At 30.6% G+C, this 288,358-nt stretch overlaps 10 protein-coding genes and 1 long non-coding RNA gene across 14 annotated transcripts in view; 4 read left to right on the top strand and 7 right to left on the bottom strand.

Annotated features, from left to right (window-relative positions):
• LOC136968257 (PAX3- and PAX7-binding protein 1) overlaps positions 1-98,194 on the bottom strand; it is a 101,377-nt gene extending 3,183 nt beyond the window's left edge. Inside the window, exons 1-19 of the mRNA XM_067262244.1 lie at positions 97,888-98,194; positions 82,939-83,111; positions 73,379-73,490; positions 58,285-58,414; positions 56,977-57,098; positions 55,212-55,300; positions 53,554-53,735; positions 49,307-49,496; positions 42,680-42,803; positions 37,183-37,282; positions 32,976-33,091; positions 20,539-20,738; positions 14,294-14,444; positions 12,661-12,779; positions 9,022-9,098; positions 7,964-8,030; positions 7,726-7,872; positions 7,465-7,589; positions 7,208-7,390 (exon numbers count right to left, since the gene is read on the bottom strand). Of these exons, the coding sequence (XP_067118345.1) occupies positions 7,267-7,390; positions 7,465-7,589; positions 7,726-7,872; positions 7,964-8,030; positions 9,022-9,098; positions 12,661-12,779; positions 14,294-14,444; positions 20,539-20,738; positions 32,976-33,091; positions 37,183-37,282; positions 42,680-42,803; positions 49,307-49,496; positions 53,554-53,735; positions 55,212-55,300; positions 56,977-57,098; positions 58,285-58,414; positions 73,379-73,490; positions 82,939-83,111; positions 97,888-98,110 (2,571 nt within the window). The 5' untranslated portion in view covers positions 98,111-98,194 and the 3' untranslated portion in view covers positions 7,208-7,266. The remainder of the gene's footprint in view (positions 1-7,207; positions 7,391-7,464; positions 7,590-7,725; positions 7,873-7,963; positions 8,031-9,021; positions 9,099-12,660; positions 12,780-14,293; positions 14,445-20,538; positions 20,739-32,975; positions 33,092-37,182; positions 37,283-42,679; positions 42,804-49,306; positions 49,497-53,553; positions 53,736-55,211; positions 55,301-56,976; positions 57,099-58,284; positions 58,415-73,378; positions 73,491-82,938; positions 83,112-97,887) is intronic.
• Positions 98,195-134,589: 36,395 nt separating this feature from the next.
• Ltn1 (E3 ubiquitin-protein ligase listerin) lies at positions 134,590-170,894 on the top strand. Its single transcript, XM_067262242.1, has 31 exons — positions 134,590-134,686; positions 138,230-138,442; positions 138,774-138,872; positions 139,062-139,292; positions 139,367-139,428; positions 143,770-143,950; positions 144,977-145,150; positions 145,549-145,739; positions 150,399-150,540; positions 154,064-154,822; positions 154,916-155,138; positions 155,209-155,357; positions 155,435-155,510; positions 158,580-158,733; positions 159,641-159,806; positions 159,873-160,145; positions 160,213-160,331; positions 160,464-160,574; positions 160,663-160,790; positions 164,237-164,384; positions 166,141-166,285; positions 166,361-166,580; positions 166,665-166,899; positions 167,016-167,075; positions 167,143-167,329; positions 167,399-167,570; positions 167,641-167,770; positions 167,862-167,949; positions 168,022-168,216; positions 170,548-170,715; positions 170,786-170,894. The coding sequence occupies exons 1-31, from the start codon at positions 134,642-134,644 to the stop codon at positions 170,843-170,845; spliced, it is 5,304 nt and encodes a 1,767-aa protein (XP_067118343.1). The 5' UTR covers positions 134,590-134,641; the 3' UTR covers positions 170,846-170,894.
• Positions 170,895-171,550: 656 nt separating this feature from the next.
• On the bottom strand, positions 171,551-185,670 carry LOC136968253 (nuclear pore glycoprotein p62-like). Its single transcript, XM_067262240.1, has 13 exons — positions 185,598-185,670; positions 181,080-181,255; positions 178,115-178,690; positions 176,609-176,698; positions 176,170-176,265; positions 175,029-175,175; positions 174,802-174,957; positions 174,193-174,733; positions 173,879-174,041; positions 172,192-172,376; positions 171,904-172,015; positions 171,773-171,839; positions 171,551-171,703 (listed from the first exon to the last, which is right to left on the bottom strand). Exons 2-13 carry the CDS (start codon positions 181,246-181,248, stop codon positions 171,609-171,611), a joined length of 2,397 nt encoding a protein of 798 aa, XP_067118341.1. The 5' UTR covers positions 181,249-181,255; positions 185,598-185,670; the 3' UTR covers positions 171,551-171,608.
• A 1,469-nt stretch (positions 185,671-187,139) lies between these two features.
• LOC136968266 (alpha-scruin-like) lies at positions 187,140-187,576 on the bottom strand. The gene is made up of 2 exons (XM_067262252.1): positions 187,452-187,576; positions 187,140-187,371 (listed from the first exon to the last, which is right to left on the bottom strand). Exons 1-2 carry the CDS (start codon positions 187,574-187,576, stop codon positions 187,140-187,142), a joined length of 357 nt encoding a protein of 118 aa, XP_067118353.1.
• Positions 187,577-188,253: 677 nt separating this feature from the next.
• On the bottom strand, positions 188,254-192,688 carry LOC136968254 (kelch repeat and BTB domain-containing protein 8-like). The gene is made up of 8 exons (XM_067262241.1): positions 192,465-192,688; positions 189,986-190,279; positions 189,760-189,912; positions 189,492-189,697; positions 188,988-189,188; positions 188,795-188,903; positions 188,496-188,705; positions 188,254-188,391 (listed from the first exon to the last, which is right to left on the bottom strand). Exons 1-7 carry the CDS (start codon positions 192,636-192,638, stop codon positions 188,547-188,549), a joined length of 1,296 nt encoding a protein of 431 aa, XP_067118342.1. The 5' UTR covers positions 192,639-192,688; the 3' UTR covers positions 188,254-188,391; positions 188,496-188,546.
• An 8,944-nt stretch (positions 192,689-201,632) lies between these two features.
• LOC136968272 (uncharacterized) lies at positions 201,633-203,168 on the bottom strand. Its single transcript, XM_067262257.1, has 7 exons — positions 203,129-203,168; positions 203,010-203,073; positions 202,714-202,881; positions 202,458-202,637; positions 201,899-202,208; positions 201,731-201,816; positions 201,633-201,651 (listed from the first exon to the last, which is right to left on the bottom strand). The coding sequence occupies exons 1-5, from the start codon at positions 203,140-203,142 to the stop codon at positions 202,110-202,112; spliced, it is 525 nt and encodes a 174-aa protein (XP_067118358.1). The 5' UTR covers positions 203,143-203,168; the 3' UTR covers positions 201,633-201,651; positions 201,731-201,816; positions 201,899-202,109.
• Positions 203,169-203,240: 72 nt separating this feature from the next.
• On the top strand, positions 203,241-203,483 carry LOC136968271 (uncharacterized). Its single transcript, XR_010879634.1, has 2 exons — positions 203,241-203,312; positions 203,355-203,483. It is a non-coding gene; the product is annotated as an uncharacterized lncRNA (long non-coding RNA).
• A 9,575-nt stretch (positions 203,484-213,058) lies between these two features.
• LOC136968265 (uncharacterized) lies at positions 213,059-219,374 on the top strand. Its single transcript, XM_067262251.1, has 4 exons — positions 213,059-213,067; positions 213,127-213,292; positions 216,156-216,658; positions 219,324-219,374. The coding sequence occupies exons 1-4, from the start codon at positions 213,059-213,061 to the stop codon at positions 219,372-219,374; spliced, it is 729 nt and encodes a 242-aa protein (XP_067118352.1).
• A 78-nt stretch (positions 219,375-219,452) lies between these two features.
• Positions 219,453-229,065, bottom strand: LOC136968270 (uncharacterized). Of its 2 annotated transcripts, none has more exons than XM_067262254.1 (5): positions 228,351-229,065; positions 225,425-225,599; positions 224,096-224,159; positions 221,154-221,290; positions 219,453-220,173 (listed from the first exon to the last, which is right to left on the bottom strand). In XM_067262254.1, exons 1-5 carry the CDS (start codon positions 228,547-228,549, stop codon positions 219,972-219,974), a joined length of 777 nt encoding a protein of 258 aa, XP_067118355.1. In that variant the 5' UTR covers positions 228,550-229,065; the 3' UTR covers positions 219,453-219,971. The 2 variants fall into 2 exon arrangements, with proteins under 2 accessions (XP_067118355.1, XP_067118356.1); XM_067262255.1 differs by having other exon boundaries at positions 224,096-224,156; positions 228,351-229,063.
• Positions 229,066-231,019: 1,954 nt separating this feature from the next.
• On the bottom strand, positions 231,020-253,681 carry Dph2 (Diphthamide biosynthesis 2). 3 transcript variants are annotated; one of them, XM_067262239.1, is made up of 8 exons: positions 253,574-253,627; positions 249,885-250,035; positions 245,766-245,878; positions 245,466-245,686; positions 242,570-243,007; positions 242,345-242,482; positions 242,058-242,240; positions 231,020-231,266 (listed from the first exon to the last, which is right to left on the bottom strand). In XM_067262239.1, the coding sequence occupies exons 2-8, from the start codon at positions 250,032-250,034 to the stop codon at positions 231,130-231,132; spliced, it is 1,380 nt and encodes a 459-aa protein (XP_067118340.1). In that variant the 5' UTR covers position 250,035; positions 253,574-253,627; the 3' UTR covers positions 231,020-231,129. The 3 variants fall into 3 exon arrangements, with proteins under 3 accessions (XP_067118340.1, XP_067118339.1, XP_067118338.1); XM_067262238.1 differs by lacking the exon at positions 253,574-253,627 and adding an exon at positions 253,660-253,681 and having other exon boundaries at positions 242,345-243,007; XM_067262237.1 differs by having other exon boundaries at positions 242,345-243,007; positions 253,574-253,624.
• Positions 253,682-253,880: 199 nt separating this feature from the next.
• Positions 253,881-286,901, top strand: LOC136968250 (F-box DNA helicase 1-like). The gene is made up of 19 exons (XM_067262236.1): positions 253,881-254,730; positions 255,433-255,563; positions 260,433-260,559; positions 260,662-260,849; positions 271,021-271,140; positions 272,239-272,333; positions 273,625-273,703; positions 277,586-277,675; positions 277,750-277,972; positions 278,038-278,200; positions 278,294-278,430; positions 278,689-278,788; positions 278,868-279,010; positions 279,103-279,160; positions 279,296-279,496; positions 280,135-280,248; positions 286,080-286,186; positions 286,262-286,390; positions 286,482-286,901. Exons 1-19 carry the CDS (start codon positions 253,990-253,992, stop codon positions 286,665-286,667), a joined length of 3,132 nt encoding a protein of 1,043 aa, XP_067118337.1. The 5' UTR covers positions 253,881-253,989; the 3' UTR covers positions 286,668-286,901.
• Positions 286,902-288,358: the final 1,457 nt, after the last annotated feature.

Genomic DNA, 288,358 nt, shown 5'->3' with positions numbered 1-288,358 from the left:
TTTTTTTAATTATGTTCTGTATAATACATACATTATGCAGTGATACCTTGTACTTCAAATACTCTAACTTTGAACACCAAATTTAACAAAAATTTACTTTGGAGTTCAAACTATAAAGTTTGAATTGCATGTGCAGTGAAAAAATGCTCTTGAAGTGTAAACACCATCTGTTGTGCATTTAAGTTGTCTCTTGCTCTTGTGTTTTGCTCATATGTTTTTAGTGCTTTTTGTTCTTATTTTGGTGTATTTGGTTTTATAAATATATCTAGTGTGTGTTATTCATTGATTTTTAGCAATTTATTTGTCAAGAACTGTTACATTTTATATCCTTTAGTTCAAAATTTCCTGAACAGAACTCTGAAGACCACATTTAACATGTTCAAAGTTTAGGAGCATCTTCCCCATTCACATTAAAAATTATAATGCTTTATAAACAGCAAATAAATTCTTTCCAAAACTCAAAAAGCATATCAGGCATGTTATGCTTTATCCAATGACATTTTGTCTTGATTTTATTCAAACAAAAAAAGTTTAAAATAAGCTTCTAAACAAAGAATAAATTAAACACATTATTGCTAAGTTGAGATTATAATTGTAACAGCAAAATTTAACATGTATGTTAAGTAACAACGACTATTAAAAATATATTGCACCAAACAAAGTTTTTATGTAACCTTTAATTATTTACCATGGCATTTGAGAAGTGTTTGGAAGCAACAAAGTCTAAAAGGAAGGTTGAAGTGAACTGAAGTGAAAAAAAAGAACTTATTGCCAAACATAAAGCAGCACATGTGGATCTGGTGACCATTTTTAAGATGCAGAAGTTGATGGTGTGCGACCAGTAAATGCAATTTTCATTTTATTATACAGTATTTTTATTTATTGTTTTTGTGTTTTAATTTAGTATTAAGGATTTAATTCTGTTACTTTTACCATAAATTATGTGTATTTAAATGTGTTGAAATGGGCACTGTTTAGGGTCTGGAGAATGGGTTAATTTCCTTTCCATTATTTCTAATGGGACTTCGAACAGCTTCCTAGAATGAATTAAATTCAAAGTATGAAACACCATCATACTATGTTTTCTTGATTGTAATGCACATTTTTTTTGGACTTTTCACATCTCAAAAATTGGGGTGAACATTAGAATTAGGCACAATGCTAAGTTAATGCAGTCTCATTTGCTCTTCACTCCACTCAGCAATTTGCATTTATTACATCATTTGTATAGACATGGCATACACATCCTTCTTGCTACTCAGTTTCAATTTGTTAGTTTTAGAATGATTTAGTAGTATATTGAACTACAACAAGCTGAGGGAATAATGTCTATCAGACAAATCTACTGTAGAGTTGTGTTTAAGTAGAGTTATCCACTATGCCAAAGAACATGTTTACAAGTAATTTATTCCAATGTGATACTATGTATATGATAAATTTTATGCTATGCACATCAATGTGAAATCTCACTGTTAAAATGTTGATTGTACAGTAATTTTGACTGTGATTTTTGTATTGGTCCACAGATGCTCAGTAACTGATAATGGAGTCATAAATAAATACATTCAAAAATGTGGACATTATGAAATGCTATAAACAAGATGAAATTAAATGCTTTTCAAAAAATGAATTTATATTACTTATATATTAACTTTTTGTGGCTGCATTTTCAATATAGGGTGCATATAACATTTTCAAGTTTTAATGTCTCAAAAATCAGGTCACATTAGATTCAATAGTGTATTTGAATCAAGAAAACACAGGATTATATATACAGTAAGTTCTTGTTTTATGTGGAATTGAGATACAGATTTGTGTTTTTGCAAATAGTAAATGGTTAGATTAATGGTTAATCTAACCATTTACTATTTGCAAAAACATTAACCCTTGGATTACAAAGGGTAGTTTGATTATTAACACACACATTACTGAATTTCATAATAAAAAAAGTGTTTAAAATGCTTTACATAATGTTTTTCTGTTAATTGTAAATGGTTGCTTGGTTGCTTGGACACTTAGTCAAACATTTGGGATTAGTTGGAATAGAGCACAAGTTTACATGGTGCTGCTGACATGCAACTCCTGTGTAAAACAAGACCATACAGTATAATATATTTTGTACTTTATATATGTGTACAACAAATTGCATATTTAACTCCTATTAATTATACAAAACGGGTCTAGACACACTGATGAAATAATAAAAATGAAATACTGCAAGATAATAGTATAACTATCAATTGTTGCTCCTTTTCCATAATTATATTATGGAAAAGTGCCATTTGCAACATTTACAAAAAAAAAAAAAAAAAAAATTTCAAAAGGGTAATGGTTTCTTTATTCTTAAGAAATATAAAATTACTTTATATTCCTGACCTTTTAACAGTAAAAAAAATTATTGCTTTTTTTTATTCATTTTAATTCAGAAATATGAAAATAATTTAATCCACTTAAAAGATTTTCAAAAAAAAATTTTAATCTCAAAACTCATCTCATAATTAAGTGTTGCAATAATACATTGTTAGAAAATTTTAACAATCTCAGCTATTCCTGTAATATTTGATCATTTGATTACTTATGAAGATAATCCATTTAAATATTTTTAAAAGTTAAGTTTACTTTAACTCTGTTAAATAAAAAAAGATTTTAATTCAACAATGTATCAGATTTAGAGTATAAAAGTAAAAATAATAAGAATTTCTGAATTATAATTGTCAAAATAATAACCATTTCTAGGAATCAACATACATACTTAATGTAGAACTTTTTGTATCAAAAATATCCATTTATAGTAACTAATGCTTTGATTTATACCAAATTGAAATGAATTGAAAATTTTGATTTTAAAGGTTTTACTATATAAATTAGAACAAATTCAATTCTTAAAGAACAAAATAAATAATGACATACTTAGCAAAGCAGATATTTTTATATAATGTTTGACCTATTTACAACCTATCAAATTGTAACATATAATCAAGAATTTAAAGTAAATCAGTTGTAAAGTAAGTATTCATTCTAACCTGTCTGACCTCAATTGACAAAATATCTATTTCCACTAAAACAATATTACTAACAACAATTATACTTAGTTAAAAAAAAATGAAAACATTTGATAAAAATGAAGTTTCATTACTAGCTATTTTGTGATTTGAATGCCATTTCCAAAGCCATGCTTCTCTCATACAGCTCAATAACTTCATATTCATTTTTCTTCAGCACTTATTCTAATTCATCTGATGTGTTTTAAACACTTTCTGAATGTGTTGTAAATAATGGATTGAAACAATTCATTATACTTTTGACAAAGTTTACAGTCAAAACTGTAAAAAAACCTATAGTATAAAATAAATATAATTTTTATTTTTCTTTCAAAAGAATGCTAGATCTTTTACTTAAAACGTTTTGCACATACTGAATGGCATTCATTATTATATTTTGTTGAGTAAAATTCCTGTTGGTATACAAAAGATACAGTGAAAGTTTTAACAAATGAACTATATTAATAGATGTCTGATGCATAAATGAAATATATACAGCTAAAAATTAAAATTACAATCCTTAGTTTTTATTATTTGCTGATTAAATTTGAATTTGAAAATTACAGTTGAATAATTTAGTTTCAATATTTTTGTTATTTGAATGAAGTCATTATTATTATTGTATTCCCACTAAGAAGATTCTTTAACTATAATATTTTAATAAAAAATGCATGCTTTTTCAAACAAATACATTGTAAAAGAAAGTATTTTGTAATTAAAATGCACATCAGACATTTGTTTACCCACATGAAGTAAACAATCCATCTAAATATATCTTAAAATGATATTCCCTATTTAAAAGACTGAGGAAAACAATTTTGTTTTTGAACTTTATTAAACTGTGAAGTGTTTATCACAAAGTTATGATTTAGCTTATATTATGATTTCTTTGAATTATAATTTATCACTAAGTAAAACCAATCATAAAAATACAGATTAAAAGTCCACTATTCTGTATAAAAGCTCATAATTTAACAGACAAACTAATTTATAATCAAAAATTACTTAAACCTAATTTTCAGCATGATTGATTTAATTTAGAAATTATCTTTAAGTTCTTGTTATTTCAGAGATTTTCAAAACAAACTAATTAAGTTTTAAATGTATTAAAATCTTGTAATAAAAAATTTATAATCAGCAATTTAACTGATTTAGTAAAATCAAAAAACATTAAAATTATTCCACAGAAACTTCTAACAACTTAATAAATTTAAATTTTTTAAAAAGTTAGTGATTGTAATAAAAATACTAATGGAGACATACAAATAATTGAAGATACTCATATAATCAAGAAAGTTAATAACAATAAAAATAATAAAATACATTTAAAAAAGTGAAAATAGTGAATAGATTTACAGAGTCAAAACTTAATGTTTTTTTCTATTTAAAAATCTATATTTTTACTTAGTTTATATAATTCATAAGCAGATTTCAATAACAACAAAAATTAACATAGTAAAGACTGTTAACCAGCACTGTTATTAATATATGATAGAGTACATTAGCTTATCATTGTGGATAAATATTAACAGAAATGAAATGATAAAAAAGAGTTATCAGTCTCACTTACAGAAAAATAATGAAATAAAAGCATAGTTTAGGATGTTAAATTTTATAGACAGATAGTAGATGAAATGGTTTGATCACTTTGGTCAATTATCAAGTTACCATATATTGCCTTGATAGGAAGACAATGAATTTAGAGCAGAGAAAGCCCTTGCAAAAGATAGGTAGCTGGCATTGTCAACATCCTGAGGCAGTAAACACTAACTAACAAGGAACAGCACAGTTGACACATGCTAATAAACTTTAGCTCTTCTTGATATCACAAGGTAAAAGAAAACAGAGAAAAATAAGAAGAGAAAAAATTTATATAACAAAATTTATATATTTTGTATTCATTACGCAATATAAGACTTTTTTAACGACACCAGATAAGTTTTCTGTAATCAATATCATAGAACCCTAATTATCCAGGACAAACCTATGAGTGAGCACACTACTTTTTATACTGTAATTTATAAAAGAAAGTTTAAAATGATAACTTCCATTACAAAATAATTTGTTCTTGTAACTTTTTATCATTTAACTTCAATGTGAAACAAATTACATACATTAAATTATGACAACAATAACACACATTTTTTTTCTTAAACCATTGTAAATAATGCTATTTGTATAATAAAATGATGTAAAAATTTTTGTTGTTATATGTGATTAAATTTACTAAGGTATAAAAGGAGGCTTAAAAGTGATATACCATATAAATCTTTTCTGTTCATAATTTTTAATGTAAAATAACTGTGGCCATCTGTTTTATCTGAGTTTTTGGTCATCTAAGGTAGCATCAGTTCACAATACTTCAGGGTTCTACAGTATAAAGTTATTTGATAGATCTTGAAATATTTCATATATTATAAAATAATTTGTGAATGATGCAAGTTCATACATTAATGATAAGTGACTATAATAACATAAACTAACTGATAATTTAAGCTTTGAAATCTCAGGAAAACAGTATCCATGGAAACTTTAAATACATTGTGTGCTCAAGAGATTAATTAATAAATGATAAAACTATTTGATCAAATAAGTTAATGTAATAATGATAAAATCTTTTACTTATTAGTTTATATCTTATAAAACTGACATATATAAGCAAATAAATTATTATTATATTCTTTGAAAATTAATTATGAATTCATATTTTTCATTAAATAATTAGAATTAATTTTGTTATAATAGTGATTATTGATGATAAATAACTGTAAAATATTTCTGTACCCTTTGTGATTATTTATTCATTGAAAAAACTAAAATCATTATTAATGTTAAAAACTTCAAGTCACAGTGAAAATTGTTTTCAATGAATATAAATGGACTTGAAATATAAGGTGCAAATTTCTTTTCTTCTCAACTCACATCCTTTTTTTGTTTCAACTAACTCTTTTGTTTTAAGATGCTTGTAAAAGGCCAATCTAGCCACAGTGTCTTTTGAAAATAAATAAATAATAAATAAATTTAATTAATTAAGTATTTCCCCTCATTTGATTTCAGTTTTACATATTAGATAAAATTTAAATAAATTCAAAAAATAAATCCCTTTTTTTTTCCTACATATTTTTCTTTACTTCTGTTTATTTTTATCATCATAATTTTAGTTTCAGCAAAATTTTATTCTAATATTAACTATAGAGTTGCTTAGATAAATACTTCTTTGGGTATTTTAAAACAATATAGAATTATTTTTTTATATCCTTTATGAAATTTAGTTCTAATCAGTTACTTAAAAAAAATTGTAATTTGTGTGTACTACAAATGAAAAAAAGTTACAAAAATACTTGTTTTATAGAACATTATTGAATAGCTTTTAATATTTGTTTAAATACCAAAGTATTTTATTTACATAAAAATTTCTTCTTTGAAACCGTGTTTTGTTGATTGTTGGACTATGAACCCAAAGTTGAGTTTTAATTAAACACTTGGCTTTATTTCCATCTTTATTTAGTTGATAGTCAACATTATCATATTTGATCTGCTATGCATACAAGGTTTAAACTCAGACGACACATGTATCTTATTTTTTATAAACAGAGTAATTTCTTTTACACACAATATTTATATCTGTTGTACTGTACATAATCTTTTGCTTATTTTATGATATCCAGTTATCACAATATCTAGAAGATGTAGACTATAGTTGTATTCATATTACGGAATCTCATTATATGTCCGGAATCACTTATTATATTCTGTAATATGAATACAACTATAGTCTACATCTTCTAGATATTGTGATAACTGGATATCATAAAATAAGCAAAAGATTATGTACAGTACAACAGATATAAATATTGTGTGTAAAAGAAATTACTCTGTTTATAAAAAATAAGATACATGTGTCGTCTGAGTTTAAACCTTGTATGCATAGCAGATCAAATATGATAATGTTGACTATCAACTAAATAAAGATGGAAATAAAGCCAAGTGTTTAATTAAAACTCAACTTTGGGTTCATACATAAAAATGATAAATTTAAATATATTTTCAAAATTCAAAATTTTATAAAACTATTATTTCTTTATTTATTTGTATAAATAACTTATAATTATTAATTATACTAACTAAACAGTAATGAATAATTCTATGTAATTAAATAAAATTACCTTTCATATTGTGCTTTGAGTTTATTTCAACTTTTAAATTAAAAAAATTTCTTTTCTTATTATGAAACTTTTCCTTGCAATTGACTTCTTAAATTAATAATTGAGAACTGTTTGGCCAATTCAGTTGCTTCTTCTAATGCTCCAATAGTTATTAACATTTGTGCAAACTCTTTGATGATGTCTCTAATTTATACATTTTAAAACAAATAATTATTTATAAAAACTGAATACTATAATAGGACATTTTAAATACTTACTTAAAATGTACTTCATCTTGACTTTGGGCAAACTGTTTTAAAAGACGAGCAAACATCTGTAATTGAGGTAATGTTTTACTTCCTTTTAACTGAGAAAACCAAGCTCTTGGCAAAGTTGATACAATCTAAAAAAAATTGTAAACAGGTGATATTTTAGTTATTATAATTTTAAAAAAATTAAAATACGTTCATAGATAATTCCAAAAATTAACAGAATTTTATTCTCAATTGAAATGAAATGAAATTAAAAATAAAATATACCGTTCGACACTTGTCAACTGTATCTTTCTGCATCTGTGAATTCTGCAGTGCAAGAAGAAGATATCTATTTAATAAACAGTTGAAAGCCAAATCTTGCAAAGATTGTTCTGATAATATTCCATGCCAACTTAAAATATTTCTTAAAAGCTACAAGAACAAATTTTATAAATATATTTCAGTTTTATAATACTGAATTTAAGTATATTTTTTTAAAATTAAGATATAAAAATTTATTTACTTTTACACATGACCAGAACTGTCGTTGAAAAAATGTCACTGCACCTAATGTTCTATTCTCCAATAATCTACATTTGATAAAAGCATAAAATAAATTTTATTTTAAAGTTAACTTATTACTTAATAATACAAGGTTTGTTCAATAAGTATTGGGACTGTTTTTTCCTGCCAATGGAAAGAGGTGAAAGGCGGTCTTTGTAGGCAGAATAGGTGGTGGGGGATGTAAATGTAAGCTACGAGACCCAGCTCAGTTGTCTCCGAGCCTTTATGTAGATCATGCCTGAAGTAAAAGTATGTTTAGTACTTGCATTGAGAGTCAAGATTCAGCAAATCCTTAAGCAGTGTTTTGCTATCAAATTTTGCATTAAATTGAACAAACTCACTACAGAGACTTTTGATATGATCTGTGAAGCTTATAAGAACGAAGCCCTGTCCAGATTGCATGTTTTTGAGTGGCATAAAAAATTTAAAGATGGCCGGGAAGATGTCGAAGACAAACAACACACTGGATGACCAACAAATCAAGAGTGAAATCAATGGACATTGTCTTCTTTGATGCTACAGGTGTGGGCCACAAGGAGTTTGTGCCTGGCTGGACAAACAGTGAATGGTAAATTTTACACAGAAATGCTCAAACATTTGAGGATTAGGGTCCACTGCATCCAAAGGGAGACTGCCAATACCTGGATACTCCATCATGACAATCACCATGTCCAGATGTGGCTCCCACAACTTTTTTTTGTTCCCTCGGATCAAACTAAGCCTGAAAGGAAATCGTTTTGGGACGATTGAGGCAGTCAAAGTGGCTTCAAGGGAGTGCTTGAACAGCCTTGAGGTTGCCGACTTACAGGGAGTGTATGAAGACTGGAAAAAGCCCTGGCAGCAGTGTGTTGATGCAGGAGAGACATATTTTGAAGATTATTCAGATTATATGACTGACTGTACATATATCTTCAATAAATTTCTTTTTGTGACTTCAGTCCCAATACTTATTGGACAAACCCTGTATAAATTTACATAAGCATGAAAGTTTAAAAATAAATTATAAATTTGACTTACTCTCTTGGGTAAAGTGGTATAAAAACATCTTCATCTAATGTCCTATAAATTCTTGTTATAACAGCATGTAAATATTCCTAGTTTAAAAATTAGTATAAATTATAAATATACACATGCATACATATGTGCATACAAACACACACACAAAATATTCAAATATTTAACACAAAATTCTTTAACATTTAATATTATGCTTTAACTTTGATCTGATATAAAAAGCCTTGCAATTTGTTAATCTTTAAAGAAAAATCAATGAAACATTGCTTTCTATTGTCTGTACAAATGCTCTGAAAATAATCCTTTATACTTTTATGGAATTGGAAAAGCTAAGTTTTTCTATGATTTACATTTGTTTATCATTTATTAGCAATGTTTGCATATGTTGTAGAACTTTTACATATAAATTGGTGAGCAAAGTTCAGTTTTTAATAAAACAATCTAATGTTAATAGATCACAATTGAAAAATATAAGTATAATAAAATAAACTGGCCTTAATTCTAGAAGGTAAATCTATCCTCCTACTCAAGCTTCTAGAACAATTATAACATCTCAGAAAATAAACTTTCAATAATAAATGAACACAATGTATACAGCTTAGACTGAATTTGGGTATGGTTATGGTCCAAGTATTATCTCTCCTCCTTTGTCAACCTCATAAAAACTAAATTCAGTGAATTGTATTTTATTTATTGTTAGTATAGCTTGCCTCTTTCGTTTTGTTTTTACACCCACTTGTTATAATAATTGCAGCAATCTTTAAGCTTATTATAGTTACATTGCCAAAATATGCATATTTTCTTATTAATTTTATTGTAATGCAAAAATACAGAACACCCAAGTTTCTAGCTTTTACATCTATACTTCCTCATATTTGGGTTGCAACAACATGATTTATGTAATTCCATCTGTCTCATTGGTTCTGTATTTTGGAGAACACTTTGTTAAATTAATGTAATCATTTTACTGAAAAATATTTGAACTTTCCATCTCTGGAAGGTTTCTACCTACAGATAAAATTTAAGTGACTATAATGCAAGGCAGATGGAAGATCTGGAGTTGTAGAATAGATTTATGTTTAAATGGTATGCGGCATATATTTTTGGAGAGAATGCACAATGTGTTTTCCTTTAACCTTCAGGTATGTTTGCAGATGAAGTACTGTTTTTCTTTTCATTCAGCATCTTGACAGATGGCAATAAAGTCAGTGATCCCTGTGTTCTCTAACAAAAAAACATGGTGAGTGACTAACTACTGCTTTTATTGGAGTACGTGGTCATTCAGACATTAGCACTTTCAGATTCATTGGTCAAATATCTTTGGAGGTGATCGGTGAGTCTGAGGGTATAGGGTATGAAAGAGAATGTACTGTACATAAGCAACTGTGTTCAGTGGAAGCAAATGCCAGTTACTACAGGACCAAGTGATCGCCAGGGCTGGTTTGCAGCTACTAGTAGTAATTAAATACTAAAATTAATTAAAGTAATTATTGATGGCAGCAGCGGACTAACCAGAATTAAACCTGGTGATTGTCTGGTTTCATCGTAAAGTATCGAGCTTTGAGATGTTTATATAGGCCAGTTACTAGTTTGAAATATGACATTTCACTTGCAAAATACATGGAGGTTCAAACATGTCTGTTGAGCATTGTCTTTGAAACTGTGTGCTGTATATTATTCGAAGATAAGCTTATACAATTCTAGATTTTAAATGCTCCATATCTTTCACAGTCAAGCACAGTCAAGATACCTTTAAATTTAATACTGAAGGTCAAATAAAGGTACAAAGGCTTAACAGCTTTAAGCAATTGATTACATGTTATTGCCTATTACATTATATTTTTGTAATATAATGTAATATATTACATTTATATTCATGTGAGACCGCAGATTTTAGCGGGAAATTTTGTGTAAATGAAAGAAAACTTTCATTCTTTTCTCACAAATTAGTGTAAACAATCCCCGAGAGAAACGGAGCAGAGGTCTCCGGAACTATCAACAATTCGGTGGGAAAGTTGACACTTGGCTGTCAAGAATTTGCAAGTCATCGTCAACAACCGACAGCTTCCCACACTAACTCTATAAAAGCATGCGCCACCGGAAACTTAGGGCGCTCGCATAGGAAGTTATTATTGTACTTGTGTCAGTCTCCATGCCCAGGAACGAAGTCCCGTCGGAGAGGACCTACGAGAAACTCTTCCACATCGTCAGCGACCGCCATACATTGAATTATATCATCCAATCTCACACCAGAGGTATTTTGTTAGGACTTTTGTAAACTCTCTCTCCCGCAACGGCATTAGGCTTAACGCATAGCCGTCTTAGTTGGAATCTGTAAACTTGCATATACTGTAGTTGCATTCAAGTGTATGTTAACCGCATTTAATCTCAGTCTATAGTAGAATAGCCTTGTAACCCATTTTGTAGTAATCTAGTTAATCAATAAATGTTTTATTTGTTAACCTGTCTCCTGTCAATCAAAGACGCCTGTCGACTTACCGACGCACCTCCCCACTCACTTTTTGCCCTCTTAGCCATCCGAAACGACAACAAGATCGGGTTTTGTCAACCCGTGCAGTGTAAGTGGTCAGCGAGGATAAACCCCTGACCCTCTGCTTATCTCACATTCAGGTTCTAGTTTTTGCAGGTTTTTCTGTATAATACAAATTGATTAACTGACAAATTAGTTTTTCAATTAACTTTTATACATTATTTAGTAAATCTAACTTTGCATCTGCTTTTATAATTGAAATTTTTCTTTCAAATTTTAAAAGAAATTTCAAAACTAATAACAGCATTCCAATGGTTATAAGTTATAGTGGAACACAGAAAAAAATTTAAATGATAATTATCAAATACAAATAACATAAAAGTAATATTTTTTCATAAAATGGATAATATACTATTAAAGTAATGCTGATATTCCCTTTGTTTCAATCAAGTGTGATCAATTAGGAAATCTATAAATTACTTTTGTGGATGCATTGTCTTCTGTCTTGTATTTTTATGTTAAAACAATCATTATCAAATGGGAACATGATTTTGCTCATATAAAGATAAAGATGAAAAACATTCAATTCCACAAAATATTTACATACTTAATAAAAATTGGTTTATATTTTAATTCTTTTTGCCTTTATGTCCTTACTTTATTGATTTCTTTTCTATCTTTGTCTACATTGAAATATCATTGTTGGGTATAATATTGTTATCTTTAAAGTAAGTTTTTTAAAAATTTGTTATAGAATAGTATTGTAAACCTGCTGAAGAGGGGCCTTTGGGTCCAAAACACAGAAACAGTGTACAGGTGAAAATAAAGTTATTTTAATTTTTCTGAATAAGATCTCCTCTATTTGCTAAATAGAAACTACACCAGTGTAATAAGTTCTACTAATAGACAAAGTCCAATGAAAACAAAGATACAAAAGAAATTAATAGTTCATATTCTTCCATTTTTATTCTCTATTTGGTTCTACAATGATATAAACTGATAACAACATTACAAAATTAGATTATATTATAGTAGTGAGTCTATTAATTATTCAATTATTATAATAGAAAGATTAATACAAAATATCATTTCCATAGGGATTATTTGACAGGAAATAAAAAATCTCAATTTTTATAAGATAATTAACTTACTTGAGTATTTTTGCTTTTTCCATTAATATTAGGGTAATCTTCAATAATTCGTTTTGTAAGATTAACTAACTGCAATGTCTGACAAGTGGAAACAGGATCCCATATTTCACGTGCTATAACTAAATAAAATATTCAGCATTGTAAGTTCAGAATATTTTTAACAACAAAATTTAAGTTAGTTATTAATTTATTGAATTTTTGAGAGCATAGTGATATCAAAAAATTTTAACTTATTTAAACAAACCCATATTAAATTTCTTTCCAATTTTCAAAATAATAAAAACTTTGAGACAATTACTTTCTTCCAACAGCATTCGTATATGAAAATCCAACATTTATATTTGTTATATAAATAAATGTTAAAACAATGCATTATTGTAGTGATCTGAATATTAACAGAAACACTTATTTTCTAAAATTTACATTTCAGTTATAACAATTATAACAATAAACAAACAAAAATATAATGTAATAGGCAATAACATGTAATTAACTGCAGTTAAAATTTGAGTGAGACAGATTTTGGAACAGTTAGTTATATGAGAATAAATAATAGGTTTTTAATTAAATTAATGAAAAATAATAGTAAAGAATGTGTGTAAATTTTTGGAAATTTAGAATAAGAACACAAGAATTGTTTTCAGAGCATTAAAAAAGTTTTAATATTCATTCTTTTTTTTTTCATATGAACAGTAACTTATTTAATAACACTGTGTTAATAAATTTTTTTGTTTATTTTATAGAGTTTGTCAAATAGTTTTAGTGAAGAACTAGCATGATAGCAAAAAAACTATAACTTTCTAAATAATTCCATAAATATTTCATTAAAATTTAATATTTCAAAGAAAAATTTCTCTTTAGAAGACCTAAAGAAAATGATAATTTCCTCATTGAAAAAAAATGTGATTATTTATACAACTTTGTGGCCACTTTCCTATAAGCCTAGAAGTTTGGCAATGGTTTTTAGAATGTCGAGCATGATTCCATTGACTTTCCAAACGCCATTGCCTAACTTCTAGACTTACAGGACAGCAGCGCTGAATGTCCGACGTACACGTTTTTGCATTGAAAACTTCGGCCTCAACCTCGCTAATAAAATCCATCTTAAAAACTTCCACTACCTTCTTACACACTAAAAACATTAATCATTTCATAAACCTTAATAAATTAACTTTATAGTGTCACATGATTAAGCAATGTGTTTTAGTGTGTAAGGAGAAAGTGGAAGTTTTTAAGATAAATTTTATTGTATAGTTCCATAGTATAAAATGATCATAAGGTATGTTAAAGGGAAGAAGCATCAAAATATTGACATAAAATAATATTGTCAGATAATACACAATAACTAAACATGTCTTTGTTCACTAAAGATGAAATAAAACATTTGTACTTTAAATAAAGGGTCCAGGAAAAACGTATGACTATACATAATAAGAATTTTATGCCTATATATTAAAGCTCAAAAATATTTCTAGTTTTATTCAATATTTTGAAAGTTCAATTCAACTATTATATAAATTGTTCTTAAATAAATTTATAAAATCAAAAGTAAGCAAATTATAGATTGAATCATGTTACATAAAACACATTACATAATTTGCTTAAAATACTAAATTTAAATTTCAAAACTAACCTGTTAATTTAGGAAGAACTACTTTTTCAACAATACTTGGTATAAGATTAAGATCAGGATCATCTGAATCTATATCTTCTAAATTTTCATTATTACAACTGTAGAATATTAAAACTTCATACCATTTCATTTGTTCAAAATCAGCTCCACTCTATAAAATAAAATTGAATATCATCATAATCATCAGTTTTTAACAAATTTTCCAATCAATGGCATTCAAGATAATTTACAAATAAGAAAATTTTTTTATTTAAGAATGTTTTCTTTAAATAAAAAAGTTTATAATCTACATTATAAGGAAAATTAACTAGAAAATGCTTCATTTTGCAAAAGAAAAATAATTAAAATATAATTTTTTTAAATCATCTTTTATCTTAATTTATAATAAACTATATAATTTTTATTTTTAACATTTTATTAACAAAATTATTGTTTTATATTCTTTTATAAAATATAATTAAAAAATTAATCAAAATGTTTAAATGAATGAAATCTTTGGCAACAAATCATATAAACAATATGGTGTAAATTTTTCATATTAGAGTTTATAAGACTGTTATTGTTTTTTATAAGGTATGTCAATTTATCTATCCTACATGACAAATTTAAACTTTTTCTTGAATGTTCAATTTATTGGTAGTATCTTTCTGCTTCACTGGTAGTACTGGGACTCAAAAAAATAATGAATTAGGAACATTCATGCTCCACCATAATGACATTATCATTTTTTGTGAATGGAAAGATTTTTAAATACATTATGAATATTCATTTTTGTTGATTTGCTGAGCAGATCAAATTGCAGTTGCACAATAATTTAATAATGCCATTGTTCATCATTATGACAATGTGATCATAGAATAAATTTTAATTATATCAAAGAAGTAATTAACATTCAGTTATTACAATACATTTTTTCCAATTAGTACAGAATAAACCTATTTATCCAACCATTTCATTTTTGAAGCATCTTTACCAATTGCAGTTAGATGACACAAAATGGCTAAGCAATGAATGCCAATTTTAGCCACAAATTCTTGCAAAGTTTGGTATGAGCTTTCTTCCACCATAAATTTCAAAATGATATTATCTACAGAAATTCTATCCTATGATACATTTTTTGATTGAAAAACCTCAGAATGAAAAGTTTAAAACCATCACCATACTGTTTGTTCATTTATAGTAGTTTCTCCAAATACTCTGTTCATGATGAAGGACTCAAAACAATTTCATTTTAAAAAGTAATCCTAATTCTATTTTCTATCTATTATTAGTAAAAATTAAACTTCAAAACATGTATCTAACGCTTTTCTAAGTATTTCTACTCAAAAATTAAGTAGATTTAAAGTATTTTAAGTATTGGTAGACCTCTTATTTTACATACAAACTGTTTCAACATATAATGTACTGTGCTCAGTGCGTTTTACCTGTCAATGTGTCAGTCATCTTGTTTTTCCAGTGGATTTTAGTAGCGTTTGCGCCAGCAGACTGAGAGGTTATTTGTGAAAAACTGTTCTTTTTATTATGTGAGTAGCATCTTTTATTGTTTTTTAGTTAATTTGTAATTAGTAGGTACTTGAATTTATTGCACTAATGTAGGTTTTTTCTCTTTAAAGGTATTTATGACAGACTATAGTGATTATGTCTCTATCTAAAGAAAGTTTTTTGTCAAACATAAAAAAAAGATAGAGATGCAACATCAGTGTGGAGTCATTTTTTGGTCACTAAACATAGCAAAACAGCACAGTGTAAATACTGCCCAGCTATATTAAAAAACCTTAGGAGGGTGAACCAAATGACTACACACTTATCTTTCAACCAAACATGGAAAAAAAGTTATTACTGTAAGGCTGTCCTCATCAACTAGCCAAAGTGGCAATGGTGAAGAACCACTGCCATTGAAGCAAAAACATAGCTCACTTGAGGACTTTTTTGTTAAAACTGAAACTTTAAATGACATTTTAGCTCCGAATGACAGCCTTAGATGGCTTTTGTTTTAGTGTCTTTGTATCCTCAAAAGATTTGAGAGCATTGCTATTACCACAAGGGTATTCAGATTTAGCAAAAGATGCTTCAACAGTTCGTAACCGTATAGTCAATTATAGCTAAGAATTAGAAAGCATATAAAAGCTGAATTAACCGCTTTAAAAAATGAAGGCCAGTGCTTTAGTTTAAGTTTTGATGAATGGACATCGACTTCTAATAAAAGCTATATGAACATAAATATTCATTCAGAGAAAAAGTTTTGGAGTTTAGGCCTTATTCATATCAATGTATCTTTGAAGGAAGAGATGTGTTGATGTTTTAAAAGAGCACCTTTCTCAATTTGATATTTCACTGGACAGCGAAATTGTGGCAATCATAACCAATGGTCCAAATGTTGTGCTCGAAGTCAGAAAACTTGTCTATGCAGAGCGCCAACTTTGTTTTGCTTGTAGCATTCACTTAGCCATTTGCGATTTACTTTATAAAAAAGTGTGAGCCCGCAGGTTTTGAGGGTGTAAATTTTTGAGGTTAAGGGATTCATGACCCACAAGTTCCCGTGGAAGTCGATCAGATGTTGATTTCCGTGTCAATTACACATCGACAAGATCGGAAGGAAGAAACCCAAGTCAACGCACGTCAGCTAATTAGTCATCGATTGTTTAACCCTTTCCCAGCCAGGGTACCGATCTATTGTTACCCTAATTGTTTAGCAAAACAGCCAGGGTACCGATTGATCATTACCCTGTTAACAATTGATTTTTATAAAATTTATCGACAACAGATGTCAGCGCTTGACAGCATCATCTTGTTTATCGTCTGTTTCACATATTTTTGTCCAGGTGGTGTTTTGTTGACTTAAAAAATTTTAATTATCAGTTTTTTTTTTCTTAATTTTTCATTTTCTGATAATTTTTTATTCCATTTTTAGCATATTCATGCAATAATATTACTATAATAAGTTCATTAATGCTATAATAAGTTTATTCAGCTATAATATGTTAATGCATTACAAATATTCAAGTTATGACCTTCAGTTCTGATATTTTATATATTTTTTTAATTTTTTCTTAAATCTAAAATATCAGCAAATGTTACATCTATTGCTACTGGTAATCATATGTTTATTACAAAAATATATAATCTTGTTTGATATGAAATGAATAAAGTATATTAGTTCATTATATTAGTTGAAAGCAGAATAAAGTTCAGATTTCAAACAAATGTTTGATATAATGTGCGATAATTTCATAACAAATAAATGTACAGTACATGCATAAATGTTATATCAAATTGTACAGAACAATATTCTACGTCCTTCTGGCTCAGTGACAATAAGAATGAAGTAACCAGACAATGTTAATTTTGACAAAAAGTAACAAATTTTCAAGTTTGAATGTCAGTTATCATATATTATTTTTTTTCTCATAAATTTTTCAAACAAACTTTATGGATAAATGTCGTATTTAAAACTAACTATATTGATAAATATATGTGATTTTTTTCATATGAATAAAATAATAATTTAATTTTTGGTAAATTTTTAAAATAATATTGCCTGATTCACCTATTTTGCCCTTGGCCGTTTTACAAAATAAGGGGGCGTGGCAAACGGCAGGCTAAGGGTTAATGACAGGTTGGCTCGGTGCCAACAATGAGCATATATATTAAAAAAAAAAAAAAAAAAAAAAAAAAAACAATTATCTCTGGAAGGAGCGCAATCGTTCCAGGAAGGTCTGAGTCCAGCATCTCCCATCCTGGATTCTGTCTGAGAAAGAAACAGGTAGAAGACATAAGACTGATTCCAGCTTCCATAGTCCAGAAGATCATCGCATACTGTCATTGGATCGCATATTAAGGTATACCCACGTGCAATAACCTTTGTAAACTCTCTCCCTCTAGAAGTTAGGCACGTGACAAACTTACTAGTTAGATCACGGTTGGCAACAGATATATGATATCCATATTTAAGCATTAATCAGCATTAAGCATCAATTACTCTTTATTATATGTGTATTAGCTTTTGTTATATAATAAACTTTATTTTATTTGTCAAACCTGTCTCCTGTCACTCTAAGGACACCTGTCGACTTACTGACACACTTCCCCACTCACTTTTTGCTCTCCTAGCCATTCAACGACCATGAGGTTGGGTTTTACCAACCCGTGCAGATTAAGTGGTCAGTAGGGATCAACCCCTGGCCCCCTGCTTATCTCACAAAATTATACTCTGTATATCAGATGTTTCATAAAATGAGTCCACTGAGCTCCATGATGCAGACTCAGATGATGATGACAAAGATCTTGAATCAGGATTAGCCCTTCAAGAAAGAGAAAATTGCCAAATTTGACGAACGATTTGAAGAACATCAAGGATGTAATAAAAAAAGTTTGCAAAGTAGTTCTTATTTTCAAAAGAGTGTCATTGAAGAATGATACTATTCTTCAAAAATATATGAAGATAGAGCATGTAAAAGGGCTAAGTTTACTGCTTGATTGCAAAACCAGATGGAACAGCCTCTGCAGTACGCTCAAGCGTTTTGCTTTTTTGAAACTTAGCGTCAGAAAAGCACTTATAGATTTGAATAATCCATGCAATTGGAAGAGTCCGAGTTCAAACTCATCGATGAAATCATTAAAGTCTTGGCTCCAGTAAAATTAACTGTAGAAACACTCTGTAGCACTGATGCAAATTTATGCACAGCTGATGCTGACCTTAAGTTTCTTTTTAAGCAGTTAAATGACAATAGCTTTAATTTGGCTTTTAAATTCAAGATACATTTACAAAAGCACCTGAAAGTTTGCCAAAGAAATGAGTTGAGTGACATTTTATGCTATCTACAAAACCTTCATAGTGATAATTTGGCTGACAATGATGAAATAAAGTGTACATTTTCAAGTCCGAGCAAAGTCCTGATAAAAAACCAGATTGTTTCATTAATTGTGAGATTAAATGATAAAAAGAAATGATGTAGAGGAAAAATGAAATATACAAGTTGAGCCTACAAATACAGAAAAAAGTGATTTGATGCTCAAAGAAAAGCTTCAGCTGGAAATAGAAAACAGCATGAAAATGATGTCTCCTGAAGCATTAAATGATGATGAAAACAATTTTGGAAAATGACTTTTCCAAATTTGTTAAGAAAGAAATGAACCTTTATGAGTCTTCAAATCCTACTCGAAACTATAACCTAGAGCAGGCTTACACATATTTACTAATGATTCCTGCAACATCCATCGAACCTAAATGCACTTTCTCAGCAGCTGCATATATGTGGAACAAATTGAGAAGCAGACTTGGTGATGACACACCAGATGCATTGTTATTTCTCAGATCATATTTTCACAATTCAAATTAGAATGTTCCTATTAGATTAGTTTTCTTTATATTTAAGAAAAATGTGACTGATTAATATTATTTATAAAAATTTTTTGCTAAGAAACTTACTTTACTACCTACTTACTAGGTTGTTACATGAAAGTCATCTATTTAGTTGATGTTAAGAGAGATTTTTGTTAATTTTCAACGTTTATCTGCTTAAAGGTTATCCATTACATAAAGGTTTTTTTTCAAAATATCTAAGTTTAAAGAGATCTCAATGATGCTTGAAAAAGAATAACTTTAACATGAAGACTGAGTGATTTTAAGTCTGGTTAGTCTGACTCCAAGTCTGATTAGTTAGAGTGATTAGATTAGGTATGTGTATATCGTAAAATACATTGATTTTTGTCTAAATTTTGATCTGTTGATTAAGGAGCTCATTTCTGTAAGATTTTCTTACTTTTTATTAACCCTCAATACCGAAATAATCCTGGGATCGACTAAGTATAATTCTGAAAACCTGGGATTAGAAATAAGGGCTGAGATCGAATTCCCTACTACTACAACTACAACTAATGTCAATAACTGCTAATTGTTTCATTGTACTGTAAAAACTTTCTTTCTGATTTTAAGTTGGTCAAATTACAATGTTATTATTTTAGTGTACTTGGAAAAATGTTTTCTTTAACAACTAGTTTCGTTAGATCTGATTAATTTTATTTTTTAGTCACAGTTTAACTGGCATGCCAGTAACCCCAGAGTTTCCGGCATGCTGGTCTCCCCTGGTTATGTGGGATGTTGGTCAATCCATGAAAATACAGTATTTATTCAGTACAAGATTTCTTTAAACATTATTGTTTTGTATTTTCAAAGAAAACAGTATCTGACAATTAAAAAAAATTATGAAAATAATGACAATTTAAAATTTGTTTTAGTCACTTACCTCTAAAGGATTCCACTTCACTAATTCTGCACGTACAAAAGGAGATAGTACTTTTGGTAAACAAAGAGAGACATATGCATCTTTATAACTGGTTAACTGTTCATTTTTCCACCTCTCAAAATTAGATTTGACACCTTGAACAGTTCCAAATTCATCTATCACATCTTCAAATATCTCATCTACTTGCTCAAAAAGTGCTTCTAAGGAGAAAAAGAAAAAACTATTAAATGGCATAGCATAACTAATAAATGTTTAAGCCGTAATAAATGTTTGTTCTATTGACTAAAATTATCAGCTTTGTTTAATTTATGAATCCAGTCTAAGGTAGATAAATTGGAATCATCTGAGAATTTTAATATTTAGAATTTCTTACAATAAATAATTAAAAATAGAGCAAAATAATTTCATTTCATTACATTTTTATAACCAAAAGACAGGAAAGTTTAATAAATTAATATGGTTAGGCTTAACTATTAGAGGACTAATGATGACTATGAACCCTATACATGAGAATAATAATAATACAGTAGAACCTTGATTATCCGGATTGTTCAAAATAAACAAAAATTTTACAAATTTGCTGATTTGCACTTGGCGATTGCGACACTGTTTATGTACATGATGGAATGCACGACTTTTTTTGTCCCTACAACGTCTCACCCGGCATAGTGGTCCTAAACTTTTTAATACATTTTGCGTCATAATAAAAATATAACATAACATACATATTTATAAATAATTTATATTCAAATTACATCATTTCTATGGCCAAGGGCAGTGTAAGGCATGGGCGACGTGGGCCACCGCCTATGGCCTTGCGCCTTGAAGGTTTATGCATTACTTAAAAGCCATGAATGTGACGAAAAAATTTTACTCGTCATAAAACGATAAATAGTTTGCATTTTTATGAATAAAAATTTGACAGTTTCAACTGCTTTTTATTTTATAAAATCCGTCTTCTTGTGCCACCAGAGGGCCTTTAAACAATAGGCAGTGTTAGTGCTGGTCATTAGTAGTCCAAATTCAAAACGAACATTTGTTTCTTGAAAATTTGATTACAATTTAAATACAGTACAGTATTATTTTTCGATTATCCAGATTTTTCCTTATCTGGACTACCTTCATCCCAATTGGTCCGGATAATCGAGGTTCTACTGTAATATAATATGGCCTGATGATATAAACCAAGAGATTTGCGACCTGTTTTACTTGTTAACTCCTTTTCAAAATTAGATTTAATTCACCAACATTGTTCTAGCAATACAAAATACAATAATAAAACCATACAATACAAAATAAAAACAAATTAAAAAATTGATAAAACAAAAAAATTAAAAAAACAAATAAGAATATATTTTTTATTTATTTAAACAAATTAAAGTTTAAAATTGCATGTATTATTTAATCAAAATTGATATATCTTTAAATAAAATACAATTTTGTTATTATACATAATTATTTTTATTATACAGTAAAACCTGCCTAAACAGAACCTGAATAAAATGGAAAACTGCCTAAATAGAAAAAAAATTTTTGGAACAAAGTGGTGTTATATGTTAAATTTTACTATAAGCCAGTCTAACTACTCTAACAAGAAAATGAAAGAATGGACACTGGTACAAAGAACATGTCTTAATCTGAATAAAGTAAAAGAATAACCTCCAGATATATCTGGAGATGATTCTTTTACTTTTCCTTATTTGCTCACAAGTGGAGGTGATATTTCCTTATAATGGTCATTGATCGTGACAAAGCATATTCCAAGATTTGAATTTGAATCTTTTCAGAGATAAGAAGCTTGCCTGACAAGAAGACAAACAGACACAATGTCTTTGTTAATATTGATATTTGTTGGAATTAACCAGGAAAGAATCAAATACTTTTAAGGGTCTGAAACTTTCAAGAACTGGATGAATTTCCAAGAACAGAATTTTCATGAACAAGCAATGAATATAGTTTGTTGAAGAAAAGAAAATAAGGTAACCTGTTGCCAATTTTTCTTACATAGACAATGGAGAAGTTAGTAACTAACTACTACTGAGTATTCAAAAACAAACTGATTAATATTGTTGGTAATTAGAGAGATTTAAGTTAATGATTAATTACAGTACAGTCAACTCACATTAATGCAAATTGCTAGGAAAACAGTTGTTAGTTTGCTTTATTGAAAATTTGTAATAATAATTTTCTAGGTGAAGGTCAAGGCTGTATAATTTTTTAAAACTCTTTCGGCCCTGTGGGCACTAATCTCTTTTTAAAACTCTTTCGACCCTGGATCTCTTTCAGCAAGCCCATTATGGGTTCAGCCAGGTCCACAATGGAGCAGCCGAGTATTGACGGATGGGGTCCAACATATCCAGACAGACTATCACCTGAAAAATTCTTGAGGCTTTTTCGACCAGTCTGGATTTGATCCTAGGTCCCCAGAGCGGTAGGCTGCCACCTTGACCACTTGGTCACCGAGCCATTACCTGTATAATTTAGAGTTAAGGCTTAATAGGCAATCAAAATCTCTAAATTATAATATTTTGAATTAATTTACTAAATAAAGTTAAATTTATTTATAAAAAACAAATTAATGTTCTAAATGATTTTCAAATCAAACAAAATGAGGAGGACATAGCATTTGCCATTTAAGCATGAAGCACAAAGCCAAAAGAAATCTGCAATTTTTTCTGTTGGAAACTGTTTGAAAAAGTAGAATATATATATATTTTTTCATTCATGAATGTTATCTTTAGATATTCATCCGTATCCCTTTCAAGCTGCAGATAGCGGTGTATAGTGTCTACTGCATCTGTTGCACCCTTGAAAGAAGGCTTAGATGACTAAACATCACTGTCAATGTTGCTTTCATTTATTTTATCTTTCACTTTCATCAAGTAATATCCTGACTGGTCCTGACACTATTGTTCAGTCTCTGATGTATGAGTTTGTTAATGGCGGCATGCATGCAGCCAAAAAGTAGCCAAATCACCCAACTTCTTTTTCTGGTGCCAGAAGAGTAAAAACGAAGCCAAATTTGGTCCAAAGTAGTCAATGTCCTCCCTGATATGCAAACTAGTATGTTTACATGGGACTAGCATTCCTTAAAGTCCCTAAGGGCCCCATGGAAACTAGCATTCATTTAAATTTAAATTCCTTAAACTTTAACTCCCATTTTCTGAGTATAGTAGAATGTTTGAACCAGATGTTTGAATTGCTTTACAATCAAAGGTCAAACCCATCTTTACTTACTAGAAGAAAATAAATTTTACTGAAAATGGTACACTTTTTATTGTTCACTTCAAAAAGTGTAAAAAGCAACCATAATTGGAAATTGAGTTATTTGTTGGGCATTGTGAAAGTAATTTACAGTTTGGTTTACAAATCCTGGCAAAATTTTCATTTGCTTTATTACATGAAAATTAACATTGTGACAATGACAACATTTGCCTTATTAGTATTCATTTTAAGGTGAGTCGACTGTATTAAAATTCTTTCAGAAGTCAGATCAGAGAATAATTTGGTCTCTGTAATATTGTAATGCAATTTGAATTTCCAACAGTAGAGCAAGTTACTAATGTTTGTTCTTGTTATCGTGTGAGCTCATAAGGATCACATCAAAGAACTTGGTGTTTGAATACCTAACATAAGTTCTCAGGAATGATGAGAACTTTTAAGAATTGAATAGGTCTCAATTCTTGCATTAGAATACTCTATCTATAGTTGGAATCACTTTGGATTAAACCTAGTAACAAAGTTTGGAACTGTGTGATTCCAGTTTACACAAGTTTTACTGTATTTTTAAATATAAAATTTTCACCAACCACCTAAACAACAACTAGTATTTATTGACTCCTCAAGAGTCATTAGTGAGTAGATTAGAAATGTCTGATATACAGCTTCAGCTGAGTACATCAAAGAATTTTATGGTAAACAATTTCTTAATTCATATCTGTAATTATTTATATCAAATTAATTTTATATAAATAATATCTAAATAATATCAATATAATAAAGAATTTTAAATATTTTTATCTTAAAAAAATTATATCAGACAAGATTATTTTTATACAAATATATGCCAAATTTCAAACTAAATTAATGAATTTTTATTAAGTATTTGAACAATCAAAATTATACTGAAATTTTAATAAAATATAACACACAAAATTATGCATGTAATATTTTAATAAAGTTTATCACTAAATTAATTAAATAATCAAGTAATTATAAATATAAAATTAGTAATAATCAAATGAAGTAAAAGTAATGTTAAATATAATAATAATAATTATACAGTATAACGTATGAATAGCTGACATCGTCAGGACCAAGGAGTTTGTCCACTATTCCAAGGTACTGTATATGAGGCAATATTGTATTTTAGCCTGATCATTATAAAGTGAACAGTACAATGGATTACAAAAACATCAAATTTGTATTAAGAAAGTTAAAATACCAATAAGTATACACAGCATATATAATTAAAATATATATACAGTATATTATTTATCTTTTCAGCTATAAAAAAAATCACATTTTAATTGAATTCTAAATAGTAAACAGATTGTACAGGATACTTTAATTAATTATTAATTAATCAAAAACAATCTGAATGAAAGTAACAAAAAAAAAAATGAAACTGTTATTATGAAGAACAGAAGGGTGGACAAAGGTAAGTTTTGGTGACAAGAGTTTGAATTCAAGTTATGAAGGCAATTTGCTAGCCACTTCAAGGAGAAAAAATATAATCAGTATTCTTGCATTTATAACATCATTTATGATCTAAGCAACTAATAAAAATCAATATAGTGATTTGTCTACTTTGTAGTTATCAAGTAGATGTAATTTTTCAAACATTTTGCTTTTTTCAATAAATGATTTACAGTAGAGAGTCGTTAATCTGAACCCCGGTAATCCGAATCGCCGGTTATCCGAACGATTTTCAGTCGGACTGTGTCGTGCTGAATCAAACGTTTTTGATACTAGATTTACTTCTAAAGTATAATTTTCATGTTTTTATATATTCTTCAATATATTTATTTTGTTTGTACATGTACAAAATAAAGAAATAATTTTTAACAATACAATAGCCTCGACTATTATTATAAAAATTTTCGTTAGGCTTAAAATCAACGAAAATTCAACATGAAGCGACACGCAATGGAGAAAAATTTGAACATCGGACAGGTTAATATATTTTTTCGTACATAATCGGTTATCCGAACAAATCACTAATCAGAACAACCCGTCCCCAATTGATTCGAATTAACGACTCTCTACTGTATTAAAAATTACACTTAAGCCACCAGATAGCTGCTACAACCATAAATTGTCATAAATATGAGAAAACTGAAATATCTTCATATACTTTAAAGTAGTCAGCGAATTGCATTTGTAGCACAACCTTTGAACTGTCACCACATAAATACTGTTATTATAACCTTAAAACTGTTTCTTTTTCATTACTACTGTACTACAGTTCTTTTTGAAGGAATGAATAACTTCAGAAAAGTTTCTCAGTGCCATAAGCTTAATTCCAACAATAAGACAGAAGTTTAATAACATTAATATGTATGATGATAAATAGTGATTGAGAACTTAACCAGATTATTGTTTTCTCAGAAATAAAGAATATTGTTCAACTTTTTACAACCTGCTCCTCCCCTATTCCTATTTTAAGCCAGTCTTTATTTGACTCCTATGATTGAAATTCGTCCTCTGAAAGCATATTTGAACTGATTCTTTGTGTTAGTTTTAAAATATTCCATATGTAATTGAAACTTTCAGAATATTGACAGTGAAATTTTGTGTTTTTGTAATGTAGGTTGTGAATGATGATGTATGTTATTTAGAGTGTCTGCTATTTAGAAATGAATATAATAGATGTTCTATTTGAAGGTGGGGATTGTAAAAATGTCCATTGACTAGAGGTGTCCGCTGTTTGGGAGTGTCCATTAATGGAGGTTTCACTGTACCAATAAAATCTAAGAAAATGTTATAAAAAAAAAATGCAATTTTAACATCTATTAATGTCACAACTAAAACACAGTTTTAATTATAATGGCTAATGGTATTTTTTTAAAATTAAAAATTTGAAGAAAGTAAGTTGTCTTCTTTCTATCATGTCCAATCATCAGAAAACAATAACAGTCTTTCTATACAGAGGCCTTATTGTAGGATATGCCTCTGCATAATTATATGAAACAGTTGAAAAATGTTCACTGATGATAAGCCAATTAAAAATAGCCATGTAACGAATATTCGGTTACTACCCGGTATTCGGCCTATTTTTCGCTATTCAACCGAATACTGAATATTTAAATCACTATTCGGCCGAATACCAAATATTTAATCACTATTCGGCCGAATACCAAATACCTAAAACAGGAGTAAGAAATAACAAAAACACAGTAAATTAATCATTTTGGTAACTTTAATTAATGCTGAAATGCTGAACATTAAATTATCATTATTAAGGTTAGAAAGAAATAGCATATAACTCTAGTATTAAATTTTTTCGTAATTAAATAATATTATGGCCTTTATCTCGCCTGATATCTTATGGCATTGATGGCGTGTAGGTTAGAATGTATCGGGCATTAATGTTATTGTTTAGTTAATTATGTTATATTCATATTCGCGTATATTTTAATATTTTTTATGATATTTTAAAATGATTTACGGAAAGTTTTATTGAAACTTATCGTATTTAATGAAAGAATTATTTATTTATTTCTAAAGATGAGTAACTAATATATAACTTATTTTATATATAAAGCAAAGAATGAGCATTTCTCATTATATACAAAAGATAACATTTGAAATCATGTTAATTTTAAAAATATTGACAAAAACAATAGCAACAAAATATCACAAAACTTCACAAATACAAGTAGAAACCCCCCAATAATATAGTTGAACTGCTCCACAATTGGGGAGAAACTAGACCATATGTCCCCACTAAAGTATATCATTAGGGTACTATTCAGTCTATAAATACATAGTAAAAACAAAATTTTAGTGCTTAATTAAAGAGTTAAAAAGATCAATTGCAAATAAAATAACTTATAAGTTATAACTTTCATCTAAATACCAACAACTGCCGAATCATATCGGGCTATTTACGGCTATTACATAAATTATAAACCAATTTGGCACTAGAGGTAGACGTTAGACTCCATCTCATATTAACTTTAATAATAATAATTTAATTAATTAGTTAAAATAATTTAGACCTACTGGAAGAAAAAATCATAGTGACAGCGGGCCAATAGAGAGCAGGGTGCGCGATCCTTGCCATAATATGGCTTGCGTGCCAATTTTCGTACGTGCGTTAATCAAGCCGAATATTCGGCCATTAGGCCATGCTCCTGGTCGAATATACTATTCGTTACATCACTAATTAAAAAATATACTGTATATACAATTTTAATTAAAATGGTTGATGGTATTTTTTAAAAATTAAAAAATTTGTAGAAACTAAGTCATCTTATGTCATTTTAACTAAAATTGTTTTCTGATGATTGGATGTGGTGGAAAGAAGACAACATAGTTTCTTCAAACTTTTAATTTTTAAAACAGTTGTTAATCAGTGGGTGTAATTTTATCGACAAAATGAAAAATTTATTTACGGAAAGCATAATATATTACAATTAATACAAAGTATTAAAAGAATAAGCCAAGGACAATAGCTATGTATATAAAAAAATATTCACATATTTTGAAGAAACATTAAATCATTTTGAAGAAATGCTAAATCACTAATTTTAAACTAAACACTATTTTTATATACATAGTTATTGTCTTTGGCTTATTCTTTTGATACTTTATATTAACTGTAATATATTTTTTAAAAATAACTTAATTGACTGGGTTATCCCATAGGAACTATTTTTTAAATGGTTTTTACATACCAAGGCCTCAATAAAATGGTTGACTCCGACCATGGAGATTTTTTGTTCCTGAAGGTTTGAGAAGGACAAGAAATGAAGACTTAGCTTTTCTTCAAAATAATGATTGTTTTTTTTTTTCAAAATATGTGAATATTTTTATATACATAATTTATTGTAATTCAATAAATTTCTTGTTGAGTGTTGTAATTTGAATTATATTATGTTGAATTATGTTTAAAAAGTAAAAAAAAAAAAAAAAAAAAAAAAAAAAATGTAAAATCATGAATGAATTAATGAAAAATTTTATATAACATATACAATAAAATATCAGTTTGAAATTTTTTTCTGTTTTTATGTTTATAAGAAAAGCCAACTGAAAAGGGACCAGCAGGTCTGAAATGCATTTTGACATAGGTATACATCTCAGCAAATATAAATTGATATGTTAATATAAATTAGGCTGTTAATGTATATGCCCATTACATGAAAGTTTTGTTATTACTTACAATTATACTTCAATGAAATTTATTATTGTTGTTATTATTTTTGAAAATTGTTCTGAAAATCTATCTTAATGTATTAAATACTTAAAAGTTTTTAACTTTTGTCTTTATTTTAAATTGACACAAATTTTGAGAATTACCTCAACAGTTAAAGTGAAATTGATTTATTTGCATTTCATAAAGAGTTACTTGTTGTAAATCCTCACCTAATTACCCATGAGCAATTAGGATAGGATTTACAGTAGTTTAATGTAGTTTAATGCATTTACAGTAGTTCAAAACAAAATCACTGTTTTGAATAGAATTTTTATTAGAAAATGTTTCACTTAATTGTCCATGGGTGATTAAATGGAAGTTTCATCTGTTTCAGTCATATCTATTAGAGAACAACAAAATCAATAAATGATCACACTAGATCAGGGGTGGTGAATCTGTGACATGTAACATATCATAAAACTTTGATTTATCATCTGGCTTTTTCAATCATCCTTTCAATTTATCATCTGATTATCCTTTCTCAATCAGCTTTTTTACATTTATTCTAATTAAAACATATTTGTTTAATTTATTTAAATATTGTTATTTGAACTCTAAAACTTTGGCATGCATAAACATCTTTATAGCTAAGTATGCTCATTATATGGTATGCAAGCTCAAAAATGTTTGCCACCTCTGCACTAGATGTTTTGTACTGTAAGTATTCTGTCCAATAGCAGATGAAATTAAAATTACTAACAATTTCTAATTCTTCCAAAATTTTTGTCTGTATATTGTTTTTGACAAGACTATGTCTTGTTTATAAAATCGTACTGCTTGCTGTGTTACCAGCTTAGAGGAATGAAGGAGTACATGTCAGGAGTTGCAATTTGTAGACAGAGTATTAGGTGCCCAAATCATGCATGCATTAAAAATACCAGACTTGTAGGTAACAGGGGATTGAGAACAAAGTCAAAATAAAATACAAAATGGCGACACTCTCTACAAACAGGCAGTAGTGCGAGATTTGCACATGCGTTGCTCGTTGGGAAGTTGGAAATATGAATATTGTAAATCAAATTTTGACAAACACGTGCATTGGGAAGTTGGAAAAGTGAATGTTGCTAAATTGAGTTTTGACAAATTAATCTTTCAAAAAAACCCATATACCTGTCCCGTGTCCCGTTCACCACATATTTCTGGTTGCCACATGCGAACCTTGACAGATTGACTGGAGATATCTCGTTCCATCATCGGAACGTTTTTGAAACTAGATGGTACGTTGTTATAATTTTAGAATTTTATATTAAAACTAACTTCCAAAATATAATTTGTCTTCTTTTTACATTTATTAATATATACATATATTGTTTGTGCAAAATAATAAAATAATTTTGGACAATACAATAGCCATGATTATTTTTTTCAAAAACGGGAAATTTTCGTTAGCATAGACAAAGATTCAACCTGGAGCAACACACAACAGAGAGAAATTTCGAAATTGGATAGGTTAATTTCACCGAAAATACATCGTGGATGACCTCATGGTCTTGGCTGAGGCTGGTGAAGTTTCAAAGATCATGCTCAAAACTGATACCAAAGATTGGAAAATGAAAACATGACCCACTGTGAGCGTCGAAGTGATCCCACTTAGAAATGCGTAAGACATAGTCTTGTCCCAAATACAGCCTTGTTGTTTTACTTGTTTTTTTTTTTTAATTTTATGATGATATTCTAAGACATCATATAAAAATGGATTTTTTTCTCCATCAGTTGAATATAGTTTTCATTGCATGCCACCATAACTTTTGAAGAGAAAACATTCTTATTGGCTGTTGTTTGGCAAAATGGATTATATAGCATAGTGAAAACTAGTTTTTTTAGTACTAAGGTGTGAAAAGGAAAATGTTTCATTTTTTCATCCATGAGTGTTTAAACAAGCAATGAGCAACTGAATGAGTTTGTTTACATAAACAATTAAATGAGAATTTATGGTATTCTTATTAAAATAAGAATGCCATGATCAAATTAATAAAAATCAAATTTATAACTCAAACTAAATTTTTATTTAGTTTGAGATTTTGTAATTTTTATTCTAATAATAACAATTATATTGGTCTTGAGTGCTTATAGCCATGCAGTGAAGCCTCACACAATTTCACCATTTGTCACTTGTCCCCTTTGTGTATTTTAACTAAATATTAGTGTTGCAATGAACAGTATATTCGGCCTCAGGCTGAATACCAAATATTTGGCCAGGAGCATGGCCAAATAGCCGAATATTCGGCCAAACTATTTGGCTTGATTAACACACATATGAAAATTGGCAAGGACCCTGCTCTCTATTGACCCGCTGTCACTACGCTTTGCCAATCATGTTAATTCTTGACAGTTGTAGCAGACAGACAAGAGCCAAAGTATGTGATAAAGAAAGAGCCAAAGGCAGTATGTGATATGTGATAATATCAAATGTGGATGACAATGAAATGACCTACACGTGTAAATAACGAAAAAAGAACAGAGAAGGACCACGAAGTGAAAATGTGAAAATAAATATGAAATTGAGTTGATAACATAATCGAACAAGTCGAGGCAGCTTACTGGCACAAAATTCGCGACCATCAATGCCAAATAATTGTTTTCATAGACTTCGGAAAGCTAAATGCCTGTAATGAAAATCACTTAGCACGCACAGGCAAAAGCCTGGGGCTGTTCAGGCTACCAAGCTGTCTCAAATCTGTGAAATTATAACTGTGACTTATACCGACGTCCTACCAGTCTCTTTTCTCTGTTATCACCAGGCTATGAGTCAAGTAATTGTAAAATGGGAAATCTACAATGGAACAGTGACGAATTGAAAGTATCGTCTGCGCACGTTATGATGTATGCATAGGCATACATAGACTAGAGTGATAGAGGAAAAAGAAAAGGAAGAGCAAAGATAAGCGCTTAAAAAGAAGGATAGGCAGACCCTCAGATGTGTAACGATTCTCGAATAAACAAGTGTGTATGTGTGCTGATCTTTATAATTATAAATTGTGAATACATGTGACAAATATTATTTTGTTTTTTTATTTTGTGCAGGTTATAAGTTATAAATAAATATAAACAAACAACACTAACCCGATAACATTAAATCTAAATACCAAAATGATTAATTTACTGTGTTTTTGTTATTTCTTATTCCTGTTTTTAGGTATTCGCTATTTAGCGGAATAGTAACCGAATATTCATTGCATCACTACTAAACATTAAAAAATGCTTTGTACTGATTTTGAAAAGTTTTGCAACTTTGTTATTTAAATTACACTGTTATCTTTCATAGGATCCAAGACAAGATAGGTTTTTCACTCATGAAAAGAAGGGATTGAAGGTGCATGACATATAAACCAACAAATATGCCACTAATGATTGATTATCTGTACTCCACTTCAACTGTACTTAGTAATTACATAGCAGAAGTAAGTTATAGCATGATGCAATGTTTGTATCTACACCCTATACACATTATAATACAAAATTTATTATATTTTTAAAGTAATAAACATGTAACACCTGTTACATGTTTATTACTTTTTTTAAGATAAAACCTCTAACAATTATCTATAAACATAACCTATGATTAGATTTAGAATCAGACTGAGGAAGATTATAGCAAATAAAAAAAACATGAAATAATTATTTATGGTAAATTAAATTTAATAAATTACAAATACTTTTTTAGAAGTATTAAAAAATTTTAAAGAATTTTATATTACACAAGAGTTTTTAACTTTTATGTTTTTAAAATAATATCAATTTAAAAAATAAATATATATATTAAAACATATTCTATGACCTTGTTTCTGTACTTATTACTTAAAAATACATTAAAACTATGGAGGCTGAACTTGCACAAACCAATGATCAAGATCTGTTCACATGAACATAGATCTGAAAATTTGCTGGTGCAATATGTAGAAATAATTGGCATCATAGAAAGAAATTCAATATACTGTAATAAATTTGGTATATTAAAGTAAATAAGCTGACAAGAATTTATATGTAAAAATCATTTAAAAATCAGGAATTTATTTACTTTGTTGTTCTTTATGTTTCAAGACATCAATATCTATTTCTTCATCATCTGATGACATACCATCATGATGTTTAACAATTAAATTCTTAATTTCTCTGGCTTTTCTTCTTCTCATCCTAAAATATTTTAAATTTCTAATTAATCTAACTAATATTAGATTTAATAATAAATTTACTAGTAAAACAAAAATTATTTCCTGTTCAACAATTAATATTAGAGTAACAAAAATTTTGAAATTAATAGAAATTAGTTAATTTTAAAAAAATTATCAAATCACATCAGTGATAATATATATTATATAAATAATAACAAAACTATCTACTTGATTTCACCAAATAATAATAGTTTCATAATGATTTTTAGCATTTTACTTCCTGATATCCACAGACATGTGCATGATGTGGCAGTCATACAAAGTTCAAATGCTCACAACTTCTGATAAGTGCATCTTTTGAAATAAATATTTTAGGTAAAAGCAAGTCAGACAACAAGGTGTTGGAAGATATTTCTGTGAGTAGGAACATCAGTGGCATTAAAAATATGAAATTGGCTTAAATATGTCACAGACTGCAGGCAAGTATGTGGAATAAATGTTATCAAAAAGAAGTGTGTGTGGTTAATGCAACAAGTTTACCAAAGACTAAGATCAGGTGTAGAATGAATCCTGTGAACATATTTAGACAACTGCTGTGACAGAAGTCACATTGAGGAGATTATTTTGAAGAACAGAAGAATGAAAGTATATAAAATTGCTGCAATTATCAACAGCCTGGCTAGTGTTGAAACAATCATTCAGAAATATTTTCTGTTCAGAAAAGTGTCTATACAATGGATATCTAAAGCACTGACTTTTGATTGAAAGGCAGTATATGTCAATGTCTGCAAGAGAAACTTGCTCAAGAAAAAGTTCTTTGAAGCAGAAGGAGACTAATTTTTGCAACAGCTGTGAAGTCCTCAGCCATCACTTACAGTCCAAATTTAATTCCAAGCAATTTTTATCTGTTTGGATCTTTAAAAGAACACTTAGAAAAAAATTTGCAACAAAAATCCCTGCAGGATTATATCCTGAATTAACTTCAACAACAAGGAAAAAGTTTTAGCTTTTGAAAAGTTATTAAATGGCATCTTTTAGAATTCAATAAGATAAAACTTTTATTTAAATATGGAAAAATGTGCGTAATTTTTTATATTGTTCATAGCATTATTTTCTGGTGAAAAATACAATTTTAAGACAATAGACAATACTAGAAGTTTTCAAAACTATCAGAGTTGAATCACCATTTAAACTGAAATAAAAATAGAAATTTTTAATATTTTATGAACAATAATAATTAATATTCATATTTCAATAGTTTAATAAATAAATAAAAAACAGAGTCATTAATAAATTTATTTTACTTTATTTTATACTCATCATGATAATAATACTTTAAAAATCTCCAAACCACAATCAAAACCCATAACTGTAAAAAAATTATACTTTAGTAGAGTGAACATTTTGAAATCTTCATTCCAATAAAGCATAACAATTTTTTAAAGCATTTTAAAATCTAATTGATTGATTTATTAATTAAAGCAAAGCAATAACAGTATAAATCAACCACAATTATGCATATTATGTGTGAGTCTGATCTGCAATGGGTTGATCAGTATATGGGTGAGAGATGAAGAATAATGTCCATGCTACTCACAATAAATTGTAACGTATTATAAAAACAGGTTTGAACTTGAATCATCTAGCAATAGGATAACACTTATAGCACAGCTATTTGGCTGACAAATTTTAAAAAAACTCAAGTTTTATCACATTTATGCAATTATTATAATTGTAAATCATGTTTCATATTATATTTTCATAATTACCATATTTTACGGACTATAAGACGCACCTGAATTTTGGAGGCAATTTTTCAAAGAAAAAAGTGCGCTATAAGACGCTACGGACTATAAGACGCACCTGAATTTTGGAGGCAATTTTTCGAAGAAAAAAGTGCATCTTATAGTCCGTAAAATATGGTAATGTTTGATATAAAATTTAGATTATTTAATATTTTACAAATCTGAAAATTTTTTGTTTATTAATTAACATATTACTGTATTTTTGTTATAAGAAAATATATCAGAATTTATAAAACATTTGGAGAAATGAGATATGACTTCATTAATGCAAGTCCAGCATAAATCAACCATTCAAGAAATGTTGTATTTAAGTTTGCATATACTTATCATTATTATTATGAAACTAAAGAAATGAATACATCAAATGGTTTGCTGTAAGATGATGAACATTGGCTTTATTATGTGTAAGCACTGTTTTCATTTGTCTTCTTAATATAGTAATTTACATTCATGTATATTTTATTCTACTTGATCTAGGAATCATTATGTCAACATGAGGGCATTTAGGTTTCATCTACTGCTAACAGATCCAGGCCCCTAGGATTCTACTAACATAACTTTCATCTAATTAAATTCAGGGATCTTTTAAAATAAATTTTTGAAATATATGTCTTATGTCAGATAAGACATAATTAAAGATAAAAATCTGACAGAAGATAAAATTAAAAAAGATAAAATTATAGTAAGTAGAGAATAATTATTTTCAAGATATGCACAGAAATTTTTGATAAACAACCAAAAGGAAAGTTTTCAGAATAAAATTAAAACATTACTTTTCACAACTACTGTATGTATGAATGCAATAGAGAAGAATCTCAAAAATCAACATATGAAGAGAACATCTCTACATTGTTCAATGAATGATGAATCCTTATACTATTAAAGACCCAATGGACTGTAATAATGAATACAACAAATAGAATACTGAAATTATGTTTTTCCTCCCTCATTCAATTATTGTTTAAAAAATATTTATACAAAGATTTATACTATTGTTTCTAATTTTAAAGTTATTTAATAATACAGTCAAACCCTGTTTATTTATTTTTCAGCTGTATGTTTTTTGCAATTATACATTAAATATTTTGTGCACAGTACTTTCTTCATTATAAAACACTTCAGTTGTATGTTTTCAATTTATATAATTTTGCACTTATATGTCATATTTTTCAGTACCATACAGCTTAGTTTACACTGACAGTGAATCACCAGTAAATGGAAAAAGCAAAGCAAATAATAATGTACATTATATGTGGTGCCATTTTCAGGGAATTTTCCCATTTAGAAAATCGTTCTACAGTCCAACATATAAAAATTTTCACTTTCCACATTCTGCAGTGTGAACCAATTTCATTAAGTGAATAAAAATTGCTTTCTGGTTTTTCATTCATTCTCACTATTCACTGTCAATGAGAGCTAACCTTTAGAATGACTCTTCATTCTTTCACAATTAAAGTTAGATGGAAGGCAAGAACGAGTCCATCAAAAAAACAAGAAAGAAAGAAAACTTGATCAATTTTTTTAGAACTACATCACTTAATTTTACACTGTTTTATCTTTCCTTTTATATGTTGTTCAAATGTGTTATATAGCACATATAATAAATTAAAACTTCTTTGTTAAGAATAACATGTACAAATTCAGTTGTACATTGTTAATTTGTGCTGCAACATACTTTAGAAACAACTATATTCATTCTGAAAGTAATTCAAATGTAGTTTCATTTGTATATTTTTCTCAGTTCCTTTGAGTAATGTATAAACAGGGTTAGAATGTACTGTATTTTATAGTGTGCTCAAATTTTATCTAAATTAATATAAAACAGATTTCCACACTAGTTTTAAAAAATGATACAAATAAACAAAAAAGGTAAAAATGTCACTTTTAATTCTGATTTTATTAGCAAAATGATGAGAACTACTGCTATTGCATTTAGACAAGGAAATACTAGACACCAAAAATTTAATCCTACACTATTGTTTTGGTGTCTAGACCCAAACATATATATATATTAATCATCAAAACTCACTTAATAGTGAAGAAAAAAGGATTGTTTATAACTAATATGCATGTAGCATGATAATTATGTGATATCTTATATTTCTCAGTTATTTAAAATTTCTCTTGTAATTTTATGCTACCAAAGCCAAAATACAGTGTTTTTTGATTAAATAAAATAAATTAATTTTAGCAATATAGCTCTCAGATTACAGCTACAACTGAGTATTTTCAGATTATAATTTATTTTAAAAAATACGTAAATTTATGATTTTAAAATCATCAAATACTGTGAATATAAAAAAATTACCTGCGACCTTCTCTTTCAGCCACTCTTCTAAGTTTTACTTCATCCTGGATAACTGATTTACCATCCAACATTTCTAAGTTTGATCCACGGAATCCTTTTGCTAATTATAAAATTTATGTACATGAATACATGAATAAACAATATAATACTCAGTAAAACAATTTTAAAAATTCAGTTATTTTATAACTAAAAAATGTCTAATAACTCAAAAATGGATTACATATATAATTGATAAGTTAATTAATTATATATATTATTTATTTATTTTACAAATAGCATGTAATTAAACAAGAATGATAATATATTAATCTTATGTTTCTATTTCTAACATAAATGTGATCTAATAAATCTAATTATAGTTAAATGTAGCAAATTTACTATTTTTACTGTCAATTAAGTTTTTTTATTTAATGCATATACAAGTATCGCTTGCTTAACCTATTTCATGCTAAAATTTTTTTTCTGTTGCAGGTCTCTCCAGGTTGAATTTTTGTCAATATTAAGCCTTGTGAAAATTCCAAATTTTAGAGAAAATAAACTTGGCTATTGTATTGTCCAAAATTATTTTTTATTTTGCACAAACAAAATAGACATATTAATAAATATAAAAACAAAAAAATTATATTTTTGAAATTAGTTTTAATGTAAAAATTATGCCAACTAGCGACATCTAATTTCAAAAATGTCCCAATGCAGAAAAAAGATATCTTGGGTCCACAGGTCAATGTGTCAATGTCATTATTTTTCAACCTGAGATATTTCAGGAATACCAGGGAATAGGTTAATGCAAGATTTGATTAATGCACAAAATTAATTGCAGCAATTCCTTTATATACATGGCAGATGTTTTAATTTACGGGACTTTACCAGCTGTCTTTATTTAACATATACACCATATTTTGATTAATGCAATTTTGATATACTCAGTAGGATCGAGGGATTAATTATCTGTGTTAATCAAGGGATATATGTATTACATTAAACACTTTCATAAAAAGGTAATCAAATAATTCTGGAAGTAGGCCTACACTTTGTCATGAATTGCATGCTTCCTATTAAAAGCACTTCTACTGCAATGATGAATAATGATACTTTTTCAGAACTTCTTGTTCTTTACCAGAAAATATAGTTTTTAATCAAAATAATTACATCATTGTTATACATATTTAGTTTTAAAAAAGCAATGTGATATTTAAGTCAAATAAAGTTTATATAAAATGTGATATAATATATTACTAAAATGTACTTAATAATTATTAACTAATATTGGTTATTTTCCATTAATTATTAACTAATAATGGTTATTATATAGCCTTGTTCTGCCAGTTCTTGAAGGCTATGCCACTATTAGTTAATAATTATTAACTAATAGTGGCTATTTTCTTTTTGTTGCATCCTTCAGCTGGCAAAGAACTTTGATCTGGGTACACCATATGTATTGTCTGGCCTGGAGAAGCAGGCTCATGGTAGACACACCCTTCATGATAAAAAAACCTACCAATATGGCCTTGACATCATTCTGACTTTGCCATACCTCTTTGATGTAGAAATTCATACATTAAGAAAGCATTAATCTAAATTAATATTCTGAATAAACTGCAAACTAATGACAAAACTTTTGTCAGTGATATATACATGGCTGGTCTGAGCTGTAGGTGCACTAAACAGTCACCTAGGACACAAAAATTTAGGGATGGCATAACCAGCATCAGTTAAGGGTGTCTAGAGCACATCATAAAGGGTATCTAAAGCTACATCATGTACATATGATGTAGAAATTCAAGCAGCATCCATTAGGAAGACTAGTTTTTTTTGTTTCAGGGTTATAAGTATAAGCACATGACTCACATCCAGTGTTTTTCAGAAAAAAGGTTATTGTTAGTGTTTCAGGTCTGAATCTTTTCTAATTCTTGCAGCCTGAATGTATTCCATATTTTCAGGTTTCCCGCTTGTCAAAGGACTTCCAGAACATGGATTGCTTACAATGGATTTCTAATAATCTTTAATGTATCAGTATCACAATTTTATTTGGACTTCACTCATTGAATCATCCCAATAACTTTCTTTATCATTTAAATTTTTGCAGACAAATGCCCAAGTTTGAAGAAAATCTGCAAAACTTGTTGCAGATTTTCTGATCTAATTTTTAGCAACATAGCCAGCATGTTAAAGGGTGCTCTAGATACCCTTAACTGATGCTGGTTATGCCATCCCTAAATTTTTGTGTCCTAGGTGACTGTTTAGTGCACCTACAGCTCAGACCAGCCATGTATATATCACTGACAAAAGTTTTGTCATTAGTTTGCAGTTTATTCACTATATTAATTTAGATTAATGCTTTCTTAAGTATGTTTCTAATCATAACTTGTCTTCAGAATGCAGAATGTGTTAGCATCTTACAAATAAACAGAGTACAGTATAGAGTAAACAATTTGCATTATATTCTGTGCTTAATATATTTACATAATACACTGACACTCCAGTAGTAAAGTTTAATATTTACACTATAAAATGAATATTCATTAGGTTCTAAAGTATTTCAAACATTCTATGCTCAAACTTTAGAACCTGAAGATGGGGGCTTAAGACCACCAAAAACATTCATTCTATAGAGTGAATATTGAACTTTACTGTTGGAGTGTGGGTATATTACAAGATTAGTATTTCTCCAGTTACAATAGTAGTAGTATTTAAAGTGCTTCATTATTTGTAAGATATCATGTTTTGTATAATTTCACAGTGTTTTAAAGACATTATGTTATTTCAAAATTTATGATTAATCTGTTTACCTGACAAATGACAAGTCATCATTATTTTTGCATCTAGTAATGATTAAAGTTCATTAGTAATGAATTAACTGGATTATGTGTAATTTTTTCATTTCTGAAATATTCTGAAAATTTAATGATAAATAAGCTAGTAATCAAATACAGTAAGACCCGCTTAACACATACATACAAGAAAAACATTGGCCGTACACAAAGTGTTTAGCCAACAGAAAAGAGGGTAAGGGTAAGGGGAGGGAAAGAAGGAGGGAGAGGAGATAGACAGTAGAAAAAGGTAGGATCCCTCTGAACAGCATACATAAGGCTACAGTACCTTCTATGTTTGATGTTGGCATGCAGTTTTTAGGTAGCAAGGCCGTTGTCCCCTGAAGGGTCTAAAAGAAAACCTGAGTGTAGCAAACAACAATAATTGAGTGCTGCCACAAATAGATAAGTGTAGAAGTTAGTGCCAAGTGGCTATTAGTAGGAAGACTTATCTATTTAATATATTTAATAAAACTGAATGCGATCATGAATCTTAATACTACTTAACAGCTAGACAGACAGTGCGAAAAGCAAATGAACACAATGACAAACTAGAACAAAGACAAATGAGCAAGACTTCAAATTTTATTATTATTATTTTTTTTTATGTATTTATTTAATTATTATTTTTTTTTTAAACATTAACTTTCTCACTAACTAAACTAACCTACCATAACCTAGAATGAACCTAACCAGACTAGGAATGCATCCCCGCTTAACATGGGATGCATTCCTAGACAACAAAGTGCTAAACAAAACAGCGTTATAGGCCATTTTAACATAGAGTAAATAGGGAAAAGGGAACATGTGACCAAAAATAAACAGAATTTATTCTAATTTTAAGTTATTTTTATATTAATTTGCATATTAATATATGTTAAATAACATAAAAATATGCACTCAGAAATGTAAAGTTCACTTTTTGTAATGAAGGTCCTGACTCTTCTGAAATTTCTTGTTTTTTTTTTTTTTTTGCAATAAAGTTTCATTTGTTGCTTTTTTCTTTCCTTAAGCAAATGTCGGTAGCAAGCAATTGCATCCAAAATGCCTCGTCCTGCTTTTGCACTCCTATCAAAATCTATATCATTTGCTACAATTTGATCAATGATTTCAGTTATCGTTACCAAACTTTTACTAAGGAAATCTATAGAGAAATTCTTCGGTTTCTTTGTTTTCAGAATCAATATTTTCCAGTTCTACATGAATTCCTTGTTCTGCCAGTTCTTGAAGATGGTCGTTGATAAGGCTCTCACCAGAAACCTGGAGTAACTCCTCAATATCCTGGTCATCTACATCTAGTCTTGTTGTATTGATTAGGTTGACAATTTGGTCAACGATAGGCTCTTCTCATTGAGAATTCTTGGATACCCTTGGCCATACCTTCTTCCACACTCCATTCATGCATTTATCAGTTAATTCTTGCCAAACAAAGTCGATATTGCCTATGGCATCCATGTTGTTATATTTTTTCCATAATTGCACCAAACTAACCTAGATTTAAGGAAAGTACAGCACTACAACGAATTGCCACCTTTTGCTGATTGATTTGTGTTTGGGAATAATCATTTTAAATACGAATCAATGAAATGCTGCAATAATTTGAATCAGCATAAATTTTGAGCTTTTTTTGGGCTTTGAGCAGACCGTGTTATATCAAATCAGTGTTAAGCAGGGTCTTACTGTATTTTAACAATTTTAGTAATCAATTATGTAAAAAATTAAACTTTTAATATATTTATATGAAAATGTAACTATTTACTAAAAAATAACTTCATTCAAAGTCTGTCAAGATCCCAAATCAAAATAAACTAGATATGTAAAAGATATCTAAAAAAATATTTTTTTAAATTAAAAAAAAATACCACTTTTCTTATTTTAATACTGTGAAGGCATTTATTTCATCTTTTTATTTAAATCAGCTTTTTTATTTACTTGTGATAATTTCATCCTTACCTTTCCTAATCGTTTCCAGCATTTATTTCAATACCAATTATTCATGATAATTGCTATAATAATAGTCGGTTTAATAATATTTTTATTTTCGTTTAAAATTATATATATTTTTAAAACAATAGACATAATATTACCCCTATGCAGATGCAAATTAGTTTTCCTTGGTATTTTATTATTTTCCTACAACAAATATTTATCAGATATTCACAGTGTGTATTAAATAACAAAAATAAACTATAAGAAATCTAAACAAACACACAAAATTTACATTACTTCAAATACATATGACTTTGTTAACATATCTTTTAGAATTGTAAGTTAAAACTATCTACTAAAATAGTACGTTCACTGAATTTTTAAAAATGATTTCAAATCTAATATATGTACAGTACATTTATTTTATTATCAATAAATGACATTAATGAAAGTTTAAAATGATAAACAAATAAATAAAACATTTAACAATGAAAATTATTATGAATTTCTTTACAAAATAATTTATATACTGTTTCATTGTATTGATATAATATAAACTGAAATATACTGTACTACACCTTATTACTAATACAATTTATTAAGATTTTCAAAATGGCAACTGTAACTTTTCTTCTTTGTAATTATATATAAAAATTATAATCATCATTCTCACAAAATTGTTAGCAGAATAATTATATTTGTTATGTGAAGTAAAATATTAAATATCAATATATTATTATTTTTAGAAAAGGACTTACTAGAAATTATGGAATATTCATCAGCTTGATCTCTAATGTCTTGTTGTCGTCTTTGAACAAATTTTTCTGCTCTGGCCTTCAACAATTCATTCATTTGTTTTTCTATAATTTCAATTTTTGCAACCTAAAAAAAAAACATAATTTGTTATTATTTGTATAAGATATGACAATGATTGTTATTACATAAACTATCATTACTTAAGAATCCCTTTTACAATTGAATTTTTAATCTGCAATTTGTTTTAAGTAAAAACAAAAAATTTTTTTTGTAACAACCAAATTAGCAAATATGAACATTCAACTGATCAACAATATTGAAAAAATATTAATAATTTTTCACTTTCTTTTAATTTTATTTTAGAAATGAAATATAAATTTGCAGATTATTGTCAACTAGATTATTTAATAATTCAAACATTCAACTAAGTTTATATAATTTTATTCTATTTATTATAAAAATGAATAAAACAAGTAATTTCAACTGTTAAAAATTTTGCAAACTACATTTATAAAATTTTTTTTTTTTTTTTTATAGAATTTTATTTATTATTTATAAAAGAAAATACACTCATTGCCATAAAAATTAGCTTACCAAGAAGGAGTTGTCAGAATCGAATGAAATTATGTGTGAGAGTGTAACTGTGATATAAGTAAGTGATTACAAAATGAAAGCAAAAGGATCATTAATTGCAGAAAAAACTACAAATGAAAGGAGGTTCTAGTATCTTGTTAGACCACCTCTAGCATGAATACATGATGTAATACAGGCGAGCCTGGAGGCATACAGATGCCATATGGTATCCTGTGACATCTCAGTCTACAGTTGCTGCAAGTGGTCCTCTAGTTCAGCTAAATTCCTAGGCTGTCCAACTTGGCATCTCAGGTGATCCCAGATATGTTCAATCAGTAACAAACCAGGAAAACCAGGAAAGTGTAACAATATGGTGAAAGCAGTCCTGTGACAACCTTGCTGTGTTTGACCAAGCATTATTCTGTTGGAAAATGGCTCTTGGAAGTCTTGCCATGAGAGGCAACACATATGGCTGCAAGATATCTACTAGAGCTGGCTGACTGTCATATGTGATGGCACCCCCAGACCATCACACCAGCTTGGGGGTAGTGTGCCACTCCAAAGCGTACATAGGATTGAGACATTCATCACAAGCCTCCAGATTCAAACATGGCCATTGTCAGTTTCCAAACTGAATCTAGATTCGTCATTGTAGATGACCCAGTTTCATTCCATTGAATTACAATCCCATTGGGAGCAACATCATTCCAAACGGAGGCAACAGTGGGAGGTGTCAACGGCAGCACACATAATAGCTGCAGCAATATCAAATGTTCCTCACCTAGGTGTCTTGAAATGGTATGGACAGACATAGGAGACACCTGTAATGATGGTGCCACCTGTGTCTCGATGGTAGACAACGATACGATCAATTGTGTGTATGCTTGTCGGAAGACCAAACAATCCTCTTGGTCTGCTGAGGGTGTCCTGACCGTGAGAACTGTGTGTGCGAGCTTTCTCTCATCCACTGGTCCCAACACCTCCTCACAGTGTTGTCAAAATGGTCTAGGTGGCAAGCTATTCAGCAAGATGACCAACTGACTTCTCTCAACCCAATGATCCTTCTCCTCTCAAATTCAGTTAGTTCTTCATATGGTCTTTGCAGCATAAAAGGCATCTCTAGTGATACAGAGTCCCTCTGAAACAGGTAAACTACACACAAGATGCCTTTGCATGCTTTTTTTTTTATAAGCCAAGGAGGACACACCTTAACACTCTCTGCTGGCATTATGCAAGAAGCCATCATGCTATAACTCTAATTATTTCCAGAACTGTTTAAGACTTATTTGCATGCCAAGTTTCACAGCCATATGACAACTCCTTGGTATGTTAAGTTTTATGGTAATGAGTGTAATTTAATTCCTATATTAACGATTTTGTATAAAAATAAAACAGTAATATCCAATCATAATTTAATACATACAAAAATTTAATAATTATTACCACTAATTTTTTTTAAAATTCTTTCTAATGTCATTAAGAGAGCAATTGTGTCACTTATAAAATTTTATTAACTATTGGCTTTCTTATCATAAAGTAATCCTAGAATTTACTTCATTAGTACTAATGCTAATATTTTAACCTTAGATTCAATTTGAATGAATTTTAAGATTAAAATATTTTTATTTCTTTAAAATATTAAATAAAATTTCCCTACAGTTTATTATTAATAAAAATTTAGTGATAAATTTAAATGTAAAAATAAAACATTAAACATTATTATTTTTACATTAAAATTAATCATTCTTGTAGACATAAAATGTGCTTATAAAATTTGATTGTCAACAATTCTAAAATTTTGCAATAAATTAAAATAATTAGACTTTTAGATTTTTATTTCATTTTTTTCATTAAATATAAAACTAAAATTATATATTTATTATATTATGTATTTAAATTTGCTTCTTTTATATCTGAATCATTCTTTATTCCATTCTAAATAATTTTTTATACAAATTTAAAAAAAGAAAAAAAACAAGACTGTAATATTCAAAATACCTATTACTTATTAACGGATGACCTATCTAGTTATATACAAATAATCAATTCAGATAAATGTAATATAGTAAATCTCATAATTCACTGTTTTTTATATTCTAGTGAAATATGTTTAACAAAATTGCATATTTAAATTTATTAATTACAGTTTATAAAATAAAAGAAATAGAATTTACAGTCAAATCTCAGTTTTCAAACACAATTTGTTCCTAAAAGTTGTTCTAAAACTGAAACAAATTTTTCCATAAGAAGCAATAGAAAATAGATTAATCTGTTCCCAACTACCAAAATAAAGCCTTTTTAAAATCTTTTTATCTGTATTTCTGCACAAAAATACAATGTAACATTATATATAATACATTTTTGTTATTTAATTTAACTTAAGCACCTTTAAACACAAATTTGTGGATGCCATTTATATTTTGTGAATGTAAATTAATGCAGTTTTTATTAATTAATTTGATTTAAATTCAACTGCAGTGTGTAACAAAAAACAGAAATATAAACATTGAAATCTAATTTAAATAGCATCATTATCAATAATTCATGATATGACGTCTTATGATGTGCCACTAATTTCTGAATGAGTAGTCCTGTTGTTGATTGATTGGAGTGTTGACTTTTTTAACATAGGAAGTATAGGATTTGACCATCTGTCTCTCTCTAATTTGTGGTTGACTCTTGACAAGTAGCTTGATCAGTAACCGAGTTCTTGTACGAAAACTGGGACAATTAAGTGTTTAAAATTCTGTTCATGAACTAATTTATTTGAAAAGCGAGTTGTTCAAAAACCAAGGAAGTCCTTTCTTTGTACATGCCCTAAATAATACCAATCATATTACTGAATAACTAATAATTAAATAATTTAGAGAGTGAAATGAAAAAAACTAATTGAAAACAGAAAATTAAAAAATTTAAAAGCATCCAGTAATTCAGTAATTTGTCAAATATGTAATTGATTATAATGAACTCCTTAATAATTACCAATATAAAAGCCATCGTTTGTTCTGACGGAAAATATAGGCTACCTTATTTTGTGGAAATATTGGCTATAGAATAAACATTTTATCAATTTCGGATAAGTGATCGCACTTATACTGCAGTGACATCAGTGACCATGTGACCTTCATGCTTGACGAGGAATTTTCTCTTAAGTTGCATTTTTAACTATTTTGGCAAATGCTCTATTTTAAACTTACTTCATTAAATTTAAAATTTAAACTATAAAAACAATAGCTTCATCATGTCACTTCTACAAAGTGTTCCAAAAAAATGTATTCACTCTTTGAGTGACCATTACTAATATATTAAGTTTTGATTTAAGTGTTTATTGACATGGATACAAATGTAATAAGTTAAATTAAAGAAAATTTAATTGAGACAATAGCGAGGTTGAGGCCGAAGGTTTAAATGCGAAAACGTGTATGTCAGATGTTCAGCGCCGCTTTCCTGCTAGCCTAGAAGTTTGACAATTGTGTTTAGAATGTCAAGAATGATTCACTGACTTTCCAAACACCATTGTCAAACTTCTAGGCTTACAGGAAAGCAGCACAGAACGTCCGATGTACACGTTTTCGCGTTTAAAACTTTGGCCTCAACCTCACAATTGCCTTCCAATTTCTTCTTGAACTAATATATGATAAAGAGTGAGTACATTTTTTTGGGAACCCTGTATAACAATTAAAAAAAAAAAAATCTTTCCATAGTGACCACATGACTTTCTATTATTCAATCAAAGTAATGATCTAACAAGCCAGTTATTTAGAGTGTTATCACTCATCTAATTAATATGCTGTGTGTAAAATTCATCATTGTTTTATCAATGTGTTATTAAAATGACTCATTATTTTGTTGAAAAAGATGTGTAGAGGAAAGCATAAGAGTAAAATTGGTCAGGTAAATTCTAGATCTAAAAGAGTAAGAACTGAGACCACTGAAGGCTGTGAAGTCCAACTTGAGCAACATTGGGTAAGAATGGCTTTGTCAAGAGCTGCAGAAATAGCATCACGACATCGAGCTTGATTTGATGCTCTTCTCAATTCTTCAATCTCTACTTTCTCATAAAAATATTCCTTTATGCTTGATGGGAGAATTTCTAGTTTTTATATAGAATAATTATTGAGGACCAATTACATATAAATATATGTATATACATACCTATAACAGTAGTTTTAATGTATCTGGTTTGTATGTAACAACAACACAGTTCATACAAGCTACCAAGTTAGTTAAATAGTTTAATTTCTTCTTTATTTTCCTGTTAATTAGCAATAAATTGATACGACAAGCTTTTTAAAATAAACATCTAAAAATATAACTCATCATCTACAGTAATAAACAAATATTCAGTGCTTTTAAATAAATTCTGATTGGGTTTTTAAAGAAGTAGTCATATTTAAATATACAAAACTTCAATTAAATATGAAACATTTTAATTAATACTAAATTTAATAAAAGCTGAAATTTTAATTTAATTACTGCTTAAATGTTTTCCCAATTTAATTATAACTTTTTCTACATATTTAGATATTTTAATTATATTTATGAAGTTTTAAAATTTATCTGTAATATTGCTAACCAGAAATCAGTTAATAAAAAATGAATTTAGGTTCAAACAATTCTCTCATTATAGAGTATTTGGTCCAATCGGCTATTTTATCTATATGGATTTTTTTAATATAGTAAAAATAAGACTTACTTTCTACAGTTATAGTCAATTACTTTTATAAATTTTTCATACTTTAATTTCTTAAGATCCAAGTAATTTAAGATAAAACTGAATTTTTATAGGCACTATTACTAATAAATTTTAGTTTTTGTTTATACTGTATAAATTATTATCTTCTTACTGATGGCAGCAGTATTCTTTAAAATTTAAAATCACCGTTTTACTAGCAAATTAACTATAAAATCTATTTCCAGAATTTTAAAAACTACATAAATCCAAATTAACAGAATTGGATAATTTTAATAAATAATTTTATGCATACTAATTAACTACTAAAACTAAATATTAATACTAATTTTTAATTTTATAAAAATTTCCATAAAATTTAAAATTTTTTTAATTATAAGAAATCAATTCTAAGTAACAAAAATAAATACAGCAGTTTCATAAATTTATTTATTTATTTTCAAATACAGTAAATTCAAAGAATAATATTATTTTGAAGCTGATTAATTTAAATGTCACATAAATGCAATTTCTAATTAGACTATAATTAAAGTGTTTATTTATTTAAATTTAGTTTATTTGGAGATTGAGATTTTAGATAAAAGATTTAAAAAGTACCAGCAATATGTCTAAAAACTTTAAGCAAGCAGTTAATACATAATAACAACAGAACAATAAAATAAAATAAAGATTCATATAAAAACATTTATCCAAATAACAATTTCCATGAAAACTGATAGTTTACATAGATATCCCACTATTCAACAATAATTTAAATGATAAATATCTATAATATATTTAATCCTACTTCTACAATAAAATGCACAAAAACTTAGTTTTTATTTTTTCATCAAAAACAAAATTTTGATTTTGTGATTTATTTTAACAATTTTTGAAAACAATAACCAATATTTTACATGTTATTCTCAACAACTGTTAAAAACAATTTAACAAATCAAAATATTGTTTATGATGGAAATATTTTATGTACAAACTTGATATTTGAAATAAATTTTCATGATGAAATCATCATCATAAAGTTTAATTTCACAATTACAATTTCCAGTCCAAATGTGGCTTAATATATTAATGTCTAATGTTCACAAATCAATCAATCATAACAATCTAACAGTTTATATTTACTGCCCTCCATGAATTAATATAATTATTGTTTAATCCAAATTTTGAAAAAGTTATTAGAATAATAGCAATTACATTCAGCTATCTTTAATCACTAATTATTTTTGTTTTAATGTCATTAATGTTAATAATTTAAAAGACACCCTCCCAAAACAATAGCAACTAAAATCAGAAGGCAGAAAATGATTGAAGCCCAAACCCAATTAAGTGCCTTTATTTCTCAGCATCATCTATAAAAACCCACCTTTAAGTCGAGACATTCAACCAAGTCTGTGACATACCCTCGCATCTGTTGATATAGAGAAAAGCGGCTGGCAAGCAAAGGACCCTCCTTCTCCAGTTGATTGATTAGATCATACGAGTTGGCCAAACGGGTGTTGCATGAGTCATCTTCTCGCTGATGATTGGCATACATTTCTTCTAAAGCAGATAATCTTAAAATATAAATTTTTTAATGAAATAACTGTACACAAATTTTAATTTTTTTCCTACATTATAAACTCTTGTAAATGAGAGTTCTATGGAATAAGGTATCTAAGTTAAATTTTTATGTTTTCAGGAATTCTCAAAAACTGTTCTTTTTCCATGAGGTTTGTTATGAAGTGAGAAAAGTTTAGATGTTAAATACACTTGATTAAATTGCATATTATAGTAAGAAAGAATAGCAATATCCATAAAATCCTATTTGATGTGCATAATAAAACACTGAAAAAGGCATCTAAGTGAATCTCAGGTACACTTAGATGCCTGAGTCTACAAGTGCACTCAGGTATCTTATTCATAGAACACCTCAATTACTTAAATATCAAAAAGAATTCTCTTATATATAATGTTGTCATTTATATGTGAACAAGATGAGCAATAAATATAATAAACTTGTAAAACAGTAGAAAAAAGTAAATGATGAGAAATGAGCATTTATTTATTATGATATCACCACAATACAATTTTTAATCATCTTTTAATTTAAACATATCACATGAACTTCCAGTCCAGATCAGTAGTTCATGTGTTGTTAATTGGGGTCTCTAGCCTCTAAGCTTTCCATATCTGATCTAGATTTTAGTTGTGTCTTGTGCATATATAGTATATCATACTTATCCTGATAACAATCAAGTCATGCCAGTCATCTATCTAATTCCATTATTGAGAAAATTTTGAATTGAAATCATGTGACTTCTGGTCTAGACCAGAAGTTCATATATAATTAATCAGGGCCTCCAGCAGCTAAGCTTTTCATATCTAGTCTCAACTTACATCTATCTAACATTCTTGAAATTAGCAAAGGACAGATGGACAAATGGATGATAGTGAAAATGTGTAAGCATTCTCACTGTCATTTGAAAATTGCAGCCCAAAAATTATATAACCATTATTCCATTAAACAAATTTAAGCAAAGCTTATAATCTGAAATATAGTCAAAATTATATGTATTTGTTAGATGACTGGCTTTAGATAACAAGTAACAATAAACATTCAGAAATGTAAATCATGTAATTTGATAAAAGAAACAACCAAGCCCATGATTCATCTCTGACAATTCTGTCTACTTTTATTTTTGAATATAATTAATTGGCATTAAAAACAATTCTAGCTGAATGAACTTTTCCTAAATTTCATGGATAACTCACATTTATATAAACATATATATATAACATTTTAAGTATAAAGTTTCAATATACATTGTACAAAAAAAAAATCTAATTTTATAAAAAATTTAGCCAGTTAGATCAAAAGAGAAAAATAAAATTAAAAAAAAATTCAGTAAATTTTTTAAAAGCAAGAAAATAATAAGATGAAAAACACAACAGTTAATTATAGTATTTAAGATAGCAAATGATAATTTTAGCAATCCAGACTGATGAAATATGTGAAATCAATGACCAACTGAGAGATTCAAATTGTCATTCATGGAAAAACAGCCCAATACTCTCATCACTGAAATCAATCTTGCCCAGCAATTGACAATTTTGAAATATTTGTGGGATAGTAATGCTGAAGATCCAAAGTTTTACATAATCCCGCATCTTATCCAATAATGAAAATGAAATCAATTCTGAGTTAAATATTGTTGGATATGCTTATTTGAAGGTTAACAATTCAAAATAATCATGTAGAATTTGATTTCTTTTATTATTCAACAATTTCAATTAATAATTAACATCTCATTAATGGACTATCTTCATATTTCAGATATTATGGAATTTTTATGATCTGTTATTTAAATTCAAATCTTTACTTCATTTATTGCTTTTGGCATTTCAAAATTGTATTACAAGTGAAGTGTAAGGCTTCTATATTATCATACAAATATTCCAAAACTGACAACACCTAGTGGCTAGGATAAAATCGAAAGCAAATTGTTGACAAATTCAAATTCTTCAAAAAGCATTTATTTCAGAGAATCTGAATCTATTATATAGCAGTTAATCTTTAAATGTCTTAATAATTTGGATTGTTAAATGAAATTTGAATTAATAAATCATTATCCACACTTTTATAATTGGAATTTTCAATTATCATCTAAATTTTAATCATCATCCAATAACAAGAAAAAAACAATATTCTAAATAATAATTTTGTAATACTTTTAAAAAATATATTAAAAGTGATCTGTTTGCATGTAAACATTTATTAGATTCTATAATGCATTAAATAATTGTTTACACTTTCTGTTGTGTTTTTCTGTTACATACCTAGAATAAAGCCTTTAACATATAGGATATATCATAATTTTTCATGTCTAATTTTTTAAACAATTTAGTTAATTTACTTTAGCTAAGTTTACTTTTTTTTCTGAATGTTAAAAATGACATTTTTTTATTTAGTAATACTGTATTTTTTTTTTACTTGCCTTTCCAGTCAGATAACTATTTTTTACATAGAGTTTCATATGTCCTACATATATAATTTTTATTATACAACTGTTTGTTAACCCTTTCCCAGCTGGCAATCTACAAAAAATAATTGAGTGGAATTCGTCATGCGGCACATTTTTTGCATTTTTTAGATAATTTTTTAAATTGTGATATTTTGCTTCAGAATTGCACTGTATTTAATCTGTTTTTTTTTTGTGTTTGATTAAAAACATGTCACTGTTTACGATTGTTTAATTTTTAGTTTAATACAAATTTAAAATAATATTAAAATTTGAAGTTTGCAAACAAAAGAAAAAAAATAATTAATTTACAGAGAATTGCTGAACTTTGTACATCTATTAGGTAGACACATCTGTCTTCTTTTAAACAAAGCAAACTGCAGCTTTCTAGCTAGAGCGGGGGAGAAGTTATTCCCATTAGTTACACTATGTCTCTAATTACTTAGCCGGGAGAGGAGTCAATTTTTATCATAAAGCGACACGTTAAAGCTTGCCATCATATATTTCTGCTTGAAATAGTGACTATTTGACACTTTTTAATATTTTTTCAATGCTTTATATAATAATATATTAAAATAAGTGATTAGTTAATTTTTTCCTGTGATTACGCAATATCCAGAAGTAATGAGTTTCCCAGTAAATTTTTCAGCTGGATGCTTTTAATAAGAAATCTTCTTGTCTAAGTAAAGTCAAATAACATGAAAACTAGTAGAATTATGGCTCTAAAATAAAGAATATAGCTATTTTTTAATGTTTGTTTACATTCTGACTTTAATCACGTGGATAGGTTCTCTGTGGGAAAATCCCAACCAGATGGTTCTAAAAAAAACTCTCATTTGTTGAAGTTGATTCAGTAATAATATAAATTACTAATTAGAGCGTAATAGGCGTAGAAAAAAGAAATTTAAAGCCAATTAACATCAAGACGATCTTCCATACACTTACTATAGGGAGGTGGAGTTTCCCACCTAGGGGAAACTAGGTGTAATTAGAGGAGGAGTATTTATTACTAGATAGTTTTAAAAACATATTTACTCGCCTAAATATTGTTGAATTAGCTACTTTAATGTCTAAGTGCATTAAATTAGTTAATTAGAGCTAAAAAATGATTTAAAAAGCGAATTTATTGCAATTGTTTACATTTTACTTCAAAGCTTGAAGACAAAAATTTTTGTGGCAATTTTTTCCTTTCACAAGTCTGTGATTAGTTAAGTAATGTCAACAAAGACAGAAGATACCCAATAAAACTTTAGGTTTCTCTTTGATTGTTTTCAGTCAACTGTGTAGTTAACTGCAAAGATTTACTGTAGAATAGTAGGGGAATGTATTTACCGAAATATTTATGGCCCGGGGGTGGTAACAAAACACTTATTGGCTTAAACAAAGTCAATCGACATACAGAAGGGCGAATCAAAGCTAAAATTGTGGAAAACTCGAATAAAACATGAATTAATTAATTCTTTAATTTATTTATGCCTAAGAGCAAACTCGCATCACCGATTAACAGATAGTCACGTGATATACGCCTAAGGGTGGCTATCAGCTGGGCAAAGTTTTTTAATAACATCTTTAAATATATGTTTCGTTAATCCTAAGATTAAATATATTTTACCTTTCAGAAAGCCTGGATTTAATATCATTAACTGTTAAATCCTTTCTTTCACGTGGAATTGAAAGATTTGCCAATCTACTTGGTGGTTTTGACTCTGTATTTGATGTAACTTTAACTGTTTTGTCATTCTGTTGATTATATCCAAATATCCTATCACTATTTGTTTGAAGCTGTTGTTGTATCTAACAAATATTGAAAACAAGTTAATTTTATTAATTAAAACATCATATATAATTAAACAGTTATATATTTAATTATTTCAAATTAATTATATAAAATAATTTATTATTATAAATGAAATTTGATATAACCCAAACATTCTTTTCTTTTCAAATATCAATAGTTAAAAAATTAAATGCAATTTATATCTGGGTTTTAATGTGTTGAAATCCTTTGTAAAAGAATAAACTGTTACACCCATATGATATAACAAAACATTCTGCACCAAAATTCGTTAAAAATAATCTTTACTTATGAGCTAATTTGCCAATATTGACTTTTTATACAATCAGCAATTATACAAATGAAAATTATAGAAATTTAAAAATCTATGAAAATGTAATCAATCACAGTTGGCATACTTGATTGGTAAAAACTTGAAAAAAAGGAACCTTAATAATCTTTACAATTCAGAAAATTGTAAATCTAAAATTTGTAATTCATTTTAAGATACCACAGACTGCTTTGTCAGGCTTTATAACTTGGTTTTTAAACATATTAGAGATGTTAATCATTTATATAAAATGTTACAAATTATAAAAATTTGTTTAGAAAAATTTATATAATATTTTTTATCAAAGCTCATCAGTTATAATTTCATTAGTTTTGTGGTATTCATCTTGCTATATAAACAAGTAAGTAAAAGAAACTTCCTGAAGAAAGTTTTCAAAATATAGCATAGTAGTGGAATTAAAATGATTTATTATAAAAATAATAACTTCATAAACTACAGCATAGAAAACATTATAAAATGCAATAAAAATCAATTAATATATTTAATTAATTAATAGTAATAGGTAACATTAAATTTTTTAAAAATTATTTAAAATTAGATTGCATCTCAAAAACCAACATCCCAATAAACTGGACAGATACTAAATTATTTTTAAAGAAAAAATATAAAGGAAAACCTGGAAAAGTATATTTAAAATGTGTAATCTTTATCTGCTAGTTTCCATAAAGACAAATTGTATATTTGCAAGATAAAAAATAGTCTAAAAAAAGATGAGTGATTCTGCTTTGTAATCTTGTATCTGGTAATATGAAAAATATGAATTGTGAAGGTATTTGTTTTCTAGTAATATATAATTTTAGTAAATTATGTATTATTTAAGTGTTTTATAACATACAAAGTTTAATAAACTTTTATTTGAAGTCTGATTAGACTTCAATATAAACAAAAATACTAAAGACTAAGCTTTTACCTCTTATATATAAGCATTTAAATGTATAATTTAACATATGATAATATTTTAAGTAAAATAATGTGTATAAATTAATTTTAACTACTTAATCTACAGTAGTTTATATTGTGTAAGTAACATCAAATAACAAATGTTAAAGATTCAATATATTATTGACAATTCTCAAGTTTCAGAAGACTTACAATATGTCACTATTTTTAAATAAATAAATAAAATATCTTCAATTCTTCTCACCTGAGTCATGCTCACACCTTTACGAATCTGTTCACGTTCCCAGCGTTCAAGTTCATCTGCTTCTTCATTTTCCATTTCATTTTCTTCTCCTTTATTGTATGTGATAAAAATAGTCAAATTAATAATTCAAGTTATATTTTGTCACATTAATAATCTACTCAATTTATAGGTCTGTTTTTTAAATATTATTATTATATAAAAACACATTCATAAATGATATAATAATATTTTTGTAATTATTTATATGTAATAAATAAAACATTTTTTTAACAAGATTCAGAATTTTTAGTTTATTTTATATATATATATATTTTTTAAAGAGTCAAGTTCAGTTTCTTTGTTTAAAATAATAGCCAATCTGTTTTAATGTAAATATTAGGCATTCACTTGAAAGTCAAAATTCTATATTCTAAACTGAGTAAAATTTAAGTTCTTAAACTGATGATTCTACTAAGTATTTCAATCCAACCAGGAAAAATTTACAATCTTTAAATATTATTTCACATATAACATCTTCAATTCTTCTCACATGACTGACAGATTTGATGATGATGATGATGATTGAGAAATGAAATTATCACTCTTTACAAATCAATAAGTTTAAAAATTGACAAAGATGTGGATAACCTTACTGGCATTCATGGTGAATTAACAACAGGAGAGCTACAAGAATTAGAGAAAATTATGGAGTATGACAATGGAGAGGAAGAACAAGACATTCAAAAAAATGTGAATTGAAGACTCTTTTTCTTGATGTGAGAATTTAAGAAAAGTGATAGAAACACAACTCAACATCGAAAATACTAATATCCTGATAAGTAAAACTGAATACAACACTGAGTTAAATTTGAATAGTTAAAATTGAACACATTTTCTGCAGCAGTGCATCCAACATGCCAACTAGGCAATATGGCAGGCAGGCAGGCAAGTGTTCATTGTATTGATGAATCCTAATGCTCTGTTGATTGTTAATTTTTATGAATAACCATTACAGTTTTTCAATTTGACTTATTACAATTTGACTTATGTTATCTTAATTTGTTTTTTGTTTCATTTTCTACATTTTTATAAGTTTATACCATGGCTTACATTGATGTGAATCATTAATATATTAAATATGAAAAAATAATTAATTAAAACATTGTCAAAACTTCATATGTGAAGACTAGAGTACACTTCTCTGCCATTCTGATAACAATTTTACTTTTGTCGAAGATATCAATTCATCATCTGAACTTTGTTTAAATGTGTGATTTTAATTATGCCATAAATGAATATTTAAAAAAATATTTATATTCCTTTTGTATCAATTTCATACTGCAATGTTTTATATGATTTTATAAATTCACAAGTTATATTTTTATTAAAAACTTGTAAGCAAACCTGCATGTCAGTCACTCTAAACATCATAATCTATTGTATAAGCAAGCTATTTGAAAATGTTGCTTATCTTAAAAGTTATAAAAGAACTATATATATATTTGTGTGTATGTGTGTGTGTGTGTGTGTGTGTTATAATAATGTTAAAAATAAAAAAATTAAATGTCTAATTACAAAATAAGAAAAAAAAAATCATTTGTTGAAATATATATATATTAAGAATGGCAACATATATGTTAAACTTATTTGTTAACAAATCTTTAAAATCATTTGGGATGTCTGTAATCAGAATAGCTTATTTCAGATAACTCATTAAAATTATTATAAATATTTGTTTTCTTATTAATTGCATCTATTATGTATATTTCATAATTTTCATTCTTACTTTCTTGAGCAGATAAAAATGCTTCTCTTGCTTTCTGTCTTTCAACTGCAGCAACATTAACAGTAAAACTTATTCGTCCTTCTTCACCTTCATCTTCATCACTACGATCATTGTCATCATCTCTGTAAAATAATAATGCATTTAAATATAATAAATATTTTTAAAATCAGATGTGTAATTGAAAAAACTTTAAAAAATTTTTAATAAAAAGTAATCATGTTTAATATATATATAACTATCCAATAATAAACATCAAATTTTGTACTTTCTTTTTTCAACTACAAATTTAATATGATCCAAATTATTTTGATTTGAATTCAGGCAATCACAATGTTTTAAAATTTAAAGTATAAAAAGAGTTTTAATTATTGAAAACAAAAAGTTTTTTGATTGTTTTTTTATTTATTCAGCTCACCTTCTAATATTTTGCCTGTTTTTTTCAGGCTTCTTTAAAGCTTAGTACTGCTAAGATAATAAAATAACCATTAAAGAGTAAAAAAAAATTCACAAAACTATTGTATAACATCTGCTTGTCAAAAGTGGTTAGTTTTTGTGATAGTTTTCTTCTTAAATTTAAATTAAATTTTTAGTTTATTTAAGCTTTCTTCTGACTATTCAATGTTAAGCACTAAATAACATTATGCAAATGCTCATAGATAATTTATTTCCTGAAACAAAATGATTTATACTGTCAATTCAAGATAAAATTACTTTTGTTAATGAAAATCAGATAATGTTATATAACAAATGATATAATATAGCATATCACATCAAATTGAATATTCATTGTTTAAAAAGAGCTTAGCAACAATCATATAACAGAAATTGTTCAGCAAATTGTTCCTCCCTGTGACGGAAGATTAAGAATTAGCCTGAAGAACTTGGCTTCTACTGTACTATTTTAGATGTGATTTTTTGTGAGAAATCAAACTTATTTTTAGACCAATCTAAAAATTCTCTAATGAGTCTTGGAAGAGGAGGACCAATTCTTGCACCTGGTGAAAACAGGTAATATCAGCTATAATCTTTGCTATCATTACTTTTTACCCAAGCAATGCATCTTCTAGTAATTTATAGCCAATCTAAATTTAAAATTCACTAAATTTACAGAATGACAGAAAGGATTTCAAACATTGTTATTGGTGTCTCTAAAATCCTACACTAATTCTATTGTTATCAGGCTTATTTAGAACAACATTGTTCTAAAAATTATAATTTTAAACATTTACAATACTGATGAAAATCTAAAATTAGACATAATTCTTCTTATAACAATTGAGATATCTCTCAAAACATAATAAAATTTACCTAATCAATCTTGATTTTGTTTCTTGAACTCTTTTTGTATCATCTAGAGCAACAAAATCACCCATTTCTCTGGCCATTTGTCTATGCTTTTTTACAGCATATATTGTTGCAGCATCAGGTATAACACCACCTATATCAGAAAATACAAAATCAGGTAATCAAAATTTTAATTGTTGATAATTCTGTTTATTTCTATAGTTTATTATTATAATGTTTTGAATAAATTTTCAAATAAAGAAAATGCAACTTATTGTAACATTAATTTATTGAAATCAAAAACATTTTCAGTGATTCAATTTCTTCACTAGCTTAACTGAAAAGCAAAACTCTAAAAATGGTTTGTCTGTTCTTAAAATTCTATAGTTTGATAAAAACAAATAATCAGAACTGAATTCTTGAATATGTTCTGGTTTTAATTTGATTATTTTAATCTGAGTTAATTAAGGTTTGAAATTGCTACTTATGGGAATAATATCAATCATCCAATCAATCAATCTTTATTATTTGATATAACAAGTGTTATTACAAAGGGGGTTAAATATCATTGCTAGTTTAAATTTGATACATGAATATAAAGTTTATATAATTTATATAATGTTAACGTGGTGAAACTGTCACAAATAAAATTCGATAACAAAATTCATATGGTAGTGTAGCAACTCAGATATCCGAACTAATATTACAAGAATCAAGAAGGTGTTTTCTCATATCCATTACTGTCATTATGGACATAATATTGAATTACAATCAGAATCGACTTTTAAACTTTTTAAAAAATAATTTTCATGTTTTATTAAAAATTAAATATATATTTGATCATACACGATAAGTTTTCAATGATGTTGTTCTATTTATTTATTATTTAGGGTATACTATAGATTACTCCCTATGGAATTTCGTGTGTTTGGGTATATATCTGAACTCGGGGACCGAGACGAGTTCAACGATACTCTACTTTTGGACCAGAGACGAAAAATAAAAAAGTTATCATACTTTTTTCCGGCGATTGCGCGATGATAGGGAGTCGCGTCGCTCTCCGCTAAGTCGGCCTCGCTATCGCAATCGAGAGTTGCGTGCTTGCCGTTAAAATTGCCTTTAGTAGATGTCCCCCCCTTTTTTACTTTGTTCTAGAACTACCGTGAATCGATCACTAGTTTAGCATATGGCGGCGTGTGGTGGCTCCCATATGAGAGGTCAGTCGGGCCGCCATGTTCGCTGCCATAAGTAACATTAACCGAAATAGCGATCGCGCGATGATCGGAAGTCGTGTCGCTCTCTCCGCTCTCGTATCACGTGTTTAACGCTCCGGGAGATGACCGTAGTCCGACGTCGCGGTTTGCAGACTTTACCGCAAGATGGCAATACTAGCAACTACGGTGTCGTCTGCATGAGAGCATTAAAAAAGTATGGTAACTTAAAAAGTGTGATAACTTTTTTATTTTTCGTCTCCGGTCCAAAAATAGGGTACCGTTGAACTCGTCTCGGTCCCCTGAGTTCAAATATATAATCAAAGTCCTGAAATTCCATAGGGAGTAATCTATAGTACACCCATTATTTATAACACAGTGAGTGATCAGTTAACAAACAAATCAGATAATGAACACTTTCGTGAAAGATTTTTATGTTCGGACAACAAACAGATGTTTGGATAATGAACACCTCACAGAACAAACACAAGAAGAAGCAACATAAAATAATGAATATCGATTGGTCTTCCCTTGCCTTCAGGTAACAATTCGAAACTTTTTGGAATGTGGGAGACGTCATATCAACACTCAACCTGGTATATACTGATCAAATAGTATTCCTCCAAACTTTGAAACTCTCCATTGTAATTCCAGCCTTTTATTTTTCTGACAGAAACAATTCTTTAATAGTATTCGTGAGACTGTTGGGTGGGCACTTGTTAAGTTTTGTGTTGGTTTTTATTTTCGAAAGGTGAGAGTATACAGGTAGCCTTCGGTTTACCCCAGTTCAATTTACGCCGATTCACAATAATGCCTCTGAGCAATCCGCCGTTTCATCATGTAATTCCCCGGTTCTCTCTGTGCTAAACTGATTTTCATTTCAGTGTTGACGTATTTACTGAGCTGCAACATCATATATTCGTTAAAACAAAGATTTTTATTGAATATATTTATGTGGAGCACCAGGAGGTGGATGAAGTCTTACCTCCTTTTGTCGGCTAACAGGTCGGTGAGACCTGCCCACGGTCAAGATGGCAGTTCGGGTTTGTTACATGGTACATGTTACGCGAGTGAGAGTGAGGAAGTGGATGGGTCCGACGATAGAGCGGCGCTGATACTCGAATAAAAGACATTAACAATTGATGAAAACAATAACAATTTATTAGGATTAAAAGCTACAGCTACAAATGAGGGCGAGATACCGATCGCCTAAAGTGAGCGTACCCGGAGGGAGAGTTCCCACGAATTCGGGGAGGTCATACCTCTTGGTCCGAGTGGGTCTTGTCACAAGTTTAAGGTATCCTTGGCTCGGGTATCCTTTCGTTCGACATTGGTTTCCGGACTCGGGACTCGGGACGCACACACTGGCTAATGGACACTACGTAACCGACCCCCTTTCCCTCTCTTGTCGCCCTTTTATTGTCTCGGTCACGTTCCTCTTCTCCACCAACCAGCACTATTCGGTTTTTGTTCCTCATGATTCATTTTTTTCTCCGTGGGAACCAAACAATAAAAAAGTTTATTGTTAGTGTTTGGTTCCAGAGGGTTCGAATTTTCCACATTTATTTTTTCTGTTTAATATTGTTGGGTATGTATACATTCACATTAAATTAATATTAAAATACTAAATGTTTAGGTACCCATGTATACAAGAATAAAGGAGGGTTATTATGTCAGATAAAAGAAGTGCACCAGAGCTATCTAAACATGTTAATAAGGCACAGCAATATATCTCCCTAGAAACAAAAATGGAAGTTATTTGACAAATGGAAAGTGGACAAACACACCCCAATGTCTGTAGATCTTTGAACTTACTTCCATCCACTGTTACTACCCATTATGAAAAATGCAGATAAAATTAAACACTCTGATCAACGGTCTATGGCAGTAAATGTAAAACAAGTGAGTTACAGTAGAGGTAAAATTTTTGAAAAAGTGGAAAAATTGTTATCATTATGGATGGATGATGCAAATCAAAAAAACATTCCATTGACTCAAGCTGCTATAACTGAAGAAGCAAAATCAATTTTTGATAATCTCAAATCTAAGGAGACAGATAGAGGTGAAGAAACTTTTTGGGAAGCAAAGGTTGGTTTATCAGATTTAAATCCTGAAGTAATTGTCATAGGTATAAAATTATGTGGTGAAGCAGCAAGTACAGATGTTGCAGCAGCAGCTGCTTTTCCTAAGGAATTTCAGGGATTTGTAGAACTATTCTCCAGACCTAATCTTTAATGCTGATGAGACTGGGCTATATTGAAAAAGTTACCAGCATAAACTTTATTTCCCGTAAAGAACATTCTGCTCTAGGTTTTAAAGTTGCGAAAGATAGATTAACTCTTTTGTTGAGAGCTAATGTTTCAGGAACTTTGAAACTTAAACTGATGTTAATGTATCATTCACAGACACCATGTGCTTTAATTAAAAAGTCTAAATAAAGACATGTTGCCAGTTTATTGGAAATGGAACAAGAAAGCATGAGTAACACAAGATGTTTTCACAGATTGATACACAAGTTATTTTTGCTCTACTGTGCTTTGCTTTTGTGAAGAAAATAAATTATCACCCAAGGCACTTCTCTTGGACAATGCTCCGGAACATTCTCAAAACCTTGATGAAATGAGAACACTGTTGGATGTCAAGGTTGTTTACATGCTTCCCAATACAACATCTCTTTAACAACCGATGGATTAGAGGATTATTGCAACCTTCAAAGCTTAATATCTCAGTTATACATTCACAGAAATGATGAGAGTTTTAGACACTTCAGATAAAACAGTTAAAGACTATTGATGGTCTTTTGATATTTTGAAAGGCATTAGAAACATCAAGTCGGCTTGAGATGAAGTTTCAGCAAAATCCTTAAATGGAGTTTGGTGGAAACTTCTGCTAGCATTCATGCATGATTTTGAAGTAGCAACACTTCAGGAAGATTTAACTGAACACATTACCAGACTTGCATGTGATGTGGGATTGGAAGATGTGACAGAACTTTAAGAAGCCCATGATCAGCCACTCTCAAATGAAGACCTAGAAAAATTATACAAAGATCTAAAGCATATCCTTTCAATTATGGAAAGTTTGACGGATGAACTTTGTGAGTTAGACAATGATTGGGAGCAAAGTGCAAATATAAAAAGGAGCATCATCGCATCCATTTGACCATATTCCAAAATTCTTAATGAGAAAAAACAAAATAGAATAGAAAAAACAGAATAGCTCGCAAGAACAATGTTAAAATGATCTATCGACGTAATCCTACGATTTACAGAATTCTACGGAACGATAAGTTGAAACTAAATCGAAACAACACATCAGGAGTATATTCAATCCCATTAACTGACTGCCGTTTTAATTCAGAGTTAGTTTATGTTGGTGCTACCATGAGGTCTTTAAAACAGAGGTTGCAGGAGCATAAATATTCAATTACTAAACACTTGGACAGTACTGTACTGGCAGCCTTTGCAAAAGAACAAGATATCAATATTTATTGGGATAAAGCTTCCATAATTAAGACTGCCACTAACAAACATTTTATTAAATACATTGAAAAACTCGAGATTTACAAGGCGCGGTTAATGTTACCCTAGGTCACAAAATGGCGGCGGCTGGATTTTTTCCCCATCCTGGCGACCGCAGTGGGGAAAAATTTTTTCCCTAGAGTCGTGACGTCGACGCCTTGGAGAATTTTTCCCTGTTCGGTTTCATACCTGAGTTCGACGTTGGCGAGTGTCCTGTAACCTCAAAACGGCGACTTTCGTGTGTGTAAATTTGGGACGGTAGAGGGAGCTTTTTCATGACGTCGTGCGAGAGTAATATCGGCGGGTAATTCGTAGTGGTTTTACGAACGAATATGCAAATGCTTGATCTGTGACGTGAATTCTGTTCATTTCGATTCAATTTTATGCAAATTGCCTACCAGTTGGAAACGCCTGCTGCTGTGTTACAGTTCGGTTGAACAGTCATATTTCTTTTCATAACGATTTATCGGTTTCGAAATAACTATTAGCGCTTAATATTTGTTATTATTACTTCCTGTATTTGTAAGTATTCCTATTTCTTTTATTGCAATATTTCGCTAAGCGTTAGAAAAACCTGTAATTAGAAATTAAGGAAAGGATTTGTTTTTTTTACCTACATTCCAACCTCCCCTCTTTTAGTTTATTACAAATTGTTCGGAAATGAGTGATTTAGTCGATTTGCTTTCCAATGACGAATTTTGGTCGAAATGCACTTGCCGTGATTTTTACAAGTTGATGGAAGGCGAATTTTTGGAGTTAGGTGTACCTCCTCTTATTGATAGCGCATTTAAATTTGCTGCGAAATTAGGAATACAGCCAACCGAGGCCATTTGCATTTATTGTGATTCCCTATGCAAATTATACTACCGGAGTAATAGAGAAAGCTGTTTCCTGCGATGCACGAAGTGCCGTACAATGACTTCAGCCTTCGAAGGTACATTTAAAAGTAAATTTGGTCGCATTTCCTGGGGTAGCATTCTGTCGTTTATATGGAACTATCTTTGTCTGGAATGTACTGCGACGACCTCTGCGATTGCGGCAGGCATATCTAGAAAGGCGGGTGTCGATTGGTCCAATCACATAAGGTTGGTAATGCTTATTGCTATGAGTAATATGTCATCATTTAAAATCGGAGGGCCAAATAAAACAGTGGAGATTGACGAGACTGTCATATGTAAGAGAAAGTACGAGAGAGGGCGTATATTAAAGAGCACGAAATGGGTGGTTGGCGGAATCTGCCGGGAAGACAAGAATTGCTTCGTATGTCAGGTTAACGACAGATCAGAAAATACTTTGAATTGGATCGTGTATAAATACGTAAATTCAGGCAGCACTATAATAACGGACGAATGGAAAGGATACATGCATATTGACGACATCGAAGGGGTAGCAGTCGAACATAGGACAGTAAATCATTCGAAAAATTTCGTCGATCCCAAAACAGGAGATCATACTCAGAATATCGAACGCCTCTGGGGCTATTTAAAAAACAAGAAACACCTGCCAAAACACTATACTAGTGATCTATCTGACTCGTACATGTACTTGTTTATGTATAAGAAATTCTTGAATTGGCCCTCCAGGAAACCAGGCGAGAGATTTCAAATTTTTGCTCAACACTTACGCAACATCTATCCTGGCAGTGGAAAAGTGCCGATTTGGCGCGAGCCCGAAACCGTTCCTTCGGCGCCCGCGGCGATTACGAAGCAGAAAGGAAACAAGAAACAAGAAGAAGGGAAAGATGCCAAAAAGCAGGAAAGTGCTTCCACATCAAAAGAAGGAAAACGCCAATCGACAAATAAAACAGCGGCCGAAGGAAAAAGAACAGGGAAGAAAAGAAATGCACCGAAAGAAAATCTGGAGGTAAGCGAAACCGGGAAAAACTTGGATCAAACAGGAAAGAAACAAAGGAAGAAGTAGCCAACGTTCATCGGAAAGTGAGTAAAAAATTACTTTTTCGGTTTTTTTAATTTGTTATATTTCAGATAAAATCCGCGTATACTGTCGAGCTATTCAAGATGGCGGCCAGTCACGTGGCCATCTTGAATCGAGGGAAAAAGTTTTTCCCCATCGCAGTCTCCAACGTAGGGAAAAAATCCAGCCGCCACCATTTTGTGACCTAGGGTAACATTAACCCAAGGCGCATAATACCAAAGGTTGCATCAACCATAGAGATGCTGATAGTCTTTCTAGTGCATGGAAATCTTTTTACTACAATTAATTATATTAATACTTTGTTTTATTTTACTGTTTAATTTGTACCATTTTTATGTTACTTTTATTTCATGTTATTTTTATTTTATTTTTTAAATTTAAATGATGTTATTGCTGGCATTCTATTTTTTGTTCTAATTCTGTTTAAAGAAGTGTTCCATTTTCAATTTAAAGAGTAACTGAAGAGGACTATTAAAAATAGTCGAAAACGTTTTTATTTTATTAAATTTTACTTGTTTGCTGGAAATACCAAGGTGTTTTGTTTTCATTCTGTTTATATTCCAGTAAGTGTTTTATTTTATTAAAAAACAAAAATCTAACTTTTTTGTGAAAAATATAAGAGATCCGAAACTTTCAAATATCATTTGTCTTTCTTAAGATTTTCTAATAAAACCATTTCAAAAACATAAAAATAGATTTAATATAAAAAATAAAAAAGACAAAACATACAAAGCCTTCCCATATATCACTAACATTTATGATAATTGTAATAAAATCCTAAAAAAAGAAGAATGTATTGGCCTCATCTTTGACCAATAAAATTTCACATAAAATCCATATTGATAGATTAAAAATACATAAAACTAATATTAATAAATTGAAAAAAACAGGTGTAGTCTATAAAATTAATTGTAATTGTCAAAATCCAAAAGATTATACAGGTAAAACAGGACAAACTTTAGAATTATGGATCAAAGAACATGAGGCAGCTATAAGATTAAAGTATAACAACTCTCCTTGGTTTAACCACATCAAAAATAGTAAATGTAATATTGATAGAAATAATATTAAAATCCTTCATGTAGAGAAAAATATTTATAAACGAAAATTTAAAGAACATATTGAGATTGTAAAATATAATGGCAATAATTTAATAAATATCTCAAATGGCATGCAAATTGAACAACTATGGTACAACATTATAGAGGGCGTGACAATAAACCAGTAAATTGGTATTGTAAAAACCTAAGCACCGTGAGTATGTATAAATTACCATTCATGGATCTTTATAACACATACCTATAGTTTAGAATTAAGAATGGATGGAATATTTTCAGAGAATATATTGGAAATAAAAAAACCTGTATGTAAATTTTTGTAAAATCTTTTTAGAAGTTTTAAATAACTTATGTGTTACTAAGTTTTATGATTGTATTATTATTTATAGCGACATCATTTCTCTGTAATGCGCTTCACACCCTCAAAGATATTTTAACATTGTAAATAGAAGTACCATATGAGTGTAATAATTTGGCCTGGTAAAAATTTTGGTGAAGTTCTTAATGGTATTGTAAAATGTGTTTCCTTGTGTTACTTGTCATTATCTACTCACGTTATTATTTTTGTCAACTCAATGTTTGTAATTTTTACTTTCTGTAGCACTGAAAACGGACTAGAAAAATAAAACTAGCCTGAAATGCATATGTGAACATACAATAAAGGAATTGGAGTTTCTTAACCTGAATTGCTGTAGATAGTCTACCAAGGTAAATTCTTTCAGATTAAAGAGACAACCATTCACTGAAAAAACATTTCACTTTATTTTATCATAAAATACATTTTGAAAATTAAATTTATAATATATGTAGTTTGTATTGTATTAATAACAAAATTATTTGCTTATTTTTCACATATGTAGAACCTAACCCTATACCTCACTGCAAATATGGATTCATTTTATGCCGATTCGATTTGCACCGGCTTTTGTAGGAATGGAACTGTGGTGTAAACTGAGGGCTAACTGTAATAGTAAAGGTAGAGAGTGGGCAGATGATGTCTGATGTTGCTGGGCAGGTCTACAGTAGACCACAGTTCAATCTTATCTAAGAAAGATACTGTATAATCAAGAAGACTCAAGCAGCTTAAGGAGTAACAAAATTCACATTTGAGAAATAAAGAACATTGAAGAGCTCATAATGGAATCTGAAACTGATCTGATGACAGAAGAATGCCAAGAACTCTTGAATGAAGAACACCAAGAAACTCGGCAAGATATGTTTTCTTCTGAAAAAGAGGTTTAATGCCAACATCTGCTATTAAAGATCTTTTGAAGAAGTGAGAGGATGTCAGAACAATGGTTTTAGAATGACATCTAAACCAGGTTGTGGTTAATAAGCTTAGGGATCTCTACAATGACAATGCTATTAATTACTTCCGAAAAATCCTGAAGAGAGAAAAGCAATCGACATTGGACAGATTCTTTAACGTCCCACAAACAAAAAACACGACTGATAAAAATGCAAGATTATGTATATATGTATTTTTATTATTACATATAAATAAACGTAGTAAGAAAGTATATAATATTTTATTTTTTGGGGTCTGCAGAACACATTAATCAAATTCCCATAAAAATCTATCAATAATTGGTTAATGAACAATTCAGATAACAAACACAATCTTGAAACAGGTTATGTTCGTTAACCGATCACCCACTGTATTTAAATTATTAGATCCATAATGATATTAACATAAATAATGATTTGGACAAGACTTTCTTATTCATACTAAAGATGAAAATTTGTATATAAAATGTCTTCAAAATATTGTAAAATGTCATTGTTGACTTGTATTTCAATTTTTTGATCACTCCAAAATAAAACAATTATCAAAGCCTCTTAAAATGTAGAGTCTTATTCTACAAACATTATTTAGTTCATTAAAATTAAATTTAATACAATTTTAAATACAAAAGTTTAAAATACTATGTATGAAATAATTTTTTTCTATGAAATTTGAATTTAATAGTTCTCATAATCTGAATTGATTCAAGAAATTTAAACCAGTTCACTGCAACCAAAGAAAAACTCAAATAAAACACCGATCAGTTTAAAAACCAGACCTAATTTGATGAAATCCCTTTCCACTATCTTAACTCTTTCTTGACAGGGGTACTGATCTGTCACACCACCAATTGTTAAGCAAATAGGCCAAGGTGCCAATTCATCGATACTCTGTTAAAAATCGATTTTTATAAAATTTATCAACAACAGATGTCAGCACTTGATGGCAGCTTCATGTTTATTGTCTGTTTCACATATTTTTGTCCAGCTGGTGTTTTGTTCACTTAAAAAATTTTAATTAATGCTTTATTTTCTTAATTTTTCATTTCCTGATAATTTTTTAATTTCATTTTTAGCATATTCATGCAATAATATTACTATAATAAGTTTATTCAGCTATAATACCTCAACATGTTATAAATATTCAAGTTGTGTCCTTCAGTTCTAATATTTTATATATTTTTTAAATTTTATTTTAATCTAAAATATCAGCAAATGTTACATCTGTTACTACTGGTAATCATATCTTTATTACAAAAATTTATATTCTTGTTTGATATGAAGTGAATAAAGTATATTAGTTCCTTATATTAGTTGGTAGTGGAATAAAGTTTTGATTTCAAACAAATGTTTGATATAATGTCAATAATTTCACAACGAATAAACATACATGCATAATTGTTATATCGAGTTGAACAAAACAATATTCTACATCTTTCTGGCTCAGTGCCAGCAAAAATTAGGTAACTGGACAATGCTAATTTTGAGAAAAAGTTACAAATTATCAAGTTTAAATGTCAGTTCTGATATATATTCTTTTTTTCTTATAAATTTTTCTTATAAAATATATTGAAAAATATCATATTTAAAACTAAAGATGTTAATAAATGTATGTGATTTTTTCATATGAATACAATGATAATTTGATTTTTGGTAAATTTTTAAAATAATATTGCCTGACTGACCTTGACTGACAGACATATTACCTTCGGCCATTTTACAAAATAAAAGTAAACAAGGGGGCATGGCAAATGGTCAAGAAAGAGTTAATCTCTCTTTTTATTTTACATCTCTATGAACAATATTATATTAAAAAGTACATCATATAATCAATGTACGTTGATATCTTCCACATTATTTATTATTCATTTCTATGCAAATCAATCTCTACATATTTTCATAATTTTTTACATATTGATGATCCATTATTTTGTACATAAAACATTTTATCAAAGACATAATAATTGAAAACTTTTTTAAATATGAATTTCTTAAATAACTTCATATTCTATCACTGTTTATAGCCTCAAGAAATGGTTTTTCTTTCATAATGTAATGCCATTCTTAATAAAACTATAGTAATTCATTGTTCTTATATATATTCTCTGAACAATCTTAAGTTTGACATATTATTAAATTATCATATTCTAATATCCTTAAAAATTTAATACTTTATGATTGGGATATTGTTTTTATCAATGAGAGACACATCTCTTCCAACACTTTATAACTTTCTCATAATCCATAAGTTAATATATTAATTTTAAAATATTTTAGTTAAAATAATTTTATTTGTCATCTTTGGAGGTAATGTATATTTTATACATCACCTCAAATTTTCCAACAATTTCATATTATAAAAATTATTCTCATATTTATAGTAAATGAAGTATCAGTATCTTATGTATTTAATGTACTGTACATATTCTCTTCTGTTTATTCTAATGCAATATTTTTCAGTGTGGTCCATGGCTCAGCTATCAGCTCCAAGAAAACTTAAAAATTACTATATAAAACAGCAACAAACGTAATAAATTTGTAATAAAATATGTTTTTAAAATTTTATTATTATTACTCAATTAAAATATCTTATTACATAGTATTATACAACAATCAAGAATATGGCAAGATGCTAGTTATGATGAGAATTGTCATACATGTACAATTTGTTTATATGTTTAAGACAAGTCTTGAGAAAACATGCTGGAAACTATCAATCCCCAGTTGGAAACGACTATTCTAATATTTTATACTGACTTATGAGCTCTTTGGAGTGAGATTAAAGGTAAAATTATAGAATAATTTCTAACAAAACTTGCTTGCAAAGCAATTTACATTAAATTATTCTTTTCTATTTCAATTTTGATTTATCATCATCTGTAAAATTATGTGAACAACAATATTCATTATTAATCTGTTTAGATATATGAAGCGTGCAATGCCATAAGGTTGTAAATGCCATTTTTCTCAAAATTCGTTTTATTGAAGAAATGAATTTTAAATGCAATGTTTTTTCCTACAAAAAAATATTGTGGCGCTCTAAGTGGCTATATTTTGAAGATGATGTTATGTGCAAGCCATAACATTTTAAGCGCCAAAGCGCAAGCCACGTGACTTTTGGCGCGTAAAATGTTACGGTTTACTTTTACATCATTTTGTTATTCCAATTTGTAACGCAGTGAGTTTTTTACGAGTGAAATGAATTCCTTAAAGTATGAAATACCTAAAAGAAGAAAGAAATGTGCAGAAAAATGGAAGAAGAACATTCGAAAGAAACAAAAAAATAGTGGCTTAGAGTACATTTCTCCCATATCACAGAAAGTTAATCCGAGAAAGGATCCACCAACAGGGGTAAGTAAAAGACTTAATACTTCAAAAATATAGACGTAGATTTGAGATTTGCAAGATATGGATAGTTATTGTGTCTATGCATGGGTGAACAACTTGTATATGACTGTTTCCAACAAGTTTGTCAAACTTTTTGTTTATGTTACAGGTGACATGCAAGTGTTCCTTCGCTTGCAAAAACGTAACGTTGGCTTACCGTCAGGAACTCTTCCAACAATTTTATGAACTGGCTGACTACAATAAGCAACAGAGTTATCTTCAAAGACTTGTTCATCCCCAGATGATAAAAAGGAGACGATATGGGAAGTACCACCATCCTTCTGGAAGTAGAAGGCAACACTCTTTCAGTTATCATTTGCTTCTTCCCGGTGGAAGTGAAATAAGAGTTTGTCTTAAGACTTTGTGTAATACATTCGGGGTTACTGCAAGAAGAATTCAGTTGATTAGAGAAAAAATTTTGGAAGGAAAAATGGATGCTACTGATCAAAGAGGAGGCCAGCAAAAATGTACTGAAAAGCAGTTGTGGACGGAAAAAATAATTGAGCACATTAAGAGTTTTCCAAGTGAAGAAAGTCATTATGCTCGAGCCAAAAGTACAGATAAAATGTACTTATCACCTGATCTCAATGTTAGCAGAATGTATAGAGCCTTCCTTGAGAAATATTGTCAACAGTATGCTGGGAGCAAAGCCCCAGTTACTCGACAATGGTACAATGAAATTTTCCTGACCAAATTCAATCTGTCTTTTCAAAGACCTCGCATGGACACTTGCTCAACTTGTGACCGCCTTGATGTACGAATAAAAGCTGGTGATGCATCAGCAAAAACAGAACTGGAATTACATCATTACAGAGCTGAAGTAACCACAAAAGACATGTCTGATGACACAAAAAATGCTAAAACCTCAGATTCGTATGTTATATCTTTTGACTTGCAGCAGCAAATGTATATACCACAATTAACACACACTGAAATGTATTATGCTCAACAATTGGCATGCTACAACCTTGGAATTCATGATTCAATTAAAGAGAAAGGATGCATGTGTTTGTGGAGTGAGAATTTTGGAGGAAGAGGGTCTTTGGAAATATCATCCTGTATATACCATTATATTACTACTGAGGCTGCTATTGGTGACCGAAAGAAGCTGACTTTGTGGACAGACAATTGTGTTGGTCAAAACAAAAATCAATACGTGATAGCCATGTATCTGGTGTTATTGGCCAATAATGTATTTTCAGATATAACACATAAATACCCTGTAAAGGGTCACACATTTCTCAGCTGTGATCGAGACTTTGCTCTAATTGAAAAACGGAGGAAAAAATGCAAAGCCTACACACTAAAGGATCTTGTGGACATCATTAAAAGTGCAGGGACCAAAAACCCTTTTACCTGCATCATATTTGAGAAATTTCATGACTTTAAATCGATTGCCCACGCATTTTTGAATACAAAAGACCTGGGAATCTCAACAGCATCCCAAATTAGACTCTCATCAAATAACTTTGGTAAAGTTATGATTGCTAAAGATGGAGGTAAAGCAGCAAGATGGTGCACTGGGCTTAATGTGCTGAAAGATGGAGTTAGCATTGATGATTTCAAAAATCTTCCACTTCCTCTTGCTCGCTCCCATTTTGGGATTCCTCAAAAGAAGAAACCTGACATTGGTAAAATGATACCATTTTTAAATCCAATAGCACAAACCTATTTCAAGGAGATGCTAGCAGAACCGGATAACTAAATGCCAGTTTATTAATAGTTAACCTGTCACTTTATTATTTGATATTTCAAAATGATATTTGGACTTCCATTAATCTTTCAAATTTGAAGTTTTTAAATACGTTTTAACTTTTATTACACTAAATTAATACCTTATTGATAAAGATTACAGCCCAGTTCAAGTCATTAATAGATTATTGTCAGTTTTTAATGTTAAAATTGATATTGAATTTGTAAATTGTGTTTAATAATTTAAATGTAAGTTTTTGGTATTCAAAACTGTTTTTCAACTGTAGAAACATTAATTTTATGACTGCAATCGTTTTTGGCATTTACAACTTTATGCACTTGCACAATTTTGGCATTTACAACGTTATGACTCTAACCCTGTTTTTAAACTTTTTTTGTTTCCTTACTATTATTCGTAGGTGTTTGAAATTAAACCCAATGTTTTATTCCAAACTATAAATTGTTAAAATAATTTTTCTAGCATTTGATTAAAGTTTGTTCATTAGAAAAAGTGTTTTTTCTCTCTCCTGAAAAATTTGTTTTTTGGCATTTACAACCTTATGGCATTGCACGCTTCATATTATATCTCTAAACATAGACTTTTTAAAACTTTTTACATTGTGAAATATTAAAGAGAATGTCTTTTTCTTTATACTTTATGATTTTTTGTTACTTATTTGAACTTTCTAATAAATTACTTCTTATGTGTTGTTAAAATTTTTTAACTTGTCTTAAAAACATTAAACTGTCATGCCTATGTATGGAAATTTTAATTAAAATATTTTAAGAAGGTTTTCTTAAAAATCTTATTTAGATAAATCTTAACTAGATACAATATTTTGATAATTGTAATTAAGCTGTCTTATTTAACTAAATTATGTTTATAATAATATATTTTGTTTTATATATTTTCATTTAAAAAATTATTTATATTTGTAATTAATAATGCAAATTTAATTAGGAATAAATAAAAATCTCACTATTTTTAATATTAAATTATTTAATTTCAAAATCATTAATTTTATCTTACTTTTTAGAACATTTTTGAAAGGATGGAATAGCTTATTTTTTTCATTGTCTTCATTCTCTGAATCTATTTCCATATCTTCAGCATCTTCACCATTTAATATATCCATAGAATCCTTAAAAACAATACATATAATAAAATAAATGTTTTTTTTTTGTACAGTCAATCATACACAATAATTGCATACAAATAACATTTTAAGCTTGATTATTAACACAGTAATTTACTAGTTAATACAATTCTCAACAACACTGCCAAATATACAACTTCTGTAATTAGAAATATTAAAGAAAAATTATTACTAATGAACATAAAATTATATGTATATTAAAAAAATCCAAATGGCAAATATACATCAGAATATTACATTCAGAATATAATAAAAGATGCTAAATGCTTTTATAATATTTTGCTTTTCATTCTTTTTTTGTAACAATTAAATGATTATATCATTAAAATATTTAAATTTTAAACAAATGTAGCATTTAAAATCTTTATGACTTTCCATCAGACATCAAGTATTTAATTCATATCTTCTTACATAGTTTAGATGAAATGATACAATATATCAGTACAGTGCAACCTAGGTTAACGAGCATAATTCGTTCCAGAGTCTTACTCGTAATGCGAAACACTCGTTAAGCAAAACAGTTTTTCCCGTAGAAATTAATGTAAAATATGATAATGCATTCCGATAACGCCGAAAAAATGCTCAAATGTTTTATGTATAACGTTTATTCAAAAAACATTGTACAATATACTGTTAAGGAGCGTGAATCATCATCATCTTTTCTTCTAGTGCGGAATGAACCATCCTGGAATGAGAAATTGATTTGCAAAAACAAAAAAAAAAAAAAAAAAAAAAAAAAAATCACAGCTAATATATTTGATAAACACTCCAACCGATATGTCAAATTCTTGGGCGACGCAAAGGCTATAATTGAATATTAGAAATGAATTAATCTGACTATAAGCAGGCAATTATGTTTCCATCTCATATTAAATCTAAAAATTATAAATACAGTAGAGTCGAAAATCGGAATCAATCGGGGACTGGGGTTATTCCGATTACCCATTATGTACGAAAAAATACATTAACCTGTCCGATGTTCAAATTTTTCTCTGTTGCGTGTCACTTCGTGATGAATTTTTCTCCGTTGCGTGTCGCTTCGTGATGAATTTTTCTCCATTGCATGTCGCTTCGTGTTGAATTTTCGTTGATTTTAAGCCTAACGAAAATTTTTATAATAATAATCGAGGCTATCGTATCGTTAAAAATTATTTCTGCATTTCGTACAAACAAAATAAATATACTGAAGAATATAAAAACATGAAAATTATATACTTTAGAAGTCAATTTAGTATCAAAAACGTTCAATTCAGCATGACACAGTCCGACTGAAAATTGTGCCGATTACCGGCGATTCCGATTACCAGTGTTCCGATTAACGACTCTCTGCTGTAGTTAACTTTTAATTCAAACATTTCTAAAATTTAATTTGGAATCGGGCATTAAATTTAATGACCCAAGAATTTGGCATTTCGTTTGGTGTGTTTATTATATAACGGGCTTTGGTTGTTGATGTTTATAAATAATATGTGTAAACACAAGCTTGGAAAAACATGTGATCACAAGCGACACTAAGATGCTAGCGGAACGAATGCTAAACACAGACTGATGGAGCATGCCACATGCGCACAATTCAGGACTTCCCCTCTCCTCATCACTCATTATGAGAGGCAAATTTTTACAATTTGTTTTGCTCATTATGCAAAATACTCGTCGTGCAAGGTGCTCGTTAAGTGAGGTTCCACTGTAGTGTCCAAACTTTTCAATCAATGGGAAAATTGCACATAACTCATAGGCAATCAGACTACAAATATTTTAATATAGTCCAAATATATAACAAATAAGTGTCTCATTTAATATATTAATATGTATGTCACTTTAGGTAAAAATGATATGAAACATTCCTCTCCTGAACTTGAAACAACCAAGATATATAAGTTAATTATATAATTTATAAAAATCCTAATTTTTTAAAAATTATTTGATTGATGCTTAAAATATCTTTGCATACTAGAGTAAACTATGTAGAGGGCCAGATCTGACATTATAAGGTTTGACACTGACCATACATGATAAATAGATGATATTATAGAAAAACCAATAATTGACTTATTAATATATTCACATTAATATATCAGCTTATTGATAAGTACCAATTCAAAAATGAGTGCAATATCACTATTAAATTCAAAAGATTTGTAACATATTGAATAGTAATTTACAGGATGGTCCAAAGTTTTCAGACCCTTCATTATTTAAGAATCATAATCTTTAGTGATGTAACGAATAGTATATTCGGCCTCAGCCGAATACCGAATATTCAGCCAGGAGCGTGGCCAAATGGCCGAATATTCGACCAAACTATTCGGCTTGATTAACGCGCATATAAAAATTAGCGCGCAAACCTCATTATGCAAAGATCGCACACCCTGCTCTCTATTGGCCCGATGTCACTACGATTTTTTCTTCCAGTAGGTCTAAATTATTTAAATTTATTAATTAAATTATAATTATTAAAGTTAATATGAGATGGAGCCTAACGTCTACCTCTAGTGCCAAATTGGTTTATAATTTATGTAATAGCCATAAATAGCCCGATATGATTCAGCAGTTGTTGGTATTTAGATGCAAGTTTATAACTTACATCTAAATACGAAGTTATTTTATTTGCAATCGATCTTTTTAACTCTTTAATTAAGCACTAAAATTTTGTTTTTCTACGTATTTGTAGACTGAATAGTACCCTAAGGATATACTTTAGTGGGGACTAATATGGTCTAGTTTCTCCCCAGTTGTGGAACAGTTCAAATATATTATTGGGGTGTTTCTATTTGTGAAGTTTTGTGATATTTTGTTGCTATTGTTTTTGTCAATATTTTTAAAATTAACACGATTTCAAATGTTATCTTTTGTATATAATGAGAAATGCTCATTCTTTGTTTTATATATAAAATAAATTATATAGTAGTTACTCATCTTCTAGAAATAAATAATTCTTTCATTAAATACGATAAGTTTCAATAAAACGTTTCGTAAATCATTTTAAAATATCATAAAAAATATTAAAATATACAAGAATACGAATATAACATAATTAACTAAACAATAACACTAATGCTCGATACATTCTAACCTACACGCCATCAATGCCATAAGATATCGGGCTAGATAAAGGCTATATTATTATTTTAATTACGAAATAATTTACTAGAGTTAGACGCTATTTCTTATTAACTTTAATAATTATAATTTAATGTTTAGCATTAATAAAAGTTTCCAAAATGATTAATTTACTGTGTTTTTGTTATTTCTTACTCCTGTTTTTAGGTATTCGGTATTCGGCCGAATAGTGATTAAATATTCGGTATTCGGCTGAATAGTGATTTAAATATTCGGTATTCGGCCAAATAGCGAAAAATAGGCTGAATAGGCCGAATACCGGGTAGTAACTGAATATTCGTTACATCACTAATAATCTTTCATTTGGACAACTCTATATTTTAATTGTGCACAAACTTCCAAATGATATTGAGCCAATTTTAACAGAATTTTATATGTATGCATAGTGTTAGCATACTATAAACCAGGGGTGTCAAACTCAAACTGCTTAAGTGCCAATTTTTTTGTCTCGAGTATGACAGTGGGCCAGATGTTTTTAGCTTTTGTAGCCAAATTTTCTAAAAGTAGCCCAAAAGTAGCCAACTCAAAAAATTCCTTTTTAATAACCCGAGATTTCACAATAAAATTAAAAAAAAAAAACATTTGTACTTTTCCAGCAATAACTTTAATCATAGAACAAACATTTTCAGCAAATTTACAGGCCTGAAGCAGGCCTATAAACTGATCTGGAAATAAGGATCGCAAGAATCAAAATACAAGCATAAACTGTAATTTACTAATATATAAAAAATACGCATTTTATATGCAAAATAGTGAGAATTATGTAATGATCTTGCCAAGATGGACTTTAATTTGAAATTCAAAAGACGAATTAGAGAAAACATTATGTAAACAAGAAATTAAACACAAAAATAAATCAAATAAAATAAATATCACTAAGTAATAAGAATAAATAAAAATAAAAACAAAAATAATAGAGTTCAGCAATTTTGTTTATTAAATATTATTTGCTTAAATACAAAGTATCACATTTCTTTTTTTGGTATAAAGATAATAAAAAAATAAACAAATAGCATTATTGAATTGATGTTGCAGGCTGCAACTTCTTTTCTCCTGTTTTTATCTACTTTATATAATCTATTAATTTTATTGACTGGCCCGTAGGCCGTATCTTTGACATGCCTGCTATAAACAAATTACTGTTTCTCCACATAGCTAATTGGTCTTTTCTGGATAATACTACTAAAAAAGTAAGAAAAATAATCATGCATTTCTTACTTTTCTGTAGCTCTGTAGTAAAGCCATATTAAAAAAAAAGAAAGGAGTATCTGCTAATTTTGGTTGATATTTCTAGGGTTTCTTAAAAGTAATGATTTCAGCAAGGTATTTAACAAATTAAAATTCAAAATTTGCACCAACAAAAAATTCAGTATTGCCAAAATAATGGAAAATTAGAATGTAGGAAATTATGCTGTATAGAAGTGGATAAGACAAAAGGATGATGACATACAGGACAAGAAAAGTACGAGAAGACTACAAAATTTTTTACAACATCCAAAAATAAGATCCAATAAATGATGAAAGGTAAAGAAAATGGTGTGTAGTCCATTGTATATAAATTCAACTTTTATACAATGGAGCACACACCACAACTTTTTCTTGTTCTTTTCTCCTGTTTTTATCTATTTTATATAATCTATTAATTTTATTGACTGAATTATTATATCTATATAGTCAAATATCTATCATCAAACCTTATCTAAAGCTTAATGCAAAACATGAGAATTTGCACTGCATCTCCAGAAGGTCCTAACTTCTCCCTAAAGACCATGGTAGCTGAGGAATTTCCCAATATGACAAGACAGAATTGCATAGTGTGTAAAAAGAAAAAAAAAAAACAGTTTGTGAATGGTTACTACTATCAAAATGCCATTTTGTCTTTGTATCAGGCATCACTAAAAAACATATATCAGTTCCCAAAGCAGCTGAAAAATATTTTAGAAATATTTTTGGCTTTCTTGAAGCCATCCTCAATTATTGCCTTTCAAGAATGTCTTTAAGAAAGCCAAAAACATGTCTGAAATAAATATTTTTCAGTTTCCTTAAATAAACAGTATAGTCATAGTTAAGATGTTTGTGATACTGAGTTTAATGTAATTTGCAGGTAACTGGTACAGGCCTAGGAGTGCTATTTCCCCTTTGAAAAAGTAGAAAAGTGAGAAATAAATTTTTAAAAATATCTAAGGGTGAAACTTTTAAACTAGTTAGTTTTAAGATGAATTATGTTAAAAATGTAAATTTAAGTTATAGATGTAGAACTTTTAACACAAAAAAAAAAATATTTAAATTCATCTATGTTAAAAAAGTTATTAAAAATTAATCTCTTGAGAATAATAAAAAAGTTTGCATTGGAGAAATAAAAATAATGAAACAAAATATCAGAAAGAAAAAAGTACACTCAAACCTGTTTTTGTGCAATTTTTTATATGTGCAATGTGTTTTGTGCAATTATTTTTGTGCAGTATACCAATTTCATTGAAATTCATATACCGCACACAAAAAATCACACAAAACAAATCGCACAAATAAAAAATCGCACAAAAACAGGTTTGAGTGTAGCTATAATGATAAGAAAAGTATACTACTAGTTTGAAATGTATAATTTATTTCTATTTGGGAATATTTAGAAATATTATTAATATTTCCATATTATTATAATTTATTCTATTTATATTTATTTATAAATCTCAAAAATTATTCATATTGAGAAAAGAATAATTTGATGGAATAGGCGAGTGAATATATAGAATTGGGAATAGACCTAACAAATTTGCTGATAATTTATAACTGAAATTCTTTAAAATTAATATACCATTTACTTTCTTTAATATAAAAAATTTGGAAATAAAAAGTAATTTTATTACTATTGTTAATTTTCCTATATGGAAATACACTGGTATCCAAAATTAAATTAGCAAACACAATTAGCAAAATACGAAGGGCAGTCAAAAAGTTCCTGGAATTGTGATTCTGCACTGTAGTGACACGATATGGTAATGCAAACCTAATCACCTTCAAAGAAGGCCCCTCCCGCACAAACACGTGTTCCATTGATCCTGCCACTGTTGAAAGCAGGCGTGGAATGCTTCCTTTGAAATCTTCTGGAGTTAGGCCATTCAATATGATGTCCTCCCTGCTTGCAAAATGCATCCCTTTGAAGTCCATTTTGAAAGTAGGGAACAGCCAAAAGTCACTGGGAGCAAGATCTGGAGTAAGGTGACTGGGTGATGACAGTAATGTTTTTGTCAGCGAGGAATTGCTGCACAATAAGCAATGTGTGGCTCGGTGCATTGTTGTGATGAAGAAACCACTGTCCACACCACTTGTCAAGCCACTTCCTCGTAAACTTGCTGCAGGGATGACAGCACCTCTGCAGCAGTTTTCCCCAATTTACACATGACCTTGATGTTTGCACACTGCATGAACTGGGACATTGTGCCAAATGATAAGCAGTCAAACCCAACAAAGACACTATAGTAATGACTGTGCAAGTCTAAAGTTGCATGAGCATTATCACACTGCAAACAGACATGCTGAGCTTCCTGCCATAGAAATGCATAATCTTATCTTATATTACATTTTCTAACTGTAGGTAAATTCTGGGAACTTTTTGACTGCTCCTTGTAAATCAAAACAGCTACCAACAACAATTTAAAAGTAAGAAGCAATTATTTATTGTGACATCATCACAATGCTGGGCTGCAATTTTTAATAATTTTTTAATTTAAAATAATATATATGCTCTCCACCTCAAATTACTAGTGGCTTGCCCCTGTACACACTTTTCCTGTAAGCAGTAGAGAAATGCTGATCATCTCTCTAAATTCTTTCAGGAATAAATTTTTGAATGAAATAATATGAAGAAGTTCATATATAGTTAATCAGGGCCTCCTGCCCAAGGTTTCCAAATCTGGTCACATCTTTCATCTATCTAACTCCATTCTTCAGATTAAGGAAAGACAGATGAATGAATGGACAAACAGACAGATGACAGTGGAAATTTATAGGTCTACAATTTTTTCAAATTTCATCTAAATTATTAGGTTGGCACAAAAATAATTACAATTTTCATTATTTTAAATTTTGAGGCTATTATTTTATTTTGGGCTAATAAATTTTATTTAATTATATTAATAAATCATTTTAAAGCACAAAGTACCCTCTTCTGATTTATGTTAATCATTTTGTTTTCATGTTTATCATTGTTTATTTTATATTATCAAATTAAAAAATAGAAAAAAAAAAGCAAATTTAAGCACTTTTATTGTATGAGTTTAAAATGGAATATAAAGCAGTGGAAACTGCAAGCAACATCAACAAAGTATTTGGCTAGGGGACAATCAACATTTGATCCAAAAATTTTGTAACGGAGATGAGATTCTTGAAAATGAGGAAAGTTGTGGACATCCTTCTGCGATTGATGACAACTATTTGAAAGCCATTATTGAAGCTGATCTCCAGAAAACAACTCAAGAGGTTGCAGAAGAACTTAATATTAATCAATAAACAGTAGTTCAACATTTACACCAAATAGGAAAATCAAAGAAGTTTGACAGATGGTTGCCCTATGCTTCTTTTGCACAACAAAAACAATCCTTCTCTCAATCACATTGTGATGTGTGACAAGAAATGGATTCTGTATGATAATCAGTGGCGTTCTGCACAGTGGCTGGATTACAATGAACCATCAAAGCTGCGCCAAAAGAATATGATCAGTTTGGTGGTTGGCAAGTAAAATTATCTATTACAACTTCTCGAATCCTGATGAAATTATCACAGCAGAGAAGTATTGTTAGGAAATCAACAACATGCACCAAAAACTGAAACATTTACGTTTACCATTAGTCAACTGAAAATGACCAATTCTCCATGACAATGCCTAACCACATGTCTCACAAATGACTCTGCAGAAATTGAATGAACTGGGCTAAAAAACTCTATCTCACTCAGCTCACTCACCAGATCTCTCTCAACCAATTATCACTTTTTCGAGAACCTTGATAACTGTCTCAAGAGAAGGTTTTCAACAACCAAGCAGCAGCCCAAAATGCCTTTAAAGAATTTATTGGTTCCAGGTCTTCCAAATTCTATGTTACTGAAATAAATAGATTTGTTTCTTGTTGGAAAAAATGTATAAATTCTAAATGGTTCTTATTTTGATTAATAAATTTTATTCTAAGCTGAAATATAGAAATATACTGTTTTAAAGTTAATGGTGGAAAACCACAACTTTTTTGCACCAACCCAATAAATTAACATATCAATTGAAAGTGACAGCTGAGAAAACATGAAAATTATGAAGCAAAGGAAAAAAGAAATGTCTTTTTTAAAGAAAAAAACATTTTCTTTGCCTTAAGATAACATTGATAAAATGTTGAAAGGCTTGCAATGATGTTATAATAAAAATTGTTTAATGCTGATAGACAGTGGTTACCTTGTTCTTTAACTGGTAACTGTTGACCAATGTTATGGGTTTTTGCAAATGCAAATATGTGTGGCAGTGTTGGTGCCAATGAGAGACTACTCAACAAATACCATATTTACTCGCATATAGGACGAGGTGTGACTTTAAAGATCAAAATAAAGAAAATTATATTTATTAATACAATTCTAATTTTTATATCAAATGCACACATTGTCCCGCAAAAATTACTAGCATTTTAAACTTTAAGGAAAAATCTTGTAAAATCGACAACATAATTTGTTCATGTAAAGCTGGACAATCTGGAACCTTTTTTGCCAATTCTTAACAGTCAAATCCACTCTCGTCGATTACACTTACGAGTTTCTCTGGATTCTGATTTCCAAATAATCATCTGTTTTCACATGGGAATAAATTTAAACTTATATCAAGCTCCCATGTGATTTTAGAATTCAATTCAAAAGCTTTGCTTTTCTTGTTGCTATTCATCTTTAGTCTTGACAATACACAAAAATAATTCTAACAACTCACATAAAATACTTTTGTTTTTAAACACAAGAAGTGAACATCCAATAAAAAATGCAAATACATGGTTCACAAAAATTATTGCAAAAACACAAAGAATCCTTCGCTTGCGCATATAGGATGACCTAGGTTTTTGAAGCAGTGAAAAATGAATAAAAACCTCATCTTATATGCGAGTAAGTATGGTAATTATAAATTACTTAATAATGAAAAACTGTAGCTTTCATAAATTGATACCTCAAACCTTTATAGCAACAAGTGAGTTCTAATTATATAATATACACCCCGGTGTGTATGAGGAAGATAGGAAGATACCTTTATAGCATTTGTGAATTTAACAAAGCTTAAAAATTCAAAAAAATTTACATCTTTATCTGCTTGAACCATCTCCACTTTCTGATCATCAATTTCATCAGTCATAAATTCTTCACTTTTTTTTATTTCTTCATTTTTTTCAAGTTTTTTCTTTCGTTCTTTTTCCAAACGTCTTGCTAACCGCCTACTATAATTTGATTTCTTCACTTTAAATACTTCTCCGTCTATATTAAACAGAAAAATTATAAATTAAATTTAACTTTTAAACAATATGATAATATCAAAGCATATTTTACTTAATAGCTTAAAATAAGGTAACAGTTACTGTAATTTCATATGAATAACTTGTAGCAGTGTTTAACCTGAACCAGCATACACTACACACTTCCAGAATAGCCACAGAAAGCAAGATACTTACTGATATGCAGTTTAGGAAGTAGCTTCTCAAACATTAAAACTTTTTTTTCTGTTTCACCTCCATTAGAAGCCATAGCTTTTTTCATTGTGTATATATATATATATATATATATATAAAATGAAATCTGTATTCAGACTTGGTTGTTATATATACATATAAAAAAACCAAGCATGAATATTCAATAAAATCGAAATCAAATTCAAAGTTCAAACTTGGATATTGGAATTAAATAAATATGTATATTTACCTATAAGAGCAATCCCTTTAGTTTAGGGAATCTGGTAAAAAAAATCTCCAAATGCTGGAAATAGTTTCAGCATCCTTTACATTTATGAACTTGGAGAATTTAGTAGACTTATAAATCTCCTAAGCCACCAACCTTTCTAAATCAGAAATAGTATGAGTAGGACATATTAATAGAGCTCCTCATAAGTCAACTTATACATCCGGCATTATAGACAGTTAAAGTTGTTATCAGTTTGTCTTTTTTTTTTTTTTTAATAATTCATATTGTTTCATTCTTGCTTGAAGTAATCTTAAGGAAAGCACCCATATACTCTACATCCAAACCAAATTGATGATCTCTAAGAATACTATATACTCCAATTTTAGAATGGTCTTCATCTTTTATCATTCCTTAGTTTCTTGTATACACCAGGATTTCTTCTGTAGCATAGCTTAGTATTAGTAACTTAAGCAATCTTTTTATGTATTGCTCTTGCTGTTCATTGTAATTAACAACATTGATTCAGTCCATTTGCCTCGTGTGCTGGTGTGCAGACTTTTGTAGCCGTACTTATTGATTACGTTGCTCACTCATCCACAAGGACTACTCATGTTGCATAGCTATTTCTTTGATGTATTCCATCTCTTAAGAATGCTGGAACTAAGTGTGAATACTTGATGGGTAAGGGCTGTAAATGCAGAAAGAATCTGCTGATATGTGTAGAAAGAATGTTATTCCAGTTTTTTATATTCTCTGGCAGCAATGTGTACATCTCTGTAGTTGATGTATCAGTCCAATAAATATATAGCACTGCTACCTTCCAGTCATAGCAAAAGAAGAAATCCATACAGATTGTTATTTACCTACTCCAAAAATTGATCTATGTTGAGTTGCACCATATAATCAGTCAATGTATCTAGAATATAAAATTACCCAAGGTAAGAACATAGGAAAAACAGAGTGTTTGAATTATCTTAAAATCATCTCACATAACACCATCAAAGAGAGGGCTTCTCATTGGCCCTCTTTTGTTTTGCATCTGTCATTTTAATCAAAAAAGCAGCACACACAGACATAAGATGAGTCAGTTCCAAGATATATATTCCAAGATGATGAGATTGCAAATTCTTGACATTGTTGAACATGAAATCATGCATTTGGTAAAAAGAAGATTGTAGCTCGATGAATGATTATAGTAACTCAAAAACCAATCAATTAAATATTCTTTATTTATTAGAGTAATATCCCATAAGCAAGTAACCATGCATTATGGATAAAATACTATAAAGAAGTACTGATACTTAAGATATTATAATGTAGATGATGAACTTTTGCAGTTGTTTTTCCAACAAAATTCTAGGCAAAGATAACCAGAGAGAGTACAACTAATTGAATGAGATATAGGGTATATGCTAAAGGAGAGACAGTATAAAACACTTGTAGAAAAACTGGAAACAAATATACCAATCACATTACACCTTACACACTTTTCTAGCACTAGTTTAATCAAAACAAATATTTTCAACCCTGTTCAGAGGTCTGGTTAAAAACGTATTAAAAGAGTTCTAATGAGTAGAATTATAACCAATATTTTTAAACTTACAAAATTCGAAAAACAATCATTTGAATTTTTCACACCAATACTTTACAAAATACAATACAAAAAAGTATAAAATAGTATCATTTCCACCAATAGCTTTAGGTATAATAATACTATTTTTATTTGATTACTCCTTATGCACTTTAATATTGTTCCAAAAAAGCCTGTTCTTATGCTTAGTTGAACATATATGTATTCTTAGGGAAGTTTTCCATCAGAAAAATTCTTTATGGACCTCAGCAAAATCAGTTCAGTAATGGGTGTTTCAACATCTAGTAATGTATGTTTCTATCTAATACTATATGAAAGAAGTGAATACATCTCTCAAAACTAGATGGCTTCCTTGAAACATTTTAGGAAGATGATATCACAGTAAATCAAACTGGTACCCAGGTTTTTGTATCTAGTAGAATTTTGCTTTCTGAGAATCCATTCAATTTTCTTAACATGATATCTTCTCATAGATTGTATGATCTTTGCATTGTCATACCTGACATTGATCTCTTACAAAAGGAAATATCTTCACTGAACATCTTACCCTCCAACTAAACAAGCTCATGAAGAAAAGTGAATACAGCAGAGCAGGGGTGACCAACAAGTCGATCGCCAAGCCAATTTTGGTCAATCGCTAGCGATGTCTTGACTTAATGTATTATATTTGTAACTGAACGCAACTGTATGCATGCAGTTATGACTCGACTCATAAGCAGTGAGTGCACTTCGTACTGAAACAGTGTATAAACATAGTATGTATTTCACACTTCCCCCTCTCCACTTAGACTATGCCTATGACAAGTCGATCGCAACACATTTTTACGATAAAAAGTAGATCTTATGTGCACAAAAGTTGGCCACCCCTGCAGTAGAGCATCGATTATCTGACCCTCGATCAACCGTCACATCGGTTAACCGACCGCGTTCTAGTCGGCAAATTCAAATGTCCGCTAGTGATGTGGCGCTACAATATTTGGCTATGTCTTGGCTACTTTAATATTATTTTTGTTAAATTTTTGCATGTTTTAGCTGGCAACACTGACTCGACCATGAAAGGGAGGCCAGTATTTTTAAACCATTTAAGCCATTATTTAATGATGCTATCGAACTGCTGTTTTTAAAACGTGTGCGAGACTTAGCGGCAAAAAAATGAGTGTCAGTTGTGAAGCAAAAGAGAATTTTGGAGTTCTTTTTCTAATGTATAGGCCTACTTTATGTAAAATATGTAACCCGAATATATATATTTTTTTGTTTTGTATTTTTTAATATACAGTACAGTACTGTATTTCTTTTGTGCAAAATAAAGAAATAATTTTTAACGATACAATAGTGACGATTATTATTTAAAAACAAAAAATTTGTTAAGCTTAACATCGATGAAAATTCAACACGAAGCAGGTTAATAGCGATATACTAATATACTAATTACATGGGTTATACTAATATACTATACTAATAATATATTTTTTCATACTTTTCGGTTATCCGTTTTTTCAGTTATCCGACCAACATCAGTCACCAATTGAGTCGGATAATCGATGCTCTACTGTACTTATATCTTCAGACCTTTCAAACAGCTTTCTGTAAGAACAATCATTTCAGCCAGGAGAGTAAAGTCTCATACCCTACCAGGAGCCTTATTCTGTATATAAACATTAGGAAAATCCTAAGCACAAAATATTCAATCTAAAAGTCCAATTTAAAATGAGATCTACATAAGCCTAGTATAATCCTTCTACACATTTTGACTGGGTTCACCATGTACACAGTTAAATAACCAAAACTGGATAGGATAAACAAAAATAAAACATATTTTCTTTTCTTTCAGATTGCTAATAGCATAAACCTGAAATCATGTGTGATGAGTCTGATTATATCAAGGATCCTACTGTATTGTCTAATGCTTGAGATGCTAAACTGCATTCTAATAAGCATCACACTTTAAATGTCTTCTCTGCAGACACATGTTAAATGAAGATTTTATTTCCATTCTAGCAATTTTCTGCATAGTAGTAATTTCTTACTAATAACTAGCTATTTATTGATCGAATAACAAAAAAAACCTTTCTGCAGAGTATATATTATTGCACATTATCTGCATGAAATTACAGTATATATAGTAGTAACATAAAATTGAACTATAAAAATTTTAAATTATGTTAAATATACAAAGAAAATTAAATATATATACATATATATATTTTGACTTCATGTATGTGAAATTTCATTTTAATAAATGGTCATCTCCCAAATACATGAAATTTAAATGAAACAAACATATACAAAATTAAAAATTATAATCAAAAGGAACAAAAAAAAAATAAAAAATTTTAAGATTGACCAATAAAACATTTTACATTATTTAATTATAGAAACAAATTTTATAAATACAGTGTGTTTCAAAAAAAAAGATGGGAAAAACATTAAAGGGCAGAAGACTATACACCAAAACAAATATTTCTCATCATAGAATGCATGGTCAAATAGTAGAGATGCAAACACAGTAATGACTGATGATAGAACATGGAAAAAGAATCTTTCATAATGGATAATTACAAAAATCACTGAAAAGAGTGACCATGATACATGCTTCACAACATTGAAAGTGAATCCATACATTTTAGTAAATACTGGGCATCTCGTGCATGGCTGCAGCAGTAACACTACTTTAGGTAGTCCTGCACTTCAGTGCACTGCAGCAGTGACACTAAATCTGGCAACAAAATCCTTAGGAGTTTCAATCATACATGCTTGTACATGCTTGAGGTGTCCCACAAAAAACTCAGGAGACTGTGGGCCAAGTGATGGGCCATCATGCTCAATCTATTGTGAGAAAATGTAGTGTTTAGGTAGTCCTGCACTTAAGTGCAAAAATTGACTGGCATTCTATTGTGCTGGAACTACATGCATTCTTGGATGCTTGATGGAATGTCCTGCAGCAAATATGGCGAGACCTCTTGCAGAAAAATGCAATACTTTTCCCCAGTGAGGCAGTCTGATAGAAGATATGGCATTACTGTGTTTGTCCAGAACACTTCACATTCAACCACACATTCTACGAGGAAAAATGTTTGTTTGATGTGTTCTTCCACCCCTTAAAAATTGTGCCCGTCTTTTTTGAAATACCCTGTATATTACATAAACAAATGTTTTCAAACATTAGATAAATAATCTGAACCATATAGTTACAATTCTCAATAATATAGTTACAATCTGAACCATGTAATTGAGAAACAGACTTGAGACTATATAACAGGCATGGACAAATGCGGTTCTTTTTGAGTTACATGCGAAAGTGTAACTCAAAAAGAGTTACACTTTCGCATACTCAGTTACTTGCTGAAAGTGCTATACTTCCCAGCCTTACCATACTATCCACCACGAAAGTACAGAACTGCAGCTCCCATGCATTTTGCAAAACCTACATTTTGGCTCCCACTGAACTCTTGCTTGCCCACCTGCTATATAAATTTCCAAAACTTCTATATCTTAGCAAGACATCAATAAGCCTGAACCTGACTTATAACATTCACCCTGTTCACTCTGTTCATAAATAATGTTCTCTAGTTATAAGGCAAAGGCTAAAAAGACTATTGTATCATAATTAGAAAATAGTTTTCCCATACTAGTACCTCCGTATTTTAATTCCGAGAAAACATTTGTACTTTAATTTTTTGCTTTTAATCTAATTTGTTATTCACCTTTGCATAATAAATTTTAACAAAATTAAAATTTACAATATAGAAGTGAACAATAAAATCTTACATTATCATACACTTTAAGACAAAATTAAAACATTCATAAAAATAAAACAAGAATATCTTATTCTGAAAAATAAGCAATCTCACAATAACTTTTTCCAATGAGAAACAAGTTTATAAATTCCCCTCTTATAAAATTCTTTGTCTTAGAAACACACACTCAACTCATTTTCTAATTCCTCTCAATTTTGAAATTGTCAGTTACACATGTGATTGTCAAGTGATAAAAAAAAAAAAAAAAAAAAAAAGTGAAGATCAGATGATGAGAGATCTGGTGAATATGGGAGATGAATAGAATTTTCCAAAGAAAGTTAAAAAGTGTCTTTCAAGTCACTCTTGAAGTGTGAGATTTTGCATTATCTTGAAGAAATACAACACCTTTGCAATTAATCAGTACTGGCTATTTTTGGAAAAGTTTCTCATGCACATTCTGCAGCTGAACACAGTAAACTTTCCATGTGGTTAGTTGGCCAGAGGACAGAACAATATCTGTTATATTCCACCAAACACATTATTAATTATAGAGAAAAAAATTCTAAGAAATCCAGGACAAAATATTTTTTTAAAACAAATTGTAAAAAATACAAAATTTTAAAAACTTATATGAATAACATTATTCTTGTAGTCTTCCTTCTTGTCATTCTTTTCACAACTACAGAATATACGAGGGCTGTTCGGAAAGTTTGCGGCCTCAAATAGAACAACAAACAAAATAATGTTAATACTTTATTTTTCAACGTAACCCTCCTTTGTTAGCAATGCACTTATTCCAGCGATGTTCTAGCTTTTTTATGTCATCACAATAGGTCGATTTGTCAAGGTGTGCAAAATACTCGTTCACTTCAGAGATGATTTCATCATTTGAGTGGAATCTCTTTCCAGCCAAGAAATTTTTTTGGTTTGAAAAAAGGTGGAAGTCACTGGGGGCCAAATCAGGTGAGTATGGTAAATATGGAACTAATTGGAAGCAAAGTTTGTTTATCTTTTGTTCGGTGATTCTGGCGGAATGTGCAGGTGCATTATCGTGGTGGAACAGAACCTTTTTCTTCTTCAAGTGTGGCCTCTTTTCTTTGATTTCTTTCTTCAGTTTTTTCCAAAAGTTCACAGTAATAGACAGCATTGATGGTCTTTCCTCTTTCTAGGTAGTCAATAAAGATGATGCCTTTAGCATCCCAAAAAAACCGAGACCATCACTTTCCCCGCTGATGGAACTGTCTTTACCTTCTTTGGTGGTGGTGAACTGTGGTGTTTCCATTGCTTCGACTGTTCTTTTGTTTCAGGAGTGTAGTAGTGCATCCAAGTTTTGTCAGTAGTCACAAACCGACGCAACAAATCCTGTGGGTTTTTCTGGTAGAAGTCCAAACACTCCTTTGACATCAAAGTGCTAACATGTTTTTGTTCGGCGGTCAGCAGATGTGGCACCCATCTTACTGAGACCTTCGTCATACCCAAATTTTCAGTTAGGATGTGGTGCACTCGGTTGATAGAGATGACTGTTGTCTCAGCTATCTCACATGTTTTCAAACGGCAATCTACTAACACCAAATCATAAACTTTGTCGATATTTTCTTCAGTGACAGCAGTTAACGGCCGTCTGCTGCGAGGGTCATCTTCCACACTCTCTCTGCCAGATTCAAAAACGGCTGTCCATTTTTTCACAGTGGTGTATGAAGGAGCAGACTCTCCCAAAATTTCATCCATGTCAGCTTCGATTTGAAATGGGGTCAACCCTTTTTTCGTCGGGTATTTTATGACTACATGAGTCTCCGTCTTCTCCATTTTTGACAAAGCATGTGCACACTGATTATCTGCTAAGCTGTCGTGGCAAAACTTTACGATAAATCAAGCGGAAATTGGTATTGTATCTTTAGCAAAGATGGCTGAATTATTCCCGACAAAAATTAAATTCATTGCAGCGCTGCATATAGGAAAGGCTGCAAACTTTCCGAACAGCCCTCGTAACATTGTAGAGTCAAAGGTCTTATAGGCTACTTCTCCCACCTACATTTACGTAAATCGGGTAAAAAGTTGTGACTTCAGATATTTTCCATAAAATTTTACATTATAATGAAAAAATTCTAAAAAATCCAGAACAAAATATTTTTTTTAAACAAACTGTAAAAACCCATATGTGGGAAGAATGACAAGGAAGACTAAAAATACTGTTATTCATGTAAGTCTTTAATATTTTGTATTTTTTACAATTTGTTTAAAATATATATATATGTTATGGACAAAGTAATTAATCGGACATTATTCATAATGACCAAAAAGGGCGCACAGGGTGATAAATATTGATTAATTTATCAAATTTGCCGGTCATTATGAATACTGCTATCATCTAGTCGGGCAAACTGATAATACGTTGAGGAGTGATCATTCAACATACACTAGCCAATTGGCACTCTGAGTTGCCAATTGTTCACGTTGAGTGCATATCACATTTAGTACCAAATTTTAAATTGTGCGAAATTAATTAATTTGATTAAAAAAACTCCACTTATTTCATTTAGAAATATTTATTTTTTGTGAATTATTTCAAAGTATTTTAAAAAGAACATCTAATCTTTTAAAACTAAGTACTATTAACTATATTAATTAAATGGTAAAATTTTTCCTATGTGCACCATCATGGTGGTGGTGGAAACTGTCTGTGCTGTTGGCGAATTCCTCCCAGAGGGGAGCCGCCGACAGGCCATCAATTGTTTAACATCACTAGATATTGATACGTGTGTTCAAGAACTACCATGAATAAATAACTAGTGACATTAAACAATCGGTGGCTTTCCCCCCGAGAGGAATCCATTGAGAGCACAAACAGTTGTGACAGCCGCCAAATTCAGTACTAAACGCAATACACATGCGCAACTCAGATGTGAGTGCTGACTGGTTAGAATATGTTGGATGATCACTCCTCAATGTATTATCATCACTTTGCCCGACTAGATGATAGCAGTATTCATAATGACCAGTCAATTTGATAAATTATTGAAATTTATTACAATGCCCGATTTTGTTGGTCATTATTTGTAATGACCCAGCATTATGAATAATGCCCATATTAATCACTTTGTCCATAACATATATAATAAATTCTTCTGGTTATGAAATTCTAGTTTTGATATGAAAGGTTCAAATATTCTCTGGAAGATAGCCAATGACAAGATTACTTAGTGTTGCAGAACATAATCTATTTTTCATCAGTTGTCAGTAATCTATCCAAAAACAGCTCATTCTTATGACAAGAGAGAAACTGGAAATATATGGAATTTGTTTTCTTCTGTGAATTCATATGAAACCCATTCACTTAATTTGAATACTACTTCTAGTCAATGCAAGTGCAGACAAATGATTTCATTACATACCAATCTTTCTGCAAGCTGACTACATGTGTGACTCAAATCTGACTTAACAGCAATCATTTGTTGTCATCAACAACTGTAGCAAACCTTTACAGGATATATCTTAAAGAGATTCTTCATAAAGCAATTTTTTTTCTTTTGAGTTGTAAATTTACTAACCATTGTGACGACCGGGTAAAACTGACCAGTCCGTTTTACATTTTATTGTTCAAACCCCTCGGGAGATAGCGATCAAGATTCAAAGGATGTGCAGTCTTCCGCCGGCAAACTCACTTCCCTCCTCCCTGGATCTAACCTCTGAGTCAAGGAACTCGACTCATCCCCTCCATCGCGATTGGTGATCACAGCGGATGAGACTGGGGTATAAAAGGGGGGAGAACGCCGAGAACGGGGTCGCTGAAGGTCCGCACAAGACACCCGACCCGTAGGATCCGTCCCGAGAAGCGAGGGCCGAGACACGAAGTCACCAAAGCCCGCCGACGACGAACTGCCCGCCTGATCCTCCCGCTTCCCTCCACGACCGGAGAACAGAGACGATTAACCCTACGATTACAGCTAATTCTTCGACTAATCCTAGGAAGAGGTATGATCCCCCCGCATTTGTGAACTCTCTCTCTCGCGGTTAGAAACGGAACACGTTAGATCTTTTGTATCTGTTTACCGTCTAAATAAATCGTTATTTGTTTTCCTCGTGGTTCCGTTACTTCGAATATCGCCTTGAACTTATCGACGAACTTACACACTTCCTCCACTCGACCTGACAATTAATTACCCGCTCCCGACAAGTCGGGATATCTGGAAAATTTAGCCATCCTTGACAGTGGGGTGGGTCTTGCCGACCTGTCCGCCAACAAAAAGAAGGTACGACTCTGTCCTACCTCCCGGCGTTTCCCACACCATCCTTTCTCTGAATGCTTTGCCTATCTTTTGGGAAGCTTGTGCAGCATTTGTCCCAAGTTTAAATTCATGAAGTAAGCATTCTCAAATAATTATATTTGAAGCTGACATTTTAACATTTGTTTTTGCATTTATTGTAAACAACTACACAGTTAAAATTTTTTAGTGTGTACAACAAATAGCTGTAAAAGTGTAAATTTAAAAGAGAAATTACAATAATGTACAGTCTACAATGAAGATTACATAATTAATATTCAAATCAGTAGCTTTTTTAGTTACTTGATATTTTGCTATAAACAGAAACTAAACAACTAATGAAATAAACTAACTTGTCTTCAGAAGTTATACATCAGAAAAAACAACAATTGCTTGGTAGTTCAACTAAGCATTTTTGTTCATCTTTATTACATACATCTTCATGATTAACATTTAGAACATCAAATTATTTTGAATCAGAATTTAAAAAATAAAAATAAACAAATCATAATAATCAAATAAATCACATGAATAAGCTAATTAAAAATAATACTTATATTTCTAGCAAACTAAACTATTTAATGTTTTTATATATATATAAAAAATATTTTTTTTAAGAAAAATATATATTATAAAAATATATATATTTAATGTATATTTTTTTATTTAAAAATTTTAGTCTAAGTGGCATATGTGCCAGCTGTTACTTGGGCATTTGTATAAATTTAACAGATGACAATAGGCTATTTTGTAAAAAGAATCAAGTGAAGAATACATTCTTTAACAAGCACAAGTGAAAAATACGTCCTATCAAGCAGTTTATTTTTGGTTTGAATACAACAGTTTTGTTTTTTGAAACACATGCTAATCAAATACACCAACAACTGCCATAAATGATCGAGCTAAATTTTGGATAAATGATAATAGATTAGAAATAAATTTGGCACTAGAGTTAGGTGTTAGGCACCATCTCTTATTAAAATTATAATATAATTTAATAATTAATAATAATTATTATAATATTAATAAATAATTTAATAATTAATATAATAATTAATAATTATAATATAATTATTAATCAGCTGGTGAGTAAACAATATATATAGCTGATGACTATTTAAAAAACAAGTAGATTGTAAAATATATACAGTATTCTCTTCAAATAGCAGACACCATTGGGACCGAGAAGTTTGTCTACTATTCAAAGGTACATGCTGGTGTCTGTACTATATCTTAACCCTCGTCATCATATAGATGGAGAATATGATGGATTACAAAAACATCAAATTTGCATTAGGAATGTAAATGTACCAAAAAGTATATGTAGCATTTATAATTATATATATATATAAATATATATATACAATATATTATTTATTTTTTCAGCTGTAAAAATCTTGTTTTAATTGAATCTCATTCAAATGTCGACTTACAAAGTGCTATCCACTTCAAGGGTTGGGAAATATATTCAGAACTGTTACATTTATAACATCATTTATGATCTGAGCAACTAATAAAAATCAATACAGAGATTTGTCTGCTTTGTAGTTATCAAGTAGGTTAATTTTTCAAACATTTTTGTTTTTTCAGTAAAAATTGTACTTTAGTCACCACAAAGCCATTAAAGTGGTTATGACAACAGCATTTGTTTGGTAAAAGTTCAAAGGTCATGTCATGAAGGAGATTGTTGACCACTCTGAAGGGTGGAAAGATATTTAGTTTTCTTGCATTTATGATCTTAAGTTTCTTTTTCATTACTACTATACTACAATTCTTGTCAAATGAATATATAACTCTAGAAAAGTTTATGGTTTCTCAGTGCCATAAACTTAATTCCAACAATAAGACAGAAGTTTAACAACATTAATATGAATGATGATAAATAGTGATTGACAACTTAACCAGATTAGAATTTTCTAACAGATAAAGAATATTGTTTGACTTTTTGCAACCCGCCTTCTCCACTATTCTTGTTTTAACCCAGTCTCTATTTCATGCCTACAGTCAAAATTCATCATCTAAAAGAGTATTTGAACCAATTCTTCGTTTTCATTTTAAAATATTTTGCATGTCATTAATTCTTTCAGAATATTGAAGGTGGAACATTGTGTTTTCATAAAGTTGGTTATGAATGACAGCATCCATTATTTGGAGGGTCTATTATTTAGAGGTAAATATAATAGATGTCCTACAACTCCTAGACAAAAAATTAAAACATTCACCTAACTGAAAGTTTAGCGTACATTTTCTCAAATGTTTTTCTGTTACAAATGGAAATGAAATGACAAAAAATTAGAATATTAGCAAAAACAGCCAGACAAACAGCCATAGTAATTAAATTGTAATGCAAATTTGCATACTGCTGGCAGAGTAGTATAACAGTACAACATGGGGTGTAAGTGCAACATCAGTGACAGAACTAAAGATACTATCATAACCTTGCACAAAGCAAGAAGAACACAAAAAGAAATTGCAAATTATGTAAAGTGCTTGCAGCCAACAGTCTCTAGAGTACTGAAACAACAAAACTGTGTCCAAGTTTTAACTAAAAAACATCAGAAATGTGGATATAAACAAGTAACAACTGTGAGAGATAAAAGAAACTTGAGAAGGATTGTCGTGTGAAACCACTTTAAAAGCGTTAAACACTTGCATGCACAATAGAGAACAACTGGAGTGAACGTTACTAGCCGAAGGTTGCGTAACTTGCACTTCAACTTCTGTGTTCCCAAGATGAAGCCATTTCTAACAAAAAAGCAATGACAAGCACATGTCAGATGGTGCAGAGAGAGGCTCATGTGGGGACAAGATGACTGAAATAACATTCTCTTCAGTGACGAATCCCTGTTTTGTCTCTCTTGTGGTAACTAAGGCCCAAGGAACTAGTGACGTGCATTCAACACATTTGAAACTGCATCACCAGAAACAAATGTGAAACATTAATCCACAGCATGCCCGACAGATTGTGATCAGTAATTATGGCAAATGGCGATGCCACAAAATATTAAGTTTATTTTGTTGTATTTCCTATATTTAACCCACATTTAGCTAATGTTCTAATTTTTTGTCATGGTCAAACTGTTATTCTATTTCTTTGTCATTTCATTTCCATTTATAACAAAAACAATTTGAGTTAATTTCTGATTAATGGATATAATAAATATACATAAGCACTGTTTATGTAATGTCAAAAAAAGTTTCACACACTGTGTTGTTCATGAGAAAATGTACACTAAACTTTCAGTTAGGTGAATATTCTAATTTTTTGTCTAAGAGCTGTATTTGAAAGGTCTTGGAATTGTAAAAATGTCTTTTAAGTAGAGATGTCTGTTATTCAGGGAGTTTATTAATGGAGATTTCACTGTATAAAATTAAGAGACATTTAAATATTCAACTCTGAAGTATATAATCCAAAGGTCTCCCAACCTTTTTCTGAAAAGAGCCACATGATCTGCCACATATCTGGGGCCTGGTATTAAAGATATAGTCAAAGACTAAGAGTAAGATTAAGATTTTTTGTTTCTGAACAGCAACAGACATAAATCAATGTGAACTGTTTTTGCAAAAGAATGTTTTCAAAATTGGAAACAATTTTGTGGCACCCAATATTTAAATCTTTACATATTCATTGAACAAAGTGATATTTGATATTTTCATTTTATATAATCTATTTCATTTTCAAAAGGATTATTTGTAAAATCCAAAAAAGAAAAAAAGAAAATATATTTTCCAGGCAAACTTTTTAAGACTTCTAAAAATTTAACAAACTCTTTTCTTTAAATAGGTTTTTATAAAAATAATTTGCAAAATTTATTAATTCAGTTGATTTTTCAAAAGTTTATATGCTCTGAATTAGTTGAAATGTCAACGATAAACATGTGAGTGAAAAAATGCTATATGGGCCAGACATATGCTTTAACAGCTGTAGTTGGAGCCATTGATCTATACTTAGTCTAAGGAGCAAAGTCAATATTTTATTTCGTACTTTTTACATAAATCCCACTACCCCACAATTGGTGACCCTTTGCGTGATATTCGTCTCCGAAGATCAGTTTTTAACATGTATCAGTCTACCCACCATCCTCCTTGCTTTATATGTAGGCGTGCACTCGCACCTTAGTGCCCAGGTGGGGGCGAGTCCTCATACTCCTCTAAAACTATATAACATCAAGCACTCTACAAACAGTCCAGTGGGCTACTCGAAGCTGGCACAGTCATGTGGGCTAAGTTGTTAAACACAATACTGCCATTGGGGCTAACTAGATGAACCATCTACCACAACAGAACATATGCATTCGCCATTATTAATAAATCTGAAGACATTTCTAATTTTTCCAATAATCAATTTAAAATACATTTTTGTACATCACAATTTTCATTTGGGGCAAAATACATATGTTTATAATTTGTGATGGCAGCCATCTTAACTTCTGTCTTCAGTGCTTGTGAACCTCACTACACAGCAGCTAACTTCAAGTGGAAATTGCTTAACTGTCTTTTAATAAAGCATCTTTATTAGGAAATGCATTATTTCTGGGGGCATGGAATTTTACAGTAATCAAACACCTTTAAAATATTTATGTTGCAGCATTTGCAGAAATTATTTTATTCTATATAATCCAATAATAATTATATTGTATTTTGTGTAATCTAATGATAATATAGTCAATTCCAAAATTTCATCATCAGTTATAATTTGTTTACATTCAATAATTAATGTTTTAAAAAAATATTCATATTAAATAAAAAGGAGAATTAATACTGACCATCTTCCTCATCGTGAAAACTAAGTTTAGTTCCAACTCTCTTGCTCTTATCAGTGTTTTCATTTTCTTCTTTACCGAAGTTTGGATTGACTTTAGGCTTAGGTTTTTCTTGATCGTTTATATCATTTTTATCAAGTTTATCTTTATTAATTTCTTCATCTTCCGAATCGCTATGTGTTACTCTTTGTCTGAATTTACGATTTGGCTTCTTAAATAGAGACATTTTATAAAAATTTTAAATTATATTTATTCGTAAACAATTCCCGCTCCTCCTCAATAGCTGAACTATCGCTTGGTTTTTACTTCGTCTAGCGGATTGCCTCATAACTCATTAATAGAAATTAGCCCAAATATCGCAAAATTATTAAATTTTCTACACTGAAAAATAAATTTTAAATTAATAATTACCGTATTGTTATTGTTATCATAATAAAAATATTATGTTGTAATTTATTTACAAAAGTTATATTTTCTTTCTAACTTTATTATTCGTTTAGGGACAGTGTTTTAGGGAATAAAATACAGGTTGTCCCAAAAATGTACTCACTCTGTAACTGACCATTATTAATATATTAAGTTTTGATTTAAGTGTTTATTGACATAGGTACAAGTTCCGCACTGTGAGTACTAAGAGGACCTCTTACCAAACACATTATGGGTCCGGCCAGGCCCACAATGAGGCGACGGGGGTCCCGACATATTCGGACGGACCACCCCGAAAAATTCTTAAAAATTTATCGATCCGTTAGGATTCGAACCCGGGTACCCCAGAGCGGTAGGCTGCTATCTTGACCACTCGGCCATTTGGACGTTTCTTCTATTGGACTGATAAAGAGTGTGTACAGTTTTTTTGGGACACCCTATATTTTGGCATCTAAATTCATCTATTCAATTTTTATTTTAAAAAGGATTTCATCACCATACAGTGAAAAAATACTTCTTTAGATTGATGTCTTAGTTTTAATTATTAAAGAAATATAGAATTTATTTGGCACAGCTGTAAAGTAAGGTCTCCTATTTTTTTTAAAATACAAAGAAACGTTTATTTTCAATAATGTTAATATCATTTTAAAGCTTAAACATTTATCTATTTTTCTACATTATCGCCATTTTGGTCGATGCATTTTTGTATGCGCTGTGGCAATTTTTGTATGCGCATGTCGTACCGGCTTGCCGCCGTGTCGTGTTAAACCGATTGAAATTCATTGCCTATTGACGGAAGTGTATGGCGAGTCATGCATAGATGTCAAAAACGTCCTCGAGTGGTGTAGGGAGTTTGCAGCTGATCGTACTGAAATTCACGACGAAGAAAGAAGCGGGAGACCGTCAATTTCCGACAAGACAGTCGAGAAGGTCGAGCAAACCATGCGTGAAGATCGGCGAATCACACTGGATGATCTCTGTATTTTGGTTCTTGAAGTTTCCCCGAAGCATAATTCATAGGATTTTAACAGAAAAGTTGCAATATCGGAAGGTGTGCGCAAGATGAGTCCCGTGACATGGCGGCGAGCTGGTATGACATGTCACATGGGAATACAAAAATTGCCACACAGCCTACAAAAATGCATTGACCGAAATGGCGATTATGTAGAAAAATAGATAAATGTTCAAGCTTTAAAATGATATGGACATTATTGAAAATAAACGTTTCTTTGTATTTTTTTAAAAATAGAAGATCTTACTTTTGGGATTACCCTCGTATATTGTGTATATTTTTCCATATTTGACTAACTTCTTGTGGACATTAAGAAAGTTGAATTTCACTTTTTGAAAATTTAAATGTACACATTTTATTCGGCGAGAAAAAAATTTAGGACAAAATATATTTACTACATTGAAGACAAAACATATTTTGCATTTGTGAGATAAGCCAGCAGCTATAGGGTGTACCCTATTAACCACTTACCGGCACGGGCTGGTGGGAAGTCTCAGTACTACCAGATCGAGTTGTCGCTACGAAAACTGCCAAGCAGTACTGACAAATTATGAGGCAATTAAATTGACTGGAAAAAGAGATCACTGAGAATCGTGACAAGCACACAGTGATAATATTTAGCGCCTGGATTCCTAAATATTATTACGAAACCAGAGTTCGTCATTTCCTTACACACATTTCACTCAGTTCTCGCTATAGTGAATGTAGTGAGTAAATTTTTCCAGACTCAAAATGGCACTCTTGGTCAGGCTAGTGACCTCATAACAAGTACTATAGATACTTTTGAAGCATGTAGAAATCAGTTCAAAATTTGGACAGACATCGAGCAGTTTTCTGAAAAGCACGAGATTTCACTAGTACCTGTTAGAGTCTCAAAAAAGAAGAGTCAACAAAAAGAATTTTATACAGAGTCGATTGTGGGCAAAAGCAATACATTAGATTTTTCAGCCGATTCACAACCAGTAGATACTGGAAGATCAACATTTACTACCAAGTGGTAGATAATATCATAGAAAATCTGAAACGCCGATTTGAAAATTTACTGTTAGCTCGAGCGGTGGACGCATTTCTTAAATTGGACATGAAGAACGGAGAGGATTTCATCAGCAATTATAAAAAAAAAAATCTTAAAAATTAATACATCAGCCTTGGAAGCTGAAACGATGGTCATGAAGAACATGATTCAATTTAAAAATGTTGAGATGAATGCTGAAAGTTTGAGAGACCACATTTAAAAAAGTGCTACTTTAATTTATATAAACTTTTTCAACAAGCAATAGTACTCCCAGTAAGCTCCATCGAGTGTGAACGAAGTTTTTCTGCTATGAGGCGGATAAAAACGTGGCTTAGAAGCACAATGCTACAAGAACGATTCTCTCACATGTCACTGCTCAACATAGAGAATGCCATTGTCAAGGAAAAAATTACAGCCGAAAAAGTGTTGAGCCGATTTGCAAAAAGAAACAGAAAGCTGAAGCTAATTTAATTGGGTATAGTGTACCCAATGGTGATATTCAGCGGGTTCGCACAGGTTCGGCCGAACCCGTTGTTAAAATTTTCAGTTTTTCCGAACCTTGTTAAACACACGGAACATTTCTCAGTGGTTTTGTTTTTTTTTTTTTTTTTTTAAATATATTAAAATATACGTATTATACTCTGTAATACTACTAAACTAGAGCCTTATACCCCGTTCGTACCGAGCATTTCAATCTAGATTGTGAGCAAGGTCGGGGACTATGTCTTGGTGCGATCTCTCTCGACCGTTTCAATCTCGACCGAAACGAGGTTTAATCGCGATCGATTCAAGAGCGTTCTTGAAACTAGATTCAGTCATAAGAGAAATCCCACAATTTCACGCGCGCAAGATAATACAAGATGGCTGTGGAACACGTGTCGGGCTATGGACAGCGAAATTAAAAGGATAATGTATTTCGAGAGATGATGACATCTGTCTATCATCAGCAGTGCCATTCGGGGTGAAAAATTTCTCTGCCTAAAAAAAAAAAACAAAAAAAGGTAGACTGCACTAATAGACTATTGTTACGTGGTCTTCGCCCAGGGCTTGTTAAGTTCCAAATACGCCACTGATCATTAGATATATCGCAAGAAAAGGTATTGTATTTATTTCTAGCCAAAACTTCCATTTCGTTTGTCGGTGATTGTCAGGGAAAAATTTTCTGCTAGCGAACCCTTTGTTAAATATTTCGAATATCACCACTGAGTGTACCCACTGAAAGTCTAGATCTAGATTAAAGACGGTGAACTATATTAAAGAATGGTAAAAAAAATAATAATAATTAATTGGTTAATTTTTGTTTAAAGCATTGCTATAGTTTGATATTAATGATACGAAAACGTATGATTAAAGGAAGTTGCATATTATATGTGTGTTAATTAAGTTATTGTCGATTCCTATGGAAATTCCATTTTAATTAATAAACAATAATTTGAAATAATTCAATTTTGTGTCAGGCTGGCCTCTACTAGGACCCTATAACGAAACCCTGGCTATGCCATTGGTTAAGTTATAAATCTACTCGCGATTCACATAATGTGGCGAGGGCGGCCAAATATCTAGCGGCTAACAGCTCAGAACCGGTCCTGGGTCAAATCATTGGAAGCGTTATACGATATTTTGGCGTGTAGCATTCACCAGCTAAACCGAGTGAGGTTGATGCTCCGTAAAGCGCATTCGCAAATGCGTATAATATGGCTGCTTTACACGATTCAGATATTTTCTCCGTGGAAGCTGTCTTGTATTCGACAATACAGCACTTCCATTCTGCCACTGATATTCGAATATACAATAGCAATCTTATCGTTTTTTTTTTTTTTTTCACGTGTAGTTTAGAAATTTGTAATAAGATACATAATGCAGTTATAATAAAATATTAATTTTAATTAACTCAAAGTATATTAAAATATGAAAATAATCGCGCAATATGTATTTTCTAAAGGACAGAACGCCACTGATTTAAGACGATCTTAAAATTATGTAAATAGATGTGTAACACGTACAGCTAGAGGTACACAAAGAATACCCTTAAGTATTGAATGAAACAGTCAGTCACTAAAATTTTTAAAAAGACAATATGAAGTTGAAGAGCATGAAAATTATGAATGTGCTCTTTAGCTCGAGCGTAATGCTCAATGCACGCGCTGTTCTGAGCATAACTATGAACTTTTTTATTATCGCATTAACAATAAATGTTAATAATATAATTTTGACCATTGTCAAAAACTATTCAATTATTTTCAAAGCGATTATTCGAAGCTTTTATTATTCGAAAGAGATTTTATTAAAAAATGAATTCTTTAAGTAAGTTCAATCAATTATTTATATATATATTTATAATTAAAGAATTATTTATCGGTATGTGAATGATGTATATTAAAAAACTGTATTAATCGTAATTTTTTAACGGAAGGTTTAAAATAATCAATGAAAATATTATATAGCACATTATGATATAAATTGCAACTACATTTTTTCTTGATTTCTTTCAATTAAAAAGGGAGAACAACTTGCGGGTATTTACAATTAATTCTCAAAAATTAGCGTAGAAATTTAGTTGCGATTGTCTTCAAGATAAACTTTTTAATTGCAACGAATAAGAAACTATACGTATAGGCCACAGTAAATAGAAAAAGAAGAATAAATCAATATTTCTGACTGTCATTAATGATATTTAAATCTGCTTTAATTTTCTGTATACAACATTTTGAACATAGAATAGATTTGTGCAAACATAAATTAATTTTATGATTTTATTTCTCAATGTAATCCTACATATATGAATATTGTTTCCATCTAAGACGTATAAACGACAGCACACGCTTCTACAATTTTTATTCTATAGGTTTTGTAAAACGAATTGAAAATTTGTTATTTTATATTTTGTTAATACATTAGAATAAATTAGTATTTGTAATTCCGTTTACAATAATAATTATGAAATGATTATTTCTAGGCGATGAACAACAATTTGACGGAAGTTGTTTTCCGTATAGAAATAAGATTGAGGTAAGTTTATCAGAAAATTTTATGATGTATGTTTTACTTAAAATAGAGCAAATAATATTCAGATAGGAATAGAAGTCAAATACATAGAGAAATATGTAACGATATTTTGAGATTTCTGTTTATTTAAATATAATTTGAAAGCTGGTAATTTCTTTAAAAACATTCAGACATTTTGTTAACATAACATCATATAAATTTAACTGCCTTTCAGTTTTCCTACGAATATTTTAAAGAAGTAGACGTATCGAGCAGACTGTATTTCTCCAATCCCCTTAACATTCAATTCTCAGTTTCTGGCTTTTTGATCTCGAAGATTGCAATAATATATTCAATATTAGATGGAATTTGTTTCTCATTTAGGCTAAAATACTTAGGTTTTTATTTTTCTTCTCCAGGAAAATTTAATACTCAATCAAGTAAATTGTTGAAATTACATAAAAATGAAAGCGAATTTAATAAAAACTTTATTTATATTATTTGACGCCTTCTTAAAATCAAAATTAACGTGTTTAATCACTGTTTGGAGTCTTGGTCTCCTGGTATAACTTGAACAAATACAGTTAAGGTATTTTAAACGCCTATATAAATTAGAACGATCGATCTCTGGACCGATTTTAAGGCTTGAATTGGGAAATTAATATTACACCAAATATTTTAATATTTTGGTCTAAAACAATAGCTTTACCTTCTGAAGATCTTCGTTGTAGTGTTTACAATTCATTATTAAAGATTGAAAAATTTTTTTAGAAAAACAGGGTTATCTCTTTTCATAAAATATTGAATGAATTGCTTTACATTATTTATTTATGATTAAACAAATGTTCTCGGAGTTGATAGAAAAAGAAAAACATTTTAAGATTCTTTATATTAATCAATCTACAATAAACTCTTGAATTTAGATTTTCTTATTGTTTTATGTTAAATTAAGGATAAAAACAAATTTCGATATTGTATTTTACAGAAAAATCAGGATTTGGAATATTCACGAGAACATATTGCAGTAACGGATCGTGAAGATTATTTTGACAGGCCCTTGAAAAGGGCGTTCATATATTTAGAAAAATATAGTTTGGTAAAAGAAGTAATTAAGGAAGAAGATGGATGTGACGTCGAGAATAATTTATTGGAAAACGACACAAACGTCGTATTTAGTGAAAATCCATTTTCTAACAATGACGCAAATGCAATCGAAGAAATTGATGAAATTAATGTCGACGTCAATTTATCAACATCAACAACAAATACGATTGATAATGGAAATGAAAAATACGATTGCATTAATGATATCTCCGAAACATTACCAAACCAACAAATACCAACAAGTGATAAGGATGGTGATGCAGCACACGATGATGATGACTTGGAAAAATCATTTGGAGTCAAAGAATTTCAAGAAGGTAAGGTTACAAATAGATGACATCTTACGTTATTTTATTTCTTTCACGCAACGTTGGTTAAAATTATTATTTAATTTCAGAATTGTTAACAAATTGCTATTACACGTAAAACACATCGTTAATAATTCTAACATATTTTTCTAAATTATACAGCTTAACATTTATATTTTTACATTCACTTTTTATGTATTTGTTTAATATTATTACCATAAATATTCAAAATAAAAAATAAATCGGGATTTTACTATGACAGGGGTAACAAAATGCAAAAAAAATCTTTTGTTTTTTATAATTGTCACTGTTAAAGCACAGTTTAATTTACATCATATACAGTATGAATTTATTAAACATTGAATAATTACTCCTTGGCAAGAATATTTACATTATTTCAGCAACCAAATTGAATAGTTACAAGAAGTGGTATTATCTTAACGTTTAGATTGTAATTCATTATTTTGTCAAATATTTATTTTCGTATATAATATAAATTTTCATTTGATACGATGATGATAATGTGCACACTATTGATCGTCTATTATAGAATTTTTACACATTTACTATAGACTTAACAGACAGCCATCAAAACAAATGTTGAAAAATTTCATGTGTTCTATACTCTGAATAAAAGTGCGAAATTGCAGTTAACACATAAATATACAATAAACGCTTGTATGATTTTGACATCGACAGTAATATTCGAATTCTTCAGTCAGAAAATTTGCCATTGTCTCAGAAAAATGATTTCGATCTCTGGCATTGACGTCACATATTTGGGGACAGAAGTTATTGTTATAGTTCCGGGAATTATTTGATTAGATGCTTGTTCAATATTTTCGAAACAGAATTCATTTTTAAATGTGTTTGTACACAAACAAAAATTACTTTAATTTTCTGTGTAATGAGTAGTTATAACTTACCAAATTTTGTAAAATTAATAGTATACAAATTGACTTTCAAACACATCTCGTGGATTATATGCTGAAAATTAGAGTTAATTTTTTATATTTGTGTTTAAATTATTATATTTTTTCATTACTCTGATTCTTTCAGTATCGGAAAGATCTTCAGTTTGTATCTATTTTCACATTGTTTAGTCAAATATATTCACTATTATTATGTAGTGCATTTCATCGTTTTCTACAACTCCGTGTTTTTACATTATATTTATTTATTAATATCTGAAATTCAATAAAGCCTGTATGACTCTGCACAATTCTAGTCTTTATTGGATTATTATTTTTCAAGATATTTCTGAAACTCAATGTTATCGGAAATTAAAGAAAAATATTAATATCCTGCTGTATTATATGTTTTTAATCATTTCGTTTCTATTTAATAACAGCATTGTAAATTTAAATTAAGAAAAAATAAGATTTAAAATATAAAATTTATTTTTAGATGAAAAATGTAAACAGAACACCGACGAAAAAGTAATAAAGACGATGAAAAGCATTAATTTCGGAGAAATTGAAAGTCATAGCAATGAAAATTCACTCAGTGATGACGAATATGAAGAGGTTAGTAAATATTTTAAATTTATTCCTTAATTTATATTCATATAAACTGATTTTAAATGTTGTTGTTGTTGGTAATTGAAACATTAAAGTAATTTCATTTACATTTGGAAATGTTTAATAATTAAAGTAATTGTTGACATTTAGTTGTTATTGATAAATATTGGAATAAACAGCAGCTTTTCAAGTCATTAATATTATTAAAACATTTCACTCTTGATTATTCTATATTTGAATTATTTCATTATTGTTTAATTATTTATATTTTGTAAATTTGAATAATTTGAAATTCTACATAGACTCTAAACAGTATAATTTGATGATATATTTACATGTTATTTGAAATTGCTTTTATTATTTTTGATTTATGAAAACATTTACTGTTTGTAGAAAACAACAACTTGCATGGATGTTTTCATCCAGTTTTTTAGAAAACTTCCATCTTACATATTATCCTGTTGCAAGTCATCGACTAAGTAAAACTATTGATAATTATGAAGGTATGTCAAGGATTTTCATGTTTTATACTACATTCACGTGAGAAAAGTTAATTAAGGTTACATTTATCGTGTCGAATAGAATCATTTATAACGAAAAATTAAAAATAATTCTTAAATCGCTTTTAAAAAGCAATAAACTTTTAAACTTTTGAAATTTAAATAATAAATTTCTGCAAATAAATACTTATGCAATTTTATCATTACTTTTTCAGACAAAACTGAATTAATTGATTAAAATTAGTTAATTTATCGTATTTCGAAACCTTGCCGTTAATTTTTGTTGATTCATAAACTCCATAAGGTTTAGGTACACGGACACTTGGCAATGTCAATCAAAAATTTATTTCAGTCGGTACATACACCTGTTTTTGTGTACGTTTAGGGCCACGTAGGCCCCTCTTCCGCCGACTAAAAAATATAATACACACATAAAACATTTTTACATGTGCAAGAGCTTATTTACAACTGTAAACATTAAACAATATGTAAACATTCTTCTTTGATCTCTATCTTACAAGAGATAAAAAATATTTTGAACAAACCAGTAGGGTTTCACGAACTTTATATTCGAATGTTTTAGAGACGTTTCTCTTGACATTTAAAACATTCGAAGAGGAACGTCTCTAAAACATGCGAATGCCCTCTCTCCCTCCCCCATTCTCTCTAATGCCCTTTCTCTCCCTCCCTCCCTCCTTTCCTCCCCCATTCCCTGTAATGCCCTCTCTCTCTTTTTTCCCTCCAATGCCCTCTCTCCCTCTCTCCCCCCTTTCTCCCTCCCTCCCCATTCCCTCTAATGCCCTCTGTCCCTCCCTCCCTCCCTCCCCCATTCCCTCTAATGCCCTCCTTTCTCCCTTCTTCCCCATTCCCTCTAATGTCTTCTCTCCTCCCTCCCTCATTATCTCTAATGCCCTCTCCCTCCCTCTCTTTCTCCCTCCCTCTCTTTCTCTCTCCCTCCCTCCCCCATTACCTCTAATGCCCTCTCTCCCTCTTCCCCCATTTCCTCTAATGCCCTTTCTCCCCCCCCTCCCCCATTCCCTCTAAAACATCCGATTGCCCAGTAGAGTTCGCGAAACCCTACTGGTTTGTTCAAAATATTTTTTGTCTTGTAAGACAGTGGTGGAAGAAGAATGTGTACATATAGTGTCCATAGAGGTATGTATCGACTGTTTAACAGTACGGACTTACCGCAAGAACCGGCAGAGACCGCAGTTATGTGATAATGTAAACTGCATAGATTTCCGAGGAAAATTCTTAAAGATCTGAAGTCTTTTCTGATATTTTTAGTCGGCTGAAGAGGGGCCTATGCTGCCCGAAACCTCCACAAACACAGGTGTACGTACCGACTGAAATAAATTTTTTGATAAACATTATCAAGTATCCGTGTACTTAACCTTATGGAGTTTATGAATCAACAGTTAATTAACAGGAAATTTTAAATGATAAATTATGAAAATCAAGATGATAATTATTCTGAAATTTTATTTACTAAATTAAGAAAGCTTCTTTCTTCATTCTTTGGAACTTTTCGAAATTAAATTGAATTTATTCTGAAAGAAAATAAATCAATATTCGTATAATACAATTAATCACTTCAGCATTAATATCTGAAAAATTGGAAGAATTTATAAAAAACAAAGAAATTTAATGGATTGCTTCCAAATAACAGATTAAAAGATATTTTAAAGAACTTCAATCACAGACAACTATCAAAGTGAACTCCGTAGATTCTGGCTCTCAACTGACCAACGTCTGACAAACGTCACTTCTCCTGAAAGACAGACAATGTCACCCGGTGTCAAAAACTTATTGTAGGGGCTCGAGCCAAAGCCTTTTGGTGCCGTGTGCAAAAGTGTGCCCCGGATAATTCTTACGTTTTAGTTAGTTAAACGAACTAAAGACTCCTTACTAAGCAAAACACCTGGAGCTGAAAATACGCACAAGTAGAAATGTGTTTAATTAAGCGAAGCCGTAAGCTACGAGATGTAAATGGCCTTTTCTTTTCCACTAAATAATAATATCCTTAAAAGCACGAGGCCTTAATTGATCTATAACCTTCGTAGGGTGAGGCGATATACATGAATATCTTTCGCTTTGAATCAAGCTGTATACAGAGGAAAGTTAGAAATTAACTAATGAGTATCGAATCAAATTTTGTCGAAAATGAGTTTTATTCTCCAAATTTAACGTAATTAATGTGTTAAAAGCCCGATTGAAATTATTATTAAACTCAAAAGCCTTAAAATATCATGGAGATATTTTGTATATATAAGAACATTACATAGAATATATTATGAATTTTAAAAAATGTTATTAAAGTATCCGAAAAGTTTTTGTTCATAGATATTGATCTGTATTTATGACGTGAAAATAAATTTTTAAAATTGTTTATTCGATTTCGAAAGTAATTTGCTTCTTTTACAGACACCCATGAATCGAGACTATTTTTATTCATTTTAAAATGCATTCTTTTCTTTGATATTCTTTCTTGTATTGATAAGCCCCTTGCGGCTGAATCCACTTATTTCACTTGTCAGCAGGTGGGATACGGTTGTCTTCCACCTGCCGTTAATGCGCAGCCATGAAATACAAGTTACAAATGAAAATGAAATTTGTCTTATTTAATGTATAAATATAATACATACGTATGTGTATATAAAAATTTATTTAAATATGAATAGTTAAATTAATAACGTCAGTGCGCATCTCTTCGTTTATTTAAATTAAGCAGCAATTTAAAAAATTGTAAACCTAAAATTTCGCACTGTTGTCCGTCCGTTAGTCTGTCCTTCTATAAAACGATTATTGATGCTAATGTGTGAAATTCCATTTGATCGATGCAAGATGTGTGATTACCAGAGCCCCTTCGGCCGCCAATTTAAAGTCTTTTAATCTTTAAAATTGGCGTTTCCACTTCCCGGGACGAGGACCCAGGGGTTGGATTTGTGGGAAGCGAGTGTTCGGATTGTTTCGTTGTGTGGAATTACACAGAACGAGGCGCTTGACGTATAAGTGCGTGAGTGCGAGAATTCGAGTAAAGGTTAAACGGTGTATATCTTCGTGTACAGTGATGTTATGTCCGTGTGTGTGTGTGTATGTGTGTAATCGAAGAACATCTTCGGCATGTCTATAAACAGAAAAACAGTAAATTACAATACGAGAATAAGATGTGTTTAAAAAATTAAACGAAAGAGTTCTTACCATCGAAGATTTCGGAAAATATTCACTTGTCCACTTGGTCCTTTTGGTTATAAAGTTGGGGAGGGAGATTCTGCTCCCTCCCAAATGTTCCTAGAAAACACAAAGGCAGTGAGAAAACGAGAAGTTCATTCATTTATTACCTAAGGTTAATATTATCACCTTTACCAGACAGTCTTTCTTCCCGAACAGTGTTATGAGAAGAGCGAAAGACCTGACCTAGCCTAGTCTAATCTAACCTACCCTAACCGGAAGCTGAATCCTTATAACAGCTGTTTGGGAAGAAAAGTCGACCGAATGTCGCGTCCGGTGAGTAAAAGTGTCACATCCGGGTGGTCACAATCGGGAGTCAAAGAAGTCACGTCCGGGAAAAAGTGTGGAGTCCGGATGAAAAGTGTCGAATCCGGCAAGAAAGTCGCATCCGGGTGAAGAAGAGGAAATCGAAGAAGATCACCGCCTAGGCCAAGGGAACCGCAGCCGTCCGCAGCAACGAAACCACGGACAACACGGTCCCTCAACTTCGGCGGCTCTCTCTTCCGATTCCTCCCCGTTCCGACTTCGGCAAGGCGGTGGCGTCGCCGTCGCGGACGAACGGGCAGAACGCGACCAACCAGGAAATGTCAACTCGGGCGAGCTGTCATTTTCTACATCCGCCACAGCAAGGTCTGTGGTCGGATGACCCCCGAAGACCTTGGCCAAGTGCATACATACATACATTCTTTATTTAGGTACAAAAGTACATGTCTCGGCCCCGCGTATGCATTACCGAGAGGTTTGTGAAATATTAAATAGAATAACAATGGGTACATTGAGTAAATATATATATACATTAATACAATTAAAGTAAGTAGAAGAATAAGTAGGATAAGTACATAAGTATATGTAATAACAATATAGTATTTGTAATAATATAATTCATAGTGTTTAAATGAATAAATTAAACGAACAAAAAAAAAAGCAGCTGAATTGCCACACGTGTGGGCTCTTGAAGCAGCATAACGTATGTGTGAAGGTTTCAAATAGCTGTATAACTTAGCCCAAGTAATTATAGTTGCTGAAAACTGTAGGAACATCCGTGGCAGTCATAGTGTTATTCAGCAATTAAAATGTCAAAATGTTTGTCTGCAGGAAAAAAGCAGAGATCCAAAATGGAGAATGCCTGATGAGTGGTCTACAGGTGATCCAGTATGTCTGTGGTTTAAGACACTTTGCCTTTGACAAGGCACAACTCTCAGACGATGTAGAGTTCACGCACTAAGGGACGACCTAAAAGCAGCACCTCTCAATGCACAACTGAAGCAAACATAAACACATTGGTTTCCACGAAAAAACTGAAATTTCGTACTACAGTTAAAAACACGTCGAATACATCAGGGCACGTTGATTACTTGAAACACGCTGAACACTAAGATATCGAGGCACACAGAGAAAACCCATTGCACAAATTTAGGAGCTTGCCGAAACATATTTGAAGCACACTTGACCCATTGAAAACACCACAATGATATGTTGAGACACACTCAAGCACATTGAACTGATTTAAACATTGAAACACACTAAGCACTAAGCCTATTAGGCACACTAATGCACACGAAGCACATTAAAACACTTATGAACATACTGAAGACACATTGGAGGACGTTGAGGCACTTAAGTGGTAAATTAAGAAAGCTAAACTAAAAGTCTAGAATTCGTTGAAAGATATTATAGACATGTTGATCTCACTAAACCTGCCAAGCGCGTTGAAGGAAATTAATGAACACTGTGAGGCACACGTAAAAAAAAAGGTCGGTCGGTTTGCTCCCGACGAGACCATTGAAGATTACAGTAGTTCACCACACCTATAAGTTCAATATCAAAGGAGCACTTCTCCATCGAAACGTTTTATTAATAACGTAGGTTGTTCGTTAAGCATCTCACCCGTAAGGGTTGACACTGACATAGTAATTTCTCTGTTCCGTCATAAGCTGTTAAAAGTACATTTCTAGCTGGTGAGTATTACACTTCTTAGAGTGTGCTTTATCAGTACACAGATTGCCGTTCTTAGTGTGTGCTCTGTTAGTACTCAAATTAATAAAACAGGCTGCGGTACAAGCTGGTAGTTAGAACTCGCCAGTACAAATGTATTCTGTCAGTACATATAGTTAATACAGTACTTCCTTTCGTAGGGCAATCACTAAGATAGTTAATGTTTAGTTGATTAGGAGAAAGCACCTGGTCATCGCTTCACTCAAAGTATAGACACTTTTATTAAAGAGAAATTGAGTATAGAATATCAATAATGGATGTAGTATGTAAATGGAATTGAATATAAGCAATGATACACCAAGTTATTTTATACTAAAGATATACTAATTATATATGAGTTGATTTGCAATTTTAACAGTTTGTTTGGCAAGTTTTATAAAAGCATTGTAAACATTTTTGTTTATCCAAATATCTGATAAGTTGCATGGCCATCTCACACCAAGCTCCTCCATCAGTACCCTTAGTTCTTGTCTTTCTCTCTCAGTCATTACACAATTATAGAAGTAGTGTTTCGAGCCATCTATGATATGGCAAGTAGGGCATTCATTCGATGTCCTATTAGTGAATCTGGCCAGATAGCTGGCGAACTTCCCATGGCCAGTAAAGAATTGAGTGGTATAATAATCCGGGGTAAACCATTTTAATTTATAAAATTGTTGTATATCCGGTATGTAATCATAAGTTATATGACTTCTGTTTTCGTTCCATCTATCTTGCCAATTGTACATTGTGTCTTCCCATAACATTCGTCGTAAGGTACGCTGACTGAGTTTATTATAGTTTATTATCAAAGAGGTATTCTCTGCAGCCTGCTTGGCCAAGGTGTCAGCTCTTTCATTTCCAGTTGTTCCCTGGTGGGCTCTAACCCAGGTAACAGTATAATTACAGTTAGATAAGCGTATTAATTGTCTAATCTCCTCAGCAATTGGGTGCAATTTAGTACTGTTTATAATATTAAGTGCTGACAGGGAATCCGTATATATATGTATATAAGCATTGTCATATGAATCCTTAGTCCAATTTATTGCCAATTTAATAGCGAGCATTTCTGCTTGAAAAACCGTGCAGCAAGTGTCTAATCTAATTGTCTGATTATAAATTTCATCATTATTAATATACGCAACAAAGCTGCATCCAACCATACCATTTATTCTTGAACCATCGGTAAAAATTTGAATGTCGGTTTTTTGAACATTATTATCGTCACAATATACTAAGATATCTGGGTTAGTTGTTTCGTAAAATGGAAATGCCCATTCGACTTCATCATATGTTATATTTCGGAAGGTTGTTTGAATCGTATTTCCCCATTTAACTTGCTGTAATTTACATCGCTGAATAACAAACATATCGATTGGTGGCCTTCTAGCTATCACTTGAAGGCTTTGATTATTCGCAGAGCGATAGGCTTTAGTAAGTAGGAGTAGGGCACGTCTCTGTGACGATATTAACTTTCGTTTTGTATGAACTTTACTAGTAGCCCATCCCCAAGTCCCACATGCATATGTGATGATGGGGATGTAAATAGCATCATAAATAATGGCCATTGCGTCTGTGGAAAGGCCCCAATTTTTCCTCGCTACCTGTGCGAAAGCTTGAAAAATAAGACCGGTGCGGTTTGTAATAAACTCGATGTGTTTGTCCCAGCTTAGTCGAAAATCTATAAATACTCCCAGATATTTCAATGTTTTTTCCACTTTGATGACATTTCCGTTCATTACGAGATGAGGTGGTCGCCGGTATAGATTACTGCCTCTTGGTTTATTAAAAACTATTCCCTTTGTTTTGATGGGATTGAAATGGAGTTTATGCTCTATCCCCCAGTTGTATACATTTTGAATCAAAAGATTGCCTTTGTTCTCTAAATCCGCTCTTGAGCGACCACCAATCAACATCATGACATCGTCCGCATAAGCAGTAGAGTGGTCCTGTCCAAAGTCTTCTCTAAGGAAGCAGTCAAAGGTTATGTTCCAAAGTAAGGGTCCGCATACTGACCCCTGAGGGCATCCTTTGGAAACTGATTTTCTTACATAATGCTGTCCATATTGTAGAACAGCCGCTCTATTTCGTAGATAATCTTGAATAAGTTGGAAGATATTGCGTGGACATTTAATCTTTCGCAGTTGGAGTTTGATGAGCGGCCACCATGCGCTATCAAAAGCTTTGGTTATGTCTAAACTAATTCCAAGGACATACTTATTATTCTCAAGTAAACATTTTAATTTTTTAACCATATCCTCTACTGCGTCCTCCGCCGATCTTTGTGGTCGAAAACCAAATTGGATGTTACTGAGGCATTTATTTCTTTCAACAAACCAGGAAAGTCTATTTGTGATTAACCTTTCAAGTATTTTGCCAAGCATTGACAGCAATGAAATAGGCCTTGCTTCATCAGGGGACCCCGACTTTGGTACCGGTACGACTCTCGCAATCTTCCAGGCAGATGGAAAGATTGCGTGTTGGATGCATGTATTATAGAGTCGAACAAAGTGCCGTGGTATAAGAAACCATAATTTTTTCGCAATATCAGCTGTGATGTTATCTAGGCCAGGGGCCTTACCCTTTTTTAAATTGCAAAAAGCTTGGCTTATTTCTCCTATAGAAAACGGCGGCATATTTTCTGTGCCATCTATTAGATCTGCTTCTGTACGGATATGCCTTTGCAAGTTCGTATCGTTCTCTGGATCATCCCCCGGGCAATACGTCTCCAACTGGGAGGTCAAGGTTTGAATTAATGTCTTTGGTTCATTTTCAGTGCCCGTGGGAGCTTTAATGATTTTAGTTTGCCTTAGTTTGTTTGTACACATTTTAGTTATGTAGCCCCACGGCTTTTTAGAAGCTTCTGTACAAAAATCTTTCCAGCTGTTTATTTTTTCTTTCTTAATGGCCTGTTTGTACATCCATTGGTTTGTGAGATAATTATTTTTACGTATTCTGCGCATTTGATCGTCTCTGCACCTTTGGTACATTTTTCTGAGTCGTCGTGTTGTTTTTCGAAGGTTTTCGAGTTCAGCAGTCCACCATGAAACCTGTCTTTTTTGGGGTATCTTTTTCGGGATATATAGGTCACAAGCATTTGTTATTGTATTAATATTATTATCTATTTGTTGACAGGTTTCATTGCGATTTTCTGAATATTGACTTATCAGGTGTGCCTCCAAATAATCTTTCATCTCCAACCAATTCGCACGGTTAAGAGCATATTTTAATGGTAGAACATACACTGGATCTTGAGCATCATCTGAGTTTGAGAAATCAAAAGTAATTAAAGCATGTTCCGTAAGGCTGTCGTCAGTCAGAACTCTCCAGTTAGAAATTTTAGTGTAAGTACTATTGCATCCCACAGAAACATCAATCCAACTCTCACCTCTATGTGAAGTGAATGTTGGCGGAGAGAGTGGATTGTTAATAATTAGAAGATCATTGTGTGTAAAAAACTCCTCCAGTAAGCTGCCACGACCATCAAAAACATCACCGCCCCAAGCCGGTGAGTGTGCATTCATATCACCAGCGATCAAGATGTGTGTACCCCTAAATGCATCAACAATTCTCTGAAGTCTATTAATAAAATCCGCAGAATCAGCGTGACCAGGGATATATACGTTCACCACAATAAGTCTAACCTCATTTATATTAATCTCAACAGTAATTATATACTGATTACTAAACTCAGTGTGGTGCATGATAGATATGTAGATATTTGGGACTAGAATTATAGCCCATGGGTACAAATCAGTCCCTCGAAGTATAGGACAGGTGGTAGGAAGGCACTTAGGTGTGTTCCTGAGACAATATGGTTCCTGGACCAACACTATATCATAATCACTTATATTTTTACTTAAAAGGGAAGTTGCAGCTATGCTTCTTCCTACGTTAATCTGCAGAAAACGCATTTTATAAAAGTTATTTCTTTCCATATTCTGTTCGTGAAATAATATACTTTTTAATACGTTGCTTTATGGGGCACGAACTATCCCGAGCATTGTGTTGGTGATTATGTAGATTGTCTCGTTTACAGTGATAGCATATAGGCTCTTTATTCCGGTTTGGGCAATCGTTGTAAAGATGGTTTTCCGTACAATGACTACAAATGATTTCAGAGTATGTACAATCACGTGCCGAATGATTATATCCACAACATTTAAAGCACTGCAGAATCGGATAAAAATCTACAACTCTGCAGCGCGACCATTCAACATTAATCTTCTCCATTACCAAGAGGAGCTTTCTAACGTATGGTGATGTTTCTGCTACCCAGTTTTTATAGGTGTAGGTCTTTTTCCCCAAAGCAAATTTGATTCTAAATTGGTTCATGAAGTCTTCCTCTGTGATGTTTTCGTAAATTGTATGGTTCTGTTGATATATTAACTTTGGGAGTTCTTCCTTCATTATATCAGTGTGAACTGAGTAGACAGCAACATGTGGCCATCTCTTTTTTGGACGACGCGTTACCAGCTCAGGTATCTGGTCTTCTATGGTTTTTTCTAAAATTGCTGCCTCCCTATTGGTTTCCAGTTCGATAGCTAGTCCCCCGCCTCTAATTTTCCTGATTTTGTCTATGCCGATGTGTATGTTGGAGGGCTTGATCTTAATATTCATAATTTTCCTGACGACTTCACTGTTATTATTGTCTTTTTCTCTACTATAAACAAGTATTACTTCTTTTGTAGAATTTATTCTAGAATTATTGCCAGTTCCCATGTTTCTACCGGTCTTCACAATTGAACTGTATAATGGTGATGAAGGAATGCATTCCAATGTTTTGTCTTCAATTTTGTTCAATGCTTCAAGAACAGCTTTTTGAATATCATTATAACCTTCAGTAGGGGTAAATTGGGCTGTTTTATTCTGAATTTCACCAAGTTTGTCAAGAGTAGTTTTCTGGGCCTCAGCAAAATCTTCAACAGTAACATAAGTTGTTGTTTTGTTTTCAATTTTATCTAATTTTTCCAAGATTACTTTCTGGGTGGTAAAAATCCCCTCAAAATTAAAGTTTTGCAGTAAATCCTCTTTCTTAGCTAGAGTGGTAAATTTGTTATCGAGTATTTCTGGTAGTTCGATATTGCGAAGACTAGTTTCAGCTAAAGCAATTACTTTAGTGAATTGATCAGTGATATATTGTGAATGCACAGCAGTACCTAGCTTCCCGTTTGTATTGCGAGAGATATATCTTTTAATTTCTTCTAAAATATCGTGAGCGTTTTTATGAAAAGTTCCTAAAGTTGTATTTTCCATGGTTGGTTCCATGTTATCAAATTTCATAGGTATAAGCAAATCCTTCATATAATAATAAAATTAGCTTAATAGCAGATATATATAGATTCTATAGGATGCCAAGTCCAAAAATATATGACAAAAATATATTACACAATATACTTATAGCTAAAATTCGGCCAGAAAAAGTCTTCATTCGGTTTACACATTTATCAAACTAAGGTAAGTAACCGTAGCCATGGCAACCTTATAGATGATGAAGACGTTGAAAATAGAATATAATATTAGAATGCCCATAATTTAAAAAGTAATCAACGGATTTTAACCAAATTTTAAACACAGGTTGCTTAAGGTGTGTACTTAGAGAGGTTATAATATCAAAGAAAAATCTTCGACCGGAAGTCCACAAAACGCGTTCGATGACCGCCCGGAGGTCAATCAAAAAAGAGAGTTTCTAAGTTAAATATTGACCCCACAACTTATTGGCCAAGTGCACTGGACCCAGAGTGTAGCGTCGCATGATCCCGACTCCGGGAGGATGCCACGCCACGCGCACTTGGGGAAGGTCTTCTTTACCAGCTGCCTCTCGCTGGTCGAGCCCCCGCTCCTCCAACGCCACGGAACGACACTCGTTCCGCGTCGTCCGAGGAATCCCCTCCTTCCGGCGCCACCGCTTGCCTCCGCCGGAACCGCCTCCAAAGCCGTACCAACGTCTCCATTCTGAGGTAAAAAACGGTCTTTTCAAATTTTACGTCTCGAGGCTTGACCATCTCCGAAAATTGCCCGAAATTCGTTTGAATACGTTGATAAATATCTTTTTCGTCCGTTTTCGGCCATCGGATGAAATCAATCAAATTCTTATGATTTCGATTTATTTCGCCCAATATTATTTCGCTTTACGGAAAGATTCATCGGTCGCCGTCGAGGCTGCGGGTTTATCCAGTTTGACGCTGCATTAATACTCTAAAGTTAATATTAAAAATACCGAGAAACCTTTATAATGAACGAAAATGAAGTCCGAGAGAACGGGGAAACCGACAAGGAAGAAAACAGACTGAGCCGGGGAGAAGCCACAATTCTTTCTCCTTGAATTTCTGGCTTTTTAAAGGATCTGTCCCCTAAATTCTTAATTTAATCGGTTAATCAATTTAACACTTCCGCTCGACTTGGTCCGCAAGTGTTGACCCAACTTTGAAACTTTCGCTCGCCATGATATTTTATTTTTTGACGGCTTAGAATTTATTTATTATTATTATTTTTTGCCTTCATTACTTACAACACGACAATTTTGCTTTCTGCAATTTTATTTATTAAATTAAGAAAGCGTCTTTCTTCATTCTTTCGATCTTTTTAAAATTTAATGGGATTTATTCTGAAAAATAAATAAATTTGCTTAAATTTAAAAAACACATTTATATCTATTAAAGATACTTGTGTATTTATAATTGATAAAAGAAATAAATATCTTTTGAAACAGTGTACAGAATTTAATTTGTACTTCTTAATTTCCGATTAGCTGTATACAAACTTACGGCTTCGACCAGAAGTCACGTTATATCAATTCAAATATTTCTCTCTGAACGGAGTTAGATAATTGACCGGCATGACTGGATTGTTAACAGGAAAAGTATGATGTACAGGGGGCGAGATACTACTAAAATTAAGAGTATATATTTTAAATTAAATAAAGTTTAAATATGATTAAAAATTGCAGTCCGGTATTACAATTATATAAAATTACATTTAGGCTAAAATTTATTCTAAGTAAAATGTCGGAATTTCAAATGAAAATACAGAATCTCGTAAACGTCTAAAGAATTGTAAGATTTATTTGTATAAATATAAAATATTCGAAGATTATTTGTGTGACAATGCGCAAAGAGCCCCCTATGCTTCCGCACCACTTGACCGAAGGGTCGACATCGCTTCGGCGATGACTACGTCAGGATAGATGACACCTCGCAGCAACTAAGACTGTTTTTGGTTTAAGTATGCAAAATACAATAGACTAGCGCTTCTCAATTTTTGTGTAAAGGATGTTTTTTTTCATTTTAACCCTTCACTGATTAGTATTTTTTGTGCGCCATACATAATACCACGCTCAACTATATACGATTGTATTGCCACCAAAGGTAGTCATTTTGAATATGTTCTTTAAGAAATCGAATGACATAAGACCTGTGGGTTTTTTTACATTTCGTCATTCTTTTCCGTTTTGACCTTCCGACATTTAATTTAAACAATTTAATTCACCTATTGTCTGCCTCTCACAATCTTATTATATACGAATTAATGAAATTCCGCGAGAATTTAAATCAGCGTAAATTTTGAGCTTTTTAAGGCTTCGAGCAGACTGCTTTATATCGAATCAGAGTTAAGCAAGGGAGCGTTAAGCGTGGTCTTGCTTAACGCTGTACTTCCAAAAAGAAATAACGACTTCTGTACAAACTTCCAGTTTGCACAGAAGCCGTTATTTCAATTCAAAATTTTCCCTGAACTGAGATAGCAATAGTCGTGCCAATCATCTAACAAGAAAAGTATGATGTGCGGAGGTAAGACATTACTAAAAAATTGAGAACATTCACAAAAAAATTGCAACTCAGTATTGTGACAATATCACAATAAATAAATGCTTGTTTGCATATTAATTTTATAATAATTTTGTAGACAATGATCAAAACCTCAAAACATTTTGAAATAATTTATTTTATTACCAGTTAACATTCAGAATTTATAAAGAATTATACAGTTGAAAAATCACCTTATCTGGACATACCTCATTTGAAAAAGTTACTTCTAAAATTTAGCTACAAAAATGTTTCCAAATCTTCAAAATTATTTTCTAAATCTACATATATAATACATATTATATAATATACTGTATATATAAAGTGCAAAGAAAAAAAAAAAAAATATATATATATAAAATAATTTCCAATGGCTTCTCCTCTCTCACCAATAAATATTTTCCTCCCTTATGCAATTTTACCAGGGAATTTCAGACTTAAGTATGAGCACGCCGGAATTTGCTGCAGTCTGACGCATTGTACCACTCTAAACGAGCTCGAATTTGTGATTGATCTGTCATTCATTTGACCAAGACCAATCAAAACAAAGCTTACAGCCTTTACCACAAAATATGAAAAGATGGATCACGATATTCTTCCCCATAACATGTGTGGAAGTAAGAGACTGTAAAATTTACTTATGGGCAAAGGGCTACAAAAGAGAAAAACATTAAACAATGAGGTATGTCCAGTAAGGTGTTTCATTCGTCCTCAACTGGGAGCTTTGGCAAAGAGGGTGTAGGTCAGATCGTAATTCTTGAAGCGGCAAAACTGTAGTTCTGTACGACAGTAGTTACGGAATTCGACACAGTGAAATTCATTGTGTGTGTTGATGGCCAGAGATAACTAAATTAGAAAGAAAGGTTTGTCAATTTAAAAATGAATTATAAAACTAACCCTTAAAGACACATGAACTGCCGAATTATTTGACTATAAGCTTGATGTTTCTATTAAAGCAGCCGAGGCAGACAAATAAAGAATACTAGAGAATAAAAGAAGTACTACAATCTAGAAGACGAACTAGAAATTTTCCAGGCTACAGGTGAAAAAACACATAACATCCGTCTTCTCTTAAAAGCATTAAATGCAGAATAGAGTTATAGGCTATGTTCCATAGACCAGGACCAGATCTGGATCCCTGAGGACAGCCTCGAGTTATGCGTATGACTATGTTATTTTGTGTTGTATAAACACCTGTACTCCTGTTGCTAAGATAGGATTGAACAAGTTTGTAAAGATTCGAGGGCAGTGAGAGCATGTAATGTGTGCAGGACAGAAGGCCACCAGGCGAGATCGAAGACACCTCTAAAGTCAATGGTGATAATTGCGGTATGCTGGTTGTTTTGTTTAGCCTGGTGGATATAGTTAATTAATGACCTGATGAATGGCATCTACTGTACCTTTGTTTTTGGAGAAGCCGAACTGATTCTGATGCAGGCTCTACGCTTGTGTAGATGCCTTGTGATCTTATTAATAATTAGACCGTCTAACACTTTTCCCAGAGTTGGGAGAAGGCAGATCGCCTGTATTTTTTATAAGTGTTATCGCTGTGGGTTTGGGAATCAATCTGAACTAGCCTTTTTCCACTGAGTAGGAAAAAGGCAAGTGTTCAAGCAGATATTGAAGAGAATAACAAACGCTGTAGGATTGGCCTCAACGCGTGTTTTATCATCCTAGTGGTTTTGCCGTTATGCCTGGAGTTTTGTTATCTATGAACGAACAGATGGCATTCGAAACCTCGATGTAGGTGAAGTTGTGGTCATGTCTGTATTAGGTGGAGTAAGTGTAGAACTCCGGATGACTGCTTGTATATTGTCATCAAGAGCCTTTACCCTTGTACTGTACTGTACATCCGAAGGGTAAAGGCTGGTGAGGATGTGCGTGGTAGTTTCTTCCGTGTTGTTGGTGTAGCGATGTGTAGCGACCATCAGGGAGCTGGATAATGGAGGGGTTTTGAGCTGAGCTGGTGTTTCTACTTAAAAGCTAAGCAGTACGGTTCAGACCAGGGGTTGCGACCGTAAGCGTTGGTACAGAAATCCTTTCAAGTGTTAGTCCTTGTTTTATTTATAAGGGTTTTGTAAGCGTTGTGTCTGTACCTGTACTTGTCTCTAAGTATGACTTTAAGGAGGCAATTTAGGAATGAACAGGACCCGGACATTAATCTCCTAACTACTTTTTTCTTGTTTTCTAGCTCAGTCGTCCACCAAGGAACCTTTTTGTGTTTACAATGTTTGACCTCGGAGGCAATAACGTAAGAGTTAGTGATCGGATTTGTAAGCCTGGTGACAATATTGTCTAATGTGTCCTGAGTATAGTGAATGTGGTGAGGGGTACCAGTTCAAATGTTATTGAAGGTGTTGCGGAATAATTGCCAGTTAGTGCGAGTAAAGTGGCTAGAAAATATAGTGTCGAAAGCGCTATATCCCTCTATTATAACCGTTTGGTCCTGCGTCGAGGTTAGTGACGTCACAGAAAAGGTGGCGCTGATGTCAATCGTAGCGCTACTTTCGCTTTGTTTACATAGCATCCTTTCATACAACAACATTGAAAGCGATTAAATTTGTGTTTTTAAAGTAAATATATTCATAGGAAATGTTAATCAAATAATGGCTAAACAAGAACCAAACACCCGAAAATCAAAATCAGGTACGTGTTTTGTTCCATTGTGTAAAACAGGGTACCGATCCTGCAAAGAGAAAAAATCTTTTTTCTTGGCACCAAAAGACGACAATCGTCGAAAAGATTGGGAAAAATTAATCAGACGCAGTGACTTAACTTTGGAGCCCTGGCATAGGGTTTGTGAATTACACTTTGAGGAACATTTTATAATCAGAAATTGGAAACATATTGTGAATGGTGGAGAAGTTATTATCCCCCGTGATGTTCCAATACTGTCTGTTGATGCAGTTCCTACTAAGTTTGAAGGTTACCCAAAGTACTATAGTAATGTTTCACTGCCAAGGAAAAGATCAAACAGAAATTTAAGTAATAATACAAACAAGAAGAAGAAGGTCAACCCTCCTCTTCTCTCTTCAGAGGAACTAGATATCCAGCCAGAATTATCCTCAGCATCTTCCTCATTTTCATCCCTTCAGCTTAAAGATTTTGAAAAATTAAAAGTGCCAGATTTCTGGATAAGGTGCCCTTTAAAAAATGAATCTAATTTAATTGTGTATGCAGAAAACAAGCTAAAGTTAGAGGATAATCATGTTAGTCTAAATGCACTAAAGTTAATAACTTTTGCCCAGTATGAAGATGTATTTTCATGCAAAGTATATATCAAGGGTGTTCAATTTGAAAATATTTCACCAATTTCTTCTTTGCAGCAATTGTTTTAACATATTGCTTGAGTCTGATGTTCCTAACTCTGAAAATGCACTAGCAGAATTTACAAGGAAATTTGATAAAGGTGGTCTATCATATCCCACCAAAGAACTGCAGGTCTTAATGATGAAACTAGAAGATAATTATACTTTTTCATTTAGTGTAAGAGAACTGCACAAGAATTTTGTACAAGATGTTTTGAATGATTTAATTTCAATGAAACGTATCAATTTAGTTGGCTGCAGTGAACACAGAGAAATTGTCACTAAATATATTGTAAAATTTTACTTACTTACTAGATTACATTTTCTCATAAAGGGTCTAAATAAATCTAAAGAATACAATAGAAAACAAAAATTCTACCTAAAACAGAGACGAATCACATAGCCTAATTCTGCAGTTGCAGTATGATAGCTAACAATAAATGATTTCATCCAAGTTTCTGACCTAATTTTAATTTCACTGACTTGTGGTATTTTTAATTTATAGATTTTACTCCACTGTAATTTTTAATTCCTTTCTTTTTCTTGAAAAGGGTGAGAAATCTACATGCCTATTAATCTGTAAATTTTTTAAGAGAAATTTTTCAAGTTTTTATTCAATGTATGAGTAGTAACATGAATTTTGTACCATTTTGAGAAACAGCTGCACATTAATAAGTTTAGTTATTGTGTGTGGATACTTGGCAGTAGGCTAATAATTGTTTATTTGTTACATACTTAATTTTGTAATTTTATATTGGAACAATAAAGTAACATTCTGCCTTTATATTTTATATACTGTGTAGAATTTAATTGTAATTTTAATATTGCTTTATACTGTCACATAATACTGTATGAACAGTATACAGTATTATGTAACTGATAGAATAGAACTTATTAGGCAAATGCTAAGCCCTCACAGTGGAACACGTTCAAAAAGCCATATAAAAGTTACATTTTATTATTAAAAGTAGGATAAATTCTATATTTTTTAGTAAATATAAATAAACCTTGTTGGTAATAACAAGAGTAGAATACTCTTGTACTCTAAATCAGTGTTTCTCAAACTTTTTGGACCGCGACCCCCTTCTGCACTTAAAAATTTCAAAGGACCCCCGAAGAATAAGTATGTGTCAAAAAACATCCTGGAGGGAGGGGGTTAGGCTCGTATTTAAATATTTATATTATTTTTATTATTTATATGTGCAATTTATTTAACTAAAAATTATTTTATATATTTTTTATTTCTATTATTTCTAAACATGAATCCATAGTAAATTTATAAAATATTTGAAAAAATTGATCTGGCATCAATTTTTCAGCGACCCCCAAATATTTTTCACGACCCCCATTTTGAGAATCACTGCTCTAAATAATACTTGTTTGTACAGTACTCAACAGTTCTAATGTAAAAATAGACAATTCAGTATAGGCTATTTGATTTAAAAAGAATCTTAATTAGCATTAATAAAATCTAATTCCTTTATGTATAAATGTTAATAAAATGATACTATACAATAATTGATTGCTTGTGATATGATTTATTATCGATCTAAATTCTTTTACTACTAAAAATCCAACTTAAAACCAATATAAACATAGGATGATACAGCCAACGTAGCACAACGATTGACAGCAGCGCCTCTAGCGGCATCCTCCAATAGAGGGACAGAAAATAAGCTCGATTTCGACACTATATTTTCTAGCCACTTTAGTGCGAGTTAGTGAAAACTATCATTATTAGTATTACTAGTAGTGTTCAGTTGGGTGAAGATATACCTATAAAGATATACCTAAGAAATTAGATACACAGAACATTTCTTTATATTGTGAAGATCGTGATAGAGTGACAGTTAAATAAATAAGCAAATAAATCTAAGAATAATTATCTGCAGATAGAAATGTGCCGAAATTGTATAAAGAAGTTAGAAATAGTGAAAATTATCGAATATTACTCTAAATCTAAAGCAGTAAACAAAAGCTAATAAGGAATAATCCAATTAAATTAAGAATCGTTACGCAAAATGGCAATAAAATAACGTGCATAATGACTTCCTAATGTGTTAAAAAGTTAAATCTCAAGCTCGGTTGAACAAAAAAAAAAAAACTTTTAATCTTCGTTTATATCGATCTCGCGAGGACCATTGCGCAAAAGTAATCAGAGCCATCTCCGATCATAGATAATAAGTGAATTAAACGCATACTAAGATCGGAAATTGTAAGTTACGAATCATCTTTACAACATTTGTTCCAGAATATAAAATAATTCAATAGAAAATAAAGAAAAACAGTCGAAGAGGCTGCTGATGACCGGAACGATCGTGGCACCAGACTGATGCCAAACTAAAATCGATTGGTTGGATGGAAGCAATTAGCGCCATCTCCTATCACGAATGCCAATTAATTTCGTACAATGCAAAAATTGGAAATTGCGAGTTACGATTTCTCATCGGACTAGGTGTTGAGAAATTTTAAACGATTTCATATTCGAGTACAAAGTGAATGAAACGAACAGAAACAGTCAAATGTAGACAATTATAGCTACTCTGAAGATGGTTCTGTCGGCTGGGAGCGGTGGCACGTTCCTGTAATCCAGCTACTTGGAGGCCGGAATCGGAGGACGGCTCGAGGAGGGGGGAAAGCTTTCACGTCGTGCTGTGTCGATCGGATGTCCGCACTGAGGACCGCGTCGATATGGTGGCCAAGGGGGAACCCGGGGTTACCAGGTTGCCTAAGGAGGAGCGAACCAGCCCAGGACGGAAACGTAGCAGGCAAAAGCTCCCGCGTGGTGTAGTAGTGGGACGGCATCCGTGAATAGACGGCGTGTCGGCACCCATCCGATAAGGTCGGACCCGCTTCTGTTATTTTTCTAATTTCTTCGCGCATATTCGTATATTTTATCCAAACGGATAGTTTTGTTACTCTCTGTCAGAGCATCGACCTAGATGGCGATTTCAGATTGTTTAACAAATTCGTTTAGTTATCTCCGACAATAAAGACATACAATTACATGATTATTTTTTAAGAATCTCGAAAATTTCTAATTGTTCGCAAAAATGCGAAGAGTTCTCACTATCCTCTGGTTTGCTGTTTCTTTTACCTTCTTTTATACTTTCAATGTGCAAATCATTCAATTTTTCCTCGTTTCTCTTTAGTTCTTCAGTTACGTCTACGATTGTTTGCTCTTCTGAAATCTACAATATAAATTCTAATATAAGAAACAACTAAATAAAGATAATTTACGGAATTGAATCTAATTTCCAATGAGAAACTTGCATACAAATACATGTTCATAGTAATTTAATTAACAATAATTTATCAAGTTTTAGGACATTTGCTTAAAAAAAAAAAAACTGAATGTTTGAATGTGTTCGTTCGATAAAGTGCGGCGTAGTTAAAAACTGTTTACGCAACATTCTAAATTAAAAATTTAAAATAATTATCGAAAATAAAATATTTAAAAAAGTATTAAGAGAAGATTTAGTAATGTAATAGCGTCTAGTTGTTGACATAAAAAAAGACGTTGAGTCTAGTTTATGTCTAATACTTTCAAGTGCTTAGTCAAAATACATGGATAAACGCTTGAAATTATTAGACATAAATATAGGCTCAACATCTTTGGAAACTGAGGAGAGCCAATTAAATTGGCTGAAAACATTTCAAATTTATGCTCTAACTGACGTTCCAATTAGGATTAATAACCTGAAGAAGGCTATTTAAGATAAATGTTAGTTTTTTTGATTTAATTAAAGAATTTGCTAGAAAAAAAAGGTGTTTTGAAACTTATATACAGAAGTTCTAGCTTATTGCGCATAGAATTGGAAATATTTCTTCGTATGCATATTACAAACAACTTTTCTGAGAGTTGTTGAGAACTTGTCCAGGCTCAGGAGTTAGATATCAGCTGGAATTTAGCGAATGTTTAAAAGAACAAACTAATGCCGATAACGAGATTGTTCTAAATACAGAAAAGAGAAATGTGTGTAGCAGTGTTAAACAAGTAACGAAGAGTCGATTTAAAAGAATCCAGTGACGAGATTTATGTGCGTTATAGAAATTGAAATCGAGTTAGTTCTATTTTGAAATGAAAATAAACTAATGTAATCTATCAAGAAATTTCTCCAATTGATGGAATTTAAATTATGATATGTATTGCAAATGGATTATATTTATGCTAATTGCTGTTTGTTTTCCACCAAATAATATACAAATATTGCTTCTAAGCACTAATCACAGAAAGGTCCTTACCTGTCTTTCATGCAATTCTTTTCGACACCGGAAAATTTTCGTTCGGTTCCACTTAGGAATTTGCTGTTTTCTGTAATTTATTATTTGCATGTCTCGAAGGGTCGGAGGATATTTGATTAGAAGACGAGGGAATCGGTTCATCTGTAAAGAATTTGGTATTGATGAAACAGTTCACAGAACCAAACGCAAAAAAAAAAACAGACTTTTCTCTCACCATATCACGCGGTATGGCTCCAAATTCTCTTCTATATGTTTCTTTCTAAATATATGCTTTTATTAAAATTTAAATAAAATGATTTGAATATGTACCTTTATTTAAAAATAAATATATATATACATATGTTCTTAAGGGGCGGCAATTTGTCTTTTTGTTCACGGCGACGTAACCGTAGAGCGAGCCCTGGTTACGTACAAAGGCGGATCTAGTTTTTTTTTTTAGGGTCTAGGGCTTATTGAAGTCCAATGGGGCTTCATTTTTATCATTTTTACCAAATTTAATTTTACCTAACCTAACCCAACTTATTAACTATTTTTAGCACGATTCACGGTAGTGGTAAAGTGCTTACGTTAGAATCTGTCCGATTTCCACGCGAATGCGCAATGACTTTACTATTGTTACCTCCGTCGATGCATTCAATTCAAATATTCGATTAATACATTCTATTCAAACTTTGGATAATATATTAGGCTTATAACTTAAGCTTAAACTCGGATAGCTAGAAATTTCCAATGTTAGGCTTGGGAGTTATGTTCCGTTCAATCAATTCATTGTGGATGTCCAGGTGCTGCGCAAAAGGAAACATTTTCGTTTACGGTCACTGTAAACTATAGTAAAAACTACCCGGTTAATATATTGTATGAAATTAAATTTTAAAATAGATTTAATATATGTTAATAATATTTGATTCGCTTTTGTGAGGCGTGCTATCAGATAGGCTTGACCAGTCTTGTTAACTATACGATAAGTGTTCATTGTTAATGAAAAAGTATTAAAAATTTATGATAATAATTCAATTTTTATGAGCTCTTGACGCTTGGAAGCCCAGGGCTTAAGCCCTATTAGTCCCTATGTAGATCTGCCCCTGAGTATACAGTTGTTTTCTTATTAGTTAAAATCTATACAGTGATTAATCTCAACAATGTTAACAAAGACATCGTTGGTAAATATGTCATTGTTAATTTTCAACTTATATTTATTCCTCCGTATTTATCAATTCATAAATAAAAAGTATGACAATTTTTACATAAAATACATAATTATATTCTGAGATATTCCATAAATTATTTATTTAAATTGTTATTTGAAAACTAAATAGTTTCTCAGATAATTTATTGTATGTTCGGCATATTCTAATTGTAAGAGTGATTTCAAACTTAACAATATTTCTTTCCTTCTTTAATAAATGATATTTTCCCCCGTATTTTCTATAATTATTCTTGATCAAATTCGGAAACTAAGCTTTTTTCTAACTGATATTATCCTTCTTTATAAATAAATTAACATTTAAAACTTTATGCGTGTAAAGAAATTTGATCAGATTGGATAGAAATGATTAAGTTTAAATTAGAAAAGTATGGAAACAGCTGAGAGAAAAGCGCTCAGATTAGAAGCAAATATAGAAGCTTGATAACATTAAATCCACATTCATCTTTAGCATGGAACAATATCCTGTATTATCACATTTCACTCGCACTTTTCTTTTTCATCATATAAAAACATTTTCACTGTCTGCGGACACAGTCTGACAGAAGGAAATATTAATAGATTCCTTGTATGACCAAGTCGAGCGAAAGTGTCAAATTGATTAACCGATCAAATTAAGAATTTAGGGGCCAAATTCTTTAAAAATCCAGAAATTCAAGGAGAAAGAATGGTGGCTTCTCCCCGGCTCAGTCTGTTTCCCTCCGTGTCGGTTTCCCCGTTGTCTCGGACTTCATTTTCGTTCATTTCGTTCATTATAAAGGTTTTTCGGTATTTTTAATATTAACTTTAATCCAGTTTGACGTCGCATTAATACTCGAAACCCGCAACCCCGACGGCGACCGATGAATCTTTCCGTAAAGCGAAATAATATTGGGCGAAATAAATCGAAATCCTAAGAATTTGATTGATTTCACCCGATGGCCGAAAACGGACGAAAAAGATCTATTTAAAATTTATTTTGTATACTAGTACTTTCTATATATTAACAGGACTTATTATACTGGAAATTATGGATGCAGATATTTAGTCTTACAGAATCTGTAAGACTAAATATCTGCATCCATAATTTCCAGTATAATAAGTCCTGTTAATATATAGAAAGTACTAGTATACAAAATAAATTTTAAATAGAGTTAAAAAGGACACAAAGACATAATAATTAATTGGACGAAAAAGATATTCATCAACGTATTCAAATGAATTTCGGGCAATTTTCGGAGATGGTCAAGCCTCGAGACGTAAAATTTCAAAAGATCGTCTTTTACCTCTCCACGGTGGCCATTCTGCACCATGTAAATGCAGAAGATAATTTATTTATCAAATTCCAAACATAAGAAAATGGTTGAAGCAAAATTTTAAAAAAAATTATAAATTAATTTAAAAAAAATAAAGTTGATTTTTTGGAATTCGAATTTTTACGTAATTCGAACAACGTTGACGGGTCTTTTAACGTTTGTTCGAATTTCGTCACGCGTGACGATTCGCAGTTCGATTGTGTTTCTGGTTGTGGTCGGACGTGCTTTTGTTGTGCTCTTTGATTGCGTGCTGCTTTTTGCGGTTTGAGGACTTTTGCAGAGAAGATTAAAGATTTTTCAGGTAAGTCTTAGTCCATATTGACCCTAGACGTAAGAATTTATTTAATATTCTTGGAGGATCGGTCCCAGAAGACATCTCGGCACATCTTTCGATCGTCGGCCGTTTGCGCTTCGGATTCGAATCTTTTAGATTTAAAAAGGCAGCTGCGGTCAGCATTTTGCTTTTCTCGGAAGAATTTAAGCATTAATTTAAGCTTTTGTTTTCACCGGACTAATTGCAAATTTTCTTTTTTTACAGAATGGAGACGTTGGTGCGGCTTTGGAGGCGGTTCCGGCGGAGGCAGGCGGTGGGGCCGGAGGGAGGGGGTTCCTCGGACGACGCGGAACGAGTCTGTCGTTCCGTGCCGTTGGAGGAGCGGGGGCTCGACGAGCGAGAGGCAGCGGGTGAAGAAGACCCTCCCCAAGTGCGCGTGGCGTGGCATCTTCCCGGAGTCGGGATCATGCGACGCTACGCTCTGGGTCCAGTGCACTTGGCCAAGGTCTTCGGGGGGTCATCCGTGAAAATGACAGCTCGTCCGAGTTGACATTTTCTGGTTGGTCGCGTTCTGTCCGTTCGTCCGCAACGGCGACGCCACCGCCTTGCCGAAGTCGGAACGGGGAGGAATCGCAGGAGAGAGCCGCCGAAGTTGAGGGACCGTGCTGTCCGTGGTTTCGTTGCTGCGGACGGCTGCGGTTCCCTTGGCCTAGGCGGTGATCCCCTTCGATTTCCTCCTCTTCATCCGGATGCGACTTTCTTGCCGGATTCGACACCTTTTCACCCGGACTCGACACCTTTTCCCGGACGTGACACTTTTACTCACCGGTTCTTTTACTCACCCGGTTCTTTGACTCCCGATTGTGACCACCCGGACGTGACACTTTTACTCACCGGACGCGACATTCGTTCGACCTTTCTTCCCAAACAGCTGTTATGAGAATTGAGCTTCCGGTTAGGGTAGGTTGGATTAGGCTAGGCTAGGCTAGGTCAGGCCTTTCGCTCTTCTCATAACACTGTTCGGGAAGAAAGACTATCTGGTAAAGGTAATAATATTAACCTTAGGTAATAAATGAATGAACTTCTCGTTTTCTCACTGCCTTTGTGTTTTCTAGGAACATTTGGGAGGGAGCAGAATCCCCTCCCCAACTTTATAACCGAGAGGACCAAGTGGACAAGTGAATATTTTCCGAAATCTCCGACGGTAAGAACTCTTTTGTTTCATTTTTTAAACACATCTTATTCTCGTATTGTAATTTACTGATTTTCTGTTTATAGACATGCCGAAGATGTTCTTCGATTACACACACACACACACACACGGACATAACATCACTGTACACGAAGATATACACCGTTTAACCTTTACTCGAATTCTCGCACTCACGCACTTATACGTCAAGCGCCTCGTTCTGTGTAATTCCACACAACGAAACAATCCGAACACTCGCTTCCCACAAATCCAACCCCTGGGTCCTCGTCCCGGGAAGTGGAAACGCCAATTTTAAAGATTAAAAGACTTTAAATTGGCGGCCGAAGGGGCTCTGGTAATCACACATCTTGCATGGATCAAACAGAATTTTACACATTAGCATCAATAATCGTTTTGTGATGAATTTTTCTGTTAAATTTAGTGTGGTAAGAAAAAACCCACGATGTGGGCAGCCGAACTGTATGGAACGGGACTTGACAGACCGCGCTGGGTTCTTCAACAGCTCGAATCGATGTCAGAACGGTAGACTGAAGTCTTAACCCCTCAAACATCCTGCCATTACCTTGTTATATTAGGCATAACAAGTAGCGACACTTTCATATAAACAGTTTCTTATTGTACACTAGACACTTGCACATAAATTGTTTTTAGTTGGTCAGCAATGTACCATAATATATTATTTCGGTGAGAAATTGATATTCTATGTACACCGTTTCATTCACGACGCGTTTTAGGAACTTAAGTATGACGTGTATTGAGGACGTTCTGTATTTAATAATAACGGATGAAATTTCGTCCGGATATGTCGGTCCCCGTCCCTCACCACCCGGCCGCCCCATTGTGGGCTTGGCCGAACCCATAATGGGCTTGCTATAAGAGGCCCTCTTAGTGCCCACAGGGCGGAAAGAGTTACAAAAAAAAGAAAAGAAAAAAAATAATGTCAGACTAGTAATATTTATCACGTCTTTCTTAATTATACAGAACTAGCAGAGACCGACATTAAAACAGTTCTCTTTATTTCGCCTATTTAAGAATGCATTTTGGATTGGTAATTTTCTAATCCCTATTCGGGCTCACGGCTTCAGTGTCTCCAACATGACGAACAAAAGGTTAGTTCGCCTTAATATACTTGTGTAATCGACAATGATAAATATAGTGCACAATTTATACACGTCTTAATGATGTAGCTTCTACATATCAGTTTATTGCACTTCTTTGTTTATTTTTGATGGGCAAATGCAACGCTTCTTCCATTTCCCACAATTATTAACTCCTTATTACCTCTTAGAAAGATTCTAACTTCAATATTGTGGTTTATAACGCGACAAAATGTAGTTTGTCATTGTAAATGTTTTCACAAGTTGAAACCAAAGTTTTCACAGACAAACTACACCTACGAGCAATTGTTTATTGTGACGCCGACACAATGCCGGGGATGCAAATTTTAATCATATTTTTAAATTATTTAATTTAAAACATATACTTTCCACCTCAAATTAGTAGTGGCTTGCTCCTGTACCTCATACTTTTTCTTTAACAATAGAGTCGTGCCGGTCATCTATTAACTGCTTTCGGGGAGGTAAAGTTTTGAATTGAAAAAACGTAACATCCGGTTGCATCGGAAGTTCTTATATAGTTAATTGGAGCTCCCGTTCCCAAGGTTCCCATATCTAGTCTCGGATTTCATGTAACTCCGTTCTGGAGATTAAGACAGACAGTGGGAATTTAGAGGTCTACAATTTTTTCCAATTGCAGTCCCCTGAGGTCACGGGTCGACGCGAACTAACGGATTGCAATACCGATGGAAAACATCCAGCTTTGACTCTGACTCTCGTAGACATGACAAAATTTGGAAATAAATGTAGATTCCTTCGAAAGGAAAATTGTCGCGTTGTAAGTAATAAAGGCAAAAAAAAAAAAAAAAAAAAATTCTTAGCCGTCAAAAAATAAAATATCATGGCGAGCGAAAGTTTCAAAGTTGGATCAACACTTGCGGACCAAGTCGAGCGAAAGTGTCAAATTGATTAACCGATCAAATTAAGAATTTAGAGGCCAGATCCTCTAAAAAGCCAGAAATTCAAGGAGAAAGAGTGGTTGCTTCTCCCCGGCTCAGTCTGTTTTCCTCCGTGTCGGTTTCCCCGTCGTGTCGGACTTCATCTTCGTTCATTTCGTTCATTATAAAGGTTTTTCGGTATTTTTAATATTAACTTTATCCAGTTTGACGTTGCATTAATAAACAGATAACTGAAGAAAATTAGATAATTGTGTTTTTATTATTTCTTTGTTCCAAGAATAAATCCGAAATCGCGATCTTTTCGATCCGATTTCGGATCCGAAACTCGACTTTTATCGATCCGAAAAATCCGGGGCTTAAGTGTTATCTGTACATACCAAGACCTAAACAAAACCAAACAATAAAATTGAGAGATTGTGAAAAATAGGAGAATAGCAGGCATTGCGTTAAACCTTTTGCCTGACATATGACACATACCATTTGTTATTACCAATGACTATCATTAATTTGACACATCTCAAAAGAAAAACTTTATCTTTATTCAAAATTTTTAGCCAAACATGTCAGATGGCCAGATGACCGACCGGCTAAGGTGACGCCTACCGCTCTAGGAACACGGGATCGAATCCGAACGGGTCGAATAATCCCCAGGAATTTTTCGGGGGGTGGTCCGTTCGGATATGTCGGGCCCCGTCCCTCACCACCCGGTCGCCCCATTGTGGGCCTGGCCGAACCCATAATGGGCCTACTAAAAGTGGCCCTCTTAGTGCCCACAGGGCGGAAAGAGTTAAAAAAAAAAGGGACACGGGATCAAATCCAGACGGGTCGAAAAACCCCAAGATTTTTTGGGACAGTAATCCGTTTCGGATATGTCGGGCCCGTCTCTTACTACCAGAACACCTCACCGTGGGCCTGGCCAAACCGATAATGGGCTCTATAAAAGTCCTTTTCGATAGTCACAGCGGAACAAAAATAAGAGGGAGTAACAAAAATAAATAAATAAATAATAATAATAATAATAATAAATAAAGCTAAATAGGAGGGAATTTTGCATAGAAAAGTCTTCCTGGGTGTTTTATCCAATGTGAACAAATAAAAACAATTTTTTAACTGATAATTGACGCTAACCAGAGTCCACTATAAAAACAAAATATTATTATATAAGAATAACAATTTCATATTAAAAGTAGATTTTTAAAAGATTATAATTATTTAATATATATCATAAACATTATAACGATTTATTAAAATAATAAGTTTGATATTTTCTCGATAGGTTTCGCTTGTCTCCTCCATTTTGTTTTTTGTACAGACGACGTAAACAGTCATGGGAGGAAAAAAGAAAGCAAACCGAACCAAAGGAAATGTCAGGGTGTGTTTTATTTTATTTACGTCATTTAGCTTAAAAATATAATTTCATATTTATATTTTTTTAGCTTAATTGTTATATTATACTGAATTTTTACATATTGTTTACTACCAGATATTTCCCAAATAACCCCTGAGCTTAATTACGTTGCCAATGACTTCAGTATAAAGTACTGATCACTGACATAAGTTTGGAAACGTATATTAATAAAAAGTTACATCATTTGTTATCAGAAGAAGGGCTGAATTCAAACTCTGAATGAGGTGTTTGGGAGCTGTAGAGCATACCCATAGGAGCAAAAAAGTCAAAGGAACCATACCTCTACAAGTGACCCGTTGCGAGATAAAGACTCCCAAAATCAGGTTGCGTGAAATCGTGAGTTGGATTGTGCCGCTAAGACTATCTCATTTAACTATTTAGCCTATGCAGCTATGCCAGCTTCGAGTGTGGGGTTTGGGGCCCCGCACCCCTCTAAAACTAGAACACCTGGCACTGAGATACAAGCAATAGCGAGCACCAAAGCACACGACTACATGCAGAGCACCAGTTAAGACGTCAAAACTCGCTATCGCTTGCCTTGACTGGTGCTCTGCATGTTGTCGTGTGCTTTGGTGCTCGCTATTGCTTGACACAGAGGATGTAGCATAGGCAGTATACTGATACGTGTTAAAAACTGATCTTTGGAGGCGAATATCTCACAAAGAGTTGTGTGTATGGGTATGCTTTCTTTGACTTTTCTGCTTGTACAAGGGGGTCTACAATTTGGGGTATCAAAAAACCCGTCATTCGGAGCTTCTTACTAGGTTCATCTTACTAGAAGAACCATATTTACCAGTTTCTTTGTCGTCACTCTCCAATATCTCAAAATTATTCTTTTTCCTTCTTTTTGTTTACATTACTTTCCGTTCTTCAAATTTTTTAGATACTCAGTTATCACTCTGGGATTATCAAAGTTGATTCAAGCTTAGCATTAAAAAAATTCACATTAAGCTTAGATTGATGCTGCAGTTCATTTATGCACTTGGTCTGTTCTTTTTACGGCTGTTCTAAAGATTTCAAAACTTCTTTCAATTGATTCTTTATGTTTGCAAGGATGGTGGAAATGAGTGTTAAAACAGTTGTCCAAGTTGGATTATACTGTATTCCTTTGCTATGAATTCTTTGGGAAAGTTGTATAGATTGCATCCTATAGAATTTTGGGGCTTTGAGTATATAACTTAACTCACAGGACCGAGACGAGTTCAACGATACCCTACTTTTGGACTGGAGACAAAAAATAAGAAAGTTATCATATTTACAATTTCTTGCCTTTCACAATACATTCTATGCCATTTTAGAGTTTTTCATTAGGTGGCACTACTTGTAGTTCAGTGCACGTTTTTTTTTTTTCTTTTGTTCAAGAACTATTGTGAATCAATAACTAGTGATGTTAAACACTGGGCGGTCCTCCAGAAGGAGTCTGTCGGGAACATGAACAGTCAAATGCCACCTAGTGGAAAACTTTAAAATGGCATAGAATTCATTGTGAAAGGCAAGAAATTATAAATATGATAACTTTCTTATTTTTTGTTTCTGGTCCAAAAGTAGGGTATTGTTGAACTCGTCTCGGTCCCCTGACTTAAGATGTATATTCAAAGTCCCAAAATTCCATAGGGTGCAATCTATACAACAGCCTTCTTTGGATTGGCAGTCTTATTTTTCTATTGTGACAAATTGTCGTTGGGAAGGAGTATCAGCATCTCCTATTGTTCACTTTAAAGCACTGCTTTATCACTTGTTTTTCCTCCATCGGTTAGAAATTCTCTAAAGCAATCCAAGCAAGCACTCATAAAATTAAATGAACTTATACTTAAAAATACAGAAGATTCTGTTGAGCTGAATGATGTGTTAAGGTCTCAGTAGTTGTTTATATGGTATAATGTGCATCCAAGGAAAATCTGACTACCAATACAAACAGTATGTTAAATGAGAGTTTTGGTTACATCAATTCGTTTGTCCTAAATATGTACTGTACAATAGAACTTACAAATGCCAACACATCCAGTTTTTGGAGTTTTTCATCTCTGAAATGTTTGCATTTAAAGCACGGTTGGTGTTCAAGAATAAGTATATAGGTTTTCAGGTTAACAGAACAGGCACTCACACCTAGTTCTGTTTCTGTGACTAAGTTGTTAAGAAATTGGTCAATAAGGAGCTTAATTGTTTTATTTATTCTTGATAAAGAAATGGTCCAAAGGAAACTTCAATTTGATAACTTTAATGGTAATATTTTAATTTGCATCCCTTACATATTATAGAATTTAAAGATACAATCAGCAAAAATATTAAAATGTTGTACTAAAAAATTAAAGTTTATTCATTTAAAAAAAATCCAGCAATAAGTTGCATAACTTCTTTGGCTGTTAAGAGATTTTATTTAAAAAATCATTTTTATATTATTAACCCATTCTGAGATATTAAATGAAATAGACACCAACAAACACACACACACAATTTTTTCCTTATTATTTGACTTTGAGTTCAGGGGGTCTCAAACATGGAGATTTGCAAAAAAACTGTGTGAGTCAAATTTCACACAGTTTCAATACTTTCCCTTGTTTTGTATACATAACTACTGGAAAGGTAAAAGTCATTCAGATTAATATTTTATTCATCAAATTCTTTAAAGGTAGTAATGGTTCCAGATATTGTCAATGGTCAATATTGTCATCAGAGTTATCAGTAGCCATGGAGGTTTCAGGTAAGGAGATGACTGAAAAGAATGGAAGTACTTGTAGGGGTAGGAGTCCTGGGTATAGTTTTCAAGAAGAATCTTGTTAGTGTGATCTGCTTTGTAAGTTTTCTTTTTTTTTTTCCATGAATTTTATGACAGCATCATAAAAATTCATTTATTTGACATTCCACTTTTGTGAAGCATTCGACATTCAGATCCATAAGATCCATCCCTCTAGTTATAATATATCTGCATTCGGTTTTGAGAACATGCTGATCCCTTTACAGTGAACTACTTTTGTATTTCTATTCTTGCCTCTTCTTCCTTTTCCAAGTGCTGCTATGCTTCCAACTCTGTTGCTCTTCCTTTGATTCTTGGTGTTTCCTCCAGGTGAAGTCATGTTTTTTCTTTTTGCCAATATCTTGTATCATGGGATGCACAATGAAATACAAATTTATAAACAAAATATATAGTCTTGGAGATTGTGAATGCTTTGTGTAGTAAATACTGACAACTACATAAACAAGACTAAGACTATTAAAGAGGAATCCCAATATTCAGACTGAGAAAGTGATTCCCTGCACTGGAGAGCTGTAGTTAAATGAAGAATGGCTGTATGTTCTTATTTAAAAGAACTTCAACTACTAATAAAATTGAAAATTTTATCATGCTTCAAACTTTCTGATAATTAAACAAATGTTAATATTTAAATTAATTTACATTTACAAAAGCATTTTATTTTAATTATTGATGTTTATTGATTAAATTTGATTATTGATATTTTTAAATTAAAAATGGCATATTTATTTAAATTTGAATTTTATCATTTATAGCCTTCAAGTAGTGGAAGAAGTGCTGAATTACTTTGCTCTTCTGGTATAGGAACCACTGGTTTTATTGGTTTCTCTAGTTTAACATCTGATATTCTAAACTATGTACCAGCAACAAGTCAAGTTTGTGAAGATGATATTTCCTCTGCTGTTGATGGAGATTTTCGAATGGTGATGCGAAAAATGACTAAAAGAGATTCTGTTACTAAACTAAAGGTAGTTATTAATTTTATATTGTTAGAATGAATTTTTTCTTTACTTTTGAAATCATGCCTTCCTTCTTGTTTGTTTATTCGACACAATGAAGTGTAATTTACATATGACACAAGTTATTCTTTACATTCTTTATTTCTTTTTTATTGTCGATACATGTTTTGGGTCTATACCACTCTTCTGTTAGCTTTTATTCCTTTGTAAAAAAAGAAATAAAGAATGTAAAGAATGCCTTGTGTAATATGTAAATTATACTTCATTATGTTGAATAAACAAAAAAGAATGAATTTCGTTTAATTAAATAGTAAAATTAAATTTTTTTTGCCATTTATAGGCAATTCAAGAGTTTAGTGAATTATGTAAAACTAAAAATGAAGAACTGTTAAAAGGTGCTCTTCCTTATTGGCCAAGACTTTATAATCAACTAGCAATGGTAAAAGTTTGTTTAATCAAAACAGTTAAAGAATGAATATATAGTATTTAGAGTAATAAAATATTATTTTATAATAATAAATTTAATTACATAATATGTAGTAAATGTGATTTTCATTAAATCAAATTCTTAATTATTTTATAAAATATTCTTGAGTATGATAAAAGGTTTGTTATGGAATCTCTTTAGGATTTTGATCGACGGATTAGGGAAGCTACTCATGAAGCTCATAGTCAATTAGTTAAAAAAGTTGGACGAAATCTAGCACCACATCTTCGAAGTATAATGGGAGTTTGGTTGATCTGCCAGGCAGATCCTTATAGTCCTGCGGCTTCTGCTGCAAAATCTGCCTTTAATGAAGCATTTCCTGAAAGCAAACAAGGAGAAGCATTAATGTATTGTAAAGATGAAATATTTAATGTATGTAAAAAAAAATATAATTAAATTTTTTTTAATAATATTATATATAATAATGTAAATTATTTTATTTATAGTACATACAAGATAATATTTTCAACCTTACACCTCAAAGTCTCCAGCAATTAAATGATAATTCGTAAGTATTTTACTATAGTTTCTTGCAAAAATTTTGTCTTGAGTTTTTAAATGTAGTAGTGTAATTTGAACATTGATCATTCAAACCATCAAATTATCTGAACCATCACCAGTAAAAAGAGTTACAGTACAGCATCGATAAGTGGAACCAATTGGGGACTGGGGTCCTTCCAGTTAATGATTTGTTCCAGTTTCTGACTTTGTACGAAAAAATACATTAACCTGTCCGATGTTCAAATTTTTCTCCGTTGCGTATCGCTTCCTGTTGAATTTTTCTCCGTTGCGTGTCGCTTCGTGTTGAATTTTCGTCGATTTTAAGACTAACGAAAATTTTTATAATAATCATCGAGGCTATCGTATCGTTAAAAATTATTTCTGCATTTTGTACAAACAAAATAAATATATTAAAGAATATAAAAAACATGAAAATTATACTTTAGAAGTAAATTTAGTATCAAAAACATTCGATTCAGCACGACACAGTCCGACTGAAAATCGTTCCACTTTCCGGCCATTCCACTTACCGACGTTCTACTTATCGACGCTCTACTGTACTATGTAATGTTTTACCAAAGTTTACATTTTACTTGTTTCTATCATATAATAATTTGTATTTTTTATGCTTTGTGTGTGGATTTATTGCTGAAGCTATATAAAACAATTAGATAAATTCGAAATAAATTTAGTATACTGGTGGTCAATATTTACATATCATTTTCTAAATTTATCAATTGAAAATTTGATAATTGAAAATTGATAATACTGTTTTGTATTTCAAAATATTAAATGCTTAAAAATATAACCTCATGTACCTTAGTTTAGTTGTGATTATACCTAATAATTTGGTATTCTTTGCTGTGTATGAGGTTGGCTGCTACATCTAGGCAAGTGAAAATTTGAGGTTTTTTTTTCCTTTGGAAATGTTTGTACATCTTCATTGAACAAAAAATAATATCAATATATAAAACAAATTTTACACATCTTTTTAATTTGTTTATCATTGGTAATTTATGTAGGTATAATTTTGAATATTTGAGTTTTCTGAGCAGTAGTTTTTGCAAACTTTTTAATTAGTGCATCTATATCAAAAGTAGAGGTAATTTGATGTTTAGTTGATATTATTATCAAAGAATAGCCAAAGATAAACTTAGATGATTAACAGTTTGGAAATTCAAAGTTGATTCGAAATTTGAAAACCATTAAAGAGGAATAAAAAAGAATAGGACTCATGAAACAAGCTTTCCAATGCAAAAGAAATCTGCTAATGTCAAAACACTTATGTACGGAAGCAAAGAAAACATTTTCTAAGATTTCTCTGGAGCATTTTGCTGTATAGAAATAAATGATGGACACTAGAAAAGCAAGATATGACCTGTCTGGAGGCAGCAGAAATGGAGTAGATGGAGGAGAGTAAACAAAACAAGCTGTACTGGATGGAAAACAAAAACGATTTAAAGAAAGTGGCAAACAAAAGTAGTTAATACAGGAAATAAGGAATAGCTAAATTAAACCGATAGATCACATTATTATGCACAATAATTATCTAAAAACTATCCTTGAAGGAAAATCTTTTTCACCCCTGGGCATTCATCTAGATTTACCTAATGGTAAAACCTGACTTGATTATCCAAAATGTCTGATTAACAAAACTTCATTGTTTTCAATTAGTTTGGTATTTGGATAATCACTACTGCAGCATTTCTCAACCTGGAGATCATGGTGATATTAAAGGGGGGTCGTGAAACAATAATGAAATCATTTCTGATTCACTGGCTCACTTTGTTTTTTCACAAATTTATCCATTGTGCAGTAGAAATTAAAAAAAAAAACAATTAAGTTTCACAGTTGACTGCATACTAAAATAAAAGCACCAGACACATGCTTTGCATTCAAAACTTAACTGAAGTGGTGCAAATGCCAGTGCCTCTTTTATGGTAGTGACAGCACAACTTGTTCAAATGCATCCATATGCATATTTAAACATGCTCTCACAGCGATTATTATAGAAGGAGATCAAATTACAAAGAGCACGTACACATCAAGTTGGAACTTGTAAATTGCTCATGTATGTACAGTACACGTCATACATGCATGTTTATACCCATCACTATAAATACAGTGACATAAAATGATAGGAATAGTTGTATAACATTTTTTATACTGTCTGTATTTTCTTAATATATAAAATTAGTGCAATGCGATTATATAATATTTTAAAAAATTTACATTTATAATTACAGTCAAAATTCAATTAGTAATAGTAAGGCTTACTGTTGTTATTCCTTTGGGTGGAGGGTCGCAAAATATTAATTTTATTTATATTTACTATTTGGGGGGTCGTGGAACTAAGAAGGTTGACAATTGCTGCTCTACTGTATTGCATGTTAGACATCATCATTTTTAACCATTCATCAATTGATAGCATAAAGTTTCTTCAAATATTGGTTAATATTTTCTTTTCTCTTATACAAGATGAACCATTTAAGTTCAGACACCAGAATATTCCAGAGACAAACATGTGAGACAAAAATGTTCTAAACAATGGTGGTTTAATTGTAAAGGGAAAAGGAAATTGCATTATTGATTTTGCTATTGAATTTGGTAGGCATAATGTTTCTTCATCACTGTTTCTGCAAACATTTCTGATATATTGCTCTTCATATTTTTTGGAGTGGTTGATACATTGCCATACACATTCTGTTTGAGCACATTGGCATACATCCCATAAAAAGAAGTCCAGAAATATTGTCTGGCAATTTAGTAGGTAATGAAACTGAACCACCCCAACCTATTTAATGTCCATTGTAATCCAATCTAATGTAGTATGTTTCTTGCTGTGCATAAAAAATGCACTGGGCAATCATGATGCTGAAACACATTAAAAGCCCTCAAAAGCCTGAGCAATGCAGGCATATGCAACTAGTATATTTATAAATAAAAAACTGAAAATTGTTAAAATTACATTAAAAAAACTGCTAGTCTGAATTTTCATTTTTTCAAAAATGATATTCTGATATGTTATAGTTATACTCAGATTCAGTTACTCAATTATATTTTGGTTTTTTAATGTTAAATTAGCATTTATAAAAAAAAATTAATAATTATCAATGTTTTCAATATCTTAATTAACATTTACAATTTAAATTATGTTTGTTTCATCAATAGTTTGATAAATGAATTATTAAATAATTGTATTTATAAATAGTACATTTTAGCTACTATGGTATATTTATAAATTCTTTTATATTGTTACTATTTCTAATACTAAAAATAATTAATAATAAAGTAATTACAAATACAAGTAACCCTTGTACAACTTGGTACTTTTACAACATGGTTTTGCTCTAACACGGTTTGAAAATTGGAAATACAACTTCTGGTTTTGCTCTAACACTCTTTTGGAAATCCTTCGTACAAAATTTCACAATTATTAAGTGTAAACTTTATTATCCGATAATTTTTTTTATTCAAGTAATCATGTGTATTGTTTCAAATTTGCCCACAGATTTTAGAATATTGAAATTTTTAAATTATTTTGTGTTTTTCATCAGGTTTACTTTAATGAAAACAGATAGGACAATATTTTTCTTCTGTGTCCTAGCTTTCATATCAACCAGGTGTTGTTGTTGCTTTCAGATTTTAGCTTTTATGACCCACTGTGTTTTGTTTTTATAGACTAATCTTATTTAGTAAAGTTTATTTAAACATTTTTAGATAAGTGCCATTAAACTTTTTTTAAACTGTAGGTAAGCATTCATAAAATGACAAACAAAAAATATGATAGTATTTAGGTACTTGGAACAATTTGGTATTTGAACACAAATTCTGGAAAAAAGTCATTCAATACTCAACTGAACAAATGCAACCTGCTATTACAAATTTTCAATTAATAACATATTTTTATTTTGTCATCCATACAAATTTTTTATGATAAAAATAAAAAATATGAAAATGTTGCTGATACTTCTCATCAGGATCAACAAAAAAACTGAGATGACGATAATACTTTGTAAAAAAATGCCCTTGTTTAAAATTAATATTAATGCGTAATACAGTGCTTTTAATTGTAATTGTTAATAAATTATTTATTGGAAATAAATTATCAATTACTTTAATAAACATATTTCTCTTAGTAGTGGAAAAGAATAGTATACTTTTACTAACTTCTGGAATGTAATCCTATGTTTCGCATTAGTCCCTTGTTTTGTATAGCATGGATTTGCATAACACTACACTTTTTTGGAATATATCTACTGTGTTATACAAGGGATACCTGTATATTATTAAAGCATGTAAATTTACTGGAAAAAATAAATAATTTGTAATTATATTATGAATATAGCACAAATTTGACAGAAGATATTCAGAATAAATATCATCGTATTTTAAAATGTTCATTTGAAGGCTTAGGGTTATTCATTTTAAATATTTCACCAAATCATTACAAGAGAATTCAAGATTCAATTGATAAAATATTAATTGAAACAAAATTTTGGAAATTTGCAAGACATAAAGAATTGATGGTAAGTTAATTTTAAATAAAATTCAATTTTTTTATTCTCCTGTTTGATTATCTATATATGTAAATGAGGTTATATGGTTTTGATTTGAATGTTTGTTATATTATAGTATTTGATTTATATAACTACAAAGGTTATCTTATATAAGGGTTTACTGCACCGAGTGACCTTGATCAACCCCTTTAATTGCTCTAAGTAATTATACAAAACACTGAATGTTACATTATTTTATTAATTACGTATATAATATACAAAGCAGTGACATAAACTGTTTTTTGGTACTATCGAAAAAAAATAAACAGTTTTCTATGCAACACCTCAGAAACAAAAACAAAAACAAATCATTCTCTTACCCAAGGGTTAAGATCTTAGCATTACATAATGTTTTTTGTAAATGCTCTCCATTTCCTTGTAATGCATCATAATGAATACTTGCATACTCACTGACTGTGTTACATAATTAATCCCACTTCTGCATTATGACCAATCTCAATATAATTATTCAAGTTATTTATATATGCTGCTGCTTATAACATATTTAAATTCATTCCTATTTATTAATCTACCAGAAAAATATTTTAAAATTATATTGTTTAAATTATGATTATGAAATTTAAAAATTTTTATTCAAAAATTTTCATTCCTAATATTTTTAAATTCAAACTTTTGAATATATAACTGGTTTTAACTTACTTGTAATTTTTAATTTAAAATTTAATGTGAATCAAAATAAAATTTTTAAAAGTTGTTACAATTTTAAATTATTACTAATTAATATATTTTATATCTAAATTTTTGAATTTCAAAGTAGGATCAAGAATGAAGAGATTTGAGAAAGATTTTTAATTTAAACATATCTTATTATGTTAGAAATTTTATTTAAATCAAAAATTCTCTGTAGTTATTAATTTATTAATATTTAATAAATTGCATAATAATAATAATAATAATAATGAAGCATTTATTCTATAATGGAAAATTACAGGCTACAAATTGAGTCAAATTTTCTAAGTTCAATTTTTTTGACAGGTTCAAATTTCTTGGTATAATCTAATTTTAACTCTTTGTGAAAAAATGCTTTGTTGTATCAAACCTTATGCCTCTAAGTTGTGTCCATTGACTCTTGGATGTTTGGCTCAAAATGATCCTTTGCTTACATTCTTAACATGGGATTCTGTATTGTATGTATTAAATATTTTCGAGGTAAGTTTGTATGAAAGTTTTATTTAAATTATGTCAAAGAAATGTACTGTATTTACTCACGTTTAAGAGAATGTTTTCATTCATTTTTCACTTCTTCAAAAACCTAGGTCTTCCTATACACACTAGTGAGGGATTCTTTTGGTTTTGCAATAATTTCAAATTATTGCAAAAACAAAAGAATCCCTCACTAGTGTGTATAGGAAGACCTAGGTTTTTGAAGCGGTGAAAAAGTCAAGTTAGATTAGTTTGCATAAATATCACACAATAATGAAAAATGTATTAAAATAAACATTGATTTTTAAAAACATTATTCTGTAATTTTACAGAAATATTCTTTTTAATAATAATATACAAAGCTTTCTTTTGAATAATTTAATTTTAATATATATTTGTTATAGGATTGTTGGCAATATGTTAATGTAAAGAAAGCATTTTTTCCTCAACTTTGGACAATTTTAAAAAGTGGTGGACAAGGAACTGCTGTTACATTATTTCCAAAGCTTTTACCATTATTGAGTAAGATTCCAGAAAATATAATTGAAGATAAGATCACATTTTATCAAAATTTTTTTGGTAATATTAGAGAGAGGTAAGTTTTTATGTTTACTAAATTAAACTTTTAATACATTCAAGTGTATTCATACATTATAATAGTTATATGCATTGAGTATTTTATATTTATTCAGTATTAAAATTTTATTCATTAACTATCATAGATTTTAAATCTGATAATTGTATTCAAAAATTTATTTAAATTAGCAAAAGACTAGTATAAGTGTATAAGTTTAAAGTGAATTTGCATAATTTAAGACATAATTTTATGATCTTTCGTAAAATGACAATATGTAAAATATTTCGTGTGTCTTTTGTAAAAAATACATAAGACTATACGAAGATTTCAATAAAATGATTGATTTGAGAGATTTAATAAATTAAGGTTTTTTCACTATTTTGAATTTTAAAGAAGTTTTTTTTATGTGAAATCAGGAAATGTGTTAATTACAAAGACAATCCAGAAAGTAACTTATGTTCTAGAATAAAAAAAACCCAAGTGAAAGGAAACATTTTTTATTATATACATTTAAAATCTACACTTTTAAACTATTTTTCATCATATTCGTCATTCAAATTGAGACACATCATAACGGTGCACCAGCTTATTAATTCCATCGTCATGGAATTTTGTTGTTTGAGACTTCAACGACTCAATCACATCTGCCTGCAGTTCTGCGTCATCATCAAAGTGCTGCATTGCGAGCCACAACTTTGTGTTTAGAAACAAATAGTAGTCGCTCAGCACAAGATCTGGACTGTATGGCGGATGATCAAAGATCTTCCATCCAAAACCATCCAAGAGCTGTTGAGTGTGATTGGCTGTGTGCAGGTGACATTGTCATGAAAAAACAAAATCTTGGAACTCAATTTTCCCCAATGTTTGTTTTGAATCGCTCTTAACTTTTTTAACATTTCACAATCCCAATATCTCTCAGAGTTTATTATTGAACCATGTTTGAGGAAATCCATTGGAAGCACACCCTTCTTGTCTCAAAAAACAGTTGCCATGATCTTTCTTCTTGACAATGTTTGAAAACATTTCCTAGGCTTTGTGGAAGAACTTGTGTGTGTCTCCATTCTATAGTTTTGTAGTAGACTAGTTTTTTGTCTCACAGTTTGCATGTTTTATCGCAGTCTTGTCCACAGTTACGACAAGATCAAGAAGCGAGTCACCATCTCTGTGATAGGCTTCCAGAAATATCAACAATGCTGCCATGTGCTGTTTTATGTGGTCATCTGACAAGATTTTCAGTATCCATCTGGCACAAAACTTATGGTAGTCTGGTTTGTGTGTTACAACCTCTTGCAACAAGCTCTGTGAAATTTGTGGAAATTCAAACGAGAGCTTTTAATTGTTAAGCAGCAGTTGTCATTAATCTTTCCATTGATCTCCATCACCAGTTCACCAGTCAAAATACCCAGTCAGCCATTTTGCTTTTCATCATGAACATTAGTGCAGCCATGTAAGGAACTGAGTCCGAGCGTTATTTTTATTTTATTATTATTTTTTCGTTTTATTATATTTTGTTTGGGGCTTATGTTTATTTAGGACGAAGGTTCCCCACCACTCTCTTATTAGTAACGAAAAAAAGAAGATAAAAACAACTCACAAAAAAAAATTAAGCGCCGTAGGAAAAATCTCGCACACTTGTGCTGCCCAGCGGAAGTAAACGGTCCACAGAAAAAAAAGTGGAGGGGGGAGTCCCCACACTCACTAGTAAAGAAATCCTCATTAAACCATCTTAACATCCCTGAAAATTATGATAAATACTTTGTAAATGGTTTATAAGCTTTTGTCGGAAAATTAAAGTTGCCAGAAGGAAACTTAGTTTGTTAACATTAAGTATGTAAATAAGGGGAGTAACCCAGCTGAAGTGTGACGTCACCTCACAGTATAAAACCCATACGTTAACCGAAGAAGGGAGAGGTGAATTCCAAATCGAGGTGATTTCGAGAGCGAGGTGAATTCGAAAGCGAAGTGTTTTCTGATAGAAGTCCAGATTGATAATTGGACGATCCAAGGTGTTAAAGAGGAATTCGATTGACGATTTGACGATATCGAAAGGATTGAGGAAATAGGTTCTTCGTATAGTGAGGTGACGGATAGACATGTAATTCGTAAGAGATTTTGTTCATAGTTTCTAAGTATTTGATTTGTTGAATTTTCAAAGGGGAATTAATATTAAGTTAAGCTAAGTAGCTGAGTTTATTGTCGGGTTGACTTGTTGATTTTCGTTAATAAATTTTGTTGGATTATAGACATTTGTACGTAGTAAATTCTAGTTACTAATTAAATATATTTGAACTTTTTGCTTTGACTTGATATTTATCGTTATTATTACTAAATTTTTTGGTGCACGCTTAAAAGCCCAGGCCTGGCAAACTAATCTCGAATCCGCGTAAAGTACCCGTTAGGTTAACGGAAGTTTTACCGACCGCAGTTAGTGTCGGTTTCCTAAGATACTAAAAATAGTACTTTACAGCCATTTTTAAACGTAATGCACCACTCTCTACACCTTCACTCATTACATTGTTTCCGTACACCTCACAAAGTTGCTGATGAATTTCAATTGGTTTGTCACTTTTTGCCAACAAAAACTTAATCACTGACTACACTTCACAACTTGTGGGATTTTCAATTGCAGTACACATTTTAAAAATTCACAATGGATGAAGCAGAAGCAACAGAAACCACCTGCTAACACAGATGAATGCATAATGAGTGAGGAAATGCTCTGACACCAAAATGGTGGCTCAAGTTTAACCCCAAGCCCCTAATGGCTAAAACATAAGTTACTTTTTGGATTGCCCATGTAGTAAGTTACATGTGCTATGCTGTTTTTATTATATGCTTTTTATTAACATACAGTATTTTTTAGTCTATATAGATAAAATATTGTAACTCAATTTTCACCAACTTTACAATTTCTGATTTAGTTGAAACTTTACATATGTTTCTGATGATTTTTTTAGTTTGCAAACAATTTTAGCAAAAAAATGAGCAAAACCTCACAGAGAAATTTACTGTTAAACCAAGAAGAATTTCAGTAATTCAGTGTTACATGTATTAAACTAAAAGAGTAGAAAATAAAAAATATTTTAAATTTTTTAAAGAAATCCTTTTTATTCACATAAATACACTAAAAAGTAAAAAAAAAAATTTTTGAAGTTCCGTCAGATGGTAAAATTTTTTTGTAAAAATAAAATCATTTTTTTTCCGGCTTTCAGAGTATTTTTTGGCATGATACAATGAAAAATGAAAGTGTGGGGATTCATATTTAGAAATATTTTTAGTTACACAATCTACAAATTTTTATGGGCTTCCCATGAGTGCCCCAGACTTATTTTTCATTGCATAATACCAAAAGTACTGTAAAAGTTGAAAAATTATTTGTTAATTTTTAGTGCATTTTTTTGAAGTAAAAGCATTTCTTTAAAATTTTTTAAAATATTTTTTTTTTATTGAATCTACTAATGTCATAACTTTGTGATAATGTGATTAGATAATGTAATGTATGTATGTAATATATATATGTGATGATGTAATGTAAATCAACAATTTCTAGATGATTTGTGTTATCCATATTTAATTAAATTTGTGATGGGAAATATGGAAGTTTTACATGTTACAAGAATAATCTAAGTGTAATGTGACAAAACTTTCAATAATTTGAAATTACTCGAAAGATGTAGAATATCAACACCAGAGAACAGTACAGTTTCACATGTCTAAAAGCCTTTTACCGGTGCGTGTCACTCTAAACCAATTAGTTACAAACGTTTTCGAACCTTAACTTCATATACAAAAACAAATAAAACAAGTTAGAATAAATATAGTATTAAATTATTTTTTGTTTATTCTTCCTGAATTTGCATTTTATGTAGTATCATCATTATCAATTATCAAAAAATGAATTCTGTTTTTTAATTTAAATTAAAAAGCATTAATATAAGGAAAATGGAATAATTCTGAGTTGAATAATACATCATATATTTTGTTCAACTTAATATTTGATTAGTACAGTAGAGTCCCACTAGTCCGAACTAATTGGGACCGAGCCTTGTTCAGATTAACCGAATAATTGAAATAATGCAGAAGTAAGCAGTAAAACAGGTCTGGTTTATATAGATCCAACGCCATCAATGACTTTTGTTTGTTTTTGTGTGTAAGTACAGTATAGATCTGTTGTTTTAATAGGCCATGTCAGTGTTTGACAATTTATTTTTTATTTAATTTTGTAATTTATTTATTTTTGATTTATTAATTTTGTACAGTTTTAATACAGTACTGCAATAAAATACAATTTTTTGTTTGTTGTGGAATTCTAAATCTGTTTGTACCATTAATAACATTTAAATTCAACTGGAAAATACAAAAAATGAATATTTTGCGAGCTAAAAATTTCCTCTCCACCGACTGAAATATGTTCAGAGTAGGTGGACGTTCAAATTAGTGGTGTTTGGACTAGCGGGACTCTACTGTAATTACACAAAAATATTATGGTGATTAAAGGCATTTTTTATTTATGGTTAAATGTATATATTATTTGATAAAATATATTTGAATAAAATATTTACAAATATTTATAAAATTCAAATTTTTTTTATTTAATAAAGAAAAATATTGTAGAAATATTTCTATGAAGAAAAAATAATTATTATTATGTAACTATCAAATGTAAAATATTTTCAGCTTAAATTTAGAGAAAGTTCAAAATTCTTCTAGTGAATTAAATTCCATAATTCAGGCTTTTATGGAATGTATTCAGCATGTTCTCAGTAAATATCAAGCTTCTGAAGATAAAGAATTAAGACATCAAGTTATTCTGAATCAGGTATACATTTTAAAGTTAGAAATTTATTTATTTTTATATTTTATTTATGTAAATACTACTAATTACTGTAAGCCAGTGGTCTCCAAGGTTGAGGGTATGCATATCCCATGGAGTATGCAAAGTGATTCTTGCAGGGTTCCTATGCACCTGGAAAGTCAGGGATTTTCATTAGTGTTTGGAAAAAGTCAGAGAATTTGTCGAAAATTGTCAAAAAGTCAGGGAATTTGTCTCCTTAGCTGGCTCGTTGATTTCATTTGCTGAATATGGCTGACCAAGCGTAGCCATCTGCAGGCAGCAAGAATTAATGCTGCAATCTTTAATAAGAAAATATACCAGAATTTGTTTTGAGTCCAGAATGGCTTTTTTCACTGTTCTGAAGCCATATAATTTTACAATTGTGGATTAATAACAGGATAAACTACTTTTATGTAATAGTGTTTAATTTTTAATTTTAATAATTCAGCAATTATAAAAAGTTGAATTTGTTCATTAGAATAAAAAATAACTAATTAAAAATTAGTTTACAAACTTTTAAAACTTGAAATCATAATTTATTAGAATGTTCACTTGAAAATAGCTAAATAGATCAGTAAAAATCTGTAGTTTAATTGTTTTTCACGTTTAAAACATTACTGCACAACATAAAAAATTATAAATAGCTACCCAACATTTATGGTAAAATGCTGCGCCGACTTGTAGCTTTTTACATTTGTTGTTATTTTTCTTGAAAGTACTGTACTGCAAGCATATTTTTCCCCCTCTCCCATTAATTTCCGCAACTTCGATACATAGTTTAATAATTAGTTTAACAGAAATGACGTTGCGTAACAAATATCACTGATTTTGGCAAATTTAGGGATAATACCTGTAATAGATACACTGTAGTTATAGTTTTGAAAGTCAACTAGGTAATCTGATAGTTTAACCAATGTTAACTTGCTTATAATTAATTATAAATTTAAAAAGCTGGTAAATTTAAAAAAATTAAAATAAATTTGATATCTTTTGTATGAAACAACACCAAAACAGTTTTTATAGTTATGTTGCAAAAGAAAGAGATTTGTAATTAAGATTTTATGCACTGAACTTCTATATTTTATTAACGTGTAATTGTAATTTCGTTTGATGTTTATTTCTGAATTTATTTTATTTTATTTAAATTCTATAAGTTTTAAAAATCCCAATTTTGACATCATAGGAATACAAGTGTGAAGTTCCCGAATTGTCCCTGAACTCACTAAAATAGAAAAACATAAAATAATTTAATTATTAGAGGAAAAAAGAAATGAACAAAAATTTTTTATAGAAACTTGAGAAATAGTCTAGATCAGGGCTTCTTAAACTTTTTTTATTTACGACCCCATTTATGATTGTGATTTTTTTCGCGATCCTCCCAAACATATAAAATCTTATATATATAATTCTCCTGTCACAATTTTTGTTACCGTACTCCTCCGAAACGGCTTTTCCGATTTTTACCAAATTTTGTATGCATACTCGGTAGGTCTGAGAATCGGCTACTATCTATTTTTCATACCCCTACACCATTTCCCCCCTTTCAAAAATATATTTATATATAAATTAAGGCTTTTATGTCCAACAGATGGCGCTAACTTCCGACGACCTAAGTTTGCTTTTCTGTGAGGCATTCTGCTTTTCTGTGAGAATGGACTGAAGCAGATCATTTTCTATCTGTCTATATAAATAAAATATAACGTTTGTTTGTTCCTACCGATTCCTTTGAAATTTTGACACAACGTTGCATTCGAATACGCACGTGTTTTTATATAATATATATGTCGAAATTCTCCATACTGGGGGGAGATGGCGGGATTAAGGCTTACCGTGAAGAACTCGGCTTCTATTATACTATTTTACATGCGGTTTTTTGCGTTTTTAATTGCATCAACAGAATATACACTAAAAAGGGATTTTTCGATATTCCCCAGCGGGAAAAATGACGGGATTAAGGCTTACTGTGAAGAACTCGGCTTTTATTATACTATTTTAGATGCGTTTTTGATTGCGTTTTAATAGGGTACGTCAAGAGAATGTACACTAAGAAGGGATTTTTTGAAATTCCCCCATGGGGGAAGTGTTATACATTTATAATAGATACATTTTGAGCCACAACAACGTGTGGCCGGGTCAGCTAGTAAAGATATATAAACATTTTGTGATGATTTATTGATTAGGTAACAATATACATACATTTGAAAAAATATAGTTTTAGAATTTATTTAAAAACATACAAAAATATAAAATTAAAAATTGCACAAAAAGTTGTAAAATTGTATTTATTATAGTTACAAAAATTATTTTCAATATTTTGCATTAAAATCTCGCAACCCCAAGATTTTGCTAAGCAACCCAAGTGGGGTTGTGACCCATAGTTTAAGAAGCCCTGGTCTGGATAGTGCAGCTCTCAAGATCAATCATTTGGATTGGAGTCAGATTTTCCATCTCAACCATTACTCCAGATATAAATATGCTTTGCAATAAAAAAAAAAGCCTAGTCATTAATGATTTTTTTTGTATTAAATTTTATTTTCATTACTGTGTATTTTTTTATTATTTTGCCCTTATGTTTGTGTGTAATAATTTGTTTTGTATTTACATGTTTCATATAAAGTTTTATTTTGTATTTTTTTTTTTTTTTTAACTTTCTAAACCCTGTTACAATGTGCCTAGCAGTTGTTTAAAATGGATAATATTTAGTTTGGTCGAAGGTCAAATCTAAGAATAATATATTTTATTTTAATTTTTTTTTTATAATTAATGTAATATTCAAAACAAATTTATTTTTATTTTTTTATATAATAAATATAAGAGATGATTTCCTGAGTTATCCCTTACCCCCATACCCTGAAGATCCACCCCAAACCATCATCCCACCCTAAAACCATTGTTTAGTGTTTCTCAAAGAATGGTCTGTGACTATTTCTGTGGGTAGTCCACCCCATGGTTTTTTGTGATAAGTTCCACCTAAACATTTCTTTTACATGAGTAAATAATCAAAGTTTGAAAACACTAAATTGTTAAACACTTAAATACGTTATAACACTTAAATACGTACAAATAAACACTTAAATTGTTATTGTTGTTAAAATGTAGGGTTCCTTTAAGAATATTATAAACTAGAAAAAATCCAAAGGCTGTGGGAGGTTGAAGATCCCTGACTTAAATGTTTGTTTTAACTGTGTTTGCAGTGGTAGGGTGGAGGTGCCTCTTAGACCTTCATAGATATTATTGAGCTTGGCATTACATTTTCATAAAAATCTCAACTTTTCATTTGTTTCAGCATTTAGACCCTTTAGATTTTCAACTTCAATTGAAGATGTTGTAAATGCCCTTTTACAAACTTTATTTTAATTGTTTTATATTCTGTTTTGTATATTCTGTATAATTTTTACATATTAAATATTCTTTAATGAAAAATATTGCTTGTTGTAAAACTGCTTTTTAGACTTACAAATGAAAAATTTAATTAGTGGTATTTAATATTATTATTTTTCATTTACAGCTTCTTTCTTTATTAGAAACATCTATTGTTGAAGAAAAATCTTACTTAGCTTCCTCTTGTTTTTATGTTAAATTAAAAGATTTATTAGATTACATCCAATGTCAAAACTGTAATAATAATCCTTTGAAAGAAAACTTTGAAGACATTTTAACATTGTTCTGGGATAACTTCTTTATTATGTGCAAGAGTTTACTGGATAATGAATCACCAAATCAGGATAAGGAACTGTCACATTTAGCAGAATTTTTTTATTGTTTACATTGTTCAAAAAAGATTAGAAAGTGGAAAGTTAAAAAGAAAGTTAATTTTTTAAGAAAAGAAGAAATTTTTGATGAAAAATCTATTGAAACAGAAAATAACAATTTTTGTAATGATAATTTACCTGTTAAACAGCCTGATTTTATAGCTGCCAATCATCATATCATAATGCCTACACAGAAATTGTGTGCAACAGTTATGGCAAAATTTGAAGCGAGTCATAATATCGTTTATCTTAAATTATTGTGTGAAGTTATGAGTATAGCTGCTTCTCAAGAACTATTTTCTATGTTACTGCAATCATCAAAAGATATATCTATTGACAATAACAATGCTGCGAATGAATATTTTTATAAAGTTGTTAATCCATGGGTAATGTCAATTGACAATATTAGTTCAGATAAAAAACAATATATATACTGTCTTGTAAATATTGTTATGGCTATATGTTCCTGTATTGACTATGAAGCAGCTGAAGATATTTTAAATGATTTCATAAAGGTATATTCTAAGTTATTCTATTATGAATTGTATATAATAGAATCATTTTTATTGTCATATAATGTTTATTTTTTTAATTCTAAATAATTTCAGTCAAAAAATCCAATTATGCTAGAATGTTTGATGACATTTACAAAATTTGATACCTTCAAATTTTTGAAAAAGTGGCTTCATAGTTCAAATATTGGTGAAATCATAGTGATGCATGCTGAAGAATTGTGTCAGTCAACACTTGGTAATGTTGTAAAAGAACCAGATGTTCTAGATTCAATTTGGAATGTACTTCATATTTGTCTAACAACAACTGAACAGTTTGGTAAGTATAATATTAGAATTGAAAATAAACTAAAATTATGAATTTGATTAAAAACTTTTTATTTTTATAGAACCAATCATAGGGATTGAATATATGAGTAGAATTCTAGAAATATTTCATCAATGCCTAATAAATAGTAAAAATAACCAAGAAACAAAGAAAACAGATGTTGTTGAATTTGTGTGTGATCTGATGGTTAGACTTTTTTCCAGTTTTAAGGTACTTTTTTTATTTTTATTTAGATAATAAATATTTTAAAAGGTTTAAAATGATAATTTTATGATAATTTATTGTAGGGATGTTGGCAATTAAATGCTGCAGAAGAGTTGCTATTGTCTCTCTTCCTTCTTAGCTGTGATTTAGATTCCTCAGGTAAAATAAATTTTAAATCTAGTTTTGATACACTGTCAAGTGGGTAATATTTATTCTATAACTAGCTGACCCGGCCACGCATTGCTGTGGCTCAAAATGTATCTATTATAAATGTATAACACTTCCCCCGTGGGGGAATTTCAAAAAATCCCTTCTTAGTGTACATTCTGTTGATGTACCCTATTAAAACGCAATCAAAATTGCATCTAAAATAGTATAATAAAAGCCGAGTTCTTCACAGTAAGCCTTAACCCCGTCACTTTTCCCGCTGGGGAATATCGAAAAATTCCTTTTTAGTGTATATTCTGTTGACGTAACCTATTAAAACGCAATTAAAAACGCAAAAAACCGCATGTAAAATAGTATAATAGAAGCCGAGTTCTTCACGGTAAGGCTTAATCCCGTCCATCTCCCCCAGTGGGGAAGATGGACGGGATTAAGCCTTACTGTGTAGACATGTATCGACATGTTTATTATATAAAAACACGTGCGTATTCGAATGCAACGTTGTGTCAAGATTTCAAAGGAATCGGTAGGAACAAATGAACGTTATATTTTTTATTTATATAGATAGAAGATAGAAAATGATCTGCTTCAGTCCATTCTCACAGAAAAGCAGAATGCCTCACAGAAAAGCAAACTTAGGTCGTCGGAAGGTAGCGCCATCTGTTGGACATAAAAGCCTTAATTTATATATAAATATATTTTTGGGAGGGGGAAATGGTGTAGGGGTATGAAAAATAGATAGTAGCCGATTCTCAGACCTACTGAGTATGCATACAAAATTTGGTAAAAATCGGTAAAGCCGTTTCGGAGGAGTAAGGTAACTAACATTGTGACACGAGAATTTTATATATAAGATTTCAAACTACACATTTTAATATTTTCAAAAAAACATTTTTAAAAAATTTAAAAATTTGAAATGACAACTCATCTGTAAAACCAGAGATTCTGAAAAAGTTTTATATTTGCATAAGAACCATCAGAAATCCAATAAAATTTTCCAATAAATAATTTTAATAAAATTCAAATTTCCTAATAAGCTATTTTATTTATTTCTTATCAAGAATAAGAATGTGAAAAATAAATTGATTGACAAAAAAATTTATGAAACATACCTTTTATAGTGTTTTAGATACTATGCTAAAATACTTATGTAAAAAGGATTATGTTCTGTTTAGTCAAACATCAACCAATTCTCTTAGAGATATACAAATCTTACTTTTATGTAGCAGTTTTAACTGTTTCTTTCCCAAAATTTGATTCAAATAACAAAATTTTATAAACTGAGATAAAATTAAATTATAATTTTAAACTTAATATTTTTTTTCAAAATTAAATATAACATATTTATAAGTTTCTAAGATTTAATAAAATAAAATATTTTGCAAGTATTTGAAATTAACATATTATTATTATTGTGTTTGTGGAATGTTTCCTATACTGGTGCCTGTGCTATGTTAGACCAAAATAAAGGCATAACTACAAAAAAATTTATTATTATTATTATTATTATTATTACTACAGTATTATAAAATTCAGAAGTATTCAAAAGGAAATCTACTTTTGAATACTTCTGAATTTTATAGTACTGTACGTCGATTATAAAAATTATAGACTGATATAATGTGAGGTCATGACATTTAAATTCAGATATCAAAGCAAAGAAACTAAATTTTGAATTTGAGATCGAAAGGTGTAACTGAATGGAGGTCATAAATGTGGGTTTGTAAACTCAGGATAAAGGAAAGTAAAATTTGTATTGTAAAATTCATTTATTGAGAAGCGATGTTCCTTACACTACCTGCAGAATTCACAGTCTGTCACCAGAGTTCACAAATAAACTGGTTTATGTGTGTACATAATCAGTCTGCACAGAGAAGAGTCTGGGGTATAGTCACTGAGAAGAGAGGTAAAATCTATAATCTATGATGTCCACCAAGCTGAGGGAAGGACTGTAGAAGAAGCACATACACATCTCTGTAGAACAAATGAAAAGATCAGTAGAAATAATAATTTGAAGAATACAGAAGTAATTCAGAAGGGCACAGTGGGTCAGATAGAAACAAATGAAAGCAAGCTCCACATTCAGGAAGAAGAGTTTTTATAAATTGGGTCTTGATCTCACATTCTGATTGGTTTTGAATATTCTTCCCCCATGCCTTGATTGATCTCTATGCCGTTTTGTAGATGAAATTAGAGACTATGAGCTATGAAAAAGATCAATGTGAACAATTAATTCAATGGTGGATTTGATCCTGATCTTAGGACTCAAATCAGATGGTATGTGTATATTCTCTCTGACAGTAAGTTGATGCAAAAGTTTGAAGTCATTCAGAATTTCTACAGGATATAAGCAATTCAATAAAGTATTATACTTACATTCTTCTGTAAAGTTTAGGGGAGAGGTGTTAAGATCTCAACAACTACAGGACTTTACATAATCTTTTAACAGAAATATAAATGACATGCAGAACTTAAAAACAAATTTGAAAAACTTTGTATAAATGATATAAAATTTTTATTGTTTAACTAGATGGTGCCATCAATTAAGACAAGCAATTAATCTAAATTCCAATTTCTTAATAAATTTTTTGATTTTTTTAATTTATCATTTTAATTGTTAAACTAGGAGACACTTAGACAATAAACTAAAATATATTTTAGTTTATAAATTAATAAAATTTATTTTTAATATATTTTTAACAAATATTTGTGTATTGTTATATGAAAATTATTTAAGCCTTTAATTGTAGTAGAATTTTTTTTTTTTTCTTTAAACCTAATTGTTAAATTATCTTTAAATAAGCCATTGCAAATCAAATTCTGATTCCCCACAATTTCAGTTTCTGTTCCTGGAAGCAATTTGAACTATATAATACTTCACTAACATGGCCAACAAAAGATAGAGAAATAGCCTTTTAACCATCAATATATTTAATTCTAATAGAACATAAATTATAAAAATCAACAATACAAATTTATTGAATTATATCTAAATTATGAAATTTATCATTAATAACTATTTAGTATTCTTTTTTATATTCAAACATTCTACTTTTTTTACAGAACCAATTTCTGAAAAGTTGTTTCAGAGCTGGCAGCTTGGTGTTAAACATCTACTTGAAGAAAAAGAAGAATTATTTCAAGAGAATGGTTTCTTTTATAAAGTTGGTAATAAGATTCATCATCAGCTATTGAATCAGTCAACTTGTATAAAAAGGTAGTTGAGTCATTATGTTGAATTAATAGTTTATAAATTTATTATATATCCACATTTATCATAATTTAGTGATGTCTATCTTATTGTGGATTGTATAATTATTTTCAAATTCAATACTGATTACCATAGTTAAAAAAAAAATTGGCTATTTGCATTAATTTATTATTTTTATAATTATTTTAAATATAAAATTGAAATTTTTAATTTTCTTTCTTAAATATTAGATAATTTTCAGATTATTAAGATTTTTGTGATAAAACGCATTTTAATTACTAGGTTTACATTAATTCCTTTTATAAAGCTCAATACAATTTAAAAGAATGTGTCTAATTTGCAAAGTGTGTTAATCATTTTTGAAGTTTAACTAAGTTTAACTTTTTCTTATTGAATATCTTTTGTATTTAATTTTTAATCTGAATATTTATTTAAAAATATAAATTTAACATGAATGAATATAATATGTTTTATGTTCATACTTTTAATTAAATATTAAGTAGTAATGTTCTCTACTGTATTAGATTTTAATATTTTTATACCATGCCAAATACAATGTAAACTTATTTGGGAAGAATGCTATTTGAAGACTGTAGAGACATATATTGTAAGATTTCTTATGATTTAGTTAGTTTTTTCATTTTAATCAGTTTTGTATGATACAGGCTAATGTCTTTGTCTATGTTGGTACATATTTCATTATTAAAGATTTTTTCATTTTCAGTCACATAATATAAATTTCTGATTAAAATAATATAAATACAACTATTAAATTTAACTGATAATATTACAAAACTATCATATAAATTAAGTATTTTATCAAATTAAATTATCAAATGTTTATATTTGATAATTTAAAATTAATATATATTGTGTTTTATATTTGAAAAACTTTATTTTAAAAAAATTTCAGTGAAGAAAAGTTATTTGTTTCTACATTTAAGCTGTTAACTACAATGTATAAGGTGCTGCATGAAGAAAGTGAGAAAACATTTTATCATAATATATCTTTGCTCCTGACTAATATCTTTCCTACAGAAGAGGAGTGGGAAACACTTCAAAATACACTAAATTCTCAGGTATTTACATATAAATTTTTCATAAATAAATGATTTTTTTAAAATTTATTGGAAATTATTTTAAAGTTTACAGCTTTTCCAGTCTTAAGTGACAAATTAACAGCAGCTTCTACAGCAATTTGCCCATCTAATGCTATACCTCAGCATTGCCTGGTAACACTTTTTGTATCAGAAATTTTATATAGCCTGATATGTCTCTGGGAGAATGAAAAAGATGATGCCAATAATTATATTTTTGAAGAAAGAAGTCAAGCTGTAATATTGAAACAACTCCCTAACATTGCAATGGCTCTCACATATTGTACCTATGCCAGATATGATTATAAAACTACAAAATATGTAAGAAATTTTATGAAAATTATTTGCTTATTTTTTTCATTTAAAACTTATAAAGTTATCTTTTCAGGTAGTTGATGCTAAAGAAAAGTTACATATTTATCAAAAGTTAAATAATAATTTATCATTTTTGCTTTCTAAATTGGATAATGCATCTTATCTTTCATTAATAAATACATTAAGCAACATGTAAGTGTTACTAATTTAGTAGTTTGTCAAAAATTACACAAACAGTAGTTACAACTTTTATTTATATAAATATTTTATGATGTAATTCATTCATATAAAATTATTATATATATTTCAAAAATTCATTTCCAGGTCACTTAATAATGGAGAACTTTGGTCTTGCACATTTGCATCAACAATATCATTAGAACAAAGAAAACCTATAAAAAAGTTTATAGTAGAATTGTCTAATCAGTTAGAGCTGTGAGTATTTGCATTAATGAAATACTAATGAATATAAAAGTATTAATGCTTTTAATTCTCAAGTAATTGTATTTTTCTTTTTTCTTAGTGAAAATATATTTCATCTACAAACATTAAAAACAGTGATACCATATTTAGACACAGAAAACTTAAAGGAAATTATTATTAGAGTTACAAATTTAATGTTATGTTCTGAAGATTTATTTTCAGTTGAAGGTTAGTATTTTCAATATTATTTTAACATATTATAGTTTATTTGAAAATATTTATTATTTGAATCTTTATTTTACATAATTTTAAATAGAACAGTTTATTATCTTGGGCATGCAATTGCTTTTGCATTATATTTTATGTTTTATTTTAGTCTATAAAATCTACTTTATCTGTTATAGAAATGATTATTATTAAAATATATACTGGATGATCAAATGGAAAGTTGCTTGTAGAGAAATTTTTCAATGCCATAAACCATCCATGCTTGTTAGTGTCCTGCTACACATCATGAGAAACATTTATACTTGAATATTTATGTTTAACTAACTCAAAAGGTAACATTTGAAATTCCTTGCCAACATTGACAAGCCTACTCCTCACAAATAATCTTTTCATTTTATCACCTTGTATTAAAGCTTTTTAAATTTTATTATTCTTTTCATAAGTTTTTTTGTAAGTATTACATTTTCGTAGTTGTCAGTTATAGTCATGAAATCTATTATGTTTTTAATGAGATTTATTAATCTGTATTAAACTTTAAAAACAATTTAATTAATATCTTGAGTGCAACTAGAAAAAGTGTAAAGTGCTAGTTGTAAAATACATGTATAAAAACTTTTTAAATTAAAAATCTCAATGTATTCTTTATTGTCGGAACGTAGTGACGACTAATACTTGACTTTGTGCATTCCTTGTCAACAAAATAACTGGAATGAGTTGTCCGATATTGATGAAATTTTCTTGGACGACTCACCATCACTCAAGGATGAACTGATTAAAATTTCAACTCTCAAAAATGATCTGTTTTTGTAGAACTGGAGATAGGGGTTTTTCTTCAGTATGGATCATTTTTGAGAGTTGAAATTTTAATCAGTTCATCCTTGAGTGATGGTGAGTCATCCTAAAAAATTTCATTGAGATCGGACAACTCATTCTAGAGTTATAATGTTGACAAGGAATGCATGGAGTCAAGTGTTAGTTGCTTCCTGCACGCATGTGTAGAAGCGTCATCTAGTGGTCGGAAAATATGACAAGCATTAAAACAGTACTTTTGAAAGGTAAATGTTATCGCTAACTAGATACACAACAAATATAAAGAATCTTTATAGAATAATAAGTTTAAAAAAGTTTTCTTTTTTTAACTTATTATTCTATAACATGGAGCAGCAGTGATCAATATTGATGGCTTTACGATCCATTCTCTCCTTCGTCTTCCTATCGTTAGTACGAAATTTCGATCTCTAAATGAAGAAGCTGCACAGAGATTCCAGATTGACATGAAGTCACTCAAATTCTTCATCACCAATGAAATGTAAATGATTGGTGCAAGAATGCTTTACATGATCGAGAGAAGATTAAGGGAGATAAACCCCGAGAAAGATGAGCCGTTTGGTGGATTCTTTATCTATTTGTTTGGTGATTTTCGTCAGCTTCCTCCTGTTAAAGATACTCCTCTCTCCTCGAGTGTTTTTTACAATGTAATATACCAACAAGGTAGGGACCCTGTTGGGACATTGCATTACATTTGCATTTGATTCTTTTGAGAAGTTCATTGAACAGTAATTCTCATAGACAAAATAGCACAGATAGTTCCTTCACAGATGTCTTACATCTAGCTTCGAGTGATTTCTCTGATACAGATCTGATCATTCTGACGACAAGAAATCAAGCCTGTTTATCCAGAGATGAACTTGATCAGTTCCAAACGGCAGTAGAGCTATATCCAACAAATGAGCAAGCTAAACAAAGCAACGAAGACTACTTGCAGTCAACTGGATGCCCTCTTGCTTATATAGCATCGGAAAACACTCCAGATATTGCCCTGCCTTTGTCCAAAGATGACTCAGCTCTTGGTCTCGCCAAGTATTTGTATCTCTCAGTTAATGCCAGAATTATGCCGAGAGTCAACTTATGGGTGCAAGGAGGTCTCGTCAATGGTTCACTAGGAACTATACACTACATTATATATGCTCCTAATGTTCGCCCTCCAGCTCTTTCTCTGTTTATTTTAGTGGAATTCGATAGCTATCGTGGACCTTTCATCTATGGTAAACTGTTTCCAATAATCCCCATAACACGCTCTTCGAACGATGGCAGTATATTGTGATCTCGTAGATAGTTTTCCCTTACCTTAGCATACTTGATGACCATATATAAATCACAGGGATTAAGTCTTACAAAAATCGATATAGGGAAAAAAGAGATAGCTATCGGTCTTACCTATGTTACATTGAGTCGAGTAAAAAAATAACTGACTCAATATTTTTAAAGAGTTACAATAAAGATCACTATGAGTCACTCTGTAAGTCCAAGACCCGTAGTGATAGTCAGAATTTCGTGAGACGTTGGCATAGCAATTAATTAATGGCTTATTCTGACCTTATATTTGTACCTTTAAATGATCCGATAGAAATCAAATATATTGTTGAGAACAAATGATTCTTTGTTTCTTTTTTCCCTCATAATCTAGAAAATAAAGGTGCGAGCAGCTTCGTTCTGACTACACGCTGATGCAGCGTTACTTAACTAGTTTAAATTAATTTGAAGATGTAGTCTGTCCCAAGTTGGTAACCACCATTTATTCACTTCCTGTGTTCCAGAATACAAACATTTGACAACTTGACCTATCTTTTTAGGCTGCTTGGTCATCAAGTTTAAAAACATTCCTTTAAACAAAACAGAAAAATATCCATTTAAAATTGGAACAGGCAGATCTTACAGACATCTTTGTTTTTCTTTCCATCCTTACCATTCAAGGATTTTTGAGCCTTATATCTACTGAGGAAAATGCACTGGTAAATGTAGATTTTTGCAGCTTCCCCCTAGTGACAAGTCTTTGCAAAAGTTTCAATTGTAAACTTGACAGCCAAGCAGCCTAAAAAGAAATGTCAGGTCATCAAATGTTTGTATTCTGGAACAGAAGAAGTGAATAAATAGTGGTTACCAATTTGGGACAGACTTTGTTTTCAAATTAATTTTCATAAAATTGCCATCTGATGAAATTCTGCAAGTATTCTTTATTGTTCTTAAGATTTACTTTTAGCCAAATAATAGCTTCAGCATAACTAATTTTCTTTTTATATTTTACTATTAAAATGTCTTTTTTAATAAAATTGCTTTAATGTAAAAAAAGTCTAATTTCTATTATTAAAGATGTGGATAATAACTGAAACTGCTTTAAATATGATTATTGCACATAAACAATTTACAAAAGATTTTTCAAAGTATTATCATTCAGATGTAATTATATGATATTCAATTAATTCATCTTGTGTATTCTTATTGAGTGCTTGAAATATTTATATCATATTTTTGAAATGTTGTACTTAGCTTCTGTACTGTTTGTACAATATCCTATTTGATATTTGTTACTTTCTTCATTTAATTTAGATTCTGTTTAGAACAAAAATTATTTTACTATATGCATCATGCAATGTATTTTATTACAGGTGGAAATAGTCTGTTAGGAATTCTTGTATGCTGCTTAGAAGTTGAATGTATATTGAGTTCTGAAGACATTCAAGATCACATGGAAACAATATTGGAATATTTTCTTGGTCTGAAAGAATTAGAAGTCAATCATTATTTAACATACAGGTAATAATAATATAAGTTATTAAATTTTTTACTGTTTATGATATATAATTGGAAATTAAATGAGTTGCATGTAATTTAATTAAGTATCAGCTTAAATCAGTTCATATTTTTTAAACTTAAACAGATATCAGACTGTTTATTTTAAAAGTTTGCAATCATTATTTCATTTTTATTATATATATATTATTTTGGCTATAGTTACTTAATCAAGGTAATTCTTATTCAAAATATCCTTTTTCTGTTTTACAAAAAATGCTGTAGAATATCTATTCTAATGAGTAAAATATTTTTAAACATATATTATTATTATTTTAGGTGTATAAGTTATTAAGTAAATGTTATTACAACCAAGATGTAGAATTCTGATACAGCTTTGTAAGACAAATTATAATATACCATTATTTTTGCAGAATAACCAGCATGCCAGTTTAATTTTATTTTTTAGTCACAGTTTATCAGATGTAACAAAATTAGTTGTTAACTAAATGTTAACACCTTCCTCTCAAATTTCATATACACTGATTAACATCTGTTTTGTAAGTCAAGATAATTTACTACTAGTTTCTGAAATTTAGTATGCTTATTTTTGCATTTTTATACAAATATAAACATCAACCGAAACCCTATTCATAGCAAATAGACACCCACAATTTCCGTAAATAATCAGGCTATATTTTGGAAATAACGAGTTACAAATAAATTTGGCACTAGAGGGAGGCATTAGGCACCATCTCATATTAAAATTAATAATTATATTATTTAATTAATTAATTTAGAATAAACTGGAAGAAAAGAATTGGCCCAAAATGGGACTTGAACCTGCAACTCCCGCTTACCATGCAGATGTGTTGCCAGTTATGCTACCCAGACATTTGGTCCAATCTCCTCTTCCAGTATATATAAGCCTAATGTATAACCATCAACGGTTAATATGGTGCCGACTGGGGACACACTTGTGTCCACTTAAGGCACTAATGTATTAACCGTCAATGGTTAATACATTAGTATCTTTTTTTCAAAATATAGCCCAATTATTTGTGGCAATTGTGGGTGTCTATTTTGCATTTCTAAATCAAATTACAATAAAATAAATGTGAAAAAAGTACTTTCATCATCCCATGAGTTTTTTACATTGTTAGAAGGAAGACAAAATGAAGAAATTTAACATATAACTGTAGTTTTTGATGTAATGCTGACAATTTCACAGTTTTAGAATAAAAACTCTTTTATTTTTTTTTATGTAATGTAACTTGTTCATTTTTTTAATGCATCTTCTAGAAGGGGTCTATAACCTCACTTAAACTGGTGTTCCAGCATTCCCCAAGATAAACCAGCATGCTGGTTTTTTACTATACAGAAATATCTGATTTCATTGTCCCCTGTATAGACCGGCATGCCGGTCATTCTGTGAAAATATATTATTTTACTATATACTTGGTATTTACATTTTAACAATTAAGATATAATTAAGAATGAAAACATATGTAATTATGATAATTAAATATCTTTTTATTAGTTATTTCTATTTTAGAAATTAAAATTCTTTTTAAATAACTATTTTTATTTCTTGAATCAAAATCTTGATAAAACTTCTGTTAATATGAAAAAATTAATGATCAAACTAAAGTATATTAAGAACCTACTTTAAAATTTAATCTTAAATAAGATAAGATACCAGATAAGGTAACGAGCCCTTTTTGTTCTCTTTATCTTATTATATCTAAAATTCAAAAATCTGTTGTATATTTATTTTCAGTAATTTATCAGAACAAGATGAAGGAAATGTTGATTTCGTATCTAATACGATGTCTCTTCTTGAGAAAATTATAATAATATCTCCCTCCATTTTTGAAGTTAAACATTGGGACTTCACTCTCTGTTCTCTTGTTGGTTGGATTGAGGTAATTTTTTAATTTAGTATCTAAACTATAAAAAAAAAATTGAAAGTATTTAACAAATTATTTTGCTATTTGTAGACTTGTAATCGAACTTATCTCTCTTATGATCACTCACCATCAATATTACGCTTTTATATTCAAACATTCAATCTCTTTACTTCCATCTCTGATTTTATGAAGTGTCTTCAGGATGCAAAAGATACAAGTAAATATCCAGCAAATTTATTGATAGAATGGAATGATCTTTACACTGAGGAATGTTATAATGTGTGTCTTCCATTGTATATAAAAATAGCAGGCAAGGGACTTTATCTACAGATTGATTTTACTGAAAATAATTCATTGCTATTCATTTTAATTTTTTTTTTTTTTTTTTAAATAGAAAATATGAAAGCTGTTGACTTGAATATTGGAGAAGAAATAATAACAGAAAATTTAACAAGAGTACTACAGGATATCCCTCTGAAATATGTGATTAATTGTAAAGTTTCTTTAGTTGAAACTAATGAGGAAATTGAAGAATCAGAAAAAGTATCTTTAATATTAGATCATCTGATGCCTTTATTAACATCAGGAGTACGATCAGTACAGTTGGGAACTCACTTTTTGCTAATGAAGTAAGACTTTTATTAATAATAATGCTATTTACTTATATATATAAGTAAATAGCATTATATATATATATAAATATACATATATATATATTATAAAAGTTTAAAATTAATATTTGTAGGATAATGCCAAAACTAGCAAGTATATTATCAACAAAAGAAAAATCAGATGAAGATAACAGGTAAATCAAATATTTAATTTATATTTTTTCTGTTAACAATCAAAAAATTATCTTTGTTTTATTGAAGATCTATCCCAGATAATTTTATTAAAAATCTTCAAGAAACTGGTCCTGTAGTAGAAACAATGCTGTCGGATTTCCGTATTGGAGACTGTTGTATTTTAGAACCTTATACAGATGCTTACACTTATGGTAGAGCACATCTGTTATGTTGGATTCAGTTACTGGAATTCTTTTCTGCTGCTTCTTCAGAGGTAATTTTTTTTAAAGACTATAATGGTATAGAAGAATTTACCATGTATTAATCAACTGAAAATTTATAGGATCGATCAAAATATGCCAGTTATTTACGTGACTCTGGTTTATTACAAACATTGTTGAATAGTTTGTTTTGTTTAATGCCCCACAACCCAAGTTTATCTTCTAATGAATCTGGAAAATCAAAATTACCCAATAAAACAATGTTTACAGAAAAACCATTAATGCTGATAAATGGTAAGTTAATTAATATTTTATCATAACTTACTTTTTATTTTATATAACAATATATGTTACATTTATTCAGCTAGTGATACATCTTTGGAATTGCAACATTTGGCCTGTTATGTTTATTCAAGTGCCTTACAAAAGCTACCAGCATTAGTGAGACAGTGGTGGACCAATCAAGAAAAAAGAACAGCTGAAATTGTTAACAGGTGAACTATAACTATTAATACTTGTACATTGTTTCTAAACTTTGCTATAAAATACTTTTCAGTAAATTTATAATCTAACATATTCTTATAGATTCACTTCCAGTTTTGTCAGCAGTTTAATTTGTGCTAAAGAAATTCAATCAGTTCATGAAAACGATAAAAAAATTTCAAATATGGTGGTTAGTAGCATTATTTTATTTTATTTGTATTAAAGAAAACTTACCAATTAATTCTGTCAATTCTTTAATTAGGTTAAGGCTCGACCAACAGCTCGAGAAGTGGTTGCCACTTATACTATTGAGGAAGTAACAATTGAGTTATTGATTCAGCTTCCTCCTAATCATCCACTTGGCCCAGTTATAGTTGAAAGTGGACGAAGAGTTGGAGTAGCCCAGACTCAATGGAGAAACTGGATGTTGCAACTGACAACTTTTCTAACTCATCAGGTATCGTCACTTTCATTAATTATAACTATAATTTTTAGTAATATCACTTTCCTGGCTGTTATGTATTTTGGAATTGTGTCAAATTTGACTGTCAAAGTTTTTTGCAAATCTTTTTTGGATATGCATTGGTGTCTTTTTCGTTTAATATCTCAAGATGGGGTAATGACACGAAAACAAAATTTGGCATAGTAGCTTATGTATAAGGGGCATTTATGATGTCACCATGCTCAACCTTTCATATCTTGAGTGGAGTTGGACTTAATGAAGAATTTACTTGTTTTAGCATATAGTTTTATTTTTATAAAACTTGTCTCTACCCTCAAAATTAAGCTTTTTGCCATTTTATAATAATAATAATTTTTTATAACAAAATCTCATAAAAGATGGAGCCACACATAATTTTGTTTAAAAAATAACTTGTGTAACTTTTCTGGCTATTATAAAACTTGTTGCTAGATTAAAAAAAATAATAATAAAATACTAGAAATATTATAATGAGACTTGTAAAGTTCTCTAATTTTAGCTCATATTAAACAAATATTTTTATTTATACATGGTAGTCAAAAATAAACCAAATTTTCACTAAATTGACAATACCGGGTATATTAAAAGTATTTACGGAAGACCATCTTCAAAATAAGCACCTTCTGCAGCAAGAATATTTGTACCACTTTAATGTCTTCAGCAAAAGTGTACCATGTAAGTCTGAAGAAGTGAGGTTTGGTGAGAAAGTAGCCGTGGAACTACAGTAAATATTTGGTAAAATGCACTATTCTAATAAGATATCTAGTAATATGTTGGACATTTGTATCCAGCTTTTTGCTTGTCAACAATGAAACTATGACATAGTAATACAAAAACAGAAGATTTCTTGTTAATCAATGTAATGTCATACACAGAAAACACTACAAATGTTCTGTAGCTTTGTTTTTAATCTTCTCCTTGGATTTGACAGTTTTTTTTGCCTTGGTGACAACATTTTCACCTCATCAACATGGAAACAAGTCTATTTGATCTGCATAGCAAATGTGTTTAAGTCACCATGAAAAGTTTCCAAAATGTCAACTTCATCAAAAAAGTTACTTTAGACAATTTCCGAGTTTTTAAAAAGATCAGCTATTAAAAATCATTTGTGTATTTTTTGCTAACCTTTTTCAATAGAAATGCACCTCTGTTGATTCATGACCACTACCATGTGCTTCTTTAAGCAGATTACAGTTTGACACACAATTTAATAGAGAGGTTGAGGTACATGTATTCAGCCCAAAACATGAACGGCAGACAGAAGAGCACTGCCATCTGGCAATTCTATATGGTCAATAATGGTGAGTAGACGATCGGCTTAAACTTCATGTTTTTGTGTTTGTGGTTAAAATTATGCTATATTTTATTAAAATAATGATTACAATATTATTCATAAATGCTTAAATAAAGAAACAGACGATTTTAATCTAGAAATTATTTAATTACTCAATTTTTTAGCAAGTGATGTGCCTATAGAATTTAAGCTATTATGAAGACAAATATATGTATCTTAAGGTAGGTTTGTTCTTCCACAGCATCTTCTACCATCAATAGTGTAATACGTTCGTAAATTTTCTAAAAATTGATTTTTCGAGCTGCTTTTGAATTTACATAAGCCACTACTTCCCTCGACAAAAGTATGAGGTAGTCCTATCGTACAGTAAGAGACAATGCTAATTAAAAATAATTATTTAGTGTTATTAAACATCATATATATATTTCTAAACAGTTTGTTTATTTACCTTTGCTGGTAACCCTCAAATTAATGTTAAATGTATTTTTTTTCAACAAATTTCCCATGACGCAATGCGCAATGTTCACTAGGTCTTTACTTGGACTTAAAATGTCAAATGTGTACTTCTGCTTGTCATACAAGTTTAATGTTTGTACTTGCACCTCAACCTCTCTATTATTGCTTGTAATGGGTTATTTCAGAATTCAAGTGCAAGCACTGACATGTCTATCAAAATGTACAAATGTAATTACAATCGTTGCTAGGCAACATCAAAAGTTCAATTTAAAAAAAATAATACAGTTAAAGTAATTATATGAAAAAGTATAAAATTGTCACTAAACATTAATGCAGCATGATAAATAACTGATTTCACATCAGTATCTTAGGTTCCATGCTACAATATAAAATTAGATCATTTTGTATTTTATTATTTGAATAATAATTTCACAGTAAAATTTTAAGAAAATTTTGAAAATTGCAAAGTATTAAAAGCATCATCATGAAAATTTTGTTAAATCCAAACTGACCTTCATTGCATTTGCTTGATAAAAAAAATATGTATTTTTTGATAGAATGGATCAATATTAGAAGGTTTGGCTCTCTGGAAACGTAATGTGGACAAGCGGTTCGAAGGCGTAGAAGAATGCATGATATGTTTTTACGTCGTCCACGGTTCCACCTGTCAACTTCCGAGGTTATCCTGTCGAACTTGCAAGAAGAAGTTTCATTCTGCCTGTCTGGTAAATCACTTGTCGATTATAATTTTTTTTAATCATATTTCTTTTCTAATTTTTGTTTGTTATTTTTCAGTACAAATGGTTTAGCACAAGCAATAATTCTACCTGTCCACTGTGCAGAAATTTATTTTAATAAAAACATTGTGTAATTTATGTAAAATAAACTTTTATTAAAATTTAAATTTTAGTAAATTTCTGTTTCAATTATACAATTCTCAATAAAAATAAAGGCAGCAATATTTGATAAACAGATGGTGTAAGAAGTGCATTGCCACTGCAGAACATCATACCAGATAAAAGTACAAATCTGGGTGGGTCCCATTTGCTAGACCTTAGAGCAGCGTTTCTCAAAGTGGGCGGTGAGTTAATCTAGAGGGCGCTGGAGGCAGGGTACTGAACAGTGATCAAAGGTAAAAGTTCCCTTTCCTCTGTCAAACGGATAAGAGGAAACATTGCATTTAATGGTTTCCAGATGTCAAGAACAATGTACGGTAAGGGCACAATGTGCGAGATTCACAGAAAAGTTTTCCTAAGAATATTTCCAATCCTTTCTCACACGGGGGGCGGTGGATTGAAAAAGTTTGAGAATCACTGCCTTAGAGTAAAGGGATGAGATCTGCTTTGCTTTGCTAACTCCTATTCAAACCAATTTTTGCAACTGCAAAAGAACTAATGTACGAGAGAGTTGAATCAATTGTACACATTTTATTGTTTTATTTACATCTTTTGTAATTGGATGGGCTATTTACTAAATTCAAGAATTGAGATAATAATGTCATTGTCTAACAAATATTTTTTTATTCGTTTAAAATTTTCTTTGTAAAATAATATACAAATCTTAGCAGCTAACAATTCTTTATTAATGTAAGTAATACTTTTTCAATAACAAAAAGCAATTATTTTCTATAACCAGCTATGATGCTTTTATCTTTGTCACTTTTTTTAACCTCAATCATTTTTGAAACATCTTCCAATTTTCTTTGGACAACAACTGTAAATTTTGAATAATTTATTTATTTTATTTCAAATAAAGAAAAGAGTAAAGCTGAAATTTTCTTACCTGTATTCTGTTCAATCCATTGCAAAGCATCCATGTGGCTATTCAAAATTTTTGCAATCTGGTGGATCTGCAAATTTTCACAATTATTAGTTAAAAAATCAATTTATAAAATTTTGTAACATAATACTTACTGGATCATTTTCGTCTTTGTTATTATTTCTCGAATTAATATGTTCAATAATTTCTTTGATGTCTTCGGCCATTCGTTTCAATTGCGTGTCAATGTTTTCTGCCAAGTGATATCTACAATTCAAAAATTACAATCGGTATAAAAACTTTAGTTTTTTCTCATACTTGCCCTTAAACTCTAATTTTTATAATATATATCCATTTAAAGATTTTAGTATTTGTATATTACTAATAAATTATGATATTTTGAATAAAAATATCATATCCTCTTGTTAAATTTTACAACTTACGTGTGTTCCCTTTCTAAATCAGCATGCTGCTGCACTGAAAGATTTGGCAATCCTTCCACACTCTTCTCTAAAGGTGTTAAAATCTCTTCTAATTCTCTCTGTTGTGCCACTATGAAATCTAATTCGTGATCTAATCTTTGTTGATTTACTTTAACATATTCAACAGCTTCATATAATGATGTAATCTGAAATTAGTCATTTAAATGGTTAAAATTTTACATTTTAAACTCTATTTATCATGAAAATTTCTGTTTAGACATACAATTATATCAGTAAATCATTTTTATACTAGTAATGAAAAATTAAGTAAAATCAACCTCCAGCTATAACAGTCGTTGCAGAGGCATGACAAATTGTATTCATAGAAATGAAAGTCATATAGGGACAAGAGGACTAATACTAGTCTTTGAATTAGTGAGGGACAGAAGTGAATTTTTGAAAATTGAGAACTTAATTCTAGAAACTCGTTCAATTCTTGAGAACAAGCAACAAACATAAGGTAAACATCAATTTACCTTGTATTGAGTAGCTAGTAGCTATCTAGAACAAACAAGATTATTAAGATATTAACTTCAATCTCTGTAATTATTAACAAGTAATTAGATTATTAAAATTCCTACAGTAGCCAGATCACAGAATAATTTGATCTCTATTACTGTTATGTGATTAGAATTTCAAACATTAGAGCAAAATGTGTTTTTGATACTTGAATTGTCCTGTTTGCTGTCACGTGGGCTCGTAAGGATCAATCTGAGAAGTATATCTAGAACAAGTTCTAGGAAATGAGAACTTTGCAATAGTTCTCAAACCTGGCATTTGAACCCATCTTTAGATGGAATTGCTTTGGATTAAACCTAGTCATAAGATGTTTTTATGTATATGAAAGTGAGTTTGTTTATAAATATAATACATCTCAAAGCCCGATGATATATTAATAAACCAACAAACGCCTAAATAATAGGGCTATTATATGGCTATAATTAAATAATAAATACAAATGAATTTGGTATAGAGGTAGGCATTAGACACCATCTCTTATCTAAATTAATAATTATAATTTTTAATAATTTAATAATTTAATATTAAAAATTTTATTATAAACATTGAACTTATTGTGTGACATTTATCTGGTGTAGTTTATAGATTTAAAAAAAAATTACTAAAGCCTGTTCAAAATAGAAGCCTGATACACCAGAAAAAATTATTTGATACCCATTTGATTCTAATTTACACAGGTTTATTGTATAAGAAAAATAAATATTAATGGACTTGATTTCATTCATAATGTTTTTGTCAGGTTTTTTTAAAATCAAAACTTGTTTACAATTCCTCTATTATAAATTAATAAAAGAGATATAACACACGACTTTCAGTTCACATCTCACATATTCTACATTAAAATATTTTGTAGAAAAATTTGGTAACAATTCCTAGAAAATTGCAATTTTTCAGATCTCATAAGTTTCCAACAAAAGGAAGTTCTACTTCTCACAGATTTAATGGTATTAATACATGTAAAATTCACTTTTCTAGATTTAATATTTCAGAATAAGTCAATTGCTATGGTCTTAACAAGAAAAAATTTTATTTCATTTATATAAAATTTTTTTTTATCATATAAATGCTCCAAATGCTTGGCATTAATATTTTTGCAAAAAGTATATACAATCAAGATAATTAAAAATACCTTTTCTCCATTTGAAATAAGGAGACAATCCCAAGCATTGACTTCTGTTGCTTGATTTAAAAATATACGTTCTTGTTCTTCCAATTCTAGGTTCCATTTGTTGATTGCTTCTTCTAATTGTCTAAAATTCATTACTGGAGTTTGTGTGACTGTAGATGAAGTACTTTAAATAGAAAGCCCCGTTGTTACAATTTTAATAAAGTTACAATTGTTACAATTTTTTTAAAATAATAATTTTAAAAAATAGATAAAATAGATTATATATATATAATCTATTTTTTATTATATGTAAATTTTATTTTTTGAAAACTTACACTGTTGTTGCAGTTGTCAATGAAGCAACAGTTGTTTGAGGAATAGCTGCTGAAGTAGAGGTTATCCCACTGAAAGTCAATCCAGGTGTTGATGTAATACGTGATATTTTTTGAACAGCAGGAAACAAACTAAGTGATGTAGCGGTGGTGGTAGTTGCTGTACTAGTAATAGTAGGTATAGAAAACATTGTAGACGGCATTGTTGTTGCTGTAGGAACTGTAGCTGTTGATGTTACAAATGTCATTGAAGATACGGGTGTTGTTAGAGGTAAAGTAGTAGTAGTTAGAGGTAAAGAAGCAGGAGGAGCTGAAACTATTACAGAAGAAAATAATGATGGAGTTGTGGTTGCAGTTGCAGTTGCTGTTGAAAATGACAGTGTTGTTGGAAATGAAGATACTGTTGTAGTTGCAAACTGTGTTGCAGATGTCATAGGTGTAATTGAAAATGGTGATACTGCTGCTGTTGCTGTTGTTGCACTTGATGCTGGCATGCTAAACATGGATGCTCCACCCATATTAAAAGCAGAGCTACCTAAAGAAACTAACATAAAACTTATTAATTATATTATAGACAAAAGATATAAAAACTAAAACGTAGAAAATATTTACCAGTATTTGTTGCGGCAGCAGCAGCACTACTTGCAGCAGCAACAACTGACTCTGTACTCTTTTGCTGTTGCTGCTGTTGTTGCAAAGATGGTAATACTGTTGCTGTCGTAATTGTTGTTGTTACTGCTGTTGCTGGAACAACCCCAAATGTAAATCCTACATTTACAGAAATATATATTTTTTGTTAAACATTTTAAATTTGTTTATACAAAAAATTGAAAATTGACCTGTAGTCGACGCAGCTGTTGAAGATGATGGCACAGAGAAGAATCCTGTAGTAGAAGTTGTGGTCATCGGAGCAAAACCTGTAATTTTTGGCTGACTCTGAGTATCGGTATTTGGGGTTGATATGGCAATAAAACCACTTCCTTGAGCTGTTGATATAAAATCTATATTAGTAAAATATGATAAATATGTAATTTATAACTGTTATAGAATACATTTTTTTGTACATATCAATATAGCATTTGTATTATAATACTGGTTTCAAATAGTTGTCATAATTAAAAATCACCAAAAAATATTCCAGAGATCCAAGTATTTACAAAGATTAAATTTCAAACAATTGTACATTGATTTAATTAAAACCTATTAATACAAGGATACAAATTTAAATCTATTTTTAATTTCTATTTTTTTATGGATATTAACATTTGGTTACTCTAACATTATGACAAGGTTTTATTTTTGATATTTCATTTAATATATATAATTTCATGGAAATATATAAACTAACATACCATCTGCTTATTCAATTTGCATAAAGAAATATCAAAACAAATAGGAATACAATTTACTGATATGAATCAATTGTTCAAACTATTTTTTCACAATAATTCAACATCAAATGTTCACATTTAGATTAAAAATGAATTACTGTAGAATATAAAATGGTAATGGTTGAAAAATTACTTTTCAGTCCTCTCTTTTTCGAACTTCAAAAAGTTCATTAAAAATTGCCCTAATAAAACAAACTTTCATGGTGTCTACTTCAGACTAGTAGGAAATTCAAACTAAATTTCACACACCTACCAGTTATTTTACAGCCTATGTGAAGTAGGCTTTAAAATAATTGGTATTACAAACATTGTCACTACTGTTTCCATCAGAAATTGCCACTTTTTAAAAAATTTAATACTGCAAAAACATAAAATAATAGTATAAATCATTATAATTTGTCATAAAAATCATTTTTTAGTACAATTTTTAATGAAATTTTTTAAAGTTCAAAAGTTAATAATTGAATTCTTTATTATCTGTGAACATTAAACTAATTTTGTGTGCAGTCAAAATATTTTAAATTAATATTTTACAGAATTATATAAAACAATTTATGTATATTTCTGTAAAAATAATAATAATAATTACCTAATGTAGATTGGGAAGATGCCGAAAGGTCAAATGATACAGATTTTTGTTTGGCTTCAGACGACTGAGTTGTTTGAGGTGATCCAAATCCAAAGACTGTAAATAAAATGTAAACAGTTCTCTAATATTAACAACAATAGTTTAATATTGCCTTAAAAGTAAGCAAGTTTTAACATTTTAATTCTATGACAGAATATTTTAGTTCTCAAAATAAATTTACAATAAAATAGATGAATATATCTGTCTAAATTGGAAAACCTTAACAACTATCTACTATCAATTGTTTTCTGTATGAGCAAATTTTGATTCTCCTAAAGATTTAACTAGTGGTATCATTATTGAAGATCACATCCTATTCTTTCTATATTTATGTATTAAATAATAAGAAAAAATTAAATTAATATTCTATAATTTTTCATAAAGCTTGAATATGAAATACCTGTCTGATTAGTTGTTAACTGAAGTGTACTTGGAGTTCCAAAAATACTATTTGCAGATACACTTGTGGCAGGAGTACCAAAGGATGGAGCTTTAAAATAAAACAATTATGAATATGTTTTAACTACTAAATATAGTACAATTTCAAGAAACTAAATCTTATGTGTTCAAGAATTTCATTTAGTCTAAAACAATACTTGATCAAAACACCAAAATTTAGTGGCCACACAAACACAAAATCATAATTTTCATGACATCAACTTTATGTATTTCCATAACTTTTCCTCAATTAGTAATACATTTTAAAAATTTCTTGGATTTCATTAATTTTATCTATTTCATTTGTGGTTCTTTGTATTATTTTATCTATATACATATAAAAGATATATAAATATAGATAATATTATATTACATTTGTAGACATTTTTATGCATGATATACAGCTAAAAAAATATTTAAAAAATAAATGAATAAAAGGCTTTGTTTTGGAGGTCAGAAACAGATTTATCCATTTTGTATTGTTTCTTATGAAAAATTTATTTCAGTTTTAGAACAAATTGGTTTTCAAGCAACTTTTAGGAACAAATTAGGTTCAAAAACAGAGGTTTGACTATAGAGTCAAACCTCTAAACCAGTAGTTCTCAATCTTTTTGAAGTTAGAGAACACTAAACTTGCACATTGTTTTCCACAAAACACTAAACTTTCACATTTGTTTTCTGCGGAACACTTACAATACATCAGCTTTAAAGCAGGGTGGCAAACCTTTTTGAAATCAAGCGCACTTGGGTCTAGTGGATGACGACACATGGTGTTTGCTAATTACATTCCCATAGAAAAATTATTTTACATTGTATTGATTTTTCTTATGCAACAATTTTTAATTGTATATTTGTTTTTTCGCGGAACACTTGAAGTGGCTTCACGTAGCACCCGTGTTCCACGGATTGAGAATCACTGCTCTAAACGACAGCCAATGGGAAAACATAAAATGGTTATTTATCTAAGATTATTTTATATGCACTTCAAAAAGAAATGGTCATTCCAGAAAAATGGAGTCCGTTTGGAGGTCATCATTATGGAAGGTTTGATTGTATATAGTAATTATGCTATATATTAATTAAAAATTATATTATCATCAATTTAAAACAAATCTTGGACTTTTTGCATTTCTTTGATAGATATTTAACACACAACAATAAATAAATAATTTATTATAGTATAAAACAAATTACATTATAATAATAAAGTTTGTTGTTAAAAATATAAACTGAGTAAACCAAAAAATAATCTCTCTAAAATATCTACTTTAGATAAAAATTTTCATATCAATGCTATCAGTTATACATTGATATGCTATCAGTTAAAGACTTTCTGATTTCCATTATAATATATGCAAGGGAAACAAATAACGTACAAATTAATATAAAAATTTAATTCTTGAAATGTGGTCATTAATTTCAATATTAATTATTATTAAATATAAAATATATTTTTTCCATATATTACCTATTCCAGAAAATGAAAAACTGCTAGTTGTTGTTGTAGGAGTAGCTGATACGGTTGCTGTTGACGGTGTTCCAAATCCAAATGGTTGAATAACGGCAGTGCCTGATGTGGTGCTAGTAGTATCTACCCCTAATGTGAAACCAGTGTTTGGCATAGTTGAAGGTGTTCCTCCAAATGAAAAACCACCACTAGTGGCACCAAATGGTGATGAAATGCTTCTTGGAGTGTTCATTGGAAAATTGCTTCCCACTTGGGATGTATTTCCTAAACCAGTTGTAAAACCTTGTGTACCTATACTGGTACTAATATTTGGAGAACCAAATCCAAATCCAGTAGCTGGTGCACTTGTTGTGGCGGGTAGTGAACCAAAACTAAAATTAGATGATGTGGATGGTGTTCCAAAATTAAATCCTCCCGTAGAACTGGTAGTTGCAATACCTCCAAACATAGCATTACTAGATGTTCCGGTATTTGTAGATGTCATGGATCCAAAACCAAATGTTGAGGTGGTGGTGGTGGCAGCAGGAGTACTACCAAAACTAAATCCTGGAGTTGCAGTTGATCCAAAAGTGAAACCTAATGATAAAATTATATTATATTATTTTCTCTTATTTATTTATTTATCATGAGTATATTAGGAAATGTCTCTAGATGACTATTTCCTCTGCAAAAAACAGGTTTGCAAAATGCAATAATATATCTCAATGGAAGAAATTTAATATTTTGTTAATATGACCTTTAAACATGAGTTTGTTGAGCAGAGAGTTTATTATCCTTTTTTTTTTTTTGGGACTAAACTAGCATTTCTTGCAATAGTTTTTCCAAAGCTGTCAAAGACTGGCTATTTCCAGTCATTCAAAGTAATGGAAGTTAACTACTGGTCTAAAGCAGAGTAAAAGCTAGAAAATTCATTGTTTATGTTCACTTCTTGTTTATCTTCCTCCTCAGCACCTCATTTGTGTGTATGCAGACCTTTGGTCAAGTAGACTTCTACAACTGGATTCTTCCTTCTTGAGCTCTACTGATGTCTCCTGGTTTTCCTTTAGAAATGTGCTATTTTTTTTAAAAAAAAGATCAGATTTCTGAATGTGGGGTACGCAATACATCTTTTAGGTTGAATTGCTCTGTCCCACTTGTATACAATCTACCATCTATATTAGATAAGAAAGATCTTAAAAAAAGTGTTATACTTGAAAAAGTCATCCCAAAAAATTGAATTTTTTGGGATGACTTTTTCAAGTATAACACTTTGATCTTTTTTTCAATAGACTAAAACAAAAATTTTGACATAACAGAACCTGTGAAATACCATTTAAACATTGTGATCAAATGTGTTATTCAGAATTATACATTAAAAAATTACTCAAAAATGATTCCTATTGCTAACAAAGGGATGGCCAGACATTTGGGGCTCTGATTCAAACAAAATTTGGTAAGCCTTAAACACAAACGGCTCATTGACCAAATAATAGGGCTCACTTTTCAAGCATTTTCAAAAATTGGGCCTCTGAAAATTTAGTGTTTAGCTGATAAGTCTTTGGAAGTTACTAGTCCCAGAATAGCAATAGCCAAGTGAATGAGATGCTAAGCACTGGAGCTAGATGATGTAAGTTAGAACCTTCAGAGTTTTAGTTTAGTTTAGCTAATTTTACATTTTATCTTTCAAAGTGAAAATATATATTTTTTTCATTTAAAGTTAAAATAATTCAAATGATCTGATATTCAAATACACATATCCCTCTTTTTACACAATTTTGAAATAATGCAGTTGACAAAATAAAACTAATCCTCTTTTTATGTGATTGATTTTTTTTACATGGAGGAAAAAACAGTTTATTTGAAAATTTTTAATCTTAACTTTTTGTTAAAATTGTGTTATTAAAAGGTACTCTTTTTGTTGAAATTGAATTCATTTATCTTTTTTAAGCACGATACAATACTATATGTACAGTACATCAGAGAATACTGATTGCATGTTGATTTTGTTTCCTATTGCTGACCTCGGGTTTACTATATTTACAATGTTAATGATGGATGTTAGAATAAAAAAGCTCAATTGTGATTTGCTTATTTTTTTCATTCCACTGAAGTTGTTTTATGTAGAGTTCTTTGAGACACATCCACCATGCAAAAAGAGAGATAAGTGTATATTGCACTGATAACTGGAAAAAATTTTGACTCCTAATTGATAATATTTTAACAAAACATATTATTAAATATGTGAAAAATAAATAAAATTTAGAAACTTAGAACATTTAAAAGGCACATTAATCATCAATATCAATATACAAACAATAAGGTATTAATAATTTTCTTCATATAATAGATAAATATACAGTTAGATTTCCATGTTACAAAGTTCTGGAAATAACTTCCATCAGTAAGAAAACATTCTGGATGAAAATTTCGATTATTTAGATAAAGTTAGAATTGTTTATTTAAAATACAATAACTTTTGTTAAAAAAATAAAGTTTAAGTCTACTATTTTTTAACATAAATACATATGAATACTTATTATTTGAAGCATAAAACTCTCAATAAAAATATATCAATAGTAATGTCTTATAATGATTTTTTTCATGCAAAATGCATGCACAATAATTTATTATGTTATTAACACGAGTACAAAGATCTTTTTGTTGATATAAAGTATCATTTCAGTGCACTATTTTCTTTTCACGACTACTACATTTTCCAATTAACAAATTTTCTATATAATGAACTCTATTTCCCAAAAGCAATCCATTATACAGAAGTTTAATTGTATATATAAAAGTTATTTCTAAAAATCCTTTTAAGTATTTTAAACGAGCAAATACAAACTGTTATACTTTTTCCAGACATCAGCAATTTATAAATTATATACAAATTAAATTTCATCATCAATATGCTATTCATTTTAAATAAAAATTCTATTAATTTTTGCAAATATTGATTAAATTGGAACATTTTTTCAATATTTACCAGATGACATTGCTGGTGTTCCAAAGCTAAATCCTTGCGTCTGTGGTTGTTGACTCTGATTTCCTTGCCCAAATGAAAATCCACTCTGCTGTTGTGGTTGCTGTCCAAATCCAAAAGTCGGTTGTGGATTAGACGACTGAGTAGTACTTTTTCCAAATGGAAATGACATAATTTATCTATAAAAGTAAATTTTAACAGTTAAAATAACATTTATTTAGTCCAAAAAAAAATAGTTAAGATTGATGATAAAATTTTATATATACAACATCAATTTTCATTATAAATCAATATCTATGTTCTAAATAAGTCTAATAAACATTTATTCTCTATACCAATGTTCCCAAACTTTTTCAATTCTCAGCACCCTTGCTAAATTCAGGTTTTTCTGAGGTGCCCTATGTCAAATTCTAACAAGTACAATTTGCAAAATAATGAAATAGTGAATAATTTTTTTAATTAAACAGTTAGGACATCAAGTAAAAAATAAATAAAACATGTATTTAAGATGATAAAAAATATAATCGAACAAATTTGATTAATTATAATTAGTGAGATGGATGATCCTGTCGATCACACATTTTCTCAAATCTTGGAATCAAACTGTACACAACTTCCTTCATTTCCTTCTCTACATTGATTTTAGTGCAATACTTAGTTTTTATCACAGCAACAGCCGAAAATCTAGCTTTGCACAAATAAGTTGTAAATGGAATTAAAATTTTCTGAGTTTTACCACTCAGGAGGAGATATCCATCTTTTACTGATATCCAAAATTTAGTTAATTCTATGCTGCTAAATTTTGTTTTCAATGTATTGTCACAAGGCAACTCAATAAGATTCTCTTCTTCTGCAGCAGTAAATTCAGATGGCGCACTGACATTAAATGAATCTTGAATCCATGCAAATTTATCGATATTATCATTTTGATTATATTTCTCAAATCCCAGGTGAAAAGCTGTGATAAATGTTCTTCAAAAATGGATTTCATACCTCAAGAGAAATCAAGTCCATTGGAAGTCAAAAACTATTGCAACAAGGGAAAATATTCTTTTCCTCCACCTTCATTTATTTTTCTTTTCCATGGTTTTAAATTTTTTATAAAAGCTGAAATTTTCTCAATTGATTTTAAAAGGTGCTTGTTATTTCCCTTTAGGGAGAAATTCAGAGCATTCAGCTTTACAAAAGCATTGATTATCGAAAACTAACATACTCACATAAGTATGCTAGTTTTACCAAAAATCTTCATTCACAAAATTTTCAGCATACTTGTGGTCTTCCTCTTTAAGAAAAATATAAATTTCCTGTCACAGTTCGAACATAAGAGACAAAACATTACCACGAGAGAGCCATCACAAAGTGCTGTAGTACAACAAAGATATGTGCTTGGTCCCACACAATTCCTCACACAATTTTTTGAAAAACCTTGCTTTCAATGAATAAGTTTTTATAAAGTTTACTATGTTCATTACATATTCGTCATGTTTCTTTACATAGTGAGAAATTAGAGAAAATGAAGTCACCAGCAGCTATTGCCACACATTGCTGCATTTAGAAACTTTTCTGCTGTGTTTAGAAACACTTTCTGCTCAAGTTAAACATGAATGCTGTAATCTATCCTTTAATTCTAGTTACAGCTGAAAGTAGTATAGAAAGTACTATAGCTGAAGAACTACAACATTTAAATAAAGAGAGATAAAGAATTGAGCATTTCTTTTTCCAAAAATGCGAGCAAAGTAAAGAGATAGGAGATAGATAATTATACTTAAAATATGGTATTTTCTTATTCTTTAGATAACTTTCAGAGTCATTTTATAAAATTTAATCCTTCTTAATCTTTCCATAATATTTTAATCAACAGTCACTTCAACTTTTTTATTAGCAAAATATCACATTACACATATAAGTGCCTATTTTGTTTTACACATGTAGTGGATGCAAAAGCTGCTTTATCTTTGCTGCAGCGACCTCTTGCAGCAAACGTTTAGAAACAGTTCACAACATTACAGCACTTCATTTAGAAACACTGCTGTGTAGCAATCAAGCAGCACTGCATAAAGAACATGACCATTCTAAGGCCTGGTTCAATGTAGGAATCAGATATTCTGATGTGAGAGCTTCCCTGTGAATAACGCAATGGATCAACAGTGCATCAGGGTCTTCGCTTCGAATAAGTGCTTGCAATCCTCCATAACAGCTGGACATAAAACAAGCACCATCAGCACAGATACCAATGCATTTGGTCCACTCCATATTATTTTTGAATATAAAGTATCAAGGATCTCAAACAAGTCTTGAGCCTTAGAACCAGCAGCAATACTTTTACAAAAGAGAATGTTTTCTACAATACTATTACTATCTATAAACTGTACATAGCAAATCAAGTGAGCATCATTATTATCTATTGCTACACATTGCTCATCCAGCTGCAACCCAAATTCCTTCCCTTTTATTTTTTCAATTAACTGATCATTGAGGTCCTCCGCTATGTGCTATATTCGGCAACTGATGGTGTTATTGGACAAAGTCAATTTTGAAAGCTGCTTCCCAGCAGACTCACCGATCACTACATTCACTACATCTACAACAGCTGATAGAATGAGTTCTGTAATGGTATGAAGCTTCTTACATTTTGTGATTTTATATGCCACCTTGTAAGATGCTAACAAAGCATTTCTTGTAGTGATGTAACGAATATTCGGTTACTACCTGGTATTCGGCCTATTCGGCCTATTTTTCACTATTCGGCTGAATACCGAATATTTAATCACTATTCGGCCGAATACCGAATACCTAAAAACAGGAGTAAGATATAACAAAAACACAGTAAATTAATCATTTTGGTAACTTTTATTAATGCTGAACATTAAACTATAATTATTAAAGTTAATAAGAAATAGCATCTAACTCTAGTATTAAATTATTTCATAATTAAATAATAATATAGCCTTTATCTAGTCCGATATCTTATGGCATTGATGACGTGTAGGTTAGAATGTATCGGGCATTAATGTTATTGTTTAGTTAATTATGTTATATTCGTATTCGCGTATATTTTAATATTTTTTACGATATTTTAAAATGATTTACAAAACATTTTATTGAAACTTATCGTATTTAATGAAAGAATTATTTATCTATTTCTAGAAGATGAGTAACTAATATATAATTTATTTTATATATAAAGCAAAGAATGAGCATTTCACATTATATGCAAAAGGTAACATTTGAAATCATGTTAATTTTAAAAATATTGACTAAAACAATAGCAACAAAATATCACAAAACTTCACAAATAGAAACCCCCAATAATATATTTGAACTGTTCCACAACTGGGGAGGAACTAGACCATATGTATCCACTAAAATATATCCTTAGGGTACTATTCAGTCTACAAATACGTAGTAAAAACAAAATTTTAGTGATTAATTAAAGAGTTAAAAAGATCGATTGCAAATAAAATAACTTATAAGTTATAACTTACATCTAAATACCAACAACTACCGAATCATATCGGGCTATTTACGGCTATTACATAACTTATAAACCAATTTGGCACTAGAGGTAGACGTTAGGCTTCATCTCATATCAACTTTAATAATTATAATTTAATTAATTAATTTAAATAATTTAGACCTACTGGAAGAAAAAATCGTAGTGACAGCAGGCCAATAGAGAGCAGGGTGCACGATCCTTGCCATAATGCGGTTTGCGTACCAATTTTCGTACGTGCGTTAATCAAGCCGAATAGTTTGGCCGAATATTCGGCTATTCGGCCACGCTCCTGGCCGAATATTCGGTATTCGGCTGAGGCTGAATATACTATTCGTTACATCACTAATTTCTTGGTATTGATGCCTGCTTATAAAAACTACCTTTTTCTTAATTTAACTCTCTTAACTTTCTAGTAAAGTAGACACAATCACGACCCGACCTAAACTACACATGCGGGTCTGGGTTTCGGGGCAGAATGGGCCCCTTCGGCATCTTAGGAGACCTCTTTAGCCGACATTCTTTTGAACAAAAATAAGTAAATAGAAATACCTTTATAAAGATTTTATTTTCTGTTAGTAAAAGTAATATTAATTTTATAGTGAAGGAATAATGATTGCTATCCCTAATTTTTCTACGATTCTTCTGGCCCTATATATATATATATATATGTTAGATCACAGACGCACGTCACAGTTGAACGTGGTTTCACGTTCAACTGTGACACGGTTGATCAAGCCGCATGTTGATTGAACGTGCGCAATTCTGCACGTTCAACCAACATTTATGCATTTAAATTGCCAGTTTACATTCTATTCATATCACCTGATATTTACGTCATCATTTCATGTAAAACTTTTATTTCGATTAAAACACGACGATTTTCAGATAAATCTTTGCTCATTCTTCTCAATACACTGAAATGCGTTCTTCGACTTTCAATGATTCAAAATTATATTTTATTTATAGGAATGTTCCAATTGCAATAACGAGAAGTAAAAACATTATAGAATAGACTTTTAACTTACTTTTTAACAATTTATGGAAAACAAGGAATCAGAAAGTACACTTTACAAAATCATTTGAATTCTAAAACAAAACTAGCTGTTGAACAGTGCTGCCAGTTTCTCTTAAGCTGTTTATTTAATAATAAATAAAAGTTTTAATATATATTAAATAAATAACAGTATTATTAATATATTTTATTATAAATTTAATAATATTTAATAAAACACTAAAATTAAGATAAATTGAAAATGATAAAATTTATTTTAAGCGATCTTTTGTTGCCTTATTTTTATTTTTATTTTTGAAGATCACGACAGTTCTAATTTCTGATTTAATTTTTAATTCGATCTTAGTGGGTATAATATAGGCGAAATACGGGACAATATCGATTTCGATTATTGTATCTTTAAAAAAATGTCACGAGAGTTGAAGTCGGATACACTATCACAACGAGGATCGTTTACCTCCGCTTGACCATGCATCCGACACTAAAAAGCGCCACTCATTGCACCTTATGAATAAAATTTTCGAAAGGAAATTATTTGTTATTTTGTCAAGTAATCGGGAAACTGAAATGGCAAATCGTGTTTCCGTATTGTTTACAGATTATTGCTTGTAAATACTGGAAATTCTCGAAAACGGTTAAACCGATTTTCAACAGAACCAGCTTTTAAATATTAAATCGATTTCAAAATAGATTAGAATTTGGTAGAATTGATATTTTATTATTGCCTTTTATTAATAATAAAATATTATAATAAATATTAGCCAAGATTTACTAATGAACGTTCGACGGCCGGATGGCCGAGCGGTCAAGGTGGCACCTTACCTCTCTGGGGACCTTGAATCGAACCCGTACGGGTCGAAAAATACCCAGGAACTTTTCGGATATATTAGTCCCCGTCGAACTTGATCCGATCGGATATATTAGTCCCCGTCCGTCACCACCTGGCAACCCCTTTGTGGGTCTGGCCGAACACATAATGGGCTTGCTTAAAGAGACCCTCTTGGTGCCCACAGAGTAGAAAATTATTCTAAAATTAGCCGTCTCATTTTTAACGTTAGCAAATAAAGTGTATTTTGTATGCATTCTTCTCTCTCTCTAGGAGGAAAACAAAAACGATTTGATAATAAAAAAACGATTTTATTGCATTATAACAAAAAATGATCACTTTAGGTCATAACGAAATATATGGTTCAGAATTTCTAAATTTAAATAACTGTTTGTGTTAATCAGAAAAATTCTATTTTTAATTTATTAGAGTATTGATTAATGGAAATTTCAAATACAACAATATTTATTAACGGAAAGATTATTTTTATATCTTTTGTTTAAGTATTTATGTTTATAACGCTGGTAAAGTTACAACACAAAATCCAGAAAGAGGGATCGGCAAAGGCGTGCAGTCAATCCAAGTATTACTGGTTGTGTTATATATACAGCATTCCCTTAGAGGGTCGACTGGCACAGTAGAAACTCCTCCCATAATATATATCTTGTCATCTGTAATGGTAATGTTAAGACAAAGAATATATTCAAATTAATTAAACAAAGAAAATTTTTAACTTATTGCTACAGCTGTAACATTATGTCGTGGATAAAAAAAACTAGTTGAAAGTTTCCATTGATTTTTGATGTCATCGAAAACATGTACGTCATCAATGCTATGTAAGTATGCTTCTTCGGATGAATAAGTTTGAGCTGCTCCGCCCAAAACATATAACAAATTGTGACATTGGATTAATGTTACAAAACTTCCAGGTGTAGGCAACCGCGATATCCCCCACAGCCAACTGAAATTTAATATAAATAATAATAGTAATTGTTATATTGAAATACCGTATACAGTATTTTACAATAACAATTTTCATACCGTTGGCAAAACGGATCAAAACATTCGACGTCCTTATCTATATGAGGCTCAGATTTTTCCATTGGTTGTATTATTCCCCCCACAATCCAAAGAAGATCATTATGAGTGGCAACACCCATGGCCATTCGAGCACAATATAGGGAGGGTTGAAGTTCTATCCAATTATTTGTCTCGGGTTTATAATATTAAACAGAAGAAAGAAGCCTTTTATCAGATGACAAAATAAAAATCAATTAAAATTATTTTAAAAAATATAAGTAATTGAATAATGCTTACTCTCCGTTATCATCTTTTCCTCCTACAACATATATATTTCCATAAATTTCGGCTGCTCCGTGGTATATTCGAGCATGTTTCATATCAGCTATTCTATTCCATTCATCATTCAATATATCATATCGAAAACAACTTCTACTGGGTATTAGATGTCTCAACAAGGTATTTCTGCTATCGTAGCCACCTTATTAATATTAATTAACAGAATTTTAATTAACTCTTTTTATTTGAGAAATATTCACACTGAAAAAATTTAACGATACCTATAATATAAAGGTTTTCTTCAAATAGCACAATGCAATGGTGATGACGATAAATTGGCATCTTATTCCACTGTTCCCAAATATTTTCTTTAGGATTAAAACGAAGAACTGCACTTCCTACAATAGAATTTTGTTTTTAAATTATTCATATTCAAACTTGAACGTATCTTAATTTTTGAAATCTCTTCGTCTATAGAAGGATTGATACCACCTATTGCTACAATAACGGAAGTATCAGGTAATCTAAGAGAATCGTGAATTTTTGGGATATTAATAGAAGTTTTAACAATAGAATTTGAATCAATGCTATGCAATGTAATAGAAGACGGATGTTGTAACAGTAAATGAAGACAAGGATCGCAAAGAAGAGCTTCCATATGACTAATTTTCTCTTCTACAATCTGTGTTATTATGGAAATATTTCATATAGTAAATGAAGAGTTTGATTTTCAAAAAATTAAAGTAATCGACGTTGAGTTTCATTCTTTCATTTCCACATACATACTTCAGGTTTACTCAAAAATGGCTTCCATTTATTTCTGGTCATAGTTCCTCTCTAATAAGCTTGAACTTTAAGAACAAGAAATTCTTTTTGTGCTTTTTCTTCCAATTTTCTTCTAATAGCATAACCACGAAAGACACTTTGAATTTTAATAATAATTCTCCTGATATTTTCATACTTAGATGGAACATATAATTTTCTGTTAGCATTCTTCTGCAAGATAATTTTTATTTTAAAAAACTGTAACTTTAAACTGTGTATAAGAATACCTTTAACAATTATTTATATTTATTTAGATCTACTTTTTCATCATATTTTTGTATAGTAGAATCTCGATAGAGGAAAAAGCGAGGAGAACAGGAAAATTCTTTAAATTTTGTTTCTTTCCCCTTCGTTGAAGCTGCTATAAAGCTAAAATTATATATATATGTTAAAAAATATAATTTCATCATTTGTTCTTTGTGTAATTGTTAATTAATTATATTTAATTCTTACCAAGTAGCTTTTAACAGCATGTTTGCAACTTCTGGAAATTCAACAATTTCTGGTAAAATCGGAGGATTATAACAAGAAAGGATTTCTTCCATTGTCATCAATGGAAATCGTATACAACTCATAACTTTGACAGTATATTTTTCTCTTTCTATAAATCTATGATTGAGCCATTTTAGCGAACACAAGAACACATCTTTCTCACTATAAAAATTTTCGCAACTTTATGGAATGCATTGGAAAGTTAAAACATTTGGTTAATGTTACCTTAGTTGCCAAGATGGCGACTCGTTTCTGATTCTAGCAAGGAAACAGTGGGACACACGTTCTAACCTAACCTAACCTATTCTAATAATTTGGTTGCTAATACTTATAGTAATTTATTAGAATAAGTTAGGTTAGGTTAGAACGTGCATCCCACTGTTTCCTTGCTGGAATCAGAGACGAGCCGCCATCTTGGCACCTAAGGTAACATTAACCAAACAGTTTTAATATATAAAGTTTTACCTGTATGTTCCTATTTTATCTGCGCAAAGTAGTTCACATAGCGAATCTACATCCAAATTGAGAAATTCTCTTTTATTTGATACCTTATCAAAATTTTGTAAGACAATATTAAAGGCCCGTTGATAAGTCTCTTGAATTCCTAACTTCTTAGCGGTAGTGTAAAGAAAAATATTGGTGGAAGTACCGTCGTTTTGATTTGTCAACATCTAGAAATGTTAATTATTTAAAATTTCAGAAGAAACTTAATTTTTAATAAAATTTTATTTACCTTTTTGCAATATTCGGAGATATTTTTCATTTGTAAGATGCGGGCGGCGCGATAAATATCTGATAAGTTTTGGCAAGTGACATTTATTTGACCAGTGTACATGTAATTTAAAAGAATTTTGAAAGAATCGGGATCTACATTCTGTAGTTCGATCTGTAATGATTGAATGATAGTGTAATTGATATTTTTAAAATGCTAATCTGTATAAAGATTTGAATTATATAACCTTTTGAATATTTTGTTTTTCTTTGTCAAGAAGATGTCTTTTCAGGAAAGGACAGTAACAAGTAAGGACTGATTTGTGGGCTGCAAAACGCTCATTTTCTACTTTTACAATGACATCAGTTATATGGTTTTGTTCCCAAAGTTTTTTAAGATGTTCACCTAACCTCTCGTAATGATTTGTCGATATGTTGAAAGTTTTGATACTTATACCTGTAGCTAAAATTTTCTTTTCCTTTTCTTCTTTACAATCTATGCTGTTTTTAGATTGATGGCTTTTTTGTTTCGTATCTTCAAACTATTTGTAAATTGTTTTTAAATATAATATTTCTTTATATTATAAATAATATTAAGTATGCACTATGTGGTAAGATTCATTTTAACTAACAAAGACATCATTAACTATCACTGCTTATGCGTAAAGCCCTGGTCACACTATTCGACTGCAACCGCGACGGCTGTTCCCGTTAACTAATAATCCTCCCTCGAAAACTGGCGTGACTGCAACCGCAACTAGAAACAAAAAGTTTGTTCTACTTGCGCCGATTGCAAACGCGCATCCAATCAGCAAACGCCTTTGTGCACGTCATACGGTAACAACATTGAAAATAGTTCGTCCTCATGGCGGTTAGAGGATTTATACTTTTACAGAATCGAGACTGATTGAGCTTATTCGGGCTCGCAAATACCTGTAGGATTTTAATTCTTCGTTTTATCGAAGATTTTATCTTTTTGTGTATTCTCGCCAACTATATCAAAATAATTGCTTTTTTTTATTTTATTCATTCCAGAAAAGGAACTGCTTACCATTTTAATAAGAAAAGTGGCTAAAATTCCATAAATACTATGAAATAGAACGTAAAATGCCGGTAAACTCACGGAAGTAGTCAAAAACAAGCTACTGTAATTTTATTGGTTTGGCCGCGTTTCTTTATGCAGCGAGAAAGTAGCGAAAATGACGTCACAAGCAGCTATCGCTACACGTCGCTGCATCATAGTTTAGAAACGCTTTCCGCTCGAGCGAAACATGGGACGTCGTAATCTAACCTTTAATTCTAATTACAGCCGAAAATAGTGTTTTAGTTAAAGAACTACAATATTTAAATAAAGAGATATAAAGAATTGAGCATTTCTCTTTCCGAAAATGTGAACGAAGTAAAGAGATAGGAGATGTATAATTATATTTAAAATATAGTATTTTAAATATAATTATACATCTCCTAAAGAGTAAGCTCTTTAGGGAACTTCCGGAATCATTTTATAAAATTTAATTCTTCTTAATCTTTACATAATATTTTTATCAACAGCCACTTCAACTTTTTTATTTTCGCAGCATAATATCGTATTATACACACAAGCGTCCATTTTGCTTTACACGTGTAGCGGACGTAAAAGCTGCTTTATCTTTGCTGCAGCGACCTCTTGCAGCAAACGTTTAGAAACGGTTCGCTACATTGCAGCGCTGCATTTAGAAACGGGTTTCAGAGCGTTCGCTGTAAAGCGCTTCTCGAGCGCTGCATAAAGAAACGCGGCCAGCTGCTTTATCTTTGCTACAGCGATCTCTTACAGCAAATATTTAGAAACGGTTCGCTACATTGCAGCGCTGCATTTAGAAACGGGTTTCAGAGCGTTCGCTGTAAAGCGCTTCTCGAGCGCTGCATAAAGAAACGCGACCTTTATTTTAGGGTCACGTGTTTCCGAGTTGCAACGTCAACGAAGAATGTGTGACCACGAGAAGACGCGCGCGACTCGGGCTTAAGGTTCTTAAGTTTCTTTAAATCATAAATAAACCAATCATAAATAAGTGTTTAGATAATACGATTTTTACAGTAAAAGCGATTTTTGTTATAAAATTTTGAGAAACAACTTTCTATCTTTACTCTGAATTTATTTGTTTTAGTACAGCTAAAACGAGAGAAATTTTTAATTGGAATATATGCTTTCAATCGTATACTTCAAACTTCAAGCTTTGCTAATTACATAATCGATCAAACCCCAATGAGTCAACATAAAGATACGAGGAACACTGTCCGATTTCCCTACAGGCCTAATAAGTTATAAGTATTTGATCGGGTTTGAATTCAGATAAATCGGATAAGAAACTCTTTATTTTATGGACAGTGGAATATAAAGAAGTCATAATAGGGATACAAGTTCAGTGCGGATCAGATCCTCAGAAATTTTCATGGATGGTTCGATCTGAGTAGCCTACATCGGAAATGTCACAATCTTGTCGCTCATTGCAGCCTGATCGGATTCAAAATAGTACAAAGCTCTAAGTAGTCGCATGACAAAAAAATTAGAAAATGATAAGCTTGTAAAAATTTATAACATTAATAGCCCGATTCATTACGATTATTGTTTGGCTTTGTAAAAAATTTTCATTCTATATTCCCATAAGATATTCTGCTAGATTAAATTATATTCACGTATTGGTTTTTTAAAAATAATTTAAGATAATATTTAAAATAGATATATCTCACATCATTCTGTAATAGGGAGTTCAAGTTTGAACTGGAACGCCATTGCTTATTTCGTGCTACGTCAATACACGAAGAATCTCCAGTAGAGAATTCTAAATCTTCTCTTTCTTGAAGCGATTCTTCTTTCGGTTTTTTATTGTAAACAGTATAGATAGAAGCCTCTGAAAAATTCATATGTTCACAGTCTAAGGATCCTATATATAAATAATAATCAATGTCCAAGAATTAAAAAATCAATGTTTTCTAGTTAGAAAATCTGGTTTTCTCGTGTGAATATAATTAACTATTTTCATTATTATCAACAAATAAAATATTGCGTATCCAATAATGATTTACTTATTAAAAAAATTTTAAATTCTTAATTTTAGTATAGGATTGATTTGATTGTACTGTATTTACATATTAATTAATTAATATATACAGTATATATAATATATTCCAATTAATAGGATGCCAGTTAATTCGGACTGTCGTCCAAAATTAATTAGAGACATACATTGAAAGACGAAAACAAAAAAAAGTAATACAATAAAACCTAGTTAACTCGAATCGGCTGGGGGAAAAATTTGGACTACGAGTTAACAAGTTTCGAGTTAGGAGGTTCGGCTAAAAATTAAGGTTTTGTCCATTGGTTTATAGATGACCCATAATAAATTGTCCATACGACATTTCCCTGGGTCTTATTGCGTAGAATTGTTGTATCAATATAAATCTCTCGGTGTTGTCCAGAAACTCGAAAACGCTTAACCGAATGGTTAAATAAGTTACCGAGAAATGCTTTTCCGAATGGTTGATCAGTTCGCTTTTAAGTGTTTAGTAAGCATTTTTAAAATAAATTGCAATATTTCGCGCCTAGAATCGATTCGTTTTGACCGGTCGCCATACTTTCCCTCTGTTATATATTACAGAGGGAAAGTATGGCGACCGGTCAAAAAATGATCCTAAGATTTTTACATTTTTGGAATCGGAAGACCTTAATTTGTCGAGAAATGGGGGAGGAAGGCGAAATGGAGGTAATTTCTGTATATATGGATATTAGTGTGTGTATGAAATACAATATTGTTCGCACCGTTTGAAGCTTAATAACTCTTGTGCTTTTTGTCGGGAATTTGTGAAATTTTGCAGAGAAGTTTACCTGTATTTATTAATAGATGATGCTATTAAATTTTGTAATAAAGGTTGAGATAGTGGGAATATAAAGGGAGTATTGTGTATATCCAGTAAGGTCGAACTTTATGACAATTTTACTCGTTACTAGCATTTACAATTTTTTGTAAAACCCATTTCTACCCTCAAAATTAAGCTTTTTACCATTTTGTAATAATTAAGAAAGACGTGATAAATATTATTAGTCTCACTATTGGAAGAATAACCCTTCACTTATAAATTTTTATACGCCGTCCAGCCTGACGAAATAGTCTTTCTCCTCGAAGTTAACTACCGTCCTTTTCCCGAAGGCTTTGTAGATTTCTAACCTTTCAAGTTGTTTCGGCCGAAGCACTATTTTCTCTCGGCATCTTTTTCATTTTCAAAGAGTGAGGAAACTGTAGGGTTCTTCTAAAACCCTACACTCCTTAGAATTCTGTGCTTACTACATCGGGCTATCTCCTTATAGATAGAACGTAGGGCCTTCTCGTAGGTGACTACCACACCGTGTAATAGAACTGCCTGGGCTGAAACATTTGGAAAGAATAGATACCTACAAACCGTTCGGGATAAGGACGGCATGAACATACATAGTCCATTTATATGTTACTGTAGGCCTATAATCATAAATTTAGCAAAATCGCTGTAGAGGAAATTGCCGTCAACTTTGATTCTGTAAACAATAATGTAACGAAACGATGACGTCATCTTTGTTTATATCAAAATATATTTTAAATTATCATCATGTTGCTGAACACCGTTTAGTAAAATCGTTATAAAAAGTTTTAATTGGTATAAATTTGAGCTTTTGTAACATTTTGAATAAAATGCATTTTATAAACGTAAAATGAAGCTGTAAAACAGAATTAGCTCCATGGGAAACCCCTGTGAACTTTGACTTATAAACCCGGAAGTTTTGCCAGCACCTCACTGATAACGAGAATGGTTTAAGCTTAAAATTTGAGCTTTCTGGAACCGGTGGTTTCTCTCTACGAGCGTTTGCAGTGCCGGATGAAGAAAAATGAGAAGAAAATACCTTTTTTTGCAGATTTTTGCACTTTTCGATTGCTTATATTTCGGCAACCGCTCTATAGAAAAACTTGAAATTTTGCACACTACCTAAGAAAATAATTTTCTTTTGAACGAGAGGAGATATTTGAAATTATCATAGGTGTTTGGGGGCGGAAAAACCGACCGCCGAAAATCGGAAACTCTGATTCCTGTATATGTAGTCAGTTAGTGACTTTTTTACTTGCCAGGGAGTCACTACCATGACTCCTGATATAAGACACTAGATTATTAGATCAAATTTCATCCGTTATTATTAAATACAGAACATCTTCAATGCGTGTCACACTTAAAGGAAAAGTATGATGCACACGGATAAGCCACTGGTAATTTCAGGCGGAGAGCACATATTTTAAATTAATTTAAAATACAATTAAAAATTGCAGTTTACAGTTTTCGCCCATCTCTCTTCAGTCTATAAACAATAAAATTGTTTTCTAGCATACAGTTAATAATTTTGCTTTTTAAACAAAGATGTAAAATATGAAAATAACTTAACAAAGGTACAATCCGCCACAGAGTTTACACCGATATTTTGGGCCTGTCGCGATCGCGTAACATTGTTCTTTTATTTTTATATATGACGTCATCTATTAACATTCTGCTATTCAAATTAGTTAAGATATAATTATTTTTAATCGCTACATGTTCTACAAATTTCTGTAGATATACATGGTGTTGTAGAAATAAAATTTTAATATTATTTTTACTGCATTGCGATTCGGTATTTTTTAATTTAAACTCCAACGGATCACCGGCGTTCTCTTCCGCACTTAATATTCCGTTAATTAATTAACTCATCTGCCCGTGTTTTTCTGTAATCCGAGTACGGGCCACCGTGTAATTTCTTTACAAGATATTCTTCTAAGTAGAATTGCGAAAATGTACTAACGGTCTACATTTCCCCCCCCTTCGGGTTTATGAGTTTTGAATGTAATTTCTAATATATGCGTTCTACTCTTTGATAGAATTTCAGTTGTGGAACACTCTTCTAGTTCTATAAAATCGTCATTCTTTCCCATTCGTTAGCAACTAAACTAAGTTATTCTGCTTTATCCGCCCGAAGAACAATTATATTATTTTGTTGTAGGCTTAGGGAAACATTTTCAACTCCTTCCTGTCGACCAACTGCCGAAATTTAAATTCGAAGAAACGCGTAATATTTTTTGTAATAAATAATAGATTTTGAGACTTGAATATTTGAAATGTATCTAAAATAAAATCAATATAAATAGTTTTTCTTTCGTATTCAAATTTCCGTTTTCCGCAGGAAATTCTTCTCCAAATTGCCGCGGGCCAAGTCTAAATGCAGCCTGTCAAATCTTTGGCGACTTGTCGCTGATTTCTGGTGTTTACGATTAGAATAATTTCCATGCGTTTCTTCTTAAGACCGCTCTCGCGCAAGAAAAATCACTACGGAAGAAAAGTAATGCGGAAAAAGAATACAGAAAAGTAATTCTATAGTGGTTCTGTGCGAAATATACATCGTGTCCTCGTCAGATCCGGAAAAGAATTTACGCAATCGGATATTATTGTAATGACGTCACGGCCGAGATGGGGGAAAACGTTATTGTAGCATTTAGTTGGCATGTCTGCGTGTCGATGGATGGAATCTCTTCTATAGACGATTGCATAAAATTCCGATTGCTCTTTTACTTCAAATACTATATTCTTTCGAAACTCTTTATTATGCAGTGGTGATGACGTAAATCTATACTTGATTGCTATCGGTGCAAGAAAGTCCTTTTCCCTATTGCGTAAAAGGAAAGTTAGACACGATTTTCTGCACTGGTTTTGTGGTACGGAAAGGGAAAATTTCTCTAAATACGTTTTCCGCAATTTTTTCCTTAAGGGGCTTTACTCAAAACCATTATCTGCCTATAAAGAAATAAACAAAAATCGACACAAATCTTACGGTTCTAAGATTTAGTAGACACTCTGATAACACAGTGCGATTTAAAATCCGTCCGCACTGGGCTTGGAAACGACGGGCGCTTCCAGGAACGAAATAATGACTTGGCGCGTCCAAAGATACAAAGTAAATCATGACGTCGGCAAATCAGCCCAGCCACTTAGGGGCGAAGACCCTTTACCATCGCACTATATAATCCATACCTAGCTAACGTGGGAGAGAGAGCAGAGAGAGATTGCCTATTCAGAATACAACTAAAATGCGCGGTTATTAGAATCGCAATTGCCGAAACACAGTCTAAAAGAAATAGGGGATAGAAGAATCAATATATAAGTTATATTAACATAACGAAAACTTTTATAAACCATAGGAAAGTTTAAAATATCCTAAAACTGTTTGAGAAGCGAAGCAACTAAAGAATTAACCAGGCATTTTGCTTTCAACTCTTTTCGAATAGCTTTATAGACTTTCCATATTTCCACCGAAATATTACAAGACATTTTTCATTAACATGCTACCATTAAAGAAAATGCAGTCTTGTAATATTTCGGTGTAAATGATAATTGAATTAGAAATGCCTTGTGTGTTATGCGAAAAATGTATATACGAATTTTGGGGCTACACTGCTATATAAAGGAATTTATATAAGATTTCAGTACTTAGATGTAACGAATAGAGTAAGGTTCGAGAGAATTAAGTGGACGATAATCATTTTTGCATAATTTGGCCACGTAAAATGAAAAAATAGACACATTTATGTCGAATGGAAAATTTAATACGGTTTTTTTTTATTGTCGTTAAGCAATTGTTATCATTGTTACGAAATACATTGTCGTTTGCATTGTTGAAGGCTAAATGACGAATTTTACAATAAAAATGGGGATTTCAGGGGGTTGGAAAGGGATTACATAGTTGTAAAGCAGAAAAATTGATTGGGAAGTGCAGGAAGCGATTATTTGTGTGTGTGCGTGTAAGAATAAATGAATGGACGCGCGTGAAACGGACTGGAGCAAGGTCCGGTGCAGCGTTCATATTTATATTATTTCTATTTTTGGTTTTTTGGTGGTCCAAGGGGGTTCTTCCAACGGGACGGTGGGCCCCAGGGCCGCCGATAAAGCGAAAATCCCACAGGGGGCCCGTGGGCGGCTCAAGAACGGGATAAGCCCGGAGAGCGGCCCAGCTACAAAAAGGGGCCTGCAGGGCGGAACCGGAATCCGTATCTTAATCCGGATGTAATCGACCAACTGCGAGTTCAGCGCAGGGCGCCGGATCCGCCCAACAAGCAGGCAGTTGTCCCGGGGAACCCCCCGGCCGAGCAAAGGAGCTCGGATGCCTGTTGCATTACAGATTGTAAGCAACTGGCAATAATAAGTCTATTGTTGGCGCGCGGAATTGTTAATTAATTTAATAAAAGCCAAACAATTTGTCGCGCTTATTCCTGGTGTTTCACAAGTCTAAACCATTTATTTACAAAACTGCTTCTCAAATTTTAAAAGTTTTATTCGAATTTCCATCTGAAACGGGCTGCATTTGAAAAAATTGTACTGTACACCTATGAATTTCCACTGTCGCCGCCGTCTGTCCGGCTGTCTTCCATCGTAATCCGGAACAGCAGCGCTAGATAGAGAAGAGTCGTGAGCAGATGTGGAAACTATAGGGTCGGGAGGCCCCGATTAAATATATACGAACTTCCGATGCAAACCGAAAGTCGCGTTATTTCAATTCAAACGTTTTCACTCAAAGGTGTTAGATAGACGTTAAGTTCCTAAAACGCGTCGTGAACGAAATAGTGTCAATTTCTCATCGAAATAATATATTAAGTAAGATATACATTGCAGACCAACTAAAATCAATTTATGTGCAAGAGTCTTGTGTGAAATAAGAAACTGTTTATGTGGAAGTATCGCTACTTGTTATACTTTCAAGACCTAGTATAACAAGGTGACAGCCGGTTGTTTGAGCGGTTAATTAAGACTTCAGTCTATCGCTCTGACATCGAATTCGGGCTGTTGACAAACCGAGGGCAATCTGTACCTGATGTGTCAAGTCCGACACATAAAGTCCGGTAGTCCATATTGTGAATCTTGAGAAGCAAAAAATGGGTAAGATTAATGTATAAATATAATATTGACGTATGTGTATATAAAAATTTTTAAATATGAATAGTTAAATTAATAACGTTAGTGCGCATCTCTCTGTTTATTTAAATTAAGCTGCAATTTAAAAAATTGTAAACCTAAAATTTCGCACTGTCGTCCGTCCGTTAGTCTGTCCTTCTGTAAAACTATTATTGATGCTAACTTGTTTTTACTAATATCTCCGACAAGCAACATCAAATCTAACAAAACAACCCTCTCTTAGTACCCTCGATAAACAAAACAAACCAAAAAAATCGCCAGCTACCTTATTGTATAATAAAATGTACGACGAACACGAAGATCTTTAATGATCTTAGGTAAGAGTTAGCAATACTGAAATACGAGCGAGATTTGTGCGCAGATAATTTCTTACCATACTAAATTTCCAGAGATTTAACAAAAAAATTCATCACAAAACGATTATTGATGCGAATGTCTGAAATTCTATTTTACTCTTTTGGATTCGGGAAGCCCTGAAGTGCAAAAACTTTCGGGATTTTTTCTGCATATACGGATGTTAGAATGTGTATGGGAGCACGATTTAGTTCAACCGCTTTGAAGCTTAATAACTCCTGTGTTAAATCATCCGACTCCAATTCAAAAACCACAGAAGTTATTAAGATTGAAACAGGGAAAACAAAATCGTGTTCCACACACAGTCTAACATCTATACATACAGGAAAAAAAAAAACCCCAAATTTTTTCCATATCTCGACATTTCAAGGTGTCCTCACTGTCCTGAATCCAAAAACGTAAACGTTTGGGGGCTCATTTTTCGACCGATCGCTACACTTTCCCTCTGTATTATGGGCCCACAAGTGGCCAAGTGGTTCCTTTCCCTGAACACTGGGAGTTCGGTCGTGAATTCGCGCCTCGCCAGAACGAGCTGGCCACGTGGAGTTTTCCGGCCGGGTTTTTTTTTCCACGTCTGTAACACCTGACATAGGGGCCAATTACCCTTAAAAAGACCTCCTGAAAGGCATCCCCAAGTGCAGATCGCCCAAGTGTTGCGTTGCCATAACTTAACTAAACAAACAAACTGTATTAAGTGAAATAAATGAAAAATACGATTAAAAATTGCAGCCAAGCATTGTGACGATGTCAGAATAAATAATTGCTCGTTCATTTAACTAGTGTCACAGCGTGTTAAATCTATTAACTAATTGTCATATTCTCTTTGTCTCTGGGTCTAAAATTTGACTCATATAAAATCCACTAAATTCTTCGAGTTTTCACAACCATAAGTATGTAGCCAGCATGAATTCGTAAAGCTAATTGGCCTACAATTTAAAAAAAATATAGGTGTTAATTCCCACCGTCCGTCGTCCGTCCGATTGTCTGTTTGTCTCTCTAAAATCATGAGAACGGAGTTACATAGACGAACGACGACGAGATCAGATACGAAAACGTAAGTGGCAGGAGACCCTAATTACTTATACACGCGAACCAGATGTCATGTTATTTCAATTTCATCATTTTTCCTGTAAAAGGTGTCAGATAGATGACCGGTACGACTTTTTTTAGAGAAAAAATATGATATACGCTGGCGTTTGTGGTGAAAAGTATGTATTTTAAATAAAATAAATTAAAATTATAATTGAAAATCGCACACCGGCATTGTGACTATGTCACAATAAATAATTGCTCGTTTTACTCGTATACTTTTTATGAGATTTTCTTTCGAAACCCTTTTTTCATTCATAAGTCATTCAGCGATTCCTAATTACATATCATTTATAAAAATATACTTAAGATGCGGATTACATGATGGTCAGACAGGTAACATAATGCGGAGACCATTGGTAATTAATTACGCTTTATTTATAACGAATAAAATATGAAATTAAAACAAAACCATTGTGTATATACAATGTAAATATTATACTTAAAATAATAATAATAAAAATAATGAAAGAACAGAAATAATGCTTTCAGATAATTCTGTGCAAATAATAATAATTTCAAATAATGACTCAAGTCTTCGGCATTATAGGCCACGGCACATGATCGAAACATTTGTGATTTTCGATTTTTCTTTCTGAGACGTTCTTCAGGATTCTGAAATGAACAACAATAACAATAATTAATTATACTTGTTCCAACTTCTCCATTCAATTATCACACTTTCGTCTTTGTAAACTATATCAGAGAAATTGCAATGAAACAAACAAGTGAGGTGTGATACGTCGATAACTTTTTAAATTTCTTATCAATGATTAAAATGTAATTAAGTCAGTTACTGAAAACCGAAATTCAATGTGCGATTAACGTAATTAACTAATAGTGAAGTGATTCAGTTAAAAATCTAAAAATGCTTTAAAAATCATTTGTCTCATAAAACCAACAATTGCGTTTCACATTAAGTATAAAACATGTAAGATTGTATGGTTGAAGGTAATATAAAACGTGTAATATATAGAAATAAAACAACACGAGATATAAGAAATATTAAAAAATTCATAATAAACTTACTTTCTGTAACAAATCCTGGATTATTTGTTTGGCATCCTACGGTAGTTCAAAAGGATACGTCAATTCCACTTGTTCAGCAACTGCAATGACATTTTCATATTAATCCTCGTTTCCTGTATTTCTTAACGACTTCTGAATTGATACTTACTTTGTAGTTTTTCGGTTATCGGCAATGATATTACCTGGAAGAAATTACGACCAATGGAAATCTTCAACGGTCATAATTTCTTCCAGGTAAATGTTCATTGGAGTTTTTCCAACCAAACTTTCGTATAATACAACTCCAAACGCCTACCAATCGCAGTAAGAGTCTGTAAACCATACATTGATTTCATCAATAAAAGAAAGCCATTAAATATAAATAACATATCTTACCGTATTCCTTCTGTTGAAGAATTTCTGGGCATAAATAAAACAGAGTGCCACAGAACTCTTTTGGACGGCGTTCGAACTGAAAAAAATAAAAAATAAAATCGTCACGTCATAAGAAAAGTACAGTTAAAAAACAGTAAGAGGCGTACAGTACTTACTGTGCACAGGCCAAAGTCAATCAAATGGGCTTTGTTGTTTTTATCTATTAGGATGTTGTTAGAGCTTATATCTCTGTGAATAATTTCTATCGGAGAAAGTAAAATAATTTGTCACACAGTGTCATACATAAGGAACTTTATACGTATAAATATATTTAGATAAAGCACCTTTATCGTGAATATAAATGATGGCCGAAGCAAGTTGTGCGCCGATCGTCTTAGCTTGGGTTTCCAATAATGTTCCATTTATTTCCAAGAAGTCTGTCAAGTTCTCTCCTTTCACATAATCACAGACGAAACAGTAACAGAAGAACACAAATAGTTTATTACCCGAAACACTTAAGGTATAACAAATCAGTAATATCAAAAATCGTAAAATTTACCTAATATCAGTTTCGAAGGTACCAATAAATCTGACAATGTGAGGATGAGCGGAAGCACGGCGCCAAGCAATTCCTTCTCTGACAATATCGAACTGCTGTAAATAAAAAAAATATACGAAATGTGAAATCAATATATCGTGTATTAATTGTTTATTTAATATTTTTGAAAAGTATTAACAACATTATTATATAAATGAACTGTGTTTTTCCAGTCAAGTGTACACACTACAAAAATAAAATAAACTATATTGTTGGATTCTATCAATTCCTATACAGACATTGTATTGTTTTTTTTTTTTTTTTTTTTTATAGAAATAATACCGAAAACAAGGCTCAATGCTTACCTGATTTAGGAAAATACGTTGTTTTTTGATGGCTTTGACAGCGATTGTTACGTCGGATTTTTTAGACCGACCCAAATAGACTGTGCCAAAAGTTCCGTTACAAATTTCTTGAAATTCGTACTTCTCTTTTGTATTGTTTAAACGTTCAAGTTTAAATTGAAAATCGTCTGATTCGCACTTCTATAATTATAAAATATTTTAGTTGAAAAGTTGGTTAATTAAAAAACACAGAAAAGCAAAGAAACTCAAGTGTTACCGGTGAATCGGAAGTTTCTCCTTTTACGCAACAACAACGCATCAGTTTACAGAATATACTTTTGAAAAATTGTTTAAATCGTCCAATTTTCTTGGCTTTGTTCATCTGCAATGGTGAATCTCTTTTGTAAGCGGAGAAACACTCATTGGCAGGGAAATCATTAAATTTCTACGAAAAGTCAAAATAATAATATTTGTTATTCTTAATACATATTTCAAAATCGAATGAAGACCTATTAATTGACTTCTAATTAAAAAATTTATTTGTAAGTTCATAAATGAAATTGAATAACTTACATTATTAATCCAATACTTCTGATTTTGCTGACCGTCAGGTTCAGCGCCATCGCTTCTGTCATAACTAAATTGATGAAATTTTAAATAATTATCAAAGAAATGTCATTCGTAAATATTACCTCTCTTTCTTCATTTTTTCACTGGAAAATCGCAAACGAATACTTTTCAAACTTCTCTTCGTTTCGCTTCAGCAATTGAAACAATTCGAAATTGTTACATCGAGAACATTGTTGAAAATTGTCGCATTTTTTTTCAAAAAGTACATTAAAATTAATGTCGTTTTTTCGATTTATATGAAATTTTGTAATACATGTAATTGTGTCTAAGAAAAATTTAATATCAAAGATAAACCATTATCAATTCTGAATTGTTAGCAATAAAAACAAACGATGAGAATGAGAATGTCATTACAGTTGCTGTAAAAGTCGAGGTGTCACATCTTTTACAAGTATCAAAGAATGCAAAAATGTTAATTAATAATAGAAAACAAATTTAATTCATTTTCAATACAATTTAGTGAATATATTCATTACACTTCAATACTTGTTTTGTAGTACTTATTTTAAATTTATCTTGCTTCTAATTTTACATTAAAATTTAATAAGAAGTTTCTTAACTTTTTCGTTTACATTTTTATGATATTTTATTCTTATAAAATGTCGGAAACCTTCATTTTCAGGATAAAGATGAGTTTTATAAAAGGGAAAAAAGCGTAAATGCCGATAAGGATGAAAATCTTCGTTAGGTTTGACCCTTCTGGAGATAAGGGTATTCTTTGTGTACCTCTAGCTGTACGTGTTACACATCTATTTACATAATTTTAAGATCGTCTTAAATCAGTGGCGTTCTGTCCTTGGGAAGTCCTGTCATTGGCGTTCTGTCCTTTAGAAAATATATATTGCGCAAAAATTCTTACTAAAAATTCTGTTGTTAACGACGAACTCAATGAACGTGGTACGATGAATTTTATCGTTATCGCTTAAAAATTAGCAATGAACTGGTTTAAATCCATTAAATTTCTTTGTTTTTTCTAAATTCTTGCAATTTTTCAGATATTAATGCTGTAGCGATTAATCGTATTATACGAATATTGATTTATTTTCTTTCAGAATAAATCCAATTAAATTTCGAAAAGTTCCAAAGAATGAAGACAGAAGCTTTCTTAATTTAATAAATAAAATTCCAGAATAATTATCGTGTTGATTTTCATAATTTATCATTTAAAATTTCCTGTTAATTAACTGTTGATTCATAAACTCCATAAGGTTAAGTACACGGATACTTGGTAATGTTTATCAAAAAATTTATTTCAGTCGGTACGTACACCTGTGTTTGTGGAGGTTTCGGGCAGCATAGGCCCCTCTTCAGCCGACTAAAAATATCAGAAAAGATTTCAGATCATTAAGAATTTTCCTCGGAAATCTACGCAGTTTACATTATCACATAACTGCGGTCTCTGCCGGTTCTTGCGGTAAGTCCGTACTGTTAAACAGTCGATACATACCTCTATGGACACTATATGTACACATTCTTCTTCCACCACTGTCTTACAAGACAAAAAATATTTTGAACAAACCAGTAGGGTTTCGCGAACTCTACTGGGCAATCGGATGTTTTAGAGGGAATGGGGGAGGGGGAGGGGAGGGGGAAGAAAGGGCATTAGAGGAAATGGGGGAGGGAGGGAGAGAGGGCATTAGCGGTAATGGGGAGGGAGGGAGGGAAGGAGAGAGGGCATTAGAGGGAATGGGGGAGGGAGGGAGAAAGGGGGAGGAGAGGGCAATAGAAGGATTGGGAGGAAGGGAGGGACAGAGAGCATTAGAGGGAATGGGGAGGGAGGGAGAAAGGGGGGAGAGAGGGAGAGAGGGCATTGGAGGGACAGAAGAGAGAGAGGGAAGGGAGAGAGGGCATTAGAGGGAATGGGGGAGGAAAGGAGGGAAAGAGGGAGAGAGAAAGGGCATTAGAGGGAATGGGGGAGGAAAGGAGGGAGGGAGGGAGGGAGAAAGGGCATTAGAAGAATGAGGGAGGAAAGGAGGGAGGGAGGGAGGGAGAAGGACATTCGAATGTTTTAGAGACGTTCCTCTTCGAATGTTTTAAATGTCAAGAGGAACGTCTCTAAAACATTCGAATATAAAGTTCGTGAAACCCTACTGGTTTGTTCAAAATATTTTTTATCTCTTGTAAGATAGAGATCAAAGAAGAATGTTTACATATTGTTTAATGTTTACAGTTGTAAATAAGCTCTTGCACATGTAAAAATGTTTTATGTGTGTATTATATTTTTTAGTCGGCGGAAGAGGGGCCTACGTGGCCCTAAACGTACACAAAAACAGGTGTATGTACCGACTGAAATAAATTTTTGATTGACATTGCCAAGTGTCCGTGTACCTAAACCTTATGGAGTTTATGAATCAACAAAAATTAACGGCAAGGTTTCGAAATACGATAAATTAACTAATTTTAATCAATTAATTCAGTTTTGTCTGAAAAAGTAATGATAAAATTGCATAAGTATTTATTTGCAGAAATTTATTATTTAAATTTGAAAAGTTTAAAAGTTTATTGCTTTTTAAAAGCCATTTAAGAATTATTTTTAATTTTTCGTTATAAATGATTCTATTCGACACGATAAATGTAACCTTAATTAACTTTTCTCACGTGAATGTAGTATAAAACATGAAAATCCTTCACATACCTTCATTATTATCAATTGTTTTACTTGGACGATGACTTGCAACAGGATAATATGTACGATGGAAGTTTTCTAAAAAACTGGATAAAAACATCCATGCAAGTTGTTGTTTTCTACAAACAGTAAATGTTTTCATAAATCAAAAATAATAAAAGCAATTTCAAATAACATGTAAATATATCATCAAATTATACTGTTTAGAGTCTATGTAGAATTTCAAATTATTCAAATTTACAAAATATAAATAATTAAACAATAATGAAATAATTCAAATATAGAATAATCAAGAGTGAAATGTTTTAATAATATTAATGACTTGAAAAGCTGCTGTTTATTCCAATATTTATCAATAACAACTAAATGTCAACAATTACTTTAATTATTAAACATTTCCAAATGTAAATGAAATTACTTTAATGTTTCAATTACCAACAACAACAACATTTAAAATTAGTTTATAGAATATAAATCAAGGAATAAATTTAAAATAATTACTAACCTCTTCGTATTCGTCATCACTGAGTGAATTTTCATTGCTATGACTTTCAGTTTCTCCGAAATTAATGCTTTTCATCGTCTTTATTACTTTTTCGTTGATGTTCTGTTTACATTTTTCATCTAAAAATAAATTTTATATTTTAAATCTTATTTTTTCTTAATTTAAATTTACAATGCTGTTATTAAATAGAAACGAAATGATTAAAAACATATAATACAGCAGGATATTAATATTTTTCTTTAATTTCCGATAACATTGAGTTTCAGAAATATCTTGAAAAATAATAATCCAATAAAGACTAGAATTGTGCAGAGTCATACAGGCTTTATTGAATTTCAGATATTAATAAATAAATATAATGTAAAAACACGGAGTTGTAGAAAACGATGAAATGCACTACATAATAATAGTGAATATATTTGACTAAACAATGTGAAAATAGATACAAACTGAAGATCTTTCCGATACTGAAAGAATCAGAGTAATGAAAAAATATAGTAATTTAAACACAAATATAAAAAACTACTCTAATTTTCAGCATATAATCCACGAGATGTGTTTGAAAGTCGATTTGTATACTATTAATTTTACAAAATTTGGTAAGTTATAACTACTCATTACACAGAAAATTAAAGTAATTTTTGTTTGTGTACAAACACATTTAAAAATGAATTCTGTTTCGAAAATATTGAACAAGCATCTAATCAAATAATTCCCGGAACTATAACAATAACTTCTGTCCCCAAATATGTGACGTCAATGCCAGAGATCGAAATCATTTTTCTGAGACAATGGCAAATTTTCTGACTGAAGAATTCGAATATTACTGTCGATGTCAAAATCATACAAGCGTTTATTGTATATTTATGTGCTAACTGCAATTTCGCACTTTTATTCAGAGTATATAGAACACATGAAATTTTTCAACATTTGTTTTGATGGCTGTCTGTTAAATCTATAGTAAATGTGTAAAAATTCTATAATAGACGATCAATAGTGTGCACATTATCATCATCGTATCAAATGAAAATTATATATTATGTACGAAAATAAATATTTGACAAAATAATGAATTACAATCTAAACGTTAAGATAATACCACTTCTTGTAACTATTCAATTTGGTTGCTGAAATAATGTAAATATTCTTGCCAAGGAGTAATTATCCAATGTTTAATAAATTCATACTGTATATGATGTAAATTAAACTGTGCTTTAACAGTGACAATTATAAAAAACAAAAGATTTTTTTTTGCATTTTGTTACCCCTGTCATAGTAAAATCCCGATTTATTTTTTATTTTGAATATTTATGGTAATAATATTAAACAAATACATAAAAAGTGAATGTAAAAATATAAATGTTAAGCTGTATAATTTAGAAAAATATGTTAGAATTATTAACGATGTGTTTTACGTGTAATAGCAATTTGTTAACAATTCTGAAATTAAATAATAATTTTAACCAACGTTGCGTGAAAGAAATAAAATAACGTAAGATGTCATCTATTTGTAATCTTACCTTCTTGAAATCCTTTGACTCCAAATGATTTTTCCACATCATCATCATCGTGTGCTGCATCACCATCCTTATCACTTGTTGATATTTGCTGGAATGGTAATGTTTCGGAGATATCATTCATGCAATCGTATTTTTTATTTCTATTATCAATCGTATTTGGTGTTGATGTTGATAAATTGACATCGACATTAATTTCATCAATTTCTTCGATTGCATTTGCATTGTTAGAAAATGCATTTTCACTATATAGGACGTTTGCATCGTTTTCCAATAAATCATTCTCGACGTCATATTCATCTTCTTCCTCAATTACTTCTTTTACCAAACTGTATTTTTCTAAATATATGAATGCCCTTTTCAAAGGCCTGTCAAAATAATCTTCACGATCACATGCTATTATAAGTTCTCGTGAACATTCCAAATTCTGATTTTTCTGTAAAATACAATATCGAAATTTGTTTTTATCCTTAATTTAACATAAAACAATAAGAAAATCTAAATTCAAGAGTTTATTGTAGATTAATTAATATAAAGAATCTTAAAATGTTTTCCTTTATCTATCAACTCCGAGAACATTTGTATAATCATAAATAAATAATGTAAAGCAATTCAATTCATTCAATATTTTATGAAAAGAGATAACCCTGTTTATCTAAAAAAAATTTTCAATCTTTAATAATGAATTGTAAACACTACAACGAAGATCTTCAGAAGGTAAAGCTATTGTTTTAGACCAAAATATTAAAATATTTGGTGTAATATTAATTTCCCAATTCAAGCCTTAAAATCGGTCCAGAGATCGATCGTTCTAATTTATATAGGCGTTTAAAATACCTTAACTGTATTTGTTCAAGTTATACCAGGAGACCAAGACTCCAAACAGTGATTAAACACGTTAATTTTGATTTTAAGAAGGCGTCAAATAATATAAATAAAGTTTTTATTAAATTCAGTTTCATTTTTTATGTAATTTCAACAATTTACTTGATTGAGTATTAAATTTCCCTGGAGAAAAAAAATAAAACCTAAGTAGCTTAACCTAAATGAGAAACAAATTCCATTTAATATTGAATATATTATTGCAATCTTCGAGATCAAAAAGCCAGAAACTGAGAATTGAATGTTAAGGGGATTGGAGAAATACAGTCTGCTCGATACGTCTACTTCTTTAAAATATTTGTAGGAAAACTGAAAGGCAGTTAAATTTATATGATGTTATGTTAACAAAATGTCTGAATGTTTTTAAAGAAATTACCTGCTTTCAAATTATATTTAAATAAACAGAAATCTCAAAATATCGTTACATATTTCTCTATGTATTTGACTTCTATTCCTATCTGAATATTATTTGCTCTATTTTAAGTAAAACATACATCATAAAATTTTCTGGTAAACTTACCTTAAAGTTATTTCTATACGGAAAACAACTTCCGTCAAATTGTTGTTCATCGCCTAGAAATAATCATTTCATAATTATTATTGTAAACGGAATTACAAATACTAATTTATTCTAATGTATTAACAAAATATAAAATAACAAATTTCCAATTCCTTTTACAAAACCTATAGAATAAAAATTGTAGAAGCGTGTGCTGTCGTTTATACGTCTTAGATGGAAACAATATTCATATATGTAGGATTACATTGAGAAATAAAATCATAAAATTAATTTATGTTTGCACAAATCTATTCTATGTTCAAAATGTTGTATACAGAAAATTAACGCAGATTTAAATATCATTAATGACAGTCAGAAATATTGATTTATTCTTCTTTTTCTATTTACTGTGGCCTATACGTATAGTTTCTTATTCGTTGCAATTAAAAAGTTTATCTTGAAGACAATCGCAACTAAATTTCTACGCTAATTTTTGAGAATTAATTGTAAATACCCGCAAGTTGTTCTCCCTTTTTAATTGAAAGAAATCAAGAAAAAATGTAGTTGCGATTCATATCATAATGTGCTATATAATATTTTCATTGATTATTTTAAACCTTCCGTTAAAAAATTACGATTAATACAGTTTTTTAATATACATCATTCACATACCGATAAATAATTCTTTAATTATAAATATATATACAAATAATTGATTGAACTTACTTAAAAAATTCATTTTTTAATAAAGCAATATCTTTAGAATAATAGAAGCTTCGAATAATCGCTCCAAAAAGACTGAAATATTTTTTGACAATGGTCAAAATTATATTATTTACATATATTATTAATGCGACAATAAAAAAAAAGTTCATAGTTATGCTCAGAACAGCGCGTGCGTTGAGCATTACGCTCGAGCTAAAGAGCACATTCATAATTTTCATACTCTTCAACTTCATATTGTCTTTTTAAAAATTTACTAACTGACTGTTTCATTCAATACTTAAGACACACAACATTTTTATTTCCTCGACCCTCAAATGATTTGTTGATGGAAGTTTTTTCAGAGTTTTCTAGAAAAATCTATTTACTTATTATAAACGTGAAGAAAGTTTAAAAAATACTCCACGTGAATAGCTAGCCATATGAAAACAGAACACCACAAACTTCCAGTATGAGAAGACAGTATCGAAACCGTAATACATGTAACAGCAAATCTTTGCTGTAATTCTGTATATTTGCAGTGTATAACTTTAAAGTAACGTGTGGACATAAGTGTAAGGTTCCAGACAAGGTCCGAAATCGCAAAAATGTAGAATCTTGTTGTGAAAAAAAATATCGATATTTTATATGAGGGAGAGAGAGAGAGAGAGAAACTCTTGATCAAAAAAAAAAAAAAAAAAAAAAAAAACGTAACGAAAAATGTAAACAACGAGTCTCGGGATGACGTCAACGCGTGTTAAACGACCTGTTAATGTTTAATCCAAAGGTAGAACTCTGACACACGCACTCATAAAGAGGTATAAGGTTGACACAAGTATTCAAAGAAAAAAATTGAACTTAGGAAAACAATTTCAGAAAAAGGGAAAAATTGGAGAGATAGAAAAATATCGCGTGATCGTTAGAATTCCAAAATGACATCAATTGCAAACAACGGATTAAATTATGAGTGCAGGTGTTGTGGTTCTATCAACAATCTTGGAGCACAGTCGACAAAGGGTGTCAAATAGACACCTCGAATCGGACCTTTCCCGCGACCCGACATGGTCTCGTTTTGCGCTTGAAAACAAAGTGGTGACCAATCGGGAAGCGAGGAAAGGGACGAGGGACCAATCCGAAAAGTAGATAGTACACGAGAAAAACGTATAAAAACTGGGACTTCAAGGTCAAAGGAGAGTTTTTCCGGAAGGACGGACATATCTCTTGTGGATTAAGACAGTGTAACTATATAGCGATAGCGATAGCATACAGGGGATGAAGATCCAGGGCTACTCAGAGCTATTGCCTGGGTGTGAAAAGAGGGGGACAGAAAAGGGCTTAAAATAAGAGTTATTTCAATTTAATAATTTTTCTTGAAAAGTGTTAGATAGATGACCGCCACGACTCCATTGCTAGCAAGAAATTATGATGTACAAAGATAATGCACTGCTAATTTGAGGTAGAGTGCATATACTTTAAGTAATAGCCGGAAAAGTAAAAATTATCGAATACATATTTATATATTGACTGTCATTAGTTAGAGTAGTCATTTAGCTTTGGAATAAAAGAAGTTTCTATGTTCTATCTTTATTAGAACTCTATTTATTGAAGCTTTCATTTTGAGGTCCGATAATTCTGATGACATCAGAATTATCGGAATTATTTTGTAAAAAGTCCATCCCTTTTTTTTTTTTTTTTTTAAACTCTTTCCGCCCTGTGGGCACTAAGAGGGCCTCTTTTAGTAGGCCCATTATGGGTTCGGCCAGGCCCACAATGGGGCGACCGGGTGGTGAGGGACGGGGCCCGACATATCCGAACGGACCACCCCCCGAAAAATTCCTGGGGATTATTCGACCCGTTCGGATTCGATCCCGGGTCCCCCAGAGCGGTAGGCTGCCACCTTTACCGCTCGGCCATCCGGCCGTCAAAGTTCAAGTCCATCCCTTGTCGGAGTCGGCAGATTTTTACACGACTCCACAGCCCTGTATAAAAGTACGCATAAAAAGTTATTTTAATAAATTTGAATTGATTTAAAAATCATATTTTTTATAATACCATAATAATATAAATTTTGAGGTATTATAAAAAATTTTCTCCAAAACATTTTCTCAATGTGTTTACATACGAACACAAAAGCTAAATTAGAAATCTATATTTACGAAATAGAATCAACACAGCTGAATTAAAATACGAACTTCTGCAGAATAAACAAAGCATTTTTCTAATTACATCCTGTACGAATATTAATTTTAATTATTCAATTTTATTATTAAAGGATTCATACAAATATTTATAAAATGTTGGACATCCAACGACGGTCATCTCCGAAAAAGACAGTTTTTACAATTTCCATTGTTCAGAGGTTTGACTGTATTTTCAACAATGGAGTAATAATGGTCTGGATGGCCGAGCGGTCAAGGTGGCAGCCTACCGCTCTGGGGGACCCGGGATCGAATCCGAACGGGTCGAATAATCCCCAGGAATTTTTCGGGGGGTGGTCCGTTCGGATATGTCGGGCCCCGTCCCTCACCACCCGGTCGCCCCATTGTGGGCCTGGCTGAACCCATAATGGCCCTACTAAAAGAGGCCCTCTTAGTGCCCACAGGGCGGAAAGAGTTTTAAAAAAAAATGGTCTGGAGCTAGAAGAATTATTTATGAACAGTGAACTTGACTTAGGAATTTTATATGCTAAGAATAAATATTTTTTTTAATGGTATTAATAATAATTACAAATTATTCTAAGGAAGTGATAATCGAGTGATAATAAAATATCTTTCTAGCGTAAATAAATTTCCTTTCTGTCATTAAATTATACTACGAATCTTGTTTTTCCCAACATAAAAAATCGAATATTATAAACTTTTTAAATCAGCAATCTATTTTGGGTTTGATCAGGCCCACAATGAGGCAGCCACGTGATGAGGACAGAACCCGACATATCAGGATGGACCGTCATCGAAAAATTCCTGGAACTCTTCGATTCGCCGTATTCGATCCCGTTTTTCCGTGAATGGTAGGCTGCCATCTTAAGGCCGCCACACATGTCCAGGAAATCCTTCGAAAAGTAACTGTGCAGGCCTGGCCTTGAGGAAATTCAGAATTTCCTGTCGCCCACACACGAGGAGGAAAATCTCTCAGTTAGCCAGTCGGCCAGGGCATTTGATGACGACGTACTGGCTGTTCTTAGATATTTATTGGCAACAAATTGTATTAAAACACGCGGGAAAAACATGTGCGTAAAAGTCTGTGTAAAGAGTAGTAGTAATGGTTTGGGTAGCACTGATCACAAAATTAATTTTTCATACGAACAATTTTAAATGGCATTATTTCAGATCACAAAATTAATTTTTCAAGAGAAATCTTGGGTTATAGATTCTGTTAAAAAGCATCAATTACCAGCGAAAGATCAATGGCAAGTCGATTTTACTACCAAAAAAATTCATGGGTTAAATTTTATAGACGAAAATCCATCGGATATAACTGACTGGATCGAACATAGTAATTTACAAAACTTATTAAATTATTTCTCAACGTATAAAGAATTATTTTTATTTAAAGGTGGATAGATAGGGGGAAAAAGTCTTTTTAAAAACTGGAGCTACAGTTATTTAGACATCGAACTTCTTGGGTGACAAAGATCAGATAATATTAAAAAGAATAGTTATTACCACAGACATTTTAAAAAGCATTGTTCTTTTTGCAACATTCTATCTTACGAACAATTCTTAATTAAACAAAAAATAGATATTTTCAAAATCAATACGTTGTATAAATATTTAATAAATAAGTAACAAATATAATTTAAATAATTATTATATTAAACTATTTCTCTATTTTACTGTCTTATTGTCAAATATTATTTCAAATTGTCGTGTTTTAATTTATTCCGATATTAGAACAAAAAAAAAAAAAAAAGCAAATATAAATAATTCTCAACCACATCCGATATTAGTACTAATTTTAAAAATTATTATCGCAAATTAATTTTATAATTTAATAATTAAAAATAATTTATTAAACTTTATCTTATTGTTAAAATATTATTTTAAGTTGTCATGTTTTAATACAACATTAAAACAGGTATTAAACAGGTATAGGTATTAAAACAATAATTTTTTTTAAATGTAAAAGAAAATGATATTAAAGAGTATCGAGATGTTTTATGAAAACTAAAGAAGTGAACTGAAATGTTTTCTAAATATAGAAACTGAGGAAATGAATTGAGAAGTTGTCTAAATATTAAAATTATTTATAATTTTAATTTACTCGAGAAATTTTTGATCTGAAAATAATTTTAATTTTTTAACCTTTATTATTTATAATCTGAAAAATTAATTTTTCAGGTTATAAATAATAAAAGTTAAAAAGGTTATAAAAAATAATTCTTTCAAACATTCACGAGACATTGTTCTCACTACTCGGCGGCCTCACAACTGAACGACACGACTGCACACACGTTCAGTTGGCCTGCGCAGTCCAAAACTGTGCAGGAAAATCAAATGGTTTTTCGTTTCTACTCCGGTGGACTGTACAGGCCGCCGAAACTGTACAGTTTTCCCCACACACGTTCAGGAATTCCTCAAGGTCAGGCCTGCACAGTTATTCCTCAAAGGATTTCCTGAACGTGTGTGGCGGCCTTTAATCTCTCGGCCATCCCGCCGTTAACTCGAATTCGTCGAACTGTTTAACTCGAATAGGGTTTTGATACAGTATTTTTGTGCTCTCCGAAATTTTAAATTTAAATAAAATAATTAACATTCATCAATCGAATAAACTAATCAGAAACTTTATAGAAAGTAGGGAAACCCGTGCGACTAAAAATGAACTTTCCGTGACGGTGTGGGGGTTGTACACATGTCAATTACAGTATCTTCGTCACGCACACTTCCAGACAGCTTCCGTGACCTAGATTTTGGCGGAAAATTTTTAACATACAACAGTGATAAAGAGTGGTATGTTTGTGATAAAAAATAAATGTGTTCTAGGCGCAAAATATCGTAATTAAAAACTGTCGTCCGTCCGTCACTCTGTCTTTTCTTAATCTCGAGTACGGAGTTAGATAAAAGTTAAAACAAGATGTAGAAAGATTAGTAGCAGGAGGCCCGGATTAACTATATAAAATTTTCTGATGCAAACGAATGTCACTTTTTTTTTAATTTAAAAATATTTCCTTGCAAAGAAGTTAGATACGTGACTGACATGACTCTGTTACTAACAGGAAAAGTGTGATGTACAGGGGCAAGACGCTACTAATTTCAGGTGGGGAGTATATACTTTAAATTAAATAAATTAAAAATTGCGGTAGGCATTGTGATGATGTCACAAACAGTAATGTGGATTTTTATCATTTACAAGTTACTTGCTGTTACGAGAAAGCATTCCGCTTTGCTCAATTTATGTTATTAGCGAGGTTGAGGCCGAAGTTTAAAACGCGAAAACGTGTACGTCGGACGTTCAGCGCCGATTTTCTGTAAGCCTCGAAGTTTGACAATGACGTTTGGAATGTCGAGAATGATTCCATTGACTTTCCAAACGCCATTTTCAAACTTCCGAGTTTACAGGAAAGCGGCGCTGAACGTCCGACGTACACGTTTTCGCGTTTAAAACTTCGGCCTCAACCTCGCTATTGATTTCCAACAGTTTTCCGTTTCCACATTATACAGGTTTCCGATTTATAATAGTATTTTACACCGGAAATCCTTTCGTTCAGAGACTTATTTTCCGTACAGGCAGGTTTTTGATTTTTAGAAGATCCGCTTTAGACAGGTTTTATTATATGAACATACGTAGACAATTATGAAGTATATTTATCGCATTTGTAAAGAATTCTTAATACATCAATCAATTTATTCGTTTTTTTACATTCCGGCTGTATTAAAACATACAGAATCCGTAATTAGTAGCTCAGTTATTCCAACGGACAGCTTAACAAATAAATTCTCTCATTGGCTGAACTTGTTTACAGAATTAATTAAATAATTTGATAACGAAGCTCCAATAAATGGGATTTTTCGTAGATAAAACAAATAGAGAAACGTGGATTTATAAACTTCTCAAGCCTGTAAATATTTCAATTGGTGACGGATCAGAAGCTATCTTCGTTTAACATGAAGAAATTCTTACTTTGCCTGTGTTTGATTCTGTTGATTGATGTCTTGAGTAAGTACTTTATCTTGTACTTATTGTACAATATATTAATATTTTTAATGGATTATAAACATATTAATTGAAACTGAAGGAATTTAATTATTTTTTTAAAAAGAATTTTATATGGCTGTTTGTAAAATGAGGATTTCAAGATGTTATAACTGATTTGCTACAATATATAAAATTATACTTAAAGCAAATATAATAATTTCAGTTACGGAAGGGAATAATAGTGGTCGACATGGCCGAAGTGGACGTGCAGGCAGCTACGGATCTGTTCTCGGCGGTGGAGGTGGACATTTCGGCGGTGGAGGTAGACCTTTCGGCGGTGTAGATAAACATTTAGGCGGTGGAGGCGGACCTTTCGGCAGTGTAGATGGACCTTTCGGCGGTGTAGATGGACCTTTCGGCGGTGTAGATGAACGAGGAGGTCGCGGCGGTGGAAGTGGACGTGGAGGTCGCGGCGGTGGAGGTGGACCTTTCGGCGGTGTAGATGGACCTTTCGGCGGTGGAGATAGACGAGGAGGTCGCGGCGGTGGAGGTGGACCTTTCGGCGGTGTAGATGGACCTTTCGGCAGTGGAGGTGGACGTGGAGGTCGCGGCGGTGGAGGTGGACGTGGAGGTCGCGGCGGTGGAGGTGGACGTGGAGGTCGCGGCGGTGGAGGAGGACCTGTTGCAGATGGACTTCCCGGCAGTGGAGGCAGAGGTGGACGTAGGGTGAGTTTTTTTATACCTCCGCGTAACTCCGCACGAGCGGCATCCGTTTAAAAATTCCTGAGGAACGCGTTCCTATAGGCCTATTCTAGTTGGAGTGCGCGCCGTTAGACGGCAAAAACGGCCACTCGTAGTAATAGTTTACGGTGGAAAGCGACATAGCGTCTTCCATGGTTCAGACAGTTTCGTTTGGAAGCCCAGTAAGTAATTTTATGAATGAAAATTTAGAAGTTGTGAAATTGCAAGTTAGTGCACGCAGTGATGTAAGTATCTTCTCGAATGGTAGCGCCCTTCTAATTTTTTTCGTGGCTACTTTCAATGCTCTGTCGGTAAGATAATCCATTTTATGATTAAATTTTACAATTAAGACCCTCCTTTTTTTCTCTAAAAACGTAAATCCGTCTATCACGATACTATCAATAGTACAGACGCCGCCATCTTTCTTTCTGTCCGTTTGGTTAAGTATGGGAAATCTGCCTAGGGGGAATGCCTTCCGGGAGGTTTTTTTAAAGGTAACTAGCCCCTATTCAGGCGTTACAGACGTGAGAAAACCGGAAAACTCTACGTGGCCAGCCCGTCTTGGCGAGGCGCGAACCCACAACCGAACTACCAGTATTCAGGGAACGGAACCACTTGGCCACAGGTGGATCCTTTCTTTCTTTCACCGTCGTTCCAAAATGCCCACAAAGAACAGCGCACTACCGTAGTAGTAAACACGCAGAGCGACTGCCATCAACGAATTCACCTTTTATTGCTTGTATTTTATTGCTTTTTATTGTCAAAAACGCCGTTGTGACGAGTTTTGGTACTAATTTATTCTTTACGGAAATGTCTTCTAAATGTCCTGAAATGTTACAATACCAAATTTGGTTGCACTTGGACTGCTAAATATCTTTCTAGACAGCGTTGAATATGGTGTTTTAATTACGATCCTATAATTATAATACAGTTTATAAACAATCGAAACTTTATTAAAAAATAAGAATGCCGAATATATTACGATTCTTATGTATTAAATGGTTATATCTTTGATATAAAATTTAAATGTACTGGAATAAGGAAAAAAAAAACTTTGATTTATTTAATTTTCAATTGTTTTTTAATAGGAAATATTTTAATATTAGTTTAAATAATTCAATGTAAAACGATTTCTTATAATAACTTATCACTTTAATTATAGTGAAGAAGAGAAGAATAAAATACCGAAGCAGGAAATGTATGCATCTTTTACTTTCTATCTTTTATTAAGTTTATTTTAATTAATTATAATATGAATATATTAATATTCGCAAATTTCTTCTATTATTACATGTTTAAATATCCATAGAAAATACTTATATAGTAATACAAAGTATATGGGTACTTCCAGTCAGCAAGAAATTTGCTAACTTGAATTGAACTAAGTTTCATCATGGTTTCATTTGTCAACTGTTTGGTCGTCATTGCTTAATAAAATGGCTGACAAAAAGCAATAATTAATATCGAAAGATGCGAGACAGATCGTCGGAAGTATCCTCACACATTTTATTCCACAAGTTTAAGTTATTCCAGGGCACAACTAGCCCATGGTAGCTCGTGTTTAATTCAGCTGAAATAACGAAGGTACGAACCACTGGCTAGTCCTGGTTACAATCTAAAATTTATTGTAATGTTGGCGATAGTTACAATTGTGTGTTGTGTGTGTGGTTTTTTGTTGTTTTTGTAGATTGCTATCATTATATGCAGGAATGTCTACATCAAAGCACTTGGGGCAAGTGTCCCCAAGCACCCGGTTGCTCTTTTCTTAATCTCCAAGGAGCTCTAAGGTTTCATTTTGTTTTAAAATTAGTTACCGGTACTCATTTTTATCACAGATAATGTTTTACTGATGACAAAATAAAAATATTTATTAACCGTAACTTTGTTCTATCGGGGGTCGTGGTTGTTCGGTTGAGTACCGAGATACCACTATATCTGATTAACAGTTTTTCAAATAATTCAAGCAGTAAGGTTTTTCTGTGAAATTATACAGTAGAATTCCATTCTGGTTTAGTAAGCTGAGTTGAAAGGAGTAAATTCTTCAGATTTTTGCATTCTTTCAACCCAAGTAGACGTCTGTCAGTAGTAAAGAGTTGGAAATTTTGTACACATCTATTCGGTCAGCATTACACTAAATGCATATAGCATAAATTAACAATGTGGTATGGTATATGATATGTAGTGTAAATTAATTTACACTACATATCATATACCATACCACACAGATCATTGCTCTACATACATACCAGTATGCTAATAGCCATACAGAGAAAATTTTTAACAATGTAGATGTAGATTGAACAATGTAACAATGTAGATTGTTTTTGCTTTACGTTGATTTTTTACATTATAAAACATCTTGTGAACATTAGTTATATAATTCTTAGTGGTTTATAAATGTAACTTTATTTACATATTTTATTGCATTTTAATTCTTTTGCACTTTATGCAAAGGAATTTTATGGCAATATCCTGTACTCTAGCTCAGTTATTATATTGTTTTTAAATTTTTATGTCTTACTTTTATCATTATATGTATTTAATATTTTAAACACTTTTGGTGTATTCTGACTTATTTATATTTTTTTGCAATTTTCATTTATGTTTTATGTCAGTTGATTTTCTTTTTATGTATTTTATATTGTTATAGGTTTTGTTATTTATCAGGAGAGGAGATGTGGTGTCCAGCAACATTTCCTAATGTAGATGAACTAAATAAATAAATAAAAACTATTTTATATAAAAAATTTATTTTTTTTATAAAGGTATACAGTTGCTTTAAAATAACAATAAAACTGTCTTAACATAAAAAATACCATGAGTATTTCTTTAAAAATTACTATTATTCAATATTTACATTGAAATTTTTTACAATATTTACATATATTCAAACAAAACAGTTAATTGCTCACAATAACAGGTTCCTAACTATGATACATTTGTTTACATGACATCAATCTTCATTCCTTATAATTTTATTGGATAAACTAAACTAATTATCTGTATCTTTTTATGAATAGTTAATCTATCTAAACATAGACAGTTTTAATATGGTTTTATAAGTTAGATGCAATACTTATTGTATATATCAATAGTATCATGATATAAAGCAGGACTATATAAAATTAAACATTACACCACATTTAAAAAAATAATTGATATAAATTTAATACTGAACAGTATTATCAACATATTTTAACTTTCATTTATTTAAAATATATATAAAATAAATGTGTTTTGTACTTTATTTAGGATAAATTGTTTAGCATTCATCTATTACAAATTTTAACTTCACAACTTACAGATCTTCATTGCTGATCCCAATATCTGTAGTAGTTGGAATAATGATTTCAATCTGTGGTGAAAAGCCATCTGCAAATATATTTGCAACTCTTAAAATTTCCATTTCACACCTTCTTCTCAATGAAGCTGGCACTTGCTGTAGTATTTCCATAAGATACTCTCCAAATTTCAAACAAGAATCTCGGACAGGTATTTGCCTATAATGTTAAATCAAAATCACAAATTGATATAAATTTCTTCAAGACATTTTAAGATTCATCAAATAATAAAATTATTTTATAAACTAAAATTAAACAATATTAACTTAAAATTAGCAGATTCATAATAAAAAACAGAAAATATTCCATATTTTGGTTAACATTGATTAACTTATAGTATTCATATTCAAAGATTCTTTTTCTAAAGTTAACCAAATTGTGATAGATCAAATATTCTTTGAGAGTACACAGACAATTCCTAGCTGGAATGATGATACATTGCAATATGATTATTTAAATTTACATATAAAAAGCTGATTCAGACCTGACAATTAGAAACATGCTTAATTATTTTGAAAGCCATTCTATTCCTTAGCTTGAATAAATAGATATCTTGTTTTCGCATTTTTATTTTTGACCAATTATTTTAATGGAATCACATATATGCAAACATAATTATATCTCATTTATTAAAAACAGTAATAATGAAAATGTTTAGTATTTGAAAATTGCAATTCACTTGACTGTATTCTTTTTCAATTTAAAATTATTTAACCATTAAAATTTATAGATGTAAACACACATTTGCAAATATGGAGCCCAACTGTTTGTTTTTTTTAATGATTCCAAACTATTAAGACATTGCACACAATATTGTTAACTCTAAAATTTATAGTTTTCACAAAATAGGACAATAATTTTCTTTCTTAAGTGAAAATTTCTTTCCTTTACAGAGGATATAACATAGCACAGTGCTTTCCAATTCTTTTACATTATTTCTTTCCAAGAATAATAATAATAATAATAAATCAATCTATAAATTATATTCTCAATTAATATTTGCAATATCACATTTATTCTTAGTATTATTAAAAACTCATTTGGTTCAGACAGATTTTCTAGATTCTTCAGGATTAGGTTAATGTATTATATAAAAAATTACAATAATACTAATCAAAATATAGTATATTCTAGCATACCCATTGAGAAAGTTTAATTCTGTTTCTTCATTGGAAGCACTTCTTTTCCTAGATTTATTTACTTTATGTGTTGAACATATTGAAGCAGGAGAAGGTGGAGATTCTAAATGATTTGTTTCTGATAATTTAGAATTATCCTGAAATTAAAAAAAAATTATATATATATATATACACACATACACACACTTTACAACAGTATCAATCAAATTCTACAGTTATTTGTATTAATGTAAATCATATATGCTTTATTAATTATAGAAGACTTTATTTGTTATTAAATTTTTATCTTTTTTAATTACTGAGAAAATACACCCAGTTTCATTTTCTATCTTCAACTGAAAAAAAAACTAGAAATTATTCTAATTCTTGCTTCATTATTCTAAATAACTCTATCCAAAATCAATATAAAAATAATACACATTAATTTTTAAATTTATCCTAATCTTGAGTATATAAAATCAATGATTCTTCTGTATACCATAAAGCATTAATTCATAAAAATATTACAAAGTTGCTTTTAGCTCTTGGTATAATTAATTAATTAAAATATCTGCAAACGTGAGGCAGATAGTAGTAAGGGCTCATTGGTGTGATAAGCCCTCACATTTGTAGATATTTTAATCAATCATAAAAATATATTAATTTTTAAACAAATTCTAATTGTATATAATAAGTATATGTTAAATATAATAATAATAATTATTTTTTAAATTGCTCTTAATATTTAAATTACATTATTATTATTATTATTATTGTATGTATGGATTGCATACCAAATTAATACTAGTATACATCAGAGCAAGGTCAATGCATAGCTACAAGAAAAGTTATTACATGAGGTTTACATGCTATTCAAATATGTATCTGTGTTTAAGAATTTTCTGACCATAAGACAGTATGTTTAGTATGGCAGCTTTCTGTAATGTGGTATATGTGTTATTGTGAAGCTCTAATGTTTCTAAATGTTTCTATGTGGTATAACACTTGTGCAAGGCAGAAGTACAGACATAATAAGTATCTTATCTATTCTCTACAGGTGTTTTATTTCATGGATGAGTTTTGGGTAATTACAAACTTTTTCAGTAAATGTATTAATATTTTGTATGTTATGGGTGTTTGGAACAACTACATCTTTGATGTACACGAATTTGTTTATTACTCTGGAGTTAGTAGAGTGTATTACAGCATAAGGTGTAATACACTCCACCAAGGTTATGTGACTGTTGCCTAGTTCTAGGCCAGACCAGAGTCACATAAATAATACATTTGTTTTCTGTAGTTATGCGATATTTGGGTACTATATATATCCGTGTTTAAGAATTTCCTGACTCTATTTAGTTTATTATTGTTATTTCTCCTACTTTACAATATATAAATTGTTTAAAATAATTTACAATCAGAAGTAAAGGACCAATTGAACAGTCTAATAGTAAAATTTCCCTTATAATAATTGGTGATCTATTGGAAATCAGTCTCGTTCAATATAGCAAATACAGTAGAGCGTCGAAAATTGGAATGTCGGTAATTGAAATGGCCGGAAACTGGAATGATTTTCAGTCGGACTGTGTCGTGCTGAATCGAACGTTTTTGATACTAAATTTACTTCTAAAGTATAATTTTCATGTTTTTTATATTCTTCAATATATTTATTTTGTTTGTACAAAATAAAGAAATAATTTTTAATGATACAATAGCCTCGATTATTATTATAAAAATTTTCGTTAGGCTTAAAATCGACGAAAATTCAACACGAAGCGACACGCAACAGAGAAAAATTCAACAGGAAGCGATACGCAACGGAGAAAAATTTGAACATCGGACAGGTTAATATATTTTTTCGTACATAATCGGAAATTGGAAAAAATCACTACTTGGAACGACCCCAGTCCCCAATTGGTTCCAGTTATCGACGCTCTACTGTAATTAAAACAATTACATTTTACCATAAATGATCTACCAAAATTACACATCCTGATAAGCATCTAATCTTATTGTGTAAATTGGATTTTACACCCATTGAAAGGGATTATCGAATAGGCAAAGCAGGGCCGGATTATCGAATAGGCAAAGTAGACAAATGTCTGGAGCCCGGCTTCAGTGCAAAAGATTTCTCTGTTTCAAAACGAGTTAAAATTATTTAAGAAATTCGATATAACACAAAAGGATGTATTAAGAATTCCTACTAAGCTCCGCCCGAGTAAAAAAAAAAAAAAAAAGAAAAAAAAAAAAAAAGGTCAACAGCCACCCGTGCGTCAGAAGTAATGTATGCTACGAGATCTCTCGCACCATCTAGAAATATTCCTGATATATGGTTATGATTTATTTTCTAAATCTAAACTTATACATCGCGACATCGCATCTTCGGTATAGCGTTCAAGTTGCTCTAGTGCGAAGATATTACAATTGAATAGTGTTTTATAAAAGAGTTAAAAAGGGTGACACTACGGTGTGACTTGGGGTGACACCACGATATCCGCACCGAGTGTCACCCATGCTAGCTACGCTAATATCACATTATATAAGATTTGTTTAGAAGCAACTTATTTAAATGGGAGCCCCAATTTAAATTTTGTCTAGGGCCTGCTAGAGGCTTAATCCGGCCCTGCTGAAATGGCTTCAATCTATTCTTAAATTTTCACTGATTGAGAAGACTGGTTTACAAGAATGAAACCTGGATGTTTCTTAAGATATGAAAGTACAATGAACTACTTTTGTAAAATTTATTTTATTGATTATATATAAAATTTTTTACAAACTATTTCAACAGCCATTACTTTATTTGATGGAAGAAAATGTGAAGAAATTTATAATCTATTTATTTATGAAAGAAATATACTATTAATTTGCAATTTTATGACAAATTTTTCTTAAAATAAATGAACAATAGATTTTTGGATATTTCCTATATAAGCAAACATTGAAATATAATATATAATACATACTTCTTGTGTACAAGAGTCTTGTTGAATGTCAATATCTGGTATCACAGTTATATTAGTTGATCTGCTAAAAAAAAAAAAAAAAAAGGAAAAACTGATCAACACTTATAAAAATCATTTAAATGTAAAACAATAATTGCATAAAGTTAATAAAGTCTAACTATAGTTGTTACCAAAAATTAACTTTAAATTTTTATTACAAACTTATTTTATAATAAAAACTGAATGGCATTATAAAAATATTGTCAAAAGAAGGAGGCAAATTATCATTATTGTTAAAAACAAAATTATGTGGTTAGTTATGTTCATTACAACTGAAAATTATTACACAGAATTATAAGATAATTTTGTGTAATTATGATGATGATATTATTCTATGTATGTAAGGTATGATCAAAAGGCTTTAGCTGAGCAGCACTCCAGTCAAGTTTATGTGTAGTACATGTCCACTAGAGTCATCTAGCTGTGCAAATAGCAAGGAATTTGTTGCATTTAAAATTACATATGGAATGTCCAGTACACATACTGATGATATCATTGCTACCAAATACATCCAAATCAGATTAACATGCTATTGTCAAGTTTTTGGTTGCAGGACATAAACTAGTGGACATTCAATGCAGAATGGTGAAGATGCACGAGAATGTGTGCCTGTTCAAAACCACCATTGTGGAATGGCTTGCAAGGCTCCTTCTCACAGGTCACCATAATAAGCATCCTCATGTTGATAACATTGTCAAGCAGAAGTTAGACACCTTAACTGGGAAGCCTTTGGTTTTCTGAAAAAATCTCTGAAAGAGTGATGGGTCCAGTAAGACAATGACATGAAAAGGCCAGTAGTAGACTTTATTATGCAGCAGCCAAGTGGCATTTTTAATGATTTATGGGCATTGCTCATCAATGAGACAATTTCCTCAATGCCATTGGTAACTTTTTAAATAAAATGAACCTACAAGGCCCTTTAGCACTGAAATAAAAACTTTCTGATCATCACTTACATATTATTAAACAGTATAAACAAAATTATGTTGGTTACAATTGAAAAAAATATATATTTTTATTCATATATCATTTAAGTCATTCTTAGAGAATTTATCATAATTGTTTATTAATACAGCATTTAGGAAAGTATAATAAAAAAAATAAAAATAAATTAATCTTTAAGATTATTTCTATCTCTAATTATAAACTATATATAAAATAACTTTTAAGTGAATATTTTTACATATCAAACAAAGATATTCATTTAAGACATCATCATTTTCAATAACCTTTATTAGGAAATTTTGTTTAAGGTTAACAGATAACTAATAATTACTTTTACTTACTTACTCTTTTCGAGATATCATATCCTTTAAAAACAGCATTTGGTGGAAGAAATTCCACTTAATATTTTGAAAACAATATTCTTCAGAAGGATCATCATCTGATTTAGTAATTATTGCTTGATGATAAAGATTTCTAAAATGGTCTATAAGATTTTTCCATAACTTTTTACAAACTTCTTCTACAAAAGAAAGTTTAATATTAAAATAAAAAGATATATTTACACTCTCAATTTAAAAAAAAAACTTAATTAAATTCTATTAAATTCAGCATATTATGTTGAAATCTCTGACTTGAGAAATTGTAAATTCATAATAGGCAGTGAACTGTATTACTATTCATTACTATCAAATGCACTGTATTTATTCTAATCCATATTAGTTTAGATTTAGGTTTATTTGTATATGACAACATGGCGCACGAGCAACCTACTGAAGAGGAGTTGACTCCTGAAAGGATTTTCTAAGGGAAAGTCGCCCATATTTAAGTGTTACAAATGCGAAGAAAACTCGGAAAACTCCAAGTGGCCAGCCCATTAGCAAGGTTACAATTATGTGTAGTACCATGCAACCCACGACCAACTATCAGCATTCAGTGGTTTTACCCACTTAGCTTCTGGTAGGCTCCATATTAATCACATATATTTCAGATATATAAATTTGTATTTCTGTAGAGATGACAAAATTGACATCTTATAATCTTATCAAAATATGTTTCCTCTTTAATATGTGTAATTAGAGTGAAAGGGGAAGCTTTTGAAACAAATATATATGAGCATGTACAGTACAGTATGTTTACAACATTCTAAACCAAGGATAAAACAAAATATGTTTGAAAAAACTGTAAAATTAAAAAGAATTTTAAAAAAATTCATAAAAATTCTAAACTATCATCAATGCTTCCTGACAAGCTACATTAAAATAAATAATGAATTTTTTTAAAAATAATAATAATAATTTATTTTTTAATTTCCCTCTGAAAGTAATAAGAGTCTCTCTTTCTTTCTTTTCTTTTTTTTTCTTTATTTGTTCAAGTCCATTTGGCCAGATCCACATTAGATCAGTTAGATAGTGAGGGGTCAGGTTTGATATATCCAGATCAAACCATTAATGAAAATTTTTGAATAACATATATTCAAGCCTTGCATTCTTTGTGCAATAGAGTGACATCATTTACCATCTTAGCCATCCAGCTGTCATTAATTTTATACATTACATGATATACCGGTATTAATTTTCACATATACAGTACAGTATTTCCGAGTATAAGAAGGAACCGACAAGCTGGATCTTTAATGTCCACCACTCCGCCACCATATCTAAGCAACAAAAATTCTTCAAAATGGTGATGTTGGCAAATCAAATATGATTTTACGACTTGTGTAACATCATTGTTTTTTTTTATAGCTCAAATCTCTTGCAAAATTTCAGATATTTCAAATATATTATAATGGTTTAAACACATCTTATAGTTTACTAAAATACATTATGCATATAAAAATCAGTTGTTAAGTAGCAGTTGTCAGATTACATTATGCATTATGTTGTAATTCATAATGAATAGGGAATTATTTTCTTTTGCATATGTAGACATTTTAACATCTGCCCAACTCTTATTCTAGGAAAGACTATTTCTCTGCTAATTATTTATTAGCAGAAAACTATTAATAAATAAATTAAACATGTTATATTTTAATAAATCCTCCATAACAAGCTGAAAAAACATTTTAATTAAACATTTCTTCAGAAATGTTTAATTAAAATGTACCATGTAATTTATTTATTTTCAATTTGTAGAATTTTATTTAGAATTTTTAAGTGGAATTTTCTCTAATTTCTTTTCTTTACATGAATTTCAAGGAAAAATTCTAAAACCTTAAAATTATTAAACTATCTCATATTAATTGTATATTAATATAAATTGAATTATAAAATTAGCAAAATAATTGTATCTTAAAAATTTCAAAATAATGTTAATGTTTTTTTAGTTTTTAATAATTTGTACATATAAAAATGTATTAATTTATATTAATAAGTAATAAATTTTTAAATTAATACAATAAACATGTAAAATATTTTCAGTGTCACGTGAGTGATAAAAAAAAAATGGCGACGCCCGTCAACATCATCGTGTTTCAAAGAACTTCGGACAGACCGCTGAAACATTAAAATTCCGTAAGGAAAACCTGCAGCTCGAATTACAAACAGGGAGGGGAGAAAAATTACATAATTCATTGCCATTATTTCAACATTTAAATGGATTATTATTTTTAAACAATTTAATTTAAATTTGATATTTTTAAAATTCCGACTTTTCGTAAAGAAAATTCTTAGTGATAAAATATTAATGACTAAAAATTGAAAAAATAAAAAGCAAGGTATTTAAATTACAAATTAAATATCGAATTGTAAAGCGTAACAAAAATAAATTAAGCAGAATCTTTAACATAATTATTAACATTTATTTTTTATTATTTTCTAATATAATCAACTTTATAAATATAAAAAAATAAATTCTTTGAAAATAAAAAACAAAAAAATATTTTTATACACGTTAAAACGTAAATAAATCAAAAGTATATTTATATAGGTATAAAAATTAAATAAAGCAATATTTTAAATATTAATACGCGTAAATAAATTTTAATTAATTAATAATAAAATGAAAAAATAATTTATATATATATATATATATATAATTTTTTTTTTAAATTTAAAAATTCGCTCCCAAATAAATCACGTGATAAATCAGCGATATCGTTTCCGCTCATCCAGACAAAAATTTCGTTTCCGCTCCGTTTATTCCGGAAAATTTACATATAAAGCGCAAATAATAATTTAATCGACAGAAAATTTATTTTTATTAATTCCTTTTTAGACGAGAAGAGGAGAAAAATAAAATAAAAATAAGCCAATCAACAGCGATAACTTACTTTTTAGTTTGACAGATGATGCCACTTCGTTCCACATCTCTTCTACCGCCGCTTTATCTTTATGGACTGTTAAATGGCGATTCCATATTGTCGGCCTACAGCGAATTTCTTCGATTAACATTTCTTTACGTTCTGTCTCTGCTCTTCTCCTTCTCGCTCTTTCTTCCAGCAATCTCTTCTTGTTTGAAGCGGAAGCCATAACGATAAACGAGTTTCGAATGGCGATAAAACAACTGTTCGCTTTCGCTATTACTTATTGGTCCATGCGCGTCACGTGACCGGGTGTTGGCGGGAGCTGATGCTTTAGCGGGTAAGTTATCGATTTCCCGCTTTCGCTGGCAGAGTCTTTGACATCGCCATGTTTGATTTTTACCCCGATTTTCACTCCAGTTTCTTATTATTTAACGGCTTAATTCGCGTGCACTTTTATTTTATTTCTCTATTTTATCAACAGAAGTTGTGGAGTAGAAACTTAAGCGCGTGTAAGGAACTTGTTGATTGAGAACAATTAATGAGAAAAAATCAGTAGATTGTAGAATAATTTTGTCATTCGGTCAGTTTACATTTACAAATTGTTTAACTTTATACATGTCAATATTACAAGCATGTTAAGTAAGTGTACTGACATCTTAACAGCTTCCAGATATGACTTTTTAAAAAAGGTTTTACTGATGTATTAAGAATGTTAAACTGTCTTCGTATTCTTTTTCTGTGTAACTTTATTTATGAATAAAATTGCAATTTCAAGTTACTTTATGTATATAAATAAATGCTTTCTTATATGCAACTACTGAACATAGTTATAGAAAAAGTAAGCTATGCTGTTTTATTTAAAGTACTCATTTAGTGTTATTGAAGAATAATTAGATTCTATTATAAATACTGGCTACTATTTTTACAACAAATTAATTTAGTTTCTTACAAAAGTATTACAATAATGTGATGAATCAATCTTGAAATTTCTAATTTAAAATTTTTTTTCCTAGGTTAAGTGGCAATTTTATTGAAGTTTTAAGAGTGTTATAAAACGAAGAATATTCTTTAAAACAAGAATAATAAAAATACAGTCTTACAGTTTTAAGCTCAAGAAAAATCTCAACTTTCAAAATATGATTTAACATGCTGTTTGTAATTACATTATTTTGATATTGAGAACTTATCAATGTCTTCTGAGAAATAAGTATTTGTAAAACAATGTGGCACAGTTACAGAAAAACAAATTTCTCCCCTCAGTGTTGCAGGCAAAAAGATTTTTCATGTTCATAGATTATGTAATGAAGGACGTGACATAACTGACAAGTCAAACTACCTATAAAAACTTCCAAGGTTCCAACCTATAACTTAATATTCGATCTCCAAATTGGCATATTATCTTTAACACCCTCTGACAATAGCCATCAAAATAAACTTATTGTTCATAATGATTTATGTTCGACTAAAAAGTCTTAACTAAAAAATTCTAATGTAGACAATTAATAAATATTTTCAATTGTTATAATTATAAATTGTTAAAATTATTAAAAAATTAAAGAATCAGTAGTAATATCTGACGTGACTAAATAAGAGAAAAGTGATTTATAAAACAAATATAAGCGAGGTTGAGGCCAAAGTTTAAACGCGAAAACGTGTATGTCAGACATTCAGTGCCACTTTCCTGTAAGCCTAGAAGTTTGACAATAGTGTTTGGAATGTTCAGCATGATTCTACTGACTTTCCAAACACCATTGTCAAACTTCTAGGCTTAGAGGAAAGCGGCACCGAACGTCCAACATACACGTTTTTGCGTTTAAAACTTCGGCCTCAACCTTGCTGTAATGAAATTTGAATTTCTTGTAAAAATATTTCATAAATGAAAAAAATATAAAAAAGTAATAATAGGTAATTTATCCTAAAATTCATAAAAGCATAATCTATAACTTTGTACAGGATAATCAAACAAAAATCTTATTTGTGAGAACTAGATTTGCTAACACTAAGGATCTATAGTATCACACGCAATCAATTTATATTTTCTTTTAGTGCTCCAAATTTCTCTAGAGTTTTTAGTAAATCTTTAATTGAAAATAAGTCTTCGAGATTTAAGTGCTTCTTGCAACATAGCAACACAATAACAGGCATGATTAACTTTCATGGTATAATGCTTTTAAATACACTTTTCATTGATCATCCAATATCACTTAATTTTCTTTACCCATATTCAAGAACATCAAGAGGAGAAAGCTGGACATTTTTCCCTTGGGCCAGGAAAAACTTAAGAAGCTTGTAGCGAACCCTATAAAATTGATGTTATTTTACTAACAGAAAATAAAATATTTAAGTCTGCTTTTTATGAATAATGAAACATTCTATGTATTTCACTTGTTCAAAAGGCAAAAGAAATCCACTCTACTCCTGAATCCCATACAAGCTCTCGACAGTCCTGCCCATGTTCCATGAATCTCCAATGTGTATCATTTCTTGAATTTTATGTAATAAATAGTTAATCTTTGACAGCTTTTATATAATTTCAAACACATGAATGATTGAATGAATAATGCTACAAACAATATTTTATCAGCAATTCCAAGTATATTTCATCAAAATTAGATTAACAATGCAAAGTAGTTTTGCAAAATATAATATAAATTGCATTAATATACATATAATAAAAGGTATTAAAAGAACAAAAATTTTCTTAATAATTTTTATTGGAGACCTTAACAAATTACTAAAGTTGTCTATTTACATAATATACAATTTAATAAAAGAAATAAACATCCCAATATATTATAAAATTATTTTAATTAATATCAGGTGCATTGCCTTCTCCTTCATAACCAGAAGCAATACCAGTTTTACCTTCTGTGGCTTTCACAACTGGAGTCTCTCCTAAATTTTGTTCCAATCCTTTCCATGTGCGATTCATCAAATATTCACCTAAAGCAAAATACGAGGACAGATAACTAAATATTTTTATGTATGTAAATAACAATTTCTGTATTAAAGAAAATTTTGATTATTAATTACAATCAGAAATTAATTTTTAAATGATTATGTCCTGAAACTTATTTAATTTGATAGCATTTTAACATTTAATATATATATTACTTAAATAATATAAGTTCTTCAATGATACTACAGTTGATATTTAAATTATGATTAAATTTGATATACTTGTATACAACAGTGTCTTAAACAATGTATAAGACACTTACATACAAGGTATCTACCAAGTTTAATGCTTTATTATATCTCAACAATGAGTAACACAAATCTTGATACAAATGATTAAAATATTAGAATGTATTTAACATGTTTTCTTTCAAATTCAATAATATTTCCATTAGGGAAAACCATGGAAGTAGTATTGACTTGCATGTTCTCCAAATCAGAATAATTGATTTCTTTTTAGTGGATATTTCAACAATAGTGTACTAAACCAAAGACTTTGAAAGGATTCAAGTCATCTCTATATAGTATGAAGTTTTCACTGATACAAAAGACATTCTACAAAACTTGGCATTAAACTTTAGAATATTAATATAAAGAAACATCATTGAATTTAAGGACAAATTGAACACATTGTAATGTAAATGGTTTCAGGTGCTGATTTGAATGGAATTTTTGTAAGATTTGATCTTTCAGTTGTAATAAAATATTAAACTTGGTAGGTATATACCTTTGAGCCATCCTGCATTAAAAATTTTAGTTTTATTTAAATAATTTGTAACCAAGAGTAAAAGCTTAAAATTCTATAGCTGCTTTAAATTTTATAAAAAAATAATATAAAATGATGATGATAATAAAAAGCAATGCTATATTTTCTACAAAATATAAATTTTTACTATATACTCATTCATTTTTCTATATTTACTGATGTATTCTGAAATTCTACAGTATACTTTCAATTATCTGTGTGCTGATTATCCATACATGCTTATGTCTTGATGATAATTTATGTCAGAATTACTAATATTAGTATTAAAATTTAAAAAATTTGTTAGCTATTGCTATTTAAAATGGTATGTTGAACATCAGAACTACTTCCAAAACATCAAGGCGTAAATTATATGGATTAACAATACAGTGAGTACAATTGATTCTTGAAAAACAAGGCTTAGTAATGTGTATACTGTATTTTTTCCCTCATTAAAACAAGATGTAAAATAATTTGAAAAGTATTTTGAATCATTTCCTTATCAATAAATCATTAATATCACAAAATGATGTTTTATGATGATATCCAGCTGGCAACCTCAGTTAATAATACAAGAAATTGATAGTGAACTACAAGATGCTAGTTCAATAAATTTTTCTGAATTTTCTGTTTATGTAAAAAGTTTTATTCAACTTTGATCATATCTAAAGCTTATTAATTATCACTCTCAAAATGTATTTTATCCATAATATATAAACTATTATGATAAATTTAATATGAAGTTGAAAACTAAATAAAAGAAAAATTGATTAGGTTTCATTAAAACAGACTTGTAGATTAGCCATGACTATTACTGGTGATTAGCCTGGTAATCAAGAGTATACTATATCAAGAAATAAAAAATTATACCCATGCATGAAATTTTTAACTATATAACTCAATAACTTACTATAAAAATGTTTTCTCATATGGAAATAACCCACAATAAATAAAGATATTTCAGTTAAAGTGACAATTGCATCAATAAAGTATTAATAAAATTAGTATTGTAACTTAATCAAGTGCATAGATCTATAAAAGCATATCAATAGCACTAATAATTTTGAAAGACAAAATTGTATATACACAATTTATGTTATAAATTCTACAACAAATATTGTATTAATGGTATTGCCATACAAAAGAAATTAAAACTTTAAAACTAATTTGAAAAGCTTTGTCATAATTACACTGTATGAAAGAAAAATTAGGAAAAACCTTTTGGAAAAATTCATAGTACTAATTGGAAAGAAAAATAAACAGCAGATCATAATTTTTCATTATTTTTTCATTGTTCATTATTTGTTTTATAAAACAAATTGTTAAAATTAAATGAAATTTATGGGCAATTAGCAAGGTATATAGAGATAAGGTAGCGCAACTCGCTCTAGCGAGAAAAATGCCACTGCGCATGACGTCACCATCGAGAAACTTGATTCACTTCCGTTCTGTAACATGTTGCTGTTTATGTCAGAAACGCAATCTTAGAGAAACGAATGCACCGCAAAACTCAAACAACGGTTGATAAACTTGTATGATTGTTAATATGGTGCTATTCAAAATCAAATTAATTAATTAAATTACGCCTGTAAACTTATTCTACATAACACGCCGCAATTCACTCGTATGAGAAAACTAATTAGAGAAAAAGTATTCTATAAGCAATTAAATCGTTACTTTATCTCATGGTTACTCTTCAGGCAAATAAACATGAAAAAAATATGAAAAATAAAAAAATAAGCAAATAAACATGAAACAATAAAAAATAAATGTTTTTCCGTGATATTTCCCGAGTAAAGAATAAAATTTTTTTTTTGTTATAAATATGTTTCTTATATAAAACTAAAGTTTAAAAAAAATAATACTAATGCTTCACAACTAACAAAATACATTTTTGCTTTTTTATTCAATACAAAATGAATGTAGGTATTACAATAGATCTAGATATATATACATACTGGTTTAAGTAAAACATTGCATCAAGAGAGCTATTTATATAAATTTATATATATATTATAAATTTTTTAGTGTCTGGCTGTGCAAGCATATGAAGCTTGCCACTTTCTTGCCTTTTTTTGGTGTTGTTTGGCAGACCTTTGGATTTTGCTTTCTGCATTTATATAACGTATCCTTATAAAAAGTCTTGTTCTGACATACGATTTTATTACTTGAGGATGCAAATGTGGAAACTTCTTTGATAAAATTTCGCAGAGGCCCTTAACGACATTGCTCACTTTGGAAATATTGTTTCCAATAAACAGCGAAAATGTTACTTCCATTTGCTTTACAGTGTTCAGCCAGCTATCTGTTGGCATTATCAAGCCACCTCGAGACAATTTTTCTATCCAGTCATTGCTCAATTGAGGTGAAGAGAGTTTCATTTCTTCACTATTATGACCAAGAGAAATATCAATTTGCTTGCAACGATAAGCAATATAACCTACTAAGTAGCGCAGTCCCTGTTCAGAACATTCAGCTGTAGGTACTGACAGACAAGATGGAGAAATTTCTAAAGTCATTAGTGATGTAACGAATATTCGGTTACTACCCGGTATTCGGCTTATTCGGCCTAGTTTTCACTATTCGGCCGAATACCGAATATTTAAATCACTATTCGGCCGAATACCGAATATTTAGTCACTAATCGGCCGAATACCGAATACCTAAAAACAGGAGTAAGAAATAACAAAAACACAGTAAATTAATCATTTTGGTAACTTTTATTAATGCTGAACATTAAACTATAATTATTAAAGTTAATAAGAAATAGCATCTAACTCTAGTAGGCTTATTAAATTATTTCGTAATTAAATAATATTATAGCCTTTATCTAGCCCGATATCTTATGGCATTGATGGCGTGTAGGTTAGAATGTATCGGGCATTAATATTATTGTTTAGTTAATTATGTTATATTCGTATTCGCGTATATTTTTATATTTTTTACGATATTTTAAAATGATTTACGAAACGTTTTATTGAAACTTATCGTATTTAATGAAAGAATTATTTATCTATTTCTAGAAGATGAGTAACTAATATATAATTTATTTTATATATAAAGCAAAGAATGATCATTTTTCATTATATGCAAAAGATAACATTTGAAATCGTGTTAATTTTAAAAATATTGACAAAAACAATAGCACTAAAATATCACAAAACTTCACAAATAGAAAACCCCCAATAATATATTTGAACTGTTCCACAACTGGGCAGAAACTAGACCATATGTCCCCACTAAAGTATATCCTTAGGGCACTATTCAGTCTACAAATACGTAGTAAAAACAAAATTTTAGCGTTAAAAAGATCGATTGCAAATAAAATAACTTATAAGTTATAACTTACATCTAAATACCAACAACTGCCGAATCATATCGGGCTATTTACGGCTATTACATAAATTATAAACCAATTCGGCACTAGAGGTAGACGTTAGGCTCCATCTCACATTAACTTTAATAATTATAATTTAATTAATTAATTTAAATAATTTAGACCTACTGGAAGAAAAAATTGTAGTGACAGCGGTCCAATAGAGAGCAGAGTGCGCGATCCTTGCCATAATGAGGTTTGCGCGCCAATTTTCGTACGTGCGTTAATCAAGCCGAATAGTTTGGCCGAATATTCGGCCATTCAGCCACACCCCTGGCCGAATATTCGGTATTCGGCCACGCTCCTAGCCGAATATTCGGTATTCGGCTGAGGCCAAATATACTATTCGTTACATCACTAAAAGTCATTTCTTGCACCTCTGAGTCCTCTCAATCATCTTAAGTGCTTCTTCCATACTAGGAATTAATCCAGTGAAAAGATGTGATGTAAGGTATTCATCAGCATCTTTGTCAATTGCTACTGGACATGAAGAGCTTAATGTAATGTCAGTAACATTTCTACTCATGATCATAAGACGTAAACGATTCTTAAATTCAACAGGGAGGGGGTGGTCATATGTTCTTCCTAATGCACGAATCTGAGAAAAAAAATTTTCTAAACAGTCTTGATTAAATCTTGCAGTTAAAATGTACTTAATATTGTAATTTTTACCAAGGTCTGTGTAGCAGCAGAGGAGTGAACGAATGGACATAAGGAAGCCTTTCTGAAATGGTAACAAATGTGTTCTTTTTCCCAACTTCATATTCTTACAAATAGAATAAAATTTGCGAAGTACTTGTTCTTGGCCTTCTGTATGCATTCCAAAGGCACTAGCAATTGGACGATCATCAATTTTAGGGATTCTTGAATTGAGGATGTCAAAAGTATCGTTTACAAGTTTTACAAAATCAGAAATTTCCTGGTCATCAGGTAGAAGGAAAGATATTGCTTGAGCGACACGATTAGAAAATAACTGGCAAGCTAGATTAACTTTTTGACGTTCTCTTCCATGCACATCCACATGAGCTTGTGTCAGTTTTGGACATAGCTTCATTTCCCCATTATCCAAGGATAATATTTTCAGAAAAACATCTTTATTCACATGTTTTCCTCCTGGTAAAATAATGCCTTCATCTAGTACATGATTCCTCAAAAGTTTAATCAAATGTGGCACATCTGAATAGACCCATATGTGCTTTCCTGGATGTGTAGGATTTTCAAAGCATGTATTTTCATGGTCAACTTTGAGATAGTTCCATACCTTTGAATTTTTTCCTCCCCGATCACACACAACAGCAACAACTATAAATCCTGCACTCTGAACTTAGGTGAATTATTGAAAGCAATAATTCACCTAGTCATAGTGGTATCAAAGTCATAATAAACAGGCTGTTTCCAATTCCCACACAGAGCACGAGCCATTACTACCTGTACCTGACTGTGAGGTCCAAAAACTTTGTCCATCTCTTGGTCATAACAGAGTCTGGAGTCAACATTCATTTCATCAAAGCTTAGAATGCAGAGAGATTCTATAACTGTGAGACTTTCAGATTTCATCTTCATTATTTGCAAAACATCATGCAGTACTCCTGGATAGCAATGAAAAGATGAAGAAACCCATCTCCTTAAAGTAGAAAGTGCAGGTAAAGGGATTCCAGGGCTTTTTCTCATATACATATAACACTTCTTAGACAAAGAACGCAGGGTCAGTGCTTTTGCTATATCTTCTTTTGTCCAATGTGGCTTCATTTTTTGTGTTATAAGACAATCTATTTGTGTTTTGGTAAATATTTTTTTCAAAATATTATTTATTTTCTCATTCACTTCTTCATGTTTTTTACTTTCTAATAATTTTAATTTTTGATTTTTCTCAGTAAGAGCCAAATGTAATAATTTATTTTTTCTTTTCAGAGTAAATATTTCCCTCTTCAAGTGATCAATTTTAGCATTTGCTAAATCCAGTTTTTTTGCTAATTTCACTTCCAGAGAAGGCTCACTTATAGGTTCAGTTTCAGTACCTATGTCAATTTTATTCTTTTTTGGTGAAAGATGGGACAGTCTGTTCAGTGCACGTTTCCGATTTTCTCACTGTGTATATCTTATTGTTCTGTCATGCATTTGCTCTACTATCTCTGATGTACATGGGACATCCGAAGATCTAACAGGAACTAGATTTAAAGATGGCACAGCATCAGGTTTTAAGCGTCTCCTGGAAGGTATATTTAAGAGTTCTGCCTTTAGATCTCTCTCATAGTCATCTTTAAGGAAGTGTGCACTGCAAACTGTTGCATTTTCAACATTGACTTTGTCCTCTTGTTTGCAGGCATGAATCCACTTACTTCTAAGAGTAGGATACTTTGGAAAAGAATGATAAATTACATTACTTCCTTTAATCTTTTGATTGTAATTTTCACACACTGCCACGCAACAGTTTGGCATTATTCAACTTGATCAATGAACAATAACTAAAAAATTCACACGTCAACACACTACTACTTAACAGATACTTTAAAAATATTAAATTTCACCTTATACTTGTATTCCGAACACCCATCAAAACTTAATTTCAAATGTAAACGAACAAAGATCACCACGGTATGTCGAAAGCTCACGTGTTTCTCGGAGCATGTTTCTCGATGGTGACGTCATGTGCACAACGATTAAAAGAGAAACCTACTGCGCACGCAAAATGAGCACCCCCTGGGCAATTAGTATGAATTAAATGAAACGAAAAAAAATATTTACTGAGTATTGCTCAAAAATACCTAGCTGATTGGGTTGCAATTTGAAGAAATCGTAGACATAAATTCTCACTGTTGTCTGTCTGTCTTTCCTTAATCTCATAGGGTATGTCCTACGTGGGTGCATCCAGTGACCACAAGCGTGAACGTGCTCCCAAGCGAAACGGACAAACTGATTCAAGCAAATGTGCATGTCTGGAGTAACCGCATTTAGCATACAGTAACCACCAGATGACGCTTCTACATACGCATGCTGGAAGCAGCTACCAAGCAAGTTTGATCGCCACTTCCACTGCTTACACTTCCAAAGAAGAAAATGGCTGACTTTGTAGATAAATAAAAACAGATTGACAAATAAATTGTGTATTTATATTGTATGTACTTTAATTAAGAATCTTTTATGTAATTTAATAATTTCTGATTTTGTAAATGTAACGTTTTAAAAATAAAACTTTTTTAAACTTTTTCTATAAAGATTTTTTATATTTGTTATGTATCTAGTTAGTGATAACATTTACTTTTCAAATTTACCGTTTTAATGCTTGTCATATTTTCCATAGCAAGCATTCAATGAAGTTGTCTCGCTGTCATTTTGTAAACAACATGCGTCCACTCTGGACAGAAGTCACTCGCAAGTTGGTCATGCGTAGAAAGATTCTTTCTGCTCGCAGTTGCTGGATGCTGCCACTTAGGACATACCCTTAGATAGATGAAAGCAGAGACCAGATATGAAAGGGTTAGAGGCAGAAGGCCCTGATTAACAATATACAAACTTCTGATGCAAACTGGAAGTCACATTATTTCAATTCAAAAATTTTCTCCTGAAAGGAATTAGATAGATGACCAGCATGACTCTATTGCAATTGGAAAAGTATGATATACAGGGGCAAGATGCTACTAATTTTAGATGGAAAGCATATATTTTAAATTAAAAAAGTTATCAAAAATAAAAAATTTGATGTTGCCCAACATTGTGATGATGATGTAATAAATAATTGCTTGTTATTATTATAATTTTGACATATTATTATATATAAAACATAATTTATTAGACTAATCAATACTCAGACTCTGAATATTGTATATCAAACACACCTTATTGCTGAGAGACTTTGTTTATTATGTTAAACAAATGTTTTCAACCCACTCAAGAGGTCATCATCAGGTTATTGATGCTACCTGAACTTTTACAATAGTTCTTTTAGAACTGTTTTTATCAAATTGCCAAGGAATTTGAATTCAAAGCATTTAGAACAATACATTAAATTCAAAATATATAAATAAAATATAAACTATCTAACTAGTCCATTGAATACTAAAATTGAACTAATCAAAATAAATAATGAAATAAAATACAATAAAATAAATACAAATATAAACATAATAACATGGGGTTTTTGCATTGATTACAAGTTCTGCATTAAACTATGAGTTCTTTTTGATTACATACTTCCAAGCTGAAGATAAAAATGTGGCATCCTTATAATTTAAACATTTTCCAGTCAGGCTAGATTTATAAATTTCGCATTTTTCTAAGGTTAACACAGTTGGTGAATGTATTGGTGCAACAATTCTGACTTCATCCCATTCCACAATGGATCCATTCATTTGTGCCATCTTCAATAACGCTGTTGAATAGTGTCCTTTGTTTATGTTGTATTTGTGTTCTTGTAGCTTCTGGTAAAGGATTTCAACTGAGTTCGGCGTGAAAATAGTTCCTTTAGCATTAACACAAGCACTTTTGATGAGCTTATAATCGTCGTCTTCAGGTGAAAAGAACGATTTTAATAAAACAAACGTGTAGAATGTTCCAAGGAGAACAGAATTTTTGAATTTAAAACAGGCATCCGGTAATTCCGTTAAGAACGCGCAAAAAGATTTTGACATGTTTAAATTCTTAAATCTACGGTGTGAGCGGCATATGCGCGGAATTGAAATATTTTACCAGAAGCTAGTTAAACCTTGGCGTGAGTACTTAACCTTATTTTTGTGTTCTTTTATTCTTTTGTTTAGGCTTCTGGTTGTGACACCCAACTGGTCATTCTTATATGGTATAGTGTATACGCTTGCTTACCCTTCCTCTTTGATCTTATCCTTGTTGTTTCTGAGTAAGTTATATATCATGGGTGCTCTTTTGTATAGTAGTGTTGTGTTTTTGTAATTTGTAATCTTCTTCATAATGCTGGATATATCTCTGTTGTAAGTGAATTTTGTGATACTGTTGTTTCTATCCATTTTCGTCTTCTTTTTTCTGGGATTCATATAAGAATTAATTAATTCTTCAATGACTCTCATTCCAAAGTCCATCATTTTAGCCATATCCCTAATCCTATTAAGCTCCTCCTCATGTATGTTGGAAAGCCCTTCTAATCAGAGCCCTAAATGCTGAGAGTTTATAGGTATGCAGGTCATTGGAGATCGATGGGATGTATAAAGGGTCGTGAGTGGGCTTGATATATAGCTTCATGTTTAGAAAACTGTTCTTGAATGAAATGCTCAATGTCCAAAAAATGTACATCTGAATTACTAATCTGTTCCAATTTAAGCTTTAAACCACCATTGTTGGAATTTATTTCATTCAAAAAATGGTGTATTCTTGTATCATTCCTCCATAAAATAAATACCTCATCAACATACCTTTTGTATAGGATTATGTCTTCCCTAAAATTCGTGATCATGATCTGTTCTATTCTGCGTAAAACTAACTCGCAGAGTAAGCTGGACATCGGGCTGCCCACCAGAACTCTTTATTTTATTGTATTGTATTTTATTTCATTATTTATTTTGATTAGTTCAATTTTAGTATTTAATGGACTAGTTAGATAGTTTATATTTTATTTATATATTTTGAATTTAACTTATCGTTTGAAACACTTTGAATTCAAATTCCTTGGAGATTCGATAAAAACAGTTCTAAAAGAACTATTGTAAAAGTTCAGGTAGAATCAATACCTGATGACGACCTCTTGAGTGGGTTGAAAACATTTGTTCAACATAATAAACAAAGTCTCTCAGTAATAAGGTGTGTTTGATATACATAATTCATTAATTACAACTTTCTGAATATATATACTGTATATTTAAATTTCTCTCAGAACTTTTAAACAGACAGAAAATATTGTTCATTGATTTTAAGGATCCTAATATAATGGATGGATTTTAGAAACAACAAACTAAATCTACTGTATTTCCACTCTGGTGAATGTCCAGTTTGAGACTATCAGTGTATGACTTTTAATGTATGAATCCCATTAGAAAGTTATGTCAGTAGCTATTACAGTATCTACTTTCCAGATTGGAAATATTGTGTTTGTTTCCCCTGTATTTATCACATTGTAGACTCTAAGTGTCTCCTATAATATCTCATATGAAGGTCATTTCATAGTTGTCCATATCATTTTTGAATACAATAAACAATAAGCACTGTCAAATGATCATTTTCCCTATTAGTATATTATATTAAATGTTATCTGTATTTAAAATTTTAATATTTTTTTTTATTAACTCCCTATAATCTTTCATGAATACTCAAGAGAAGCTTCATACTGAATATAATTTATAAAATACATTAGTGATATACATGACGTGTTCGAAAGAACACTTTCAAACATGTCAAGTGACAGAATACACAAACGAACCGAACATTCAAAACATAACATTTGATTGTTCGGATTAGTTCAAATTTTCATATTCAAGTTTGATCCAGCTGTTTTACCTGAAGAAGAAGGGGTTATGAAAATGTTTGTTTTGGAAGAATAAACTTTCTGCACACCGGTTAAAGGTTCAAGTAGGTCTTGTTTTGTTATAAAATACATTATTTTCAATTCTAATAATAATAATGTTATTACTAAATATTTCTCATTTTAATCAAACTTATTAAAATATATGTAAAAATATTATAATTAATAAAATACCTGCAGCCTGAGAATGAATTGTAGACAATGTTAATTTCTCATTTCTTACAGTTATAGTAGTGGTATCAGATGTGTCATCAGCTTGAGAATCAATAACACCTACAGATCGTAGCTTTCCTGAGACTAGTGAAATTTCATGTTGAACATCACAGTTATCTTCATTTGGAACATAATTTGCAGCTCCTAGAAATTTTTTGTATTCAATTGCAATAAGTATGAATAAAGAAACTATAAAATAAAAGAATTAATTAACTGTAATCTTAAAATGCAAAATTTCAATAACTAACCTGATAATAATTCTGAAAATTCTGTTATATAATTTCCTGTCCATTGCCTTGCTTGATTATAAGCAATTTCTAATTCAAATGGTGTAAGAATTGGTTGATAAAATTCTTTAGAATCAATAAGGGAATTTTCTGAACATGCTACAAGAACAAATATGTCTATTTCTGGAAAGTTTGCTAATTTAACTACATTCAATTTACCAACAGCAAGAACATATGGCTTTTTACCAGCTTTCTTGATAAGTTCTTTTAAATGTTTAATAACTGTTAAATATTTTGATACACCAAGAGTTCCAACTAATATTCCAACCATTTGAGCATCTTTAGCTTTTTCTATGAGGTAGTAACGTTTCCTTAAGGCTTGATTGATGTTCACTGATTCCTCTCTTCCCCTTAAAGTAAAAGGATTGTACGAATAAAATTTTGATAAATTTAACGTCATAATTAAACTGTTTAATGTTGGTCCTTCTGTACCAATGTAAAACATCTTGCACTGCTCAAGTGAAATATTTTCTGGTAATTTAATCTGTCTGTTACATTTAATAATATCTTCATTATTTGTATTGGATGAATCACAAGTTGAATTTATATCACTTTGTTTTGGAAAGACTAATTTTGATGGAATAACATTAATATAGTCTTTTTTAAGTTCTTCAGTAAAGTCATCTGAAATATAAGTATTTTACTTAATAACAAAATTTATATTATTTTAAATGTGATATTAAAATTAAAATTAGTAATAATAAGCTCTAAAATTTGAATATGGCATATAAAAATAAATAATGATAAAAACAATAAATTCAAACTAATATAATATATAGCACATTCCCACATGCCAGATACCTGTGACTAATAATGATAGTTTGTACAAAGTGCCAGTCAAAAATGCTAGTTGTTTTCCCTACTCTTTTATCCCTCATGCCCTTTCTTCATATGCCAGTATTTCTCTTCATTCCAAAAAAAAAAAATATATGTATATATATATATATATATATTTTTTTTTATATATATATTATTATATTCTTTTTATGGCATGACTTTGCAGACATTGGGGCAAGAGAACTCCCCATAACTTTGTCACTGAATAATCAGTTTCTATATATATATAGAAAACAAACCTGAATAATATCTGTCTATGTTATTACTCAAGTTATAGTCTGATAATGAACCTGGCTTTAACACTTGATTATTAAGATCAATGTTTCTAATCAAACCAAATAAAAAAATATTGGGGAACCATTTTTTGACTGATTCCCATACTTTCCCAATGTTATGTACAAAAGCTAGGAAAGTAAAAAGAGATGCCAGAAAATATATGGGTGATTAAGTACTATATTAACCTTTTTATTCAAGCAAACGACATTCAAAATCTTGTGAGATTTTGAATGTGATTTTGTTTGCTTGAATAAAAAAGATAAATTTCTTTTTTTTCATGCTAGATTCTTCTTGCATTAAGAGAGTAAATCAAAATGAACAGATTGAATTTTAAAAAATAAGAGACTAAATTATCGAATAGCTAATATCAAGTGAATAACAGAGAAAGAAAGAGGATACTAAACAGAAGTTTATCTCTGTTTTATTGATCCAAGCTTCTAATTATTGTTATAAAGATTTTTTTTATAAGGATAATTAGAAGCTTGAGTGTAATTGTATGTAATTTATCTATTTAATTATATAGATATGTAACAAGTAGCTAAATTTCAGCATATTCCTTATGATGAAATATCAGTTTAACAAAGATTAATTGTATTGTACAAAAAAAAAAGACTACATTAAAATCTATTATGTATATATAATTGTCTATATTAGAATATACATCTATAAAAGTTTTTAAAATTGTGTTGTACTTTTATATTTAAATTAAATTACATTATCATTTTTCAAATAATTATTTAAATTACTTATCATTCATAAATATTTTAAATTATTTAACTTCTATTTAACTATAGCTCTGTAAATAAATGATGAATTGTTTAAACTAGTCAATTATTTGCAAAACTATATTCATAACTGTTTTTTTGCAGAAACAGATATTTACCGATATATAATTTGATCATAGCTACATTTCAAAGACAGTTTTACGTAATTAATTGTTTTGCTATCATTTTTATGAAGTAACAAAAGAAACAAAGTAACAAGAAACAAACAAAATAATATAGAATTTTAAAACACAATATAGATATATATATTCATTTTTAGAACAAATTAATACAAATGATCTCATATGCTAACTCATTATTGAAGTATAAAAATAAAAATAAAAGAAACAATATATCCGTTTTATGCTCTCGGATGCGTTGCCCGAGGGATCTTTTTGTGGAACTGATATACACCAGATCTCTGTATATAAAATTCCACTCCGAGACAATTCGATAGGGATCTGGTGTATATCGGTTCCACAAAAAGATCCCTCGGGCAATGCATCCGAGAGCATAAAACGGATATTGAGAAGAAAAAGACCAATACTGCCTTGGCTGTATACGCCAGTGAAAACGGCATTACGCCCGGGCTGCAGCACGCGACCTTGATACGGAGAACCAGGCAGGTACACCATCTTAAGTATTTGTAGGCGCTAGAGATCTTTAAAGCGAATTGCCTGGGCCTCTCTATCAACTTTAAACATGAAAAACAACTTTCGAAGGCGTGGCAAGCAATGTACGACCCGGCGTTATAGCCGCCAACGCATGCACAGCAATGTTTGTTTATAGTACACATCTGGAGTGGGGGTTGGAATGCATCCGTTACGGGAGTTTGGATCGTAAGGTCACTTTCTACTTAGATCCCACCTGAAGAAGGTCCTAAGGGACTGAAAATGTTTGTGGATAACTACACTTTGCAAAGCTATTTAAGGTTACTAGAGTAGACGTATTTCTAAATATTTATATTTAATATATAATTTGAATGTTAACTAAGTATAGATTACATTAACTTTTTATCATTTAATAACTTAAACTACATTTACAAAAATACAGTATTCTAATTATCCTATGCAATTTATCTATAATTTAGACTCTATTTAAAATATCCAAAATTTATTATAAATTACTTGCATTTATTTTCTTAGACTGTTTAATTGAAAATTTTATTTAACTTCATAATTGAACAAAACAAAATCATAACTTACTGATTACATACGCATATGATGTATCATATAACAATACAACAAAACTGTTTAAGTCAGGAATCAATCTCTGAAATTCTTCTCTAGCATTGGGAATATCAAAAGGCATATTACAAAATATATATAAAATAGGAAGACGATCTGTAGAACTCAGACAACTATGTCCAAAATGAATAAGAGCATCTGCTGAAACATGTTCTGCTGCTACTTCATCTACACAACAACTGAAACATTAAATATATATTGTTTTTAAATTTATACTTCAAAAATTCTATTTTAAGTAATAAAATTATAGTAAATAACCTTCCATAAGAGGTATCAGCTAAAATATATATGTTACTTTCAGTATGATTTTGAAGAGCTAGAGAAATTTGGCATGAATCTTTTAGCATCTCATCTGGAAATTGAAGAGCTACCTATAAGATAAAAATTATAAAAGTTATAATTCTTTATAATTTCTAAAATATTTAAATTCTAATAAATGGAAATGGAAATTCATCTTTAAATAAATATAATAATTATGTAATCTAGTAGATTATACAAATATAAACACCAACAGAAACTCGATGCATAGCAAATGAACACCCACACTGCCGTAAATAATTGGGCTATAATTTGGAAATAATAGTTAATGAAATATGCTTATTATTTATGCCAGTGTGGGTGTTCATTTGCTAGTAGATTATGTCCAATGAATGTAAATATACCAGAAATATCCAGCACAAATTATACATATCGGAAATAGTAAAAAACAAACATTTTTGATGATTTAAAAATTGTCAAAAACATTTTTTTTTGGAAAAATCTGTGGATTATTTATTAATGTAAACAAATAAACAACACAGAAACTGGATAACAATGTGGAAGAAAAATGAAAAAAACAAAAACCTTCAGCATGAAACAATAAATTATTTAATAAGAAACGAATGTTTTTAATAACTAACTATCATCAGCAGGTTAAATATTTTTTCTTCTATTTATTAATTTTAATTTTTACATACATAGTTTATATATTACTTTAATACTTTTTATTTGAAAACTATATTATACCTTGTGTAACTTGAATCCTTATAAAAAACAATAAAATTATAAAAAAATGTACTCATGTATGATAAAAAGTTTATATATTCTGTCTTGTAATAACCATTGTGAGTTAAAATATAAAAAATTTTCCAAGTAATTAAAAACATTTTAATTATTAAAAGTTTTGTTTGTAAAGTAGATCATCATCTGTAATTTAATATTTTAAATATAGTTGTTCATGTATAAAACAGACTCTAGACCCTTATTGGATCTCACAGTACAACATGTACTGTATAGTGAGTTTATTTTCAGATTTATTCTGTCAAAATATTAATGTTGATGGTTGATGTTATAAAAGTGTGAGATAAGCTAAGGGCTATGGGGGGGTGCCCTATTAACCAAGAGGCTATATAAGTTCTAAGGTTATGAACTATATTATTTACACAAAATTGGCAACTAATCTTTAAGCTATGATGCGTGCCTAGTTCTATATCGCAGAGAGAGTTTAACAAGTTTCTCTGGCCCCAAAATACTTCTGAGTCTTAATGGAGAGCTGTATGTGATGATCGTTTGCTATCTGGGAGAGTCAGAACCGCTGAATGTCTTCCAACTGGTGTCCTCTCCTTTGACTGAATCGGGTCTATTGTATAGAGGTCCGGGAGATGGAATGGGCACTATTACCAAATATAACTTCCAGTTTGATCGTGCGAGCTGAGCTTCTGGTAGCTCTCGCTTTTATATCATTGTCGTAGGAAAGGGGTCACGTGATCGTCTGTTGTTGACGATGACAAGGCATTCTTGACAGCTAAGTGTCAACTTTCCCACTGACTTGTGAATACCACTGGTGACCTCCGATCCGATTCTCCATTTTTCTATCGGGGATGTTTACATTTTGAAAAAACAGATTAACATTAATTTTAAAATCCCTCTTAAAAATCCACGGGCTCACAAAAGAATCAGATCTATTCTAGAAAACCTAAATTTGCATAAAAGCCAAAATCTCAGGAATTTTGTTTGAATGATCTGTTCCAGATGTTAGTCATTATTCTTCATCAGCACTTCCCATTGTGGGCCTGGACAAATCCATGATAGATATGATTAAAAGGGCTTCTTAATGCCTCATTGTGGAAAAGTCAAAATTAAATCAATTATATCAATAGCATAGTTTCAAAATAGTATATTGTCTTGTTTTATTTCATCATATAGCAAATAGTTGACAAAATAAAGTATGTGCTTAATATATTGTTTCAAAACTGTTTATGCTGTCAATATATTTTGGATAAAAAGTTTTAAAATGATCTTTAAATAAAACAATGTTTTATCACTATTTATATAAAAATTTATAACAACAATCTTTTTATTTTTTGTAAGAGCAAATATAGAAGATTTTAATTTAACTAAGCTATCTTTTCCTACTTTGTTGTTATTTTCTTAAGATATTATTGGTCTTTATATAATTTCATCACACACAATGAAATACAAGAAAATAATAAAAGTTCTATCTGCCTATTATCAAAAAATGATGATAAACAATTATCACATTAATTATAAGATAAACTATCTTTGGTGTTAACAACAAATTTAACTCAAAAACACACTTTTAATTATATATACAGTCAGTAATTGTTTAATGTTAAATAAGAAAAACTAATTAAAAATAAAATTAAAAACAATGACATAAATAAAATAAAATAAACACAATAAAGAGATAAATGCAAAAGTTGCATACATTTCAAACTAGTGGCACCAAAATTATTTTAATGCATAACAAGCATGGTCCAATCTCTGGGGGAGTTATCATTGGATAATTACAAGGATTGCAAATTAAAATGTGTATTGTCTCTCAAATAAATAATAGCCTGGAATCTGTACAAGACTAATAGTCCACTTCATTCAGAATAGCCTCATAATTACCATTCAAGGTTCATACTCAATCCTGTTATTTGCTTAGCTCGTGTAATAACGCTTTGTTGTTCAGCTATATGAGAGACCAATGTTCTGGTTTTGACTCCTATATAACACATATATACACTACTAGAGTTAATAAACATAGAAACCTTATAAAACTCCATATCTTTCCAATAAAATGAGGTTATCCCTGTCATTAGTTAATAATCTCCACATATTGGGATTGGGAATATATGGCTAAAACATAATCTACCTTTTTAAAACTTTTGCTAAGTTCAGATACATGCCCCATGTAAATTCAATAAATGCTAATTTTGGTTTTATATACAAATTATTGTGACATTGTCACAATGCCAGGCTGCAATTTTTAATCATATTTTTTAAATTTATTTAATTTAAAATATATGCTTTCTACCTCAAATTGGCTGTCTTGCCCCTGTACATCACACTTTTCCAGTTAGCAATAGAGTTGTGCTGGTCATCTAACTCCCTTCAGGGGAAAATTTTTGAATTGAAATAATGTTGACTTTCAGTTTGCATCAGAAGTTTATATATAGTTAATCGGAGCCTTCTGTCCCTAATCTTTCTATATCTGGTCTTGTCTTTCATCTAGCTAACTCCAATCTTGAGATTACGGAAGGACAGACAGACAAATGACAGTGGAAATTTATAGATCTACAATTTTTTCAAATTGCAGCCCAACAAGTGACAAGATGAAGATATTACAAAATCTTATGCTTAAGGAAGTTAAATTTGCTAACAAAATAACTGCATTCAGGACTAAAACCAAATGTTTTTTAAAAATGCAATAAAATTAATATACATTTTTCCTAATGATGTGTTTAATTTTGATCTGCTGATATGATTATGCTACAATGATAGGATTTGTATTAAAAGAACTGTAGAAATTGATAAATTCTAAATGCAATGTTAATTTGTTGTGTGTTGATTAAATATGTATGATATACAGGGTGAACCAAAAGTAGGGGGACGATAAATGATAACATTTAATGAGATTGCATATACATATAAATTTTTAGATTACATATACAATTATATTTACTAATACAATACAGTTTTATCAACACATGTGCTCAAACCATTGTCCATCACAATTTACAGTTTTGAAGTCTATATTTCACCATTTCAAGCATTGACAAACATTTTTGGACAAGTATCTTTGTGCATTAATTTCTTGAAATGCATTTTTAATGTAATTTTTCAACCATAACCAAGTTAAATATACACCATTGTTATAGTATAACCCTAACACAAACACTGTTCCACCTACTTTTGGTTCACCTTGTATGTGAGTTTAATCTTGATTTAATCTTATTTAATATGTGATGAAAAGTATCATTATATGGCTTCATTTGAATATAATAATGGATAGTTTATATAGATAATTAGAATATACAAAAAATGTAAAGTATTCTAAATAAAAAACATTGTTTTTTAACAGTATAATAAAATTTTTTCTACATATCTTACCTTTTCAAATGCATTGCTTTTTATCCAGTCAATACATCTATCTATTTCATAGAAAGAATAGATATCATCATTTGAAATGACCAAATTTTCATTCAAAGAAATTGTTTTCTTTATTATTTTGTCATCATTACTACTAAATGACAAAGCCATTCTGAAAATTTCAAAATTTATCATAAATTATTTCCTAATTAATGAATTAAAAATATAGAATTATATCAATATTTAAAAATTTTAAGTGCCTACTACTTTATGCTATAAAATTATATTAATTTTTAAAGTTACAAGTATACTTACTTTTTCACATTACAAAATATAGCATATCGGTTTTATTGAAATAGCTACAACTAGTATTTTAAACTATATACTTTTACTGCAGTTATTCAATAGCAGCTATTATTTCCTTTCTACATTATTTAATTTATGTTCATTATTAATAAAATATTTAAATATCTATTTATGAAAAATTTGACTTTTAAAACAAATTACACTTGAAATGGTAACTTGTATCTCATCCTTAAAGATTGTAATAATATCTGTCTTTGAACAGTAATGTGGCAACTATTCAATGATTACTATTTGAGGGTGATTATTATTCAAATAAAATTGTTAAATACATATTTGGCATATAATAATCCAACAGACATTCTATACTTTGTGCTTAAGGAAAACCCAATTAACGACTACCTCAAACCTCTTTCTAGTCCAAATATATACATAATGTACTAAGTAATATTGGTTAATATCATTGTCTCTTCTGCTTACTTGCCAGAATTCAAATTATTGTTTTCATAAAGTTGCTTTCAACAAAATATAAGCGAAATTTAACTGACTTTTGTGTTTGAAATTTAAAAATTTAGGTTTAAAAAAGTTTCATCTGGTAACACGTGTATTATTTGTATTATACACATTATATATTCTTTTATTGTACTCCAAAAAATTGCTATAATTGTTGCTGAAAAATATCAATTCTTCATAACATGTTTTTTAAAAGTTTTTTTAATACTTGAGAATCTTACTTCTTATATGTACTTGATGATTACTCTGGCATTTTTCTGTAACCCTTCCAATATAAAATTTTATGTGCAGCAAAATATTTCTATATTTATGCTGTAGACTTTCTTTGAGACCAAAACTGCTTGATAATGATTAAAATTAACTACCGGTTAATAAAAGTGTTGAACACAAGATCGTGTTAATAACAATCACATGGCTTTTTCCACTTTTATTTAGTTGATACGGTACACGTTTCAGGCTTTGTGCCCCTCATCAGTCAACAGTCTTCCCCCAGTATGGCACTTGCACACGGTAAGTTTGCACATTACAAACCCGAGAATTAGGTTATAAAATTCTTGTACATTATTAGTTATCTTCTTTCTCCTATTAGAGATGATTAATGTACTGTACGTTTTCCAAGTTCGTTTGAGCACTTCCTTTGGTACAAGTGTAAGCTTTAGTTTAAAGTTTCTTGTGAAGAAAGTTTAAACTAAAGCTTACACTTGAAGGACTTGTCTAGAAATTTGTCTATAAGAAAAATTCTGAAATTTGTCTCAACATAAACATACCAAAGGAAGTGCTCAAACAAACTTGGAAAACATACAGTACATTAATCGTCTCTAATAGGAGAAAGAAGATAACTAATAATGTACAAGAATTTTATAACCTTCTAATTCTCGGGTTTGTAATGTGCAAACTTACCGTGTGCAAGTGCCATACTGGGGGAAGACTGTTGACTGATGAGGGGCACAAGGCCCAAAACGTGTACCGTATCAACTAAATAAAGGTGGAAAAAGCCATGTGACTGTTATTAACACGATCTTGTGTTCAATACTTTTAAGACAATACAACACGGTTTCACAACAAATCTACTGGTTAATGTCAATTCTTACAGGCAACCCCCACAGCTTGAATTCTAATCAATCATTCTAAGTTTATAGGAATTCAATACTATACATTTAAAAAAAGTGTTTATATTTTGATGAAATATTCCAGAAAACAAAAACGTATAAATTACAGCAGGCCTTTCCATGTAGATCCCTTGAAAACTGAAAGTTTTAGTTTTCCTTATAACTAAACTTCTACCAGAACTGCTACCACAGTTAATTTACAAATAATATTACAATTATAAAATTGATTTTTTATCATATTTTTGATTATGGAAATTTAACAAATGAACACTTTTATAAAAAATCATGTTTATATTTTGACAAAAGATTCATCTGTACTGTATAAACCATTAAGTATAATTTTTTAAGTAGTAAATGCCATATTATTTCGAATTTAAAACACATTTTTAAATTTTATCTACACTTAAGGTGCATCTTCAATTTGAGATCCTTCTTAAATTCAAGTTATTTTTTTATCACTGTTCAAAATCTGTTGGGAAATCAATATCAATGTGATCTTTTCTATTTATTTTATATTTGGTCCATTAATTATATGCACTGGATATGCCTCACCCAGGGTATAGTGAGTTATACCCAATGGTATGTTGGTAAATTTTTAACAACTTCAAAGGTGCAGGGAAAGAACAAGAGGAATAAGAATAAACAGGTATAGAATTTCCAGAAATCATTTTTTAAAGTATTTTTTCACATCCTTACCTATATGTTAAAAATGTTCTAGAATCCTTTTTAAAATGAAATAATAATTTTTTCTTATATTGTTTTAAAAAACAAAATAAAACATGATACTTTTTTGTTGCACTGCAACAGAAAAAATTTTTCAATGCTGTTTTATAGTAGTGAAGGACCAAAACACCTGCCAGGTATTGTTTTATTAAATTCCATAACATTGTTATTATTATTATTATGAGTATAAAGGATCTAGGCCAGTGATTCCCAAACTTTTTTGATCCACTGTCACCTTTGCTCCATAAAGTTATATCCAACACCCCCTAACCCATTTTCTCTTGTGTGAGAAAGGATTGGAAATATTCTTAGGAAAACTTTTCTATGAATCTCACACTATGTGCCCTTACCGTACATTGTTCTCAACACCTGGAAACCATTAAATGCAATGTTTCCTCTTATCAGTTTAACAGAGGAAAGGGAACGGCTGTCAGTGACCCCAACTTTTGCCTTTGGTCACCGTTCAATACCCTCCCTCCAGCGCCCCCTAGATTTACTCAACGCCCATAAAGGGACGTTATCGCCCACTTTGAGAAATGCTGATCTAGGCTGAAAAAAGAAAGAGAGTGAGTGGATTAAAAGAGAATAAAAGGAGAAAGTCTCAGAATCAAAAAGTTTCAAAAATATTAAATATGTTGACAAATGTTTACATTTGGATGAAGACATCCAAAGAAATGTGAGAAAAATTAAAATGTGCAAGGATAATAACAATAGCATATACTGTAGATAATTTCTAATTACATATAGCAAGCATTGGCATGTTTATTGTGTACACACAATCAAAGAAATGATGATAAATGAGAAAATTACTTGACAAATAATATATAAAAGAAGCATTTGTTATCATTTTACACTCAAAAATACTTGAGTGTAATTATTCAGGGTTAATAAAATATTTGTGTAGAATTTGTATTGTCAAAAACAATACAAATTCTTAAATATTATAAAGGATATAACTTATTGATCTAAACATCTAGGTTAATAATAAAAATAATAATATGGAGAATGAATATATTTTTAAATTAAATCTCTTCTAATATTGGGAATTTATACTTTATATACTTTATCCAGATAAAACATAATTTAACACATCAAATTCTTATTAAATTCAATATTAAATAAAAACGCGTTAAAACCGTGAAACTTACCTTTCGAAATTTACAAACACGTGTTTAACAATAAATACATTTTTTTTTTCTAACAATTTCCATATTAAATTCGACATAAAGATTTAATTAAAATAATTGAATATTAATATTAACTTACGTTAAAATTTTAAAAATAAGCGAAATTTATTCTCCGAAATTCTCAAAAACGTGCTTAGCGTATTAAATAACAAATAAAACTTTTCACATCAGAGGGCGCTGAATCAGTTTTGGTTTTTAAAATTTTGATCGTGTGTTTCGGGTAGGAATTGTTTTTGGTGAATTTGTGTGTTTTTTTCGCTTATGACGTAATTTAATGATTATAAACGGATTATGGATCGTAAAAGGAAACGAATACGCATGGATTTAATCGATTGTGCTTCTTTCTCAACGTCTGAAGAGGGATCTGTTGCCCTGACGAATCCTCAGTCAGTTTCTAAGACGTCGAAAGATCCAAATAGGGGAATGTATCCAAGGTCAACGCGTAAAAGTTCATTTGCAACAACTTTCATGTCACTGAATAAAACACAGGACATAACAAAAAATGTTAGTTTGAATCAAAACACGTGCAATTTTATGACTGGTAGAGAATTTTACAATAAAATCTCTTCTAAAGCTAATGACGCCAAAAGGAAAAGATCTTCGAAATCCTCTCCACAAAAAAACACTCTCTTATCATATTTTCAGCCTACTCAGAAAGCAGAACGGGAACAGAGCCCAGTAAAGAATGTTCCCAAACGTGACAACGATGATGTTATTGATATTACTGAAAATTCTGGAGAAAATAATCATTCAATTGAAATCTGTGATGATGATGATGATTTATGGGATAATTTTTCTTTAAATGTTAAAAACGATTGTGATTTAGTACCTGTTGATGGTGACGATGATTTTAATGATATTTATGGAATGTTAGGCACAGATAATTTGTGCGAAGAAGAAGGAACTAACTATTTTGAACTTCTGCCGACTCACGTATTCGAGTTAATATTATGTCAGTTGCCTTTTATTGACCTAATAGTAACCTGTAAAAGAGTTTCAAAGCATTGGAATGAAGTGATTAGTAATAGCAAGGTAAATAATAAAATTTTCTTGAATATATTGAAGAAAATGCAGTCTCTCCTTGACTTACGATGGGGTTATGTTCTGAAAAAACACATTGTAAGTTGAAAATGAAGATAAATAAAAAACTAAAAAAATAGGCTAGGTACAAAGTTATATGGTACATAACACGAGTTTGGGCTATTGTTGATTGCACTAGCCCAAACTCACAAACGCTTGCCATAATTGTCATGCTTAGATATTATCTTAAGTTTTTCATTTAGACACGGTTGTTTTGCAGACATAATGGGTATACTGTAAAATATGAGGTATAAGATGTTTATATATATAAAAAGTCTCAAGAATGATCATTAATGCATCAATAGAGCAGCTAGAATTCAAATTCTAATTATTTTTCCACATATGCACTTCACTGGCATTGGCCCTTTGTGGGTACAATTCTAGATCTATGTGAAATGTAAGTTGAAACATCATAAGTTGAGGAGTGTCTGTATTCTCTCTTGTGTGTGTGCAAATAAATCATATACTGCAATATTAATGATTATTTTTCTATTTTTGATTAAAATTGTGTTTTGAATGAAAATAAAAAAGTTTAATTATTGATATTGCAAGCTATGAAATTTGTATACAGATGCATAATAAGAAATCTGGTTAAATATAACTTATTTCTAATTGTATATGTTGAAGAATTAAACTTACAATTCATCATTATAGTTCATACCATGGAAGAAAAGATATTTTCAAATTAAAAGTGGAAAATGTGAGGAAGTTAAAAAGGAAATTAAAGATGCATGCATTAAATTTGAAATGGACAGTGTTTCCAATTGTCTTCCAGGTTTAATTAAGTGAGTATATATGAAAAATAATTTTATAACCAGAAAATTTGTTGAAATTTGTTGAATTATTTAATATGCTTCTATATTTATTTTTAGATATTCCTTTTTGGTTAATGTTACCTATGGTTCCAAAATGGCGGCTCGTCTCTAATTCCAGCAAGGAAACAGTGGGACGCACTTTCTAACCTAACCTATTCTAATAATTTGGTTGCTAATAATTATGGTAATTTATTAGAATAGGTTAAGTTAGGTTAGAATGTGCGTCCCACTGTTTCCATGCTGGAATTAGAGACGAGCCACCTAGGGTACCATTAACCGATAAAAATATTGCTGTGAAAAATCTCAAATTTGTTGAACTTTATATATTTTTAAAATATGACATCAATTAATTTATATATAGTATAAGCACTAACTGATTCCAAAAGTAATGTTTACTAACAAAGGCATTTATCACTTGAATATTTTCAATAGTTAAAACTTTTATAGACTTGAACATTAGACAAATTTTAGCCATCAAAACACAATAAGAACTTGAAAGAATGTATCAGGAGTATTCCAAGAGAGAGAAATTTACATTATCAGAATAACTCAGAAATTGATTATTTACACAAATGTTCTGCAAATGAGTGTTCCATGAAAAAAGTTTAAAGTTTTTATTGAAAATTTTTTCTAATGTACTACAACATATTTCTATACTGCCAATTTCATGTTTCTATTTTATTCAATACATTAAAGTTTATTAGTTTATTACTTCATTGTTTCCTGAGAATGATAAACATGGAATTGCTTATAAATTTTTGAACATAATGATGCTAATGTTTTGTGTAATAGAAAGTACATGAATGGCATTCCAAAGCTTCAGGAAGGTTGAGAACCCCTGATCTATATCAATAGTTTTCAACCTTTTTTGTCTCATGGTCCCATTGGAGGCTTGCTTGTTAAATGTGTTAAATATGATTGAAACAAAAGATTATATAGCCCTCATTTGGAAAGTTACATATTTATTAGATAGTGAGCAAGAATTGGATTGTGAACTCTGAAATAATAACTGAAACTAGAGGATAATGGAACTGATAATGTTTACTTTCAAGTCAATAAGTACAGTGGGTGATCGGTTAACGAACAAATCAGATAACGAACACTTCGCAAAAGATTTTTATGTTCAGACAAAGAACACCACAGAACAAACACAAGAAGAAGCAACATAAAATAATTAATACTGATTGGTCTTCCCTTGTCTTCAGGTAACAATTTGAAACTTTTTGGAGCGCAGGAGACAGCGATATTGACGCTCAACCCAATATATACTGATCAGATAGTATTCCTCAAACTTTGAAATACTCCCTTGTAATTCCAGCCTTTTATTTTTCTGACAGAAACAATTCTTTTATAGTATTTGCAAGACTGTCAGGTGGGCATTTGTTAAGTTTTGCATCGGTTTTTATTTTCGAAAGGTGAGAGTATAAGAACAAAGGTAGACAGTGGTCATAAGATATCTGATGTTGCTGGGCAGTATGGCTTGAACAGGTCTACAGTAGGGCAAAGTCCAATCTTATCTAAGAAAAATACAGTATAATCAAGAAGACTCAAGCAACTAAAGGAGTAACAAAAATTACATTTGAGAAATAAAGAACATTGAAGAGCTCATAATGGAACCTGAAACAGATCTAACAACAGAAGAATGCCAAGAACACCAAGAAACTCGGCGAGATATGTTTTCTTCTGAGAAAGAGGATTAATGTTGATATCTGCTATTAAAGATCTTTTGAAGAAATGGGAGGATGTCAGAACAATGGTCTTAGAATGGTATCCAAACCAGGTTGAGGTTAATAGGCTTGGGGATCTCTACAATTACAATGCTATTAATTACTTCTGAAAAATGCTGAAAAAGAGAGAAAAGCAATCGACATTAGACAGATTCTTTTGTGGGAATATAGAAAGTATGAATGAGTCAACACAGAGAACTTTAGTGATTTCTTCAATGGGACAAATTGATAACAAGCATGCTTGATAGAGCAGATGCTTAGAAAGGGGGAATCCACTGATCTCAGTAGGGACTAGACAAAGACAACTATCCAAATTAACAAGATAACCCTTTAATTTTCCTGAAAACATACAGTACTTCCAGGGAAACTCACAGGAACGTACGGAGCCTGACATTCCAATCTACCAAGTAATATTAACACACAATTCTTCCGACAATTATACTTCTACAGAATTCCCATAACACACAGACATAAACGTACTGACAAATGAATTTGAAGTGTACTTCTTCTTTTAGTTCACAACAGTTTGAAACAAAATCTTTATACTGACCTGGTTGCGCAGTCTGTACTTTCTGGCTTCCTGACTATTTCACCTATGCACTATGCACTATCACACACCACTCTCCTTCTCCACCAATTTTTTCTCTTCTTTTCATTTCCGTTCTTGTCTTCTCTCTCCAATAAATCTCCCATCCCTGGTTACACACCCTGTTTTACACACCTTGCCTTGACCCCAACACACCTGGATTTTCACCTAGGAGCATGCCGCTGAGTCGGAATCACCATGTCGCAAAGGAGGGGGCAGGAAAAGACGTAAGGGACACTTTAACCCAGACATGGCCAACAGTTTTTGCCCCCAGGCCGAATTGGAAAGAAAACTTTTTCACAGGTCGAACAAAATATTAAATTTAAAAAATGTTAAATACAAAAACAATTCATTTAAGTAAATAAATATTTAAATATATTAGTATTATATTTCTAGCAAAGCACACAAATTACTAAGTTAAATTGAATATCACCTGTATATCTTGAATTACTGTCTAACATACATTATTTTATGATAAATATTAATATTTTAAATTTATCATTTTTTTTTATTCTGGCACTGTCACACAGACGAGTACAAAAGTTATAAATCTCTACAATGAAATTTTTTTAAAAAATAAAGAAGTATTGCAAATCCATTCAAACAATTATTGGAAGTTAAGTAGCTAATATTGCAAGATTAATCATGGACTGCATAAATTCATTAAGCGGGCCATATATTGGCCATGTCTGCTTTAACCCCAAAGAAATGGAAAAAACATGACTAATAAAAATGCAAGACTGTGTATTTATGTATTTTTATTATTACATATAAATAAACATAGTAAGAAAGTATATATATATATTTTTTTTTTTGGGGTCTCTAGAACGAATTAATCAAATTCCCATAAAAACCTATGGTAAATCAATAATCGGTTAATGAAAAAAGTCTTGGAATGGATTATGTTCATTAACCGAATACCCACTGTATAATTTTTTTTTTTTTGAGGAAACTTTTATCAAAAGCTTTAAATTAAAAAATGTCAATTTTATAGAATTTTAAACAAAAAGCTAAAAAACCAAAAAATTAATTTAAAAGCTAGGCTTGCTATCTTTCATACATTTTCTTAATTATGCTAAATATAAATCTTAAATATTATTTATATATAATAGTCAAATTGTACTCTATTTTACTAAAGCAGTTAATTTCAATACTTACCATTGCAAATCTGATATAATATGCTGTCATTTTGTAAGAAACTATAATGCCTGGAATCTTTATTCTCTTTCCTATTATCAGTGATACAAGATAGATATGTCTCATTGATAAATACGTTACTATTCTGTCATGTTTTTTTTTTCTAGCCCATTACTACATTTGACTTCATGATGTATATGAGAATCGAAACCAAAACTATTTTTCTAGGATGAAAAAATTTAGACAAGATCTAACACTCATGCTGTAGTGTCCACTGAACACTTGACATAGTTTAAAATGTATGCTCAGACACTTTAATGCATTACACTGTCTGGATGGCCAATGTAGTTAAGACATTATCATATCAATCTGGGAAACCTAGAATCAAATCTAGAAAGTTGAAAAATCAGGAATTTTTCAATGGATGGTCTGTCCTGATATGTCTGACTGTTTCTCACCACCTGGCTTCCCATTGTGGGCCTTCCCAAACCCATGATAGGCATGATTATAATTAGTATCCACTGGGCAGAAAGAAAAAAAGAGTATTATCATCACAATTATCTATTCATGAACCTTAATCATCCACAAGATTGACCAGTAGTGTTACCACCTGTCCGGTTTTCACCCGGACAGTCTGGGAATTGACTTGCTGTCCGGGTGAACTATTAATTTTGTCCGGGAATTTCGTAGAAATTGTGAAATTATGATGAAACAAAGTTCTTGTAAATTTACACTATTTTAACAGTGAAAGACCTCACACTGACTGAAATTCATCTGCCATTCCGCCATGTTATTCTACGCCGACGTGTGGCGCGCAACTTACCTGTTGACCTTTTTTTTGCTTGTACGCCCGTACACATCTTGTAAAGAGCTGAGTTGTCTGTTCTTTCTTTCCTAATTTAGGTTACTTACGTTACTCCTACGTAAGTCCCTAGTCCCTAACTGTAACTGATTTAGAACCGGCATGCACGTTATTCTTCGCATTGTAAAATGACATTGTGCATGTGTCAGGAACTTCTGTTCAAACAAACCTGACTTACCATCCGGGTCAGCGAGTTTGAAAAGGTGGCAACACTATTGACCAGGCACTAATCAAAAACAATTTTGAAAAGTTTATCTTTCGTTAGATTGACTATAAATATATAATTCATTGAATTCTATAAAAAGGTAATTAAAAACCAAATTATTATTAAAAGTCCTGTGAATCTTTTTTATGATAGTAGTGGTTTATTCAAATTCTTAATATCTTTCAATGAATTTGAACTGAACACAAACATTTTGTTCTACTATTAATTTTGAAAATATAAATAACTACATATTAAATATAGATTGATGATTATTTTGTCAGATTTATATTATTATTATTAATTTGTATTTTTTTTTTTGCAGGTATATGAAAACTTTTAATCATATTCCTTCATCAGATATGTTAAATAATTTAAAGCGACATGAGAAATATAATTGGGCTGAAGATTTGTTAATGGAAAGAGTTCCTGAATGTGTTAATAATAATAAGGTACAAAATTTTGTAAAAGATTGGCTTAGAAAATTAAAATATAATTTTTATTTTATCTTTCAATAGTTGTAACTATTAATAAAATTTTAAAACTTTTTCAAGGAACTAAATCCATGGTGTGTTGTGACTGCCTTAATTATTACTTCTAAAACTATATGGGATATTTATAACATTTTGAAAGTGTTATTAAACTGCAAGTCACAATGCCCAGTTCCAGATGTACTAGAATGTTTATATTGCATCGGAACATTTCTGTTTTATTTTAAAATTGCTTATAAAATTAACCACGGGTAAGTAAGATTTATTTAATTGTATAATTCAATAATTTTTTATAGAATAAAATTTAGCTATAAAGTTTTTTTAATTATATAAATAGGTGTAATAATTATATAATAGGTGTATATAAATAGGTGTAATTATATACCTAATTATGTAACAAATATAATATTATTGAAACAATTTAATGAAATTATATTTATTGATTTGAAAATATTATTGTAAGCAGAAGACTTTATAAATGAAACATTTTTTGACAGATGAATTTCTTATAATGAGAAATCATTCTAAAAAGGTTTTGCTTATGTTTAAATTGACAATGAAATTTTATTGAAAGAAACTAGTTATATGTGATTGTGTTTTGTTTTTGTTTAATATTTTAAGAATTTCTTTTCATACTCTGTACAAATTATCATATTTTTAGTGTCAAAAAAGTTTAATAGCACTTAATAAACTTTTATTGATTTGGTCAGAATCGGTGTTATTTTGATTTTTTTATATTTCAGCTGTTCATCAGTTAAATGTTTCAGAGCAATTTGTCATAAAATCATCTAAGAAAGCATGAACATATGAACAGTGAATATCAGTGACATTGTTTATTAGCATATGGAACAAATTACTGTACATGGAATGACCAGCATGCCAGAAACCCTAGGGTTATTGACATGCCATCAAACTGTGATTAAAATATAAAATTAATCAGATCTCACAAAACTAGTTGTTAAACATTAAATAAAACATTCTTTCGAGTATGATAAAATAATAACATTGTAAAATGACTGACTTAAAAATCAGGAAGAGAATTTTCCTTTACAAGACAATAAAACAATTAGTGACTTATTGACATTGACTCATTGACCATCTACCCCAACCTTAAAAATAACACCTTTCTCAAATTTCACACAAAGCAGATGTTAATTGGTTTAAGCTGAGATAATTTACAGCAAGTTTCTTAAATTTAATATGTTTATTTTTGTGTTTTTAAATCAAATAACAATTAAATACACAAAAAAACGCACTTTCAGAATTCCAAGAGTATTTTATGTTGTTAGAAAGAAGACAAAATGAAGAAATTAAACATATAATTGTTGTTTTTGATGTAATGCTGAGTTTCACAGTTTTAGAATAAAGCTTCTGTTTGTATTTATGAGACATAACTCATTTGTTTTCTTTTTAATGCACCCTCTTTTTTTTTTTTTATTTAATGCAGAAAAGGTCTCTTTCCGCTCAGAGAGCACTAAGAGGCCCAGGGAAGCCTAGGCATAGTTGGCACAAGAGAATAAGATGATGGTACAAAGAAGGGACAGCGGGCGAAGCGACATACCCTATTCCAATATTAGAGTTGGAACAGAGCATACGACACCCACAAAAACACACAAAAACTAGAAACAAATACATACATCTAAATAAAACAACTATACAAAAACATATAATACCAAGATAGACCCTGTAGAAGCACTAAATAGCCCAGCCAGGAACAGTGACAGTAAGCCGCAGCCAGCAGAAAAAGTTTTATTGGGGACCGTAATGACTAGCACACTGAATAAAGCAATCCTTTAGTAAGTTAAAACCCTCAGCGTCCTCTACTAAAGCGTGGAGAGGAGCCGGCCAGACCTGCAACTGGTCGTAAAGGAAGGTGATCGATTTTCTTCGACAGATATCAAAAAGGCTACAGTCATACAAGATATGCTCAATAGTGTCCGGAACCTGGCAACCACAGTTACAATTTGGGTTATTTATGATCTTGAATCTGTAAAGATAGCTATTTAGTTTACCATGCTGCGTTAATAAAGTCGTAGTGAAATGGTCATGATGTTCCCAATTAATTTTAATCCTGTGACTGACAGTAGGAAAGAAGCTATGCGTAACGGCACCATTTGTGTCTGCCTGCCATCTGGAGTCCCAGAGCTTAATTGAACTCTGCCGTAGAATATGCTTAGCATGCCCTAAAGGAAGAATAGAATAGTCTATATTACTATTTAAATGTGCACTAGTAGCCAGGAGGTCAGCCAAGTCATTCCCAGGGCAAGCAGAGTGTGCCTTAATCCAAGAGGCCTTAGTGTTGTACAAGGCGACGCACTTTTTGAATAAGTTGTAGATGTCTAAACTAAGCTTGGTGGATATCTTAGGCTTTTTTAAACAAGCCAATGCAGTCTGCGAATCAATGCAAAGTAACACCTGGTTCAGCTTGTTTTTAATTATGTAATTTAAGGCATGCCAGACAGCTAAAATTTCAGCCTGAACAATGGAACAATCCTGATGTAACTTAAAGTCTAAACAATGCAAAACTTGCATGCCTGACAGGAAAGCCACAGCTGCCCCCGTGCCGCGCTCGGACTTCGACCCATCAGTGAATATCTTAAGCAGGATGGTGGTCAGCATAATCGATCAATGCATCTTCATGTGAATATGCAGGGTGAGGAAGCTGCTCCACACCAGCCTGGATAGCATACTGAACACAATAATTATTAAGGTGCAATGTACCTTCCCTCTTAATGTTAAAATAATCATAATGCTCTCTAAGCAGAAGATCCAATGGTAATTTGTTAGCTAAAAGTAAAGCAGTTTCTCTTGAAATAGTCCTATAACCCTTAATTATTTTAATACAAATACGCCGTTGAAACTTTAAAAGCATATCCCTATTCTTTTGGTACTTGAGAGCATCCCCCCAAACGCCTACAGCATATCCCAGATACGGTAGTACAGCACCCTCGTAAATAACATCTAAAGTCTTAGAAGCAAGTCCCCAACGCAGGGTCGCAATTCTATTAAACATGTGTAGCAGTTTCTCAGCCTTCCCCAACTGCACACGGATATGGGGCGACCAGCTAAGCTTGTCATGTAAAGTAACCCCCAGGTATTTAATTGAATTTACATACTCCAAGACCTTCCCATTTAAAGTCAAAGGTGGTTTACTAATCTTACGCTTCCTCGTTACAAATAGTAATTTAGTCTTGTCAGTATTAAAATTTAATTTAGTATCATTAGCCCAATTTTGAAGACTGGCTAGTATGGAACTAGCTTTCTTTTTAAGAGAATAAATATTTTTGTCAGTCACCGTCACAAGCAGGTCGTCGGCAAAGGCAAAGAGCTCACTACCGGCGGGAAGCTTGATCCTAAAAACAGTGTTCATTAAAATATTCCACAAAGCTGGGCCAGAAGCAGAACCCTGAGGAACACCCAGCGAAACATCCCTAGTGGATACTACAGTATTATACCTTAAAGATACCTTCCTGTCCTGAAAGTAACTAACCACGAGATCGTACAGATTCTTTGGTACTTCGGCAGTCCGAAGTTCGCGTAGAATGAAGACGGGCCAGGCGGTGTCAAATGCTGAGGAAATGTCCAGAGAGATAACAATGCATATATTTTTGTTACTTAAGGCATGCTGCATAATATCCCTAACTTTAATCAGGGGGTCAACAGTACTCATCTGAGGAGTGAAGCCAAATTGGTTTTTATTTAGGAATTTTTTAAGATTTAAGTGGTAATTTATCCTATTGATCATTAATTTTTCTAAAATTTTACCTAATACAGGGAGCAAACTAATTGGCCTAAAGGATTTCGGATTATCCAGAATTTTGCCTGGCTTCGGAATGAGTTTCACCACTGCATGCTTCCATGCTGTGGGGAAAACACCAACAGCTAAACACATATTGTAAATATTAACAAGGGAGTCAGGCGAGGTGTTAAAGGCATTTTTTATGATCTCCGCATTCAACCCATCCTGACCAGGCGCCTTCTTATTCTTTTGAGCCAGAATGACCTCTTTAATTTCCGAATGAACAAAGGGCAGATCATCGCCCATATGGTAAGGTTGCTGAATACAGTTCCTTATATCACTGTGAGAATCACTATCATTATCAGTATTATCCATATGAAAGAAATGATTTAAGAGCATATTGGCAATTTCTCTGTCATCGTACAGAGTCTTGCCTTGAACATTTTTGATAGTTAAATTGGGAGAACTAGTAATAAAGCTCTTCTTTAATAATTTATAAACGCGACCCCATGGATCAATGTTGCCCTTGTCTGTACAGAATCTCTTCCAGGATTCAGTTTTTGAAGACTTAATTAAATTTTGATAGCTTCGCCTAGCTTCTAGATAACGCTTCTTAAAATCTGTACGATCTGGACCACAAGATCGCTGAAACCTACGCCTTAACCTATTAACATCTGCTCTGGAGACCGTCAATTCACGACTCCACCAGGGAACAGAGTGCCTATACCATTTTTTGAGTGGAATACTTTTGTCAGCAGCTTTTTGAATAATTTCTATGTATTTTTGAATAATGTATTCCACCGGATGATTATGATGAATTAAATTATTAATCTCTGGAATATCTTCAGAGAATGTTCCGCTAAAACTGCTCCAGTCAGCTCTATGGACATTGTAGTTTTTACTAAAAGGCTCGCTAGTTTCTTGAGTCCTAGCTGTACATAATTCAACGTCAAATAAAATATACCTATGGCCTGAAAGTGATTCAGCAAGCGAGACTCTCCAATTTTTGATATTAATGCTACCTTTAGTTAAGGTCAAATCAATATAGCTTTCTCCCTGGTGGGAAGAGAATGTAGGCGGTCCCCCTAAATTATGAATGACTAAATCTAAATCGTATATTAGTTCTAGTATTCTCACCCCTCTCGGATTTTGAAGTCTGTCAAACCAGACAGGCGACCTACCATTTGCATCAGTACCAATCACGTAAGGAAATTTAAAGGCAGAGAAAAGCCTATGAATGGCCAGAATCTGTTCATCAATATCACCAGATGGTTTTAAATAAGTAGAGTTTACAATAAATTTAGAAGTATTCGCACTAATTAAAACAGTGCTAGAAAACTCATTCGATAGCTCCTCGATAAGAGAGGACGAGATGCTTTTATTAAAAACCAGCACAGCAGAGGCCAAACCAAGGCTATAGCAATTGATCCACCCCGGAATACCCAGTATCCGAGAAGAAGCGTACGGATCTTGAATCAATGCTATATCGATCTTGTGGTCCAAAGCAAACTTAATTAAGTGATCTACAGCAGTAGAGCAGTGATCGAGGTTAATCTGCACTATTTTTAGCTCCATTATTGCTTAGTGCTGTCAGTACTTAGTTTAATGTAGTAGTTTAACACAGGGCAGCGATAGCTACGGGCCCCATGCCTGGGATCCACACGGTCCGCATCCTGGCTGCACCTCTTATTATAACGCAGGCAGTTAATACACAGCATTTCGTGAGGTTCCACGTTACATTCTCTTGAGCAATGATTTGCTTCTGCACATTCAGTACAGCGAAGTTCATTGTGGCACATTTTAGTAGTATGTCCGTATTCCCAACACTTGCCACATCTTTTGTAGTAGTGAAAAGTATATACTTTTCTCTTCCTCCAGCCCATGTATAGAGTGTCACCCGCCTCCACAAACATCCTCCTGAGCTCAGGGGTGATGACAAACACCCACGACCGAATACCCCTCTCTTCTCTGCCCAGGAAGAAGACGTGTTTAATATGGTCCTCAGTGAGCATGTGAGCATTTTGTTTTAGGATGTATTCTTTCATCTTCTCTTCACTGATCCCCCAAGAAACCCCTGGGATAATAATCCTTGGGTCCCTTAGACTGGGAGCTCTTACTTTTACATCTCCCCTGCTCTTTAGAGTGTTTAGCAACTTAACTGCTCCTTCTTTATTGTTGCAGTTTATAGCAAACCCTTTTTTGATTTTGCGGACACCCGCTACACCTATGCCCAAATTGGTGATGTCCACCTCCTTTTCAATTTTTCCAATAATCTCCTCGCTGTCAGCATTCTCATCTGGATAAACCAGTACAACTTTATCGTTAGCAGGACGTGAGGGCCTCCTCACAACGTCCGCATAAGTACACTTGTTTCTTGTGGGACTTAAATTCCCCAAACCGTCGCCATTATTAACAGGTTGCTGGAGGGAGTCAATGTGGAGTTTTTGCTGATTGATGACATTATTAAAGCTTTTCTCGAGCTCCTGCATCAGACTGCCCACACCAGCCAGACTCTGTATGGCTTTATCTTTGAGATCCGTCCGCATGTTGCGGGTTGCCTCTAAACATTCTTTGATGATGGACAGCTTCTTCTTTATTTCCTCTCCTAGCCCCATGAGGATATCTTGAGACTCAGCCATGTTAACACAAATCAGCAAAACTTCTTAACCGAAAGAGCAGACAATTGGGATGTCAAGAAAGATCCAGAAAAAATGCTTGAACTAGATTTCGCCAAATGGCTTGGCAGCGCGGACGGCTAGATAAAGACGGACAGCTGGACGACGCCGAAAGGAAAAAGATACGCCGATCAGCTAATGAGCCACGTGTACTGAGACAACTGGCTTTGTCCTTCCGCTACAACAGTTACCCTTATTGCGCCGTAAAAAATGGCTCGACTTTCACGAAAAATAATATAAACAGTCGTGACAATGTACACAGCCAACAAGCTACAGTTGAGCTCGATCGCGACAATACGAGGCCCGCGATTTACACAATTATGGCCGAGTAGGTTTGCTGGCGTAACAGCACGAAAACAGTTTATAAATGTACAGTAATAGCACAGTGAATAGAGCTTCAGATGATGATCCCAGTAATACCCCACACAAAAGGGCCTTCACAGTAGAAGCGAAGAATGCGACCACGTGGTTCTAAGAGAACAATGGTCTTTGTTCTGGTACTCCTAGATGAAGCGTATAACACCGTACAAAAGCGCTTGATTCATATAACATTTGATAAGATCACTTACGATATAGTCCACTAAGCTCCCGTGCCGGCGAAAATCCTTACTCCTACGCACGAAGCCCGCAATTAGCCCAAAGCCTACTAAAATGTCTTCGTTATAGTTCCTTATAAATGGCACAACACATAAAACACGTATCAGATGAAGGCTCTCGTGGAGACAAGTCAAACGATATATATGTTCCACCCGTAAATCAAAATCGCCACCGAAAAAAAACGATTGAAAGCAGGAGCACATGTACCTACGTGCCTGCTCAACGCCGACCGGAGATCAATTTTTAATGCACCCTCTACAGAGGGATGAATAACTTTACTTAATCCAGGATGCCAGTTTTTACCATATGGAAATATCTGATTTTATGGTCTCTCTCAGGTAGACTGGCATGGCAGTTATTCTGCAAAAATACTGTAGCAGCTTCTGTTTTAAGTGTTATCATTAACTTGAATTTCTTTAGTTTCTGTGGGATCAAACTTTATAAAATAATTTTGAATAGTTTCATGTTTGACTGATTCGATTGACAATTTAATGACTACACAAATGTTGATATCTGTCTTTTGCTATTTTTAATGCTAGCCAGTCTGTTTTCCACAAGTTGCTTACAATAATAATATATAAAATTACAAATGATATCCATGTGCAAAGGTCATGCAATTGATGTGCTTTTTGGAAAAACTCAGTGTTTGAAAGACAGTGTTGTAGATTATAATGAACAGGGTAATTATCTAAAATTAGCAAAATGTTTTTCTCTTTTTACTTTTAATTTCTTGATTAATTTTGGTTAAACAGTCTTTAAAAACTTTGTCATTCACTCAACTGAATTGTGAGCTTATTCAATACCAATAGCATTATAATTGTTTTGAGTGTAAAATTTTTCTGATTGAAGGGCTAGACACCTTTTGGCTGTACCCATAATCAATGATAAATGTATATCACTGTCATCAGCATTATAACATAACCCAATGACAATTCTAGAATTTTGATAACTTGAAACCGTGTTGTATTTCTATTGTTGTCAACCGAAATAATCAACTGAAATAAAAATGAAAATAAGCCAAGTGGATTACACTGCATCGTGTATTAAAACAATTCTAGAATTGTCATTGGATTATGTTATAGTGCTTAGTGTAGTCTTGTACTGTGTTTGCTGGTTAAGTTTTGAATCACAAACTGTATACATCTCTGATGGTTGCAAATGATAAAATAATGCAGTCTCGTCAAAGTTGTAAGTCTGCCGATTTGTATGTTTTAATTTTTTGTGTGAATAATTTGAGTCAGTTTGGACTGAGACATGGCTCCTTTGTCAATCTACTAGTCAGAAGACAATATTTATTTTCATCAAGCATTCTTGTAATTGTCCAACTTTGTATGTCCTGCTACAGATTGCTTAGTTGATTCTTATGATACTGTGGTGTGGTTTACTGTATTGAAGTATCAGGGTGAGCAAGGCAAGTACATTTTCTGGTATGTCTTGGGTAGCAGCTACTGTATGCTGTATAAAGGCATACTTAATTTAAATTTAAAAAAAATGTTTTTGATGATTTTATTAAGTTATAGTGTATTTGTATCTTAAGTGTTCTGTTTTGATTCTATTTGATTTGTAATTAAATTGAAAAATTCTGTTTGTGTTTGATTTTAGTCATTTGACTTTTGTAATTTGATGTTCAAATATTTTTGCCTGAAAATGATAGAAATGAAAGCTATCAAAACAAAAGTTAGTGAAGACACTAAATAATCAAAAAAACAAGTTAAATAGAGTATAATCATAATTACATTAAGACCCCGCTTAACTTGTGGGTTCTTAGATGACAAAGAGCTAAAAGAAACAGTGTTAAACGAGGTAATTTTAACAGAATAAATATGGAAAGGGCATGCAACCAAAAGTAAACAGATTTTACTTTAATTTTAAATTATTTTTATATTAATTTGCATAATAATATATGTTAAATAACATATAAACATATGCTCACAGAAATGTAAACTTCATTTTTTGTGATGAAGGTTCTGGCTCTTCTGAAATTCTTGTTTTTTTGTGATAAAGTCATATAGTTTCATTTGTCATTTTCTTTCCTTAAGAAAATGTCGGTAGCAAGAGATTGCATCCAAAACACTTCGTCTTGATCTGTATCGTATTTCTAATGATACAGATTTTGAAAGGAGTGCTTTTGCACTCTCAAAATCTGGATCATTCACTACAATTTGATCAATGATTTCAGTTATCATTACCAAAGTTTTACTAAGGAAATCTGTAGAGAAATTCTTTGGATTTTTCATTTTCAGAATCTATATTTTCCAGTTCTACACGAATTCCTAGTTCTTCTAGTTCTTGAAGGTTGTCATTGGTAAGGCGCCTCCCAGAAACCTGCAGTAACTCCTTAATATCCTGCTTGTCTACATCTCCTAGTCCTGCTGTATCAATTAGGTTGACCAACCTAACATACAGCAATAGGCTCTTCTTGTTGAGAATTCTTGGATACCTCCAGCTATAACTTTTTCCACACTTTGTTCCTGCATTTATTGGTTAATTCTTGCCAAGCAAAGTCGATATTTCCTATGGCATCCACAATGTTATATTTTTTTCAAAATTGCGCCAAACAAACGTAGATTTAAGGAAAGCATGGTGCTACAACGAATTACCATCTTTTGCTGATTGTTTCGTGTTTGTAAATAATCGTATTATATATGAATCAATGAAATGCCATGATAATTAGAATCGGCATAAATTTTGAGGGCTTTTTTAAAGGTTTCAATTAGACCATGATGTATCGAATCATCATTAATCGAGGCAGTGTTAAGCAGGGTCTTACTGTATTTGCTTTTTGTTTTATATTTTAATCAATCTTTTAACTAGCTATTTTTAATTTAATAAATCTCAGTGTTAGAATTTTATTAAATTGACTGGTTTAATAAAATCTCAATGAACTTTCCAATTGAAGACTGTGGTCTGATAAGTCCTTAAAATTTATATCAAATTAAAAATAGCTATTAAGAAGATTAATTAAGAGTATAATAAAATTGCAATCATCAATAGAAGGATTTGTAATGTAAAGATAAAGTTTATTAAACTATACAACTGTATTACAATGAAGGATGTTATCACTAAGCTTCACATATAATCAGAGTATGTAGGAAGTTCAATCTCATTGCACTCACAATTAGAATATTTTGTTCATGTAAATGTCAGTTGATGCTCATTTTTATCAACTGTTTTGTTTCATAAATGGGCAGAAGAGATAAAATAAAGCAGCTCACTGTATTGAATTGTTGTATATTGAGTACTCAAATTCTACTCTTATTATCAATTATAATACAGTTATTATAAATATATATATTAATACATTTAATAATGCTTTTCTACTAAATATTTATCAAAAAATTAATTAATGAAATCAAAAATTTATTTCATATGAACTATTTATTTTACAATTTTTCTACGTTTCTTTTTAAGGCTTCATTACAGAGTTTTTTATGCTCTTTATGCATATGAAAACCAATGGAAAGGTCAAAAAGATGATATAAAAACATTAAGTCAAGAATCAATAGGACAGCAAAGCATGATTAGATATGGGTAAATAATTTTATTTGAATCATTAGTAATCAAACTTGAAATATTTTAAAAGATATTTTAACTTAAATAATTATAGGTATTTTTAAGATATATTGTTAGTTTTACATAATTTTATAACATAAACTGATATAAGAAAAATTTTATTTCAAATTGTTTAGTGTTAATATTCTTAAAAATAAGAAAGTAATAAAGAAGTTTTAAAATTATATTTAGAAAGTTATTCAAATTTTTTATACATTTTAAAAATAAATGTAAACTCTTATTATTTTAGAATTATTTTAATAAAAAATTTTTATGGGCATTAATACAATTGTAATGGCAAACATGGGAAAGTAAGCAAGACTTTTAAGCATAACTTTATCATCAAGAAGATGGCTAACATCAAATATGATTGTGTAGAAAATGAACATCATTTCTCAAGATTAAAAAATCATGAAATCAATATGTAATATAAATACAGTAAATAAGATAAAAATAAAAAAGGCAGAAATTAAAAATTTTTAACTTTAAAAAATGATACAAGTAGTCCACATTCCCAAGGAGAGTTGAGAGGCTTTTCTTACAAATCAGCCATTTCCAAGGTTAGGGAAAAATATTTGAGTATCTGTGGCTAATAACATGATTGTTCTGGTTAAAATAGTGAGGTATGAATGGCATTAAAATCAAAATTACTATATGTAAAAGTGGTGAATCATAAAAAGTGTAAAATCATTAAATGTCTTAAATATTTACAAATGAAAGAACATCAAGAATATCTTTGAAAGATATTTACTTATTTGAAATAATACTTTGTAAAATAAAATATCTTTTAAATTTAAATGAATGTTTATAGACCTAATTCTCTATTTCTTTCTTTTTAATCTCTGGTCTTCAGAATAAAAAGGATTGTAATAACTTATTTCATTTTACAACTTATTATTGTAAAATATATATGTTTATTTTTTGAATGTAATTTTTAAAAATAAAAATTTGAGCCTATAATAATATAGTATATCTCTAAATTGTATATTAAATATAATTTTAAATTAAATTTAATATATAGTTTATAATAAATAGGTTACTAAAATAAATTTTTAAAATATTTTTTTATTAAACTAGCAATCTAAGAAATATAAAATATACCCATGAACAAATGCGTATCATCAACCATGAAATAAAACAAGACCAAATTGTGAAGATTATTGCTTTTGCAGGTTTGTTTACAATTTTATTTTATTTATAGCAAATAATGCAACAATAAACAAATATATAATTTTTTTCTTGTGATTTTCTTTTTTTCATGTTACAGTTTAAAGATTATTTTAATGTATTGACAAGACTATGTCTTGTTTTTAAAATCGTACTGCTTGTTGTCTTACCAGCTTAGAGGTATGAAGGAGTAATGTCAGGAGTTGAAATTTGGCATAGAGTATTAGGTGCCCAAATCATGTGTGCATAAAAAAAACCAGACTTGTAGGTAGTCAGTCGACTGAGAACCAAAACACAATAAATTACAAAATGGCAACACACTCTACAAACAGGCAGTAGTGTGAGATTTGCACATGCGTTTGTAAGTTGGAAATACGAATATTGTGAAATCGAATTTTGACAAACACGTGCGTTGGGAAGTTCATAAAGTGAATGTTGCTAAATTGAATTTTCACAAACAAATTTTTGAAAAACCCATTTACCTGTCCCGTGTTATTCCCCACATATTTCTGATCACCATGGACTAACTTTGACTGATTGACTGGAGATATCTTGTTTCATCATCAGAACTTTTTGAAACTAGATGGCGCATCGTTATAATTTTATATTAAAACTAACTTCTGAAATATAATTATTATTTTTTTATATTTATTAATATATATATATATTTCGTTTATGCAAAAATAAAAAAATAATTGCGAACGATACAATAGCCACCATTATTTTTTTCAAAAATGGGAAATTTTTGCATTGACAAAAATTCAACCTAGCGTATCATGCAACAGAGAGAAATTTCAACATTGGATAGGTTAATTTCATGAAAAGGCATTGTGGATGACCTCATGGTCATGGCTATGGCCAACGAAGTTTGAATGATCTCACTCAAAACCAGCAATACCAAAGAAGATTGGAGAATGAGAGCATCACAGACCCGCCTTGAGCGTCAGAGCGATCCCACTAAGTAGTTAGTTTCCGAGACATAGTCTTGTCCCAAATACAGTTTTGCTGTTTTAATTGTTTAATTTTATTATCTTTTTAAATATCATATCTGTTTGCAAAATAGCTGTTATCTTTATATGTACAAAGATTATTGAAATCATTTTTATTCTAACTAGGTTCATTTTTCTATATTATATGACATTAAATATTTGATGAAAAATTTCATTTCTATAAATGTTGTTTTGGCAAAATCATTTAACATAGCATAATTTTAAGGCATAAGTTTTTAGATTATAAACTATTATTTATATTATTAATTATATACTAGTATAAATAGTTTTGAAATTTTAAATACAGGTACTGGAAAAACATCTACTCTGATTGAATATACAAGACTTCGGCCACACATGAAATTTTTAAATGTTATGTTTAATAAGTAAGTATATATAAATGATAAACTTACATTAATAATTTATGATTGAACTATATTATTGGTGTATCAATCGGGAATTATTTCTACTGATACAGCTGGGAATATTTGCTGGAAGGAATTTTATATTAAATGCAAGATATTGTGAAAACTTTTCTAGTAAAAAGATTAGTTAATTTTGATTTGAATGTATTAGAATATATAAACTTTTTTAAATTAATTGTTATGTTGTATAAAATATTATATAATATTATTGTTTCAGAGATATTTTACAGATTAAATTAATTATAGTAGAATCCATATTATTCAAGTAAATGTGGACTGATGTTATCTTGGATAACTGAAACTGCAGATAAAATAGATAGCCACAGCTATTTCAAATTAAAAATTACATATATAAAAGATTTATGTGATATATCACTTTGAAGTCCTAGTGAATTTAATCATTTATAAGAACAACAATTTTTACATCATTTTTTTATATATCTAATAAGTACAATAGTTTTAAGAATAAAAATGTCTATTTTTATAGTTACATTTTAATATTAATGATTCATCTCATATTGAAGTTAAATGATAAAAGTTAATCAAAACATATTATATTACTATAGCTTTTTTCCTCTATTATAACTATTACAATTTTTTTGTTATACTACACAATTAAACTTTTAGGGCTTTATTACACTGACTAAACTGGCCAGAAGAATTTATTATTTAATCATATACACCCATTTAAATAAATATGTTAACTTATTAGCAACATAATTACCAATCTAAAATGCATTTTGGGCTTTGTAATGGCCCCTCTTCAATTAGACAATTTGTCAATTTAAACATTAAGTGTATAACAGTCTATTAAAATTAGAATAGGTATATAACAAAGACAGTTGAAAGTTAAAATCAAACTTGTAAAAATTCACAACATTTAAAAAGCCATTCCTCAGCTTGTAATTACAATTTCAAACACTCTTTCTCACATTTTTCTTTTCTCTATATTGTACAAAGCACTTTATTTGGTCTAATTTAATTTAAATATATTTTATCATTATAAAGTTATCTTACTTATATTGATGTATCATCCACTAATTTTAACTTCTATTAATAACATTTATTCCTTTACATTAACTTTTCAGTGCTAGGTGTGAAACCACAGCACAGAAACCAGTACTGTCATTTATGTACTGTACCTGCATTATATAATGTATTATATTAAAACCCAATTTAAATCTTTCTAAATTATAAAAATTTTACTTACTAATTTATATTCACACCAAACTACTAATTGGTGTATATGATTAATTAATAAATTCCTCTGGTCAGTTTAGTCAGTGTGATAAGACCTAAAAGTTTAATTGCGTAGTAACACAAAAAATTGTAATAGTTAACCAAAACAATTTTATAATACATGTTATCATTTTAAACTTTCTTTTATTCATAAGAATTACAGTATAAGAAAAGTAGCATATTCCCTTACAGGTTCACCTTGGATAATACAGAATCTCAATTAATTGGGGCTCAAATAACAAGGGTTCTGCTGTATTTACAGTTTATCAAAGAAAAATTGCACTTAATAGTTACAAAGAATATACTGTATACAAACTAATGTTCCTAGTAGTTAACCAATAATTGTTTTCAAATTGAATCTGTTACTTTGTAATTGTTTCCTGTTCTGTTCATGTTCATGTGTAATGTTTTTGTTTCTATGTAATATCTTTTCTCTTTTAAAGCATTAAGATAAATAAGATAATGTATTTTTAATATTTCTTGTGAATATAATTAATTCTATAGTAGAAGAAAATATATTTGAATTATTCAAAAATGATTACTATTACATTTCAGTTATAATTTTATTATCATCACATCTAGTTAAAATCTAAATTATATTTTGATCAGGTTAGCCCTAACTCGAAAAAAAATTATAAATAACAGATAAAATTTTTGGAATTTAATTCTAAAATATTTATACATGCAAATGTACTTTGTTGAAAAATATAGTTATTGATCTAACAGTTAATTTTAAATTGAAGTTTAAAAAATTCTATTTAAAATAGTTTATGTAACTTTTGAATACAGTACTGGATCAAATATTTGGCTTCCAGAAATCTAGAAATATCAAAAAATTGGCTGTTTTTGATGCTGACTAGTTTTGAATTTTACAGGCTGAAGTACAGTTGTAGTTCTCCTTTCTTTTGGTTTCTGTGTCATTCAAATAACATGAAACTACTTCCAGTGTAACTGCTTTCATACAATGTGTTGAAAATGCTTTCGTTCATTACGTCTCTTCATTTATTTTTCATTCTATAGTTTATACATTAGACTGTATATACCAGGGGTGGGCAAGCAAGAGTTCAGTGGGAGCCGAAATGTAGGTTTTGCAAAATGCATGGGAGCTGCAATTCTGTACTCTCATGGCAGATAGTATGGTAAGGCTGGGAAGGATAGCACTTCCAGCAAGAGCCGCATGTAACTCAAAAAGAGCTCTGTGGAGCTGCATTTGCCCATGCCTGGTATATACCTATATGTTGTTCTATATTTTTAGAGTTTTAAGTGGATTAATAAAGATGTTATATCAGTTAAGCTTTAATCAAATTGTATCTTGAAAATATGTCTTATACAACAGATGAAAGAATCATCAATATTTTTCTTGTTTTATACAGACAAGCCTTAACTGTTAAACATAATGTATTCCTAAAAAAAAAAAGTGTTTGAAAGTTGAACAATATTGCATGTTATAAAATGAATAATGTTTCCAGAGAGAATCCAGAGGAAAGAAAAAGGGAAAAAGCAATACCTTAAGGTATTGCTTTCTCCCTTTGGAGCAAGAAAAAGGTATTGCTTTCTCCCATGGAGCAAGAAAAAGGGAGAAAGCAATAGCTCTCTCTCCTTTTAGCTGGATCACTTTTTCCCTCTTCCTATGTTTCTGAATATCATATATGAAAGTTGTCCAAAAAATCAATATGCAAAAATCAAGAAACAGCTATATAATAAATTTTATGAATATGATACTTATAAGATTTAATTAAGTAAGTTCTAAAGTTACATTACAGGTATCATACAGTATTTATTGTATATCAATACAATAAGTAGTTAGAGTAGAAGTGATGATGATATTATAATCAAGGGACAGAAATAATGTAATTTATTAAAACTTTACATTATTTCTATTAAAATAAAAAAGATGAAATAATATTTGAATTATTTGTGTAGGAAACTAAATTTTTATATATATTAATATTCTTAAAATCTGTAAAAATTTAGATATTTAATTTAAACGTTCATTAAATATTTATTAACAGCCAGTACATTATGTTGAATGAATTAAGTTTTTAATAAGGAAACTCATACATTAACATTTTTATATCTCGAAAGAAAATAAAAATGATTAAGCAAAAATTAAAAAAATACTCTTGCTTCTATTTGCTTTTGCTTCATTCATTGTTTATTATGTATATCTGCAACAATCATTGTTAAAATATAATAAAGCATTATAAGAGTTAGTGCCTTGCACCTTACAGAATATATTTGGTAAAATCCAGCTTAATTTTTAGTAAAATTTTAAAATTAATTTTATATCTTCTGATGAAACATGATTTAATAATAGTTAATCCTGAATAAATGTATGTGTCTGTGTATGTCAAGTTATATTGTAAATTTTTCATAAAACAAACCCTGAGTTTAGTCTCTAGAATTTGTTTTATGTGAGCACCAAACTTTACAATACATTTGATGTAGATTTTAAATTTACATAAAATTTTTAAGCTGCAGTTTAAAGTTTAATATATTTAATGTTTATTTTGATTCTAGATTGTATAATAAGATCTTAATTTTTAAAAATAAAAATATTGAGAATTTGACTGATTTGATATTTAAATGAGTATAATTTTACAGATCAGTATGTGATTATGCCAAAACATGTTTTCCTTGCAATGTTGAATGCAGAACGGCTCATTCATTAGCTTGGACAAAAATTGGCAAAAAGTAAGATTATTATCTATTTTATTCATTATTTTCCCGAATTTAAAAATTAATTAATTAGACATTAATTATTCCAGATATGCCAATAAACTTGTTTCAAAAATAAAACCTCTTGATATAATAACATTGTTAAAAACTAAACCAGAGTCAGTTCATAAGTATCACTATGCACGTGTAGTACTAAATACAATTGAAACATTTATGAATTCAGCTGACTTGTACATTACCACTGCTCATGTTTCCTCATATCAACAGACTGATCCAAATGAAATAAATATATTATCTCACAAAGATATGCTGGTATGTTTATTTTTTATTATTATTTTCCAAGTTTTATCTGTAAAGAGTAATAAGATTTTTTGTAGAATGCTGCAGATGATGCAGAGTATCTATGGAATAAAATGAAAGATAAAAATAGTCCTGTCCATATTGTTCATGATGTTTATCTGAAACTTTATCAACTTAGTCAGCCTGATCTTTCATTTTATGATTGTATTTTGATAGATGAAGCACAGGATTGCAATGGAGGTATATAATATATGAGAAAAATAAAATTCATTTTACAATTTTAAGATATTTTGAATTGGTTCAATTTTTGTTTCTTTTGTTTTAATTTATCAGCAATGTTAGATTTTCTCTTGAAACAACCATGTCCAAAAATTTTAGTTGGTGATCCCCATCAACAAATTTATGGTTTTAGAGGAGCCAAAAATGCCTTGGAGGAAGTGAATTGTACTCATACTTATTATCTAACTCAAGTATGAAATTTATTTATATTATTATGTTATTTATTTATTATATGTGAACCAACAAATACATATAATATTTATTTATTTGTTATGATTTTATATTTTGCATATAGTTTGTAACTTTTGAAGAATTATCAAATATATAGAAAGTTGATTAATTGAAATTAATTAATATTCCAAATGCTTCCTTGTCTCATAAAATTTATTAAAAAATATAAATTACTAATTTTAGTGAAATAGTTTTAGATAAATAAAATTCTGTTTTAGTCATTTAGGTTTGGACCTGAAATAGCATATGTAGCATCATGTATTTTGGAAGTAACAAAACAAATATCTAACAAAACACTTGTAGGAGGAATACAATCAGGTTTGTATTTGTTGTTTATGTTATAGTGTTTTATGTGACATTTTTTTTATAAACAAACATATTTTCTATATTTAATTAGGATGCATAACAGGAAAATCTGAAGGTCAGATATGCATAATTGCAAGAACAAATTTGAATTTGTTGAATGAAGTGATTCGACTCTGTTGCATACAAGAATTAAGAAGTGACGAACCAAGAAGTATACATGGACATTTAAATGGAGTAATATATCTGCATTTATATATATTTCTGTATAATGTTGCTAAGCCAGTAAACAATACTAACGTACTTTATGAAATTTTTATATTTTTTAGGGAATTAAAGCATATAATTTGGATCAGATTGTTGACATTTATCATTTATTAACTGCTGGTATGTGTGTTTAATTTATTATTAATTATATTTGGAAAATTTATCTTAATGTTATTAAATAAAATAAAAAATAATTTAAGAAAAAGCTTATATATTTAATTGAACTAATGAAGATTATTATTTGTAAATTTTCAGGAAATTCAAATGATAATAACTTGATCAAAGATAAATTCATAAAACGTTTTAGAGACTTTCTCACTTTAAATCAATATGCAAAATCAGCTGATGACAAAGAACTCTTAGGAAGGATTCACTTAGTTCTTCAGCATACATCAAATATTCCTACATATATTCAGAAAATCAAAGAAAAATGTTCATATTCTTTGGATATGGCTAGTAGGTGTTTTTATGTATTAATATTTGAATAAGTCATTAACAGTTAATTTTTCATAAATAAACATCTCTAAGCCCAATGAGTATATAATAAATTACCAATGATCGCCTAAAAATTGGCTATAAATTGGCTAATTAAATGATAGATATAAAGTAAATTTGTTACTAGAGGTAGATGTTAGGTGCCATCTCTTATCTAAGTTAATAATTATAATTTTAAATAAATATTAAATAAATTTAGAACCTTCTGCAATAAAAGAACTGACTCGGGGTGGGGCTAGAACCTGCAACCTTCGCTTGCCGTGCAGTGCACTTGCCAGTTATGCCACCCAGACCCGAGCAAGTTTTCACTTCCAGAAGTATATTAATTTAGATATAACCTTACTTGGTTAAATTCTTTTATTCCAGAAGATTCTAAATTTATTTAATATTTATCTAAAATTATAATTATTAACTTAGATAAGAGACTGTGCTTAATGTCTACCTCTAGTAACAAATTTACTTTATATCTATCATTTAATTAGTCAATTTATAGCCCGATTTTTAGGCGATTGTTGGTAATTTAGTTAATTTTTTATTTAATTATTGTAAATTTTTATTCATAAAGTATTTAATTGCTATTAAAACTATTTATTTTTCAGATGTAGTTTTTACAACTGGACACAAGTCAAAGGGTTTGGAATTTGACACAGTTCGAATATTGGATGACTTTGTTACTGAATTGGATAATTTCCGAGGACATCAGTTACCAACAAGTAAAATTATAATTTATATAAATAATATATAAATCAAACATTAATAATTTATTTTTATCATTATTATTAATTTATTGTTACAAAATGAAAAATCAATATTATACATAATTTTTCATAACTTTAGGGGGAGAAAAATAAATGTTTCAAGGATGAATTATTTTTTAAACATTTATTTTAATTTCCTTCTAAATTTATTATCCTTTTATTATGTAAATTATCAGTTCATTAACTTGGAATATGAATTTTACAAAATATATATATCTTTATATATATGTAATATGAAAATGCATATCTTTATATATATGTATATATACATATATATACATGGTACGATTCAAAAGTTTGGGGACTGCAGTAATCTATGACAACGAAAGCATGTATTTGAAGTTACAGCGTATGAAATGGATTCTACCAAGCCACATCTACGTGTTCAGGTTAATTTCGCCCATGTCATGTGATTAAACTGCAAGCACTGCTGTTTTTTTCCAGAGATAGTTACCTTTGTTCTGCGACATAATAAAAGTAGAGTTTCAAGAACAACCTCCAACATTTCAACTTCACCATGGTAAAATCACCGTACGCCTTTCTTAGCAATTTTAAAATCTCCGTAGGTGTTTTACCTAAATGCTGACAAAATTTAATGTTGGGGGTTGTTCTTGAAACTCCACTTTTATTACGTCACAGAACAAAGGTAACTATCTCCGGAAAAAACAGCAGAGCTTGCTGTTTAATCACATGACATGGGCGAAATTAACCTGAACACGTAGAGGTGGTTTGGTAGAATCCATTTCATACGCTGTAACTTCAAATGCATGCTTTTGTTGTCATAGATTACTGCAATCCCCGAACTTTTGGATCATACCACGTAATCTTTTACATATTATTTCATATACCAAAATTCATTTTTATATAACTCATTGCCATAAAAATTAGTGCACCAAGAAAGAGTTGTCATATCACTACAAAACTTGGCATGCAGATAAGTCTCAAGCAGATATGGAAATGATTACAATTATAGCATGATGGCTCATTGTGTAATGTCAACAAAGGGCTTTAAAGTGAATCTCCCTTGGCTTGTAAAAAATGGACAAAGGCATCTTGTCTGTAGTTGCATAAGAATGCTTTATCACTAGAAATGCTTTTATGTTGCAATTGGAGACCATTTGAAGAACTGAGTTTGAGAGAGGAAGGATCATTGGATAAAGAGAAGCACTGTGAGAAGGTGTTGGGACCAGTGGATGATAGAGAGCTTGCACACACAGTGCTGAGGGCCTGAGCCTGAGCCTGAGCACTTGTATGTGTAAGACCACTAGTCGAGAGGACTACCTGGTCCTCTAACAAACATACATATAGACGGTCGTATTGTTGTCCACCATCCAGACACAGGTGGTGCCATCATTACAGGCCCCTGTGTCTGTCCATACCATTTCAAGACACTTGCATGAGGAACATTTGGTATCGTTGCAGCTATTATATGTGCTGCCATTGACACTACCAACCATCGCGTGCATTTGGAATAGTGTTGCTCCTGACGGATTGGACCACAACAGAATGGAACTGGGTTGTCTATAGTGATGAATCCATATTCAGTCTGGGCACTGATGAAGGCTGTGTTCGTGTCTGGAGGTCCTGTGGTGAATGCCCCAATCCCGCCTATGCTTTGGAGCAGTACACTGCCCAGCTGTGGGGCAGTGTACTGCTCCATGATGTTCTGGGGTGCCATCATATACAACATCCAGTCATCTCTAGTAGTGATCCAAGGGACCGTGACAGCCCAGCTGTAGGTCAGTGACATCCTGCAGCCACATGTGTTGCCTCTTATGGCATAGCTTCCAAGAGCCATTTGCCAACAGGACAATGCTCAACAACACACAGCAAAGGTGTCACAGGACTGACTCTGTCACACATTGTCACACTTTCCTCGCCTGGCTGCTTTCCTGATTTGTCACCAATCAAACATGTTTGGTATCACCTGGGACACCAAATTAGACAGCCTAGGAGTTTGACCAAACTAGAGGACCATTTGCAGAAACTGTGGACTGAGATGCCACAGGATACCATATGGCATCTGATATGATACAGACAGGTATGGCATCCATACCTGTCTGTATCATATCATATATATTCATGTTAGAGGTGGTCCAACAGGGTACTAGAACCTCCTTTTATTTGTAGTTTTTCCTGCAATAAATGATCCTTTTGCTTTCATTTTGTAATCACTTACTTATATCACCATTATACTTGAATGTACAATTTCATTTGATTCTGACAACCCCTTCTTGGTGCACTAATTTTTATGGCAAGGAATGTGTGTATATTACTAATACAAAAGCCATCATCTGTGTGTGTGTGTGAATTCCTTATAAATCTTGCATTTTTGTCCAATCCAGATGAAATTTTGGTTATATTCGTTTTATGTTCTGATGGAAAGTATAGACTACTTATATTGTGAAAATATTAGCTATAGAATAAACATTTTATCAATTTTGGATCTTTGATTGCACTTGCGTTGCAGTGATCGTGTGCGATGTTCATGCACAATGAACATCACACGACATATTTAAATTGCATTTTTAAATATTTTGGCAAATATATTTTAAACTTACTTCATTAAATTTAAAATTTAAACTTTAAAAAAAAAATTGTTATAGAAGTGATACAATGCGACTAATTTAAAAAAAAAAAATCTTTCTATAGTGGACCATATGACATTCTATTATCCAATTGGAAGTAACAATTTAACAAGCCCATTATTAGAAAGTGTTATCACTCATCCAATTAATGTACATACAATTCATCTTTGTTTTATCAACATGGAATTAAAATGACTCATTATTTTGTTGAAAAGGATGTGTATGGAAAAACATAATATAAAATTGGTCAGGTAAATTCTAGATGTAAAAGAGTAACAACAACCAAGACCCTGTAGGCCATAAAATCTGACTTGAGCAACATTGAATAAGAATGACTTTGTCAAGGACTGCAGAAACATCATCACAATATCAAGGTCAAGTATTAACTACTTAATCTGTAGAAATATTAGCAATTCTTCTTGAATTTCTTGAAATCTCTACTTTCTCATAAAAAGTATTCTGTAATGCTTGACAGGAGAATTTCTAATATATGTGTATATATATGTTATGGACAAAGTGATTAATACGGGCATTATGAATAATGACCAACAAAATTGGGCATTATAATAAATTTTAATAATTTATCAAATTGACCAGTCATTATGAATACTGCTATCATCTAGTCTGGCAAAATGATAATAATACATTGAGGAGTGATCATCCGACATACGCTAGCCAATCAGCACTTGCATCTGAGTTGCGCATGCATATTGTGTTTAGTACCGAATTTGGTGATGGTTGCGACTGCTCACAACTGATTCCTCCTCGAGGGGAGCCACCGGCAGACCGCCGATTGTTTAATGTCACTTGTTATTTATTCACGGTAGTTCTTGAACACATGTATCAATAACTTGTATGTATCAATATCTAGTAGGCCTTTGGGAGTGATTGCTTGTCCAAATTACAAGTTTTCCGATGGCACAAGTTGTTCAAGGATGGCCGAGAGGAGATCATTGATGAACCTTGCAGTGGACGTCCATCAACCTCCTGAATCGACGAAAATGTGACGCATGTGCGTGATTGTTTGAACTCTGGTCAACAGTTGAGCCTTCAATTGATAGCAGACACTCTAAACATGACAAAAACGACCGTTTATCGCATTGTGACTGAAGATTTAAACATGAAAAAGGTGTGCACCAAACTGGTCCCAAAAGTGTTGACCGACTAACAAAAGTACATGCGAATGCTTCGGTGCCAAGAACTCTTGGAAATGTGTGAAAATGATTCAAATTTTTTAAACTCAGTTATCACCGATGATGAGTCATGGATCTTTGAGTATGACCCTGAGACAAAAAGGCAGAGTTCAGAGTGGCACGCCCCAGTGTCGCCCTGCCCCAAGAAGGCACGCATGAGCAAGTCCAGGATCAAAACCATGCTCATTATCTTCTTTGACATCAGTGGCATTATCCACCACAAATTCATACCTGTCTGGACCACTATGAACACTGTTTTCTACTTAGAAGTGCTCAAAAGAATGAAAAGTAGGGTAACACACTGCCAAAGCGACATCAAGGACGCGTGGAAACTTCCTCACAACAATGCACCAAGCCACAGTGCCTTCGTTGTCAATGATTTCCTGGCCAGGACTCATACCCCATTGGTTCCCCAGCCTCCCTACAGTCCTGACCTGGCTCCAGCCAACTTTTTTTTGTTTCTTCATTTAAAAGGGATCATGAAAGGAACATTGGGACACGATCAAAAACATCAAGGCTTATGTTACATCGGCTCTAAAGAACATTCCGGAGAAGGCCTTTCAGAATGCCTTCCAGGCCTGGAAACATTGCCTTCACAAGTGTATTGATGCAGGAGGGTGCTATTTTGAAGATTTTTGACTAATTGTAAAAATATGTTCAATAAATGATTTTTTATGAATTTGGTTGCATTACTTATGGAATGCACCTTGTATGGCATCCAAGAAATGTATGGAAGCAACAAAGCCTAAGAAAAAGGTTGTAATATCAATGACTGAAGTGAAAAAGGAACTTATGGCAAAGCATGAAAGTGTTACACCTGACAGATCTGGGAGTCATGTTTAAGATGATGAAGTTGATAGAGTATGACCAATAAATGCAATTTTCATTTTATTATAAGTATTTACATATTTTATTTATTGTTTTCATGTTTTAATTTATTATTTAAGACATTTAATAGTATTATTTTTACTTTAAATTATGTGTATTTGGTGTTTTAAGTATATCAAAAAATTGAATATTGTTTAGGGCCTGAAATGAATTAATTAACTTTCCATTATTTCTAATGGAAAAAATTGATTTTGGACCTTGAACAATTCAGAGTTTGAACGATTTCTTGGAATTAATTAAATTTGAAGTATGAATTACCTGTATTTGTATTACAGTATTTATACCAACTTCTAAAAGTATTGTAAATATATTATGTGAAAGTTTTGATTTATTTAGCAATTGCAGTCAACAAATTTCATCCTTTACAAGAAACAAAAAACATTTCATGCTTTTTCTTTGTCCATATTTTTAAATTTGCTTATTTATAGTTATTTGCTAATTTTAAGTTAACTTAAGATTTTGGAGTTTTTTTTTATTTTTGAATTTAAATAATTTCTTTTATTAAACATTTTTTTCATTGCAATAAAAACACTTCTATAATCTAAATAGAAAAATTATTAAAAAAATCACATATTGGTTTACAACTTTCTTCAACATGGCTAATTTATAGAGTTATGTAATGTTAAATTGACTTAGAGAGATTTTTCCATCATAAATTCTTTACATAGATTCTGAGTATCATAAATAATAAAGTAAAAAATTTTAATCAAATTACTGAAATATAAAGTAAAAGTAAAGGACCAATTCAATTACAATTACACCAAGTTTACTGTTTAGGAGCAATAGGTGTATGGCTCCATTGATTCAATAGCTGCAGCTTCAAAAGAAGGAATGATGTGGCTAACAGCATGTGTTTTGCCCAGGATTATCCCAGATACTTAACTGAAAGAAAGCTGGATGGATCCTACAGTTGGATAAAAGCAAATATAAAAAATAAAATTCTGCACTTAAACACAAAACTGCATTGTGTGGCATTACAGTCACTTCATACTATCTGAGCCAGCTTGGTTCTAATATTCTATTATTATATGATTTACACTTTCCATCTAAATTTTAAATTTGTCTATATGTTTAATTATAACATAATGATTATTCTATAGTTTTTTTATTTTTACAGTTACTGTAGATGAGGCTGAATATAATCTGCTATATGTAGCAGTTACAAGAGCTAAAAGATGCCTCCTTATTTCAACAACTCTATATTATATTTTACTGGAAGCTCAAGTGAGTAAAGTTATGCTTTTAAATTTACAATAAATTTTGTATTCGAAATGTACACAAATTAAAAATGTTTTTTAGGAAAAATTTGAATATTTTGCTTCAAGAAGAACTTTTGATTCCAACAATCCACTAAAATGTTTCTTTTGTGGTTTATTATTTTCGAATGAGGAAAATCCCCTTGTTTTGATGCGGGAAGAAATCAAACTTGTAAGATTGCTAAAACATACTAAATCAGATTTTAAATATAAAACTTCATTTTAATAAAAACAAATATATATATGTATATATAAAATTTCAGAGTAATTCAGGAATTGTTGCTGGAGGACCAATCTGTTCAAACTGCGCGACGAATCCTACATTCTTACCAGTAGTTCCACGAATATCATTAACTTTTAATGTTCAAATTAGAAGGCCCATTGAAGATTATTCTCATCAAAGTATAAGGAGATTTGTAGGAAATGAAGTCAGTCGACAAAGCTTGTAAAATCAATGCCCAAGAATGAGAACAGTTGTTGATTCACCATATTCTTATGAAACTATTTTTGTGACTTTATTCAATATTATTATATTTATACTCGAAAAAATTTTATCAATTTGTTGATATACATATATGTGCATATACATATATACATACAGTTCTTAAACTGATTTTTATATAAAATCAATTCATATATTTTGTACAAATGAAATAATACACAATTCAATAAAAAGTTAAAAATTAAAATCAAATAACTTTTATATATAATTCATATTGCATTTGTTAACATTCAAAATAATAAGATTAAATTAACTTTAAGTAGGAAGTTACAATAAAATTTTTACAAATTCTGGGTTTTTAAATTTTTAATTAATTCCATACGTAATCCTAATTAAAAACAGGAATACACATGGAATTATTTGGTTAATATTGATTTTGAATATGCTCGGAATTAGGGGTTAATGTGTACCTAGGTAGCCAAGATGGCGGCCGGGGAATTTTTTCCCTACATTCTAGACGACAACGGGGAAAATTTTTTCTCCTGTGTTCGACGTAGCGGCCGCGTTTCCTGTAACCTCGAAACGGAGACGCGCGATTTCGCGTTTGTGACGTGAGAGGGAGCTCTTTGGAAATGTTGTGACGAAATGTGTTGGTGCCGAAATCGTCGAATTATGCAAATTTCGTTTGCAGGGAGCAGTGGCGTGCCGTCATTGGAAGCGGTGGAAGCGCCGCTTCCACTTTCCAATGACCTTCCCTTGTAGTTTCTAAAATATAAATTTTCATATTTTAACGTACTTTGAATTATTAAAATTAATATTTTATTATAACTGCATTATGTAACTTATTACAAATTTCTATACTACATGTGAAAAAAACGATAAGATTGCTATTGTATATTCGAATATCAGTGGCGGAATGGAAGCGCTTACGAGACAGCTTCCACGGCGAGAATAACTGAATGGTGTAAAGCAGCCAGAGGGCATTGGCGCATGCGCTTTACAGAGCACCAACCTCAGCTGGTTTAGCTGGTGGAAGCTACACACGTGTAACGCTTCCAACGATTCTATCCCTTAGCCACTGGGTAGGGAGCTATCTGACTAAGTGAATTGTTTAAGATTTAAAAAGTAAAGATTATTCAATGTTATTTTTAGGTACGTTTTTTTGCAAAATTATATTTAATTACAGTATAATTAAAAGAAAATTATAATTATATTGACAGATTTTCAGACATAAAATCTTTAGAATTTTTATCACTTTTAGATGTTAATAATTTTAATATTACGAAAAACAATTCCAAGCGTGTTTTAATTCTTTAAATTAAGTAAACTTTACGGGAAATTTTTTGATTTATCTAAATTACGTAGCGAATCGCAATATTTATATTCGTGTCCGGACTATATCGACAAGTAACTCTTAGACATAAAACACATTATAATTAATGTCGATCCGAACAAAGACGTACTAAAAGAATTATATGATTTAACATCATTAATATTTACGGTACCATGTACCGGTGGGTCTGCTGAGCGCAGTTTTTCGACCACGAAGCAAATTCATACATTGGCCAGGAACACTCAGTCGGAGGAAGATTGTCGTCGCTAGCGTTGCTTTCGATAGAAAAAGAGCTTTTAAATACGTTGATGGAGTCGCGACCAGCGATTTTTATGATAAAGTAATTAACGACTTTGCGGAAAAAA

The sequence above is a fragment of the Centruroides vittatus genome, unplaced genomic scaffold (assembly GCF_030686945.1).
Source record: "Centruroides vittatus isolate TY-2023 unplaced genomic scaffold, ASM3068694v2 contig_1422, whole genome shotgun sequence".
Lineage (NCBI taxonomy): Eukaryota > Metazoa > Arthropoda > Arachnida > Scorpiones > Buthidae > Centruroides > Centruroides vittatus.
This window is presented reverse-complemented; position numbering and strand designations above follow the sequence as displayed.

Bases quoted from the DNA above. Each gene is read 5' to 3' on its own strand.
- LOC136968254 (XM_067262241.1), bottom strand. From the start codon at position 192,638: ATGAATTTTTCAGAGGCTTCTATCTATACTGTTTACAATAAAAAACCG. The intron at 189,913-189,985 runs GTTATATAATTC...CAATCATTACAG, and splicing joins AAAAACAAAATATTCAAAAG to ATCGAACTACAGAATGTAGA. The intron at 188,706-188,794 runs GTAGATCTAAAT...ATTATCTTGCAG, and splicing joins TACAAAAATATGATGAAAAA to AAGAATGCTAACAGAAAATT.
- LOC136968250 (XM_067262236.1), top strand. From the start codon at position 253,990: ATGGATCGTAAAAGGAAACGAATACGCATGGATTTAATCGATTGTGCT. The intron at 278,789-278,867 runs GTTTGTATTTGT...ATATTTAATTAG, and splicing joins TGTAGGAGGAATACAATCAG to GATGCATAACAGGAAAATCT. The intron at 279,497-280,134 runs GTAGGTGTTTTT...TTTATTTTTCAG, and splicing joins ATATTCTTTGGATATGGCTA to ATGTAGTTTTTACAACTGGA.
- LOC136968265 (XM_067262251.1), top strand. The intron at 213,293-216,155 runs GTAATTTACAAA...TAATAATTTCAG, and splicing joins AACTGACTGGATCGAACATA to TTACGGAAGGGAATAATAGT. The intron at 216,659-219,323 runs GTGAGTTTTTTT...ATATTGTTATAG, and splicing joins GAGGCAGAGGTGGACGTAGG to GTTTTGTTATTTATCAGGAG.
- Ltn1 (XM_067262242.1), top strand. From the start codon at position 134,642: ATGGGAGGAAAAAAGAAAGCAAACCGAACCAAAGGAAATGTCAGG. The intron at 155,358-155,434 runs GTACTTTTTTTA...AATTTATTGTAG, and splicing joins GACTTTTTTCCAGTTTTAAG to GGATGTTGGCAATTAAATGC. The intron at 166,900-167,015 runs GTAAGACTTTTA...TAATATTTGTAG, and splicing joins ACTCACTTTTTGCTAATGAA to GATAATGCCAAAACTAGCAA.
- LOC136968272 (XM_067262257.1), bottom strand. The intron at 202,882-203,009 runs GTAAGTTATTCA...GACTTTTCGTAG, and splicing joins AGAAGTATTGGATTAATAAT to AAATTTAATGATTTCCCTGC. The intron at 202,638-202,713 runs GTAACACTTGAG...TTATAATTATAG, and splicing joins GAGAAACTTCCGATTCACCG to AAGTGCGAATCAGACGATTT.
- LOC136968270 (XM_067262254.1), bottom strand. From the start codon at position 228,549: ATGGCTTCCGCTTCAAACAAGAAGAGATTGCTGGAAGAAAGAGCGAGA. The intron at 224,160-225,424 runs GTAAGTAAGTAA...TTTTTTTTTTAG, and splicing joins GATATGATATCTCGAAAAGA to CAGATCAACTAATATAACTG. The intron at 221,291-224,095 runs GTATGTATTATA...TTTTAATTTCAG, and splicing joins AAGACTCTTGTACACAAGAA to GATAATTCTAAATTATCAGA.
- Dph2 (XM_067262238.1), bottom strand. From the start codon at position 250,034: ATGGCTTTGTCATTTAGTAGTAATGATGACAAAATAATAAAGAAAACA. The intron at 243,008-245,465 runs GTAAGTTATGAT...CTTATATTTCAG, and splicing joins ATCATATGCGTATGTAATCA to ATGACTTTACTGAAGAACTT. The intron at 231,267-242,057 runs GTATTTTATTAA...ATTTTGCTTTAG, and splicing joins AATTCATTCTCAGGCTGCAG to GTGAATATTTGATGAATCGC.
- LOC136968253 (XM_067262240.1), bottom strand. From the start codon at position 181,248: ATGTCATTTCCATTTGGAAAAAGTACTACTCAGTCGTCTAATCCACAA. The intron at 176,699-178,114 runs GTAATATATGGA...TTTATTTTAAAG, and splicing joins TTTTTCATTTTCTGGAATAG to CTCCATCCTTTGGTACTCCT. The intron at 174,042-174,192 runs GTAAGTTTTCAA...TTCTATTTAAAG, and splicing joins TTGACAACTGCAACAACAGT to TACTTCATCTACAGTCACAC.
- LOC136968266 (XM_067262252.1), bottom strand. From the start codon at position 187,576: ATGGCCATGGGTGTTGCCACTCATAATGATCTTCTTTGGATTGTGGGG. The intron at 187,372-187,451 runs GTATGAAAATTG...ATTAAATTTCAG, and splicing joins TTTGATCCGTTTTGCCAACG to TTGGCTGTGGGGGATATCGC.